This window comes from Fusarium redolens (assembly GCF_020744475.1).
Source record: "Fusarium redolens strain MPI-CAGE-AT-0023 chromosome Unknown BKA55scaffold_35, whole genome shotgun sequence".
NCBI classification, from domain to species: domain Eukaryota; kingdom Fungi; phylum Ascomycota; class Sordariomycetes; order Hypocreales; family Nectriaceae; genus Fusarium; species Fusarium redolens.
In genome coordinates this window covers 1,910-280,051 of record NW_025763698.1, presented here as the reverse complement: position 1 = coordinate 280,051, position 278,142 = coordinate 1,910, and the positions used below count along the sequence as shown (strand labels likewise).

The 278,142-nt window shown below is 37.5% G+C and overlaps 67 protein-coding genes across 67 annotated transcripts in view; 30 read left to right on the top strand and 37 right to left on the bottom strand.

Annotated features, from left to right (window-relative positions):
• The window catches only part of BKA55DRAFT_586613 (uncharacterized protein), a 2,508-nt gene extending 1,399 nt beyond the window's left edge, over positions 1-1,109 (bottom strand). Inside the window, exon 1 of the mRNA XM_046194585.1 lies at positions 1-1,109. This exon is cut by the window's left edge and continues 1,399 nt beyond it. Coding sequence (XP_046041213.1) covers positions 1-870 — 870 coding nt within the window. The 5' untranslated portion in view covers positions 871-1,109.
• Positions 1,110-1,337: 228 nt separating this feature from the next.
• Positions 1,338-2,902, top strand: BKA55DRAFT_720762 (3-oxoacyl-reductase; the record flags this gene model as incomplete). The annotated part of the gene is made up of 5 exons (XM_046201003.1): positions 1,338-1,391; positions 1,971-2,156; positions 2,188-2,330; positions 2,365-2,503; positions 2,549-2,902. 5 exons carry the CDS (start codon positions 1,338-1,340, stop codon positions 2,756-2,758), a joined length of 732 nt encoding a protein of 243 aa, XP_046041212.1. The 3' UTR covers positions 2,759-2,902.
• A 394-nt stretch (positions 2,903-3,296) lies between these two features.
• On the top strand, positions 3,297-4,858 carry BKA55DRAFT_530053 (uncharacterized protein; the record flags this gene model as incomplete). The annotated part of the gene is made up of 2 exons (XM_046189118.1): positions 3,297-4,046; positions 4,097-4,858. 2 exons carry the CDS (start codon positions 3,297-3,299, stop codon positions 4,856-4,858), a joined length of 1,512 nt encoding a protein of 503 aa, XP_046041211.1.
• Positions 4,859-5,046: 188 nt separating this feature from the next.
• BKA55DRAFT_600215 (4-coumarate-CoA ligase) lies at positions 5,047-7,574 on the top strand (the record flags this gene model as incomplete). Its single annotated transcript, XM_046196495.1, has 7 exons — positions 5,047-5,088; positions 5,541-5,657; positions 5,702-5,800; positions 5,887-6,058; positions 6,111-6,377; positions 6,443-6,482; positions 6,536-7,574. The coding sequence occupies 7 exons, from the start codon at positions 5,047-5,049 to the stop codon at positions 7,572-7,574; spliced, it is 1,776 nt and encodes a 591-aa protein (XP_046041210.1).
• A 1,031-nt stretch (positions 7,575-8,605) lies between these two features.
• Positions 8,606-9,876, bottom strand: BKA55DRAFT_529993 (uncharacterized protein; the record flags this gene model as incomplete). Its single annotated transcript, XM_046189114.1, has 2 exons — positions 8,606-9,413; positions 9,461-9,876. 2 exons carry the CDS (start codon positions 9,874-9,876, stop codon positions 8,606-8,608), a joined length of 1,224 nt encoding a protein of 407 aa, XP_046041209.1.
• A 572-nt stretch (positions 9,877-10,448) lies between these two features.
• On the bottom strand, positions 10,449-10,882 carry BKA55DRAFT_530117 (hydrophobin 1; the record flags this gene model as incomplete). The annotated part of the gene is made up of 2 exons (XM_046189123.1): positions 10,449-10,508; positions 10,559-10,882. The coding sequence occupies 2 exons, from the start codon at positions 10,880-10,882 to the stop codon at positions 10,449-10,451; spliced, it is 384 nt and encodes a 127-aa protein (XP_046041208.1).
• Positions 10,883-15,134: 4,252 nt separating this feature from the next.
• Positions 15,135-17,184, bottom strand: BKA55DRAFT_600212 (uncharacterized protein; the record flags this gene model as incomplete). The annotated part of the gene is made up of 3 exons (XM_046196494.1): positions 15,135-15,157; positions 16,438-16,804; positions 16,969-17,184. The coding sequence occupies 3 exons, from the start codon at positions 17,182-17,184 to the stop codon at positions 15,135-15,137; spliced, it is 606 nt and encodes a 201-aa protein (XP_046041207.1).
• A 15,146-nt stretch (positions 17,185-32,330) lies between these two features.
• On the bottom strand, positions 32,331-34,499 carry BKA55DRAFT_586605 (uncharacterized protein). Its single transcript, XM_046194584.1, has 2 exons — positions 33,198-34,499; positions 32,331-33,096 (listed from the first exon to the last, which is right to left on the bottom strand). Exons 1-2 carry the CDS (start codon positions 34,012-34,014, stop codon positions 32,546-32,548), a joined length of 1,368 nt encoding a protein of 455 aa, XP_046041206.1. The 5' UTR covers positions 34,015-34,499; the 3' UTR covers positions 32,331-32,545.
• A 12,222-nt stretch (positions 34,500-46,721) lies between these two features.
• On the bottom strand, positions 46,722-48,090 carry BKA55DRAFT_628761 (LITAF-like zinc ribbon domain-containing protein). The gene is made up of 4 exons (XM_046196907.1): positions 47,727-48,090; positions 47,284-47,662; positions 47,134-47,227; positions 46,722-47,081 (listed from the first exon to the last, which is right to left on the bottom strand). The coding sequence occupies exons 1-4, from the start codon at positions 47,740-47,742 to the stop codon at positions 47,019-47,021; spliced, it is 552 nt and encodes a 183-aa protein (XP_046041205.1). The 5' UTR covers positions 47,743-48,090; the 3' UTR covers positions 46,722-47,018.
• A 2,968-nt stretch (positions 48,091-51,058) lies between these two features.
• On the bottom strand, positions 51,059-51,778 carry BKA55DRAFT_586590 (uncharacterized protein). The gene is made up of 2 exons (XM_046194583.1): positions 51,401-51,778; positions 51,059-51,348 (listed from the first exon to the last, which is right to left on the bottom strand). The coding sequence occupies exons 1-2, from the start codon at positions 51,701-51,703 to the stop codon at positions 51,178-51,180; spliced, it is 474 nt and encodes a 157-aa protein (XP_046041204.1). The 5' UTR covers positions 51,704-51,778; the 3' UTR covers positions 51,059-51,177.
• Positions 51,779-58,753: 6,975 nt separating this feature from the next.
• BKA55DRAFT_530069 (uncharacterized protein) lies at positions 58,754-60,603 on the bottom strand (the record flags this gene model as incomplete). The annotated part of the gene is made up of 3 exons (XM_046189119.1): positions 58,754-59,111; positions 59,171-59,761; positions 59,813-60,603. Coding segments are annotated over 3 exons (1,740 nt in total), but the record flags the coding sequence as incomplete, so codon positions are not given.
• Positions 60,604-65,104: 4,501 nt separating this feature from the next.
• On the top strand, positions 65,105-66,003 carry BKA55DRAFT_586587 (uncharacterized protein). Its single transcript, XM_046194582.1, has 2 exons — positions 65,105-65,322; positions 65,372-66,003. Exons 1-2 carry the CDS (start codon positions 65,197-65,199, stop codon positions 65,966-65,968), a joined length of 723 nt encoding a protein of 240 aa, XP_046041202.1. The 5' UTR covers positions 65,105-65,196; the 3' UTR covers positions 65,969-66,003.
• A 62-nt stretch (positions 66,004-66,065) lies between these two features.
• On the bottom strand, positions 66,066-67,402 carry BKA55DRAFT_530032 (uncharacterized protein; the record flags this gene model as incomplete). The annotated part of the gene is made up of 4 exons (XM_046189116.1): positions 66,066-66,272; positions 66,351-66,688; positions 66,754-66,882; positions 67,102-67,402. 4 exons carry the CDS (start codon positions 67,400-67,402, stop codon positions 66,066-66,068), a joined length of 975 nt encoding a protein of 324 aa, XP_046041201.1.
• Positions 67,403-71,621: 4,219 nt separating this feature from the next.
• On the top strand, positions 71,622-73,975 carry BKA55DRAFT_265088 (fungal-specific transcription factor domain-containing protein). The gene is made up of 7 exons (XM_046185441.1): positions 71,622-71,700; positions 71,762-71,791; positions 71,840-71,934; positions 71,986-72,314; positions 72,365-73,059; positions 73,112-73,590; positions 73,647-73,975. Exons 1-7 carry the CDS (start codon positions 71,662-71,664, stop codon positions 73,963-73,965), a joined length of 1,986 nt encoding a protein of 661 aa, XP_046041200.1. The 5' UTR covers positions 71,622-71,661; the 3' UTR covers positions 73,966-73,975.
• A 158-nt stretch (positions 73,976-74,133) lies between these two features.
• BKA55DRAFT_547066 (P-loop containing nucleoside triphosphate hydrolase protein) lies at positions 74,134-74,797 on the bottom strand (the record flags this gene model as incomplete). The annotated part of the gene is made up of 2 exons (XM_046190987.1): positions 74,134-74,532; positions 74,594-74,797. 2 exons carry the CDS (start codon positions 74,795-74,797, stop codon positions 74,134-74,136), a joined length of 603 nt encoding a protein of 200 aa, XP_046041199.1.
• Positions 74,798-75,178: 381 nt separating this feature from the next.
• Positions 75,179-77,009, top strand: BKA55DRAFT_547065 (general substrate transporter; the record flags this gene model as incomplete). The annotated part of the gene is made up of 3 exons (XM_046190986.1): positions 75,179-75,283; positions 75,334-75,619; positions 75,673-77,009. The coding sequence occupies 3 exons, from the start codon at positions 75,179-75,181 to the stop codon at positions 77,007-77,009; spliced, it is 1,728 nt and encodes a 575-aa protein (XP_046041198.1).
• Positions 77,010-78,209: 1,200 nt separating this feature from the next.
• On the bottom strand, positions 78,210-80,220 carry BKA55DRAFT_720733 (uncharacterized protein; the record flags this gene model as incomplete). The annotated part of the gene is made up of 2 exons (XM_046201002.1): positions 80,134-80,220; positions 78,210-80,083 (listed from the first exon to the last, which is right to left on the bottom strand). Exons 1-2 carry the CDS (start codon positions 80,171-80,173, stop codon positions 78,210-78,212), a joined length of 1,914 nt encoding a protein of 637 aa, XP_046041197.1. The 5' UTR covers positions 80,174-80,220.
• A 986-nt stretch (positions 80,221-81,206) lies between these two features.
• On the bottom strand, positions 81,207-84,910 carry BKA55DRAFT_657506 (uncharacterized protein). Its single transcript, XM_046197486.1, has 6 exons — positions 84,615-84,910; positions 84,099-84,564; positions 83,907-84,037; positions 83,536-83,852; positions 82,587-82,772; positions 81,207-82,536 (listed from the first exon to the last, which is right to left on the bottom strand). Exons 1-6 carry the CDS (start codon positions 84,793-84,795, stop codon positions 81,319-81,321), a joined length of 2,499 nt encoding a protein of 832 aa, XP_046041196.1. The 5' UTR covers positions 84,796-84,910; the 3' UTR covers positions 81,207-81,318.
• A 1,184-nt stretch (positions 84,911-86,094) lies between these two features.
• Positions 86,095-87,458, bottom strand: BKA55DRAFT_720731 (uncharacterized protein; the record flags this gene model as incomplete). The annotated part of the gene is made up of 3 exons (XM_046201001.1): positions 86,095-86,741; positions 86,847-87,324; positions 87,381-87,458. The coding sequence occupies 3 exons, from the start codon at positions 87,456-87,458 to the stop codon at positions 86,257-86,259; spliced, it is 1,041 nt and encodes a 346-aa protein (XP_046041195.1). The 3' UTR covers positions 86,095-86,256.
• A 774-nt stretch (positions 87,459-88,232) lies between these two features.
• On the top strand, positions 88,233-88,908 carry BKA55DRAFT_681739 (Isochorismatase-like protein; the record flags this gene model as incomplete). Its single annotated transcript, XM_046198268.1, has 1 exon — positions 88,233-88,908. The coding sequence occupies one exon, from the start codon at positions 88,233-88,235 to the stop codon at positions 88,851-88,853; it is 621 nt and encodes a 206-aa protein (XP_046041194.1). The 3' UTR covers positions 88,854-88,908.
• A 408-nt stretch (positions 88,909-89,316) lies between these two features.
• Positions 89,317-90,988, top strand: BKA55DRAFT_530142 (fungal-specific transcription factor domain-containing protein; the record flags this gene model as incomplete). Its single annotated transcript, XM_046189126.1, has 3 exons — positions 89,317-89,710; positions 89,765-90,233; positions 90,286-90,988. 3 exons carry the CDS (start codon positions 89,317-89,319, stop codon positions 90,986-90,988), a joined length of 1,566 nt encoding a protein of 521 aa, XP_046041193.1.
• A 96-nt stretch (positions 90,989-91,084) lies between these two features.
• BKA55DRAFT_586574 (uncharacterized protein) lies at positions 91,085-92,842 on the bottom strand. Its single transcript, XM_046194581.1, has one exon. The coding sequence runs from the start codon at positions 92,745-92,747 to the stop codon at positions 91,173-91,175; it is 1,575 nt and encodes a 524-aa protein (XP_046041192.1). The 5' UTR covers positions 92,748-92,842; the 3' UTR covers positions 91,085-91,172.
• Positions 92,843-93,073: 231 nt separating this feature from the next.
• On the top strand, positions 93,074-95,705 carry BKA55DRAFT_586572 (fungal-specific transcription factor domain-containing protein). The gene is made up of 3 exons (XM_046194580.1): positions 93,074-93,425; positions 93,470-95,193; positions 95,248-95,705. The coding sequence occupies exons 1-3, from the start codon at positions 93,232-93,234 to the stop codon at positions 95,478-95,480; spliced, it is 2,151 nt and encodes a 716-aa protein (XP_046041191.1). The 5' UTR covers positions 93,074-93,231; the 3' UTR covers positions 95,481-95,705.
• Positions 95,706-97,347: 1,642 nt separating this feature from the next.
• Positions 97,348-98,100, bottom strand: BKA55DRAFT_720721 (uncharacterized protein; the record flags this gene model as incomplete). Its single annotated transcript, XM_046201000.1, has 3 exons — positions 97,348-97,753; positions 97,805-97,951; positions 98,029-98,100. The coding sequence occupies 3 exons, from the start codon at positions 98,098-98,100 to the stop codon at positions 97,580-97,582; spliced, it is 393 nt and encodes a 130-aa protein (XP_046041190.1). The 3' UTR covers positions 97,348-97,579.
• A 533-nt stretch (positions 98,101-98,633) lies between these two features.
• BKA55DRAFT_586571 (NADP-dependent oxidoreductase domain-containing protein) lies at positions 98,634-100,224 on the top strand. Its single transcript, XM_046194579.1, has one exon. The coding sequence runs from the start codon at positions 98,843-98,845 to the stop codon at positions 99,983-99,985; it is 1,143 nt and encodes a 380-aa protein (XP_046041189.1). The 5' UTR covers positions 98,634-98,842; the 3' UTR covers positions 99,986-100,224.
• Positions 100,225-100,324: 100 nt separating this feature from the next.
• BKA55DRAFT_744549 (uncharacterized protein) lies at positions 100,325-101,772 on the bottom strand (the record flags this gene model as incomplete). Its single annotated transcript, XM_046201600.1, has 6 exons — positions 101,595-101,772; positions 101,458-101,528; positions 101,190-101,401; positions 101,042-101,138; positions 100,679-100,970; positions 100,325-100,593 (listed from the first exon to the last, which is right to left on the bottom strand). The coding sequence occupies exons 1-6, from the start codon at positions 101,626-101,628 to the stop codon at positions 100,325-100,327; spliced, it is 975 nt and encodes a 324-aa protein (XP_046041188.1). The 5' UTR covers positions 101,629-101,772.
• A 298-nt stretch (positions 101,773-102,070) lies between these two features.
• On the top strand, positions 102,071-103,018 carry BKA55DRAFT_657484 (uncharacterized protein; the record flags this gene model as incomplete). Its single annotated transcript, XM_046197485.1, has 1 exon — positions 102,071-103,018. Exon 1 carries the CDS (start codon positions 102,212-102,214, stop codon positions 103,016-103,018), a length of 807 nt encoding a protein of 268 aa, XP_046041187.1. The 5' UTR covers positions 102,071-102,211.
• Positions 103,019-103,767: 749 nt separating this feature from the next.
• BKA55DRAFT_681733 (uncharacterized protein) lies at positions 103,768-105,116 on the bottom strand (the record flags this gene model as incomplete). Its single annotated transcript, XM_046198267.1, has 3 exons — positions 104,204-105,116; positions 103,975-104,087; positions 103,768-103,885 (listed from the first exon to the last, which is right to left on the bottom strand). Exons 1-3 carry the CDS (start codon positions 104,771-104,773, stop codon positions 103,768-103,770), a joined length of 801 nt encoding a protein of 266 aa, XP_046041186.1. The 5' UTR covers positions 104,774-105,116.
• A 1,248-nt stretch (positions 105,117-106,364) lies between these two features.
• Positions 106,365-108,229, bottom strand: BKA55DRAFT_628720 (beta-lactamase/transpeptidase-like protein). Its single transcript, XM_046196906.1, has 4 exons — positions 107,680-108,229; positions 107,581-107,625; positions 107,270-107,534; positions 106,365-107,216 (listed from the first exon to the last, which is right to left on the bottom strand). The coding sequence occupies exons 1-4, from the start codon at positions 108,206-108,208 to the stop codon at positions 106,397-106,399; spliced, it is 1,659 nt and encodes a 552-aa protein (XP_046041185.1). The 5' UTR covers positions 108,209-108,229; the 3' UTR covers positions 106,365-106,396.
• A 1,773-nt stretch (positions 108,230-110,002) lies between these two features.
• Positions 110,003-111,155, top strand: BKA55DRAFT_530084 (uncharacterized protein; the record flags this gene model as incomplete). The annotated part of the gene is made up of 3 exons (XM_046189122.1): positions 110,003-110,039; positions 110,088-110,755; positions 110,811-111,155. The coding sequence occupies 3 exons, from the start codon at positions 110,003-110,005 to the stop codon at positions 111,153-111,155; spliced, it is 1,050 nt and encodes a 349-aa protein (XP_046041184.1).
• A 963-nt stretch (positions 111,156-112,118) lies between these two features.
• On the top strand, positions 112,119-113,802 carry BKA55DRAFT_530034 (major facilitator superfamily domain-containing protein; the record flags this gene model as incomplete). Its single annotated transcript, XM_046189117.1, has 5 exons — positions 112,119-112,218; positions 112,277-112,344; positions 112,389-112,639; positions 112,695-112,894; positions 112,946-113,802. The coding sequence occupies 5 exons, from the start codon at positions 112,119-112,121 to the stop codon at positions 113,800-113,802; spliced, it is 1,476 nt and encodes a 491-aa protein (XP_046041183.1).
• A 931-nt stretch (positions 113,803-114,733) lies between these two features.
• Positions 114,734-116,232, bottom strand: BKA55DRAFT_628710 (uncharacterized protein). Its single transcript, XM_046196905.1, has 3 exons — positions 115,918-116,232; positions 115,158-115,861; positions 114,734-115,104 (listed from the first exon to the last, which is right to left on the bottom strand). Exons 1-3 carry the CDS (start codon positions 115,924-115,926, stop codon positions 115,053-115,055), a joined length of 765 nt encoding a protein of 254 aa, XP_046041182.1. The 5' UTR covers positions 115,927-116,232; the 3' UTR covers positions 114,734-115,052.
• Position 116,233: 1 nt separating this feature from the next.
• BKA55DRAFT_586559 (uncharacterized protein) lies at positions 116,234-117,991 on the top strand. Its single transcript, XM_046194578.1, has 7 exons — positions 116,234-116,472; positions 116,521-116,600; positions 116,652-116,800; positions 116,850-117,256; positions 117,307-117,359; positions 117,417-117,544; positions 117,604-117,991. The coding sequence occupies exons 1-7, from the start codon at positions 116,447-116,449 to the stop codon at positions 117,700-117,702; spliced, it is 942 nt and encodes a 313-aa protein (XP_046041181.1). The 5' UTR covers positions 116,234-116,446; the 3' UTR covers positions 117,703-117,991.
• A 242-nt stretch (positions 117,992-118,233) lies between these two features.
• Positions 118,234-118,737, top strand: BKA55DRAFT_530004 (uncharacterized protein; the record flags this gene model as incomplete). The annotated part of the gene is made up of 1 exon (XM_046189115.1): positions 118,234-118,737. A coding segment is annotated over one exon (504 nt), but the record flags the coding sequence as incomplete, so codon positions are not given.
• A 43-nt stretch (positions 118,738-118,780) lies between these two features.
• On the bottom strand, positions 118,781-121,095 carry BKA55DRAFT_586554 (amidase signature domain-containing protein). The gene is made up of 7 exons (XM_046194577.1): positions 120,679-121,095; positions 120,599-120,620; positions 120,526-120,533; positions 120,212-120,476; positions 119,959-120,153; positions 119,546-119,905; positions 118,781-119,494 (listed from the first exon to the last, which is right to left on the bottom strand). Exons 1-7 carry the CDS (start codon positions 121,086-121,088, stop codon positions 118,922-118,924), a joined length of 1,833 nt encoding a protein of 610 aa, XP_046041179.1. The 5' UTR covers positions 121,089-121,095; the 3' UTR covers positions 118,781-118,921.
• Positions 121,096-121,213: 118 nt separating this feature from the next.
• BKA55DRAFT_628702 (FAD binding domain-containing protein) lies at positions 121,214-123,551 on the top strand. The gene is made up of 3 exons (XM_046196904.1): positions 121,214-121,522; positions 121,575-123,052; positions 123,114-123,551. The coding sequence occupies exons 1-3, from the start codon at positions 121,419-121,421 to the stop codon at positions 123,404-123,406; spliced, it is 1,875 nt and encodes a 624-aa protein (XP_046041178.1). The 5' UTR covers positions 121,214-121,418; the 3' UTR covers positions 123,407-123,551.
• A 431-nt stretch (positions 123,552-123,982) lies between these two features.
• On the top strand, positions 123,983-125,167 carry BKA55DRAFT_586552 (uncharacterized protein). Its single transcript, XM_046194576.1, has 2 exons — positions 123,983-124,439; positions 124,498-125,167. The coding sequence occupies exons 1-2, from the start codon at positions 124,231-124,233 to the stop codon at positions 124,766-124,768; spliced, it is 480 nt and encodes a 159-aa protein (XP_046041177.1). The 5' UTR covers positions 123,983-124,230; the 3' UTR covers positions 124,769-125,167.
• Positions 125,168-128,256: 3,089 nt separating this feature from the next.
• BKA55DRAFT_586548 (uncharacterized protein) lies at positions 128,257-131,506 on the bottom strand. Its single transcript, XM_046194575.1, has 8 exons — positions 131,143-131,506; positions 130,998-131,090; positions 130,871-130,915; positions 130,734-130,819; positions 130,412-130,680; positions 129,373-130,324; positions 129,156-129,314; positions 128,257-129,109 (listed from the first exon to the last, which is right to left on the bottom strand). Exons 1-8 carry the CDS (start codon positions 131,218-131,220, stop codon positions 128,320-128,322), a joined length of 2,472 nt encoding a protein of 823 aa, XP_046041176.1. The 5' UTR covers positions 131,221-131,506; the 3' UTR covers positions 128,257-128,319.
• A 1,442-nt stretch (positions 131,507-132,948) lies between these two features.
• Positions 132,949-134,868, bottom strand: BKA55DRAFT_698347 (general substrate transporter; the record flags this gene model as incomplete). Its single annotated transcript, XM_046200510.1, has 5 exons — positions 132,949-133,199; positions 133,246-134,026; positions 134,081-134,213; positions 134,291-134,666; positions 134,763-134,868. 5 exons carry the CDS (start codon positions 134,866-134,868, stop codon positions 132,949-132,951), a joined length of 1,647 nt encoding a protein of 548 aa, XP_046041175.1.
• A 424-nt stretch (positions 134,869-135,292) lies between these two features.
• On the top strand, positions 135,293-137,378 carry BKA55DRAFT_586539 (uncharacterized protein). The gene is made up of 7 exons (XM_046194574.1): positions 135,293-135,374; positions 135,449-135,585; positions 135,651-135,691; positions 135,738-136,078; positions 136,132-136,828; positions 136,875-136,981; positions 137,032-137,378. Exons 1-7 carry the CDS (start codon positions 135,351-135,353, stop codon positions 137,266-137,268), a joined length of 1,584 nt encoding a protein of 527 aa, XP_046041174.1. The 5' UTR covers positions 135,293-135,350; the 3' UTR covers positions 137,269-137,378.
• Positions 137,379-137,796: 418 nt separating this feature from the next.
• On the top strand, positions 137,797-138,910 carry BKA55DRAFT_547039 (uncharacterized protein; the record flags this gene model as incomplete). The annotated part of the gene is made up of 2 exons (XM_046190985.1): positions 137,797-138,123; positions 138,170-138,910. 2 exons carry the CDS (start codon positions 137,797-137,799, stop codon positions 138,908-138,910), a joined length of 1,068 nt encoding a protein of 355 aa, XP_046041173.1.
• Positions 138,911-138,920: 10 nt separating this feature from the next.
• BKA55DRAFT_600184 (uncharacterized protein) lies at positions 138,921-140,600 on the bottom strand (the record flags this gene model as incomplete). Its single annotated transcript, XM_046196493.1, has 2 exons — positions 138,921-138,939; positions 139,009-140,600. 2 exons carry the CDS (start codon positions 140,598-140,600, stop codon positions 138,921-138,923), a joined length of 1,611 nt encoding a protein of 536 aa, XP_046041172.1.
• Positions 140,601-141,373: 773 nt separating this feature from the next.
• BKA55DRAFT_657455 (uncharacterized protein) lies at positions 141,374-142,965 on the top strand (the record flags this gene model as incomplete). The annotated part of the gene is made up of 4 exons (XM_046197484.1): positions 141,374-141,737; positions 141,819-141,898; positions 141,939-141,983; positions 142,024-142,965. The coding sequence occupies 4 exons, from the start codon at positions 141,374-141,376 to the stop codon at positions 142,963-142,965; spliced, it is 1,431 nt and encodes a 476-aa protein (XP_046041171.1).
• A 97-nt stretch (positions 142,966-143,062) lies between these two features.
• BKA55DRAFT_530131 (amino acid/polyamine transporter I) lies at positions 143,063-144,683 on the bottom strand (the record flags this gene model as incomplete). Its single annotated transcript, XM_046189124.1, has 2 exons — positions 143,063-144,315; positions 144,371-144,683. The coding sequence occupies 2 exons, from the start codon at positions 144,681-144,683 to the stop codon at positions 143,063-143,065; spliced, it is 1,566 nt and encodes a 521-aa protein (XP_046041170.1).
• Positions 144,684-145,499: 816 nt separating this feature from the next.
• Positions 145,500-148,831, bottom strand: BKA55DRAFT_586536 (fungal-specific transcription factor domain-containing protein). Its single transcript, XM_046194573.1, has 3 exons — positions 148,389-148,831; positions 146,814-148,329; positions 145,500-146,758 (listed from the first exon to the last, which is right to left on the bottom strand). The coding sequence occupies exons 1-3, from the start codon at positions 148,672-148,674 to the stop codon at positions 145,591-145,593; spliced, it is 2,970 nt and encodes a 989-aa protein (XP_046041169.1). The 5' UTR covers positions 148,675-148,831; the 3' UTR covers positions 145,500-145,590.
• A 339-nt stretch (positions 148,832-149,170) lies between these two features.
• On the top strand, positions 149,171-150,632 carry BKA55DRAFT_698340 (uncharacterized protein; the record flags this gene model as incomplete). Its single annotated transcript, XM_046200509.1, has 2 exons — positions 149,171-149,227; positions 149,280-150,632. 2 exons carry the CDS (start codon positions 149,171-149,173, stop codon positions 150,630-150,632), a joined length of 1,410 nt encoding a protein of 469 aa, XP_046041168.1.
• Positions 150,633-151,778: 1,146 nt separating this feature from the next.
• BKA55DRAFT_600180 (uncharacterized protein) lies at positions 151,779-153,193 on the bottom strand (the record flags this gene model as incomplete). The annotated part of the gene is made up of 4 exons (XM_046196492.1): positions 151,779-152,175; positions 152,228-152,501; positions 152,556-153,027; positions 153,086-153,193. The coding sequence occupies 4 exons, from the start codon at positions 153,191-153,193 to the stop codon at positions 151,779-151,781; spliced, it is 1,251 nt and encodes a 416-aa protein (XP_046041167.1).
• A 991-nt stretch (positions 153,194-154,184) lies between these two features.
• Positions 154,185-155,954, bottom strand: BKA55DRAFT_720680 (major facilitator superfamily domain-containing protein; the record flags this gene model as incomplete). Its single annotated transcript, XM_046200999.1, has 4 exons — positions 154,185-154,417; positions 154,472-155,169; positions 155,230-155,687; positions 155,937-155,954. 4 exons carry the CDS (start codon positions 155,952-155,954, stop codon positions 154,185-154,187), a joined length of 1,407 nt encoding a protein of 468 aa, XP_046041166.1.
• Positions 155,955-158,786: 2,832 nt separating this feature from the next.
• On the top strand, positions 158,787-159,335 carry BKA55DRAFT_698336 (uncharacterized protein; the record flags this gene model as incomplete). Its single annotated transcript, XM_046200508.1, has 1 exon — positions 158,787-159,335. One exon carries the CDS (start codon positions 158,787-158,789, stop codon positions 159,333-159,335), a length of 549 nt encoding a protein of 182 aa, XP_046041165.1.
• Positions 159,336-159,990: 655 nt separating this feature from the next.
• BKA55DRAFT_600178 (uncharacterized protein) lies at positions 159,991-163,343 on the bottom strand (the record flags this gene model as incomplete). The annotated part of the gene is made up of 4 exons (XM_046196491.1): positions 159,991-161,119; positions 161,182-161,464; positions 161,521-162,413; positions 162,499-163,343. 4 exons carry the CDS (start codon positions 163,341-163,343, stop codon positions 159,991-159,993), a joined length of 3,150 nt encoding a protein of 1,049 aa, XP_046041164.1.
• Positions 163,344-165,363: 2,020 nt separating this feature from the next.
• Positions 165,364-166,653, bottom strand: BKA55DRAFT_586524 (uncharacterized protein). Its single transcript, XM_046194572.1, has 4 exons — positions 166,208-166,653; positions 165,963-166,148; positions 165,832-165,911; positions 165,364-165,765 (listed from the first exon to the last, which is right to left on the bottom strand). Exons 1-4 carry the CDS (start codon positions 166,493-166,495, stop codon positions 165,669-165,671), a joined length of 651 nt encoding a protein of 216 aa, XP_046041163.1. The 5' UTR covers positions 166,496-166,653; the 3' UTR covers positions 165,364-165,668.
• A 1,215-nt stretch (positions 166,654-167,868) lies between these two features.
• On the top strand, positions 167,869-169,022 carry BKA55DRAFT_547027 (uncharacterized protein; the record flags this gene model as incomplete). The annotated part of the gene is made up of 5 exons (XM_046190984.1): positions 167,869-167,978; positions 168,070-168,228; positions 168,296-168,415; positions 168,471-168,875; positions 168,923-169,022. The coding sequence occupies 5 exons, from the start codon at positions 167,869-167,871 to the stop codon at positions 169,020-169,022; spliced, it is 894 nt and encodes a 297-aa protein (XP_046041162.1).
• A 3,487-nt stretch (positions 169,023-172,509) lies between these two features.
• Positions 172,510-173,589, top strand: BKA55DRAFT_586511 (uncharacterized protein). The gene has a single exon (XM_046194571.1). The coding sequence runs from the start codon at positions 172,629-172,631 to the stop codon at positions 173,286-173,288; it is 660 nt and encodes a 219-aa protein (XP_046041161.1). The 5' UTR covers positions 172,510-172,628; the 3' UTR covers positions 173,289-173,589.
• An 843-nt stretch (positions 173,590-174,432) lies between these two features.
• BKA55DRAFT_547025 (uncharacterized protein) lies at positions 174,433-175,011 on the bottom strand (the record flags this gene model as incomplete). Its single annotated transcript, XM_046190983.1, has 1 exon — positions 174,433-175,011. The coding sequence occupies one exon, from the start codon at positions 175,009-175,011 to the stop codon at positions 174,433-174,435; it is 579 nt and encodes a 192-aa protein (XP_046041160.1).
• A 10,521-nt stretch (positions 175,012-185,532) lies between these two features.
• BKA55DRAFT_586498 (pyridoxal phosphate-dependent transferase) lies at positions 185,533-187,925 on the bottom strand. The gene is made up of 5 exons (XM_046194570.1): positions 187,501-187,925; positions 187,422-187,449; positions 186,603-187,208; positions 185,927-186,544; positions 185,533-185,857 (listed from the first exon to the last, which is right to left on the bottom strand). The coding sequence occupies exons 1-5, from the start codon at positions 187,722-187,724 to the stop codon at positions 185,804-185,806; spliced, it is 1,530 nt and encodes a 509-aa protein (XP_046041159.1). The 5' UTR covers positions 187,725-187,925; the 3' UTR covers positions 185,533-185,803.
• Positions 187,926-187,945: 20 nt separating this feature from the next.
• Positions 187,946-188,236, bottom strand: BKA55DRAFT_586497 (uncharacterized protein). Its single transcript, XM_046194569.1, has one exon. It carries the CDS (start codon positions 188,144-188,146, stop codon positions 187,961-187,963), a length of 186 nt encoding a protein of 61 aa, XP_046041158.1. The 5' UTR covers positions 188,147-188,236; the 3' UTR covers positions 187,946-187,960.
• Positions 188,237-196,687: 8,451 nt separating this feature from the next.
• On the bottom strand, positions 196,688-198,362 carry BKA55DRAFT_547023 (uncharacterized protein; the record flags this gene model as incomplete). Its single annotated transcript, XM_046190982.1, has 2 exons — positions 196,688-197,008; positions 197,064-198,362. 2 exons carry the CDS (start codon positions 198,360-198,362, stop codon positions 196,688-196,690), a joined length of 1,620 nt encoding a protein of 539 aa, XP_046041157.1.
• An 8,437-nt stretch (positions 198,363-206,799) lies between these two features.
• BKA55DRAFT_547022 (uncharacterized protein) lies at positions 206,800-207,941 on the bottom strand (the record flags this gene model as incomplete). The annotated part of the gene is made up of 3 exons (XM_046190981.1): positions 206,800-207,282; positions 207,350-207,358; positions 207,414-207,941. The coding sequence occupies 3 exons, from the start codon at positions 207,939-207,941 to the stop codon at positions 206,800-206,802; spliced, it is 1,020 nt and encodes a 339-aa protein (XP_046041156.1).
• A 438-nt stretch (positions 207,942-208,379) lies between these two features.
• BKA55DRAFT_529989 (uncharacterized protein) lies at positions 208,380-211,199 on the top strand (the record flags this gene model as incomplete). The annotated part of the gene is made up of 3 exons (XM_046189113.1): positions 208,380-209,221; positions 209,283-210,937; positions 211,015-211,199. 3 exons carry the CDS (start codon positions 208,380-208,382, stop codon positions 211,197-211,199), a joined length of 2,682 nt encoding a protein of 893 aa, XP_046041155.1.
• A 1,128-nt stretch (positions 211,200-212,327) lies between these two features.
• Positions 212,328-215,517, top strand: BKA55DRAFT_698326 (uncharacterized protein; the record flags this gene model as incomplete). The annotated part of the gene is made up of 3 exons (XM_046200507.1): positions 212,328-212,614; positions 212,698-213,001; positions 213,052-215,517. 3 exons carry the CDS (start codon positions 212,328-212,330, stop codon positions 215,515-215,517), a joined length of 3,057 nt encoding a protein of 1,018 aa, XP_046041154.1.
• Positions 215,518-218,708: 3,191 nt separating this feature from the next.
• BKA55DRAFT_547019 (uncharacterized protein) lies at positions 218,709-220,531 on the top strand (the record flags this gene model as incomplete). The annotated part of the gene is made up of 5 exons (XM_046190980.1): positions 218,709-218,808; positions 218,856-219,213; positions 219,374-219,567; positions 219,731-220,336; positions 220,524-220,531. The coding sequence occupies 5 exons, from the start codon at positions 218,709-218,711 to the stop codon at positions 220,529-220,531; spliced, it is 1,266 nt and encodes a 421-aa protein (XP_046041153.1).
• A 554-nt stretch (positions 220,532-221,085) lies between these two features.
• On the bottom strand, positions 221,086-222,178 carry BKA55DRAFT_530072 (chaperonin 10-like protein; the record flags this gene model as incomplete). The annotated part of the gene is made up of 3 exons (XM_046189120.1): positions 221,086-221,931; positions 221,995-222,061; positions 222,114-222,178. The coding sequence occupies 3 exons, from the start codon at positions 222,176-222,178 to the stop codon at positions 221,086-221,088; spliced, it is 978 nt and encodes a 325-aa protein (XP_046041152.1).
• A 1,860-nt stretch (positions 222,179-224,038) lies between these two features.
• Positions 224,039-225,281, top strand: BKA55DRAFT_668721 (nucleotide-diphospho-sugar transferase; the record flags this gene model as incomplete). The annotated part of the gene is made up of 2 exons (XM_046197912.1): positions 224,039-224,407; positions 224,460-225,281. The coding sequence occupies 2 exons, from the start codon at positions 224,039-224,041 to the stop codon at positions 225,153-225,155; spliced, it is 1,065 nt and encodes a 354-aa protein (XP_046041151.1). The 3' UTR covers positions 225,156-225,281.
• Positions 225,282-225,858: 577 nt separating this feature from the next.
• BKA55DRAFT_530135 (necrosis inducing protein-domain-containing protein) lies at positions 225,859-226,692 on the bottom strand (the record flags this gene model as incomplete). The annotated part of the gene is made up of 2 exons (XM_046189125.1): positions 225,859-226,279; positions 226,358-226,692. 2 exons carry the CDS (start codon positions 226,690-226,692, stop codon positions 225,859-225,861), a joined length of 756 nt encoding a protein of 251 aa, XP_046041150.1.
• A 2,456-nt stretch (positions 226,693-229,148) lies between these two features.
• BKA55DRAFT_720620 (uncharacterized protein) lies at positions 229,149-229,682 on the bottom strand (the record flags this gene model as incomplete). Its single annotated transcript, XM_046200998.1, has 1 exon — positions 229,149-229,682. The coding sequence occupies one exon, from the start codon at positions 229,680-229,682 to the stop codon at positions 229,200-229,202; it is 483 nt and encodes a 160-aa protein (XP_046041149.1). The 3' UTR covers positions 229,149-229,199.
• Positions 229,683-235,088: 5,406 nt separating this feature from the next.
• BKA55DRAFT_530074 (uncharacterized protein) lies at positions 235,089-235,307 on the top strand (the record flags this gene model as incomplete). Its single annotated transcript, XM_046189121.1, has 1 exon — positions 235,089-235,307. A coding segment is annotated over one exon (219 nt), but the record flags the coding sequence as incomplete, so codon positions are not given.
• A 9,529-nt stretch (positions 235,308-244,836) lies between these two features.
• On the top strand, positions 244,837-246,006 carry BKA55DRAFT_586490 (uncharacterized protein). Its single transcript, XM_046194568.1, has 3 exons — positions 244,837-244,969; positions 245,059-245,571; positions 245,662-246,006. The coding sequence occupies exon 2, from the start codon at positions 245,129-245,131 to the stop codon at positions 245,546-245,548; it is 420 nt and encodes a 139-aa protein (XP_046041147.1). The 5' UTR covers positions 244,837-244,969; positions 245,059-245,128; the 3' UTR covers positions 245,549-245,571; positions 245,662-246,006.
• The last annotated feature ends 32,136 nt before the right edge of the window (positions 246,007-278,142 follow it).

The window sequence follows — 278,142 nt, the reverse complement described above, 5'->3', positions numbered from 1 at the left end:
GGTCTCATTCGCAGCTCGTTTATCATCGTCCCAGCTTTTCTTAGCGTCATTGCTAAAGTTGAGTGTTCTGACAGATGTGCAGTTTGACTGTTCGCCTCTCGTGTCAGTTACCACGTTGAGTGTTGCCGAAGTAAAGATGACCACGATAGGTGATAGCCAAATGTATATGGCAAGGATCATAGCAAAGGACGACTTCTTCCACGCCTCTCTATTAAAGAGCTCAAATGCATTGTGAGCCGCGCCGAAAAGAGAGTCAATAGCATGGACTGTATAGCTTTTTCTGCTAACAGCTCTCCAGGCGACTTGCTGGTGAGCTGCTAATACAGCAACCACTAAGCTAGCTTTTGCAGTAAAGGCTAGGAATTGACCCAGTCGGAGCCACCATTGCTGGTTTGTAGCTATGCGATTGTGGAGGTGAGTATAGAGAATATGATGACCGATGGCCGCTGCAGCCCCAAAAACGAGGCATACCACCATGCACCACTTATTTCTCACAAGCCTCAACCACGATGGGTCTTTTGGAGGTTGCGTTCGTATACTGGGCTGGTAGACACCCAATCCAGCGGACAAGTTATGTGCTCGATCAGCGGCTAGCAAGTCCACCTGGCTGTGTTCTCCGCCGCCCGAGGCAAACGAGTCGTGCAAATTAGGGCTGAGTGGATCATACGGATGAGTACTAAATTGTAAGCCAATTCGAGGAGAATCAACTTCAGACCGGGGCGACAGGTATGAGCGCTCTCTGCCGAAGGTGGTACTGGCAGGTGATGGGGCAATGTTGGGCTGGTCTTCGAGGTGAGTAAGACCGATGCTCTGGTATTCCTGGGATGATCCAGAGGGAGATATAGGTGCAGCTCGCCTCATCTTGTCCATAGGAACTAACAGCCAGGACTGAGGGATCTGCCGCAAAATGAAAGCGTAAGATCAATGGATGAAACGCAGAAGGGGTATTGAATGGCTGTGAATGCTCAATGACTTTTAATCTGAACATGTGTTAAACACCTAACTAGCACCAGCCCTGCCTTGAGACATTGGAGTGCTAGCTATGATCTTTTTCTTCTGATTTCCAATGAACAGAGAGAAATCAGGCTCTGGTTCTGAGGCTGAAAAAAGGGCTGAGCGTTGACAGATTTCCGGCCCCCAATGCAACTTTACGTAATGCACATATTAAGTGTAGCAAAAAATCCCGCAATACATATATCGATAGAGTCTGATTAAATAATTTTTAACCACTTAGTATGTTAAACTTAGAATTCAGGTTAAGATTTGTCTTATACTTTACAACTTTTAAATAACTTCGGGCATCGCTCCCCCAACCTTCTCTGGCTTGAAGATCGAGAATGTTTAACTGCCTCCAAGATTCAGAGAACAAAGCGCAGGATGGGCCGCGCGTTGTAAGACTGGGGCAGTGCTGACTGAATTGGGCCTTGGCGTAAGCTGTGAGGATGCAGTAATCTCCAATTTTGTCTAACCGATATAGACCCTGGCGACCAGTGAGTAGATTTGGTCAGGAATGGCATAGCTGCTTTCTCCACGGGAAAAGAGGTAAGAGATAACTTGGAGTTGCATGAGCCACCCACCTTTCATCATCATACCCAGTCTGCAAGCAACCCTTAAAGCAAGGGCCAAAGAACCTTGCACCCACCATAATTCTGCTGGATCGTCGATATAAGTTCCTTACCGTTAAAAGCTTGCTTCACGAAACAATTGTAACCTTGAACTTGGTCCAGAGTTAAGTCACAAATGCAAGTTTGTCTTTGTGGTCTTGTTATGGCCCGTTTTTTGACCAGGGATTTGTCGTAATCCTGCCGCGGCGGCTTGACTGATTCATTGAGAAGTCGAAGCGCACATCATATACCGTCCAGTCATCCACTACCGACCTTGCCCCCTCTCCATCTCATATCGAGCGATATCAGTACAGAAGCACGAAAAATCTTTGACCGACTTCTTTCAATATTGCTTTGGAAGGAAAGGTCATAGCAATCACTGGAGGTGCCCAGGGCATTGGGTTAGCAACTGCACGACTTGTTGCAAGCAGAGGTGCCAGTGTTAGTATTTTCGATAGCAATCCAGTGACACTCGAAGCAGTAGAGGAGGAATTCAGCACAAACAAATGGCCCATTCACACATTTACGGCAGATATTCGACAAGCTGACAAGGTCGATGCTTGGATCGAGAGTGTTTTTGAAGAGGTTTGGCCGCCTCGATAGCGCCGTTAATGCCGCGGGAACCGTTGGAAAGTTTCATGGCCAGAAGCCAATAGCGCTTTTCGATGATGATGATTGGAACCTCGTTATGGGTATCAACGTCAACGTTGCGAGACCTTCCACCCGGTGCCTTTCGACCACTTATGGATTGTCCTGACAGATGGCTAAATGGAATGATGCACTCTCTCCGTGCCGAGCTCCGGCATATGCAGCCTGGAGGAAGCATCGTCAACATCGCTTCCAACCTAGGCTCAAAGGGTGCTCCAGGTTACGCCCCATACGCAACCTCTAAGCACGCTGTTATGGGACTGACCATGAGTGCCGCCCATGATTATTGATCTCAGGGTATAAGGATTAACGTCGTGTCTCCCGGTGGCACTCAAGGGCCATTGATGAGAAGTGTGGTTGGTGATAACCCTCCTCCGCCTCTCTCGGTCTTGGGAAAGTATGGACAGCCTGAAGAGGTCGCTTTCCAGATAGCCTGGCTTCTTGGACCTGAGAGCACTCATAGTTCTGGAAGTGTTTTCCGCGTTGACGGTGGAGAGTTTTGTTGATCATATTGGATGTATGTCTGCTTAATAAGAACGTTTAAATGTACTGAAACGTAGCTATTGTTTCAAGTGGATCTGAGGTGTTTCCAAGTTGCAGGGCAGGGAAATGTCCCTACGGAATCGGTAGATTGGCCACTAAATAACATCTCATGGGACTCTCTATCTCGACAGGCGGATTTCATTTCCAGATTTCTGGTAATCTTCAGTTCTTGGTCTAGCCCGTTTTTCCAATTGTTTAAGTTACAGTCACCAATAGGGAGTTGAACCTCAACCGAGGCTGACTAGGCCCGTAAACCCTCGAATCAGCGGCTTCCATTGACTGCATATCCATGTCTCTGGGCCCTCTCTATAACGATCAACACCTCCCTTCTCTAGTAAACAAACCGATGCAGCTACTGTACCTAAAATAATGGGTCGATGCAGGTCCGCAAATTAATCCGGCAACCAGCTCGTGGCGAGTTTGCTCAAAATTCGAGTCGTAGCGGTCAAACACAACAAGCCTCCGACCTCGTTAATTATCAATCATCCTCTCCTGCCCGTCATGCTGAGCAGCACGGTCCTCAGCTTGCTATCTCTAGCAGCCTTATGGTTCGACCCTGCCACCACGGAAAAGAAGACCGAGTCCGGCTGCGATGCACTCAAGCATGCCTTTCCTGACAAGACCTTTTACCCAAAGGACGCAGTCTACGAGTATGAGTCGCAAGATTTCTGGTCCAACAATGAGATCCTAGACCCAGCTTGCGTCTTCCGCCCTACCAGCGCAAAGCACGTTGCTGAGGCAGCCAAGTTGATGGGTGCCGGTCATACATCCTTTGGTCTACGTGGAGGCGGACATATGGCCATCGCAGGCGCCAACAATATCGATGGAGGTCCGCTTTTCGTCATGTCCAATATGACAACCCTTGAGTTGGCCAAAGACAAAGAGTCGGTTTGGGTTGGACCTGGCTTGGATTGGGGTCAAGTTTATCGCTATCTAGCGCAGCACAAGCTCGCAGTTGCTGGTGGTCGTCTTTCTGCAGTCGGTGTACCAGGTCTGCTTCTGGCGGGAGGTATCAACTTCCATGGGAACCAACGAGGATGGGCAGCGGATAATGTGCTCGAATATGAGCTTGTGCTCTCCAGCGGCAAGATCATATCAGTCACTTCAAAGTCACATCCGGATCTCTTTTGGGCTCTCAAGGGCGGATCTAACAACTTTGGCATTGTCACCAAGTTCAAGCTCGCCACGTTCCCATCGGATCAGATTTACGCTGGTATCTACAGTGTCGCTGATATACCTGGGTTCTTGAAGGTGCGAGGCAATATGAATGAATCACTTGATCAGGACTGACAGAAACGCAGGCTGTGGCAAATTTCTCTGCCTTCAATACTGACCCCCTCGCACACATTGTTCCTCAGGTGATTGCAGTTGATGAGGAGACGACTATTGGCGGTGCAATTCTCTTCTACGACAGCGATTCAGATCCGGAACCTGAGTGCTTCAGGCCATTCTTCGACCTTCCCGCTATTTCTAACACGTTTGAGACGAAGACTCTTGCCGAGTTTTCGGATGAGACTGGCCAGCTCGTGACTCCGAAGATCAACGACCAGTTCATCGCCGGTACCACTACGGGTAAAACATATGAGGAGCTACTCGAGGGAATACAGCTTGTGAACGATGGCTTCCTCAACGCTCTTCCCGACTTGTACAAGGTCCTCCCCGCCAAGGACCGTGTGCTCATTTCTGTTGACTGGCAGCCTGTGGGATCTCTCTGGACAAAGGCTTCTAAGAAGTACAACCCTGGGGGTAATGCCCTGGGCTTGGATATCGTGAAAAAGGGCACATACATCGCTTGGGCAGAGGTTGTTGAGTGGAGTGGCGATGAGCATAATAATGCCGTATTCAAGTGGATTGAGGACACGACGTGGGCAATTGCTAATGCCACGCAGAAGGCTGGCCTATATGATCCTTTCACCTACATGGGAGACGCAGCCGGGTTCCAGAACATTTATGATGGCTATGGGAAGGAGAATAAGCAGAAGCTGCTTCAGATCTCTCGCAAGTATGATCCTTCTCGGATCTTTCAAAAGTATTGGCCAGGTGGCTTTAAGATTGGACAGTAGACTCGATATCCATTAGCGTACCCATAGGGGATTAATGTCGAGAGCTGTATTTACATATGATGGGCAACATCTAAAAGAAGGATGTCATTCCTGAAGTAACTAAAGCAAAGACTAAGAAAAAGTATCTACTGATATAACTAATTGATTGGGACAGGATGATCTGAGTTCTTCCATTGATCTTAGCATCAATGAAAGCCTTGCCGGCTCCATTTGCAGTGATAGATTCTCCAGTGCTGACAGAGTACTGCTGGCCGGGAACCAACCGCTCGAAGCCAAGTTTAAAGACGCCTGCCTCTTTTCCGTTGTAGATAACAAGGTCAAGCTTCTTTCCATCCTCGCTGTCAGCTTTGGCGACGAGTACTTCTGGGAAAGGCGCATCCTCAAGGATCGGGCCACTCAGTGCTTCCTTAGAAGGTCCGTGGGGGGTAGCGTTGGCCAAGTCGCGCTGCTTGACAAGACGAGCCATCAGGGCAATCACCTGAGTAGTTGTTGAAAGGCCCTTGTTGCGAAGGGAGCCTGTCTTGGTGGCTTCGACGGGGAAGTAGACGTTGTCAGGCTGCTCGAGTGCCTCCTTGCGAACCTTCTCGTCACCGAACTCAGCAGCTATAGCGGCGATGAAAGCTCGGAGAGGACCCTCGCCGGCGCGGTAGTTACCGGGGTCCACCTTATTGGCGCCCTTCAGGTCTCTGACTACCAGCTTGCCTTTTCCGCCATACTTGATAAACTCCTTTCGGATCATGGCCCAGTTGCGGTGAGCAAGGTGAGGGAGGTATGCGGTGAGGAGCATGGCGTTGATGCAGTCGGTACGGGTTCCGCAGAGACCAGGAGGCTAGATACCTTTAGTCAGCTGGCTGGACTGACAACGATATTATGATGAGGGATCTACTTACAGTGAGACCTGTGAATTCACTACGGATGGGGAGGATGCGTCCGTCACACTCAGTAAATTCCTCTTCAAGAGAGCGTTCAAATCGGTTCCTGAGCTTCTCTCCGCAGTCGCGGCCGAGGATGCGACAAGAAATGACTAGTCCAGCCATACCGGTGAGACTAAACGATTCATCAGCATATACGTCTTGGGATTTGTTAACGGGTATGAGTACGTCGAGTTGTTTCTAGCATCTGCCAGAATTGGGTGTCCTTTCGTGGTGCTTAACACGACAAACTCACCTCATGAGCTTTGCTCCACTGTGGCCCGTAGCGGTCAGTCAACGAAGGTCGTGGATCTTGCGTCATTCTAATTAATGTTTCACAGACTGTAAGGCGTTGTTTATTGTGTCGTCTATCGGATCTATAAAAGCAGATGCCCATGTTTACCAGGTTGCTACAACGGTAGAAGTCGGAGCATGTCTGGAGCAGCTTATTATGTTGGATCGATCTCCGTCCCGGGAACTGTTTAACTGTCATAGATATGAGGACTTCCTAACTGACGGCACTAACGCATCTATAAGTGACTCAGAACTGAAGAAAGCAGAGAGTCATGTTCAGCCTTCGGACGTGTTGAATATGCAGTTTACTTCTGGTGAGACATTTACCATCAATCAGTGCGTCGTATTGTTTACCTTGAAGGTTCTGACAGTTCTTGAGGTACCACCGGCCTGCCGAAAGTCTCCATGCTTATACATAAGTAAGATTCCATCTCTCTAAAACCGTCTTCATTCTACTGACAATCTATTCTAGCAACTTGCTTAACGATGGAAAATACGTGGGGCGCGCCATAAGACTCACCCAAGATGATATCGTATGCTGTCCACCGCCACTATTCCATTGCTTTGGCCTAGTGATGGGCTTCCTTGCTTCCTTCACACACGGGAGCACTATTGTGTTTCCTTCTGATAGGTTCAAAGCAAGGCAAACTCTCGATGCAGTCGAGGCACAAAAGGCTACGGCACTGCTAGGTGTCCCCACAATGTTCATATCAGAGCTGGAGCAGATGGAATCACAGCCTCAGAGGATCACAACAGTGCGCACTGGCCTTGTTGCTGGCTCGCCTGTGTCACCCTGTTTGATGGATGAATTGAGGGCCAAGATGAATATCCAGGGTATGCTTATTGCATATGGGATGACTGAAACAAGCCCCGTGGCCTTCATCACGTCATTGGGTGATAGGATGCTTACCAGTCTCGGTCGTGTTCTTCCCCATACCGCAGCAAAGATTGTCGACACGGGAGGAAACATTTTTGCCATCGGCGAGCGCGGAGAGATCTGCACTACCGAGTTTGCCTTACAAAAGGGATACTATAGAGACGATATCAAGACACAGGAAGCCATGAGACTGGATGAGAATGGCGTATCGTGGATGCATACTGGGGAGGAGGGTTACCTGGACGAAGAAGGTTACGGTTTCATCACTGGCCGCATCAAAGATCTGATCATTCGAGGTGGTGAGAATCTATCTCCAAGCGAGAGTGAAAACCAGCTGCTACGTCACCCAGCTATAAGAGACGCTTGCGTGGTGGCAGTGAAGGATAAGATTCACGGCGAAGTAGTCGCAGCCTTTTTACAGGCGTGTTCACATGAGAAGAAACCATCAGATAAAAATATCAGGGATTGGGTTTTACAGGACCTGAGCCCCGTCAAGGTGCCGGTATTTATCTTCTGGCTTGGTCACGATGGCGTGGATGTTGAGTTGCCCAAGACAGGAAGTGGAAAGTATCAGAAGCATATCATTCACGATATTGTGAATCATTTAGCAGAGACAAGAGGCAGGACAAAATAGGTGTTTAGTAGTAATTTAATTTATACTAGTTCTTTATATTATTAGCTTAAATAATAGCTTTAGCATTATACTTTTATATATTAATATTAATATTAATTAGTTTATAAGTTTATTTATTTTTATTTTTACTTATCTTAAACTTATTATATTTATTATAATACTTAATATAGTAATTATTAATAAATACTTAGTATTATTTATAAGGGTATTGGATTAGCCACTCGGAGGCGAGAGGTCTCTGACCTCTCGCACTATTGTTCTTCCGATCCGACCTCCTGAGCTTACCTCGGATTGCAGAGCCCAGCAAGGAAGCTCTGCAAGTTGAAGTCTAGCAATATAATCGAACCTACCTATTATCTTGAGGTCACCCTGACTGAACCATCCTTTTACATATTTTAATTATTATTATAGTTATATCTTACTTATATTATAAAATTTCTTATATAAATTTAATTATTAAGGTATTAATTAAAAAGGATTCTACTAACTACTAGAGCTAAATATAGAAACGCTAGGGCCCCACAAGTTTTCACTACACCATTCTTTGCCAAATCTCACACAGCGGGGTAAGTGACAAAATTTCCCTCATACCACTCCATCTAGTTTCATTGAAGCTGATTGTCATATCAAACTCTACAATACCACAAAATGTCAGCTCCTACGGACCCAAATACGCAAATGCCGCCTAGAGACGAGACCGAATCATGCAGTCGCCCAACGCATCATTTGCAAGAGATTAAAGTCGGAGATAACAGCGTCCAGCTCTTGGTATCAACAAAAGACCACCTCTATGACGCTAAAGACGTTGTAGCTGGAGTCGACTCTTATCAAGTTATTGGTTCTTGGGAAGACAGCTCAGTCCAGGAACTTACCAAGGTCTTGAACCAACGCCAAGTCATTACAAATCGGCAGTCACCCGCATGCGTTGAAGCATCTCGCTTTGAGAAACATGGAGCAGGAAAGTCTCTGGCAGAGGCTGGTCGGGAACAACACAATAGGACTGTGAACGGGCCGCAGAGGAGCGAATAGAACTATCTTGTTGATTGCGTATACCCTCCACTTACACATTCCTCGTCTACCGTGCCTTCATTGCGCACATATTGCCGCTGGTTCTGGGATCTCAGCACTTCGTTGAGACTACCCTCTGAAACAGACCCAAAGAATTGAATAGATCCATGACCGGCCCTAGCTCCCTTGATGTTGAATAGGTCCCCTAGTGTAGACACGCATATTTGCTTTCCATTGTTTCCGACGCTGATATCTTCAACCACGTGCACCCTTCCTGACGATGCCCATTCCGATGCCCGATCACAGACACTTAAGCACTGTTTCGTGCTTTCCAACTCATTTTGAAGTGTCTCGCGATTCGCACCAGGATCGATTTTCTGATTCAAATCTTGAACCAAGGACCTAAGCCGGAGATTCTCTTCGGTATTATCACGGTGCGATTCGAGGCGGTCGATGGTGTCCGAGAGATTGTAGCTGCACGTCTTGAGGGTGGAAATAGTGAGGGAATCAGCAAGTGTCATGTTACCAGCTGAGATAGACATGACAGCAGTATTCGAGGCAGACTTAGTAAGAACAGGTTGAAAACTCATCCCATTGATTTCTTCAAAGAGATGTTTCAAATACTCAAGGCATCGTTCTGTACTTTCTTTTTCGTTTTCGAATTTCCGGAGATTGGCTTGGCCTTCGGTAGCTTCGGTCGTGGCGGCCTGAGATACTATGTCTTGTAATTTGGAGTCGATGTCTTTCAGATGCTTCTCCAGATCAAGCTTAGTGTCGCAAATCAAGTTTTTGTAATCATTCAGAACTTCAAGGGTAACCTTGGAGGAGCGCCTGGAAGCAAGTTAGCGAAAACTTTTCTCTTGGGGCGAGCAACTAACAGGTTGGCGTCAGCTAGCGCTATAGTTATCGTCCCTTTGTAACCGGCTAAGAGTTCTTTAAAAGAAACAATATCGCCATTCATGTACATCAACTTGGCCCAATCTCTCAAGCTTGTTCTTGCCTCGGCTCGAGTGCGCCTGCTGTTATTCTCGATCAGGATTTGGAAATCTTCACACGCCTGTCGGCACTGAATGAGGGGAACTTTGAGCGGTAAAAACGCGGTCTCGTTGGTGCGCACATGATCTTGCAGCGGTCTGAGAACTAATTCAAGATCTTTGAGTTCGCGAACAAGATCTAGCACTGCAGCTCGGTGGTTTCGGAAGCTTTGGATAGTCTCATAGAGTATTTTGCTTGATTGCAGGGTTGCGGTGACAACGGCGATTAGTCCTGACGCTACACTTAGCGGATCGCCCATGATAAGTCACCGCTTCGCGCGTGAGGCCTAATTCCCTAAAACGTTAAGTATAGATGCTATATAAAGTACTCTTTCCTTAATGTTTTGATTTTGACCTTGAAACAAACCGAGCTAGGCTGAGGCATAAAGAAGTATCGGCTATCCTATGCGGGGTAAATAAAAGCCGTAAATTCTACAAGCTCCACACTTTTTGGCGAGTATTTAGGTAGTAAGACTTTAATTAGGTCTATTATATAAGAGAGTGGCCTATATAGTAAGTATAATTAAAACTAAAAATAACTTAGTAGAGAAATAAGTAAAAGAGAAAAAAGTTATATCTTAATATTAATAGGATATAGCTGTTTAGAATAGTAATAATATATCTCTTCTTTTTATACCGTACCTAGCATAAATACACCACGTCAAGTCCATTATATCCCGCACTGCTTACATCTGCTCCTCCAAAATGTACATTGACCTATAAAAGCTAGTTGCACCACAATATAAATTGTATTTGCGATATATATTACCGCTTCTTCTACCACTTCAGAATGTTCATCCAGTCAGTCTTGGGTGTTTTAACACAAAAGAGCTTAGATCAGAGAGCTCAGTGCAATGCAAGGTAGAGCCACATTAATAAGGCCGCCGCTAGCCTGCGTTGTGTTAGTTTCTTGGTCGGGTCTGTGAGAGGGAATTACTTTACAGTAGAAGGACTGTTCTGGCAGCAAGCCACATTGGCACCGCACTTCTTTCCCAGAAGGCCATCAAGAATGCCGACAACATTAAGACTGAGATCAGAGCATCCATCAAAGAGAGTCAAATCGTCAAGGAGTCCCAGGCCATCTTCTGCAGCATTTTTAGCAGGCTTGTTGGACACCTTGTTGTAGCATTGGACAGTCATGTCATTACCACAGGTATTTTGGGCTCGTGAGACAGTAAGCTCCTTGACAGAAGAGTGTCGGTTGCCCTTGAACTTTGAGGCAGCAGCGGCTGAGATAAAGAGAGTGATGGCAATTGAGGGTTGCATCTTGAAGTATTACTATGTAGAAGTAAGATTGGCAGTCGGGAAATTTTTGAATAAGATAAGTAGGTTAATTGTAAAGATGTAAACAATATTGCAACTCGATGAATGATGTTATAGAATCGCCCGATGTCCAGAGCATCTATCCATACTTTTATACCTTAGAAAATACCGAGATTGTTTAGATTCCCCTTAATTACAAAATTCAATACTCGGCTTAAGATAGCTAAATGTCTTAAAATTGTGTACTAAATACACATGTCCTTGCATAGAGAGACGACTCCTATGGGGCAAAAAATACATAATATATTATCTAATAATACATCCCTTATAGTAAATACTCCTAGAGCAGTTGCCAAGACACGGGACGCTTAATTAGGTTTAGGATAGTTAAGATATACCTATTTAACAGTGCTGCCCGTGAGACGTAAAGGCACGGGAACACGGAGTAAATATCTCTTTAAAACCTAATTTAGCAGGTTTGATTCCGGATCTCTTATATATTAGTAAATATAGGATTTCCCTAGGCTTTTATACTTATAGTAAAGGCAACTTAAGCTAGGATTCCCTTATAGTAGACGAAATTATAAGTATGCCTATTTAACCTTAGGCTTCTTAGATGCTTTAAATACTATCCTGGCCAGGGCTTGTTTAAACAAGAGTATATGCGCTGTGAAAGCCGGAATAGATAAGAGTACGCAATTAGACTAACTCACCGCCACCCCACACACCCCCCGTCCCCGCATACCCGTAATAGCATTACAACCGAATCTATAGATAACTTCAATTAATTCTATAATAATGAGTATTTATTTAATTTAATTAAGAGTTTAAAAACTAATTTATAAATATTATATCTATAGTTTATATTTTTAGTAAATTCTTTTTATATTATTTTCTCTTATTTCCCTTAATCTTATATAATATATTCTTTTTAGCCTAATTATAAGCTAAGATAATCTATTTAATTTTAAGGAAAGCCTTATTAAGGTTAAATTAAATAGTAACTTAGCTAGTAGGCTCTCTTACTGCTATTAATGCCTTTAGTATTACTTTTTCCTTTTCTAGGTATTAAATTTAATTATTTTTCTAGTTAATATATTTTATTACCTTCTTTATAATATAATTAAAGTTATAAATAAAAGTATTTCCTTAACTTTATATAGCTTTTAGTTATTTTTAAATATTAGCACTTCCTTAAGGTATACTTTAGATTATATTAGTAATTACTTAGACCTTCCTTAATATTATAGGCCTATTAAAGTACTTATATTTCTTCTCCCTTAGCTTTAATACTGCTAATGCCTTTTATAAATTAATTAGGAAAAGCCTAGAGGCTAAGAAATTACTTATTATATTCCTATAACTTAAGGCTTTTAATAAAGCCCTCTTATAAGCTTTTAGGAAGAGTTATTATTAGTATGGCAAGGTTGCTTTATATAAGGCCTAAGAGCAGGTAAACTAGTAATAATATATTTTTAATAGCCTAAATATAGTAATATTAAGTAGTTAAGTAATATATAATAAATATAAAGGTAATTAAAAGAGCTAAATCTTATATAGCTATGCCTTTTTTATTAATTTTACTATAATATATAATTTATACTAGTTTAGGATTAATAGTTTTTATTAATTAAGATCCTTTAGCTTAGTTTATAATATAAATATACTTATAAACTAATAGATAAAGATATTATTATTAAACTAACTAGTTAAATTATAAGTATACTTCTAATTAAGAAAAATAACTAAAAATTACTATCCTTAAAGGTTCTTACTAATAAAAATAATATAAGGTATAAGATACTAATTATTTACTAATATAGATTTAATTATTAACCTTTAATGTAACGGTTGTACAAGCCGTTAAGCCACAGGGCAAAAGATCAGGCCATAATCGCTATGCAAGCAATTATAGGTATGCCACAGCTACCTTATAGAGCCTTATAACGCTATTACGGGCACGAATCGTAACATTTAAGTTATATTATTAAATTTTATCCTCTTTAAAAAAGAAGGTATTATTATTCTAGCTATTATATTACTATTAGTCTTACTAATTTAAATACTAGTCTTATTAATATTATATATATAAGGCCTAGTTATCTTTTTTATATTAACTACCTAATTATAACTATTATAATACTTAAAAAGTAATTCCTTTATTATATAATACTTTCTTATAGATTTTATAACTTATAATAGCTTTAATTTTATACTTAAATAATAAGTAAAGAATCTATTAACTTAGTTCTTAATATAATAGACTTACTTATTAATTAATAATAATACTTATATAAAGTTATAAATATCCTTTTTTATAAGAGGCTAAAAAGTATATTCTTATTTAATAATATAATTAACTAAGTTATCTTCTTATTTTATAGTAAGTAACTAATCTTTTTAATATATTATATAAATATCCTAGCCTCTAGCATATTAATTATATAATATTAAAAGCTTAATTAAGTATTTTACTACTAAGGGCTATAAACTAATTATTTCTATATCCTTAATAGCTAATAATATCCTCTTTTTATAATCTAATAGCTGCAATTCTATTACTATTAAAATAAAGAAAAATAGATTTTATTTAATAAATATAAAATAAAATAAAGAATCCTGTATTAATGATGCATTAATGGTGTTAAAGTGTGCGGGGATAGGGGGTGTATGGGGTGGCGGTAAGTTAGTCTAGAATATTATTTACTATAGCGCCTAATAAGTTAATAATATCCTCTTTCTGCAATTATAGAGATAATATTACTATCTTTGGGTTAGGATAGCTTCCTGTATAAGTATCTTACTTAACCTCTTACTTTGCCTGGGTTTTATAAAACTAGGTCTTAAGGAAAGGCTAGTAGGGCTTTAGTAGGATTTAGTAAACTTTTCTCTTTTAGTTTAAATTATTGTTTAGTAATAGATAAATTAATATTTAAAAAGTTAGATTAGGTATTTATAAATATTAATAAGATCTTTTATATTTAATTCTTTAGTAATTATAAATATATATTATTATTTAGGCAGTAAGTAATTAAGTTATAAAACCTATAGTAAGTAAGTAATAATAATATAATATATTTTTATTAATAATTTTTAAGTAAGATAATATTCTTAGCTATTCCTATTTAAATCTATATAACTTATAAGGTAAAGACTCTTATTAATTAGTTTTAGCAGATATATAAAGGATTACTATATTTAAAATTTATTCTATCTTAAAGAGTATAATATAAGTAAAGTCTAATCTTCTTATTAAAGCTATTTAGTTTCTAATAATAATCTTCCCTATATTCTAGGGGTTTATGCTTATATATATATTAGTATTAAGTACTTTACTCCTTAAAAACTAAATCTAATATCCTCTTTGCTTTCTTAAGTGCCTTTAAAATAAAAGATTAAAATAAATTTACTAACTTAAGGTTTTTTATTTCTAATAACTTAGCTTAATTACTAGGTTACTTAAGATAGGTAATAAAAAGTATTAAAAATATATTATTTATAATATTATAAATTAACTAATAGAAAAAAAAGGCAAGATAAATAGTTAAGAATAGCTATTTATTATTAATTTACTTATTAGAAGTCTTTTATTATATTACTTTTTAATTTATATACCTTTATCTTTATAAGAACTACTTTATATATATTTATATTTAAGGTATATTATATTAAGGAAGATAAAAACCCTTTTTACCTAATCTTAAACTTAATGCTATTATAATAATCTATTATATTAATATTCCTATAACTAGGGTATTTAAAGCTATTTAAATTTTACTATTTCTTTAAGTATATTTCTATTTTATATTATCTAGATAAGGAGCTATAATGCCTAAATTTATTACCCCTAATAAAATAAGGCTATATTAGGTTAATATTCTTATATTACTAGCAGGGCATTTTAAAACCTATAAGATGCCTATTATAACTAACTTAATCCTTGCTATAGCTTACTAATACCTGTTTTCTTTACTTTTATAATCTTATCTAAGGTATTATTTACTACTTTATACTTTATTTATTATAATACTTAATAACTATACTAATATCTAATAATGCATTATGTAATAAGCTAATTATTATATAAGAAGTATTAGGATAATATATAAAATAGGCATTATAATAAGAATTAATTAGGCTTTTATAAATAGAATTACTAAAAGGGGTTTATAAGAAACTTATATCTCTAATATGCCTACTTCTTTTTACTTAATAATATTTATCCTTTAGAATACAGGTAATAGTTATACTATAGCTAGGTACCCCTTAAGATTAGGGCTTAATAAGGTAAGATATAAGTATAAAGTTATCTTAAAGGCCCCTAATTAGAAACTTGGAAATTAAGGAAATTTAATAGCTAGTAATAAGTATAATAATATATAGCATTAGTTATTAAAATAGAAAATCCAAAGCCTATAAGATAATAAAAGGCAGATACCTATATAAGGGTTAGCTCTTAGCCATAGCTATTATAGTACTAGATATATATTATATATCTTAAGTATACTATAAGATAGATTTAATAGATTATAAAGCGAAACCTGGTGATCTTATTAAGTAAAGTCTTAATAATGCCTTATCTTGCTTTATTATTTTCCATAGGGGGGTATTAATCTGTTTCCCATACCTATGCCGCTATATGCTATGAATATAGTTGTACTATATATGGCTGCATCTTAAACTGCACGCAGGTGTCAGTCTAACACAAGGTTATCCCCAGTCGTCTTTCTTCGCGTGTAGCAGATAATTAATTTAGTATAGCGTTGCTCTTCGTTAGCAGCAGGCTAACGATACTGGCCTTCAACGTTACGGTCTCCACCCGCACCGCATTTAACTCTATCCAAATCTAACAGATACAACTACTGGCGCCATGAAAGTCAGTCGTAACCTGGTTTTATAGGAGTGCGGCAAAATAATCAACTCCACTAAAGTTGATTTTGGTATATATGACTAGGCGCAGTCGAGGCTTCTATAGACTTGGGTCTTTCTACTTGGCAGCTTACGACTACAAGAAAATGAAACGAACAAACACATCACGCATGGCGATGTTAAATCGAAATAAGTGGCGCATCATTCGACGTCATAGCTGACTTTTTAAACTCTCCTAAACAACCAGTTATAGCACTCGGCCTATTATCTTATAGACAGACGTTGCTGTCAGCAGCCTTGCCATATTATTACGCCATAAGGAAGGATTATCTTACAGAGGTTCTAAAAAAATATAAAACCACTATAGGGGGTAAATAATATTAAAGTTAATTAATATTATTAACGGTAATATATAATTTAGGATTACTTATATATATTTATAAAGCCAAGCTTAGTATTTACTTTATTTCAGTTTAAGCCTCAGATACCAAGGACCAGGCCTAGCTATAGTAAAAATTAAATATACTAACTAAAGCTTAACTTAATTCTAGATATACTGCCTAATCTTTTATTAGCTTATTATAATTTAAGAAATACCTAATAACTCTTATAAAGTATTTTAGAAATCGCGCTGCTTTTACTATACTATTTATATTTATAATTAAAAGGAAAAACTAATATATACTTACTACTACTATAGTTATTATAATACCCTAAAAGCCAATTATTAATAAAATAATATAAAAGCTCTTTAATAAATTCAGGACTATTAGCAGTTATCTTGTTAAACTTTTCCTTAGTATCTAATAAACTTAGAAACCCGGAGAACTTCTCTTTAATAAAAGCTAGAGCATAATTACAAAGTCCTCGCGCAGAGGGTAGTATAGAGTTATAAACTTTAGATATTAAAAGAAGAAAGTTAGAAACGTTTAGGTTATTTACTAAGTATTCTAAGTATTTATTTACTAATAGGACTTTTAGCTCTTTAATATTATACTTATCTGCCAAGGTAAACATTACTGCATAAATTAATAAAACTGGAATTATATCTAATGCCTATATCTTCTTCGGATTCTTTAGTATAGTTACTAGTATAGCAGAACTTTACCATCCGTCGCACCATAGGCAAGAAATAAGAGTCTAGGCTATATAATTAGGTAGATGCCTCCTAGAACAGTGTTTTAGTTATTATAATAATGCCACAGAGAAGCACATAATACCTTTAATTTTCTAGTATATGCCGCGTAAAATACTAGGAAATAGCTGCAAATAATCACCCTATAAATAGGTATAATATGCCTTTTATAAGTAAATTTAAAGTTAGTAAACTCGCTATTCTCCTGCGCCCTATTAAGCAAGTTAGGATTTCTTTTATTTAGGAGACTAGAAGTATAGTTATACCTCGAAATATACTTTATAGCCCTTATAGAAATCATTACTATATAGCTTAAAGTTACTATCTAATTAATAAAATAAATTTAAATCTATAGCAAAGGTTATACTGCTAATAGGGTAACCAAGGCCAGCTCTTGCCTATATTAATAATCTATTACTATTTATAATTGTCCTTTTATACTTAGCTTAGCCTTATCGCTATTAATACTACTAAGAGACATAAGATAAGATAATTTATAAGGCTTAGAAGTTTGTAATTAGTAAATAATTGCCTATTAGATATTTAAAAAATAAACTCCCTCTTAATAAGAAATATAAAACTAAAAGCTTCTTATATAGATAGTATATTATTAATTTTATATAATAACCCTAGACTTAGCTTATAGAAATATTACTATAAATTAATATAACTACTTAAAATATTTAATCCAGGATGCCCTATATTAGAATTATTTTTATTATAAAGCCTAGTACTACCTGCTTACTTAAGAATATTATATAAAGTAGGATGTAGCATAAGTAGATAGATATAGAATAGGGGTTTATTAAAGGACTAGTATACTATATGAAAATGTCTTATACCTAACCCTAAAAAAGAAAAGAAAAAAGAAATAAGACTAAGACTAAGACTAATTTTATAAGGGACTGCTGGCCTATATAATTTAGCTATAAGAAAAAATAACTATAATATAATTATTAATATACTACTAGGTATAAAATAATAAGACACCTATAGACTAAAAGCCTTTTTTTTTCTAGTAATTAGTATTACTAGTATTTAGGAAAAAATAATTAATAAAGTTATAATTTAAATTAATATAATACTTAAATATTTACTAAGCATTGTTAAGAATTATATAGACTGCTTATTAATATAACTTATTACTTAAACTACTAGTATTACTAAAGGGTATTAGCTCTTATTCTGCAATATGCCATCTTATATTAATACAGGAAGCCAGATTAATAATAAATTACTACCTTAAGCTATATTTTTATATAGATTTAATATAAACTCTTTAATTAACTTATAAGTATAAGTAATAATAGTAAGATCTATAGCAGCCATAAATTCATTTAAGCTAGAGCTAATACTTATAACTTTAATATATTCCTTTAATATAGCTTAGAAGAGTAGTACTAATTAGGAATTATAGAATAAAGTACTTAATTACTAATATAATATATAGTAATACTATAAAATATAAAACGCCCCTTATAATATATAGGATATATTATACTAATACTAATTACTTATATAATATTATATACTTAGGTCTAGTTATAGGTTAGGTAATATTATATAGGCTAGCAAAGATATAGGCGCCTTAAATATAGCAGGTCTATTTTAAATATAGTTTCCCCTTTCAAGCCTCTTTACATATTCTACGTCACAGTATCAGCCACCTAATAAAGTATCCAGTTAGTAGTGCTGCTCCTTGAACGATAGGGCCGCAATATCTATGTCATATAAGAGTATAGACCAGACCAGAGAAATACCTTATACCTGGACTATGCGGCTAGAAAAGTCTTCTTAAACCGTTAATTAATTGATTAAGCTGTCTATTTAGGGCCTTTCTAATATAGCCTAGCTAATCTCTAAAAGAGTAGTAAAACATTATATAACTCTTCTATTTTAGGAAAAGTAGCTCCTTTAATTAAAATGCCTTATTAATTAATATCTAATAGTTTAATATATCTCCTTAAAATAATAAGATTTTATTACTTTAAAGCTATTATTAATTTAGTCTTTTCCGTTTATAAATTAAAATTTTATATTTTATTTTTAAGAAATATATTTTTTATAATATTTTATAACTTTAATTAATTTATATTTTATTAATATAATTATTTATAAGTTATTATTTTAATTATAAGTTTTTTTAATTAAACTTTTACTTTAAGGTTTTATATTATATTAATAATTTATTATAGTATAATTAAGTAATAATAATATTAATAAATTATAATAATATAATTATATACTAATATAATTAAGTAATAATATAACTGATTATTAAGTATATATTTTATAAAATTTAACCTCTTTTTAATTTAGAACTTTCTTTTTTTTAAAAAGTATTATAATAATTACTTAATATATAATATTTCCTTTTATATATTAATTCTTTTTATTAAATTTAATATTATAATTTAAGCTTCTTTATTAACTTTTAGGTAATATTTTCTAATTTATATTTAGCTTTTTTATATTTATATTTTTATATATTATATTTAATTCTAGCTTTTTTAAGTTATAAAATCCCTTATTTAAGTCTCTTTAAGCTAGCCTTTATCTTTATTACTTTATATAAGTTATTTTATAATTTAAATATATATTTATATTTTGTTTTTATATTTATAAGTTAGCCTTAAAAGGTATATTTAAGTATCTTTAAAGTTTAATATAATTTAAATATTTATTACCCCTATAACTAGTAAAGCTTTATTAAGTTAAATTATTATAATTAGCTGCCTTAATTATAGCCTAAACCTAGCTGCATATATGCCAGCTAAAAAGCCTTACCTACTTATTAACTAGCCCTAACCTTCTTCCTATAACCCACCTAAAAGGTCTTTCATCGACCTCTGCTGCATACCACGCTTTAATCATCTATTATGCAGTAAGTCATCCGACCCGAATACCTTCTGACCGCAACCGCTAACAGCATCACAGCTGCACCATCACGATATCTGCTATCTAAAGAAGCCTATAGCTACCTAATAAGGCCTTTTATACCAAAATGCCTAACCTAATCCCTTATTTTATAGCAGCTCTTAAAGATTATAAATATAAAAATAAGCTCTATATTATAATATTAGAGATTAAAAAGGCTTAGAATAAGGAGGATAATATTACCTTTATTAAATAAGCTGCTTTAGGCTATAAGGTTTTCTTACTTATATATTATTATTATAAAGAGCTAATAATCTCTAAAGGCTACCTTAAGGAGGAGATTAAGTTATTATAAAAGCTAAAATAATTCCTTATAATATAAAGGCTTATAAAGGTAAGTAATAAGGGATTTATTAAAAACCTTAAATTAAGGACTTTAAGTAAGAACTTATATAAATAATAGCTTAATAATATAAAGAAATAGTTAATAAAGCTAATAAAGGCTATAAAGCTAATTAATAGCTAGTAATATATAAACCAGGCTAGTTATAATCTTAAACTATAAGAGTATAAAGATAAGAGGGATAGTATACTATACTATGTAAGATAAAAGCGGGGTAATTGCAGGGTTCTAGGACTAGGAAAATAGAAGAAATGTATTAAGTTTTATATAAGTTTAGGTTACCTAAAGTTAAAGACTTAAAGTTATGAATTTGGCATTAATAGCGAAAAGAGGATTAAATAATTTATAAGATAGGCTATATAACTAAATAAGTAAATAAGCTATAATATTAATATACTATTAATATAAATAGGAAATAACTTATATATATATTTTATCTTTTACTAATTTAATTATAATTATTATTATAATAAAGCCTATATTAAAAAGGCTTTTTATATTACCTATAAGGTATAATAAAGTAAAGCTATTATTACTATTACTAAAATATATATTATTAGTTACTTTTAAGTTTACTTTACTAATAAAGGTAGTATTACTATTAAAAGAGTTTTGCCGTACCTTATTTATCTAAATACTATTACTTTTTATAAAAATAATAATAAGTATTAGAAATATTTTAATATATAGTATTATATATAATATATTACTAAGGGCTTTTATATAAAAATATAAATATTATAAATGTTTATTTTATAATTTATTTTACTAATTTAGCTTTTATTTTATAATTTTATTATTACCTTTCTTTATACCTTTTATTTTCTTAACTTTTATATAACTTACCTTAATATAATAAAAAATCTTTATAAAGTAAGTAATACTTTTTATACTTTTAAGCCTTTATTAATTATTTTATTTTTAATAAAATAATTAAAAAGAGAAAGAGAAGTAATATATTATAATAAAAGTTATATTAAAAGGTATAGCTTTTTAAACCTTTCTTAAGGCAGGTAATCCTTATATAGCTAAGTAGTAATATATTTGTTTATTTTTTAAGTTATTTTTAAGGCACTTTATATTATATTTTTTATCTTTAAGTATTTAGCTAAATAAAAATCTTTTTAAGGTAATACCTTTTATTTTTATATTTTACCTTATAAATATTATAATTTAAAATTGGCCTATCTTAAGTATTTTATTATAAAGTATTTTAAAAAGATATATTATAATAAATACTTTAATAGTATAAAAACTTATAATAATAATATAAGCCTTAAGTAGCCTTATAAAATCTAAAATAATATTATAAAATTTAAAATAGTATTATAAAATATACTATTAATTTTTAATTTTAAGTTTATAATTTTTTAAGAATTTTATTAATTATTTTCTTAATAACTTACTTATTTTAATACTTATTTATATATTCCTTAATATTAATTAATCTAAGCTACTTATAGCTCTCTTTTTATTTTTTACCTTATAATGCCTTTATAAGCCTATCTGCTATTAGCTCTGCACTTTTTATATAAGTAAGAAATACTACTTTCTTATATATATATTTATATAGCTAATAGTTATATATATTTATATATTTTAATTAAGTCTTTAGCTTTTAAAGAGGATTCTTAAGTAAATTAATTATTTATTAATTATTATATAAGAGTTATAAATCTATATTTAATAGCTTAATTTATAAGCCTTAAGAGCTCTTTTAATTAATACAATTATTTATAAATAATATATTATTATAAATTTTAAAGCCCTCTTTAGTATTAAATTATAACTTATAAAATTGAAATATATATAAGTAACTAAAAACTTAATTTACTATAGTAATATACTCCTTACTTAAATTAGTTATAAATCTTACTAATTTAGATATTATAAAAGTAATATCTAATCTTATAATTATACTTATATAAAAAAGGGATCTAATAGCTCTTTTATACTAACTTATAGTTTAAAGGTTTACTATTTCTTTATTTAATAAAAGTTCTTTTTAAGTTATTAATAATATATTTAATATTTTTATAATATTTTACTTATATATCTTCTCTAAATATATAATTTATATTACCTAAATATATTTTATAATTTAATCTTTTATAATATTTATTTTAAGGAATTATTATAACTTATTCTTATTTATTAGTTTATATTTCTTTTGTAAGGCTAATATAAGTTAAAATATAATATCTTTATTCTCTTTCTTAAAGGTAAAGATTATATTATTTATATAAATAAATATTAAAATACCTCCTTATTAATAATAATAAGTTTTATTTAAGATTAATTTTTATTATAAGGTTTTTAATATATTTCTAAGCTCTAATTATTATAAAAGTAATATAATTTAAAGGTTATATAATACCTTATATATAAGTAATACTTAACCTGCCTTATTACCTTTCCTAAATTTAAATACTAGCTTTATAAAGATATTACTTTATAGTTTTATATTTATAAATAATATATTTAATAAGCAAGCAATGCAAATAAGCAAGCAACACACCTTTCTTACCCTTAATACTTTTAATTACTTTAAAACTATAATAACCTATCTAATTAATTAAAACTATTTACTATACTCTTCCCTAAATGCCTTAATTACTACCTAATAGGTCTTTATATTATAACCGGCTATACTGCATATACTATAGTGCTAACTACCTGGTTATACTGACCTTTCTTAACTATTACTTCTTAATAATTCGGCCACTACCTGCATATTAATATCTATCTAATTAATTACTTGTAATACTTCCTTTATAATTATAAACCCTCCTTTTTATAATTTAGTCCTTTTTGCCCTTTAGTACTAGCTTAATATCTTATTTACCTCTTAAATATTTTAAAGTTTACTCCTTAATAAAATAACCTTATAGATAACTGCCTTTATTACTTTAATATTAGATTTTAAGGCTTTTATTATTAACTTTAAGGAGCTGCTTTTATGCCTTTTAATTTACTTTTTAAGGTATTTAGATTAAGATTAAGCCTTAATTGCTATCTTTAGGGTCTTTAAAACCTATAAAGTTAAAGGTTTAATAGCCTCTTTAAGAGGTATTAGAGTTTATAATTATATATTAAGCTTTAAGATTATATTTTTAAAGCTAAAAGGAGAAAGCCTAGCTCTTTTTAAACTATTTTAAATAATATTATTTATAAATATAGCTTTAAAAGTAATATAAAAAGCAAGACAAAACTTAGTTATTAAAATATAAGTTATAAAGTATTTAATTAAAAACTCTATTTCTTAATTATATATTATTTTTAATACCCTAAAATACTTAATATTAAAAGGCTAAAGTAAATAAAATATATATATTAATATATAAAGTAAAATAATTTTCTTTTCTATATAATATCTCTTAAAATTAATAAAGTAATAACTTTTATAACTATTAAGGATTAAAAGATAATAAGAACTAGTTAATTTATTAGTTATAAACTAATTAACATACTTTAGATACTTAAGACCTAGTTAGTTAGTTATTTATTTATTTTAGCTAATTAAAATAACCTAATTACTAAGAAGCTTATGTTCTTAATACTAATTTATAAGGTAGTATTAGCCTATATATATAATAAATAGTATAACTAATTAACCTTTTATATTAATTACCTAAATTATTATAATTTATTTTTAGTTTTTAGGCTATATTAATTTTATCCTTCCTTACCTTTTTAAAGCTATAATAACTATTCTAGTTATAATATAGCCTATTATAAAGCTAGTCTTATTAAAGTTCTAGATATTATTTAATTTAATATTATACTTTATACTTATATTTTATATAAGCCTTAACTAGTTATAAATATTAAATAGATTTTTATATTTAGCTTTCTAATAGTTATATTTCTAAAATAAATATATTTTTAGCTTTAGTTATAACTTAATAAAGTTATAAGCCTAGCACTTGCTAATAGGTAATATATTATAATCTATAAGTCGAGAATTAGCTATTTCTTTAATAAAATATAGTAATAAGGGAAATTCTTATAAATCTAAGTTAATAATAAATTAAACTATAACCTGCTCTTTTAGATTAAATAGTGTTTATAAGTTTAGGATAGAATTATAATGCAATTAAATAGTATTTTTATGCTAATATAGCCTAGGCTTAGAGATTTTATATATCTTTATAATATATTAGGTATTTAATTTTAGGTTATTTTAAAGGGCCTAAAGGGCAAGGAGGGTTTTTTAAAGGTTATGGCATTATTAATTATTAAGAAATATCTAATTAGATAGAATATATAATATAAAATGGAAAAGTGCATTACTTGCTTATCTGCATTGCTTGCTTATTAAATATATTATATTTATTATATTATATTATAATAATTTAAGGTTATATTTTATTATAATTATAAATAAGATCTTAAATAGTTTTCTAGTTATTATTATAATATAGGTCTTATTAATATTTAACTTTTATTATTAGTTTTTTTAAATAATAAGCCTTATTTTATACTTTTATAAGTATTTATATAGATTTTTATAAGAGCTTAAAACCTAAGGCAGATTCCTCTTATAGAACTTGTCTCTATTTAAAATAAGGTTTATTTAAGTCTTTTATACCTTATATTTATGCTTAAGCCTTATATAAAAGTATTAGCTCCTTCTTGCCTTTAAAACCAGTTTTCTTTTATATTTTACTATTAATACAATTATTATACTTATATTAAAGGCTTAATTAAAGATATATAAATCTTTATTTAATCCTTTTAGCTTTATTTATTAGCCTAATTATATTCTAATTTAAGTAAAAAAGCTTAAAAATAAGCTTTTTAATAGAGTTAAAAGTAGCTTAAATTAAGCTTAAGTATATTTTAATTTATTAGTATTTTAATTTTTATTTAACTTTACCTCTTTAATAGGTAAGTCTTTAATTAGATTTTTAAAGGTTAATTTTATAGTTTCTTACTTCTTAAGGCTTTAGATTAGGTCTATAACTTAATTAAGTTATTTAAAGTTTATAAGAGATTATATTCTTACTTATATCTCTTTTAAACTTTATTTACTAATTATGTCTTTTATTTATAGCTTATTAATATTAAAGAATTTCTTTTTATTAAATATAATATCTTAAGTAATATATATTTTATTAGTAATTAGATTTTAGATTTAAAATATGTTTTATAAATTATATTTAATAAGGTGTTTAATTTATACTTTTAGAGTTATTCTTAATTAAAGGTATTTATCTTTTAATTATATTAAGTTAATTAAGGTAAATACTTTATATTTAATTATCCTTATATAGCTAATTTAAGGTTAATTATTTTAGTTTAAGTAATAAATAATAATAAAAAAGCTCTTATAAAGTATTTTCTACTTTAACTCTTATTTTAATATATAATTAAGTAAATAAACTACTATTTAAACTATTTCTAGCTAGAGGCCTAGACGTAATTTACTATTAATTATTAGTAATTTAACTTTCTTTTTTATTACCTCTATAAAGTGCTCTTTAAAGCTATTTTACTATTAAATATAAAAAGCACTTTTATTTGCTTAAATCCCCTTTCTAATATGCTAAGACTAAAAGGCATTACTAGGTATTTAAATAGTTTAAATCTAGTTCTAAATGCTATTTTTTATTTATCTCTTTCTATAATATAAATAATATTATATACTGTTTTAAGGTTAAGGGCTATAAAGACCTTATTACCTTATAATTAATCTTTAAGTTTTATTATAAGTAAAAGTAAGTTTTAATCCTTAATAATATATATATTAACTTCTTTATAATTTATAATAAGTTTTAGCTTTTTATTTTTCTTTAATATAAAGAATATTATTAATCTTATTAATAAGGTTAATTCTTTAATATACCCCTTTTAAATTATTTTATTAATATATTATTATTATATTTTTTAATTCTCTTTAATTTAATAAATAAACTTTTAAAATAATATATTTTTATTTATAAGTTAAATTTTATAATATTATTAATTATATTTATATACTCTTATTTTTAATTCTTTTTTAAGTAATTTATTATATATTTAATATTTTTTTAGAATATTCTTAAGTTAGTCTTAGCTAGCTTATAGTATTTCTTTTTTATATAGATCTTGCCTTCTAAAAATGCCTAGGAATTTTATTTTCTATTTTTAGCCTTTTTTATACTTATATTATACTCCTTTTAGAGGTAGTAAAGTCTTTACTTTATATTAGTTTATATTAATCCTCTTAATTATAAATTAAGATCTCTTATTACTTATTATAATTATTTTATTAGTATTATTAATATTATTAAGAAATATAACTTAGCTAGTTTTCTAATTAATATATAGGTTTTATTATTTAAGGTAGTTTATCTTAAGTAAGATATTTATTTCCTTTCTTAAAAAAATAATATTAAAACTTATTTCTTAATTTCTTTATTTAATAAAGACCCTAAGGTAATTAATCTCTTAATTTATTATAATATTATTATAATTAATATATAGCCTTTTTATATTAATAAGTTAATATAATAGCTATTTTCTTTTTTATAGTATTCCTAGCTTTATAACCATTCTTAGATTAATAAAGTATTTTTTTACTTTATTATTAATTTATATATTTAGCTATCTTCTTTTAATTTAAGCTTATAGTACTAAGTAATTAGGTTTATTATTGTATATAGCTCCTAAAGCTCTTATTAATTTAAGTCTTTTTTATTTTTATTTATTACTTTTTTATAACTTTATTATTATAGAAGGTATATTACTTTTTATAAGTTTATATAATAAATTAATTTATATTTTTTATTATTATAGTTAACTCCTTTATAGTAGTTTTTAATATATTCCTCCTTATTTATAAAGTTATTTATAAAGTTATTTATAAATTTATTATTATATAGCTATTATTAAAAATATTCTTTTAGTTTTATATTTTATTTAAATTATTTCTTTATATTCTTTCTTAGCTTTTTTAATTAGCTATTAAGACTATTAAATTCCTTTATAAAGTTTTTTTATTTTATAAATTTATTAGTAATAGGATATATTAAATTATAACTTTACTACTTTAAGGTTCTTATATTAATAATATACTAGATATCCTTTTATTTCTGTTTTCTAATAAGGGTTATTATTAGGCATGCTAGGAATTATAATAAGAAAGTAATTATTATCTTCCTTATTTTATTTATATCTTATACTTTATAAGTATTATTAATAATATATATAAACCTTATTTCCTTTTTTATATTCTTTTTTAACTATTTCCTTTTTTTCTTATATAGTTATTTAAATTAGGATTATATTAATTATTTTAAATACTTTAAGTTATTTTCCTATATTAGACAGATCCCCTTTTCTTTCTTTATTAAATTAAGTATTTTAGTTTATTTTAATTTTTTTTTCTTTTTTTTTCTTTTATTTTTATAAAAAAATATTAAGTATAGTCTTTTTCCTTTTTTTATTTTTAGATTACTAGGTTTTTTTACTATCCCCTTTAATATTTATTTACCTTTATTTTATATAATATTAGAATTTAAGGTATATTTCCTACTTTTATATTTTCTTTTACTAAAAACTCTTTTTATAATTCTTAAATTAAACTATTTAGGTATAAGTATTAATTATATTTTAATATACTGCCTTTATATAGAGTTATTATATTATATAAGCTTTATATTATTTTTAGTATTTAAGTTTATATAGTAATTTAAGGATTTTATTTACTAATTACTTTTAATATTTAATTACCTTAATTAAGATCTTTAGGCTTTTATATTTAAGGATATTTATTAATAATATATCTAAACTAGTTATAATTATAATATTTAACTTTAAGTATATTTTAAGGTTTTTACTAATTATTATTACCTTATTAAGTTACTTTTAATACTATTAGTTTTATTTTTATTTTATAAAATATATTATTATTCTTTTTATATTTTTAATTAATATTTTATTATTTATTACTATTTTATTATAAATTATAAGACCTTTTATATTTCTTTACTTACCTTTTATATTATTATTTATATTACTAGTTATTAATTTTACTTATATTAATAGTAAGGTTATTTACGTTAATAGGTTTATGTTTAATATTAATTATAATATCCTTAATTTCTAACTTTAGTCCTAGGTATACTTAGGCTATATATACCCCTTTATTTTAATTAAGTTTAAATACTTAATAGTAATATTTAATAAGATATATAGCTATAAATCTTCTTTACTTAAGTTATTAAAGTTTTATTTTTACTATTGTTTTCTTATTTACTATTTTATATATATATTTTAATTCTATTCTAAATTATATATAGCTAAAGTAGGTATAATTAGTATTTGCTTTATATTTCTTATATAAGTTATTAATATAGTTATATATAATAGGTTTAAACTATTTAAGTGCCTTACTATTAAGAAGTCTTATTATATATTAAACCTTAAGTTTATTAGTAATAAATTAAAGGTAATTACTATTTAAGAGGATAGTTATTAAGTAATTCTTAAAGTTACTAGTAATTTTAAGAATTACTAGTATTTTTAATAAGATATTAATAACTAAGTTTTAGCAGTTACTTATAAAACCCTTTAGTATATAATAACTACTTATAACTAAAAGAAAAATATAAGGTATATATAAGATAACTGCTAAGATTGTAATATTATACTAGTAATACTTATATAATAATTATAAAATCTCTATATATCTTATATATATTAAGAGGGTTTAGATATTATTTAATTTATTAAACTTCTCTTACTTATATAGCGGATTTATAGCATTATTAATATAATATACCTTAATATAAATTATTTTAATTCTATTAGTATTTTTATATTTTCTAACTCCTTATATATATTATTTTTATATAAGTTATAATATCTAATATTAAACTTATTAAATAATAATTAATATCCTTATTTTTATTTTTATTTAAGGTATTTATTTTCCTTATAGAGATATTATATAGCTCATTATGCTGCATTTCCTCTATATCCTATACTTTATATATATTATTATTTATATACTTAAATTTAGTTTTTAACTTCTTATTCTTTCTGCTATAGCTCTTCCTTATCTTATAAGGTTATCCTAATTAGGATATTATCTATTTACTTAAATACTTAGGCTAATTTATCTATACTAGAGGTAATTACTTTTCCCTAATTTATAACTCCTAAGACTTATAGTTTTTTTATTTTCTTAATTTTTTAAATATCTTATTATTAAGTATTCTTTATTTCTTATATTTTAAGTTATTATAAAGTTTTTCCTTTTTTATATTATTATATTATATTAATTTAATAAGGTATTTTAAGTTATTAGTCCTTTTATAAGTATTTAGTTTCCTTTAAATTTAATTTTTAATTTCTTTATTTCTTACTAATATATTTTCTATATTAACTTTATTATATATAAGGAATAAATCTTATAGTTCCCTAATTAAACTATCTAAATAAGGGTTTTATCCTTATAATTTATTTATAAATTTTAGGCTAGTAATATTATAGCCTTCTCTATATATTCCTAATATTAAAGTATATATAGCTATTTATAAATCTTATAATTAAGTTAGCCTTAAGGTCTACTTACTTTAGTTTAGGTCTTTTAGTTTTTTAAGCTTTAGGTAATAATATATTATATATCTAAATTAGTTATAATTATAGTATTTATATTTAGATATATTATATAGTTTATTAAAGTTCTAATAGTTAGGATAAGTTACTTTAAGTATTATTTGCCTAGGTTATATTTTATATAAGGTATTATTTAACTAATTACCTTATTATTATCCTTAGTTTTAAGAGTTATTATATTTATTATTATATTATTAATTTAGGTAATATAGGTTAAAGTTGCTTCTTTATCTTAGATTTATTTTAGTAAACCTCTTTTTTTATATTTATATTATTATTTATTAATTTTAATTACTATAATACTATATTTTATAATATTTTTAAGTTAATCTGCTTTATATAATTTATCTTTAATCTTTTATTTTAATTCTTTATAATAGATTTCTATAAGGGCTTTATTATTTTATTAGGCTTTTATAACAAGTTAATAGAATTTTATAAAGTAAGTTATATATAAGTTAGTTTATTTAAGTATTATAATATCTATAACTAATTAGTATTTATTATTACTTACTTTAAAGTTATTTTTAAGTATAGTTTTAAAATTTCTTTAATTAGTAAAAATATTAATAGTTTTCTAGTTTTATATAATTTTATTATTATTTAAATAGTCTTTAAAAATAGGTTTAAACTAGTCCTTAATATTTCCTTAAATTAGTAATATAATATATAATACTTTCTTTATTATATTATTTAATTTAATTAGAAATAGGTAAAAGTAAGCCTTTATTTAGGTTAGGAATAGGATTATATTAACAGCCTATCTTTTAAAAAGTTCTAGCTTAGGTAGCTTTAATACTTCCTTAATATCTTATCCTTAAGGGAGGTAATTAATATTTTTAGCTAGGGCTATATCTTATTTATTAATACATACCTATAGGTTATAGATAGTATTATATATTTAATAGATCTTAGCTATTATTTTAGCTATATTAAGGGGTTTTTTAGTATAAGAAAGTGTTTGGCTAGTATTACTGGATATTGTAATAATATATTATTACTTAATTATTATTATAATATATTTTAAATAAGAGCTATTAATATATTATAATTAGGGTTTTAAATAAGGAGACTAGTTTATATTAACTTAATATTTATAAATTATATATAGTATTATATTAAGTAAGTTAGTTATTATATCTTTTAATAATTAAGTAATATAGGTTAAGCTTATTAATATAAAGAAGTTTTATTAATAGCTAATAAGCTAAGTTTTATATAAGTGCTACTAAATATTTATATATTAAATATATCCTTTAGTAATTAGTAAGGTTATTAAGGGATTAGTAGTAATTTAAGTAAATTAGTATTAATTATAGTAAATTAGTACTAATTATAGTAGATTAGCTTTAATTATAAAGTCTTAGTACTAATTGTCTTTAGTAAAGGTTATAATAATTAGTAGAAAATATAAGGTATTTATAATAAAACCGCTAGGGTTATAATACAGTAGCTATATAATCTGTTTACTTAATATTAAGTATAATAGTTAGGGTTTCTAAACAGGTAAACTAGTCTATACTAGGTTTTATGTTTACAGAGTTATAAGGTATTATACTAAGCGATAGCAAAGTATTATATCTCTTAATAGTTAATAGTGCAGGTTAGGCTTATTAAGGTAAAGAAGTCTTATTAATAGCTAGTAAGCTAAGTTCTATTTACTACTAAAGAGTATATATATATACTAGGTAGCTTATAGTTTAAGCATTAAGGCTTATAGTAAGTTATAAGCCAGATTATAAGTCTATTATAAGCCTGCAAGCTAGCTTATAATTAACTATTCTTAGTATAATATAAGTTATTATGTTATTAGTTGGTTTTTTATAGGGTGCACGTGACGTAAGCGCCTTTTCCTGTTGGGTTATAATATTAAGGCTATTTTGTTTTTTAGTATAGTATATAACGCCTTATATTGTCTTTATGTTAAAAAGAATACTATTATTATATTATTATATATATAGCTATAGTATTGCTTCTCTTTTAATTAAAAGCCTTAAAGCCTTATAAAAAGAAAAATAATAATAAAACTTAAAAATATATTATTTAAAGCTAAGGTTTTAAATTTTTAAAATATAAATAAGATATTAAGTTTATATTAAATAATTCTTTTATTTATTTATTAATGCTTTAATATGTACATACTTCTAAGAGGTGTTTAAAAAGTATATATAATTTAATATTTATATTTAACGTATACGATAAGCGAGCGAGACAGACAAGCAAGCGAGACACCCTACTTTTCACCTTAAAGGCAGATTTTTAAATAATTCTTAAAGTTTCAAATTAAACTTAAAATAGCTAAGATCCTAACAACATATATATAAGTCCTAAAATAAGCTATATAAAATTTCTTAGATTTTAAAAAAAATCCTATATAGCTATAAACTTTAAAATATATTTACACTGTAATTTACACTGTATTTTAAGGTTTTCTATATAAAATAAAATAATTAAAAGTCTTTAAAAAATACTTTATTATATAATAAGCTATACTATTATAAGAAATAATTTTCTTAGATTTTTAGCTATTTTATTTAAGTATTAAGAAGCTATAGGGTAAGCTACTTTTTGCTGTACAGTATACTGTCTCGCTCGCTTGTCTGTCTCGCTCGCTTATCGTATACGTTAATCCTTTTTTATATAATATAATTAATATATATTTTTTATTTAAATTACTTTTATAATAAGTTAGTAAAGTTAGAGATTTAAAGAGGCTAGGTATATAAAGGCTTTAAATTAAAGGTCTTAAAGCTTTATACCTATTATTATGCCTAGATTAGTCTGGGATAATAATAGCCTCCTGTATACTACCTCCTTCCTTGTTGTGGAATTGTTCATTAGTTTTCCCTTGGACGAGGTTCCAAAGGAAACTTTCAAGTGCATTTGCTATCCCAAGAAACACATCGCTTGCTTTAACGAGATTTAAGCGCATATTCTGGTGACGTGGAATGTAGATGCATTGGCCAAGTGATTTAATCCCGGTCGAAATGGTACTCCTTAGGTTTGCGTTCTGATACCAGCCATCAGTTTCCCGAGCATTAAGGGCTAGCCACTGTGTATGTAGTGCGATGTCAGTTAGGCTATTTTTGTTTTTATCCGCATACTGTTGTGGCCAACCGTTGGCCACTAGCTCAGACAACTGTCGCAGTATGAGGTTTGCGTCGTTGCAGTTCTCACTTAGACGACTCTCGACAAGAGTATTATAGAGCCCATCAAAGGCGCCTGATGACCTGGCGTCAAAAGCCCTAATAGCTGTACTGATGCGTTCTATTCTCTCAGAATAAAGAACACTATAGTCGGGTATGTACTTTCTGTTCCATATTAGCGCTCTCGCGTACTGTGCAGCTGTTGACATGACTACAAACCGCTTATCTATTGTAGGGTTAGATATGTGGTAACAGGGTAAGTCGCTTATTGTTTAAACTTACCAATTCTCCCGCTAAATTCCTCTTTACACAAGGTCCGAAACCCACTCATCCAGGTTTCCTCCTTCCAGTCTCCCCTATGCACTGCACACGTATGTGCAACTTCAAGCAAGAACAGCTGTCTCAAGCAGCTGTGTTCAGGATTATAGTTCATGGCAGAGCTAGGATGAAATCCATTAACTCGGTCCAATTTCACTATCCCCTGACTCTCAGCCCGAAGTGTTGCGAAGGGGTTGTGAAAAGTGTTACCGATTCCTGAGCTTTCGACTTCCCGCGCCTCGCCCTTTGGTAAACAGCCGCCGATATATCCTGCGCAAAAGACTGCAGAAGGCCTCTTGTGGACGAGAAAGTCGATAGTAGTCTGAAAAGCATCTCGTATCACTCGATTGTCCGTTTCGTCCGTTTCTTCTATTTCCTTCAGTTCTTCCTTGGGAATGTATGGAAGCAGGTCGACTACTGCGACGTCATCAATTATGTTAAGGGAATCACAAGAGGCTGCTGCAAATGACTCCTCCAAGGCCATAAAAGTGTCACAGTCATCGATTACCGCGTGAATACCATCCTTGAAAGGATGGTTACCTCGTGGTTGTTGCAGCACGATGGCAATCCCTCCAGTAGAGAATGGGCCCGCCAACTTCGCGGTTACTTGTATCTCGTCATCGTCCAGCCCAAGGTCATGCCCAAAAGCCTCGATGAGGTGAACATGGAAGCCACGACTCGACCCTTTTCCTGAGTGTGGTACTGGCCTGAACAACCTCCGAATTCGGTGGTCGATGGCGATTTCGAGGGCTATACTTTTTGGAAAGATAGAAGAAGCCATGATAAGGGTGGAGCTGGTGGGGGAGTTCAGATCAAATAAAATAGGTGAGCGTGAGGAATATTCAAGGCTGGTAGAAAAGATGCAGCGTCGATCAAGCTATTTGTAGGCCAAACGAGGCAGTGTGCATTGACCGAAAAAGTGAGTATCAAGCTCATGGAGGGTAAGCAGTTGGATGAGCGGGGTTCTGTCACCGTTCAATGAAAGCCAATCAAAGCTTTTTGAAACAGTAAGGCGTTTATGAAGTCTCTATGATAGCCTAAGTGAGTGACAGTGTACGGTTTAAAGTATCCCTACAGCACAATGTCATCCTTATGAACTCTAAGAATCGGGGTTCTGTTGTGACTGAAAGCTGAGAAGTGTAACTTATTAGTCTTGTCTGCCATGAAAAAGAAACGATAAGACCTCCAGATTGGAAATGAACCTTGACATCTTTGGTCATGTAACCCCTCTATACCACTTGGGCGCCCCTTGAAACTCAGCCTTGAATACACCATTGGCGCCTGGTTAAAGTGGAGAGGGTTGACGATTTCAAAGCCCTGGTCGGCGGATTGCATAGGTGGCTGCAGGTGCGGGGGTCAGGCAGTCACAAGACCGTTGCTATTCTTTTTCTGTTGGTTGAAGAGCATGCAGTTATTTCTGTTTCTAGCCATCACAATCCATATAGGCAACCAATAAGTGCAGTTGGATAAAGCATAATATAATTGATTTCCATAATGAAAAAAGAGAAAGGAGACAATAGGGAAAATAGAGAGAGCTAGTTAATCTATAAGGCTATTACAGCATAAAACGGCATTATCCCACTTTTTCTACTTGCCTAATGCAAAAGGATCTTAATCTTTTATAGAGCAAGACTTACTTTGCAAAATATTAAAAAGCTATTTTTACTTTAGTAATTAAATAAATAAATAAATAGATTTATTATACCTAATAGGCTACTGCCTATAAGACTTTAAAAACTAAATATATATATATATATATTTTAAAATTAATATCTTAATTTTATTAAGCCTTTATCCCTTTGAGTGCCACAGCCCTTAGGCGGAGTCACGACAGGGGTATCAGACCAATCAAAATAGATAAAACTAGCGGTACTTCTCCATACATACTAATTTGTATGATGGTAAAAGTCCTAGCAGTTTTGATTGTTACAAATCGCTACCTCACAGACTTTACAGCCATACAAGGTCTGCCTACCTGAGCCTCCTCGGTGCCGACTTTATGCATTACCTATTATCGGCTGCAAAAAGAAGCTATTTTCAACCTTCCTCTTTTTAAAGGGTCGGGGCTGCCCCTGCCTGAAGCCTTTGCAAGCAAGGCAATCCGAGAATATCCCCCTATTGACATGATTGATATCCCTTTGCAGATGATTTTGCCGTGATTGAGTATCGTTCAAGTCCTCCTCTTTCCCTGACCTAGATCTCTTCCTTGCGCCACTTTCTTGGCCAAATTTGATGAATAGGGCGTTAGAAATGCACCTCTTCCAGCTCTCGAGGGTCTTGTAAGGCGGCCACCGCGGCTGTGAGGTCTTGAGCTGCAAAATGAAGCTATTCGCAAGTGTTATATCGAGAAGGAAGGACCAAAGGAGCGCTTGCCACAGGCCACGGCGAAATCGGTGCTCGTAGCTTGTATAGGACCTTATCTAATCTCCTCGATCCACGTGATTCATTTCATCGTTATAAGAAGCAGATACAGTCGGTATAGGAATAACCTTTATTACGGCATTACCAAAGGTCTCCTGTATCGGCTTGGATTATGCCCCTTTATTAGCAGGCTTCCTTCTTCTCTTTGGCGTGCGTTAGTTATCGGCACCACTGTATACAGTTAAGAGAAATAACATGAGGCTGTTATCCTTCCAAGCGATTTGAGCGACCTAAGAAGGACGAATTAGTAAGGGAATTGCATATAAATAAGTCCCTCGGGCATACGAGGTCATCTATTATAGGGATCGACTTTACTTCATTATACTTAAAGCCTGAGGCACCTGCCTTATCCTTCCCTTTTGCAAATTTAAGCTCCTTAGTGATGCCACAGTTAGGGCGGGCTGTGCCTGTAGCTCCGTGACCGGCTTCTCGAAGGGCACGGAAGAGATTGGGCGAGGAGAAGAGGTTATCCATAAAGACGTGATATGTCTGCTTCGGCAGCATATTAACTAGGTGAATAACGACTCCTGCCGTATTGCTAAGGGCCACAGCCTCCTTAGGCTTTCCCTCTCTCTTCTTCCCCTATTGCAGCTCTACAGCCGGCTTCTTCTTCTTCTTCTTTGGCAGCTCGATGATAACAGCGGTATATGGTGATGCCTTTATATGCCACAGCCACCGAATAAAGAAGCCATTTTGGGCAATTACCCAGACTTTGAACCCTACGGGCGTAGGCTTATTCTTGACTAGGGTTGTATCCTTACTCCTGCCTGTAAAAGGGACTATATACTTATCTACAGTAACGTTATTCCCTAGTATATAGAGCTGGGCTGATACCTTCTGTATGAGGTCAGACTACGGTTCAGCAGCTTCGAATGCCTTCGGAAGGTCCTCTTCATTGCCTAGGTTAAGCAAAGTGTGGTTAAAAGTCTGTATATAGCGTGAGATTAACTGGAACCTCTATAGAGGCATGAACTTGATGATTGAATGCAAGGGGGCCTGAATACCTAGGGAAGGGGGGCTCTAATGGCTCTTGATTGTATTTTCCTTATGAATTCCTAGGTAAATTAGCAACCCGAGCTATACATATACTTGTGCAGCCGAGAGCCCGTCCTACCGGTTAATCCGTAACTGGTCAGAAATAGCCGAGTTATGGCTATTAATAACGCCATTTTGCGTCAGATAAGAGACCCAGCTATCGCTGTAGTAGACCCATGACTATATAAGGGATATAGGTGTAAAAAGCTGGAATAGCTCGAGTGGTGTTAGAGGCAGTATGTTGATGTGAAAATCACGATCTTCTATATTAAAAGGCATAAAGTTGCGGCCGGCTGCCTCTTTAGGCAGGTTAATTATTATTCTGGTAGAGCCTAGGCCTCTTTACTGTGCATGTATGTAAAAGCTGTAATTATCGAAGTCATATTCCTTCATATATATCTTATTAAGAATCGGTAGGGAACTTATCGTTTTAATAGATATTAATTAGTATGAGGTTTTAGTAGTATTTTACTAAAGTTGAATATCTTACGAACATCCGGTACCCTGCACGTACTAACCTTGTGACTAAGCTAAGTGGGGCGAGTGACCTCCCTAAGGGCTGTGGCACTTAAAGGGATATTTTCTACCTTATTCTCTTTTATCTCTTTATTATTTTTCTTTTAAATCTTTATATTAATTAGTATTAGTAAATTTACTTAAAACCTAATTCCTTTAAGTATTTAATTTCTTATTTTTAATAATTAAAGTAATATTTATTATTAGTTATATAAGGCATAGCTATTATTAATAAATATATTTTATTACTTAACAGGTAAGTAGTATTATTATTTTTACATTAAGTAACTTATAATAATTATAAATTTAAATATAGCTTAATCTGTTATTCTTTATATAGCTAGTCTTTTAATAACTATTAAAGCGATAGCCAGTGCTTATGCAATTAAGGCAAGCTTATACTTATCCTTTACCTAACTGCAGATTTCTTCTTTACTGTAAACGCTTATCCAGGATGGCAGGACGGTTATTAAGAGCATCTCTGTGTTATGACCCTAGTCGCACCGTTACGTGTACCCCACATTTTCCTCTAATTACTATAACCCTACTAGACTAGATTAGTGCCAAGTCTTTATAATTATAATTAATCTATTGCAATTAGCACTAATTTAACTAAGATTACTACTAATTTTATAATAACCTTATTAATTACTATTTATATTTATAAGTATATAAATTATATTTATTAATACTTTTATAAATCTTAGCTTATTAGCTATTAATAAGACTTCTTTATATTAATAAGCCTAATATATATTACTTAATTATTAAGAGATATAATACTTTATACTACTTAGTATTATACCTTATATTATTTATTAATATAAACCTAAAATAAATTAATTTATCCTTTAGAAACTATAATTATTATATATTAATAGCTCTTATTTAGACTATATTATATAATACTAAGTAATACTAATATAATAGTACTTATTACCTTAAGCTAGTCTTTTAACTTAAGATATACCTAGTACTTATTATAGTAAGAAACTCCTCTTAACTTAGAGGATGTTCTTATAGAAATTAATAATAAAGAAGAAGAAGAGATTACTCCTGCTTATTTAAGTACTTATAAAGGGGAAATTATAAAACTTAAATATAAGCTTAAGAGATTTAGCTAGTAATATAATAATCTTTTAGAGAATATAAAAAATAACTTTAATATAACTAAAAGTAAGATTAAAACCTTAAAAGCTAAGGTAGCCTAATTTATTAAACTTATTAAAGGACTTAAGGAAAAAGCTAAGAAAAGTAAGAAAATATATTAAGAATATATTAAATATATTATAGTACTTATAGCTATTAGAAAAGACCTTAGAGAAATCCTTAAATTATAATAGCCTAACTTATATAATAGAGATATTAATAAACTTTAAGGATTCTTTACTAGCCTATATAGCTATTATTTATATTACCTAACTTAATTTACTATAAATAAACTTAAGGTATAATATATAATAAGATTCCTTAAGGATAAAGTACTTTAATAGTTTAAACTTATTATATATAATTATATTAATAATCCTTATAAAAAATAAAAAGATATAATTAATTATATTTATAATAACTATAAAGACTTTAAAAAGGAGATATAATATATACTTAAGATATAAAATAAAAAGTAATCTATAAAACTAAAGATTAGATAACTTAAATAGAAGGGATTTATAGCCTCTTACCTTACTAAATATTACTACTAGGCATTTAGGCTTAACTAAAATAAGGAAGTATATATAGCTTAGGTATACTTAAGACTAAAGTCTAAAATTAAGGATACTATAATTAATATTAGACCTAAGCCTATTAACTTAAATAACCTTACTGCTATTATAATTAAAATTAATAATTAATAATATAAATAAAGATATAAGAAGTAAGCTAAATAAAGTAGTAAAATATATAACCTATAGTAAAATAATAATTATAAATAAAATAATGCTAATTAGGGGTATAAAAGATATAATAATACTTCTTATAAAACTAAAGCAAGACTTATAGTTCTTAAAGCTACTTAATAAGGAAATAGAAAGCCTTAAGATATATCTAAGGTTAAATACTATAATTATAACTAGTTTAGATATATAATATATATCTGCCTAGAATTAAAGAAATTAAAAAAACTAAATTAAGGTAAGTAAGCCTTAGGATTAACTTAAATATAAGACCCTTAAATAGCTATATATATTAAGATACTTAAAATAACTTAAAGTAAATATAATATAGTTTTATATTATAAATTAACCTTTATAGAACTGCTATTAAAAACCTATAAAGGATAAGAAATAAAGGAACTTATAAAAAAAGAAATAAAGTAATAGAGACTTTAAAGGAATAAAATTAATAATAACTATTATTACTAAAAGATAGAGGACTTAAAATAAAAGGAATACTTCTAATAGAAATAAAAAGAAAGATAATAAAATAAAAAGGATAATAAAAAATATAAAGAAGTAAAAGTCTTAAGAGTATTTAATAAAGGAAAAGTAATTATCCTTAAAATAAAAAAATAGCTAAGTACTTTATAATTAATTAATAATATCCTTATTAGGATAACTATATAATAAGATAAAATAACTCTTATAATAAATATAAAAAAGAATATATTATAAAATATAAAATGCTAAGATTTACTAAAAATAAGCTTTAAAAAATAAAGGAAGCCTTTATAAAGAACTAGAAAACTAAATAGCCCTTTAAAAGAAAGAAAAACAAGTATAAATTAAAAGGAAAGTAAGTAATAAAATATATAAATATTACTACTAATATATAAGAAGTATAAGATATTAAGGTAAAGTAATAAGATAAATAGCTAGATATCTCTATAAAGAAAACAGGAAACTTAAATAAGAATGGCAATAAACTTACACCCCCTTATTTAATAAAAACAAAAACAGGTATTATAATTTACTATATAAAAGGTATATTTAAAAAGTAAAAAAATATATAGATATTAATAAGCTAAAAGCTATAATTATATAAGCCTATTATATAAATAATACTATAAACCCCTATATAAAGAACTTAGGTTTAACCTAAAAGATAATATTAAGATATTTCTTACTAATAACTAATATAAGGAAATTTCTTAAGTATCTTATAGGTATTACTAGTATAAGGCCTATAAGGGAGAAAAATTAGATAATAATTATTTTCTTATAATTATCCTTAAAAACCTAAACTTAAACCTATATATATATAAAGAACTAGTAAGATATATTATATACTTTTAATATAATAACCTAAAAGTAATAAAACTATAATTTAATATAATGCTATTCTAGGAGATTGATTAAAACTAATAATAAGAATATAGCTTTTATATAAAAGATATCTCTATAAAATATTACTCCTTAACTAATAAAAATAGATAGTTTATATAAGAATTAGGAAAAAGAAAAGAAATAGCCTAACTAACCTAATAAATTAAAGAATAGGAAATATCCTTATGGATAAAATAACTACTATAGATAAAGGAGAAGTAACCCCTAGCCAGATTATAAAAGACCTAATATAAAAAGAATAACTTAAAGAAATTATAAAGCTTTATTAAGAGTAAGAAAAAGAGTATTAAGAGCAAATTATTAATAAATAGTATAACTACCTAATAAAAGAACTATTAGTTAATAATATAAGTTTAGATATTATTAAAGAAGATAAAACCTTAAAGTAATTATAGAATTTTTTTAATAATTATACTTAAGTAAAGGAAAGCCTATTAATATATAGAAAGTAATATAAAGAATATATAATAAATATAAATAAGAACTTATAAAAGAATATTAAGAGCTAAGCCTAGTAGATTATATTAAAAGATATATAACCTAGAAAAATATTATTAAAACTACTTTAATAATATTAAAACCTTATATAATAAATAAATAATAAAATTAGAAAGATATAAAATATATTTAAAGATACTAAAGAATAATATAAGGAATTAGAAGAATGCTTTTAATAATAACTATTTAATAATAAATTTACTAATAATTACATTAATAGTAAAGGATATACAGATAGTAACTGCAAATAAACCTATAAAGATGCCTTAAGAAAAGTTATATACTATCTATAATAAAGCTATAGATATATAAAGAGCTAGGACTAGGCAAACTAGGCCTATAAAGAGCTTTAGAAGTTATAAACTAAGATAACTTAAACTGCCTAATATTAAAAGTCTAGATTAAGGGAAAGGAGCTAAATATATAAATAGATTATAAAGCAAAAAGTAATTATATTAGACCTAAAGTAGTAATAGACTTAAAGCTATTATAAAAAAGGAAAAAAGAACTATACCCCTTAATAAATATAAAAGGGTAACTTTTTAATTATAATAATAGCTAAATAAATTAAGAAATTAATTACCTTAAGGTCTTTATTAATAAAAAGAATTAAGAAGTAGATTTTAATATTATACCTCTAGATAAGGTTAATATCCTTTTAGAAATACTATAGTTAAGATACTATAACCCTAATATTAACTAGCTAACTAGCTAAGTTACTATCTAAAGTAATATTAATAATAATAAAGAAACTAATTATAAGGATAATAAGAGTTCTTAAACTTTAATTAATAAGGATAGTAAAGTATAATATAAAAGAAATATTTTACTACCCTTAAAGGGGATATAATATAAGTATATAAAAGGTAAAAAGAACTAAAATAAATAAATATTAAGTCTCCTTAAATAATAACTATATAACTTAAATAAATAACTATAAGAATAGAAAAAGGTTAAAGTAAAATAATAATAAAAATAACTTAAAATATCCTTAAAAAATATTAAATTTATAAGAAATTATTTAAGGAAGAACTTAATATAAAGATACTATAATATAGCTATTAAGACTATAAAATTTAGCTTAAAATAAATAACTTATTATTCTAGAAGATTTATAACCTTAATAAAAAAGAGCTTAAGACTTTAAGAAAATACTTAAAAATAAAATTAGCTAAAAGAAATATTAAGATATTTATATTATTAATAAGATTTCTAATAATATTTATACCTAAGAAAAACAGAAAACTATAACTTATTATAAACTACTAAAGATTAAATGCCTTTATTATTAAGAATTAGATCTTACTTCTACTTATTATAAAACTTAAGGACTGCCTATAAGGAAAATAAATCTTTATTGCTTTTAACCTTAAAGGAGCCTATAATTTAATTTATATTAAGGAAGGAGATAAATAGAAGATAGTATTTAGAACTAAGTTTAAACTCTTTAAGTACTTAATAATATTATTTAGACTTATTAATATACTTATAATATTTTAATAAATAATTAATAATATACTTTAATAATACCTTAATATCTTTATAATATATTACTTAAATAATATCTTAATCTTCTTAGATAATAAAGGAGAATATAAGGAATATATTTATAAAGTCTTATAAGTACTATAAGATATTAATTTATTAATTAAACTAAAAAAGAGTTATTTTTATATAAAAGAAGTAGACTTCTTAAAATATACTATTTCCTTAAGATAAATTAAAATAAATTAAAAGAAAATTATAGTAATATATAATTAGAAATAACTTATTAATATTAAAAAAGTATAAAGCTTCTTAAGTTTTACTAACTATTACTAATAATTTATAAAAGACTTTAGTAAAATAGTAAATTTACTTACTAAATTAATAAAAAAAGGTAAGACCTTTATATTTAGCATAAAGGCAAAAGAAGTATTTATAAAACTATAAGATATAATTCTTAATAAGCTAGTCTTAATTATATTTAACCTTATTAAGAAAATAGAATTAAAAATAAATATATTAGATTTTGCACTTAGAGGATAAATTAGATAAAGAGATAAAGAAAGATAATTATACCTAATTGCCTTTTACTTATATAAATTATATAAAGTAGAGCTTAATTACCCTATCTATAATAAAGAATTCCTAGTAATTATTAACTATTTTAAGGAATTTAAATATTATTTTATAAGAAGTATATATTAAGTTAAAGTTTATACTAATTATTAAAATATTTTATATTTTACTATAACTTAAGAACTAAATAGATAATAGCTATATTATACTAAATACTTATATAAGTTTAATTTTATAATTATTTACTATAAGGGATTAAAAAATAAATAAGTAAATACTATTAGTAAAAAACTAAACTATAATACTAGTATAATAAAAACTAATAAATAAATCTTAAAAAGAATAAAAAGGGAAAATATAAGTTTACTTAATAAATTAAAGTATTAGGATAGATATAAAAGGCAATAGTAAAAACAATCCTAAAATATAAAGTATATAACTTTCTTTATAAATTCTATTTATATTTATTATATAGATATTAAAGAGTTATAAAGACCTTAAAATAATTATAATAATAAAGATACTAGATTTAAAGAAAAGAAATAGAAAAAACAATTAAATAATATAACCTTTATATAAAGATAAGGTTATAAAGATATAAACTATATAAATAACTATAACTACTAGAAGTAGTAAAATAACCTTAGAGTTTAATTATAATAGACTTTATAACTAAGTTACCCTTATTAAAAGAACCCTTAATTAGAATCTTCTATAATAGTATTATAGTTATTATAAACTGACTTATAAAGTTCTTATATTACTTGCCTTATAAAGAAATAATAAATATAGAATAAATATTATATATCTTCTATAATAGAATAATTAAAATATATAGACTACCTATAAAATCTTATTAAATAAAGGACTAACTTTTATATTAAAGTTTTAGTAAGTACTTATATTATATTTAAGACTAAATTACTAATTATTAATAGCCTTTAGATCTTAAATAGATAGATAAATTAAATAAATAAATTAGGTATTAAAGCAGTACTTATAGTATTATATTAATTATAAATAAGATAATTAAATTAAGAAACTACTATATGCCTAATTAGCTTATAATACTATATATAATAAAAGTATAAAGCTTATACTATCTAATGCCAACTTTAGATTTATGCTAAATATATATTATAATATATAAAAACCTAAATTAGTTAACCTAGTAGTTATTATTAAAAGCAAAGACCTTAAGATGCTTTATAATAAAATAAAATAAAGCTTAAATATATTAGAAAATAAATAAAATAATACTATAATCCTAAAAGGTTAAAGGGACTAACCTTCTTAAAGGGAGATATAGTTTACCTATTTATAAAAAACATTAAAACAGACTAACTAAGCTATAAACTAGACTATAAGTATATTAGGCTATTTAAAGTTATAAAGAAAAAATTAGAAAATAACTATAAACTAGATTTACCCTTAATAATATAATACTATCTAATATATTATATTATAATACTTAAATTAGTAATAGATATAATATATATTAAAACCGGTAATAAACTATAAATAATTATAAAACTAGAGGTTTATAAAGTAAAAGTAATTAAGAAAATATAACTAAAAAATAAAAAATAAGAATATTTAGTTAAATAGAAGGACTACCTAAAGAATAAAAATATATAGGAACTAACTAAATACCTTATTAATGCTTAATAACTCCTAAAGAATTTCTACTAAAACCTAAAAAATTAAGGAAGGCATTAAGACCTAATAAATCTTACTTAGACTGCTTGGTAATAGTAGACTAGTCTTAGAAAGTGCTATCTATTATAGCACCTTTTAGAGCAGCTTGCTTATCTTATTTTGCCTTTTCTAATTTATTTATAAAATTAAGACTATACTAGATTATATTAAGGCCCTTAACTTCTATTTAATAATACTAGTGCCTTAAGTAAGTAATCTTAGTAAATTAAGTATTTATTTTATTATAAATATAGGTAAACTCTGCCTAAAGATTAACTAGCTTATTCTTAGCAGCCTCTTCCTCCTGCTTAAGATAATGCTTCTTATTAATAATCTTTCGAGCTAATATTATATTAGTAAACTATAAAAAAAAAAAAAAAAAAAAAAAAAACAGATATTATATTAAACGACTTACTAGCTATAATAAATAAGCTATAACTATTATAAGAAATCCCTAACTTAATATAGAGATTATAGTAATTAGACTTTATAGGATTAAGGATATATAAATCCTCTATTTTTCGATAAATATAGTTTAAATAAGGCATAATAGGATTCCTAAATGCTATAATAAGGATATAGAGAGATTTTTAATTATTAGTAAAGGTTTTCTTAGCCTTTACTATATAGTTAGATATCTTAAGGGGATTATAGGATTAAGTTAGACTTACTAGAGGATAACTAATAGAAAATATATTAACTAGGCCTTAAGGATAAGGCCTAATAGAGGAGAGAGATTATACTATAACCCTAGTTATACTATTATATATACCTTATATTTTCCTTTAATTACTATAACCTTACTAGACTAGATTAATACTAAGTCTTTATAATTATAATTAATTTATTATAATTAGTATTAATTTAATTAGGATTACTACTAATCCTATAATAACCTTACTAATTATTATTTATATTTATAAGTATATAGATTATATTTATTAATACTTTTATAGATCTTAGCTTACTAGCTATTAATAAGACTTCTTTATATTAATAAGCCTAATATGCATTACTTAATTATTAAGAGATATAATACTTTACACTGCTTAGTATTATGCCCTATATTATCTGCCAATATAAACCTAGAACGGACTAGTTTATCCCTTAGAAACCATAACCGTCACACTCTAAATATATCACAAGCATATTACGTTAACCTTAATTAGAGGTTTTATCCTTAATAGATATATTATAATTAGTTAGTTAATAACTCCTTATTGCCTGCACTTCTACGAGAAGAAAGTAAGCATTATTGCTTATCTAAGCAGTACCACTCCTTAGAAACTAATTTCTAGGTAAATTTCATAACAGAATATAGGAATTAATTATCAGTCTGCTATATCTTTTACTCTAATTGCTAGTCCTCTATATTAATAATAATCTAGGATTGCTAAACATTATTAGCCTTCCTGCTAAGAAATATAAGTTTATCCTAGATACAATCACATAGCTATTACTTGCCCCTTATATCTATACCCTTAATCTCCAGGGCATGCAGTTTTTTCAGATACCGTGATAATACCTCATAACTTGTGGACCGTAAGTCACAATGCTTATACGCGCCCCACCCGCCCCCCCCCCCTTCCCTCCCCCCGTTTCAATTGCCAGGTATGGAATCGGGGCGGACCTATCTGCTCGCTTAAGCAACTCATTAGGGTCGGGAGGACGCAGTGAGTTAACAAGAGTATTTAGCTTCCGGCGACGTACTTTAGTAATACTATATTTCTCTCTAGGGTGACGTCCGACACGATTGTCGTCTGTCTTTAAAACCAAAACCCCAGGGCATGCAAATGATGGCTCGATACGAGATATCGTAGTAGAGCTCTAGAGTCTTGAGCGTCTGCAGTTGACTTGGTGTAATGTTCCGCTGACGGAGGATGCTTTGAGAAGACGCCTGGATAAACATGCTAAAAACGTAAGGTGGGAAGGGGAGAGAGATACTATACGCGAGCTTGTCAAGATAAAGCGAGGCGGTTTATTCGTGCAAGAGTAAGCTCATGCTATAATAGCTACGAGAAGACTTCAAAAAATAGCTCTCAAGTTCTGTGCGAATTGAAGGTATAGATTAGTGAAGATATCGCGACGTTGGGAAATATCAATATAGTTAAAGGCATCTAGTTACGTACTTCATCTCTGATTGAAATAGACATCCGATGTAGATACAAAACACTCGTGATCCCATCACCTCAAACTCCGGTCACTCTTATTATGATGCCATCCCTCCTATAGTACATCTTCCTCAGCGTATGTTACCAAGCATTTAGACAAGCTACCCTTGGTAACGAATCTCAGTGGTTCCGCTGCGGTGCCAAGTAGCGAGTATGATGCCGCACTGGGTCACGTTAGATAAAACATAGACATTAAGTTTAAGGAGAGATCAGTACCTGTCCGCATTTATGCTCGACATCCTTGGCGTCGTTCATGAGATATGGAATACAGCCTAAGCAGAACAGACAGCAAATAGCAGCAGCCCAGCCGCTAATAGCCATCAGCTACAGGCACTAAGCCGACATGTTTTTAGGGCATTTACTTACTGGGTGGTGTTGCCAATTGCAAAGCTGGTTGCGGTCAAGGCCCGCTGCCCACAGCCAGGGCAGTCCACGGGGGCGGGAGATCGACCGAGAGCCGCAATCGGAGCTACGGTCTTGTATTGTGAGTTTGCGTGGAGCGTCTGGGCCACCTGGGCGGCGTTCATGCCTGGTGTGATAACTCCTTGCTGCCTTGGATATGTCACATAGTGCCCTGGAAAGGTTTCTTGTAGCTGAGGTACGGTTCCTGCATATTGTACGGGAAACGATGGTTGCTGAGGTAAAACTCCTGATTGAGCTGGAATGGAGGTTTGATAAGCGTAGTCACCAACAGTAGGAGAGCGGGGGAAGGTGGTTGCCGGGTTGGTAGGCATAGACGTTACAGCTATTCCGATTTAATTAGTATAGCTATTCAAGGAAGTCGAGCCGCACGGGAGGATATTACGCACCAACCTCCTTCTCCATTTTGATAGTCTTTGTGAATAATTGAGTTGTTTGTTGATCTTATTGTAAAGATAAAAAGGAGCGAGGCCAGACACGAAGAGGATAGAAGGAGAATGCATTGACGGTGGATGTCTTCCGCCCTCGTTTTTGTACTACTCCGACGGACTCCGGCTGCATACTCTAGAGAAGTAAAGCCTCGATGTGGCAAGGCTGGTTTGGCTCTATATGATTGGCCCAACAAATAAGTGACTATGGTGATTAAGGACTAAGGCTGGGAAGCTACACTGTAAGAGGTGATCCTATTAGGCTGGCCGCAAAGGGGGCGTCCATCAGGGCATCCCGTCTCTGTCATTTTTTTTTGGCAAATTCTTTAGCCTCCGGTATTGCGGGGACTTCCTTCGGCATGATCAAGCTTAATACTTTCACAGGGTAGCGGAACATGTTTGGCTCTCCTAGCGTTATCACCTTTCCCATTTCAGGCCTAGTCGAGTAATTGTCCTACAGCAGTTGCCGTAGAAGCACATCTAAAAAAGCAACTTACCACGTAATGTCACATTCGCTTTCGATCAATTCAATAGAGCCCCTTGAACCACCTGTGCTCACGGCACGAACACCCTGCGTCCCCGCTTCATTTTCGCTTTTGGCCCACTATACAGTATCCCTGCACAGTCCAGAGCCGCCACGGCGTCGTTAAAACTCAAAGGGTCACACCCCCAGACCAAAAACCCCAAGTCCATCTCCGGGTTGAATGGGCTAAAAGATGCATTGCTATCCCTTTAAGCGATATAAGGCTCCACTGGGGTCATGACAAGGGTGTAGGGCCAATAAAAAATTACTGAAACTGGCGGTACTTTCCTACACATAAGAATTTATTCGGTGATAGAAGTCCCCGCAGATTTGATTATTACAAATCGCTACCTCACAGAATCGGCATATCGGGTCTGCTTCCTTTGTTGCTTGCTTTGCGCATTTCCCGTTTTCGGCTATAGATAGCTTCCTTTTCTCTTCCTCTACTTAAAAAGTCACGGCTGCCCCTGCTTGAAGCCTTTGCAAGCCTGGCAAGCCGATTTAAGGCCCCTGTAGACATAGTTGATATCTCTTTGTATGTGATTTTGCTAGTAAATGCCTTATTTGACGAACTTCTTGTACCCCGATTGTACTAGTTGTATTACTTAATAGATATAGGGCGAGTGACCTGCTGGAGACTTGTGCCGCTCAAAGGGATACGGAGTAAGTCAACTATCGATAGTCCACTGCACGGACAAGGAATATAAGGCAAGGGTATGCAAGGTGTAGCAACATGGCGGAGCATTAGTCCATCGCAGTCCAGAAGCGAAACCGCGTTCTATGTTCACTGGAAAAGATCCACCTTTACTGCAGGTTGTTAGTGGAGATTGCGTCTTCAGCCGCATGCAAAGATAACGACCGGTAAGCTTGCCTGACCGGCTGCAACAAAGCCATGAGTTAATAAATTGACACGACTGTCCAGCTGACCCCACCCACCAACGGATCATGGCGTCGATGGGTCAGACTTTGCATGGCCAGAAAGACCTTTGAATGCATTTAGCGCATTATTCGCTAATGGGCATACGGGAGAATTAGGCATTTGATAATTATTTCGCAAAACTTGTAATTAAAGTTAATTCAGTTTGGAAAGGAATCACCGCTTTGTACCTTATGTCAAGTGTCAGATAAGGCGAATAGTGGCTTGTCGGTAGTCTCCGCCGGCTAAGACCCGCCTGTTTGAGCCTATTTGGTTAGTCTTGTTATCTCTATCCTGGCGAAGAATGAAGATATGCTGTGTTGTCCAGATTACTTTACCCGTATTGCGGCATTCTTTTAACTAATAATACCGGTAAAGCTATTACTGCTTAATTTTCCAATCTACACCGATATAAACAGGCTGTGCACTTTGCTAACTGTGTTGCATGCCTTAGCTGTGTGAGGACCGACAGTCTCGAACAGAACAAACGGCCCCAATTAACTAAATAATGATGTCGGCTCGACATTATTAAGCCGCATTTCTCGCAAGCACAGAAACGTTTAGGCTTTGTGGATCACTGCTGGGGCACATTGTGTGGGGTACTAGGTAGCCTACTAGCAGTGTGTCTATACTTACTTATAAAAATATCTTACTAAAACTAATAGTTAACCTTATCCCTTTAAAACAATCTACTCCAACGCCTGTTATACCTTGACTATTTTATAAGTTACCTTATAAATTAAAATAAAATATTAAATTTAAATTTTATAAAAAATATAATATCTTTATATTTAGTATTTAAGTAACTATAATTACTAGCTTATTATAATTTGGTAATATTTTTATAATTAATATATTATATAATAAAGATATTTAACAACTTATAAATTATAATATTATTATTAACTTATTATATAAGGAAAAAAGTAAAATAAGCCTCTTTTATAAAAATAAATATTTATAGGTTTAGATATAAGGGTGTTAATAAAAATAATAGAAGGCTTATATTTCTTTCTTATATATACTTGAAAGGAAATTTAAAAAAGATTGTATTATATATAAATAAGTTTTATATTAATTTCTAATTTTAATAATTAGTTAATTATATAAGTATTACTTTAATAAATTATATAAAGTATAGAATTTTATTTATAATTATTAACACTTAATTATAATAGAAATAGTAAAATTAGTAATAATCTCTAGGAATTATTAAGTAATTTTAATAATTACTTTATAACTACTTTTAATATATAAAATATATTTATTAATATATATATATATAACTTAGCTTATTAGCTATTATTAATACGTTTTATATAAATAAGTCTTATATATGTTATTTAATTATTAAGAGATATAATAACTAATATTTAAATTTTATATAAGCTTAAATTAATTATAAATAATATTTAGATGTTTATGTTTAGACTTTTAATAATTATATTTTTTTAAAAAATATATATTAAGCTTTAATTATTATTTAAATAAATTAATAGCTTAATACTTATTAACTAATAATATAGTATAATTAATAAGTAATGAATTTATTATTTTTTAAATTATTTTAATATTAAAAAGGAACTTTTTATAAATCTAAGTTAAAAATATATTAAATTACAATTTATATCTTTAAATTACTTAATTTATATTACTTTAAAATATAATTGTTATAAGTATTATAACTAAGAAATTAATAATAAGGGGTTTGGGAGTAAATAGTATAAATATATATAATTTATAATATATTTAATTTACGATTTATCTAATAGGCTTTAAGTATAAAAATAATTCTATCCTTTTAATTAAAATCTAATATATTATATACTTAGAAAATAATTAATTAGCTAATTAAATATATATTTATAAGGTTAGTACTTTATATACTTATTTAACTTATATACTTATTATTTATATTATACTTATTATATAAAATAATACTTTAATTTAAAGCCCATTTATTATAATTAAAGTTAATAGAAACCAGCAAATATAATAATAATAATATAATAATATTTCCACCATAAGAATATATTATATCGAGGGCTTTTATTAGTATTAGAGGTTGCCTCGCTAGATGCTGTGGTGCTCAGAGTTGCCAATGAGGTATGAGTTATGACGGATTCATCCGAAAGGTCTAGTGACTGCATTACGCTATTTAGCAGTTTAAAATACGAACGACAAGTGAAAGCTCACAGTTGAGGCTGTAGTTGGAAGCTCTGTAAATGCCGATTGTGTGTAGCTTTTGTTCTCAAAGCAACTCCACCCACCCGCCATCTCTACATATGCGCAGCGAAGGGCAGGAGGGCAGCACCATGTGCCTAGCAAGCAATGACGAGTTAGGTAAGTGTTGCTTGTAGTGGGGCTTGTATTGGACTGACCACAATTAGAGTCACACTCAGGTATTTTCCGACCTTGGAGTGGATGGCCGTCCAGACCAGCCGTGGCGAGTCCTGGCTTGAGAAGGCCAAAGCATAGAAGGGGCAAGAGGCCTGCCATGGTGAATAAAAAGTAAGGTCCGGTACTACTAGGTATTGATGTGCAAATTACTGACTGTTGATAATGAGAGATAGAATTGGCTGAATGTCTTGGAGGCGGAAGGGAATCGTGCTTCTTAAGCCTATCGATCGTGACGCCTCTGGCTATCACATGATAATTACACAGACCGCCAGGGCAAACTTTACGACCAAGAGCCGCCACTACGAAAGCCATAGCCTACTTTGGCTTTCAGCTCTCATTTCGAGCTCCAATTTAGGGGATCGTTCTTTCAGCTAGGGCATTACCCAGGCCTCTCAGCAAGGTGGCTGAACCTTAACTATCCTACATAGAAGGACGGTTCCGCTTGGGGTTTAGTCGGCTGCTAAGATGAAGCACGTGGTGCGCCTCGGGCTAGACCCCCCAATATGGCTTTTGCCTCGAGCCTCAGTGACTGGACAGTCGAGCTTGGCTCTGGCATTTATTTGGCACCACCTTGGCGGGATATGGAATATCGACCCTATGCCGCTCGAAGGGTAGTCTAGACCGCTTTTTCAGTATGAAGCTAAACCCTCAAGGATACAGGGGCGTCAGGCCGCCTTATAATGTCTTTTTATATAAGACTATATAAGTTAACTACTAATATAACAAACAACTAGAATATATAAAAAAATAAATATAAAATATAAAATAAAATATAAAATAAACTAATACTACTTATTAGATATATTAATATAGTTAATATATATAATAAGTAAATATAGTAAATAAATAAATATAATAGCCTACTTTTTACCTTATATTTAGTTTTTTATAACCTTATATATAATATATTATAATTACCCTTATTAGCTTACCTAAGCGCTTACTTAAAATAAAAGTCTAAGTTATAGCTTTTTATATAATAGGCCTTATTAGCTTTAAGTAATTATAAGCTATTTTAAATAGGTATTATAATAATATAATTATAATACTATTAGTAGTTATAATAAGAAGTTAAGTTAAATAACTTATTATATAATAAATAATTACAGCATACCTATAAGGGTTAATAAAAAGGTTACCTTTAAAGTAAGTTATAAAAAAAAAGTTAAGACTAATTAATAACTAAGGCCTTTTAGCTAAAATATATATTACTAGGTTTAGGCTATATTAAAGTACTTAATTATACTAAGTAAACTAAATAAAGCTTAATTACTTATAAAGGTATTAAATATTTAAATTATATTAAACATTAGAGATATATAAATATATTTTTAAAAGTTGATGTATAAAATAAAAATAAAAATAATTTAAATTTAAATTTAAACTTAGCCTAGATTTAGTCTTATAAAAAGTAAATAAAAGGATTAAAAATATATAAAGTTATAAGTTATTATAATAAGGTTATAAGTAGGTTTTTTATAGTTTTTACATATTAAATAATTATTACAAGAGATTAAAAGTATAATAAGTTATAATTAAATAAGTACTTAAGAATAAGTTATATATTAGTACTTATATATAATAAATATTAAATATATAAGGATTATAATTCTATTAGCTAAAAATAGTTATTTAAAAATATAAAAGATAATTATAATAGGTATTTCTTTATTTAATAAAATTAATGTTATTTTTAATATTATTAAGTAACTCTTATAATATCTATATAAAAACCCCTTAATTAGCCTTCTTTTCCTCTTTAAGCGTTAATAAACATAATTTTATTAAGCCTACTTAGGTTTACTATTTTAAAACCCTTATAATAAATATTTTAAGATTATATAATAATAATTAAAATATTATTATTATTAAAGATAAAGTTATATATTTACTTAATAATTATTTATTAAGTTATATTATATACCTTAATAGTAATATAAGTATATAAAAGGTAAATACTATCTTAATTACTATTAATATAATAATTCTAAATACCCTTAATACTTAAGTAATATAGCTAAATAGTATTAAAATATTTATAAGGAATTAATAATAAGTTAATAAAGGCTAAAAGTATTAAAATAGTAAGAATATATAAAAATATACTTTTTTTTAATATTATTATATAAAACATAATACTTTAATAAAGGCCTATTAAAATATTATAAAGATTTATTATATTAAATACTATATATATAATAAGTATACCTTTTTTATATTAATAGTATATTAATATTATAACTAATTTACTTATTTAATTACATAATCTGTCTTATAACTTATTTAATCCTCTTTTCGCTACTAATGCCAAATTTAGTTATAACTTTAGGTCTTTAACTTTAGGCAACTAAACTTATATAAAACTTAATATATTTTTCCTCTAAACCCCACAATTACCTAACTTCTATTTATATCGCGTTACAGGTTCTCGGTCTTTTCTAGTACCTCCTTAGCCTGCCACTAGATATCCTTAAGCCACTTATTATATAAGCCGCCATTAAGGGCCCTAAAGAACCCCCTCTCTCTCTTACTTAGCTATACCCCTCTATATAGCTTCCTTTCTAAATTCTTAAGCTTTTACTTCTTATATTTAAGAAAGTCTTTATTAATTAAAGGGTTCTTATAAATAGACTATATAAGCAGGAGGATCTTATAACTAAAGATTACTATCTTAATATAGCTAGTATTATCCTTATTAAACTAGGCCTCTTTAATATCTATAGCTATTATATATAATATATTGCCCTTGCCCTTATTTCTCCTAAGAGCTTCTTTAATCTTAGGGATCACATCATGGCCTTTAGTTAGATAAGGCTTATCAGGCCTAGGTGCCTGCAGGCTTCTTCGGATAGCAGGCATCGTGATGGGGCAGCTGTGATGCTGTTAGCGGTTGCGGCCAGAAGTCGGGTCGGGTCGGATAACTTACTAAAGCGTGATGGATGATTGAAGCGTGGTATCCTTTTAGGTGGGTTGTAGGAAGAAGGTTAGGGCCAGCTTTTGAGCAGGGCTTTTTAGCTGGCATATATACAGCTAGGTTCAGGCTGCAATTAAGGCAGCTAACTATGATGATTTGACTTAATAAAGCTTTACCGGCTGTAGGGGCAATAAATATTTAAACTATATTAGATTCTGGAGATGCTTAGATATACCTTTTAAGGCTAACTTATAAATTTAAAAAAAAATATATATATATAATAAATATAAAGGATTTCTTTAAGGGGCTAGTTAATAAGCTAAATCTTTAAGTTATTTATAAACTTTTAAAAAATATTTATATAAAAGAAAATATAAGATATATTAGTAATAGCCTTTAATTTAAATTACTACTTTATTATTAATTTTACTTTATTTATTCTTATATATAATATTAATTAATTATATACTTTATTATATATTTAATTAGTTAAGCTAATTATAATATTAAATTAATTTAACTTTTACTAATTAACTTATATAAAATAAACTTAATATAATTTCTTTAATTTTAACTTTAATAAAATTCTTAAACCTTGGCTTTAATTTATATTTATCTTTTATATATAAACTCCCTTTACTAAGTTAAAAGTAGCTCTGTAATAATACTAGCTGCCCTTATAGTTATATTAAGGAGTTATTTTTTATATATAGCTAAGTTTAGGCTTCTAAAGGCAATAAAGAAAGCTACTTTATTTAATTTAAAAACATAACCTTCCCTTATAGCCTTTTCTAAGTCTTTAAAACCTAATAGCTTATTAATAACTTAATTTAAATTAATTTAAATTAATATAATATCTCTTTTTTATATAATTATTTAATTAAATTAGGCTATAATTAAAGATAATTATTTTAATAAGAAGTTTCTTATAATAAGAATAAATCTTATTAGTTACCTTTAAGGCAAGCCTAATAGCTAAATTAATATTATAACTAGTTATATAATAAGTATAATTATATATATATATATTATTTTATATACTAGGTATTAAGGTAATATAGCTATTATACTATTAGCTAAAAGGGCTAAAAGGAAAAGCTAAGTTAGATAATATACCTTATAAAAAATAAATTAGGTATAATATTTCTTTAGCAAGGTTAAAAAAAGGAGGTTAATTTAACTATTAAGAGATAATAAGTATTTATATTACCTAGTTAAGGCAGTATTTATATTATAAAGATAAATAAATTATATCTAATATTAATCTTTATTATAATAACTTATTATATAGGTCTTATTATTTAAGTTATTAATAAAAAAGCTAAAATGCTAAATAGCCTCTTATAAGAATAGAAGTAAAAAGATTTTTTTTATTAGTAATATATTAAAAGATAAATATTATAATAAAAAATAAAAAACTAATAAAAGAACTTATAAAAAGATAAGAAATATATTAAAAATAATTTATTAGTATTTAAGAGTTTTTAATAATTTAAAAAAATATATATTAAATAATAATATATTAGTTATATAGATAATTAATATATATTTATTTTTAGCTAATTACTTTATAATATATTATTATAATTACTATTACTTTTTAATTAAAGAATTTAATAATGTATAATAGTTATACTTCTTATAACTTAAAAAGGGGTATAAAATTAAAATAATAAAAGGTTTAATAATATATAGCTAAAACCTTAATAAGTCCTTAGGAGATAAGGGATGTATATAGAACTTTCCCTCTTAATAAAGATAAAAAAAAAAGGAGGGACAATAACAACAAGGGCTTTTCAACAAGGACAGCATCCCGCATAAGCATCTCACTTAACCCCTTACTTTGCCTGGGTTTCACCACTTGAACTATTGTAAAACCCGAGAAGCAGGCTCTGGTGGGGTTTAGTAAACTTTGCTCTTCTATTCCGAATCGTCGTTTAGCAATGGAGCAATTAATAATCGAGAACTTTGCTTTCCTCGTGAATGAGTTGCATTGGCACACGTAGCATGGTTTCTTGCTTATGGTCGAGCGATCCGCTACTCCAGCGAACCAAGCACATTGGTATGAGTCATCGAACCCATGTGAAACACTAAGTTGAAAATGTGCTGTCTCGCTAGGTAGTTGGTTGCTTCAATGCAGGACATGAGAAGTTGGTAGGAGGGGACCAGAGCGTCTCGCTCGCTAACCACGTAGGCGGATAACGCAACTGTTATGTCTCAGAACGTTTGCTGCGTTTGCCACTTGGTGGGTCTCCCACGTACGATTTACTGTTTTGGTGCTTGTGCTGGTGTGTCCCCCACCTCACTTCGCGGGGTTGCGTGAGATATTGGTCTGCCTCCTGCAGATGACCAATAAGAGTGAACTTCTTCTGGTACAAAATTACAAACCCCGCCAAATAACGACTTGATTCTTGAATTTTACAAACGTATAAAAGGAAAACTTAAATCGAGCATAACCCTATCGTCTCAGGCACTCTTGATATCCAGATCATCACCTGGTTAATGAGTTGGCATTATCAAGACATTCAAGACGTAGACGAGTCCACGACTTTCGAACAAGTTGTGGGCTCGTCTCAACCTAGCCTGAGTCTGTCACTACCCCATGCAACACAAGGCCTTCAGTAATTTAACTGATAACCAGAATTATAGTATCTCTAGGCGATGTTACTTACAGTTTATCTGGAAACGATGTCGATGAGGAGTTCTTAGCAACCTTAATTCTACCGCAAGAGGAACACACCTTTGGAGCTTTTGATATATTCCAAAACAACTCATATCCTTATGATCTGTCGCATCTTCTGAACATAGACCTGATTTAAATCGACGATTTGCTCTTAGAGGTTCCCGAGCTGGGCATTCCGGATGAAACCGGGCCTCGTCAGTTAACATCGGAAAGGCTACAACTACAGCATGGACCACTTCTTGATCCGCAGATGAACACTTCCACCATTCTGTAGAATGAGTCATCTTCGCAGATCAGTACATCTGGATTCATTCCACAGAACACCTTTACTGATCAATACTGGGGAAATTGTTTACCTTCGCACCTCAGTCTCACCGAAGCTCACGATGAGATTATGCTAGGGGAAGCAATTGGCAAAGAATATGACGAATGGCGACTTTTATATCCTGGAAAGGATGCCTTTGTTGTCAATGGCTTGTTCTATTGCAATCGTCAAGAATGTCTGTCGTCTTTCCAAACGTCTAGAGACAGGAAGTTAGTACCTCTTCATTTTACATACTATGAAGATAAACATACTGATGAATAACAGTGCACATATCAGGGAGCAAGAGAAACCCGTCATCTGTCCTTCCTGCGATAAGCGAATGGCGTATCAATCTGACATGAAAAAGCACGCCCAAACCCATCTAAAGGCTGAGCTGCGCCAGCGTTTTCCTTGTCCCATTTGCAGGCAATCATTTACGAAACACGTCAATATGATAAGGCATAAGAAGAAACAGCATTACGGTGTTATTCTTGCGGCTTGATACTATATTAATCTCTTCAATTATATGCCAGGACTTCAATATCGATCAACACCCTTTCACGCTATATTTCCATATCATTTAGTCTCGTAAACCTGTAGTTGCTTACTCGGGCCTGATTTTACTGTCGTAAATCCCTAGGTTCCATGGAATTAACCATCATTCCTAATACTATCAGGAATCTACTTATATAAAGTAGTTCTTTTGACATGCAACACGGCCTCTTGCTTTTTCTCATGGGAGTACCGCTAGAGGGGATGAAGGGCTAGGTCATAGCCCACTACCGTCAGCGCTTTCAACAATCAGGTCTTACATATTGCATCTACAGTCTACCAAGGTCCCAAGTGTAGCTACCTTTTTGCCCGCACCATACTGCCGGGAATGCTTTTAAGGAGTACCTTACATTACCTCGGGAGTGCCTGAACCAATACTTACTAAACTTCTTGGCATGGATACATACGGACTTCGAACGGTAGAGAACGTTTGTTCCTTTAGATCAATTTTGTCTTGTATTGGAAAGCGTTCACCCATATAGTATCCTTTGGTACGAACTGAAAGGTTCATGCGGTTGCGGTAATACTAGTTCCGCTTACCTGTGTAGGCTCTTGATTGCTGGTCTTGAAATAGAATCCATCATTGTGAGCCGAGCGGTTATAAACTCCAGATCCTGGCCTGATATTTCTCCAGCTAGCAAGACACTCCCAACAAAATTCATGGTGACACAGGCTGCCTGTAATTGACGTTAACAACTATAGTTGAGCGGTCTGAGGCCACAGTGTAGACTCACATGTCATGTGGAAGCAACCATTGCCTTTTTGCACTTTAATATTACATTCAGGGCACGGCTTAGTATTGTTCGTGATCCACCCTTGAGTCTGTTGAAACTCTGGATCTCCTGTTTCCTTCAGACTGTCATATTGTTCGCATGACAATCCCTCGTGCCACTTCACTTGGTGAGTAAAACACATTTCAAATTCGCAGTCAGCGCAAACGACATGGCTGTTCAAGAGTAAGTCATGTATCTGACCGCTGGAGCATTTCTCGGATAAACACCACATGAAAGATGGCATTTGGCTCAAGGCTTTGAGTTTCAAGTACTCGTCGTATCTGCTCGTCGTGTCAGCAGCTTTCCTATCCATAATTTGGGACGAAAAAAGAAAGTTTACTTGAGAAACGTCTCTTCTTGTGCATATATTTTCAATTCTTCATACGTAAGCAGGCGTTCACAGCCCGCGGATGGACAAGTGATATTGTCGCATGCGCTTCTTCCGAATTGCTCCAGTTGGACTTCGATGTGTCGTCGTAAGCAAGGCGTGCAGAAGTCGATTGCATGGTTGCACTTTGTGCCCAATTTCTGAGGGAATAATAAGACCCTCCATTTCCAGTCGCCGTCGAACTCTGCACAGACTTTCGTCCACTGCTCGATAGAACCATAGGAGACGTCACAGATAGACTCAGTGCAAATTACGCAATGAGTCGGTTCCTTTTCAGCGCGCAGAAACCGAGTGAAAACAGGAATCGATAACGTTTCTCCATCATGTTCGACATTATAGATTTGAACAAACTTGGAGTTTGCCTGTAGTGGGGAGCCAGTTTTAGTGTGGTGCAGGTCCCAATAGCCCATGTCAAACGGCCACCGCATGAAACCATTGGCCATCATCTTCCGATGCATGCGTGCTGCAACCTTTCGGGCACTAGTTGTCGGTTCTGGTTTGATATTGTTTAGAATCTTCATCAGGTGTAAAGCCGTGTCATAGCTGTGGAGTACTGGTCATCTTACTGATTCAACAAAAGTTTTTCCAACTTACATCTTCATCTTTGTAATCTTGAGCCAGTCGTCGTTCATCATTTGTAGCAACTGTATCAGCCGTTGGCGATTGTCCATGGGAATTCTGTCACAGTGACTTCCACAAGGACAAAATATGGAGATCGTTGACCCTTGAGTCGTCCACCATGTCTCCTGGAGCAGCTCTAAGGAGTATGAAATTGAGTTGAGATAGCATGCTGAGCAGACTGCTTTGTCGCATGAAATCGTTGGGCCGGTTTTAATGAATTCATTAACAGGTGCGGCCCCGTCAACGCTAGCAGTTTGTCTGAACTTGGCTTTTCTGCACACACAGCAAGTAACGAGTGTTATAGACTGCAATGCTTCTATACCGAACCACTCATCAAAGGTGGAAAATAGTATTTGAGCTTCATGGGTGCTCAGCAAAGTGTCAAGTGTGCGTCTTAAATTTGTACCCCGACGACTGTCCAAAGATATCAAAGAAACACAAAGGCCCTTCCCGCTCGAAGGCTGAGAAGCCTTGTTAAGGATCTCCAACATCTTTATGACGATAATAGCTCTGGGTGTAGTCTCAGGTAGCAGGTTAAGCTCGGAGACTTTACCTTGGAGCTCATCGATAGTGTGCGACATGATCATCTTATCGTTAAGAACGGTTTCCAATTCATGGTTCAAAGAAGCAGCTTTCAACGTCAGAGAGACGGACTCTTTCATTCTCTCGCCAAGCTTAGACATTAGCCAATTGTTTCCATCAATCAATTTCCTCACAGTATCCTGCAAGGTTTGGACCTGCTCTCCTTGTTGCAAAAGATTGTGTAGTTCATTATTCTGGTTGGCCAGTTTCTCACAACATTCCAATTTTGCCGGAGCAGTCGAAGCTGGAAAAGGCGGCTGCGCTTGGTGTTGTTTGGACTGCTTTTGGATCTAATCTTTTAGATGAGCTTCGAGAGTAGGCTGTGGCTCCAGGGAGGACTCCGATTGAATGCGTCGTAGATGCCTCAATATTTTATCTAGAAGTAATTATATCTATACTACTAGCTTAGTAATTAAATAAGTTTAGTGGCTTGACTTCTTATTAGCTTAAAGTCTTATATAAACCTATGCTTCTTAAGTCTGCCTTATAAACAGTTAGAAGACTGCCTACTTATCGTATAAGAGCTAATTAACTAGGAAATATAAAGTAGAAATGCTAGACCTTAAAGTATTCTAGTTTTATAGTAATAAGCTAGCCTAGGTCTGTAATAATAAATATAATAGGAATATAATTAGCGCCCTTATAATACTTTAAGGTTTTACTAGCCTAAATTATATATTTAGTCGTAACTTAAAGGATATAAGAGGCCTAAAAATAATATAGAATGTTATACAAGCGTTGCTAGATCATATAGGTAAGAACTTAAAGGATTTGCAGATTGCAGTATTAGGAAAGTAAGTGCTTTAGTTTATACTATCCTTTAATATTCTATAGCTATAAGAGTATCTGTAATTTCTAAGTCAAGTAATATAAAAGTGCCTAGAAAGCTATAAAAAATAAAAGGAAGATAAAAGTAAGTCTTATCTTAAAAGCTTTTTTATAAGTATAAAACTGCATATTAAACTCTTTAAATTCCTTAGCTAATTTAGAACCTTTTATCCTTAGTAGATAAATATAACTTTAAACTTAATATCTTAAACTCTAATATAAAATATAAGTATAAGTATTCCCCTCTATTAAACTATATAACTAATATAAAAATAAATTACTAACTTAGTAATTAGTAACTGCAAAATATTAATTAAGGCAATTACTAACCTAGAATAAGTAGAGATTAATATAATATTCTTATAAAGGGCTAAAGATAGAAAAATAATAAAATCTAAAGTATAATACTAACTTTAATACTTTCTTAGGGACTAGCTTTCTTACTGTAAAGTAACTCTAGGTATTATTATAGTTTCTAAAAGATAGCCTAATTTATTCCTAGATCTTAAGATTACTATAATACTATCTGGTTTATGCCTTTTAAACCTAATCTCAAGATCCGATCTTATAAGCTTAATTATTATATAGTATATAATTACAGAAGATTAAAGCCTAGACTTACAGCTTCTATAAGCAGCTAATAACCTAAAATAGATCAGAATTAACAATATTATTCAGGCTTCTTAACTTTCTAGAAACTTTAAACCTTTATTATATATAGAAGTTCTAGTATATAAATACCTCTTAAAAAGCAGATAGATATCTCTAAAATGCTACTAGGATTATTAGAATTATATTAGCAGTAATAAGCCTATATATTAACTATATTACTACTACCCTAAGGCCCTCCAGGGCAACAAGCCAGTTGTTCGCTTATCTTATAATAACTTATATTAAAATTGGCGACTTCTTAAATATTATAATAATAAGAGCCTTAGTATAGCTCTAGATAAGCTTCTAAGCAAGCTTGCATAGAGGCTAAGGATAGATATAGTAGAAATGCTAAAAAAGAAGAACATTAGGTAGAAAATAAGAGACTTAAATACCTATTTATCTTTTTAAAAGCTTTTGCAAATTAATAACCATAGCTTAGTATCTATTAACAGTCCTAATTGAGAATTAACTGCTTTAATAGACCTGTAAGATAAAAGCATAGTATAACTGGAAAGCGCAATTGGTGCTATGAATTTGGGAGATTGCGATTCTAAGCTGCCTTTCTGCCACGATAACCCCGAATACTGATCAACGGTTTTATTCCTTTATATGTATAAAATAATGTAAAATTAACTTAATACCTTAGCAATAATTAACCCTATTACGTCTAAAGCAGGCCAGTAAAGCCAAACCTATAAGAGTTACTTTAATTAGTGTCTTTTAGGTTATATAATAATTAGGGACAGAAAAGTGGGATAGTATGTAATTAGTTAGCTGCTAACTCTGCCTTAGCTAGTTCATACTTTCAGAGTCCTAATTGTCCTTTTTATATTTGGGAACCTAATTAGTATTATTATTAAGCTCTATATTACTAGCTAGTAATTCTATATATATATTATTATCCTAAATATTAATAGCAGCTTGCCTTATTTTATATACCTATTAAGACTTAGGGCTAAATTCTATATATATTATCTTCTAGTATCTTTTTTAAAAGCTTATATATACTCCTAAGACTTTATATATATAAAATAAAGCCAAAAGGCCATACTAGGTTTATTAAGTCTATACTTAAAATTATCCTATAAGGCAGGAAATAAGTTAATATACTTTATAAATAGATAAGTAATATAATTCTAAGAGCTTAATAGGTATTTATTAATAAAGTTATTTATTTTAAGTTAGTAATATTTAATAATACTTAAACTTAAAAATCTTTTATTAATATACTTTACTAGCTTATAAAGAAACTTCTTATCCTATATATAACTATTACTTATAAGCTTTTTAAGCTAGAAGTTATATATACTATTAAGAGATATATTTAGGTAATAGACTAAGACTTTAGATATGCTATAGATATTAAAAACTCTTTTAGGAATAGTATTTAACTTAAGAACAATACAGAGAGAGATATTACTATCTTTAATAGAAGCTATAGTAGTATTACCTAGACTTCTAATATTAATAATATAAAGGTAATTAGTTAGAGGTATTAAAAGCTATAAGTTATTTAACTTATCTTACTTAATAAATAATATATCTAGGTAAATTAAGGGTAGTTTAATTAGGAGCCTATTAAGATCTTAAAGTAGTATTTTAAGCTAATAGACTAATTAAATAAGTATAGCCGAAAGCCTATCCTGCTAAGTTAATTTATTAACTAACTTAGAGGAGTAATGCTAGTCTATAGTAAATAAGCGATATAATTTTAATGTAAATAACGCAGTAGCATAAAAGTAATCTATAAGTAAGAATTGCTAAATACAACCAACTTCTGTTATTAGAGCTCGACGATGTAATACTGTTCCCTTCTCCTTTTTCTTCTAAATCTTAGTTGATGCCGTGGGCCAAGCCTGATCAGCTTGGGTAGGCCTCCGGCATCTGCGACATTATGCATCAGTGCCCAACAGCCCAGATTATGTCAGCGCAACAATAGAGCAGAAGTCTAGCATATTCTCTAATTAGTCTAATATTAGAACTACAGGAGTCTGGCTGTTATAAAAATGATTCAGTATGTGACATCGGTCTGCATATTAAAGCTTTAAATAGGTTTTGCATAAAGCATCCTAACTAACGTGTCTTACCCTACTTATCTGTAAAAGATAGGCATATAGCCTGTATTGCTTTAGCTAAGTTATAAAAATTATCTAATATAATACTATATTTCGCGATTTTGTTTTATATAAGTATTAGGCATTTATAAATATTAATAAGATCTTGTATATTTAGTCCTCTAGTAGTTATAAACTAATATTATTATTTAGGCAGTAGGTAGTTAGGTTATAAAACCTACAGGGAGTAGGCATCAGTAATATAATATATTTCTACGAATAATTCTTAAGTAGGATAACAGTCTTAGCCACTACTATTTGGACCTATATATCTCGTAAGGCAGAGACTCTTATTAGTTAGTCTTAGCAGATATGTAAGGGATTGCTATATTTAGAATCCGTTCTGTCTAGGAGAGTATAGTATAGGCAAAGTCTAATCTTCTTATTAAAGCTGTCTAGTTTCCAATAATAATCTTCCCTATATCCTGGGGGTTCATGCTTATATGCATACTGGCACTGAGTACTTCGCTCCTCGGGAACCGGATCTGGCATCTTCTCCGCTTTCTCGAGTGCCTTTGAGATAGAGGTGTGGAATAAATTTGCTGGCCAAAGGCTCTTTGTTTCCAACAACTCGGCGTAGATGCTAAGTTGCCCAAGACAGGTAGTAGAAAGTATCAGAAGCATATCATTCGCGATATTACAAATCGACTGGCAGAGAAAAGAGGCAAGACAAATAGTTAAATACAGGTGTTTGTTATTAATTTAATTATTAGAAGACTTTTACTATATTGCTTCCTGGTTCATGTACCTCTACCTTTACAAGAACCGCTTTTGCACACATCTGCGTTCGAGGCGCGCCGCATTGAGCAAGACAAAAACTCTTTTTGCCCGATCTTAAACTTGGTGCCATTACGGTAAGCCGTTACACTGACATTCCCATGACTGGGGCATTTAAAGCCATCTGAATTTTGCTATTTCTCCAAGCACACTTCTATTTCATGTCGTCCAGATGAGGAGCTGTGACGCCCAAATCTGGTACCCCCGATGAAACAGGGCTGTGTCGGGTTAATAATCTTGCACTGCCGGCGGGGCGTTTCAAAACCTATAAGATGCCCCTTGCAACCAACTCAATCCTCGCTGCAGCTGATTAACACCCGTTTTCTTCGCTCTTACGATCCCATCCGAGGTATCTTTTACCACCTTACACTTCATTCATTGTGATACCCAACAAATGCGCTAATGTCCGACGATGCATCACGCGATAAGCCAATCACTACATGGTTCAGGTTCAAGCTTCCAGAAGACATTTTACTTGATCAGTCCTTATTTCATGCTCTGCATCCAACTAGGGAACAGTGGACACATGCTCGTCTCTGCACATCGCTCTTTCATGACATTTACTTACCTCTGCCAGGCCTGCTATGGAAGGATCAAGGAATCTCCACAAGACTGTGTACTTCTAGTCAATTGGGATCGCACCAGATCCTGGTCGGAGTTCTCGCAGTCAGGTTGCTATGCAGAGTTGCTCGCCAGCCTTGGCTCTCATTCAGATATGCCAGTAGTGACTGAGATCATCGACTTCTCCAGAGACTACGTCACTATTGCTTTGTCGTCTCATACGGAATTGAAGACAGTTTATTTCCCAGCTTCAGTCTTGTCAGAAACGCGCAGTGCTGTATGGGACAGCGTCCGTCATCTGGGGACTACAGTTTCCTACGGCAAAAAGTTCCAACATAGGTACCCGTACATATCAACCCCGAGCTTGGGTTGGATTGAGGGGAGTGTAAAGTGGGAGGGGCAGGATGCTGTTGCATGTGTCTGGGTTCATAAATGGAAGAATCAGGAAGCTGAGGAGAAATTCAAAACCACTGAGCGGTACCCGCACACGAAGGATGGTGAGTTCATAAGACCTCTCACTCTTGAGCTCTTTGAGCAAGGTCTGAGGGATTTGGGCGCTTTGGGTTGGGAAGAATGCCATGTAAACTTTGAGACGAAATGCTACATCCCGTAGTTAATGCGATAATGCAATACTATATTTAAGAACCCTGAGTCTTTATTGAAGTGTTGTGATAAGTATTGCTATCTCGTACTACACAGGTCGAACAAACTCAAGCCGCCATCAGCCTCTTTCGATGGCCAGGCGCTTCTGACCTTCCATTGTGTTCCTCCTTGGGGCCTTCCTTCTTTTTCAGCTCGGACCTTGTACTTGCGAAGGTAAGATGCTCATTCCTCCGCCCCAAAACGCAACAAAGAGCATATTGTGTATAGGATTCAGGATTCGACAATGCCTCCTCTGTGCTGATAATGTCTTGATTCTCGTCGCTAGTGTCCTCGCCCTCCTTCTTTCTTGGTTTCGCAATGTACTTAAGGTCATCTGATAAGAGGCATTATACAGGATTCTTTATCTGCTCATTGTCAGACTTACAGCTTTTGTCGTGTTCCTCAGTATTCGCATTTCCTAGGACGACGTGGAAGAGTTCGTGGAATAATGTCAGAGACTGGGCTCTATAATCCACGATACTTTTACCCGCCTTCTGGATCTTGCTAAGACGCAGATATTCATTTGGATATAGCACCTTCATGTTTTGAACACAGATGGTGACTGTTGCCCACGTCTGTCCCTCATGAGTAGCCGCAAAGTTCTGAGGACTGCCTTCGAACTTCTTCGAGCAATAGTCACCGGCCTCGTCTACAAAGTACTCTCTAAGGCCCGAGGACCAAAATGGTAATTCTGAACCAAAGTTAGTTCAACAGATCGTGAGAAGAAGGCGACATCGTAGGCACTTAGCTACACACCTTCTGGCTGGTCTGCTTCATCCGGACCTGGACTTGGTTCATCAACCACGGTTCGCACCTTCTTAGCATCCTCATTTGGAAACTTCTCGCCAGTTTCTTTGTCATATGCCACGTCATCCCAGTCCATTTCTAGTTACAGATCAAGTTATTAAAACACTGACGTGTCAGGGACAACAGACAAAACACTTACACTCCAACCACTTGCTCGAGCAGAATAACCAGGGTTTACCGTTTGGGAGTTTTAAATCGCCATCAATAAACCTCTTGACCAACTGTAACCTAGCTATTTGAACGGTTCAGCAAATGACCACCTTGGATGATATGTGATTGGGAGGATTGAGGACATACTGCGAGCTGTGGCTCTGTACTCGGCGTCCGCGGGAGGGGGATCAAGCGCAAAGAAGGTGTATACATATTCAACTCCATCAACACTATCATCTTGTGTGTACAAAAGGGCAGCGTCGACGAGCTTTCTGGCATTTGTCCACCATTTATTAAGTTTGCCCTTGTGAGCACTGCACCCGCCGACCCCAACGCCGCCTTGTTTAATGTTGAAGACTGAATCAATTGATCCGAGGGCGGATTGAGCCAGAAGTATAAGTAACAAAGCTCTACAGGCAAAGAACACTGGATGTTGAAGCCAGGACATGACGGGAGATGGAGAAGGGTTATATGAAAAGGCGAAAGACTGGCTGACAGGCGCTGAAATGCAAAGCAAGAGTGTTTGAGCTTAGCAGGTCAGATGATGGAAGAATATTTGAGCAGATACACGAGGTCGACGAGTCCAAGTTTATATATATACACTGGGGCTAAATGTTGATAATATGGTACTGGAACACGAGAGATTGAAGTTCTGCTAAAGTGCTGACATTCGTAGGAATCCAGCATCATACTCTTACCTGTAGGACTACATACCAAACAGCGACAATGTAAGCGAAGGCATTCCTCCATGTTGTTCTGGCGTGTTGGTCCCAGAGGTCTGAGCACCAACGTGAACAAGGATTTGAAGGTGGTGTATGCCGTGTCGAATGATCATTGTCTTCTTCGTCTAAGCGCCTGCATTAACTGGTATCACTGAGCACATAAAGTTATGACAGGGGTTGTGGGGGCCAACAACGCCGAGCCACATTGGCTAGAATTGACCCAACAGGTGATGCAATCATAGAACGCACCAGCAGTGCTACTGTATGTTGGTTATTGAGGCTGTTGGTCCTCAAAATAATCCATTTGAAACAATCCTTTCTGCAGCTCAGCCTCTGCCTGTTACCCAAATGTCGAGAGTATATTACATGACTCACTTAAAACGAGAAATAATCCCTAAGCCTCATGATGTTGCCGCTTACCTGAGGCAGCTATTGGCCAGTTCGTCACACCACATTTGCTAAAGCCAACATCATAACACAGCATTTCTGTATCAACAAATATTAATACCGCATTTGATGTTTGTCCTAACAGCGAATCGGGTCTCATTAATTCCATAATGAAGACATTGGCGCCTTACAGTCTAGTCTACATGCCCTGACGGATCTTGTTTGTGTACCGGCAATTGTCGTCTTCTGCAGCAAGACGAAAGCTGCTGTCCTGCAGGGGACGGATGGCTAGAGCATACTTGTGGCCCAAGTAAGTTTGGCTACCTTGTCCTTGATGTTTGCTTACAGTGTCCCAGATAAAACATGTTGCCGTGAGGGCTGCTGTCGAGAAGGCTGGACATGTGGCGCCAATGGGATGTGTGGACCTCCGATTCCATCTATTTCCAACCCAACCACTATCATCACTCTCAATAAGCCTGAACTGTCTTCGCCTACGATGGATCAAGATATCTCCGCCCAGTTGCCCACAAGCCCCAGACCCCTTCCCATCACAAACACTCCAGAGCGATGGCTGTCAAAAGAGACAAAGCTGTCCTCGATATCATCCTGTGTGTTCGTCACAGCAGGACCTCCAGTCCTGACATTGCCAAGTGACCGAGCCACTACTGTCTCAACCTCTGATGAGGCAAGATCTGGTACCGACTCGTTATCAGCACCCCAAACAGGCAACTGACGACTGACAATCCTGAGGAGTCAACTGATCCAAGCACCCATGTCCCCAACGGGAAGATCACTTTGTCAGACACCCGCAACGTCCCCATTCCGTCCCATCCCACCTCCATCGTCACCTTGCCTGGAGGTCTGGTGACTACCGTCTCTTCCGCCAAGTCTGTCCAACCAGGAACAGATCTCTCCGAGACAGTCCCTGGGGCATCGACTAACCTCCCCGGAGACGACGAAAAGACTGTGACTGCAACAGGCAACGCCAGTACTAACGGCGATGTTTCCACAAACCCTACTTCGGATGGAACCCTGCCAGTTACTAACACTCCTACGCCTGTACTTATTCCCAGTGGCGGGGTCTCAACTACAGCGCTCACTGGAACAGACAATCCCGCCACAATGATACTCACGTCCGAGGCTTTGGATGCACCTTCCCCACCTGGAGACACGACAGATACTGTAGCTCTTAGCCAAGAGCCCAGTTCTGTGCCGTCTGATGCGCCAACTACAGGAGTCCCCGTCTCAAATACTAAGCAGACAAGTCATAGAGAGACCACCAGGCCAGGAGGCCCCCCTGTTACTTCTCCAGCCACCAAGGAACGAGCCACGACTGCTCCTGGGTCAACTGCTAATTTCATATCCACCTTGTCTGATGGTCAGATTACGACTCTGCCTAAGCATAGCAATAGTGATGCCACAAAGGCTCCAGAGTCCACGGAAACAGACGGTGTCGTTCCAGTTATTATCCCAATCACAACACCGGTACCTGATCGAGAGAGAAGTGATGGTGGTATCAAGATTCCTTGCGACATGTGGTTCTTCAATCTATGCCTCGCCCCTATTGGAGGGTGGCGCTTCGTCCTTCCTCCTGGGACTCATCCACCGTACGTACAAAGCACCTGTACCATGAGTGATGCTGCTGTGAAACGAAACTGACATCTCTAGTGGACCCCCTCCGATTATCAAGATCGACCCCACAGCACCTATCAAGGTAGATATTACAGGCTCTATACCGTGGCCTGGATTTACGTATGTACATGCAACTAGCTCTTGTTTGCTGGAACCCAATACTGACTTCCATCTCTTAGTATTGACCCTGCCGGCAACCCAACATTCTCCAGCAAGCCTGACGACTGCAAGACTGAGACAGCTGAGATGTGCATCACCACTACTTCTTACGGAGTTTCGGTTGATGGGACTATTACATCTACAACATCTGAGAGTACTTTTTCCACTTGCGGCACAATTTACGGCTGTGATGTAGAAGCCGAAGATACTTCAAGAACCATCTCCAGAACGACTACAGTCAGCACGGAGACTCCAACTATAACAGCTATCCGGTTGACGTGGGAGAAATTGGACATCGATGAGTATACAGAAGCACAACTCGATGACATAGCAGATGCAGCACAAGCTCGGCTCGACAAGAACTTTGGCAGATCCACGTCTCCAACATCCCGAGTTACAACAACCAAAGCCACTACCGAGTCTTTCCCTACACTTACCCGAGCTCCTGACGGTTTCGCAACATCATCTGGCTTCTCTTGCGTCTCAACGACCACTCAAACGGAATGTGGAGGGTCTGGTAACCGAGAAGCCTGTGTCGAGAAGCCCAGTTGCGCTTCTTGGATTAATACAGCAGCTATTACTATGACAACGCCAGATATAACGCCGTTCTGCGACGCAGGCTACGAAACATACTCCGCGACGGCTCATGCGGCAATACCAACTCAAGGAGGTCCCTTGAAGTTCTTGATACCTGCAGCGGATGACAAGGGATCGGATTGGGACTTCATGATTAATGTGGATGATGTGAAAGAGGCCGTCAAGAGTTGGAAGGTCGGAAACGACGACGACGATAGCATTGAGAGTGGAGAAGGAGGAAAAGACCTTGAGATCAAATGGAAGGTTCCTGATGGTTCCAGTAAGATTTATGTGTTCCCATACGTCCAGGCGGTGCTAATATCTACAGATGGTAGCTATGTTGAGCTTCAACTCAAATCCTCAGGCTTTGATGAGAAGAGGGTTACCTTTACGGCGAAGGGTGGCATTGTGAGTATTCTAACTCTTTCATAAAGAAGCTTTCTGACAGATATGACAGCTTGCTTGTATGCCCAACTGCAAAGACGATGCAACGACGACAACAGATGCCGATGGCATGGTTTGCACACACTACCCCTGCCATTCACCAAACTGTGAGCAAGGTCCTGCCCCCGAGCCCCAAGCTGCTTGCGAGCTAGTCGAGGACGGACTGGCCGTTCCCCTCTTCTATATAGTTACCATTGTCGCAAATGGGTACAGTTGGATAGACGATGATGGTAAGAAACTGAAGAATGAGGAAGGGGGTTGCGGAGCAATGACTGATTGGCATTCGAGTGCGATTGAAGTCGAGACAGGAGATGGTTGGACGGCTCGGCATAGGTTCACCTTTACCTTGCCGATAACTATTAAAGCGGGCTGTGTAGAGAGGGCGATTGCAAGTGCAGGAGGCCCCTCGGGCATTCAGTGTGACAATAAGGAGGGTGATTTATGGTAAGAGCTTTAGGTATTAATTACACTATACTATACAAGCTATGACTGTAGATATGGTATCGACAATCGAGCTATATTCTTAAATTGGAAGAGTTTAAAGGAAGCAAGAGTTTAAACTGTAAGATAACCTACTACTTCCCATAGGATGAATTGCAATTACATACTGGATTATCTGTCTGAACTGTCTCTGTCTTTGGCCGAGAACAGGATATAAGAAATATAAATGAAATAAAGGAAGAAAGTTATTCCGAAAAAAAAACCACCACCATGGTGTCATCTTGTTGTCACTTTTCCACGCCCTCTGGAAACCTTAATCTTTAACATCAATATTTAACAAGAAAGCATGGCAGATAATAAGCCGCACTTTGGAAAAATCCCCGCAGTAAGAGTCTTCTTCAAGACCAAACCACAGGCCGATTTTAAAGCTAACCAGGTATCGCAAGTGTGACTATTGTCGGAGCAAAAAGCTCAGGGTAAATCACTACCCCAGACCCTCGAAGCATAAATGCTAATAGATGAAGTGCTCCAAGGAAAGACCAATATGCATGACTTGCGCGCGGTCTGCAAGACCGTGTCGTTATAGCCAGAGGACTCCAAGAACTCCTCTTACGCGAGAGTAATTGTTCGATCCAGCCCATGGAATTATCTGGCTGACCCCTCCCTTCAGCTATCTGACAAGAGTCGAGAGACGCCTTGCAAACGTAGAGCGCCTGTTTAATCAGCTCCTCCCTGAAGTTGACATCAATGAAGCCCTGGCATCGCGGGGAGTTGAAGCTCCTGCAGACGCGTCCCAGCCGAATGCATCGCTGTCGCCACCAATAAATCTTACTTCGCCCGACAATGCTATATCACCCGACAGTCCTCATCAGCTCGGAGGTGCCATTTCGGATGCCGTGCCTGCAGAAGTCGATGGCTTCGATTGGCAGGAAGACGTGGATGAGCTGACCGATGGGATGGCGTCATTATCCGTTGAGCCGAGAGGGGCAGGATACTTGGGTAAGTCACTGAGTCCAGACATAAACACGCAGAATATTAAGTCTTTCTAGGGCCGACTGCTGGTGTCTTTTTTCTCAGATCGCTACTTTTATGGACGGGCCACTCGAGAGCCTTCATCGGCGATAGCCCTGAAGTTTCAAGGCCCTACGCTGGAATGAAGTCTTCTTCCCAGTTGTCCAACTCGGTCACGTCAAGACAAGTTATCGAGCAATTGGTAAATAGCTACTTTGAGGTCTACCACCGCAGCTATCCTTTTGTGCACGAACCCACCTTTAGAGCCCAGCTTCACGAGGTTATACAGCGACCAAAACGGCGGTCGTGGCAGATGCTGCTCTATACCATTATGGCACTAGGAGCGTGGTGTCTCAACAACAATAACACGGAACTCGATGATGAGCTGTACCATCACGCGCTATCGTTCGGAGAGGCCGAATGTTTGTTCGAAAGCGCGGATTTGACCTTTGTTCAAGCTCTCATTCTGTTCAGCAATCTAAGTCAGAAGCGCAATAAGCCTAACACGGGATCAAACTTCCTTGGACTGGCCACGCGAATGGCCCTCAGCTTGGGTCTTCATAGAGAGCTACCCGATTGGAACATTAATCTCTTGCAGCGAGAGATGCGCCGCCGCGTCTGGTGGGGGCTGTACATGTTTGACAGTGGTGCCTCGACTACCTTTGGGAGGCCAATTCTTCTTCCAGGGGAGGAGGCCATGGACGTACGACCAGTCCTTAATATTGATGATGAGGTATGCCATAACTGGTTAAAAGGTCGATGGTGTCCCGCTAATATGCGTAAAGGACCTCACGAGTGGAACAGAACTTCCACCAAAAGAGGTTAATAAACCGACACTGTACTCAGGCATGAAGTACCAGAGCGATCTACACGTCAAGTCCAATTACATCTCAAACCGCCTGCTCTCATCTTCATGTGTCTCACCAGAAGACGCTTTATCCATGGATGCAACACTGGACAAATGGTCTAACTCATTGCCGGAGTACTTAAGGCTGGATCATGATGTCCCTTCAGCTGAGCCTGCGTTCTATTTCAACAGGTCACGTCTCTGGTGGCGCTTCTGGAACCTCAAAATCATCATCTTCCGCCAGTTATTCCTCAAACGGGCAATTGGGAAGGGACATTCTAGCATAACTACACCAGTCAATGAGGTTGACGAAAGATGCATGAGCATTGCCGTACGCGCTGCTAGTGCGACGATAGCTACGATCGATCAGTATACCCGGGAGAGACAAAGGACCAGGCTCGTGACTTGGTACTCCATGTAAGTTATTCTACATGAGCATGAGCATACTCTGGGGTTAAAGTTAACGCCTCTAGCTATTTCACATTCCACGCTTCCCTGGTCATCAGCCTTGCTATCCTTAGTGACTCAGCATCACCAGACATGTCCAAGTGGCAGGAGGACGTCAACACGGTCCGTCACATCTTCCGAGATGTGTTTGTGGACAATGAGCTCGCGACTCGCTGCGCCAACATTCTCGACGTTATTTTGCCAGACCCTCTGCTGACACCGGGTGACTGGGCAAACGTCCAGCTCGATCCTATGCTCATGGACTTTTCGACGTGGCCGACAGCATCTGAAGAAGAGTTTGCCAGCGTCCTTGGCTGGCCAGATTGGGCCAACTTTTCGCAGTAAAATGGACCTCTTGGAATCATCAGTTTATGATGCGCACGTTCGGTTCGATCAAATGGGATCTTATGTATTCTCCGTTCGGTATATCGTTTTCGTCGGCCCGCTTGATCGCTGCCTTTATTGTCGTCTCGATTCCGGCTCTGAGGTGTCGTGATGCCAGGCGCTCCCTAGCTATGTCGACCGGTACATCGACAAACCACCTCGGGTACAAGTTAGCTTGGAATAAAAGTTTACGAATGACCATGAGACTGACTTATCATCTACCAACGTGGAGATGCGACTCCAGGGTTCTTGGTCCAGAAGGAGATAGTTGCCTTCGATAATAACGACTTTGGCATGTGAAGAAATCTCAATGGCATCAGGGATTGGGTCTTTTCGCGCATGGTCAAAACCCGGTGCTTTAATGATGATTTGCGGCTCGTCATCCGCCGTCACAGGTGTTTTCTTGAGCAGTACGACGAAATCTAATAAGGCAGCTGCATCGAATGTGAAAGGTGCGCCTCGTCTTCGAAATGCATGGTCAGGGTCCTCGAAGGAAGACAGAGTGGTACGAGTATAATGGAATCCATCCTGACAAATTGCGCGTTAGTGATGTAGTTGGTGCTAGTTGAGAAGTTCAGGGTGTACTAACCATTGGAAGAACTGCAACGTCGGGGATACTGTTCTTCTTCAGCTTTTTGATCAAAGCATCAGAGATGGTGGTTTTGCCCGATCCTGGTACGCCAGCTAGCGCAATCAAGATTCGCTGGGTTGGAGCTGACAGCTTCTGCCGGGTCAGGAGACGCTCGACGCGTTCAGTCAGCTTTATTGTTGTCTTGACCAATTCGTCGTCCATGGCGAGATACTTAAGTGAAAGAGGGTGTTTAAGGAAATATTATGACACTTTAACCTGATCTCTTCGGAGGAGACCGGTGCTTCTTGAATATGGGACGGTTGCACCAGTTCCCCACGGGATACAGTAATCCGGACATTTAGCTCCTTGTGACGTGATTGGATCGGACTGGAGTTGCCCGGACCCAGCGACAATGGGCCCTACGTAGTATTGATCTCCAGTATTCTGTGGGGTTCAGTCCACACGGAGCAAAACTTGTCCACCTCATGTTGATCTTTTGCGAATATAAGTACCCCAGAAAACCTCCACAAATGTTTCTTTCCCCAGCTCAATCCCCAGATTCAATTACGAACTTAAACATCACTTCAATCATCGAGTTTCAATATGGCTGGTGAGCAAACCACCAATGAGCAGCAGCTCGGCACGGCATCCAAGAAGGGTGTCTGGCGCCAGCTGCGTGAGAACCCTTACATCTTTGGACTTTCTATGGTATGCTGCTTCTTATCGTATCTTTGTCGGAACTGACACTTTACAATCAGTTTGCCAGTCTTGGTGGCTTCCTTTTCGGTTACGATCAAGGTGTTGTGTCCGGCGTACTGACCATGGAGTCGTTCGCGGCCGACTTTCCACGAATCTACCTCGACAGCGGTTTCAAGGGTTGGTTCGTCTCAACTTTGCTTCTGTGCGCGTGGTTTGGGTCTCTTATCAACGGCCCCATTGCCGACTACCTTGGAAGAAAGGGCTCGATCCTCCTGGCTGTTGTTGTCTTTACCATAGGCTCAGCTTTCCAGGCTGGCGCCAACTCTATCCCTATGCTTTTCGCAGGTGAGCAGCAACATCTTGTTCCCTTCGGCAACTTCTGCTAACATTAAATATAGGTCGTGCTGTGGCTGGTCTCGCAGTTGGCATGTTGACCATGATTGTGCCCATGTATATGTCGGAGGTGTCAAGCCCCGGCATCCGCGGTACTCTTGTTGTTTTGCAGCAACTGAGCATCACCCTGGGCATCCTCGTAAGCTATTGGCTAGAGTATGGAACCCAGTACATCGGTGGCCATCGATGCGCACCCGACATTCCGTACTCAGGTGGCACTTCCGACAAACCCACTTTCGATCCTCGATACGATGTTGGCCCCAACGGATGTACGGGACAGTCCGAAGCTGCCTGGCGAGTTCCCTTTGCCCTCCAGATCTTCCCTGCGCTTGTTTTGGGCATTGGCATGATCTTTTTCCCCGAGTCCCCGCGCTTCTACCTCATGCGCCACAAGGAGGACCAAGCTCTTGCCGCCTTGGCTCAACTTCGTCAGGTTCATGTTGATACAGAGTCCATCCGAGCTGAGTATCTAGCCATCAAAGCCGAGGTCCTGTTTGACGAGTCCATTACAAAGGAGAGGTTTCCCGGGAAGAAGGGAATTTCCCTCTTTGCTGCTCAGCATGTTGCTCTCGTATCTACGTGGCCTGCCTTCAAGCGCCTCGCCATTGGGTGCTGCATCATGTTTTTCCAGCAGTTCATGGGCTGCAATGCCATCATCTACTACGCCCCAGCCATGTTTGCACAGCTGGGACTCTCTGGAAATACCTCGGGCCTTTTGGCGACTGGTGTATACGGCATCGTCAACACGCTTTCAACACTGCCCGCCCTCTTCTTAATTGACAAGCTTGGTCGTCGTCCCTTGCTCATGTGTGGTGCAGCTGGAACGTTCATCTCTCTCGTTATTGTCGGTGGCATCATTGGAGGATACGGCTCAGCTCTTGCTGATAATAAATCGGCGGGCTGGGTTGGCATTGTCTTCATCTACATCTACGACGTCAACTTCTCGTTTTCATTCGCGCCTATCGGTTGGGTTCTGCCCTCTGAAATCTTCAACCTTGGCAATCGCTCCAAGGCCATGGCTATCACCACTAGCGCTACTTGGATGTGCAACTTCATTATCGGACTTGTGACGCCCGATATGCTGGCCACTATTGGCTGGGGTACCTACATCTTCTTTGCCGCATTCTGCCTTCTCGCCTTCTTCTTTACCTACTTCTTTGTGCCTGAGACTCGTGGAAAGAGTTTGGAGGATATGGATCTAGTATTTGGCGATACTGCATCTCATGAGGAGAAGGCAAGGTTGATGGAGATTGCATCTTCCATGGGCCTGACAGAAGCCTTCCCAGAGCACAAGGTCGTTCTTGCTAAGGAAGAACATACTTCTGCAGAGCATTATGCATAAGTCTATAATTAATAGAGTTATGTAATAGTTGTGATTTCTTGAGGCATAAGTTGGTCTGCACTAGGTTGATATTAATAGACTTATAATACGTAAATTAAGCAATATTTATATATTATACGTTCTATTAAATCAAGTCTGAAATTTAATATCTATAGCCCTTTAAGAGTTATTACTATAATAAACATCTCTTTACATCTTTAAATAAGAAAATCAATTAACTTAGTAAGTAATATTATGCTCAGCGTGTATATATATTAAACCTTAAAAATATTTTAAAATTTATTAAATAAGTTTATTTACTTACTATCTTCAATAGAGACTACTAGTCCAGTCCTGAGCACCCCCGATGAGGTAGCACTATCTATCGGACCAGCCAAGTTAACTCCAGAGTTAGTAAAGATGCCAAAAGGATCACCACCATCATTCTTTGGGTTATAACTACAGCCTCCAGACAATGGAGGAAGTAGTTGCCAGTACAAGTTAGGCAAGCCAACAGAGTTCATGTTGTTCACTTCTGAGACAAATGCCGACTTTTGATCGTACTTTTGTGAATCGACACCCCATTCCTCGAGATAGACCTTCTTTCCGTTGGCCTGATTCAACCAGTTTGGCAAATTGTCGCTCCACTTGCCGGGTACGCTGGCGTAGCGGTGGACGGAGATGGCGTCGATAGCCTTGCACTGAGTTACGGCAGGGAGAAAGGTGAAGCCGTGGGAGAAATCGCCGCCCAGGCCACCAGTGGAAATCAAGATATGGCTGTCAAGTCCTTCGCTGCGCATATGCGTAGCACGGCCACATGCCCAGCCGGCGGGATCGCCGTTCTTGCAATCGCTGGGTCCAGGGGTCATAGGTTCGATCTGCAGAGGGATTGATCTTTGTTAGAGAAAGCTACCCTGATGGTGTCTGCAGTGACAAGCCTTGCAATTGGGGGTGAGTTGGCTTTACAGACAGTCACAGGCGAATGCTAACCAGCCCTGCTAGATGCCAAGGATGGTCTTGCAGCTCAAGTGTCCCGTGTCAAAAGCCCTGGAATTGTGTCAGTGGCTATTGCAAAGCTTGAAAAGGGATATGGTGATCCCTGGTCTCAGTACAGTAGTTAAAGACTTACGTAAGCTCTGCAGTTGGCTGCAAGATTGAATCCTATATGAAGGAGGTATATAAAATATAACAGTAACATACTTAAATCGAAGTAAAGGGATTTTAAAACTTAATATCTATAGCCCGCCAGGAATTACTGCCACAATGAATATCGCCTTGCATCTTGAAGTGAGAAAACCAATCATCCTGATAGGTCACATTATACCCAGCGCTTGCATATACCTCTGATACAGCTTTCGCAAAGATGTCCTGCTTGTTGATCACAGGGCCCCATGGCTTGGGTGCAAGGATCTTTCGATCTGGCAGAACCAATCCATTGACAGTGCCTGGCCAGAGAGCTAGAACTTGGGTAGTAGTATCAATCGCGCGTCGTTGCAATGAGGTCTTTGGAGTGCCTGCCTCCACAATCGATTTGGCCCTGGAACCAGGTCCCATAGCGGCTTTAAACGTGATGCTGGTCTTACTTGAGGTCTTTTGGGGCGTTTTGGAGGTATCTTCCTCCGCATTTGAGTCTGATGGCTTCTGTCCAGGACATAACCAACTGTCCAACTCGGCGTAGTAGAATGGCATGGGTACTCGGAAGATATCCTTATCAGTGATTCCAGTCTCACGCTTTAGAATGTTGATATTGGCTTCAATGCGCAGGGCCGAGCTTTTCTGGATGGCGTCAAAGTTCTTGAACTTGAGAGCCTCTTGGATAGTCTGTCTGGGGAGACACAACTGTTCCTTCTTCTCTTCTACTTGAAGCGAACGAGAAACAGCTTTGACATTTCCATGACCAGCCTTGGACGCCTTCTTCAGTAGATCAAGACCCTTGAGCGGATCTGCAACCATGACAATCCATCCACGCTCATTATAGGCAGGCAAGAACTGAAGGAATTCGTCCACATGGCCAACGTACAACCAGCTTGTATCGAGGATCAGAGGATCTTGAACCTCTTGAGCCTTGAGAAACTCAACCATGAGAGGGGCTCTTCCATCCCAAGCGCCCATGATTGTTCTGCCCAGAGGGAAGGACTTTCCATTGTGCTTATAAGGGGGGATAGTCTCCAGATTTCCGGTGGAATCGATAGTATCGCCGTCACCTGGATGTTGAACTGCGCCAACTTTGTCGTTTCGGAGCTCATGGAACGCGTCGCGGCCGGATCTACGGGAGCTCTGGGCTGATCGGATCATGATACGGATAGTAATGGGGCCGTTCGGCCCAGGCATGCTAGAATAGCCGGGCTCGAAAAAGTCTTGGGTCCAGATATCTTGGTTGTCGAAGAGGAAGATGGGGTCTTTTATACCAGCATTGACGACATTGCGCTTGATATCATCGACGAACTGCTGCTGAACAGGGTTGGAACCAGGCTCGTTCACGCCGGTTGAAAAGACACGTTGGGCCACCTGCCCATGATGATGAGTCAATACTGGAGCAACTCGGACAGCAACAGTGTCGGTTGCTTTTGTTTTACCATCAGTTACAGTGAACTGCATCTTTGCATTGCCATCCCAGCCCTTGGGACGACGGACATCGCGGGCATCAATACCCAATTCGAGGCCCGATGAAAGCTCCTTAGCCGTGAACACGTAATCTCCTGATACGTAAGTCCACTTGTTACTCTTCTTGGTGAAGACTCGGACTTTTGCTGCGGCTGTTTTGTCGGTGACTTGGATGGATCCCTTGGCAGATGGACTCAACCCGGATATGGGAAGAGTTTTGAGTGGCGCAAGATATTTTGGGTTACGTTGGATGTCATCTGTAGCATCGTTGCAGAGGTCCAGATAAGCCTCATTGCTCGGGATGATGTCGACGCTTGGTCCCCATTTCTTAGCACAACGACGGCCAGTATCGCCGATATTCGCTAAGAATAAAGCGCCTCGATTAGCGGTCCATAAAGATCTGCCATCGAGATCTTTCTTGTCGACTTTTCCATCGCGGTTGGTATCTGCGAGGATGGTCACTTTGAGAGCGTTGCATGTTGTGGATAGCGCTACAGCAACTGTTAGCAGGGATAATGCCAATTAATTACTGGTTATATACCTAGCGTCAAGACAGCCGCCTTGGTTGCCAGGAACTTCATTGTGACTGAACAAAACTCTCGAAATTGGGCTGATTGACCCAAGAGAGGATTGGTTGTTTTGTGTTTCTCAACACGTACCATATATATTTATAGCAATTGATAGAATATCCTTCCATTGAACTCTAATCTCGGTAACATGACTAAAAATCCACTTAGTGGGCTCGTATAAATCCTACTATATTTTCTAGACCAGTCGATTGTCTGTAGTGGAGTAATGCCCCTTGCATTCCCGAGGATCCAAATATGGCGACTCCTTTTTAGGCTACTATTATTGGCCATAGCGTTCATACCACCTGATGCTTTCGTCGTACTGTAAATCTGATAATGGGCTCGATTCTAGACCTCTTGAGGTTAAGTTCACGAGGTAAGGCACACGATGCAACTATCAGCTGCTATATATCCTAAGTGATGGGAATAACTAATCTTAAGGTCTCCTAAGTCTATACTAAATTTACCTAAATCTTTGTATCACTTACGATTGAGGTCCTAAGTTTTCTTGCTCCCTGAGGGAGAGATCCGTCTACAAATTACCACTACCTCTCCAACCAGCTCCAAACTTTGCATATTTTCATGGTCATTGTGGTGGCTTCGCATGAATAACATCATTTCCTGGGCAATCCCTTACGACCCGTTCTTATCAGTCGCTATGCCGGAAGACGGACCAGAGTCAAGTCCTGTATATACGCTGTATTTGGCATGAGGACGAAGCGGATGAAAAATATGGCTACAGTAGGCGTATCGCTACATAACCCAACTTTAAGATCCCGCAGTGGAGTTAGACCGATAGTGACAATGAAGGCATGTCATTTCCGATGACATGTCTGTCATGGTTCAGACTTCTCGAGGAAGCATTGCACGGCCTTATTGATGTCAACACGAGAAACTGGAGTTCCCTATTCTCCCGTAAGTCCAATACTATATTAAGCTTCAGGGCATAACCATGTCTCAAAAGAACTGCAAATCAATCTAACTCAGGGTCACTAGCAGATGGTTAGGCTAGAGTATGCAAGTTAAATGAGTTGCGAGTGCCAGTGTAAATCTGTATAAAACAATGTATTAAAGTGAATAGAACTCTAGACTGGCGGTCTAAATAAAGCATCCAAGTAGTGAATCTCACTCCTTCCCAGCCTGCCAACAAGCCACTCTCAAAGGCCGGACAGGATTTGGGGGAACAGCTTCTCAGTGAAGTCCCAAAGAATAGGAGTGTAGTCAGGCGCCCAAGTGAGTCCGGTCCAGAAAGTGTTGCGCTGTCCCTGGAGGGCGTAAATCTTGTTGTAGAAGCCACCCTCAAGCTCCTGAGCACAGACCTTGGGAACAGTCAAGCCATGGGATGCGAAGGCAACGATATCAGGAGTTGTCACATCGTAAGTGCCTGCCTTGTCGATGTTTGTGAAGACTTGCTTGATAAGAGACTTGGCCTTCTGAGCTGTCAGGTTGGCCTGACCAAGGACACGGGTTGTCCAGAGATCCTTTTCACCCGCACGAGTGTAGGCATCGACAAAGTTACCTCGTGGAAGATAGAAGTTAGTGGCGTTGTCGGGCGTGTCGCGAATGCCTGCAACATCTTTGGGTAGGCTTGTCTTGCCGACGACGCCGACATACAGCGTCTCCCAGGAGAACTTGGAGAAGAGCGACTTCTCTTTGGTATCAAGATCCCAAGTACCAACGTTATCGGGTGATGGAGTTGCCGCAAAGAGGACCTTCTTGGCCTTGATGTTCTTTTTGCCAGAGGGTGTCTGCACGACAAGCTCTGAGCCCTGAGAAGTTCGCTTGCTCCAGGCGACTGTACTTTCAAGAAGAACGTCATCCTTGATCAAGTCATAGACTCGGTCATAGAGTGTCTCCGAGGAATATGTCTCTGGCCACTTAAATGTAGGACCAGCAAGACCGAATCCGAAAGCAGCAAGCTGAGGCTCTCCAACGACAGCCATGACATTCCAAGTCGGAGTATGAGTCGCGTCAGAGAGCCAGATAAGAGTGCGCAGGATAGAAAGCGCACTTCCAAGACGGTACTTCTCAAGGAACTCGCCAAAGGGAAGAAGGAGGTCTTCAGGGACTTCTCCCTTCTTGAAGTAGCCGTTCTCGAACCAAGGTTGATACTTGGCGGCCAATGCAGCATACGCGGCCAGGGCGACAGTGGAGTTGATAGCACCGTAGTCAGGATCAACCTTCTTTCCGGTGTTGAAATCAACGTCCTTGGTAGCGAATAAAAGTTCCGCGGAGCTGATCACATCAGGAGAGATGAGTCCAACATTGAATCGCTTGAAGAAAGCCTTGGTTGTCTTTCGGTCGAGATAAGCTTGGACTCCGTAGTTGATCGGTCTCTCGTTGGGGCCCGGCTTATAAGCATGGACATGGCCACCCTAAGAACGCATCAGCAATCCCATATGTACTCTGTAGAAAGGCAACTCACGAGTCTGTTCTGCTTCTCAATCACCACGACCTTCTTGCCATAATCCTCTCGCAGCCTGACTGCAGCGTAAGCACCAGTTGCGCCACCACCAACGATGGCGACGTCGACCTCAAGGGTATCCTGCTTGGGCGTTGCGAGGGCACCATGGCCTGCCAAATAGGCAAAGAAGGGGAGAAAATTATTCAACTTCATCTTGTCAATAAATTGAAGGTGAATGATGAGTTACGAGAAAGGACGGAGGGGGAGAGACTTAAGTATGCGCGGCTGATCGGTATGTTTACCTCCTTGTGACACCAGCCTAGTCCAAAGTTTCCATTGCACGTCGCACGAGACAGCGAATCAGCAGGTCGACAGAATAACGCAATATGACTTTCTCATTTAAAAATTCCGGCACGAACGCACAGCCCACTACGTAGTGCTGTCGATCAGAAGAGATTGTCAGGGCGCCGTGGGAACTACCGACGTAGCATCCGGGACTTTCGGCCATAGAGAGTTTAATTCAAGGTCTCATGCCATAAGTCAACGCACGAACGTTACCCGTATAATTTCATTTTAATATTTCTAGAAAGTATAAAAGATGATAACATCACTAATTCGTCGTACTACGAATTTTAAGTCTGTATCCATCCGAGCGGCCGTAGGCTCCTGGACGCTATGTCGTAGAACCTCGGGACCGCAGGGTTCCACTTGGAGTGCTGAAGTGCCGTGGAACAATGGGTCACCAACTGACATCAAGGGTATTAGCTCGGTAGCACGGGCTGTTGACCCCTGGTCCCTTCACGTAGTACCAGAACAAGACAGGAGCCGCATGAAGAACAGTGATCATCAAAACGGTCTGGTGGAATATCATGTCATTTGTCCCGAAAGTGGTGTTATAAAGCCTCTTGGTTCTCTATATAAATTACTCGAGCCGATAAAAGCCTTTAGTTTCAGCTTGCTTAATCTCCACGACCGTGTCATTTCGCACGTAGATTCCCGGCGCGTCATCTTCAGGACCAGAGCCCGACTGTTCACTCAAGATCATAGTATGCACTCCTTCGGGACGTTGCACGTCACCAGAATGATAATGCAGTCCGTTCTCAAGGTCAGCCAATTGATGCGTTGAGCTTGTTTCATCCGCTTCCCTGTCTTTATTTGTCCGGATAAGTGTTGTGAGCTTGATAGCATTGCTCGGTCGGCTGATAGGCTGGCTGCTTTTTCCATACGAACTGAGGAAACTGGAAGGGAGAACATGAACAAAGATTGGACGAAGAAGAGGAAAGCATGCTGTGACAGCTAGTTAATAATCGGATAAGATGACGGACAGAGGTATCTACTAACCAGAGACAATGGCGATATTGACTTCAACAGATCCCAGAATGCAGAACATGGCATAGTCATGAGGCATCTGTGTTGTGTTATCGGGGTAGTTGACGAGTTCAACTAGGACAAACATAGATGCAAAGCAGACACTGGACCAAAGGTCAGTCAAATAGTTCGGGATGATGTAAGTGGGAGGACATGGGATCTTACATGGTACCGAGAAGGAACAGAGCGCCGATTGCTAGCTTTTGACCCGTTCGGAGTCTCAGTCTAAATACTTCAATAATAGGTAAGGCCAAGATAGCGATGTCCATAATAAAATGAGTCGTGATGGTGCCCAGGAAGAACTGGTCGCTGTTGATGTTGCAGACCTTGTCTGTAATAGTGTAGTCCCAAAGGGACTGGACGGGGACGCAACGAAATGTAAGCATAAATGTCCTGATGATAATCCAGATGACTACCATAACAAGCATGACCATGATTGGAATGCGAATGGATGAAATGCGAAACAGGCGCCAATACAGACATAAGATGGCGAGCTTGGAACAAGCGATTGATGAGGCGTAGCAGAGGGAGTTGAAGTAGGCCAGAAATCGTGCTTGTTGAAGAATTGCCTCACGTTCATCGGTAGGCATTGAGTCGGGAATGTTCACTCCGAGATATGTATGTAGGGTCCCTATATCAGTGTAAGTCTCAACCAAAAGCCAAGACGGGATTGTCACCGACATTCAACCATGATACCGCAGTACCCCGTCGCGAACAGAAACGCCAGTATGGTGAAGTAATCGTCAAACCACCAGCTCATCTTGGTCATGCGCCGGGCGCAGACACGAAGAATGAGGGACGTCAAAGCAGCGAGCCATGGGATCGCAACACCAGCCCAAATATTAGGTTGGAGTCCAGCCATGATTTGAGCACGCGCTGTTGCAGCGCCAATTCATAAAGATTGTATCAAAATGATGGGAAATAACAGTCGAGAATTTTTGCTACAGCAAGAATGGGGGAAATCTCATGCACGCAGGATGGGATCTGCATTTTGAATGGCCGCGAGGACGAGAGCTGAACCTGTCTGCAGGACAACTGACTCGTCAACCAGCCATGATAGCTTTCCCCGGATACGACCATACCTAAAAGAAGCACGCTCTATCGTTATCTCGTCTTAGCTCCAATAGATAACTCGACCGTTGCAGATTAACCGCCAATTTTGAGTTTACGCTTGTTGGCGTAGTGGACATACTACTGGCTGCAGCGCGTTGCTGGTGACAAGCCTCGTTTGAGAGTTTGACAGTTATCTGTTCGACAAATCATCTGGAAAAAAAAAAACTTCAGCACTCGACTGATAAAGGGCTGAAGCTAGCCTAGGCCAGTTAATTTCCACCTTTTCAAAAGGGGGCTTTCCGTCGGTGTTTGGTCTTGACTCGCTGTTAGAGATCATGATTTCGAAGGCGTCTACCAAGCCACAGCTGATTTCTGTCTTAATTCCGCTCCTGTGGTCTTGGCATTAATGATGGATTTTGAAGAGACTAGCCATTCCCGAAATGCAGAATTTACTCGGTACCAGCATCGCTAGCATCATTTTGACAGTTTCCTTCGCCTAATCCTCCCAAGATCTGTCCCTTGCACATTGACCTCGGATCATGACATGTTGAACGGCGCTTGTACCTTTTCAATGCGCCTTATCATCCGAACTTGAGTAGATCCCTGCTGTTGAATGTCTAGCCGATGTAACCGAGGATTTGGTTTGGGATGCTCATTGGCGTTCTCTTTCATATGCAAGACTCCACACAGGCCGAACCAATCAATCTGGGAACATGGGCGCAAGGTCAATAAAGACTGATTCATGACCAGATAAGCCTCAGCCTTTGGCAACACCAGTCCAGCCCGTCATAAACAAGTTAGTGTCCTCGTACCTTGAAATCATGCGTGGGCTGGAACAACACTGCCTAAGCTTCTGCAAGCTTTGAAACAGCCGCTGAATGCCACAGCTAACCCACTGCGGAAGTGCAGATTCCGTTATTTTCAGGTCCAAGAGCCTAATTGGCATCCGCGATAGTAAGCTTGCACAACTGGCCTTGTTATGAACTTAGGAGCATTAGGTATTGAGTTTAATTCTCGGTTCTCTCAGCATGAGAATGCCGCCATAAAGTTAAAGCCAAGGCGGAAGAACTTCAAGTACAGTCAGTATATCCTGATTGAGTGGTGAAACACAATATATTCCCACCCCTCGCATTGATAAAACATTGTCGAATACTAGTATGAGGGGAAAAGTTATTCAGCTAAGTTAGTTGATCCTATATTTCACGATTCAAAAACATGGGACTGCCAAGGTCTCAACCACCCCGTATCCGATAGTCGCGTATACACAAGGCTAAGATGCCATTTTACCAGCCCAATCTTCCACCATCTTCAGGACGCCCCCCGGACGGGGCCCATCATATCCCACGTGTCGCATCCATTCTCTCAGACTCTTGATACGATTGGGATAGATACGATCGAGAATTTCTGTATCCCGTGATGGAGTGATACCATCACCCCAGTACCGCCACCAAGCACCAAAATTGTCTCGCCAGCTCATGACTGAGTCGTCTCGTGGTGCTTCGGGACCTAGGGACCAGTTGACGTAAGCACCCGGGTAAGGCTCTGCGAGAGGTGCATATGACTCAAACGGCACACTCTGGTGCGATGCAGGTTTGCCGGTAACCTCTGTAAAGGCTTCAGCGATCTCTTTGAAGTTCACATTATCTGTCACTACAGAGAGATCAATGCCTGCCGACTCAGATGGGTTGTCAAAGATCCAGAGGTTGTAAATGCCCACGTCGCAAAGAGCAATCAAGGGGAGCTTCACGTGGCTTGCTATTGATCCATATTAGCCAGATACTTCGAGTTCCTCGGACTTCCCTCGAAGAATGCAGATACCGTTCAAAGACGAAGGGGGTGAAAACATGGAAAGAAACTTACGGGCCGGATTAATCCACGCAAAGGATCCATCAGGCTGGTTCTTAGGAATGAACATGCCATCTATGAGCATATCCATATACGGACCAGTACTGAAAAGCGTACTCTTCATAGGTTCTTGACCTTGTGCGAGAATAAACTTGCCCACCCTCCCCTTGGACTCCATGTGTCCGCAGTGGTAACTCTCGTCAAAGTTTGCGTTGCCCAAGGCATATTCGATATTCGCCCAAACATAGTGCTGCACATGTTCAGACCTCGCAATCTCGTAGGCCCTGAAGCCGTAGAAGAGCTCGTCTTTTTCGCCTAGAGTAAAACCGTCGAGATTTACCCAGGCACCATACACGCCTTTGAAGACGCGGTGTAGATCTTGTTGGTTTTCTTGAGTACCTTGAATAAGGGACACATTTGGTAGGGCGGCGAGCTTCTCAGCGCGGGAAGACTTTGGATTTCGAGTCAAGACCCTGACTAAGTAGCGTCCACTCTGTGATAAAGCTTCCACCGGGTGTCAGCACAAGATTGAAACCTTATTTATATCACAGCATTCTGACCTTGTACTACTGGCATGCCTTGTGCACCAGTGCCACCAATGACGGCGATTTCTTTCAACCCTGCCATGTCGTCTAGTTGTGATGGATAAAAAGGCTTCTTCTTGGCTCTGGAAGCAAGCTTTTACGTAGCGTCAAATTGGTGGGAAGAATGATAGTGAATCTCTGGAACTAGGTCGCTACTTATAGCTTCAAGATCAATAGACAGCAGACGGACTATACCAACATGTACGAATATCCTCCGATGCTGTCTGTGGAGATAGCACCGGATGGTTCTTTGCATTCTGATTGGGGACCCTGAGCCGAATGGAATTTAATACAGTACAAGAACAGCATAACATAGTATATTGCAGATATCATATATTTGTAAGCTGATTCTAAACCTTCCGCGGAGGCTTTTGGGTCCATTTTCTAGGTAATAAGAGACCTGTATTATATAAGTTATTGGGGTTATAAATATTAGTGCTAATATAAGCCCTAGATTACTTATATCCATATTATTTCTTTTAACCTTGCTTAAATGTATATATAATCAGCTTTATATTAAATACAGTTTTGGAATATAATGGCACTGGTCCCTGGTAGTGTGTACCCTAGAGTGAGGTCTTGGCAGGAAAACGCTTTGCCGAATCGGCACCGAGTGGGGATAACCTCATAACGCCAGACGGGGTTAACTGCACATATCGCCGAATTAACTATATCTCAGTCCATTGATAGTCCTGCAGTGTTAATGTGCTAAGTTCAGCGGAGTATATAAGACTCAGATTCTACCGCTGGTTGATAATATACTCCAAGCTCAACTCTTGTCTTAACTCAGCACTAAGCAATCAACTTTAACATCGCCATGTCCACCACTACCCTTGACACCTCTTCCCCGAGCGCCTACGGGCCCTCTGAGACAGCTCTTCTTCTTCTTGATTGGTACACCCTCTTCGTTGAGAAGGTTGCTGGTCCATCCGCTGAACCAGCCTTGAAGGTCGCGGTTGAGCTCCGAAACTGGGCCAAGGCTCAAAACATCACCGTTATTCACTGCCTTGTCGACGCAAACGGCACTCCCTTTCCGGCCTGCAAAGGCGTCGATCGCTTTCAAGGTCTCTTGGAGATTATGAAGAACGTGGAACAACCCGAACCAGCTGAACTTCGGACCGATGACAATGACGAGCTCACCTTTTACCGGGTCCCGGGACATATCTCGGCGCTCAAATCCCCAGGCTTACTTGCATATTTGAAGGAGAAGGGAATCAAGTCTCTTGTCCTCACTGGCTTGAGCACTTCTGGCTGTGTTCTAAGAACTGCAGTTACAGCAACGGATGCTGAATTTGCAACAACGGTTATCAGCGACGCTTGTGCTGATGGGGATGGGGACCTTCACCGGGTCATCTTGGATAAGATCATTCCTTCTAGGGGTCACGTGAAAATTGCTGCAGAGTTTCGGAAGGAATTTGAAGCATCTCGGAATGCTTGAGCTGTAGAAGTGAGATTGGTACGACTTATGACAAGTCCAGAATCAGAGAAATCTCAACAAAGCAGGACCAAGGGGTGGGAAACATCTCTCTAAAAGTACCGTTAGAATCTCAGAGGAGTAAAGAGTCCAATAAAATAAGCCGCATTCTATTTTTAGAATATCAGCAATTATAAAAATCCCGTAATTGAATCAGTAGTAGCAGATGCGTGACGTTGCGATGGATCTTCTGGACGGGTTTAACATATCCAGGTTGTTATATCCGTTGGTTCGATGCTACTGGTTCAAGCTTTCTCCACAAAAGAAAACCGGGGCTGTTACGGAGGACTGGATCTGCAGCAAGCTGGAGATTTCTCATCCTCTTCCTCATTAGAGCTCTCACCCTCGGATTTCTAGTAACCTCAACCAGGATAGCTACAGCAAGGTTAATTTTACCAGCTTTTGTCTATGTTCAGGACAGATCTGCATGGGTTCACAACGCACAAACCCAAACGGATGTCACAACTGTCGGCAAAAACGACTCCGCTGTGACGGGTCCGTTCCCTCTTGTCGCAAGTGCATATCGTTGGGCAAAGAATGTCTTGGATATGGTAACCTGTGGAGATGGACGGATTCTGTAGCAAGCCGTGGCAAGTTGGCTGGCAAAAAGATGCCTTTACCTAAAGACACCTTGGATCATCGTATAGAAAGCCAGTCGAAACCGGATGCAACCAGCCTTACTGTAACCACTGCCAATCAAAATATGAGCAGTGGTTCTTCCCGGGATCTGGATCTTAGTGGTAGTTTACAACTTTGTGGTAACTTAACGGATCCTTTGTTCAGCGATATGAGCTCAACTGATCATTATTATTTATCGTATTGTTTGTCGCCCCCTGTTGGACTACGTACGCTCTTTGCTAACCAATGATAACCAGTTGCGAATGGACTTTGCCCTCAGCTTGTAGCAATAGACCTACCTGGGCACAATCCGTTCCCGAGATTATTACCCATGGGATTCTGCAGCCCCGTCCTACAATACACCATGATCACTGCCGCAGCTCTGCATATGTCGAATGTTCTAAGACCAAACACGGACAAGTGGCCGGTGACACCAAATCACGTCAATAACAACTGGGATCCATCTCGAAGAGCTATGCTCGATGCGTTGGCGGCTAAACAAAAAGCCCTTTATCTTCTTCGCATGGCATTTCAGGACCTGGAGACCCAGGGACGCGATATGGTATTGACAGCTGCTATGCTTCTCGTCACCGCTGATATGATCGACTCGGGGAAACATGGATCCAAGGCACATCTCGACGGAATCGGCTGGTTGCTAAGCTATGCTCAGCCGGCTACTAGCGTGGGCGAGATGCTCAAGGACTTTGTTATATCGGATTGCTACATGTAAGCCCTGTTCTTGTTCCTAGAGACGGCGTGCCATTAACTGATGTGTCAGCTTCTATGTGTTTGCTTTGACCTTCATGGACCAGATTCCGCAGTCTTCTCTTGCACTCAACACAACAATCGCATCATCTGCTATCCATTATGCCGCCCGCAACAGTTTCATTTGCTGCCCTGCTGAAATCCTTCAGATTCTTTGGTCTACTGCAATAATCTTGCAAAGGCAGACAGCCAATAGCCATGATAGGGAGGGCGCGGCCGCGAAAGGCTTCGAACTATTCATGGAAGCCATGACATTCAACGTCGAAACGTGGTCTCGGGATATCCAGCAAGTTCCTCTTGGTCGTCAGGTCACTGATATCTCAAGCCGGATACACACAGGATATACACATCAGATGGCATGTTGTCTATACATCATATACGCCATTCCTTCTGTGAGGAGCTTTCTGCCAGAAAACACCGAACTGGATCTCGAGCACGGGCTCATCTTACATCTCCGCTATATCACTGACGAGGATCCCAACTTCAAGACATCCTTTTGGCCAACGTTCATTGCTGGAGCTCAGTCGAGTGATCCTGGTCAGCAAGCGTGGATTATGGATAGAATGAGGAGACAGTCACGTCTGTTTCCATGGGGTTTTCTGTATACCGCAATGGAAACACTTGAGCTTATCTGGAGGGAACGGGCCAAAGCTCCGGAAGGGCTGAACTGGTTGGAGATTCTGAGAAGTCCCGAGGTGAGTTTTCTGATTGTGTAGGTAGACCTTTGTTAGCAGCCAAGCTCACTTCAGTGCAAATAGCATTTTTGCATAACCTTCAATATTATTAATTCAGTGACACGAGAGACAGGCCACCCGAACTTAAGTTAAATTATAAGAGATGCTAAAAAGATGTTACAGCCCAAGATTCTTTTTAACAAAATCCATATTTCACAAGACTAGTCTATAGGCGACTTGTGATTGATTGGCCGCCCGCAACAGATTTCGCAGCCTCCTTTCCAGCCTTGGCTCCAAAAACAGCACCTGAAGTCAGGCCGCTTCCACCAGGGTAATTGGAGTAGAACAGGCCTCCCACCATCTCTCCCGCAACATAGATGTTTGGCACTGGACAACCAGTTGAACCATGGATCAACTGAGCCGTTTGAGGGTCAACCTTGACACCACCAAATGTGAACGTGACACCGCAAGTAACCTTGACTGCCACATAAGGTCCCTTGTCCAAAGGCAGAGCCCAGTTAGATTTGGCCAAAGCAAGCTTCTTCGCGGAAGACTGCGTTGACAGCCCGTCTCTGATGGCAGGATCCCACTTGACATTGGGGTTCTCGCGACGGTGAGCATAGACTGCTTCGTTGTAATCATGAACCGTGTCAATAAAGACAGCCTTGTTTCGAAGACCGCGTTCTGCGCACTTGTCGGCGAGCTCCTCCAGAGTATTGGCAGTAATGCGCTCAACACGTTCCTCACGGTACTCTTCTGATCGGAGCCAACCGCTTGTTCTGGAATCCCAGACCTGGAAAGCAAGATGCTCGGGTTGTTGAAGGATAGCTCGACCAAACTTGGCATATGTGTAGTTTCGAAGATCGACACCTTCATCAACGAATCTCTCACCATCAATATTGAGCATGAGACCAAGAGGATATCCTGACTTGGTGTACTCGTTGGAAGCTTCTCGATCACCCGTGTTGGGGTTAGCATTCGCATCCCAAGCAACAGAGTGACAACCTGACCAGTTACCCACAGCCTGCGCGCCAAGCTGTTGGATAGCCAGTCCCAAAACATCGCCAGTGTTGTAAGGTGTCCCTCGAACCATGGCCAAGTCCCAGCCAGGTCCAAGGAATTGACTTCGCATCTGAGGGTTTGACTCGAAGCCGCCGGCAGCTAAGATGACTGCACCAGCGGTCAATGTGCGCTTGACACCATTAAGAGAGACATCAACGTCATAGCCGTCATCGAAAGAGTGCTTCTTCAATCCCGTCAGGCCAGTTGACCACGAAACTTGGACATTGTGTCTCTTGATGGCAGCAAGATAGTCCTGAATGAGACCCTTGCCTCCATCTTCGGTCTTGATACACATACCACCCCAGAACTTGATCCTCCCATCAACCTCATATGCTTGCCTGTTGAAGGAAAGTTGGAATCGGATCCCATTTGCAGCAAGCCATTTGATGGTAGCATTGGAGTTCTGAATAAGGCTCTTTGAGAGCTCAGGGTCTGAACGTCCCATGCAGACTCTGTCCATATCGTTTTGAAAGTCTTTCTCGGTATAAGGAGCAAGATCAATCTTCTCAGCTTGTTCCCGGGAGACGTTGTTGACGATTGGCAGGACATCTTGAAGTCCGCCATGGGCAATTCGATAGGCGCCAGCGGTGAAATAAGAGTTTCCACCGACCCAGTTCTCGGGGCACTTGTCGATCAGCAGGACACTTTCTGCGCCGTTCTGAGCTGCTGAGAGAGCTGCTGCAAACCCGGCGTTGCCACTGCCTACAACCAGGACACCGACTTGTTTGGGAAGAGGCATGGTAACGTGAGGCGGATGATTAGAAGAAGCGAATCAGTATGGCTGAGGTATCGAGAAATTGACTTCTAGTTGTGAAGATGGAAGATTAATTGTGGTATATGGAAGAGTTTATATAATAATTTGAAAGCTTTTGAAGTATGCTGTTGTCGCGATTACGCCACTCAAGACGCGGGGACTCATCCTCCGAGACGACAACCAAGCCACTCTGCAACTGCTTCCAATTGGTCCCATTGTTGGAAGAGTGTGGCTGATAGTGGAGAAGCTGAAAGACACCACGGAGACTGATTCTCCGAGTGATGGCTCGGTTACTTCGGCAAAGACAAGAACTCCACATTCCACTCGGAGCTTTCTTCTCCGGGCCTACAAACTTCAGTTACTGCTTGAAACTCTCCTGCAGTTGTGCGTCCCTGAAGGCCCTCTCTGCAACTATCTTATCATATCAATCGTATCATTCTCACCCCACTGTTTTGCGAAACCTTGCATAATGTCTTCTCGGGACAATGACGTGATAATGGTGGCAGACGATGGACCCAGTCAACGACAACCCAGGTCGTTAGCAAAAGCGTGTACGGCCTGTCGGACCAAAAAGATCCGTTGCGACGCTGCAAGGCCTGAATGTGGAAATTGTGTCAGTCAGAAACGCGAATGTGTCTATCGGAGAGAAACTCCACGAAAACGGTACGTCCTGCCGCATGGAGTTTGATTAGTCTAACAAGTGGCAGACCTACGTTTTCTCAGATTGGCAAATTGCAACGGGACCTGGCAACTCTTAAAGTGTTCCTGTTGACTCTCAAGAGAAGTAGTTCAGAGGAACGTGAGAAACTACTCAACGCAGCCGTTGATGAAGATGGGGCTGTCAGCTTGCTAGACTCTACTGAGACTGGCCCTGCAGAAGAGGCTTCATCACGAAAGGTCACAAGTCAACCTATCGAGAGAAATGCCACTACACCAATAGTTTCATCAGATGACGAGTTAAACATTGCCAACTTCATATCTGTCGATGATGCTGGCACAACAAACAGCTTCGGTCCATCATCTGCTTTACACAATCCTGCAAGGAATGTTACAGAAACACCATCATCTCACCAAGCAACGTCATCAGAACATGTCAAGAATGAACTGATAGCCAATGCCGCTTTACAAAGACACCTCGAGCACCAACTTACCAGACATGCAACAATTGCTGGAGAGCCAACAGAACTTGCACTTCATCTCCTAAATTTGCACTGGGCTCGTCAGCATCACACTTTTCTTCTCACATATCGGCCGGCTGTCATGCGGGACTTGGAGTGTTCCGGACCGTACTGCTCCGCTTTCATGCTCAATGCGATATTCGCATGCTGTAGCAAGTTCTCTCCGCGACCTGACGTTAGGGACGACCCAGACGATCCATCCAGCGTTGGCCGTCGTTTTTTCAAGCGCTGTGATGAGCTTCTTAGCAGCGACTCTCTCCTCACTAGACCACATATCTCAACGATCGTGGGACTTGTCCTCCTGGGCTCGACGTATAATGCTCGCGGAGAGACGTCCAAAGGCTGGCTATATACAGGATACGCATTACGAATGGTTTATGATCTTGGTCTTCATCTTGATCCAAAGCAGACAACAGACAACCCCGAAGAAATTGAGATCCGGCGACGGGTTTTCTGGGGCGCTTTTGTCTGCGATAAACTCCAGAGTCTCTATATGGGTCGCCCAGTGGCTATCAATCTACGTGACTCGCAAGTCTCTCGCGAGTTTCTCGACATGTATGAAGAAATGGAGCCATTTTATCCTTCGACGTTGGTCACAGGCTGCTCCTCATCTGGTCTTGGTGGAAATATGGCTGGTGCAATCCCCAGACACTCTGTTTCAACGTTCCAGCAGCTGTGCCTTCTCTCGAAGATAATGACGACAATAATTAATCGCTTTTATGTGGTTGGGGCCACGTTCTCAAATGCTCAGATCGATCTCCACAAGATTGAGCAAGCCTTGCAGGGATGGCGAGACAAGCTACCATCAGAGCTAGATTTTCAGCCATGGTTATCAACTAGCGCTACGATTCAAACTCCAAATATCATGGTCCTTCATAACGTCTATCACTCTCTTATCATTCTTGTTCACCGGCCTTTCATCTCAGATGGTCATCTTCGATCGACTGTCACGTCAGGTCGGTCATGGGAGCAATGCACCATTGCAGCAAGATGCATCACTAGCATATCCTCGGTCTACAAGTCGACCTATGGACTAAATGGGGCTCCTTATGTATTGGCGTATACGGTATATGTGGCGTGTACGATACATGTCCGTAATGCAGCTTCTCAGATCCAGACAGTCGATCATTTAGCGATGCTCAAGTCCAGTCTGGAATGCCTGGATGAACTATGCACAGCGAACCCCGGTGTCGCAAAACCGGCAAACAGTATCAGGCGCTTAATTGGGGCTAACCGGTTGAATTTGGTGACGGGTATGTCCAAACCTCCCCCTAATATTCGCTCGCATGATATTGAGCATTTTGAAGAATCAAGTTCTGTCAGGCAAAGCGACCTGTCGTTTGACTTGGATACAATTCAGAGCACGTTTTCTGTTCTTGACTGGTCAAACGCGGGATCCGATATGTTTCCCATGGGGGATTTCGAGTATGGTCTGCCCATTGATCCCTTGTTTGGCTGGATAAACGTCGCAACTCCGTCGCTGGATGAAGAGGCACCATCTGTGAGCAATACTCAGTTACTCCATCGACCATACCGATAAGGAAGAACCACGTTTCAAGAGCAGCTATATTTCACTGAATTTTCTTTTCAGCCCTGCTGTGTTTCATATCCATTGACTCAGCGATCTATGTACAATTAAGGCGCGAGCAAGATATAGGACCCATAGGGTCTGATGAAAGAGTTGATTCCAACGACATAATTATTAAAATCTGGTTCTGAATAATAAAGGAGCTTAGCTTTCATCCAAAGCACTGACTGTTCCGAGTTAAGCCTTATATTACACCATGATCTGTCTAGAGAGCGCATGTTCCCCTGAAACTACTAAACCAATCTGAGAGATCCCCATCGGGCACCTAAGTGTCAGCTAGGATCAATCGAAAAGACAATGACTGTAGAGCTTGTTTCAACCGCCAATGATTTTATACATAAATAGTGGCAATAGTCCCTCATTGCAGGACTGTGAGAGGCATGTTATGAGTAGACAAGATGTCTTACAACACCATTGACCACGTTTATCGGGTACTATGAGCTTTAATATTAGGACTAGTTTGCGAAGACTTCGGCATCATTCGATTTAGCTTACTCTCTAAGAACTCAGTGATACTAAGCCGTAGCCCATGTTTAGACTCTGATCTCAAGTTGACAAGGGTCAAGGGTTTGAGTATTAAGCATGGACGCTAATGCAGCCGCCTTACTGCTGCCCAGCTAGATTCCCCATCGCCAAGCCCCTCATTATACTTCCAGGATCTAAAGAGCCGATCCCGACGCTGTTTACACTTGATTCGGCGTCTTAAAAATCAGTATAGCTAATCCCGCCGGTGCATCAAACTCCGCAAAATTAGACAACGGCGGAATTAGGCATTTGCATCTATAAGCATATCACCACATCAGCGACCCCTAAGAGTATATCATTAAATCCAAGCCTTCCTACTTAAGAGAACCCAATCATTCTTGATATTATCATGCATATTATTAACATGTCCTCACCTCTACCCTCCGGATCCATCGTTCTCGTCACTGGCATCAATAGCTACATCGGCTCACACGTCGCCGACCAGCTACTAGAAGCTGGTTTTATTATCTGAGGAACGGTTCGAGATATCAGAAAAGTGGGAGGCTTGCTTAACCTTTGGGAGGATAAGTTTAGGAAAGACAAGGTCGAATTAGTCATCGTCAAAGACTTTTCAGCACCTGTAGCATTCAATGTAGCAGTCCAAGGTCTTTAACATTGCCCCAGCCTTAAATAAAACATATTTTGACAAATACAATGCAGGTGTCGCAGGTATTGCTCATGTCGCGAGCAATGTGACTTTCAATCCGGACCCCAACATGGTTATCCCGGATGTCGTCACTATGCTACACAGAAGTGTAATTGTAGCCTTAGGAACGAGGAAAATGGCTCGATTAATCTACTGATAGGAATGGGTTCCCATAATATCAACCGTGCTCGGCCGCTCTGGTGCACAAGAGCCGATCATGGGTAAGTGGGGCTAAGGGCCATTCGGCATTCCACAACAGAAAGGTCCAATTGGCTTAAGGTTAGACAACGCACTGATGCAACTGGGTGACAGGTGGAGCAGTCTGTGTGGGCGCTAACTATGCGGGGAGTACGAAGGATATACAGAGTACTCCGAGAATCCTTGAAACTGCGGCTAGCCGAGTGGGAACAGGATATTCCTAACACTACAGGTGCTTCATGCCGAGCAAAAATCTGAAGGAGCTACCCAGGACTATCAATGTCAGTCATGGACACCACAGAGAGTTTGTCCTCTGGGTACCTGGCCCTCCGGCAATTCACCTGCTTTCAACCTGCATGTATGTTTGGAAAGGATGTACATCGTGGTACCTGATGGCTACAGGATGATCGGCCACTCTGTCAAGCAATTCATACTTCAGCTTCTTCTTACGGTGATTTCTAGCAACCCATTACGCACATTTGAACAAACTAAAACGCAATCTTTGTCTCGCCTCTTTTTTGACGCCAGGAGTTTGTGGCCTCTAATAGTTCTGGGCAATTTCGTGCCAACCTACCCCGTTTCTGCAAGAACGGGATGCTCACCTCATACTCTAGTACCTGATCTAGGGCCTATTTATACTTTGCTGCGAGTATGGATGTGCTACTGCTAAGGGTAAAGCCCCCTATGCCAACTTATCTATAAGAACCTGCAAGATGTTAGAAACTTCGTTGGCAGATGCAGGCTTGACGTAATAGACATAGATAGTCTCCAGCTGCTTCTGGTCCCAGATTGTGAAGTTGCTATCGGAGTCGTCGTAGTGCAGCCTGCCGGGAAGCTCGGAGGCCAAGATCTCGCACTAGTCTAGTTAGACAAAGGCTTTTTGTATTATTTAGCATTCCACACGTACAGACTGCTGGCAATTCGTCCCATCGCGATGGAGGGGCAAATCATCTTTTTGATGTCCGAGGCCGGCAGCGTTCGTCGACACAAACAAGTGGCCGAGCAAGTATAAGTGCGTAAACTTCATCTTGCTGACATTCAATGGAACAAGAAGCTGAGGAATATGTTGGAAAATGCATATAAAGTGTTCTATCAACTGTCAGTTCGTGACATCCAACTCATTTTACGTACAAAAATTCCTGCCCGAGACAGGAGATTGCTTGCGTCACTGTTGGCGTTCGGGCCTATCCCTGTAGTCGACATCGCCCTCCAGTGCGTATTTTGCCCCACCTGACCCCATGTACAAGATAATTACACAAGCTTGCCTTAGGGTAGAGTGAAAAGACGTGTCAACCTACTGTAGCGGGTCGACTTTTATTGCAAGTAACCATGCACATATATCGGTACTGATAGGGCTTGTCGATACGAGCCAATTATGTACAACATGATTAATATACTGTGATTGGCAAGAAACCCCCTGTTGTGACCGCTTTGGAGGGCTATGCCGCCTAAAGGGATAGAGCAGGGTGACGGACCGAATCGATACTGCCCAAAGTGACCATGGAGAAGAAGCAACTTCCGACGATATATTGGCGGTGATTGTTTCCACATTGTCCAGAGAATCCGGAAATAGAGTTGTGCATTAGGTGCTCATCCCGGCAATGGTGCGTAAGTAGGTTGCATTAGCGTTGACCCTGGTGCGTCGATTGGCCCCGTTATCGCTGCAGATGCTAGTGCGTCATCCAGTTGCATTGGTTAGCGTCTCCGGAAAGCTAACCGTGATAAATCATGAGCTAGTGGCCTGTTCTCTATTGTCGAAGCATATCTTCACAAACTTTCGATAATGTTCTCTGACAGTGCCGTGTCGTCTGTTTGGCATAAATACGTCGCACATGTCAATGCACACTACTCCTTCCAAGTCAATCCAAACTCCTCTGTTCCTGATCATCTTCTTCCCTGTCCTTGCCCACTCAGAGAGTTGCAATAAGCCTGTTCCGCATCAGCCATGGCTTTTCCAACTCCACCAGAGCCCAAGACTGAGCTAGGTCGCTATCGCATCCTGGCCAGCACTGCGGGTGTGAGAGTGTCACCACTCGCGTTGGGGGCCATGTCTATTGGCGTGTCATGGGCTTCTTGGATGGGTGCAATGGACGAGGAGCAGTCTTTCAAACTTTTGGACGCATACGCCGATGCTGGCGGCAACTTTATCGACACCGCCAACAACTACCAAGATGAGGATTCGGAGCTGTATCTGGGAAGATGGATGGCGGCCAGGAACAATCGGGATCTCATGTTTGTGGCGACCAAGTTTACAAACGATTTTCGTGGATGGGAGATTGGCTTGGGAAAGACTGTCAACTACGCTGGAAATCACAAGAAATCCCTCCGGTTGTCTGTTGAGGCTTCACTCCGAAAGCTACAGACGAACTACATAGACTTGCTCTACGTACACTGGTGGGACTGGTCGACGTCGATTGAGGAACTGATGGACTCGCTCCACATCCTCGTCGAACAAGGCAAAGTCCTTTACCTCGGCGTCTCCGACACCCCGGCCTGGGTTGTCTCAGCAGCCAACACGTACGCGAAAGCGCACGGCAAAACTCCCTTCTCTGTCTACCAAGGTCGCTGGAACCTCATGCATCGAGATTTCGAGCGTGACATCATTCCCATGGCACGACACTTTGGCATGGCGCTGTGCCCTTGGGATGTCCTCGGCGGTGGCCAACTTCAGACAAGGGCGCAACGGGCGGCTCGTCAAGAGTCTGATCCAACAGGTCGTGGCAGCCAGCAAAGCGAAGAGGCTCTCAGAGTGAGCGACGCGCTGGAAAAGGTGGCTGCCGAGCACGGAAAAACGAGCATTCAGCAGGTTGCACTCGCGTACGTGATGCACAAGGCGCCGCATGTATTCCCGCTTGTCGGTGGTCGGAAAGTCGAGCATCTCCACGACAACATCAAGGCACTGAGCATCAGATTGACAGATGATCAAGTCAAGTACATTGAAAGCATCAAATCATTCGATCTTGGCTTCCCGCTGGATTTCATTGGCGAAGACCCCCGGGAGACTGGGCAATCAACCCCTATGATGGAGTCCTTGCTTGGCGGAAAGATAGCTTGGAAGAAGACGTCGACAGCTATGGGCTATATCTGACATGGCGATACTCGAGATATAAGTGTTATCATTAGCTTCTGTATATCCTCAATCCACCATGATCTAAGGGTGCGACCGTTTTGTTGAGATGATGCGTGACAATTAAGATTCACGATCAGCTATCATGTTGTAGAGTACATGGTCGAGAAATCAGGGGGCGCAACCATCACTGCAGAGCGTGTACGACTAGTGGTTGTGATATGTAGTCTTTGGCAGGCTGATGCAAGAGCACGGACGGGGTTGGTCAGGAGCAAGACAATGTTTTCTCTCTGTCGTACAGTTGAATATCTTGGCTAGCTACTGTTCAATCGAGTCAAAGCTATTAGCTGGGGCTTCCCTTTATTCACGCGACCAGACTTCCTGAAGGAATGCTTCCAGACCTATGAACTTATAGTCAGGCAGTAGCTGATTCCACTCATTTGTCGCCGCCCATGCCCCTCGGGCGGTCGCGATCAATGTGCCTATCACAATGTCCCTCTTGAACGCCTCATGCTGGCCCTTTGGAAAATCAGCCATGGTTTGGTCAGGCAAAGGTGGCAACCAGCTTGTTTTCAGGACGCCTGCCTGAAGGTCGTCCGCCTCAACCCATTCGATAGTCCATGACTCCCCTGCAGAGTTCATAGCAGTTAGTGCCGTGGCGTGGAGAAATTGTTCACCCCTTTTAACCATATGACATGATTCACACACACTTACCTCGTACTTTCTCTCCCAGCTCTATGAGCTCTGCGACTGTAACTTCATTTCCTGCGATACCCCCCACTGTAGGCCATTCGCCTTCGTACTCCACCGCACGAGCAACGACCGCCACGATGTCTTGAACAGCCGTGTATGTCACTTTACTCTGTAGGTGGTTTTGATCTGCGATGGCGCGCATATCCTTGAGGTCGAAAATGACTGGAAAGAGGGTGAGGTGTTTGGTTGTCTGATGAGGATACCCAAGGTAGTTCATGAACAGTCCGGGGTGGAACAAAGTGTACTCCAGGACCTGCAATATCTGTGTCAGCAGGTGCGAGATAGATCAAGTTAATTGTGACTTGGCGGGAGCTCATGGTTTACCTTCTCTTCCCGGTTTAGTTCTTGCAGATACGTGCGGACACCGAGTTTACTGGCGTACCATGGCACGGTATCTCTGATTTCTTCGAGCTTTATGCCGCTATTTCCCGCGATTAGTTACCGTGGAGCCCCAACTTATTCGAGCCCTTACATAGACCACTCGCTGGCAGCGTATCGCTTAACGCCTGCGTCAAGGGCAGCATCGATCAAACGCTTCTGGGTGGCTCCTTCTGGGTCTTTGTGGGCTATGAAGAAACACAGGACGGTGTGAACGCCGCTGAGAAGACGAGCCAACACTGACCTATCTTCATAGTTTGTCTGCGCCCACTGAACCCCAGAAAGTGTTGGAAGTGACGTGGGATCCTGCAATGTTAGCCGTGTTTTCTTCGAGTTTCGGCACGGTCCCAATGGAGCAGTACCTTCCGGACTAGACCAACTATCTCGTGTTTACCAGTCTCAACGAGTCCATCCAAGACCTCACGGGCCAGCTCTAAATCACGGGCAAGAATGATTAGCTACCGAGATAGAAGACTGTACAGTTTACAAGGTAGCATACGTCCAGAAGCCCCTGCAATGGCAATTTTTACCATGTTGAGTGCCAAAATGTGGGCGATTATAAAAACGAGGCTTTTGCAGGCACCACGTAATGGGACTTAAACTCTATCGGAAGATATATGAGAAACCATTGAGCACATCGACGTATGTGACAGCGGATTTATGGAAAGCAAATCGGGATGATTCAGATGCTTTATAATCACAGGACGACTTGTATGTTGCAGCAAGCGGAGTTTGCTTCAGCCACGCCTCTCACCGGTGGTCTCGGCGACATAAGCGGGATGAGCAGAGCGGAGTTTGCGGGCTGTCACAGATGGAGAATGCGTGCCAGCCAGATAAGTTTTCAGAGCGTAGAGTATCTATAACGTTAGATAAAAAATCACTCGGCATTCCGGGATGTACGACTCCACTGCAAGGTTGACCGCTGAATAGGATTTCTAAGCATGGCGTTGAAGGGCGTTTATTAACTACTTATGCCTCTAAGATGTATTACGGGGAGCATTTTGTGACCGCACAAGCCCCTTAGGCTGTCAGCGAATACCGATATCATATGTTCTCTCCTGGCGCCCGAAATAAGCTTATCTGGAAAGATTTGTTTCCTCGTTCCCCTTCTCCAAAATGTCCACTCATCCTCACTATACCTCCAAGCTTGTAGGGACGCGTGTCCTCGTTATTGGCGGCACCACTGGTGTTGGCTTGGCGGTTGCTGAAGCCTGCATTGACTCTGGAGCTGCTTCTGTCATTATCTCGAGCTCAAACATCGACCGAATAAACGCTGCTGTATCGCATTTGCGAGATTACTGCCCCGACGCAAACTGTCATATAATTGGCTTTCCCTGCGATCTGAAGCAAGAGAAGTCTCTCGAGACCAACATCGAAGCGCTTTTCGGCGCGTCGACGTCGAATGGAACTAACAACCTCGACCATGTTGTTGTAACTGCCGGCGATCGACCCACGCCAAGGCCGCTGAACGAAGTCGATTTCAATTTCATCAAGGAAGCTGGAATGATACGTTTCTTTGCTCCTTTGTTGGTGGCAAAATATGCCGCAAAGCATCTAGCGTCAGGTTCCGCATCCAGCATTACGTTCACGTCTGGCATCAGTGCATACAGACCCTATCCCAGCTGGAATGCGATCGGCGCGTACATCTCCTCCTTGGAAGGCATGACAAGAAGTCTAGCTGTGGAGTTAAAGCCAACGCGTGTCAACCTCATCTGTCTAGGCCCAGTCGACACAGACCTCATGAGCCACTTTTATCCTGACCCCGAGAAACGCAAGAAAGCTCTGGAGGCTATCTCGGAGAGAGCTGTGACAGGGGCAGTTGGCAAAGTCCATGATGTTGCAGAATCATACCTGTATTGTATGAAGGACCATAATCTATCGGGTTCCATGATAAAAACAGACGCAGGAATGTTATTGGTTTAAAAGGCCATTTTGCAATGGAGACAGGTATCATAGAAACAAGAGCTACAGACACTGAATTACACGGATTCTGCCTCATGTAAACATGTGACTTCACTAGCAGCTGAGATAAAAGGCATAGAATCGTCGCTTGGAACTCTCAGTATTTGATTCTACCTGCTTGTTTGAGATTTATGGCATTGATATCTCTAGTAATCTCGCCAATTGTGACGTTTCTGATGCGCTTCCAAGGCCGGCCTGGACAACCACAGATCAATGTGGGCTATCAGAGGGCTACTAGGCAAATAGATAGATCTATGGAAAGTTGTTCTCGTCCTTTGTCAGATAAAGCTCCCTTAGTTACTCCCATGGGTAGCCTATTTGCATCCTCGTGGCCCCGTCTTTGCCCAAGTAAGCATAGTTGGCCACAATTGGCAAGCCACTGCACCGTAAGTTCATCTCACATTGGGCTTGTTTACGTGATCTCCAAGACTCATATAGTTAAAGAGGAAGACATGTGAAAAGTCTCTTCACATTCTAGCTATTGAACCCATCTAGGTAGATATTTTATATCTATGGCTATGCAACTCTTCCAGTGCTCGGTTGTCGTGGCAGATTTAGTGGTTGAACGTCTAGGCTGCTGTCGCTGAGGCCGTTGCCACTAGGTTGGATCCGTGCTACGGTCCCTTCGACGAGCTATGTGACGGTTCTCAGGGGCACATCACTCCTCGTTGACCAGGACATAATGAAATCTGTCTTTGACTACCTCAAAATCAGCCATCGCCTGGTTTGCCTCCTTCGTTAGCCGCTGTTCGACCCATGGCTAGACATTCTTCTCCACTGCCAGGTACATCATTTCGCGAATGTACGCAGGCGAGCCAAGCCCAAAGCCTGCAACAATCAGCCCTTTTTGGAGCAAGGGGAAGACTGCAAGAGCCTAAAGAGAGGTCTGGGCTACTCATCAAGCCGCGGCTGCTTACGGATTCCCGGATTTGTACTTTTCCCTTGTGAGATATGAATTTGTTGAAGGGAGGTGGAGACTCATAGCAAGCATGTGAAATTTGTGGATCGCTGTGCAACTAGTGAGAAGGGACTAAGAACTTTCGAGGTCAGTCTTTCAAAACTTCCACTAAGAGAGCGTACCTGCATTCCCCATGCTTCAAACGAAGGGCCCATGAACAGCTGGCAACGCTAATGCAGCTGGCTTACTGGCACAGCAGTCTGTGCGGGAGCTAAATATGTGGAGACATGATTTGAAGCCCCCGAAATGGTTGCTGAAGTAGGAACCATGTGCATTTTACAAGTTGCCAGCGAAGCACATCCTCCACCAATGGCAACCGATTCGATGCCGTCTCCGACAGAGAGTTCCTTCTCAAGCCTGAGCTTCTCCAGTGCCACTTCCATATCAGCCTTAGCTTGCCTGTTCTCTTCTGAGTTCTCGGGAAAAAGTGGATGAGTACATAGCCATTTCTCGAGGGCTTCCGGGCTGGTTGAATCCGCGATGGATCCCTTGACTAGCTTCTGATGCACGTACTCACGCAGTTGTTTTAGCTTATTAAGGTATTCATCATCTTCGTTTGACTCCTCCAACCCGTCCAAGTCTTTAACTAATGCCCCGGGCGTCTGCAGTCCCCGATCCCCAACAAATATATGCTGCCCCTGCTGCTCGACCATTTTTACCACCCTCTGCCGGTTCCCTAGCTGCACCGCGACATGCAGTCCTGTTCTCCCATGGCCTGGGTCACCCTTATCCAGCAATGCAAGGATAATATCTTCCATCTCCAACCGCCACTGATACAGCTCCTCCTTATCTGGCGACTTCGTACTCTACGTAGGAGAGGACATCTGCGGCCGCTAGCCAGCATCAACAGCTATACCCAGAAGCTTATTCAGCATCTTGCTCGACTCGATTTGTGCTCCCGCCTGAAGCAGTGCATGCACCCCTGGGGCGTTTCCCGCATACACCGCCATCGCGAGTGGCGTCAACCCCCTACGGCCGTATTTATGAGCGCCCTAACGCGCTCGTGTTCCAGCAAGTGGAAGAGGACATGCATTCCCCGCACCGGGGACTGCCCCATGGCCGCGCTTTGCAGGATGGTCGATGGTGGTTTCTAAGGCTCTGGGTGCTCCTTGACCGTGAATGAAGAGCGGTAGGAGGGGATCGTGCGGGTGGGCGAGATCGAAGAGGCCAAGCGGTGGGACGGTCGGGACGGTCCAGAGAGAGTCGCGATAGCTCCGTTCGGAGTCAAGGAGATAGGGGAGGATGTGGTGAAGATTCAAGGCGACAGCGAGAGGATAGGTATTTGTGGTCCAGCCGATTGCTCTGAGATAATCCTGTGGCTCTACATCAAGCTTTGTGTGAAGGAATACTTCGACGAGGGGGCCGTTCTTGGTCGCTATGGCTACTTCTAGCGGTGTACCCGATATCATGCGATCGCCCATTCGAATCCCGGGACCTGGGATACTTTCTAGCAAGCATTCCTTGCCTCCCGTCCTGAGTTACGAAGTAGAACATATGACGCAAAGGACATCGAAGAAACCCAAAAACAGGTCTTGATTGCGTCAATCGAAGCTCTTCAGATTTGCATTGATACCGTTAGTAGACGAAGAGCTTGAGGTATTTCAGTCGAGATCAGGGCACTATTTGTTTGGCCGGTGCTGCTTCCTAAGGAGTTCTTGGATCTGGCCCGAGATAATCACCCCATGGCTTTGGTATTACTGGCTCACTACAGCGTCATGATATATTGGGCAGAGCCCGAATGCTGGTTTCTTAAGTCGTGGTCCAAGCGACTAATCGGCGATATCGTCCAGAAGCTAGCTGGGACTCCGTGGGCATCCCATAATGATTGGACCGTTAGGTGCATCCATTCGAGCTAAAATAAATATTCCTCCATCTTTATGGCATCATGATGTTTCGTTTAAGCTACTTTGGCGGTGATTGCACAATCAAATTATATTCCAACTATTTAGGATCTCTGTAGATTAGTTATTTATCTCTAGTATGTTTGGGCTTGAATACTCTATGATGCTCTGTTTTGCCAAGTTCTCAGTGGTTAGTACAACATGCCAACTAGAAAGCCGTGACTTGGGATGCTTATCCCAATTTGACCTCCCAATGTTGTATGATGTGAAAGACACAGGTACGCACCCAAGCTTACCTGGAGAATTGACTTTCGACGCAGTACAGGTATAGTATGCCAATCTAGGTATTTTTCGATAAGTACTCATAGGGACCTAATATCCATGTCATCAGGTCAAAGCAATCATCAACTGGCTGTGACCTGACTTCTACGTTTCTCCATCATTAAAACTCAAACTTAAGGTGCTGTCCTTGTACTAATTCCAAAATATTAATTTGAAAAGAATACTACTCTTACAAACTCCAAGCAGTTCTATCATCCTCTAATCTGCTCGAACAAATTCCGTCCCATCATAGGGACTGACTATGCTAACCACTCTTGTATCCTCCATGTTGAAGATGAGCTCATCAGCCGTCCCGTAGGATCCAATATTCATCCAAGTCTGACTATGGTCAAACAATCCTCCTTGTCCACCCTCAACGGCAGCACGAGGTGGTGGGCTGGAAGGGCTAGAAACTAAGCGGAAAGCTGCAGAAAACTTGCCCTTGATATTGTATTGTGCGGCCAGAGAGCGAGAGTTGGAGTAGAGACCCATCGGGTACAGGCGTGACGAGGTATCGTCAACTGCGTCTTTTCCTTTGACGTACCATGACTTCACCTTCAAGCCAGGCTCTCCTTTCGTGACTTCGAGGGTGATGTTTGTAGTCTCAGAGCCCTCGACGACGAATGTACCAGTAAGGTTCTTCTCGGCACTTTCCGCCGCGGCGTACTCAGCTGCTGTGATAAAGGTCGTTCCAGTAACGTCGCGGAGTGGCCAACGAGCAGGAGTGGCAGTTTCACCAGCAATCAGAATTGAGAAGCCAATACCATGGTCTGGCGAAAGGGCGATAAAGCAGGTATAATCATCGTTACCGCCAGCCTTGAGGTATAAGTCAGAGACACGGGTGCGGTTCGAACCAGGTCCAGTGGGGAGGGTGAGACGCGTGATTTCCCAGGGTGCCCCTACAAGCTCAACAAGTGTGCCAGTGCTGCTACGAGGCTTCATCCACTCCCGAGTAGTGGTAGATGAGAGGAGGTCAGAGTTGAGGATAGAAAGTCCTGCGAGTCGTAGGTCTTTGGCAGATGAATAGATGCCACCGGATCTTCTTCTGGTCAGTTTATTTCACCAGCAGCACGGTAAAAAGCCTTGACTTACCCAGCTACAATAGGAGCATCAATGCCCCATGACTTGAGCCCAGTCCGGGCTACGGCATCTATGTCTGAGCCGTTGGGAACCACTGCAGAGGAAGAGTCCATTCCAAGTGGTTTAAAGACAAGATCTTTAATTGCGTCCTTGTACTCTTGGCCAGTGAGCCGCTCGAGGATCAAAGTCAGAACTCCAAATCCAGCATCCGAGTACAGTGCACTTCGCCAAGGGCCCATAGTTGGGACCTGTGTATCCCGCATAAATTCAAGAAAACCTGGTCTTGTAAGTAAATCTCCAATCCGCTACGGCGTCCCACTTACCCTCGCGATCGGCTCCGGTGGTGTTCGGGTTGAGTTTAAAGTATTCTATTGTTTGAGTCAGCATTCGGTGGGCCACCTAAGATACTACCGCAAACTTACCTCCGGGGCCACTGGTGCCAGCCTGATGTGCAGCGAGTGCTCCCACAGTAACTTCACTCCAGTCAATTCTCTCCAGTGGATTGCTAGATGAATTGCCCAAAAGTTCAGGGAGGAAAATGGGCACGGGATAACTCAATGCCTCAATGCCAGCCTTAGCAATGATAGCATACACAGTGAATACCTTTGACACGCTGCCAGTCCTGAAGATCGTGTCCTCAGTCAAGTTTCCCTTTGTGAGAGTATCCTTGTATGTATCGCCGACATGGAAGTAATTGTAAAGCGAATCATTGGTCGAGGCTGAAAAGACATCAACAGCAAAAATGAGGTCTGTTTTGTTCAGGATTTTTGTATCAAAGAGTTCTTCTATCAACGATGGGAACTTGTCCTTGGCTTCATTCAGGAAATCTGTCTTGGAAATGTCGAAGTTCGGGAGAAAAGAGGGACCAATAAGAGGAACGTCATTTGAAAGGACAACATTGGCTGTTGCAGAGCCAGCAAAGGCCATATAGGCCAAGGATTCAAGACGCATGCTGAGTGATATGAGTGAAATATAATGTCTTTTGGATTATCTGATATTTTTTGGCAACTCTTGAATTCTTAAATACAGATTTAATTCTTGATATTGCTGTGCATAAAGTCGTAAAGCAATTTGGCATCATACCTGTTGTAAGGCTGAGAGCGGCGCGTTGATACTGGAAAGAGTTTAGCTTTGTAGATCATGCGAGAAGTGGGCCAAGTAACAAGCCTGAAATTTGCCTAGCGATCCATCCATCCAGAAGGAGGTTTAGTTTCATTGTTTGAGTAGGCAAAACGATCTCATTTCCAACATTTCCTTGCTTGCTCGGCTTCCCGTGCCCTGGCTGTGCAGTTATCCCAGTTACCGGTCTGGACGTATCACAAGCTACGCCAGAGCACCGCCTTTTGGCCACAGGATCTGATTGGACCGATGACACAGCTGAGGTTCGGCTGCGCCTTGCTGACATGGGTTGCGTGCTTGTTAGGGGAATGGCCCCAGATGGACTATTAAACCGGGCCTCCGGAGCGCAGCGTGTGTCTTGAAGCGGTGTTTTTATTCTCGGCTGATATCTTAAGTCACATCAACTATTCAATCCAGACGACACATAAAGGCACAGGAGATCAAACTTGCTTCTTTTAAGAAGTGCAAGATACCAACTACACACTTTAGGCACAGTGGTCTCAAGCAGTTAGCGCGACAACTTGTATTTGACCTATTAATAGGGCAAGAAGAACAACAAGGTTAATGCGGGTTAGGTGACTTAACCGTTCCGTAATGTTGACTACCTCAATCAAATGATTCCAGCAGAACTAAAGATCCGATTAAATCTGTGTTACTGCTAGGATACCTGTATGTCAGCTTTAGACTATTCTTTCATCTGTAGCTGTCTTTTGTTATTGAATGACGCGACTCAGTGGGTTAGTATCGCGATAATGATAAGGAAGACGCGTTGGACAAATAACACAGCAGAATACCCTGAACTTGGGCATTTTAAATATTCTTTATGTTTTTATTTATATTAAATAAGTTAATAAATAGAAGCATTAAAATTAATTTAATTTAAAACTATAAATTAATACTAAGACAGCTCTTTTTATTTTCTATATAGTAATATATTCTTTATATATAAAACAAATATTAACTTGATACGTGCCCTTTCATTGGATTTAGGAGCATTAGACACCAAGACGGAATAACTATATTCCCGCGCCCGAGCCCAAAAAGTAACATCAAGGCCCATGACGTACATCGCTGCTGACAGGAAGATTGCTGGCTTGCTGGCTTCTTCCACTGTTTCTTGCCAATGTTAATACTGACGTTTACGGCCAGAACCTTACTGATGTGAGGACCAACATCCGACACAGCCTCCGCTATTGATGACCTGCTTCGCAATGGATTGACGGAACTTCGTAACCCCTCCAGCAGGCAATTTCCTATCAGAGCCGGCAATTCACGTCCTGGCAGTCCGGCAAACCTTATCATGACGCGCCCACTTTTGAGAGTCAAGGGTGGGTACGGCTCATAACCCCCGCATTCAAGCCTATCTCAGTTTAATGCAAGTTATGCTCACAATGCAAAGTTGGGGGTGATCCCGGAGGTCTCCGATAATTAACAGTAAGCAAGTAGCTTGGAGTTGGAGGCTTTGCTCCCAGAGTGGGTTATTTTTACCTCAACATCATTATTGCAAATGTATTTAGTCTTTTGGGAATTATATTTGGTATTGTTTGTTTAATACTTCATTAAATTACTGAACAAGCTGACTTTCAGCAATCGAAACTACAATCAACCCGGAAATTACAACACATCATGGCGAAGCTCGAGATTCCTATCATTGACTTCTCTGGTAAGCAACAGCCGTCAACTCTTCTTAGCTTCAGTCTAACCAATCTAGGATTTTACTCAGAAGACCCAGCTGAAAAGAAGAAGGTTGTGGACCAAGTTCGTGAGAGCTGTTTGTATAATGGATTTTTCCAGATCCTGGGACATTCTGTTCCTGTAGACAAGCAAGCCAAAGCCCTGCAGTGCGCCAAAAAGCTCTTCAACCTCCCCTTGGAGGAGAAAGAGAAGGTTTCAAAGAACAACAACACTTGGAACCGTGGTTATGAGATGTTGAGGTCACAGATTCTCGAGGAGGGTACTCAGCCAGAACTTAAAGAGGGTTTCTACATCGGTGACGAAATTCCAAAATCTCACCCCTATTTCGTCAACAAGAAACTCAACAGTGGCCCCAACCAGTGGCCGGAAGCCTTGGGAGACGATTTGGAGGACTTCAAGTATCAGACCATGGATTACTACCGGTCAACGCTGAGCCTAGCCTCTGATCTCATGCGAGTGCTAGCACTTTCCCTTGATCTAAAGGAGGACTATTTTAGTGACTTCCTGGATGGTGCTGTTGCTACCATGAGGCTTCTGCACTATCCTTCTCAGCCTAAAGACGCCGACGAAAAGCTTACTCGAGGCATTGGCGCTCATACAGACTTTGGTGCTATCACCATGCTTCTTCAAGACGATGTCGATGGTCTTCAAGTTTGGGATCAGAAGAATAACACCTGGATTGATGTAAGTCTCGTTACCACTAATTTCCGAAGGAGAAAAGCCTGACAATCTTTATTAGGTCCAACCAACCAAGGGAGCATTCGTTGTCAACCTGGGTAACCTGATGGCTCGATGGACAAACGAGAAGTACAAGAGCAACGTCCATCGCGTCATTAACAAGACTGGCAAAGAGAGATACTCTATCCCCGTCTTCGTGTCTGGTAACCCCGATTACGTTGTTGACTGTATCCCAACTTGCAAAGCACCTGGGGAGGAGGCCAAGTTCAAACCAGCAACTGTTGAGGAGGTTGTGTCAGCGTCTTATGCCGAGTCTTACGGAAGAGCTCAGTTGTACAAGCAGGGCCTTGAGAAGAAGGCTGAAAGTGCTGTGGGAAGCACGCCTCTCCAACAAGTTGCAGCTTGATGTATCATTACTACTCGTATGTCTCATAAGTCTTGGCGATTAAATGAACGGTTCTTTTGGTCAACTGCTCCCATTCTAAGTCCCCAGAAGTGCGTTGGAGATACCGAGACCTAGACTAAAGAGAGATTTGCTTGGTTCTCCCTGTTCTATTTGAGTCATGTCCTTAGCACTTAGTGCCTGTAGATCTTCAAGCGGTAACTCGATTTCCGTAGTAGAATATCCAACATCTGATTAGTCAAGGTTCCATGTATCGGAAAACAGCAAGACATAACAACAATGTATCCTACTACTCCGTATCCGGCTTATAGGCACCCGGGCTCATTTTTGCCAGACTTATAACAGAGAATGAGAGGTTCATAGTGGGTTTCAGGCCGCCATTCCTTAACCTGCAATCACATCCGATACAACACCATCAAGAGAAATCGCGCCGACTGAACAAGAACCTTCTTCAAAAGAGTCACCTCGGAAGACGTTGCGGCTGAGCTTCCCGGGTTGATACGCTAGGGGGGTTGGGATGGGGTTAAGGCGGGGGTAAAAGCACGATTCGGACGGCTCCTGATTATCTTCCATGTTTGCCCCCCACTAAGATAAAGCTGTCGGATGAGATGATCCTACAGCAAGTGCCCCCATTTTCGATGGCAGGTCATTGTAGTATGCCAAGTAAATGTTACCAAAAGAAGCTATATCAACCGATTGAGATGGATGTACTGGTTACAAACAACCCATATAAAGCCCACTTCTAATGTACTGACTGAGATAGTCTCGTTTCCCCTCCGCCGAGATTGAAGATCATTGGCTTGCAAATCGTGGTCTCGGCTAGAGATACCACAATGATACAGCCAGTAGCCTGGCTATAGAAAGGGTGACACTTGCACAATGAGAAGTAAGAAGTGTCACCAGTAATCAACAATTTGATTCAAGCACAAGAGCCATTTGGGTATGACTGAAAACAACATTATCACAATGTCTTCAGATGATAAGCATAGCCATCATGAGTCCCTGGCTTTTGACCAGGAAAACAGTTCCCAGATTGTTGTTGATGCAGCTGCTGAGCGATCTTACTGTCAGTGCCCTTCCAAACGGAAAAAACCCGCGAAATATCCCATGCTGACATTCAGTAGTGCGTAAGATGGACGCATGGCTTCTGTCATATCTGAGCGTTATGTACTTTTTTAATGCTGTTGATAGAGTAAGTCTTACCCCAGATACTAGTAATTCTTCTAACAAAACCAGAGTAACCTGGGAAATGCCGAGACAGATGGAATGAGTAAAGACCTCAACTTCAAGGGCGAAGAGTTCTCACTTTTAATCCTCCTTTTTTATGTGCCAAATGGTCTCTGTGATCTTCCACTTAACATTCTTCTCAAGAGGTTTTCAGGTAGAATCATGCTGCCCTCCCTCATGGTCGGCTGGGGTTCTATGGCCTTGTTGCAAGCTGCCTGTAAGAACTTTGCAGGCATGTTGGCCATTCGTCTCCTGTTGGGGTAAGTTGCGACAATCTCTGGATGTTCATCATGAACTTGCTCTAACAGCTCACAGTGCTTTCGAGGCCGGATTCTTTGCTGGTGCGGTCTTTTATCTGACACTCTTTTATCAGCGTGGCGAACTTGGCTTTCGTATTGCAATCTTCTTTGGCAGTGCGCTGCTTGCTAGTGCTTTCTCGGGTCTCATTTCGTTTGGTGTCTTCCAGATCAAGGTCTCTCATATTCAGGGTTGGATGTGGCTATTTATAATCGAAGGTAAGTTGAGAGTTCTGGAAAAGAAAACTTTCAATACAGCTTGCTGACGAGAGGGAATATCAGGTACAATGACCGTATTCTTAGGAATTCTTGCCTTCTGGTGGCTTCCTGCCGACCCGCAAAGTGCCTGGTTCTTAACAGAAGAAGAAAAGCACGTTGCAAGGCAAAGAGCTCTCCGCGACGGTAGCGGAGTTATTGGCGAGGAATTCAACCTCAAGGATTGCTTCAAGAGCTGGAACAGCTGGAGATTTGCTGTATGGTGTGTCATCAGCTTGACCTATCCCGTCGCCTTCTCCACCACTTCCAATTTCCTGCCGCTTATTATCCGTCGTTTAGGATATAACACGGTAATCACGAACCTTCTGACTGTGCCTCCTAACGTTGCAGGATTCTTGGTTCTCCTCGCAGCTACCTGGAGCTCCGATCGCAACAGAGAAAGAACACTGCATATTGTTGGCAGTCTGTCCACCAGTCTTGTTGGCCTCCTCATCCTCGCCATTATTGATGCTGAGGCTCACATTGGAGTGGCTTATTTTGCCTGTTTCATGCTGTGTGCTGGGGCATATATCCCAAGTTGTCTAGTTCACAGCTGGCACAACAACAACAATCTCAGTGAGAACTCACGAGCAGCCACGACTGGTCTTCTTGTAGGTCTTGGTAATCTTGGTGGTATTCTCTCGGCTGGAACGTTCAGAACAACTTACGCACCTCGCTATGCACCAACTTTAATGGGAACGGCTGCTTGCAATGTTACCTGCATTATTTTCACATTGGGACTGGGATTCTGGATGAGGAAGCAGAATCGTACAAAGAACGAGGCACAGGGTGTTGACCTAAAGGCCGAGGATGTTGCTACTTCCGAAATCACCCATGGGGAACAAGATCCACGTTGGAGGTACTTCGTGTGAGTTTGGGCAACTTGATGGCATAGGGAAATAGTAAAAGATAATTGGGTTGTTTCAGATTAACAAGTCTACAGCAGGACAGTCTAAAAAGATATAGCTTTTAGCCTGAGCGGTGAGTAACTCGGAGCCAAGTCCTTCGGCTCAATGTATACCGAAAACTCAAACCAATAAATCCTCCATCTTCCTTATCACCGCTGTCATGATGTACACCACTGGGAGTGTTGAGTCTATTGTGTGATTAGTTTGTGAAAAAAGAATTTGACTTGAGACTGACCAGTTTGATGCTGAGGAGCAATATCTAGCATCTCCAAACATAAGTGCAAGGAGAACCAATGCCAGTACAGCTCGTCATTCCATTAATTCCATCTCCTGCATACGTCCCAGCCTTCCCATTGCAGACTTTAGCTGGGTTAACTACACTGGTCGTAACCACGCAAACGGGGCCGATAGAGCTGTCAGAGCATGACCCTTGGATGTTCCATATGGCGCATGTCGCCAGAGGTGCAAAGAATGCGAGTATTGCGGTAGTTCGCATAATGATCAATAAATTTAGGGTATAAGAGAGAACAGACAGAATAAAATTATAAGTATCAGTGAAATAGTCGCTTAATGAGTTTTGTAGATAAATATCAACATTGGGAATTTCTTTATTTTATACAACCAAAGCAACTACTCTTACTACATACGATGGGTTACCAAGACTAGGTCTTTCTCTTGGACAAGAGTGAATCATCTTAAACTCGTATTGATCCGTTGCTCGGATCATTTAAGCTTTGTAGCTGCTTCACTACTAATAAGTGTCCCTGACTAGGTAGGTACATACGGTTGCATCGTCTAAAAGCTGGCGTGGAACTAAGCTAAGAACAGACCACTCCTTATTCTGTTTTGACGAATGCAACGAGATCACGATGAAATGAAACTCAATTCAAAAAAGAGCATTTATTATGCCTCAAACAAATAGTTGAAAGACATGTCAAGCCATGTATTTGATGATCAGCCTATGATCCGCCTTCCAGCCGGCATGCCAGCGTTGCCAATTCGTCAGCTGACATCGGGCATGGAAGGTTTACAGGGCCCTTTCTCCGGCAACATCGGAACACATACCCAGGAGACTGGTATAGAACCCTTGAAACCGTTGCTGCAGTGCGCCACGAACTGCATGCCTCAAACGTTCAAGTACTGGCTAATAATAATAAAGTTTTCCATTTCGTTGCTTTGCCCTCTGCAATTCCGAAGATGTTGGGATAATGACATTACCACTTCGTTACACCTCCATCAACAAGAATATCGGAGCCCGTGCAATACCTGGTGATTGGTAAGTATATCTGGCGGTTCAAAAGGCGGTGACAATGACTTACGCGCTGGCATCACTGGCCAGAAAGACACAGGCTCCCTTGATGTCGTCAGGTTCCGCGACACGGCGGTTCATGATCTCGTCCTTCCATCCCTCAATCAAGTCTGGGAATGGTGCTGTCATCGCTGTCTTGACATAGCCAGGGCTGATTGAGTTTACTCGGATCCCATGCTCATGAAGCTCTGCAGCAATCGGCGCAACCATTGCTCTCACCGCACCCTTAGTACCACAGTAAGCTGTCGACCTTTGAGACCGAATAGCCATGTGCGAAGCAATACTAGCCACGAGAATAATACTTCCGCATTTGGTCTTGTTTCCGATCATTGCTTGAGCCGCCAGTTTTGCTGAGAAGTAAACACCTTTAGCATTGACGGCGAATAACTTGTCAAAATCCTCCTCTTCTGTGTCGAGGAAATGCACATTCTTGTTGACCCCTGCGCATGCAACCAGGATGTCTAGTCTGTTGTTGAAGTCTGAAGCCACAGCGGCGAAACCTTCTTTTAGACTCAACAACGCGGTTACATCCACAATGTAAGATTTGATCTGGACCCCATAGCTGGAAATCAGCTGTTCGACATCAGGAGCAGAGGGTTCAATCACGTCGAAAATGGCAACATCGGCACCCGCCTCGGCCAACCCCTGGGCAAACGCGAAACCGCAGCCTCGACCTCCCCCAGTAACGACGGCTAAGCGGCCAGCCAGTGAGAACTGCGAGACAATATAAGCCTATGGTCTGGGAAGATAAATGGCACCAAGAAACTGACCTTTGACATTCTGAGCAAGGGATATGTTGTAAGTCGTTAAGGGAAGGAGTTTCGAAATGGGGAGGAAGCTATACTAGTTACGTGTGTGATGTTCAGCGCAAAAAAGTTCACATAGATGTCAAATCACCTTTGTACTGAATCACGAGACTTGAAGTCTTTCTACGATAGAGTTCCAGAGTCTAGCGGGTCATGATACGACGGACGGGTACCTGATTCGATTTCGCGGAGCCTGTAACCTCGTGCCGCAAACAGAGTTCGAGAATGGGGGTGGGGGTTGCAACAGTCACAAACTCCACTTGTGTGTGATAACGCGTGATACCGCCCACGGGAACTAATCTGATACATACCGACCAGGGAGTAAGTGGGGGTAGGTTCCATTCCCTAGTACTGTAACACGAGACCCCGCGTTTTGAGAGTATCTCTGAGATCAAGTTATATGGCAGCAAACCTGTCTGAGTTGTAAAGAGTTGCAGTGAATAGTGTATTTTCTAGGTATATCATATCACCTTTTGAGAAAGCCTTATACAAAATGGGCAAAAAGAAAGTTTTGGTCTGGTAAGCATTGCAATCAGCCAATGAACTTGTCGCTAATCAGGGTACCAGCTATGGTGTGGATATCGATGCCGTAGCCGGTTGGCTAGGATCATACGGAGGCGAAGACAGCACAAGCGACATTAGCAGAGGTCAGCAAAACAATGCACATAATACTTCAATACTGATTCTTTAGGCAACAGGCCTCTGGGCGGGCACAATTGGCACTCGGCGCTTGTTGAAGCTATTTGACAAGTACAACATCAAGGCCTCGTGGTTCATCCCTGGACACAGTCTGGAAACATTTCCAGAAGAGTGCGCTATGGTCCGAGATGCTGGACATGAAATAGGTGTAAGTAACATATTGTGCCAATAATCGGCATTCCGCTAAGCGACAGCAGCTACATGGCTACAGCCACGAAAACCCTGTGGACATGACTTTCGAGCAGCAAAAAGATGTTTTGCACAAGACATGGAAGTTACTCACCGACTTCTGCGGAAAGCCCCCCAAAGGAAGTGTGGCGCCTTGGTGGGAGACAAGCGAAGAAGGTACCGAGTTGATGCTTAGCTACGGAATTGAGTATGACCACTCAATGTCTCATCACGACTGTCAGGCATACTGGCTGCGGACAGGCGACTCATGGACCAAGATTGATTACACCAAGAAGGCCGAGGAGTGGATGAAGCCATTGAAACAAGGCAAAGAGACAGGCATGGTCGAAATACCTGGCTCTTGGTATATAGATGACCTACCGCCCATGATGTTCATTAAGAACTCTCCAAACTCACATGGATGGGTGAACCCGAGGTAAGACATTCCAGAAGCGAGATAATTACCTGCACTGACAATAGATCCAGAGATGTTGAAGATATCTGGAAAGACCACTTCGATTACTTCTACCGGGAATATGGTCAGTCAATTGCCGGGGTGATGAGTATTATTTTTCAGTTGACCAATACTGTTTTAGACGAATTCATCTTCCCTATGACTATCCACCCTGATGTCTCAGGCAGACCACACGTTCTCCTGATGCACGAACGCATCATCGAGCACATCAACAAGCATGAAGGTGTCGAGTGGGTCACTATGGCAGAGGTCAGTTGCATCTGATTCCTAGTGCGCTCAATAAAATCCATGGCGCTGACGTTTACCAGATGAGCGATTATTTCAAGAGCAAGAACCCTGCCCCAGAAGGCGCTCTCATGCCGGCTAGCCACGAGGAAGTAATGAAGAAGTTTCAAGAAACAACGTGAAAGCAGTTAAACCATGGGTCATTGGGTAGTTTATGCGCATAGAGAGAACGAAGCCGAGTAATGAAGTCTATTAGTCAGGAAATCCTCCTTACCATTATTTGCGATTCTTCATAGTTCAACAAGTCTTTTCATTGGAATCTGTCGACACGACGAAGAACCAACCCCCCAACAGACTATAACGCCAAGCAACACAATGTTTAAAGACGTCACACCACGTAATATGTCACAGAAACATACTTCAGGTAGCATAGCAATTCCCACACAATAGATACACTTTATAGAATAGAAGTTTACTTTAGATACTTAGGTTACTGGGTGCCAGAGGAGTTCAGTCCCTCACAATAGATAAGGGACGACATGGTCTCGCTTATAAATGAGCTACATGGGAGGACCTGCGACCAATTAAAGTTATATCAACAAGAGGTCGTGACTCTCCCCCCGAAATCCTCTTCTGGGGGTCCACACTTCCGAGATCAGGAGTTTTTAATCCTGTAGCCACTATTCAAGGCAGTGGCGATCATTCTTTCGGAAGACGACTTCAACGTTCGTGTAACAGATATGGGAAAGTTGCCAGTCTTCATTACTCTGACAGGGAAAGGGGGCGGGTTAAGTCAACAGCTGAACTTCAAATCCATCAGTCACCATATAAGAAAATTCATATCAGATACAGCAGTTCATGTGCCTCTGAACATAGCTATTGACTTTATCACCACTCAGAATCAACGAGAAATTGCTGCTTTTGGCCATCAGCCTGACCCGTTGAAGTCAACGCTGGGATTTCGAAACGGACTATGTCTACCTCCCGAAGACCTGGCTCTCGTTGTGGGTTCCCTTGGTGGAGGAGATGAACCAATTGAGGGGCCAAGCTCAACTTGGGTCGATACTGCGATTCATACTGGATGGCCTAGAGTCAACGCCTTCGACGCTGCGAGTGTCTATCAGCATGAAGAAACACGCGAGCGATGGGCGATGCTTCGAGAAGTCGCTGGTGTCAGTCTTGACTTTGCCAGGATTTATCGCCGAAACAGCATATGATCGGGAGATACGTGACGAAAACATGGAAAGAAGTTAGAACATGCTCAAAAAGGGAAGTCTAAGATTAAAACTTCAAATGTTCTAGATGCCACACAGAAGATATATTCCTCCAACTAACCTGTATGCCTCCTCTGTTATTAACTCGCTTCGGTGCATGATCTGCTTCTAACTAAGGCTACCAAGTCTATGTTAATGACTGAGAGTATCGGGGTTGCAGCAGCTTTTTCACAACGCGATCAATTACCTCCGCAGCCCCAAGCACTTTCTCCTCTTCAAGTTTCCGTCCGACGATTTGCAGCCCAATTGGGAGATTCATCGCAGCCATCTCGTCTTTATCCTTGTTCCAGAGCCCCTGGTTCCATTCATCCTCAGCTTCTCGAGCAGGATACGAGAACGGTATGTCAACATCCCCTGGCTTTATTGTACCGCCAGGTATCACCATCGCGGTATAGTCAAGGACATTCCATACCTTCGTATAGCCAACCCAACCGCATCCACCATGTCGAACAGCGGTGTGAGGCATGGTGGGCATGAGAAGGACGTCGGCCTTTCTGCCAGTGGCGGACCGGATCGAATTCCACTTCTCCAGGTAACCCTGCTGAAGATCCCACTTCTTCTTGTTGAGCTTCCAATATTCGTACACCGAAATTGCTTTGCCGCGGTTGACAAGTCGCTTCACGTGAGAAATGAATGGTTCTCCAGCCTTTGATACATCTTGACGGATATCCTCACCACCATCAGCGGTATAAAACATATCCTACTGCAATGTCAATCAAAAAGATCCTGCGTTCGACATCAGGAATGTTACCATAGTTCTTATACACTGCTCATGAAGTTCAGTATTCCACTCCACAATCTCGTGACCTTCCAGCTTCAAAGCTTCAACTGCATCTTGCAAGGCTCGGGTTATCGGTGGATGGGGACGAACAACCCCATCGTCCATCAGAACACCGATAGTAAGTGGGCGGCTATGCATTTCTTCGTATAAATGGCCTCGCCAAGGAAGCGGAGCACAGCGTGCATCATGATCCCATGGGTTTGACTCGATTAGGCTGTGCATGGCATATTTGATCATGCCAAAGTCTCGTGCCATTGGACCAATTGACGATGGGACATGTTCTTGTCCCTCTGTGGAAACAGGAACGCCTTGGTAAGGTAGTCTTGCGCTCTGGTGATTAATTAGTGGGATAATGGCTCATTCAAGATCAATGAACAACTTACACTCGGCTTCAATCCATATATGCCCATCATGTGACTTGGGATGCGAATGCTCCCACCAACATCCGTACCCCATCCGAGCATAGAGGCACCACAAGAAATTAGGACGGCTTCACCACCTGTAGAGCCACCTGGTGTGTAGTCCTTGCTCATGGGATTGGTAGTCAATCCCCATAGGGGATTCTCTGTCTCGCACCACTAAATTCCAGTAAGCCAAAGTGCTCAACCTGAAGTATGATTGAGATTAGTCGCCCACCATGATGCTTTGAGGCAAGTTCGACTTTGCGAGAACGATAGCCCCTAGTGATTTGAGCATCTTTACCAGTACGGCATCGTCACGAGCTGGATCAAAGGACCGTCCAACATAACCTAGAGTGCTATCGTAGCCCTTGATATTGAACTGGTCCTTGAGAGTAACTACGACGCCATGTAGAGGTCCTATCGGCTGTTTGTTGCTGATCATGTAAGTATCAAGCTCTTCAGCTTGTTGAAAAGCATTTTCGAAAGCAACTTCTGTCAGACTGGAGTAAAATTAGCCCTTGACACATCAATTTCTAGGTTGAATCTTACCAGTTGGTCTATATTATGTTAGTTGTGGTTAGAAAGAATAGCATTTATCGCATCGCCGCTCACCAAAACATACCTGTTGATGGACCAGGATCGCCCTGTACATAAATACATTAGATATTTGTAATAAGGCTTATACCAGCATCGATTGCGCACCTTTGTACCAATCCTTGCACAACCGTTTTGCATGTCAGCTGCCCTTTTGATATCAGGCTCAAAGTCTGGGTTGCATTGGCAAGATTGTCGATATCGACATCTTGTAACTTTGTGTCATTCTCAAGTTCGAGCAAAGCCTTGGATAAAATGTCGTTTTGTTGTTGTTTCTTACGCTGAACTGTCGACTGCCAAGGCAGAGGCTCGGGATCAATCGAACCAGGAGCCATTGTCCTAACTTGGCAGAGAATTGTCCAACAAGCCAATAAAATCCTCTTGTGGCTATAATAGCACGAGTCCTTTTCTGTACCAGAAAAGAGAGAGAAGTCTTGATCTGCAGAACGACCCCATCCTTGAATATACCTTGCCAACCCCGCGCCTATGCCGATAAAAGTAGATTTTAGTCGAATCATAGCCGATTTCAAACCCGAACCGCCGAGATAACGATAGCCAAAGGCGGTTGAGAATCGGGAGTGGGGGTGGACTCGGCGCTAGCTTACTGATGACAGAGACCAACTGATCGAATGATGGTGCTGCTACATTCTCCTCGACAGATGAGACGACCTTTGACGGAAGACGCCGCAAGAACGTCTTTAAGTGTCTGTTAGTAAGAACCGGCTTGATTAATATATCCAAGAGGTAAATGTGTTGACGAGATCAATTGTTACACTGCCAAACACCATCGACATCATTCATCATTCGGCACAGTACCCGTCTCTAACACTATTAACCTTTTGCCCCACATGGCCATTCCGACAAGCACAGATGGTCATAGCAACGGATATCACGATGCTGATGTCCATGATGTCTGCGTTGTTGGAGCTGGCCCTGCAGGCCTCATGTTGAGGTAAGCTGCTGAATTAATGTTCGCCTTCTTTCCGTACTGACGATTTCTCCAGTGTTGTGTTGGCAAAGCTTGGTCTCTCAGTCAAGGTTGTCGATGAGAGGCCCGATCAGACAACCGTGGGTCGTGCTGACGGTATCCAACCAAAGACCATTGAGACGTTGCAAATGCTGCGAATTGGTGATGATCTTGTACAAACAGGTGTCAAAGTTCATGACATTTGCATGTGGCGGGGTTCACCAACGGAAGGACTTCGCCGTACAGGACGTGAAGTTCACTATCCATCCTCAGTGGTAGACGTGCTACATCCTTACATCCTGTTGTGCCATCAAGGTATGATGGAAGGCACCTTTATCAACGATCTGCGAAAAAGTGGTGTTGAAGTCACTCGCAGTCACACTTTTAGAGGCGTAGCAAACTCTTCCGATCATCTCCAGATCGAATGCGACAAAGATGGTGAAACACGTACTGCTATTCCGGCCAGATACCTAGTTGGGTGTGATGGTGCTCGCTCAGCAGTACGGAACGCCATTCCGGGCGCTGCCTCCCAAGGGACTCCTCACAATTCTGTTTGGGGGGTTTTGGATGGAGAGTTAGATACCGACTTCCCTGACATTTGGAGCAAGACCGTCATCTTTTCTGAGGAACACGGATCAGTCCTTCTTATCCCACGTGAACGGAATATGACCCGACTTTACATCGAGATGAAGAGTTCGGTCACTTCGAAGGGCCTCGGTCAGGAGTTTGTCATGGAGCAGGCACGTCTTATCATGGCCCCATACACGGTCAACTGGACATCAGTGGAGTGGTTTGGCAACTATCAAGTATCTCAACGCTTCGCAACGCGGTTCTTGGACCCGACTCAGCGGATATTCATCGCTGGAGATGCCAGTCATACGCACAGTCCAAAGGCTGCACAGGGAATGAACACCAGTGTCCATGACTCTTGGAACTTGGGCTGGAAGCTCAACCTTGCCGCACGTAACTTTGCCAAGGACGGTGTTCTTCTACAATCTTACGAGCAAGAACGAAAGAAGATTGCCGAAGATCTCATCAACTTTGACCTTGAACACGCCAATGAGATCGCTGGAGGTGACTCCAAGAGACTCGCTGAGAATTTCCGAAAGAACACACGCTTCATCTCTGGAGTGGGGGTCGAGTATGGTCCCAATGAGCTGAACCATTCTCTAGATGCCGCTCCTAGTGGCGATGCTAAACCAGGCTGCAATCTCCCGCAAGCAAAGGTTACGCGCTACATAGATGCTTGCCCAGTTGATGTTCAGCTCGATGTCCCGATTCTCGGTCAGTTCCGAGTCTATGTAGTCGCTCCGAATCTTACAGGGCATCAAGAGAGTGGCTTCATCAAAGCCTTTGATGAGTCTATCTCAACCCCAACCTCGTTTGTATTCCAGCTTGGCAAGTCAGCGCAGGCTTCATACCAGGAGAAGCCTCGTGCCAGCCGAGCCGATGATGTTTACGTGCGACCAGAACGGTACACAACAGTTAATCAATTAATCACATTTGCTCTTCTCAGTAAGTGATATCTGCTCGATCGTCACATTATCATAGCCACTAACTCTGGAATCCTTTACAGCCTCTACAGATAAGAATGAGTTTGAGCTCTCAGACTTGCCTCCCACATTTTCCAGGAGTAGGTGGACGGTGTATCTGGATGACGCGGCACACTTGGATACCAAGCGAATCTCGTGCACAGAGAAGTGGCTTGGCTCTGTCGATAGTGGAGAGGTCTCAATTCTTGTGGTAAGACCAGATGGCTATGTCGGTGCCATTCGGCGTATCAAGAATGCTAGTGTCGAGGATGGCGCAGCGGCGGCGAGTTGGCTCGATTCGTACTTTGGAGGCTTTTTGCAGATTCCCTCTGTTTAAACGTGGATGTGATGGGAAGGGACTTGATGGAAAGCCTGTATGAATCATTTTGTGCTATGAGGCAACATTGGAACGAAGTTAGGCGCCTGAAACTTCACTGTCTAGGTTGAGACGATGCGCAATAATCACAGGATCAGACTGCAAGGGACGTTTAGTGAATTGTATCCCTTGATCGTAATACTTTGGTGAATGTATGTTCAACTCTCCATGTCAGACACGTTCGCATTGTAAACGGGAGATGAGTCGATTCACCACTGGCCCAAGGTAAGCATCGAGTCCAGGCCTAGACTCGCCGATGAGTATTGAATCACTCGCTACTGGTTTCTAGAGTCCTCTACAGCAGTAGTGCTCGAGTTATCCGACTCGATCAGACCAAGTTCAGACAGAGCCAGGCCTCGACCATTGATAGCGGGCACCAATTATCTGATCAGATTAACCCCATTTATCCCAAATCCTATAGATTAAACTCTCAAGCAGCAGGTATAATCCGGGGAAAGTGGGGGTTTGGATGTCAGCAGGGTGAGTTTGAACCGATAAGATAGGTAGATAGCCGTAGCGTAGCATACGCGTTGTCTTGGCGTGATCCTGTTGCTGGCCTAGCGGATGGTAAGGTTACGGCTGGGTTCAGGGTGTGCATTGACTCGTATTTGGCCGAGCAGCGATTAGTTATCTTCTCTATCTCTCTCATCACAAAAGGGGAGAACTCGACTCTGTCCAGTGGCCCATGGGTGATAAATACATGAGTCGACACCGGTTGATATCTCCAGTCTCTAAGCCTGCTCTCTCAGCTTTAACGTCTTGACTCCTTTTCACAAATCATCACCATGGCTTCAAACAATGCAGACGATATTGCCGAGAAGGCCACTGGAGCCAAGCTTCAACAGAGTCCAAGTGCAACTTCTTACCGTCTCGGCGATCACAAGCCAGTCGAGGACAGTGCTGTCCGCGATTTCTACGGGAGTGCTGTCAACGAGTCGTACCGGTTGAAGTCTGAACTTGTTGCCCGCCATCTCTCAGAGATTGGCACTGGAAAGTGAGTATTTGACAATTCACCTGGGTAATTATTTCTGTGCTAACAGTAACCCTTCTAGATTCCAGTGGATTCTCTTCGTCGTCAACGGCTGCGGTTGGATGGTCGATAACTTCTGGTCCCAAGGCATCACCGCCGTTCGCCCCCCGATCATGAACGAATTCGACGATGTAACTCGAATCAGCTTCAGTTCAGTGGCTTACTACGTTGGACTTATTGTTGGAGCTTTCTTTTGGGGTCTCCTCCTGCTCGCTCTCTTGTCATGGGTATACCTAACCCAGTCCAAGGCATTAGCGGAATGCGTTGCTGTCAACACCCAATCTATCTTCTGACCCATTAGCCATTCTGTCAATTCCGATAGAGTGACGTCATATTCATCATCAGACGCGAATTGAACAGCCATAACAAGCGGTCCCAACATGTGTTTATCCAGCACCTCTGGTATTCGGCCAGGAAGAAATTCCCAAGGCCATTGGCCGCATGCCTTGTGAATTTGACGCAGTTGTTTGCAGACTGCCCGAGAACTGCGATTATAAGGCTCAGGGATAGCAATTCTATGAGATGTAGAAGGGCCAGGGGGTGCCCTTGGGCATGGGTTGGCCATGTTGAACTTGACCGCCGATGAGGGTGACCTGCCTGACGTGAGCGGGGTGGAAAAGTGTCTTGTCTTATCTTATCTTATCACCCGGCGGATCTTAATTCCGGCCCAGTCTTTCCAGAGTATCTTCAAGATTACAATCGCTTACCACGAGTGCCAGCACCATATTGCTCTCCAATTCCACCGTATCCCCGGGCCCAAGCTCCCTCACCCCTGACTAATCAAGATCAGAATCACGAACTGTTAGGACCCCTCAGCAGGGTCCTTAAATTTCAAGCATTTATTATTAGAACACTACCCTAGACCTTCATTAAACTGTATCATGGAATGATCCTAATTAGGTACGAGTCATTTTCCATCCTAAAGATATTGCATGCGTCTCAGCGACTGCAGTCACAGTGACAGATCAGCCACTTTTGAAAGGGTTGTACTGACTGGTGGCTAAAAGGGGCTCTATTCACTTAAAATTGACAGTATAACGTGTAATGAAGAACCAAGCCAGATAGCAATAATGAAAAGGCTTTTCGACTGGTCTGGAACACTGAATATGGCAATATTATATCCTTACCAAAAAGAATTGATGGCGTGTCCACCTTCTTCACCTAGTAATACAATGACCCTGCTTGTCGCGCGGCTCTCATATGTGTACCAGGAGCTGTTCTGCGGTAGTGAAAAAAGGTGACTATGAGACTTGGAGCATGCAGTTAATTTTGCACCATTCTTGTTCACTTTTTGACGGCATTTCCCGGATCCATACCATGTTAAACAAATAAAAGAATTGATTTCATGCAATTTAGAGACTGCCCTTTAACCTGAAGTAACTGAACAACAGATCAATTCTCCAGGATAGCCACGTACATAGCTTCCATCCATCGAGCCGAAGATGTTGTATCAACACCATATACAATACTGCCGTTATCCAACCCGCCCTGATCCTGGCACTTTGCATGGAAACGGCCCCTATCGCTCACATTTATGTCGAGCCCTCGAATACCCGTCATGATGGATACGGGAGTCTTGCCTCCAAAGTCAGGCTCCCAGGAGTTTAACTTTCCTTTCGTCGCTTCCGCATCACTGAAGCTGGTTGTTTCAGTCTTGACCTTCACACCATCCCCAGACGTTGCCAGCGTGTTTACCGCCGTTACACGTCTCGATGACTAGCTTGAATCCCGTGGTAGTTAGGTCTTCGACACGTGCCCGCAACCTCGCATCGGGCTTAGCATTAGAACTGCCACTGTAGTCCAATGTCATGCACCATATAGCTGGTGTGGCTGGCATTGTCTTGTATGGCTTATCAAAAGTTACCTGGAAGGTTCCAGCTCCGTTTTCTGCGTTATCTTGTATCTCTTTCTCGAAATCGTGGCTTCCGGTATTGAAGTTGACTTCGTTGTTGGGAAGTGTTAAACAAGAGTAATTTAGCTCCAACAGTTCAGCCCAATTACTTGGAATGGCAGCCGTAATAGTAAGATCGCTTTTGGTGATCGTCGGACCGCCCGACAAGTCCCATGATGGTGGCCTTGGGCTTGTTTCTAACCCTCTGGCTTCACTGAAGGCAAAGAGGACTCAGGGAATTACCGCATATGAGATTCCAAAGCGAGCTTTGTGGGTTCTCAAGTCAGTACTCTTAGTCTGTCCTATTTGCTCGTCAAGATCCTGCGGTCGGCTTTGAGGAAATTCGTAGTCAAGAATGGAGCCTCTCACAGGATATCATCCCAGATAAGACCAAGCCGCGATATTTCATCGACCCCATTACGACCAAAGAATCCCTTCAGAGTCCCCCTTCAGAGGACAGTCGATAGTGGTGTAGGTGATATCCTTGTACTCGTACCCGTCCTTCATTGCTGAACGGTCGTCTGTTGGCTTACTCTCACTAGACTCTGCTAGCATGTTGCGGCCGCGGTTCGTATACAGCCTGATACCTAGCAGTCGGCGAGTTTTGGCCGAAACCCACACTCCAGACTCAATAATGCAAGTGGTGATTCTCTCACTGGGTTCAAAAGATCCAAGTTGGAATATCTGCCCAGCTAAAGACTATCAGTAGGTCAATAGTTAGCAAATACCTTGCTCAAACCGTTCGTGTTCTCTGCATCCAGCAGTTCAACTTACTCGACCTCGAAGGCTCGAATCACGCCCTGCGATACCTTGAACTCGATGAACTTGATATGCCAGTCGTCACGAACGAATTCCAAATTGTTGAATGGAGCCATGTTGTCTGTTCCACCCACAGCTGCCGTGGCTTCTAGATGTTCTCCAATGGATGGATAAAGCTCCATGACCTTGGAAAATTCTGCGACGTCGTTCGGTTCCATCGCCTCAGTCTCAGCGTATAGTGGTGTCGCGCCTTCTTGTGCCTTCAGGTCTTTCACCCGCTCTTTTTCGCTTTGGGCCTTTGCCATGATGCGACGACCGTTAAGAGGAATTTGCTTTAGACGCAGTCTCACAGGGATTTCCACAACTGGTAAACGGGACTCCAATATAGTCGGAGAATGGAAAGGCTCTTGGTGATCCTCATCAGTGGCAAGTTTGGGGTCTGCGTCAATAGCATCGACTTCGTTAACAAAGCGGAGCATTTGACGACGAATCACTTTGCGGGCCTCATCAAGACCCGCAACACTAGCATCAAATAGAGATTTGTTGTCAACAAGCGGGTCGAAGCCCTCCTATTTGGTGCTCTGTACGGAGTAGTAGTTAGAAGATGCCCCTGCTTATTTGGATTTTCAGCGCCATCGCGTACGGCGACCTGGTCCCACAAAATGATCATGGTTTTTTGACCAATCTGGAATATCTGGTCTGATAGCTTCTTGTAAAGCGCCTTGTAGGACATAAAACAGTCCATAAGAACATTGGTGTAGATCTGGGGATTGTCGTATTGCAGTTTAGAATAAGCTGCTGGCTGTATGATGATAAAGCTCCTCAGATTCTCATACTTAGTTAAGATAGCCTATGTCCTCTGAGGGAATTCTGCAACAAGGTCTGGGGATCGTGCAGCCGCCTGCATGAGGCTTTTGATATCCCACTGCTGCTCTAGTGGTTTGATATGTCCGCCTCCCCACCAGCTGACCTGGATCGTGGTCTCGGTATTGGACTCGATATTCTCGCGCACGATACCGACGTTGGCTTCTATTTGCAGGCGATTTAAGTTAAATTGTCTACTAAAATGGGTTAGTAGGGTTAATCGATTTGGCTTTCATGGCTTTAGCTTACGCTAAGTTGTAAATATCGCTGTGGGATTCTTCGCCTATTTACTTATCTCCTTATTCCCACTCAGTATTTAATGAAGCCTTACTATTTAGACTGACTGATTCCTTCCTTATGAGCCAACTGAGCATTAATCCACTTTGTAGCAGTAACCTTTGTAACAGCTGCCTTGTGTCTCTTGTTGGTAATTATGTCTTCCCTCCAAAGCCATCCCAATCCGGCTGCCGCCCCGGGTCCGAACATGACAACTGTGCAGGTAGCATACGTACTAATTTTGAGCCAGTTTGTCTGGAGCATCCCAGCGTGCTTCATATCCCAGAAGAGACAGCCCAGCCAGATGAACGTGGCTGTAAACAGGAATGCCTCGTCGAATTTCAAGAACTCTCGCATAAAAGCTGTTAAATCGGAGGTGGCAAGAGGCAATATGCTTGGGAAGAAAATAGCCGCTCCACCGTATGGGGCGGTAGACCACGCCCAGATCCAGACACATGCGGAGAGACCAACTAATGTGCCGATGGTGAAGCGAATTACTGGCAAGTCACGCTTTGGGGCGTTGATCCTGTCGTGCATCATTGTATCAGAAAAGGCGTTGGAAAGGATAAAAGTCGTGATGGCAATCCAGATAGGAAACATTTTCCAGACGAACAGCCACGATTGGCGACCAAGTGGTGTTGGCCAAAACATCATCGCGTAAAATGGAATGTAATAGGTGAGAATCATTACAGGCAGGATACCCAGGGTGTGGTTCATCCTGGTGAGCCTCATGTCAGTCGCTTTGAAGTTTTCAATAGGCGAGCTGACATAATGCAAAATGTAATACAGGGGGCTTAGAATACCGATTCCGCGGACTTGGCCCAGTAGGGTAAACAGAGATGGTCTGCAGAAGAGTTAGCCACGGTTCAGAATTTGTAGGAGAAGCATACATTTGAGCCGGAGTCAAAGCATTATTCCGGCGGTTCGACTCGATAGCCCATATGGCGATAATGACCCCATAGTCAGTTAGGAAAGACACGAGCTGCTTTCGAGCTACTGTATCATGTCCGGATACGATTGGCATGAAGAACATGTTGATTGGTACCCATCTAGTGAATATGCTTAATTAGCAACGTCAGTCGAATGGGAGACTTGGACAAAACCTACAAAGTGTCGAGCCAGTTGATGTTATAAAAAGCCTGTTGGATGGGAACCGGATCGGTATCTGCCGATATCCTGCCAGTCTCAAGCATCTGCAATTGCCACGGAACTGCTTTGTTGACGTCCAATACCCTTCTGGCAAGATAAAAGAGGCCAAGCATGGGTAATGCTACTAGGGCCCTCTTAATCTTGCTTTCCTTCTTATCCTCACCCTGGGTTGGATTGAAGGGCATAGTTCCACCTAGAGACGCTTTTGGCGGAGGAAGATATTCCAGCATAGGAGCACCGATGAACATGTTGCTCGCCATGTCCTGTAGGAAATCGCCCAATCTAGGTAACAAGAGCCGAAAAAAGACACGCTCGAGCGTTCCCTGAAGAACTTGCAGACGTGCAAGTTTACCAGAAATATCAACGATAGACGCGGCCCTCCTCTCTCGGCTGTTCTGATATCCATTAAGGCATTTTTTAACCTCATTCTCTGGTGGAGGTACTTCACGATGTTCGTCAACCATGGCCTTGATCGAATTAGCCAACGCCGCCGCACTTTCGATCGCAGCATTCCCCCCAGCTGCTAAATTGGGAGTCATCTTGTGAATACTATCTCCCAGGCAGGCGATTCGTCCACTAGTCCAGATTTTGAACTTTGCTTCTTCCAAGGCAACAAGCCGGAATGAGATAGTCTTCTCCCACAAGTCTGAGAACTTGAGGTCAGGTCGAATATACATATCTCCATGTTGAATGGCGAATTTTTCCGCCTCTGTCTGGCTGTAATGTGGGATGTCTCTGAATTGGTACACCGCTTTCAGTCTCTCGAAGACGAAGTAGTAGACTCTTCCGTTCTTGCCGGCAATCGTGAGAGTACTTCTGCCGTTATTGTATCCAATATCAAAGTCTCCTGCCTCGAGGAGCTGGACACCGGACGCGATGCCGAAGAGGCACTGGTACTCAGCGAACATAGCTGTGGAGCGTCAGAATCTAGTCCAAATTCGAGAAAACAGACTGGCCTCAAAGGCACAGAAAGCAGACAGCCCAAGACAAAACTTACCGTTCTCGTCATGCCTCACAAGCTCTGGCTGTATCGGTTTAGCCAGCTTCCATAACTCCTGTCGGGCCCTGCTCCTGACGCCGTCTGCGCCGGCGAGAATATCTCCCCTAAACGAAGAATTATCATCACATCTTACAATGACTCCATGTGATTGATGCTCAATATCCACGATGTACTTGTTCAGCAAGACTTTTCCCTTGTCCTGGATGTTCTCAAATAGGGTTTGGAGAAGTATTTGGCGATCTCCCCATAAGAAGTCATAACCCGTCCTGCAGCAGCACGATTAAATCTAGTAGCTCTGAGAAATCACTTAATTACTCACCTCGCCAATCCGAGCCTACACACATCAGTTCGCGGGCAGACTAAGCGCCCTTGATCGTCACGTTGTGCCATCCATATAAGCGGCTCCTATGCTATGTTAAAATAACAAAACACAAGCATCCCCTGTCGTTTGCGCACCGTGCTTTTGAATAGCTTACTATAAATTCCGAGTTGATCGAGGATCTTGATTACCCGGGTTAGGTTCAGACACATTGACATCTACATCACAGAATATTGGAGAAGGGGAGAAGTGGGCGGAGCTTACACGACAGCCGTTTGGACCTATGCCAATAGACGCACCGACTTGAGGAGCAACCGTGTCTCGGCGCTCTAGCAGCACATAATCGATCCTAGCTTGCTAGTATATTATCAGTAATTTTCCTCTCAATTTCCCAGCGTATAGATCATACCTCAAGCGCATTGGCAAGTGTAAGACCAGCGACACCGCCTCCAGCGATAATAACCCGGAAACCCGTTTGATCAGGCATAGTCAAGATATGAGCCAGATAAGCAATCTGACTCAGGTAGCTGTGATGGTGGATGATCAGGCTATTGAGGATGGATTGTATGACTTTATGTACGATGCTGCGCGCAATCCTTGACGTATTGTGGTATAGTGCCTAAGATGTGAGCTAGATGTGTTGTTTGCAGCTGACCTGTGGCCGAAAGCTTATCTCCACCCAGCATAACTTAGGCGCATTGCTACGTGAGAAAGAGAGTTTGTAGTGGCTAACTGCCTCAGACCGGCAAAACTTTATTATAAGAGATATTAACAACTCGATTCACATGCTCGTAATTCGAATTGGGTATGGCGGCGGCGCAAATCGTATGCTTAAGGTAGAATGGCTTGTTGTTACCATATTGCAGCAGCGCCCTGATTCCTTTGTCTTAGCTGTTGCATAATCGTAACGAGGTAAGACGCGCGGTCAGTGTCAGCTCTCAGCCAGATTCAACTCTAAATAACACTTCTCAAAACACACTTCAGGCAGCATACCAACTACCTACACATTAGCCCAAGATAAGCTTTTCAGCTTCTCATCTGATCAGGTCTCACGCAGACAATCACATAATCGTAAAGCAGCAGCGCCATCACTTCTTTGCCGTTCCTCTAGTTTTCAGCTGCAGCCTTTATTTACGAAACATTATTTCACATGCCTAGTAGAAGCATTGAATGCATACTCGTATGGATACATGGGAGAGCTAGGCCAGCCACATTCAAGCCCGCCTAATAACTCTCCGTGCCTACACGGCGATACCTCCTCCGCAGCTCTTCCCGAGCTGGAAATTCTATGCACTGGGTAGCTACGAACACGTCGACAAAGGCGGGGTTAACCGTGGAAAAAGAGTTAATCAACTGTGGCTTTAACAGTCGTATACGGTGAGTTACGTAACTGCCAGTCAGTTCAGGCTACTCTATAGATGGCAGTAACTTGGTGGTTATATAAGTAATAATGTAAAGGTTGGCAACTAAAACTGGCTGCAGAGGATGGTAATAAATAGCATAGGTAAATCTTACATACAATTAAGCCAGTTTTTGATTGTTATAGTTCTTTTCTAAGCCTAAATACTTTAGTAAGGAAAAGCTATTTTTAGTAACTTGTCTACTTAGACTGTGGGGTATTCTAAACCCGGATCTTGTCTGACAGGACGGGACAACAGACTGCTCAAGGAAAAGTGGGACGAGCCAGATTACAGTGCCCTTTATGGCGCCATGACCGAAGGATTTCCAGACCTCATCCTCGCCTCGGTCAACGGCAGTACCGTCTCCCAGAATGCGCACACCTTCTACAAAGCCCTCACACGGCTGATTACACACGCCGTCAAAGAAACTCTCGGGCGATCATAGAATTCAGATAGGGCAACTGTCGAAGTCGCAAAGAGCTCTGAGGATGCATGGCCACTGGAGATTGCCAAGCAATCGCGCTGATTTTCGGCTTTTCCTACTTGCACTCCGGGATATCTGACTGGCGAAAGTCTTGTTCAGCAGCAAGGCAATGCCACTGGAGGGGAGGAATATAAGATGGCCAATAGGTCCTACTAGGGAGAAGGTATTCTTAGTTTCCAGGAAGTTATCTATATATAGATAGAGGAGGGGAATCTGAACGGTTTAGTAATTAAGTAATAATTGCCCCTTATATAGATAAACTAACAGCTACTAGTATTTCAGTGATGGCAATTAAACAAGTATAAGAAAGACACTTCCTAAACATTTATCCCTAACGACTTAGTCGCTCACTGTAGACCTCTGCAAGGATACCATCCTTCTTGGCAATATCTGCCACTCCAGTCCGGTCTTTGAAAACACTATCCATTTCCTCAAGAGACTTTCCATTAGTTTCGGGCACACTGAACCAGACCCACACAAAAGACAAAAGACAAAACGCAGCAAAGAAGACATAGGCACCGAAGCCTGTTTCGCGGACAAGAGGTGGCGTGATAAGGCCAATGACGAAGTTGTTAAGCCAGTCTGACGTGGTTAGTAGTTGGCCACTTAATGAGACTGAGAAGCTTACTTGAACAAGTGGAAATTGCCACTCCCTTTGCTCTGAGAGACGACGGAAAGACTTCAGCTGGCATGGCCCAAGGAACAGGTCCCCAAGAAGCACCGAAGGCAAGCATGTAAAATAGAAGGAAGGCGACACTTGTCCAACCCTCAGCAGTATGACTAGGCCAATCATTGGAAAACCTGCCTACCAGGACAGCAATAATGAGATGCGGAACAAACATCAAGAAGCTACCCCAGAGGAGGATGCCTCGGCGACCGAAACGATCCATGGTCCATAAACTAGATAGAACACCAATTAACTGCGTCACGTTGAGGACCCCTGACATAATGAGTTGCATGTCAAAGTCGAGGCCCATAGTGCCGAACAGTGTTGGTGAATAATAGATCAGAGCGTTGATGCCAGTGAACTGTTGGAAGAACATGAGACCGGCACCAACAAGAGTTCGACGCCTGCAACCAGCCTTGAAGCAATCTCCCCAGCTGACAAGCTCAAGTCGAATCTTTCCAACAATATCCGTTCTTTGAGTGAGATTAGGGTGTCGCTCACGGAGAACACTTGCTTGGAATCGGGCCTCGGCGATAATGTCCATCCATTCGCGTTGAACTCGGGAGTCGGATTCGGGAAGAGCGCGTAGCTTGGCAAGATTGGATAAGGCTTCTTCCTCGCGATCTTTGGAAGCTAGCCATCGAGGAGAGTATGGTAAGAAAATAGCACCAAAGCCCAATAGCAGACCAGGGAGAATTTGAAGGAGGAATGGTAGTTGCCAAGACCAGTGGCTGGAGATTCCCTGGAGGAGTAGGTATTAATACATAGCATTGCGTGAGGAAAGACTCTGGTTTACCTTTGTCCCGTAGGTTATCCAGAAAGCAACAACAATGCCAATAACAATAGACAGTTCTTCAAAGACTAATAACGCACCCCGTATTTCAGGTGGGGAAATCTCTGCAATGTAGAGAGGCACCACCATGGATAGTCTAACAGATGCGAATGGTTAATGTCAAGGAACATAGTGTGTTCACATTAGATGAACAGAATTAAAGGCTGAACTCACTGTCCAATACCAATGCCACCTATAAAGCGGCCTACAACCAGCATGGCATAGTTGATAGCAGCTGTCTGAAGAGTGGATCCAATCGTAAATACCACAACAGCAACCATCAGTGAACGCTTTCTAGACAACCAGTCAGAGATCCACCCTTGGTTGATGGCACCTATAAACGCCCCGAGTGTGATCATGGCGGTCATGAGGCCCTTCTTGAAGCCTGCACCAGGAGCATTATCCGAGACTTCAGGGAATCGATCGAGAAAATGATCCATGACAAGGGTCACGGAAATGACGCCTTGATCATAGCCAAAGAGGAGGCCACCGATAGCCGAAAAGGCTGCGCAGGCTGCGACGTAGGGAGATGAGAAGAGGCCGCGGAACCCTGGTTTGTCAGCTTGTCACAAGTCATATGGTCACAACGTATGCCGAGGACAGTCCTCGCAAACATGTTAAAGCCTATAAGGGAATCACAACATACCAGAAGGACCATATGGCTCCAAAGAAGTGTTCATGCCAGCGTGCTCCTCTGTAATAGCACCACACTCGTCAAGCTTGTCCTTAACGGCATCGAGTTGCTTATTCATTTTGAAACTGTTGCAAGTAGATTCTGGATGTAGATGAGTAGGAATAACCCTCTCATGGTTCTCAAGGGCGAGAAAGGGCTCTATTATAGTTAGAATCTCGGTCTACTCAGCGACTTACCAACGACAATACGGATAACCAATCAATGTCGGCGGGTTACTTTCGATCTACGGAGTGAAATGGGTTAAACATGGGGTAGTTTGCGGGGAAGCGCGAGTCAGTTCTGTGAGAGTTTTGGGGTAACAGTGGGACAAGTTTCCCCGAAGGAACATCGGAGGATAGCCCCGTTCAGGCTTCATCACGTAGGTTGGTTAACCCTATTCGGGTTAGAGGATCGGAGGTCTTTACCTTCGAAATCAAAAATGGAGCATAGCCCCGACTCTTCGGCTTTTTTTTCCCTTGGAGCAATATCATATAACCGGGGCAACCTGCCCCTCAAGATAATTTACACCTGACATCAACCCAAAATTTGTTCTGAGAGAAAATGAGCACATCTACTGCATGTCTTGTAAGTGAAATGAGGTATATCTATATCGGTAACCATGCCGAGATGCCACTTGCCACTCTGACCATCAATCTTAGGCTTGCAAGAAACAGCATCTCAAATGCGTCTGGGGTCCACAAACTGCTGGAGAAAGTACACAGACATGCCTTCGATGCGCTTCGATGGGCAAGGTTTGCGCCACAGCGCCCGTTTTTCGTTTCAAGCACTCAGCTAGGTATGCCCGCTCCCAGACTTTTCAGTATCGTTGCGATGATTATAGAAGGTTGAGATTTACCGCAGGTCATCTCCAAATCAAGTTTGGGTCCCTTGTTCAAGGCGATGTAAGTAATCAATTTCCATGCAGGCTTCAACTTACGAGCTGCCAAGTACAATTCGTCGATGAGACACCTGATGTTGAAGGTTATTATCTGTTGGACTCGGAGAGTCAAAGCCAATGGCAACAAATCCATGATGACACACTTCAATCTCATAATGAACAACTTACGGATTTTGGGCCTGTTGCCTCTCCAATATCTCACACGCATGCATTTGAGATCTGTAGAGGAGATGGAGCCATTGCAGTAAGCAAGGACAATCCTCGCAATCATGGCCCAATTCCGCACAGTTCGACACTGGGATTGGCCAACGTAGAATCAGTACCCTACCCCTTGACGGAGAACCATGAAGTAAGATTGATGCAATACTATTTGACTTACATGTGCACATGGGTACGGCATTCGATTATCTATTCGGGTTGACGGGCGGTACTGATCTATTGCAGTTCGATCTATGCGACTCCAGACGCCACTTTGCCAACATTGTGCCCCCTCGAGCAGCGTCTTGTCCGACTCTCCTCAATGCTATCTTTGCTCTGTCCTCCAGACATCTCAGCCTCAACGCGCAATATGACCCCTACGCCTCTGATCGGTACCATCAAGCATGTCTCAAGCACTTGACAACAATTTCAAACGACTCTTCAGCCCTCAATGACGATAACCTACTCGCAGCAACTATCCTTCTTCGAACCCTCGAAGAACTAGATGTTCCTCTTATCGGCACCGATCACGAAGGCCACCTGCTAGGAATACAGCTATTTATGAACACTTGTGACTCTACAACGACTCCCAGTAGCCTCCGTTTAGCCTCGTTCTGGATTGGTATGAGACAAGAGGTGACGATGAGTTTTGCCAGTCAAAGGCCAGTCAAGATCAGGCTCGACCATGGATTCATGGATCGGTCTCTCTCTGCAGCTGACGATGATACATGGGCAAACCGCATTATTGTTCATAGTGCAGATGTCATAAACTACTGTTTTGGAAACAACGGTCCAAATCGACATCACTACCAAGAACTGATTGACTATGATCAAGCTTGGCTAAGAGCTCGGCCAGTATCGTGGCTGCCTATTGCCTATAGTGCTTCGAACGAGAGCTTGGGCGAAGCCTTTCCACATATTGTTTATTTAAATCACGCTGTCGGTATGTTCTAGGTATTACTTTAAGGAAATCTACTGATAGGCGTCAGTTATCGGCCAAGTTCATAGCATATTTGCTCGTATTCTCCTCATGTGCCATGATGATCGGGTACCACGAATTGGACCATCTGCTCAGCTAGCTCGGAAGCAAATCGATGTAGGTTGAGATGCATATCTAATCATGACAGTGTATTCTGACAGATACAGGATGATATCCGAACCCAGGTCCGAGATCTTTGCGGAATTGCTCTCTCAAACCCCTCCACGAGACCAGCCACGTTTACGGCCTGCATGGGGGTGACAGCATGTGGAGATCGATTTACCGACAGACGGGACCAGAAAGCGTTATTGGACGTGTTAATGTTGACCCAGAATACTCATTCCTGGCCCACTGCTTCAGCACAGGACCATTTGAAGAAAGCATGGGGGTGGGTGGATTCTTGATATTCAACCTTGGAAAAAGAACTTATCATAGCTTCAATTAGTTTTATCTTATAGTATAACCTTTGTCACAATGGCTGAAGACTTGGCAAGTTGGGCGATTTCGATATCTGTTAATTTTAATACTCTGTTAGTATCCCACTATTTACAACAGTGGGCAAGCGACTGATCCTCGAGATCTCTATGTAGTATGACGGCAGGTCTGAAGTATTGGTGGAGCTTTGCTCGGAACTTTTAGTAGCAATGCGCATGTCGGGGCAAGTTACCCCGAAAAAGCGTGGAACCTAAGGCCAAAGCCTCCGATTGCTCAACTCCACCTTGTTCTTTGGCGTCAAAGCCATTGCCTTTACGTAGCATAAAAATCTAGCATGAGAAAATACAGCATTTGCCATCAAACTGGATACATTTAATCGAATGTCAGGCTTTGTATATATAAACAAGTAAGCCAGGGCCGCAGTATCTCATTCCTTGCCCTTTCCTCACCTCCTTCACTTTCTTCACTTCCTCCCAGACCTCACCACTCTTAATACAATGGCACCCCACAAGCTTCAAGTTGGCGTCGCTGGTCTCGGACGAATGGGCAAGCGACATGCCCTTAACTTCCATCAGAATGTCCCTCGAGCTGTTCTGGTCGCTGTTACTAGCCCTGATGCTGCTGAGAGAGAATGGGCTGCAGAGAACCTCGCTCCTGATGGGGTAGCTATCTACGAGAACTACTCTGATATGATAGCACACGCCGGTTTAGATGCTGTTTGCGTCGCCTCTGCCACTGCGGTACATGCTGAACAGACCAATTCCGCTATTGCGGCGGGAAAGCATGTCTTGTGCGAGAAGCCCCTTGGCACGACTGTTGAGATTGTGAGTGCTTCTCTATGACATCCTCTGAATTATGCTAATGGTTCAGTCTCAATCTGTTATTGACGCCGCTGCTACCCGCCCCGATCTCAAAGTTATGTGTGGTTTTTCCCGCCGTTTCGATGCTTCGTACCGCGACGCGTACGAGAAAACAAAGTCAGGCTTGATTGGCCGTCCATCTGTTCTTAGAAGCCAGACTTGCGATGTCTTAGATCCCTCTGGCTTTTTTGTCGCATATGCGCAGTTTTCTGGTGGCATATTTGTCGATTGCAGTATTCATGATATTGACTTGGCCCTATGGTTCTTCGGGCAAGAGTCGAAAGTTCGATCAGTCCATGCTGTAGGCATTACTGCTGTGGAACCAGACCTACGACAGTATAATGATAGAGATAATGCCGTTGGGATTGTTGAATTCTACGATGGTCGAATTGCGTATCTGTATGCCTCACGTATGATGGCTGCTGGTCAAGAGGATACAACAGAGATTATCGGAACAAAGGGCAAGTTATCTGTGAACTTGATCCCGGTCGAGAACCATGTTCGGATTTATGGACAAGAAGGTATCAGGCATGAGCTTCCTCAAAACTATTGGGGACGATTCCAAGCAGCATTCACAAGAGAGGCTATCGAGTTTACCGACTGTGTGCTGGATGACAAGCCTGTACCTGTTGAATTAGAATCAGCAGTAACAGCAGTGCGTATTGGTGCGGCTTTGCAGCGTTCTATGATTATGGGGAATAAGATTCTTTTTGACGAGAGAGGTAACGAGGTTCATAGAGCTCAGTTATAACACAGTGGTTTTAGAGCAACTTTACCAAGCTAGTATTGTAAATAAAATATCCTAGTTGTACTGTAAACAAAGCTGTCGGATTACTGTTGTTGTTCTACTACAGCTTTGAGAAATATTCCCCCCAAGTAGCTTTAAAACTAGGATCACCCATGACAAACTGGCAAGAAGCCATCTGACTCATAAGCCGGTCGCTTCTCAGCCGTTCCATAACGACAGCTTCTCCAGCAAACATAACCTCCACATTACCATTATTCCATCTAGGTAAGAGTGTCATCTCCCCATGAGGCGGAACCCTACCAAGATACGGCTCTCTAAAGGCCTCACAAGTGCCAAGCTCAGGACCCCAACTCGAAAGCATAGCTGCACTTGCTCGTGTATGATCCGTGACAAGTGCATCAATGGGTCCTTTGGGTATCAGACCTGGATTGACAGGATGTGAATGGGCTATCTCGAGCATGTCACGAAACGTTTCCTCGCCCCAAGTATTATTGCTGTTGCGAATTGCCATTGCTGCATAGGCCAGAGTCTTGGGGTCAGGCGAGATAAGATCGCTGGTGTTCACAGCCACGGGGAATAAATCCACGCAGGCAGGCATGTAGTTGTTGGGTAACGGGGGCGTTAACCGACGACGAATGTTTCCAGCAAAGACTATCTTGCTAGTCGCAGGTAGAGGATCACGACCTGATAAACCTGGAGCATATTTGGCGGCGAAGAATCGGTTCCAGGCGAAAGCAGTCAAACAGTCGGTAGACGACACTTTTGAGTCGCTAGGCAAGACCTCTTGGATCATGCGCTGAAGCTGCTTCATTGAGGACTGCGAAAAGGTCCAGACTGAACACGATAGAGTGCGAAGTTCATCTTCAGTAAACTTCACCAGATCATCGTTGGTCAAACGTGCCTTTGTGAAGAGGTTTGACAATTTCTCGGCGACTTCTTCTGGAAGTCGAGGGTCGAGCATGTCTAGATGTGGGAGCTTCGATGCACGAGCGGCCAACTTGTCAAGATCTTCCTCAATCTGCACGTCAGGTATCAGGAGCGATCGGTCCATCAAGTCCGTTGCTATCTGCTGAGGGAGTGGAGGTACAGGTTGACCATTGAGTCTGGCAGTCACTACGGCACTGGTATTATGTGACCAAGATCTGAGAAAGTCCATAAACTGCACGAGGTCACCAATGACATGCGTGATAGACATCGTCAAGACGATTCCACCTTGGACAACGTTGAATTGAGGTGCAATGATAGGATCACCGTCCTGAACATACGGGAAGTCTCTCGGTCGGAGCTTGCTAAGGCCATCTTGTTCGCCATCCCCAAACGGCCATCCGTTAACCTTGAGCTCGTGGTAAGAAGGAACATCTGCATCGTGGCGATGGTCTCGATACCAGAAGTTCGTGCCGGCATGCGGTGCTTCTTGAATCTCAATGGTGCAACGTCCAGTTTCGTCCTTTCTGATAACGCCTGAGAGGTGCGGATGCTCGTATATACATCGGGAGAGGCCTCGCTTGCAGTCTTCGTAGAGCTGTCGGGGGTCGATTCCGGGTTTTAAAGGGAAAAAATGTGTAGGCGAAGGATACACTGAAGCAGTGAGATTATCGAGAGCTGAGCACTTCACGGCGGATGGCTGTATGGGACCCGCAGGTTCGACCCATGGGTCGGACATAGCTGATTCGTTGTTTCTTTTTGCAGACATTAATTAAGTAGAGTTGCTTCTTCTCTCGCAAGGAGATAATAGACGGCCATTAGAGAATACTGGTCATCATTTTGTACGATGTCGGGCTACCCACGTGAAAGCAATTGTACTTCTCTCTTCAATGCTGCTATGTGATATCAACTTCACTTTGACCTCTGTTTCAACTTTATTATAATTACACCCTTTCTATTTTCGCAATCTAAACTCAACATAGTAAAGACTGCGAATATGCTGAACGTACGATAAGAGGTAGATCATCTACTCTTTAGTGTTTTTGCGTTACAATTGCAAGCTTCGGATTGAAGTTTAAACCCTGCACAGCTGGGGCTCGGACCGCTCTTTTGTCACATCTCAATATCGAATCATGTCTAAGCGATATCGCCTATCAGGTTAAACAGATGTAACATACGCTTGGGCCAAAAGCCCCGATTATAACTCTCCCTTCGTATAAGGATCTGCAGTCGAGGATACTGCGCATAAGCTTTATCGAAATGTGTCAGATAAACAAGACTCAAGTACCTCTGTAGCATATCGTCCCAATCATGTGTTGGTCAAAGCGTAAATACGAAATCACTCGGATTCTCGCGAGTCTGGGAGTCTAGACCGAAGGAATGTATATCCTTACAATCTCGTCATCTGAGGGATTTGATGCATCTGGTTCCTTGATTGCTTTACCTCTTATCCGACTGCGATCCCTTTCAGGTATTGAAAACAATTGATCTTACATACTCGCAATTTCTAAGCTTTGACATCACCAAAGCAGCATCTTCAATATGTCCAGTGCCATCCCGTTTGTTCCATCAGCGAGCTTCACTACCACTATCATCCAACCACATCCAAACACACATGGAACGATAGTCAAGCTTTCTGCAATCGACCAAATCGCTCCAAGAGATTATATCTCATCATACCTGTTCTTTCCCGTGTCACAAAATGCGGATACCAGACAGATCTTTCATCTCTTTGGGCGGGCTCTAGTCAACACGATCAGTGACATCCCAGAACTTGCATGTTCTGTACGACGGCGCATCGGAAACGATCGGGAAGAAGTTGAGCTTCTCTTCGATAGCAGCCAGGGCGCTAGGCTTAACTACAGGGATTACACGGCACCGGAGCTTCAGACTTTATGGAAGTTCGGTACGTTCCACCAACTTGAGAGGGATTGTTTCCCTCTCAATATTCCGAGACATATTGTCTTCGGGACATCTGCAAAGCTAGTTCAGGGTGCCAGTATTCCGGCGTTAGTACTTCAGTGTAACTTCATATCTGGGGGTCTTATACTCGGAACCTGCCTCCATGTAAGTCCACATTATTTGCGCTGTATACTCTTGCTCCTAGTTGCACAACCGCCAGAGATGCCAGTTGTACAACAGAAGCATTACGGTACGATTATTTGCCAAGACAGATACTGATTGATATGTAGCATGTGGCGGGCGATGGCGTCTGCAACTTTATCTTGCACAAGACAATAGGCATGCACTTGGCTGCCATTACCAAAGGACTCGGCCTCCGATCTTTTCCAATCACGCCTCTGGATCGAAGCTCAGTTGTTGAGGGCGAACAAGGCGTGGTTTTAGAGGGCTTTCCCGATTGGAAGCTCACAGAAGACTCTTCAACCTTCTTGAATCCGACAGCCTACGAAGCTGCTGAGGTTCAGTCAGTGGAGCATGGGGTATTCTCCATCTCTGCAGAGAAGCTTTCCCTGCTCAAGAATCATGTCCTGAAAGGCGCCACAAATACCAGATTGAGCACGACTGAAGCTGTATGCGCTTTTCTTTGGCGCCACGTTGTTCTAGCCAGGCAGATAGACCATCATAAGTACCCTGAGGCTAAGCTATCGATCACTGTTGACGCGAGAGAGCGAATGGAAAATCCACCACTACCGTCTAATTATTGGGGAAATTTTGCGGAGCCGAATGCGGTCGCCAGGGCATCTGTTGCTTGTCTTCAGAATGAAGAAGATGGAGGCAAGACCTATGTGGAGTTGGCGAGTAGCGTCAAGCGAGCCATTGCTGCAGTCAATGACAAAGCAGTTAGGCGTCTTGTTGGGCTGCTCAATCAGATGCCAAAGAGTACCTCCTTGACTTGGAATGTTGACCGATACCCAGGGCCGGACATGCTCATAGTCTGTCTCCAAGCGCATAGATATAACGACCTTTATTTCGGGCGTGATCTTGGATATCCTTCTGCATTTCGGGTCACCGTTGGAGACACTGAGGGAAAGCCTGACGGTCGTTGCATTATCCTACCACCACGTCGTGCGGAAGGTAGTGGTCTAGAGCTGATTCTGCAATATGATAGTTGCACTTTGGAGAGGCTTGAGAAAAACGCTGAATTTAGCAGGTTCTTTGTACGTCGTAACTAGTTCAATAAGAGATATCCTGTATTGCCGAATAACCAGGACTGTTAGTTGCATGTTGCGCCTAGTTCCAATCTCCCTTCTCGATCTTTCCCGTGGCTCACTAAGCAGACCCCTGGTTCTGAATGGCGCTATTGAATACGTTCAATCGTACCGGAGTCTGATATTGCTTCCTAGCAAAGGCAAACCAGTTCACTCCAAACAAAGCCAGACCAACTATGGCGCAGACAGAAGCCCAGTTCATATTTGCCGTGGTCACAGGCTGGTACAGAGGAAAGTTCAAGAATACAATAGATAGTAATTGCCAGCAAACAGTGAGGGCATTAATAACCACCCCAATCCGACCCAAGTTGAAGTACCTTTGCTTCGGCAGGGCTTTCCGACCTTGCCAGATAAGAAGCCAAATTGGCAAACCATACGAAATGAAGAAGCAGACAGAGCCTGCACCGAATACTCCGTTGAGTACTGTGCTGGGTCCGAATACCAACAGACAAATGACCGAAGACATAGCCGCAGTCAGATAGACCGCGTTGACGGGGACTTGCATGCTCGGATCGACGTGGCCGATCCATTTGGAGAAGGGAAGACCTCCATGCTTGGCAAACGACCAGACCAAGCGACTACAGGTTGCTATGGTGGCTGGGCAGGAAGAGAGATAGACGATACAGTAAATAATGAGCTCAATGACCACAAGTGCATCCGATCTGAACCCGTCTATTAAGACTTGGAAGACAGGCTGCCCTCCAATAGGTGCAAGCAGGTTTTCGGGTTTGACAATGCAGAAGAGAAATGCCACTATCATGGGAATAGCTGTCAGGGCACATAGAACTGTAGCTCCAACCATGACCTGGGGGACTTGTCTATGGGGGTCTTCCATCTCCTCGGCCATGTGAGCAGCAGTGTCGAAGCAGGCGAGGGCAACACATCCGGGGAGAAAGTTCAAGAGAAACACAAGGCCATTTGATGACCAGCCTGACTCATTGACAACTTTAACAAAGACGTCGTGGGCAGATATCTTGGGAACAGCACGAACAAGAAGGGTGACGAGGATGTAGATAGTGCTGACGTTGATGAACAATACCATGAACTTGGTGAAATGGGGATACCATCGAAATAGCCAGACATTGAGGATAACTCCAAATGAAGCCATGGCTAAGCAAACTAGAAACACATGATACGTTTGGGCTTGGTATTCGGAGAATCGAATCTGCATCGCGGCGATCCAGATTTGGGAAGAGAAAACGTATGTACCGGCGTTGGCGAAGATCCATCCGAGTGTCGTCGCCGCGCCATTGCAGTAGCTAAGTACCCTGGAGAATCGTGGAGGCGCAAGAGCAGCTGTCCAGAATACCTGACCTAGAAACTAGACATCAGTTATAAGGACACTTTATGTCTGCTATCTAATGCTTACCTGAGGCATGGGGGTATACAGCTGCAATCTCAGCCAAGCTCACACAGAGTAGTATCTGCCCGACCGCAGCAACGATGAAGCCAAAGAAAAAATAAGGGCTCCCTCCCAGACCGAGGATGAAAGTGAGATATGCACCGACTGCAAGAGGCGTGGCGCTGATGCTGTACTGAATGCCGACTGCTGCGATGACAGAAAAGCGAGGCTTCAGTTCCGCAAACTCGCAAATCTCTACATCAATTTTGTCTCCGGCGTGACTGTCCCTCTGATGACTCAGGCTGTTGGTCTTTTCTACTTTGGAATCGACGCTTGTCATGTTGACTGGGATGAAGCTATAAAGATCCTAAAAGGTAAGTAACTAAAGAAAAGAAGGGACAGATCCGAATATGAGAATAAGGTATATATGTGTAGAAGTCAAGGGCCTTCCAGGTGTGAAATAGCTCAGGATTATTTGCTTCCATGAGGAGTTCACAAGATTTTTAAAGCAAGACATTGACCAAGCGTTAACTATCTAATTCTGATATCACTAAGTTGCCAAGGAGGCATCTTACAATGATAGCAATCTCCACTCTAGCCATCGACCTTGCAGTAGCTCATTTACCCCGCGTTTACCACTTATCTGGCCGAGGAACTAGAGATAGATCACAAGATCTATCATTTTTACACGGTCTCGAACAATGAACAAACATTGCTGATAAGTGGTCTTTGAGACGGGTCCTCATACGACATCGGACAGGCGGAATACGCTAATGCTAAATTGGTTAGCTATGATTTCTACAGCTGATTGGTGTTCTGCCATGCCTCGCTTAGCCTAGTCTGGGTGATAAGCCAACCTCAGATAAGGAAGTTCACAGCGAGCTCGTGTTTGATTGGTGGGAGGAACAGGGTAACCTGACTAACATCGCTGTAAACTTCTCAAACCTCTAATTACGGTACTACAACATCTTGATAACTGTATAAATTGGAGAATTTTGCTACCAAGATGCCGAGGTTATTTCTTATCATAAGATTAAAAGATGCATATAGCGGTAGAGATTATAGACACAGTCTGCCGACTTGGCTTGAGGTGAGTTTTGGGTGGGGGGTTCCTTGTTGCACAAAAATATAAAGACATAATCACATATAACAAGGGTAATGAATAACTCAATTTAAGACTTAACCGTCAATCAGTGACTGCAGTAGCATAATTATACTACAGTTCTATTAAAATGAGTCTATCTGATTTAAAAGGCCTCATCATGTGGCTCATCATACTGGTTAATAAGTCTTTGCGGTATTAACCCCCGTAACACGACAACTCCAGCATGCAAGATACCCCACCGAACCTTACTCAATGTCTCAGCCATAGTCCACACAAGCCCGACGATCTGTCGGTGTTGACCTGTCTTCACATCCATATCTTGAGGTCCATTTTGAGCCATTCTTGACACAAGGTTATGCATTTCTCCGCGAGGATTCCAGATGATCTCATCGCTCTCATCATCGCTATCATCAGCATCCTCTTCCATGTCAGGTATACCACCTCTGTGCGGCTGACCATGGCAGAACGCCCAGCATGCCAGAGTGGCTAGGTACAAACACCAGGGGACGTGAAAGAGCTGCATGGCGTCTGAACGCGTAAGCACTTTGGTGTTTTCATGAAGCAGGCGGGCCGCATGCCATGCAGCTATAGAGGCTGGCTTCTTGCGGCTTCTCGTATTCTGTTCGGTGCTGGAGGTTTGATCTTTGTTTGGTCGTTCTGTCACTGAAGAAGCCCACTGTTTGACCGCCTTTGCGGATCGGCGATAGTCCTTCTGCTGAACTGGTCGGCCTAATATATGGCGAGCACCAGCGTAGATTTGTATATCGAGAAACTCCATATGAAGAAGTGCTTGCGCCGAGTGAAATAAAGCATTGTACGCTGTAGCAAACGCTACGTACTCGCTCCTTCTGGTCTGGTCCTCGGATGTATTCTGGAGTCGAGAAATAATTGAGGTTATGTAAGCATCGAAGTCTTCTTTCCAGGCATCATACGCGTTCCCTATGAGCTTTCGCCAGTTCGAACCGGGTGCATCACCGTCCACTACTCCGAGCGCTGTCTGGTCACGACGTTGCATATCCCATGCTATTGACATCAAACCATGCAGCATAAGTACGTGAGACAATCCCGTCAATGCTTGTGGGCGCGGCACTGATGGTCCGAGATAGGATTTGAGACTGGGAAGGTAAAAAGTCGGCTGGGAACCGCAGGCTGATAAACGCCATGCCATAGCCCAGGATATTGGATCTGAAGCTTCCCATACTCTTTGGCAGCATGGCAGTTCAAGACGAAGCTCAAATGCAGACATGCAAAGACTCTGACAGAAGAGGACTGCATGTTGTGTATCCCACATGAAGCATAGCAAAGCGAGACTTTAATAAGATGTCAGCCGAATGGTTCCAGGGTGGACTTTCTATAGTGACATACCGTTTCTTCTGTTCTGCAATGGCCCATCGTCTCCAAGCCTCTCGCACTACACCCTCTTTTGTATCGGCGGAGTCAGCTGGTGGCCCTTGAGGGCGGACTGACTGGCAGTCGGATCTTCGAATGAGATTTATGAGAAGTCCATGGAAGAGATGACTCATGTCGTGCTGCTTCTGACCAGCCCGAGACTTTCCAAAGCATTCCACCAAGAGGATGGTCTGCAGAGTCCAAAGTTCCGCACGAGCCGAAAAGCTAGCATGGGAGAAGATACTAGGCCGTATAACGTCGTGGATGCACACAGCCAGCTGATGGGCATCTTTGGACGAGTAGGTTGCGCCAAGCAGGAGGACGGAGATCAGGAGCAGAGGCTCCATTCTGTTGACATCAAAGGTTGCAAGATGCATAAGTGGGTAGGCAGTATTGAACCTGACGAAGAATAATTCCAGATAGGATTGTAGAGAGTCTCGTGATAATAGCGGCTCATCCCACAGGGAGTGACGAGAATCAGGTAAGGATGGGTTGGCAGCTTCGACGACCTGTAGAATTCGTTTGCGCACGCTTTCGTCAATCTTGGGTATCGATGGACCTTTCTCAAGCATCGAGAATGGTCTGTTGAACTGCGGTTCCTCGACATATTGATGATCGTGGGCGACGTTGGACCTTATGCTTTTAGCGCTTTTTTGTTGCGTTGACGTTCTAGACTCTGCCCTAGAGCTGGCTAGGTTCTCTGAAGCTGTCTTGGTCTGATTCAATATTGGGGCCCGGGGATCGGAAGAATCTTGTCTCGTATCACTGGAGTGAGAATGAACCGACTCAGACCAACGGCGCGTGCTGTTGATAGAGTCTGGTGATAATATCTGGACGGGTTCCGACATCTGGGCAGATGGTATATACTGCTCGTTGGCTTTTGCGAGAGGTGTTGATGTTGGGTTCAGATTCATGTTAAACAACCAGTTGTAGTCCAAAGCAGTTGTATAGGGCATGTTAAACGAGCTGGCAGTGTCTGGTTGAAAGTTTTGCGTGTAGTCGAGTGCTGCGGTGTCCACGAACGAGTCGTTGAGGAGTAGGGGATCGAGCTGGTCGAAAGAAAATTCGCCTATGCCTTCACTGTGATCGAACGGGTCGGTTGAGGTGGTAAAGTTTGCTAAGTGGTCCTCTGTGACCAGTTCAGTGGCCGAGTGAACAAAGATGGAGTCTTCGATATGTAAGTCGGACGAGGTATGAAGATCAACTCCATTTACCGACTGGCCTTCATTATGGCCCCAAGTGATCAGCCCCGGGGATTGATTCCTTGTGGTGTCTGCTTGATCGGATTCTGGAGATGGGACTTGTTGTGTTTCTTGAGGGTTCTGTCCTGAACCCTTGGCACCCTTGGCCTTCGTGTTGCTGTTCCGACACGGCCGCTTTTCAACGACCGTACCGTCGGGCGCTTCCCAAGATCTCTTTCGTGTATCGAGAACGCCAAAGCCGGTTCCTCCGGCCTCAATATCCTTCTGGCGATGTCTTTCCATATGTCGCCCTTTGGAGATGTAAGAACAAACTTTGATTGACTCGACTATACCAAACATGGTCACTCACTCAACAAATCAGGCCGTTTGAAGTGTGCACGGCATATGTCACATGAAGAACCGCCCGGCAAGTGATTGAGAGCATGTCGCTGCAAGTGTTCTGAACGCGTGAATCTCTTGCTACAGCCCGGATGGGTACACTCAAACGACTTGTCACTCTGAGGACCTGGCTGTGAGGCTGCAGAACCTCTTCGAGAGGACCCTGATTGACCCTGCGATTGTGTCTGCTTACGACCCATGGCTTCTGTAAGAAACGCATCGACCGCTAGGGACAGCTCGTCGTCGGCCCCGTACATGGCTGTAGAGTGGGATGAGGTGGGAAATGTTAAAGATGAACGAGAGATAGAGTGAGGAAGCGTTGAGTTCTAGAGTGGGAGGAATTGCCGAATGCCGTTGAACTCTGACTGATTAGTAGTGTAACTCTGATAAGTGATAGGCTTGGCTGGACTCCGCCACAGCGTTACTAAATCCCCACCCTTATCACTTCCCCGCACATTATCTTGATAAGTGGGAGATGCTAACGGACATGGGTGAGTGGGTAATGTAGCTCGGGTCCATGAGCCGTGCTTGCGCTAGCCATGGTTATCTATACCCAAAATGTAAACGCACGAGCATATCGGCAATGGACCGCGTGAATCGGACAAACCAGTAATCGCACCACCAGTTGTGTGAGTCTTGCCACAGGATCTGGACTTCGTCACGGTGAGACCTTTAATACGGATGCAAACACCTTTGACTCGATATTATCTCTTCTGCTTATCATCAATTTACATACAACAACCTGGAGTCAAGATGCCCAATTACAGGATACAGGAAGTGATAGAGAGAAGCGACTCGAGCAAGCTTCATGTGAGTACAAAGTTCTGCATCTCTAAAACTCTCCAAGTTAATGTGTGATTAGGTCGTAATTGTTGGAGCCGGACTTGGTGGTCTCGGTGCTGCAATTGCTGTCCGTCTCGCCGGCCACGATGTCACGGTTTTGGAGTCTGCACCAGCAATCGGCGAGGTCGGCGCTGGTATTCAGGTCCTTCCCAACGCTGCTCGAGTTCTTTTCTCCTGGGGTCTTGAGAAGGAATTGGTCAAAAATGCTACGAAGCCAAGAAAGTGCAACTTCATCGGATGGAAAGGAAACCATCTCTCGGAAATGGATTACCACGGCTATGCGGCTGCCTCGGGAGGATACCCTTTCCTCGATTTTCATCGCGCTACTTTGCACAAAGCACTCCTTGACAGAGCTCAAGAGCTGGGTGCTAAGATTCTCTGTGGATCTAAAGTCTTGTCTTACGAGATAGCGGCCGACAACAGCCACGCAACAGTGTTTCTAGAAGGAGGTCAAACCATGAAATCTGACTTAGTGGTCGGTGCTGATGGCATCGCTTCTTCACTCAGAGAACAGTTCCTCGGCCGATCTGATCCTCCACAGTTGACAGGAGACTTAGCATACCGGCTCCTGCTTTCGACAGACGAGATGAGAAAGGACCCAGACCTGAGACCATTCGTGGAGGACCCCCAAGTCAACTACTGGGTCGGCCCCGATAAACATGCAGTCAACTACGTGCTGAAAGGAGGGGAACTCTTCAACATGGTCCTTTTAGTGCCAGATGATATTCCACTCGACAGCGGCAACACGTTAAAGGGAAATATCGAAGAGATGAGGGCCCATTTCGCCGATTGGGATCCACGTATCGGAAAGATGCTAAACCTTTGCGACTCTGTTCTCAAGTGGAGATTATGCATTCGTCCTGGCCTCGACCCAACTTGGTCACACCCTTCAGGAGCCTTGACTATGCTTGGTGACTCTGTTCACGCAACACTACCATATCTCGCCAGTGGTGCGGGTATGGCTCTGGAAGACGGCGGTGTCCTTGGGCTGTGTCTTGCCAAGCTTACCGATAAATCACCCGCCTCGAAGCTGAAGGCTTTAGCTGTCTACGAAGCATGTCGAAGAGCGCGTACAGAGATGGTTGTGAAAAGAGGAACATATAACCAATGGATATATCATCTTCCCGATGGCGAAGAGCAGAGACAGCGAGATGAACGGTTCAGGCAATATGGAAAGTGGGATAAGGAGTGGCTCAGTGGAGAGAACCCGATCATACCGCGGTCCTCAGAGACAGGAGAGGATCCATTCCCTTGGAGATATCATGGAGTTGGGCGATGGCTGTTGACGTATGATATGTGGAAGGATGTTGATGAGAAGTTCTCGCAGCTTGATTCTGAGGCCAGTAGTGGTTCACTGAGAGCAAGTCTCTGAGTATAAGTAGTGTACTCTATCTGGTCGAGTTATATTAGACAGTCCCTTGTCAATATCACATTTCAAGAAATATTGCATAGTATTATCCAGGCACAATTCGAAGATCAGCATAATATTGACATTTATACGCGACCGACCTTGGTCGACGCCTATTGCGAGTTTCATCGTGTCCAATTCCATCACACAGATCGTCGCATCCATCGCCGCCGCCGCCGCCATCAAGACCATGGGCCCTTCATCGTCTCGCGTCGCTTTCCTTGTTCATTTCGCAGCTTCTACTGCCTTCAGGTGTCCAGATCCAACCCCCCTTACGTTTCCCTGTGGTCAATCGTTTGCGCTGGCCCGAGTCATATTTCCCAATCGAATCCACCATTATCCTCAACCCGCAAACGTCTCATCTACCTTGCTGTGACAATGCTTGTCTATTTTAATTATCGGGTCGCCAAATGACTGATCTAGGGAAGGTTAGACAAATAAAGACTTTAACCCTAAGTACTAAAATACTTGGATAGATTTAGAATGTCTTAAGATAACTTAGGGTAAACTTAGTAGAATCTTTGACTAGTTTATGTCTGATGCCGAGATGATTGCCGAAGGACATCAAAGACTCGCACAGATCCAGCAATCAATTCGAGCTCACAGAGAGCCGAACCCACGCCAAAGCAAAGTGCCCCTGTCCTGCTCCCGTATATTAAGCAATCTTGAGTCCTCCAGAAGGAGTACGTGGCAATATCAGTAGTGAGCTTGGGAAGCATAGAAACCCCACGAATGGCTACCACCTTGTACAAGTCAACAACAACAGGCCAGACACCTATTTTGAGTTACTGATTAAGTTCGCACCAAGTTTATCAGTAAGTAGATAAACCTCTTAGACTCGCAGCACCTATATGGTAGGCTCCAAGACTCCCCTGACTTTTATTTTCCACCACCATATTGTTATTTGTTGCTCCGTGTCAGACTTTGGGCTCATAAGCAAAGCTATCAGAACATGTGATATAGTAACTCCAGAAAAGTCTCAACTAGATAAGCTTTACTTCGTCACTTCTGTTATACTGAAGTCATTCATTGGAGTGTTTATTCGGTCACAGCTAAGCAACCCATGCCAATATGTAGTCTATAGTACGGACCTCCAACGAGATTCACCCTTCACGCTTCACTCTTCACCTCTTGTGAAGGGTTGTAGAAAGGGTAGTCATTGTAACCCTTCTCCGGAGGATCAGCACCATAGAATGTGTTGCGGTCATAAGCGTTAAGGGGCCAGCCATTCTGCAATCTCTCAGCCAAGTCAGGGTTGGCAATAAAGTGTCGACCCATTGCAACCAAGTCAGCCTCTTGGCTCTTGATCTTGGTAGGAGCATTGTCTCGATTGAAGTTTCCGCAAGCCAGAAATTGAATTCCAGAAGGCTTGAGAATGTTGCGGAATATGTTAAGCGAGTTTGCCTGCTTGCCAACTTCAACAGCAGTACCATCTTTACTGCTGCCGTTTGCAAGTGCAGCGAGTTTTTGTTGCTCGTCGAGAACCTCGTCAAAACGGGGCTCAACCCTGATAGTTGTTATTCATATTGATGGCGGTTTAACGGTGGAATTTGACTTACATGTGAATGTAAACAGGCTTGTGTTTATCTGGCAGACTGGCGATCTGGCCACAGAGGTAAGACCAGTGAGCGTTGGGGTCACTATCCTTGGTGCCCTGGAAGTAGTTGTAGGGTGAAAGTCGAAGACCGACCTTGTCAGCACCGATAGCATCACAACATGCAGTAAGAACCTCGAGGAGGAATCTGCATCGGTTCTCGACAGAGCCGCCATACTCGTCAGTTCGGTTGTTGATATTATCGTGAAGGAATTGCTCAAGCAGATAGCCATTGGCACCTAATCCTAACAGTTAGCAAGAGGTAGAAGTACAGAGACTGGATGTGTATATACCATGAATCTCAATGCCATCGAACCCAGCAACTTCAACAGCTCGCTTGGAGGCAGCGGCCCATTCGGCAGTAATGCTGTGGATCTCTTCCACTGTCAAAGCTCGAGGCGGGTCATCCTTGGTATCAGTGCCATCCAGATATGTACCCGGCATGGGCTGATCACCCGAAGAGACAGCCCTCTCACCACCTCGCTGCGCACTACAAGATGCCCTTCCAGTGTGCCACAGCTGAGTAAAGATATAACCGCCCTTGGCATGGACAGCATCAGTTACCTTCTTCCATCCCTGTAATTGGGAGTCGGTAAAGACGCCAGGAACCCCGGGGTAAGCACTAGCGTTCAGGGCAATGTCGGTCGCCTCAGTGATCTGAAGTCCGCCGTCACTGGAGCGATCACTGTAGTACTTTACCATACGGGGGCCTGGGACATAAACACCACGAGACTCGAATTCACTTCGCATGCGAGTGTTGGGCGCCTGTAAGGATTATGTTAGGTTCTTCTCTGCGCATCAATAACTAACTTTCATTGCGTACCTGCACAATTCGGTGCTTTAAGCTCAGTTTGCCAAGCTTCAAGGGCGAGAACAGGACAGTGTCCTTCAGCGCGGTATGCGCTGCTGGCGGTGTAACAGCGATAGGCATCTTTGTCTCAGGGTAGCGGATATAAATCGGGGAGGAGAAAATGACGAGCTATTAAAAAAGTTGAAGCTGGTACTAGAGGTGGGAAAGCTGTCTGATTGCACTTGGAATTGATGAAACAAGCAGCTATGGATGTTGAAGCTTTAGTAGCCGATGTATTTTGTCCTCATACATTTTGTTTTCATTCTGTTATTTCGATCGCAACTACCCATGAGCTCCTGGTACCCCATCCCCCACCTTTGAACGATGAGAGTGGGTACGGAGATGCGAGGATTCAGCCATCTTTCTTGTTGGCCACTGATAAGGTGCAGTACGACAGGGAAGACAAGAATGGGGGTGGATCTGGCCGGGGCAAACCAGGGTCGGACAATTTAAAACAGCTAAGACAAAGAAGCCTTAGCTTCAATGCGTAACAAGGGAGACATCCAATAGGTCGCTTACCATCTTTTGTGGACCAGGCATCTTTCTCGCTCCCGGGTAAGAGTTGTGAATTTTACTAATCTGAAAGTGATGAGCAAGATGTGTAATGACACTGCCAGTCTTGGGACTAAGGTTTGCTTACAGAATAAGCAAGTTATCTCCGTCGATGAGAACAGTGTATCGATTTGTGATTGTTTAAAGTCCTCGGATCATTTCAAGAGGCATTTAACTCGTCTCAAAAAGGTCAAGGGCGAAACATGTCAGATTTTCATGGGACAAGATGTAATGATTAACCGAGAGCCTTAAATGTGCTCAATTGAGATGTTAGTTACATATTCAACATCATCAGGCATAAATTACGTCTCTTGATTGTATAATGACCGAGACAGAGACAAAATGAACATCAACGTTGAAGTCTCACGATCATAAAATGTCGAAAAAGGAAGCGACAAGAATCCACAAGATAGCACATGCTTTTTGTGCGTCAAAGTCTAGTTCAAACATACATAATTAACAATAGTTGCTACTTGAGTTTTAATGCCTGTTCCTGCAAACATGTGTCCCAATCCTGACTCTAGAGAGAGGCATGTCCATGTGTTTCATAAGGAAGACCAATACAGAAGAAGCCGACCACGATCCAAAGCGCTGCACTCGCATAAATGGGCACAACTGAGAAACCCGAATAAGTTGAGATAAAAGACGCCACAAGACCACCAAGTCTGAGAAGTGTAGCTGCAATACCAGTACCAGTACCCCGTACAGGTCCAGGGAAAGACTCTGGAGTAAAGGCAAACATGACGGCGTACTCTGCGATACCTATTAGTGGTTGAAAGGGTCAGAGGGGCTATAAGAGATACTCACCAAAGTTTCCAAGAATAGCTGTAGCACATTGGAATCCAATGTCGGCGGCTTCAGTGCCAACAGCTGTGTATGCAAAGAGAAAGGCGCCAGTGAGAACGGCAGAGATGGCCATCATCCACCTACGGCCGAATCGAGTCTCTACCAGGAAACCTGCTGATATCGGACCGAGGACACCAACAGCGGAAACAATGCAGTAGACCATATATGTATGGTTGAACGATGAGCTAGCAGTGTACTCTTTCTTAGACTCCAGGTAAGAAGTAATGAAGGCAAAGTACAGCGGATAAGCAATTCCGATGGTAAGCCAGATCAAGAATGTGACTGCACTATGCTGAGCCATCTTGCGACCGGCGAATAGCGAGCGGTAACTGCTCATGTTGAAGTCCTTAAAGTTCTCCTTGAGAATATCCTTCATGGAAAGCTTCTTCTCGGTCTGATCCGGAATGGCGTGTACAGGTTCACCGGTAGATGAGACTACCGCAGACGAGTAGATTTGGCGGTCGATATCTTGCATCATCTCGAGCGTCAGGGTCTCGGGCTTTCCGTTATAACGAGCGATGTAGTTGACCGATTCGACAGCTTCTGCATCGCGTCCCTTGGAGAGAAGGTACTTGGGCGACTCGGGGATCTTGAAGACGAAGAGTCTAATCAAGGCAAGGACAAGAGCGATGCCACCGAGAGTGATCATGACGTAGCGCCTGCAGAGGGCATCTTGTTAGCCCAGTGAATCAGAAGTGTTTTGCAAGTGAACTACTTACCATCCCATGTTATCCTGTCTGCGGCAGCCCTCAGGGCTGCTACAAGCAAAGTTGGCAAGGAAGACCCATGAAAGAAGGGAAACGATAAGCTGTCCAAGGTTCCACCATGCAGACAATGTGACGAGCAACCACTGATGACTCTGTGGGACAAACTCAAGGAACACAATGCTGTCAACTGGGACGTTACCTCCAGCAGCAGTACCAATAACAGCCCAGAGAGAGCAAAAGGTGATGAAGTCCTGAGCTCCAGCAACTGCACATGCAAAGATGGCTCCGATGAAGATGGTAGAGTTGAAGGCAGGCTTGCGACCAATGACATCGGCTGCAGTATCCTCCACTAATGATGAGAATGAGAGCGGGAGAACGTCCTCTCGAACCAGGAAGAGACAACACTCGAATGACGAGGTGATACTTCCACGACTCCCACGCCCAGACCCGCAGTCGCGGGAGAAGAAGCGCTGGGCCGGAACCAGATCGTCGACTGGTAACAATGTGGCTGAGGCTGAGGCCCAATCTGAGTCCGAGCCCGAGCCTGAGCATGAGCCTGAGCTGGACCATGGCATGGAGATGGATGTGGATGACAGCAACCCCGATGGCACCAATGGCAATGCTGGTGAGAATACCAACACTAAAACGAACCTCAGCGGAACTGATAACGAAACACTTTACGTGAGTTATCCAATTCCATTCCCCCAAGAACAACTAACCATAATCCAGGAAGCCATCACAGCCTCGGCTCGTCGTCTTGAATTGGCTCGCCATAACCTCAAAGAATACGAGGACGATCTAGAAACCGAAAGAGAAGCCTTGAAAGCGATAGTCGCCTCACTAGCAGAGGCATCAGAGGCTCACGAAGCTGCTATCCAGAAATGGAGAGATGCCGTTGTAAAAGCAGACACAAAACAGAACGAACTCAGACAGTTTCAAGACCTCGCCCAGTCTTTCTCACACGACACGCAAGCTGCTTTGGAGCAGCACAGCCAAAGCTTGCGACGTCTGCGCGACCAAGCAATCGAAGCAGAGAAACATGCCGAAAACGAGCTCCGAACACGGCGTCGTGAATTCTGCCTCCTCGAAGAGAAGAAAGATGCAAAAGAGGGCACCATCAAGAAGATATCAGCACGGATTAGGCGATATCAAGACGACATTGACGCGGAGGAGGTGAAACATCAAAGGTTGCTTGCGGAGCATTATCTGGAGCTTTTGAGCAATGATATTATACAAGACATTTCCATTGCCGATATATCATATGCGAGGATTCTTGAAATCAAGTTAGAGCGTGACCAAAGGATTTGGTATAAACAAAGATAGACAAGTTAATAGGATAGCGATTTCTTTTTTTTTCTTTTGCTTTTAAAAATTATTATGTATAGGTAAATAGACTACTGAGTTTGAAATAAGGCTACATTTCGCTAAAGGAAGTAGACTGCACAGGTTGGCAATGCACTATTAGAGGACTAGTTTAGACAGTAACGCCTGTGAAGGCCGAGGACAAAAGCTGTGCTCAGATCTCGTGCCGATAAATGGAATGGTCCTTATGTATATCAATTATGCATTAAATACATCTACCACGCCATCTTGCAAAAGCTCAGTCGTTGCAGCGGTCATTCGATAGGTTTGATATGCATAGATGTGCCGAAAAGAGATGTTTTCCTTGCCGGTCTTACGGTTGTTCTATCGATAAACTATTTGTTAACCTCATAGGAAGAGGTAAATTGATGCAAATTAATTAAGAAGAGACCTCATCTCCGTAATATTCACGACCGCCATATCATCAAGTGTTTTGATGCGACTGGGTCTCGCCTCTCTCTGACGCATGGTGCTGGCATAATGGCGGTTTGGAGCCCAGAGGCTATAGTGAAGACATCGCGATGTCAACCCCCAGTGGTAAGGTCAACAAGCTTGGTGTTCTACCTGTAGCAGGCACTTTTCGGGTGAGATAACTTCAAAATGACCAAAAATCAAAAGGAAAATATCAAGTATCTTCTCCGAGTCGAGAGGATCATTTTGGTATAGGTCAGACCTTGTTCTAAGCTCTGCTTGCGGTGCTATACCGGTTTGAAGAGATTCCAACGGATGGATCTGAGGCTATCGTGATCCACAAAACTGACTGCACGCACCAGACAGGCAGACATGGCAGGACACGTAAAACTGTTCAGCCCAAAAATCGGCCTGTACCATGTCTCCTTCCAGTTCAACTCCTGGTCACCAACCACCACCACCATCCTCTGGCTGGAATGGGACGTTAAGTGGCTCTTGCATCAAGACAAGTTAATACAAAAGGAGTATTCTTGTTGTTTCTTTTTCGAAGGATGCAAGATGTATGCGGATGGTAGCCGGATTGATTTTTTCCTAGGGGAGCATCCGCTTGACTACGCTCAGTTGGTTTGGTGACATCTAACTGGAATACTGAGTCAAGCCTTGGGTTCACTAGCACAAGATAAATATAGCTTGTAGTCCTGGAATTTTTCTTTCCAATGATAGTAAATGCAGAGGTCACTGGGCAGCTAATATCATGGTCCCACTTAATGAAGCTGGCATACTGCTGATTGAGAGCAAGCCTAACAGTCAGCAGAATATTAAACAAATTCAGTCTTTAAGAATCCGTATTTATATTTTCTTTATGGCTTGTTGAGTTCTTCCTGGTAAGTTGATCGATGTCGGACCAATTCTTAGAGTCCTGCTATTTCCCAACGACTCTGACATGAAATCGTTTACCTGCGAATATCTTATTGCTATTGTTGAGGTGTGAAAATTATTAGTCGCTTTGAGGAGAAAAGTTTCCTTGCTTAATTAGCTGCAAGTGCATGCCCGGAGAAAGATTTTGAGGAATTCGAAACACGGCTCTCCTTTGGTCAGAAGTGAGTAATAAAAAGCTTGCTTATCTAAATGAGGCCTCCCAAGCGCGGGTGAACACGACTATTGTCTTAATCTTAAAGAGCATTTCCCCTTGGACAGAGTCAGGAAGAAGAGCCGCAGAGGAGGGGCGAATATAGGTCCTACCCTACGCCGATTGTCACCACATCAAGATGAATTCGAAAGCACATGGCAGCGGGAATGACGGAAGGGTTCCGTGGAATGGGTCTTCAACGACGAAAGGTACAAGAATTGGCGATCTGCCCCCGTTACATTATCCTTGATGATATATCGGTCTCTTGGCAGTGGAAAAACTGTTGCAATGGCCAATATTATAGACAGACTTTAGTCTAGTTTAACTATAAAATCGGAGATTGTTCAATCGAGTCAATGTGCTGTGGCCTTTTTCTTTGCCAATCTTTAAACAAGAAGACTCTCTCACCTAGGGTACTCTTTGGAAGCATTGCTCATCAGTTTCTCAAATCGTTAAAACTGCCCGCTAGCCATTTAGCAATCCGTCAATATAATAACGAATTCACGGCAAATGGCGCAGATTCTATCATCGATTATATAAAGATGCACTTCCCAAAAGATTCTCATTACTTTGTTATAATTGATGGATTGGACGAATTGAGCGGGGAGGATGCTCACGAAGTTTTACGGCCATTAGCCGACTTCCAAAAGCACCGCCGCGTACACATATGCTGCTCAGTCAGATTCGACTCGTCAGTCAGATGTATGATCTCCGACATGCTACAGGATACTGTGCTCATCTCGATGTCATCTCCGCACAAGACAAGGAGATTAAATCCTTCGTCGAAGGAGAGCTCAATCGCCGGACTGCAACAATGAACCTGGACGAAGCAATTAGGAAGCACATCCAGGATGTCATAGTTCACGGTGCTCAGGGAATGCATCTGTGGGTTGTGCTGCAACTTAATGCCTTGTTTCCCCTGTACGGCGACACTTTAATTGTCATAGGTGACTTTGTTAACTTCCTTGATCGATTGCCTAGTAGGTTGTCTGAATCATTTGAGGAAGCCCTCGGAAATATCCAAGACGATCGCTATGGAAGTCGAATATTCGAATTAGTCGCCGCGGTTATACGCCCGCTGACGAAGAATGAGTTGCGAAGTGCACTAAATTTCGAACCTGGAGTACCATTATGGAATGATTCCACCCTCCTGTTACATGTTAATGCCATGGTGTACCAGTTGTGGCGGTGGACTCCTATACTTATAGCTCCCTAAAAATAAACTTATAGCCCTTAATAAAATTATTATAATATACCTTAATATTTTTTCCTTATTACTTTTAAATAAAATTAACTTTTAAAAAGAGTAATATTAAGTATTTTCTTATTAATACTTAATATTATTTATAAAAAAAATTAATAAATATTAACTAATATATTTTTTAATTTAAAGTAATAAATATAATAAGTATATAAAATAAATAAGTATATAAGATACTTTACTTTTTACCTTAACCCTAGGTTTTTAAAAGCTTATAAAAAGTTTAATCTAAGCTTAATATAGCTAAGTTTAAGATATAACTTATATAAGTATATAATCTATATAATATATATTTTTTAGACTTTTTACTATTTTAATTTATATAGTTTTAGCTAAAAATAAAACTTATAATATATAACTAAGGTTTTATATATAAAATAAAATACTTAAAAAGTTATAAAAATATATTTAAGTATAAATAGGTATATTATATTTAAGTTTAATTTTAAATAATTTTTAACTATTTTATTTAGAATTTTAAATAATACATAATAGGCTTCTTTTAGCTATATAATATACTATCTTATATACTTATTTATTTTACTTACTTATTATATATATTAATATACTTTACCTTATAAATTCAATATGAGCTGAAAGGCTTCTCGCCTTAAACCGCCTTCTTACTCATCGCGGCAACAACCCGAGTCGTCCTCCGCTGGGCCAGCGGCTTTTCAACCATCTCGCTGGCTCTGCCATCCTTACCGCTCACGTCCACGCCGAAACTGAAATCCACGACACCTACAAGCCCGCTCATCGCCCGCACCAACCTCTCAAGGTCGTCGCATACCAGCGTGTTACACACTTGCATCGCGACGAATTCGGCGTAGCCACGCAGCTCCAAGACTGCATCCAAAGATTTTGTATCCCCAGGGAAGGCCACGTCGGCTTGCTTGTTCTGGGGATGTTGGTCGCGTCTGGTGCGTTTCTCCACGGCGTGATCTGGGGCTTCCTGGCGCAAATCGATGGTAGTCAGTCCCGGGTTTCCGCGTCCACGTGCGAAGTCCCGATGGGGAAGCGATGGATTGTCATCTGGATCTGATTCGGTGGCCCTGTCGTTTTTAGGCAGCTGAATCAGCCTCGGCATCATCTCGTAAGGTTGAGGAAGAAGTAGGAAGGGTGGCAAGCTCTGGCCTGCAAGAATCGAGTTTGACAATAAGGCCAATGTCGACAGGAAAGTATTGTTAGTCGGTTCTACTCCCGAGAAGGCCTCTGTGAGCGCCGGCCACCAGCTATTATCGTGCGCATCTGCTGCAGCATTAGATGAACAAGCTTGCCCTTCGTCGGGGTCCTCCGTCTTATGTATTCGCGGCGGATGTGTTAGGGTGTAGCTCATAAGCGTTAGATAGCTCATAATACGCCCGCTACGCTTGATGATCTCTTGGTATGTCTCAACGGGAAAACGGCCGCCTAGGTTGGGCTCCCACCGCTGCCACATAATGTGAGACTCAATCGAGGACATGAGACGCATAACCTTGCCGAAAATCTTACGCCGAGCTTTTAAAAGGTGGTAAGCAGGCGATGTTTCTGACTCGATATCGCCTGCTGTCCCTTCCCGCTGCGATTGCACAGTCGAAAGTATGACGCTGAAATATTGAGCGAGAAGGTATATGGTCGCGGACAAATCCTGTCGAAGCGAAGTCCGATCGGTTAGGGGAGAAGGGAATATTGTCCAGAAGAACGCAATCAGACTGCCTGATGCGACAACAGCGAGCCGATACGGAGCCAGAAGGTAGGTTCTTTACCTCTTGTATTAGCCTGTGACAACGTAGATAAAAGGACAAAGACAGGCAGGGCTCACGGGTAATATGGCTGTCCTGACTGGGTTGCTACCGCTTCGCCAAGCTGTCTTACCTGCAACTCATAACCGATAATAATGATCTGAGTAGTAATGGTAATCATAACGGCTGTAAGAAACCGGGGAAATTTGAAAAAGTAATACTCAATAAAGATAAAAAACCATAGGAGAATAATAACGCCAGGGGTCTTCTGGTCAACGGTATACCAGATAATGAGTGAGAAGATCATAGCTAGACATGTGCCCCCGACTCGACAGAAAAAGCCAAAAATCGACTGGCCAGAAGCTATTAAGAGTGAGTAAAACATCCAAGTCAAACTGCAAAGGGCCGCAGGGACTTACTAATCGTCATTCCCAGAGCGATGGTAATCATTGCCCAATCTAGCCTCTGATCTTGAAAGAATTGTTGGGTTTGCTTTAAGAACGCCAGGATACCGACTGTCATCGTAGCAGCGGCGACTCGAAAGCCGAAGTGGGACTCCTTAGATCCTAACATTGACAGGATCCTACGAAGCCAGTTCCCAACATGCTGCCAGATATTAGTGGCAGGAAGATGCTCTAGGTCCTTCTTAGGGTTAAAGCTATCTCCGTAATCAATATTATTCGTCTCTAGGATATCCTGGTTCTTCTTTACGCTCGAGTCCTGTTCTTTGAAGACACTCATCAACCATCTCCATAGCCGTCGTTCAGTAGGGAAGATTAAGCGTTTATGTTTCATTGTGCCATCCTCAACTTTCTTGTCCGCGAAGGCGACTAGGTCTTGGAGGGCGTCCCCGGCCACATGCATCAGCTGTTGTGTGTAGAAGATCACGTAAAGTTGCGTCTGGTTCCTGGATATGGCGTCGCTGGCGTCATCCTTAACCCAGGCCCGAGTGGTATCTCCATTCTGCGATTTGAATTCCTGGACTTTCCTATCCACAAGGCTACCAAAATACTGGTCACCTGGGTTTACCACATCTCCATGCGCCTCGACATCGTCCGATCCGATTCTCGTTGACTTCTTGGTTACCTTTGGTTTCGGGAGAATTTCCAAGCAGATGCCAGTATGTTCTAGCCCTTGGTCGATTGCTTCCACAAAAGTCTGGAATGTCGTGTGCAGTTGTTTCATATCATTCCACATTTGTTTCTCCCAATTTCCTTCTGCCGTGCTCTCATCTAGTGTGTCCTTAACGACATTCCGCCTTTGACGTTCGGCGACTCGGTGGAAGATATCTGCAAGTGAACTTATCGCCACTCTCCTGGAAGTCAGCCACGTTTCTGGCAAGAATGAAGGGATGGCAGACTTGCATTGAAATCGCGACGTTTCGAATTAGTGTGAACATCTCGCCGAGATCTTTCGCGTCAAGCTTTCCCCAAGCCACATCTCTCTTGGCAAATGCCATATTGTCATGGATCTTGCCCGTAAAGACTCTTGTTGTATGGGTTGTCTCTGCTAGACGCTTCGCTGCTTTTGCCTCCTTGGCCATACCCTCATCCTTCACCTTCTCCATCTTCCTGGACTTCCGCTTCTTCTTCTCCTGCCAAGATTCTCGCTCTTCGGCATTCGTCGTTTCGGTGTCAAAAATGTCGTCTCTTGCTAAAGTTGCCAGATATTCCTTTTGTAGGCTGACTACCTTTCTCAGCTGGCAAACGAGGCCTCTGAACTGCCCGATTACTATCATCCGACTACTAATAGGAAGGATGAAGAGCGACACCCCTGTTGCTAGTGCCATTCCAAATAGCATCGCTAGAAGCTGCTCTTTGACGAAGGCCTCCACTGCTTGAGTCGTGGCAAGCCTGGGCCCGGAAGTCGTGCTATTGTTGATCAAGATGCTATAGATTATCACAGGCAGGCTGAAGCTAGGCAGCTTCGCCCGCATAAAGTTCGCAAACCAGATATTGGTGAAGAGCCATACTGCGCAGACGGCTGACTGAGACGAATTATACGGCGGTATGCCTACCGTGGTAGTCTGGGATGTGGAAGGAGAGGTATGAATACGTGCCTGGACAGAGGACCAGAGGACGAGGAGAGACATAGCCGAACCAACGCAGATGGCAAGGAGCTCCAAGCTGAGATTCTGAATAAACCTGTCGCGCGGCAGGATCGCGACGGCAAGGACCGAGATTATTGGGATTAAATAGCCCGTCGTCGTGAAGTAAGAGGATATTCGTGTCGATTGGTACATCGATATGCCAATGATAGGAGGGATGGAACCTCTGCGCAGAGCAAGAATACATTAGTACAGAAAGTCCTAGAAGAAAGAAAAGAATGAGGATTGACTTCTGACTTGAACATCAAGCCCAATGTGGCGGCATTTAGCCCGACCTTGTCCATGAGGCATTTCAATATGGTGGGCTTTGGCTTCGGATGTACCTCCGTATTGTCATCGACAGCGGCGAATTCCTGTTCCTCCGGAGCCTTGCCCATGGACCCATTTCGCTGCTTTTCTGGGTTCGCCATGGGTTGAGATATTCAGGTGCTGGTAGTGGCAGATGTGAGGCGGGCATAGGCGCGCAAGCGAGTTGATAAATGTCCAAGTTCGTCATTCATGAACTGTAGGTCGAGCCCACAAGATTCCTTTTAAGACGATGCGATGTAGACGTCGACGGTAGAATAGTGTTGGCCCATGATGTCATTCCACATTTCCCAATGGTGAAAGGGACTTCTTGTTTAGCCAATCCTCCATGGGTGGGTGACTAGCCTAGGAGGGCACTGTCAATCTGTTCACCAGGGGCGCGGACCTTTCCACCCCCAATAAGCCGAGATCTGAGGATAGAGTTTCTTTGTTGATGCATGTGTAAGGTGGCGTGGTATCGCAACTTACGTTTGCTACTGGTGGAAAAGCTAACACACCTTCCCTTTTACTGAAGATATCTTAAGGTAGGCTAGGCCATCGCCGCAAGATCGAATATGTTTGTGCGCTGAGGTTGCCAAGTTTCTGGTTCTTCCCACGGAGTTCAGTGATTTAGATCTTTTGAAGCGTCGACAGCAGAGCCGAGTACAAGGAACCGGCCAATAAGTACCAAGTAATCCAGAGAGTATTTGTGTAGGAGGCTTAAACTCGGGATGTTTGGCGCACACTTGAAAACAAATTCGATGAAGCTGACTGTAGGGCAGAATCGGCGAGATGTGCTGGAGCCCAATATTGGTGCGGGAGACGGCTGCATCATCGTGACGTCAAAGGGTCACCCCATTGATGATTGGGGTAACTATGTGCTGGTCGATAAGCCCCTCCTAGTCACACAAAGTGTAAGGTGCCACAACCTTCCAAGAAATCTTCTTCAATTGTTAATGTGTCGGAAGTCACGGTTTTTATTATAAATAGTTTGCACCGCGCGTTTTTCATAAGAACTCCTGTCATTCATAGTGTAGGATTGGGTTATGGGTTGCCGGTCCGCGTAAGTGGCTTCGCCTGGCAAATCATCAAGACTGCTTGCTTGCACGCCAATGGAAAATGATAACTTAAGCTAGCGTGAACGTCGCAACCTGGTAGTCACCGAAATTATGCATCTGGTGCCTTAACGTTTAATTAAGGATAAATCTATACCTTTATTGTTAGATGCTACTTTCACATACCTCATTTACCAATGAAGTATAGCCTCTGACAGTCAGGTCCACTTGTCGGATGATTAAGATTTCTGCATCAATGTCGGGGTTTAACTTAAAAGTAGACACTGACGGCCTTCTTGCGTAATGGGGAGGCTTATTGCAGATATTAACCAATCGTCAGAAGCATATATACACCAACTTCAGCCTCAAGTTATCTCAATCTGACTAGCAAAGCCAATGGGTTACGCCCACCTCACAGCTGTCTCGAACCCTTGAAATAATCCATCAACCTCTTGTCTCAAATTAAACAAGCCGGCCTCATTCCGAAATGGTGCATATATACCGGTGCTGCAGATGGAGTTCTATATCCTCAGCGGAGTGCGATTAGTTTTGTCCAACCTTGGAAATATCTGGTTAACTAAGGGATAAGCACCCTCCTTTGACAATACTATTATATCAGGCATAAATAGGCTCTCATCCAGGCGGATTTTAACATGAATTTAGACACAGTTACAGAGTGAATTCTGTATAAAGGCGGTAGAGGGTTAAGGTAATATATATAATAAGCAAGCAGATTACTATAAAATCTCTTAGTATTTACACCTTAAATAATAAAATTCTTTAAAAGAAATTTAAAAGTCTAAATTAATATATACCTTGAACTTAATATAACTTATGCTATTTAGTAATAAATACTTATTTCTGCTATTATATAATAAGCTAAGACTTTCTAAGCTTATAAATAAGTGCTAGCTTTTAATACTATTAAAAAGATTTTTTTTTTATTATCTTTTATTAAAATTAAGCTTAAGCAAATAGTAGGAAAATATCCCGCAGTAAATACCATAAACCCAAAGAGACTAACACATATTATGTTTCAGATCTGGCCGACCTGGACCTAAAATAGCGGTTTGAGCCACTAGATGTTAATAAGCAGGTTGACAAAACGATTATCCTTTAATTACACCTCTGACCGAGGCTGTGTAGGACTGACTTGCTCCTCGGCGGCTCCCGTTGCAGTAGATTCCCTGTTCTGGCCATTGGCAGGATAATTGCTGCTAAACATTGATAAGATGCGAATTTTAGCAAGTTCTATTATGGTTCTAGCCCTCGATTCTACTCACTGCGACAATTTTCTCATCTGCTGTTTGGCCGAGGTCACTCTCTCGTCGACCTGGATATATTCGGAACAGACGTATATGCCCTGTTTTCTCATTAGCGTCTGGCCACCAGTTCAAGGGAGGTGGTGCCTTACTAGAAAACCACTGATGAAATGAAGCACCCAGGCGATGATCGAAAAGGCGATAACAGTCCGCCACTCCGAACATCCGGCTCCATTAATGTTGACCCTGCCCACCGGCCCAACCCTCCAGAAGCGTCCCCAATAATAGCCCCAATAGTTATAGTACCACCCTGCACTGCAGATATGGCTCCTCGTTCTCTATCAAAACAGAAAAATATCAAGTTACCGTTTACAAGAGGGCAGCAGGGAGTTCTTACCGTTTCAAGTAAGCAAAACGCGATCAACCACATGATAAAGAGGATAAAGTCGAATGGAAAAGCCATGAAAAGAATATCGATTGGTGCAAAGACCACTATCGAATAGACGATAGTAATTCCTGCGACGACCATAGCGTAGATAATTCGTCCATCGACACTGACATTACTAGTCTCATTGATAAGGTAGCAGAACCGGCCAAGGAGACCCAGTACAATCGCACCGCAGGCGAGCTCCAGAAATCGCAGGATTACGGAGGCGACCTTGTGTCCACTGCCACTATTCGCCATCTTCAGATGAAGTAAAATCTCCTTAGTAATGGGTAATAAGTAGCCAAGTAATTGGTTGATGATTGATACCAAAGATTTGTTCGACTCGAGACGAAATAGCGGACTGCTATCTCAACCACCACTGCCTGGTATAAGTACATGATGAAGGCCAATACCCGGTATGATCCGGTGCTTCTGTTTAGCCCTTTCAAAGGTCGATGCGTAACTTTCAGCAACGTCACCATGACTCAGAGGCCAGTTAAAGGTTGACGCCTGACATTGGGGTCGCACCCTACTCAAGCATGCAGGCTGACCACCCACTGCCGTTTCACTGCCATTGACTGGGCAAAACCCAACTAAATTTTAGGGTCCAGAGTACGAAACCGGGCCAAATTGAACCCCATTATTAGAGAGGACATTCAAGCAAGCAAAATTAGCACATCGGTCGTCTTGTACCGGAGAACCCGGTATCTTCATAAGGATTCTGACCTTGCCTTTTCCGGCGATGCCTCTGACTGCCTTTGGCCACTTGTAGAATAAGCCTTTGTGAAGTTATTCGCATTCTAATAACGAGGAGGTGAAAAACGACACTTTGAGGAGGGACTTTACGGAAACAAAGATAGATTCTGCAACTCAATGACATACTGCTTTTCCTATATAAAAAGCCGCCAAATTGTCGAAATGCCCGTCTTAAGGTCTCAATCGCTGTCAACCCAGCTTGCGGATTTATCATTAACCACCGTGGAGATATCTCAGCGGCCTGTGCCTGACTCTCAGCCATCTGCCTCAGTGTCAGGCCCATTCCAAGGGCACCGATCCAAGGAGATGGTCATTGTCTAGCAAGAAGACTTCGTATCCTCTCACTCGGCACGCAATAGCCGGGATAGCCTATTGCATTGTATTTGAACCATACCCTTGTTGTCGAGGTTAGCTGCCGCGTGCCAGCATGGCCGTCGCTGTTGAAATATATTTTGGGCTAGATGATCTCGACCAGTCGAATGCATAGAAGAAAGACGAAATAAGTTTGAAGGGGGATGGCCCAATCGAAACCGGCCAGTGGCAAAGTGTTGTGGTTTGCGCCTGGCTTGGCCGACGGTGCTGCCAGAATCCATAAGGCAGGAAGCGATTAGGTTCTCTCCGCTGAAGCTAAGAACGTCATCTTTTGCACGTATCTCGGGACAAGTTCATCGCTAGTGAGAGACCTCTTAATTCTCAGCAATACCTATGCTGGCGACTTTTCGATAAAGTGAGGAGAGGTATTTCGTCATTAAACTTCGAATGATCATTTGTATTCTGTCATCCTGCCTCCTCGTCAACACACGGATTGAGAGAGTTAACATGTGTGTTCCTTTTTGAGCTTCAGTGATGGCCGCCAAGAGGATAAGATGCCCATTATGGATCATGCAGATTTGGGTAAAAACATCGACCAGGAATCCCCGGTCGTCGAGACCTGTTCCTCTCTTGAGAAGATATTTAAAAATGACGATGCCCATCTAGAACCTATGTAAGCCATAAGCGTCATGAACACAAGTTCCCAGGACAATGCTTCAGCCGTTAAGCTAAGGCTAACCCGATTCCCTTTCTTTGTATCGCAGCCGTTGGTGGTTCCTCTCATCGACGTTCCCTATGATTGCAGGGACTCTCGGCCCTGTGGCTTCAGCATTTAGTATCTGTGCCCTAGCTCAGCCATGGCGACAGCATCTCATCCCTGGGGGAGACGTCCAGGAAGCACCTTTCGTCGCCAATCCGTCGTGGTATGCCATCCCAAGACTACTCCGATCAATACTTAGAGCATGTCGTCTCTGACTTGTGCTATTATAGGTTGACGATTGCTAATGCCATTCAGCTTATTATCGCCATCACCTCAAACATGTTTCTACTCCTTAACATGGCAGGAAGAGTTCGCTTTAGTCTGGCACAACCCATTACTATAGGCGGATGGTACTACACAAAAACCACATAGAATCGGGGTATGCTCCTAACATAAGATCAACAGGTACATCTCAGCGATATGTCGCATCTCTCTAAGCGCCACTGCCGCTGGGCCGCTCCTCAAAGCCATCAAATTTCCTGAAAAAGAGCTCATCTGGTCCCAAGCATTTTACTATGGCGTGTGGGCAGCCATCCTCTACTTCTTCGATGCTTCCCTCATGGCTCTGACCTTCTGGGGCGCTTCATCTGGTCACTACGGGAAGGACTTTATGCTAACCTTCAGTAAACGCACTCTGATGTTGCAGACCATTATGTTCCAGTTATACCTCCTTATTGGCGCCTATGTTTTCTCTAAAGTAGAAGACTGGAATTACCTCGATGCCATCTATTGGGCAGACGTTACTTTCTTCACAGTCGGCTTCGGTGACTATGCCCCTACAACTACGCTTGGAAGAGCTCTCCTGATGCCGTACGCCCTCTTTGGTATCATCAGTCTTGGTTTGGTCATCAACTCAGTCAGAAGTCTACTCCTCGAGCGTGGAGGACGCCGCTTCCAAGCCCGAAGGGAGGAGAAGATGCGACGCAAGATGGTCCAGACCATAACACACAGGGGTGAGGATAATATCCTCAAACCCATTCGCGAAGAGTCTAAAATCTCTCGCACACAACCAGACAAAATCCCAACAACCGAGTTTGAACGCCGCAGGGCCGAGTTTGCTTTAATGCGAAAAATACAAGCACAAGCCTCTTTTCGCAGGAGATGGATGGCTATGACTATCTCCACTAGCTTATGGCTCGTTTTATGGTTAGGAGGTGCGGTTGTCTTTGAGAAGTCCGAGAAGCCCTACCAGGACTGGTCGTACTTCGACTCCCTTTATTTCTGCTTTGAGGCCTGGACTACTATCGGATATGGTGACCTTACCCCTATATCTAATGCAGGCAAATCGTTCTTTGTCTTTTGGTCTCTTTTAGCCTTGCCCACTATGACAGCGCTTATCGATGGTGCCCGCAATTACGTCGTAATTCGCTTAGACCACGTGACAACTTATCCACCGCAAAAGGCGGCCCGTGAAATCGTGTGCGCGACGCCTGATAAGTGCGTTTGATAAGTCCCCGCAACTTATCTAGCTCCGGACGGAAAAACGACACCACATAGAAAGGCCTCGATCGACCGAGATGGCCGCAGACGACTCGTACACGGCCGCAGACGAGCGCGCCCGCGCCGCCCGGAGGGCGGGCCTCCAGGCGAAGAAGGACGAACAGCCGGCGAACACGGCGCGGAGTTACGCTGCGAAGCAGCGGGAGTGGAAGGCGCGTCCTCCCCGGCCGCCCCCCTCTCTTCCCCCTTTCCCTTCCCTCTTTTTACGCAGGAGCCCCATGGACGGCTAACAGACGAAAACCTATAGGCCTGGTGCCGTACGCCCCGGCCTGCGGCAGACGGCTCACTCTATAGCTGGCCCGACGGCGAGCTCGTAACGCCGGACAAGCTAGCGGCGTGGCTCAAAGAGGATATCCTCTTACGACGCGTAGCGCCGCCGCAGAAGAAGCCACGGGCACGGGCACGGGCACGGGGTAAGGGTAAGGGTAAGGGCAAAGGCAAGGCGGTACAGTTACGGCAGCAGCTTGAACAGGAGCAGCTCGAGGCCGCGGCCCTGGCAGAGGCCGAAAGCCTAGCCGAAGCCCTTGAGGTCCCCCTGGTCGAGGCCGCCGAGCTGCTCGCGGACGACCGCGAGGGCTACGTGCCACCCACGGCCCTTGCGCCGGCTGCAGCAGACCTTTCCGAAGGATCTCTGCTTACGAAGGGCACTATCGACGCCTATATCGCGGCCGTTATCGAGCTCTGGCGGCTCCAGGTAGCCCACGGTAACGCGAACACGGAGAACCCCAGGGGCGCCGCCGTACGGGGCTTCCTTGAGCAACGGGGCCGACAGCGGGGGAAGCACGACCGCGCCTCCTTTAAAGACCGCGGAACCGACGGGATCCAGGCCGGCTATTCGCACGATGAATGGCTCCGGATCCAGGATCTCCTTCTCAGCGGGGCCGCATACATGCCGCAAAACCTCCGTACGCGAGTCGACCTCCTATTCGGCCACTACTACCTCCTACGAGGGGAGAACCGCCGTAAGATGGAGCTTGCGGACCTATCCCTACTCGACTATCCGTCTTCAGAAGGCCCGACCCCCTGTGGCTGCCTCGTGACCCTTCTGCGAGACGGTAAGCTGAACAAGACGGCAAAGAAAGAGTTCATGGGCGCCCTCCGGCATAAGGACCCCTTGCTCTGTACGCAAGGGGCTCTGGCACAGCTCTTCTTCTGGCGCTGGCACGTCGCCGGCGAGTCGCCCCCGTCCTTCCGGCGCCGCCAGGACTGGTATCGGATCAAGGCCCTTGTTGGACGGGACCGCGAGCAGGAGCTCTCGTACCCGACGCAGCTACAAGAGACCTGGCGTATCTTCGGCGCCGCTGGCCTTGTCGCGTCAAAGAAGACTCACCTCCCGCGCAGGGTAGGCGCCCAGGACGCTGAGACCTACGGCACGTCGCTCGCACAGATCTCGCAGGCCGGCCGCTGGAACCAGAGCGTGCTTTGCCAGGCCTATCTTACGCACCTACCGCGCCAGTTCATGCGCATCGTCGCCGGCTTCTCGGCGTCGCCGGGGGACTACTTCCTCGCGCGTGCGGCTAATGAACCCCCGTACGTCTTACAAAAGCAGCTCTGGCCGTGGATCGAGGAGTGGGAGCCTCGCTTTGAAGCGCGCGCGCGCCGGCAATGCTGGGCAGAAGGCGGCCTCGACGACGACGACCTAGCCGCTGACGGCTTCCTTAAGCTTATGCGGCGCCTGCGCATAGTACTCTTACAGGACCTGGCTGTCTTGCAGCCTCGCTACCCGTCGCTGCCCTTCTTCGCCTATGCCCCTTTCAACGGGTCTGAATGGGACGAGTTCGCCGTCGCCGTTCGCTCCGACGCGGCAGGGGCTACGGAGCCGTTAAGCCTGCTCGTACAACGCGCCCTGCCAGAGCTAAGCGGCGTGTTAGAGAGCACGCGCGAGGCCCTCTTACAGAATAACCAGCGACTCGCCATCCGATTAGAGGCCCGGCTAGAGGGAATCCAGGGCGGTCTCGATTCCCTGCTCCAGGGCAAGGTCCCAATCACCTTTACCGGCCACTTTGGAGCCGGGCCAGCAGTGTCGCTGGCGCCGGCGCCGTCGGCAGCCCCTACCTTGAACTTCAATACGGCTCCGGCTCCGGCTCCAGAGCCTCCAGTACCAGGTATGCCCGTCGTTGCAGCCCTGGCCAAGGTCTTTACAGTGCGGGATGTCTGGAAGGAGTGGGAGGAAGGGATTGCAGGTCAGCCGGCCGTACGGGTGCTAGAAGAGACGTGGGGAAGCCGCTGGCGCCCGGGGAACGGGATCAGGGTGCAGTTCTGTCGCCGGAAGGTGATCTGGGACGAGCTCTTGGCCCGCACGGCGTCCGGCAAGAGCGAGGAGGAGGCAGTTGCAGAGCTAGAGCTCTTACGCGCCGGCCGGAGCTTGAACCGGCTCGTCGACGAGCTCAAACAGCGCCGCCGGCGGGGCCAGGGCCAGGGCCGGATACGGGTACAGGTAGGGACCCCCGTGCCCGATGACCCAGACCCGGGACCAAGGCCGACTCGGGACCAGGGCCATCGGGGGCGCTGGGCTCGGCTAGGGAGGAGGCGGACCGCCCCTCGTCGACGGTAAGCTGGCCGTCAGGTAGGATCTTTATATATTTATAGCGGTAACTAGTCCGTATCTATCTATCTATCTAGAAGGCATATTTTTATTTTTTATATTTTTTATTTTTTTTGAAGATTAAGGAGCAGCAGGATCAGCGCATTGCTATGTCGTAGTCCTTGCAGCGAAGCCTGGCCCCCCAGCCGCTGCACACGCAAATATCTCAGCGCCCGCTCGCCTATACAGCGTCGCTCTTGAACCAAACGGACCGCCAGAGCGTAGCAGTCCTCCAGCCCTGGAATTGCATCGATTTGGCTCCTAACCGTCGAGATATTCGCGTGCGCGGCGCCGGGCACTTATCAGATGGTAGTTGTGTAATCACATACGATTTCCCGAAATTACTCCGCAAAACGACCCCACGATAAGTTCTGCTTATCTCACATGCCAGTGACACCGTGGTAAAGTTGATCCGAAATGGTACCCTTCGACTAGGAAATATCACGATCCTGCCGGGCAATGAAAGTTTTATCCATAATATGAAGTACATCATTAGCAAGTTTACATTCGGCAAAGCCTTCCGAGGCTATATGGACTCTGCATCTCCGGAGCTGGCGGGGTCCTTAGAGAGCATCAATCATGGCTTGGCTGGGATCACGACCGGTACCTACGAAGAAACTCTCCAGGGTGATGACAGAGGCTGCCCCAGCACCCCTGTTATCGATCGAAGGGTTTCACAGAACCGCCACCCACAATGTACTTGCCCTCCATCCCGGCGCTCGCTCTCTCGCCTCCGTAACCCTCACGATGAGCTTCCCACGGGCACCGATTTCCACTTCATCCTTATCTCCGAGATCCAGGTCATTGCAACCAACCTCAAAGAATCCAAGCCGCATCGCTACACTTTCGACCAATGGGCCTGGTACCTGAAACTTATCGGCGAAGATGAACACAATGCACAGGCGCATCGCAAGGCTAAGCCAAGGGAAAAGCGCCTGGATCTGAATGATGATGACGTAGATAAGGAGCCGACGTGGTCGTGGGTCGGGAATTGCAATCCTTTGATAGGTAGTCAAGAGGAGAGTGAGTGGATTCTTGATAAGTTGATATATAGACTACGAGAGTCGCTATCGCCAGAGAGGAGGCGGCACCAGTGGAATGGTGCCGAGAAGGCATATGGGGAGGCGCAGGAGGTGTAGAATTTGGATGGAGATGGTAGCGATATGAAGCAACAAGGATGACACTTGTCTCTTGAATCGGTCATTTACACATTGCGATGAAGACCATGGGTTGTTCTTGTTCCCGGCTACTTAATATATGTATGGGATGAAGTTAGACTAGTTTAAATAGGATTGGGCAATGTGTTCGAAGATGCCAGTAATTTCGACCACTTACTTGACAGATCTCCTCGGTGTCCACAAGCCTCAATCCCATACTTACACCACATGACGACAGTACAAGCGGGGTATGGAAAGATAGTTCAATGAAGCAATTTCGGCCAAAACACCATACAAATTATTGTGACGTTATTAATAAATTCTGTGCCAATTCTAGAAAAGAAACATACTATTGATACCTATGATGGCATTAGCTTTGTTAAAGAAGATCATAGTCGCTGTATACACCTAAATGACCTGACCTGGGTAGCTGCTTTTCCGGCCGAAACAGATAGTGGCACCAAATTTGAGCCTTGCCCATAAAAACACGCAGCTTTTGCATCAACACACTGCCCCCAATGCCGCTGCAGCTAGTCCAGCTTTTTCTTCCTATTTATCTTGATGAAAAATGGGTTTAATACACCAAGGTCTAGGTCACGTAACTTAAAGCAAACGGCGTTGTTAATAGCTGGAAGCACCCAATAAGAGAACGGCAAGTCTGAGAAAATGGGAAATAACCTCAGTTACAGAAGTATATATATGGCTTGGAATACTAACTTATATGGACTTACATGAGGAAAGAACGATAAAGAGCCAATGGAGTACCCCCAAGTCAGGTGTTCAACGCCCCCAGCACTCAATCATCAAGTTCATACCGTATTGGAAGTTTCAGCTCGTCGACTGGCGACGCAGAGCATCCATGTTGAAATTAATGGTCAGAAGTCTCCAGGCTCCTGCTGGGCACTCTCCCACCCGGTATTCTAGGGTGCGCGACGTTGACCGGCTCGGTTTGCTCCAGGATCCTAGGTGTTGAGACCGTGTGACCAAGGTGGTCCGATGTGCTGGTGACTGGGATGTGGATACGATGTAAGGAGCTGTGCTCCTCTCGGATATATGTAACTTAGAACTAACAATAACACAAGCAACCCTTTTTATTTCAACACTAGGGTACCTCGTACAAATAGAATCAGTCTTCGTCTGGGCCGTTGAAGCCATAATCTGCTAGGCAGGAAAGGTAATCTGCAAAGCCGTCGACACTAGGGGTGCTGACGACGTCGTCATAATGCGGTGGGGGTGTCCTGGCGCCGATTTTGGGCGTTTCGTCGACGGGTTCGGGGGCTGGTGGTGGTGTGATATTGTTGTCGAAGGCAGGAGGGTTGAAGATGGGTACTCGCAATAGGTGGGGAGTTCGACTCGGGCAGTGGACGCCTGCTGCCTTAGCGGAGGATCGTAGGCCTTGTTGGCCATAGGCAAAGTGTGTAGCCCGCCACGAGGAGGAGAGCTTCCCGCTAGCCAGGCTAACATCAGCCATTGTTCCAAGGAAAGATTGTGGCCAGGTTTCGTTTAGGATGGTCATGGCGTCGGGGCATCCACAGGTCGACTGGTAGGTAGCGGACTGGAACATCTCGTCGGAGTAGGCGGGAATGCTGATGCTGGCCGAGGTGGCTTGAAAGTTGAGTAGGGTAAACGGCCAGTTGGTGGCGATCTCAAAATTCCGGCACTTTGTTCCCATTGGACCATTAGTATCAAGGAGGTTAATTCGCATTATGACCTATTTCGTCGGTATTAGGACTGGAGTTAAGAAGGAGTATGGCATAAGCTTACTTGAATCTAGTGGTTAATATTGACATTCTTCTAGATATATTTGGGATGCAGCCTTAATTCCTTCTTCTTAGCCATTGTATTACAAGTTGGGATATATAAATCGACTTTAATATCCACAGGGCAGCAGAGACTTTCCAATCCTAAGTTTAAGTTACATAAGAAGTTAGTACTTAGCTTTAGCAAAGGCTGAATTGCAGTATGTTATCTAGATGCCTTTAAAGTTTGTTATTTAGCAGCTATTTTGCAAGCCTAAAGTTACTTTTTAAGAATGAGTTTATTATATAATATAATCTTAAGACTTAAAGACGCCTATAATAGGTTTAATATTTTCCTAGCTATTATATTAAGAAGTAGAAATTTAATATAAAAGGCCTTTTTAATATACTACTTAATATTAATTTAGTATTTTATTAATTTAATTATAAATACCTTATACTTATATACTTAGACTTAAGCTAGAAGTATTAACTTAAAAGTAATAATAGTTTTAGTACTAATAAGAAAGCGTTTCTTAAAGATATTAACATTATAATATAATTAATTATAATATTATTAATAAATTATAATATACTTTATTATTTTTAAAGATAATATATTAAAGACTTATATTATTAAAACCTTTTATTTTAATTTTTTAATATTATAAATAAAACTATAAGTAAATACGTATTATATATTAGTAAATTATAATTTATATAATAAGTATATATTATAATCTTTAGTAATTAAATATTATTTTAAGGTATTAAATAAGATAAATCCCTTTATAATTATATTATAGGCTAAATAAAGGTATTAAAAGACTTTATTAATTAGTTATAATAGGGTTAATATATATTAAGGCAATAATAGGTCTTTACTAATAGTATTATATTTTAACCTACTTAAAAAATCCTTAGTCAACCTTTATAACATACCACACCTAATTTATCTATTATACCTCTACTTAAAGGTTAGCCAGAGCCTACTTATAATTATATTATATCTTTATAATCTTAAGTTAATAATAATTAATTAAAGGCTTAAAGAAGTAATTATATTTACTAAAATAAAAAACCTTATATATTATAACCCTAGTAGTTATATTATATAAACTATATATTTTCTTACTAATTATATATAATTATAATAAATTAAGAAATTATATTTATAATTATTAAAATATAATTATAATAAAAGTATTAGAATTACTAATAATGTTAATAATTACTTAATAACCCTTATAATTACTTTATAACTATATTTTATATATAGATTATACTTATTAATACTTATATAAAATCTAACTTACTAGCTAATAATTAAGATTTCCTTATATTAATAAGTCTTATATATATTACTTAATTATTAAGTAATATAATAATTAATATTTACTTATTATTTGCCTTATAAATTTATTTATAAGAACCTAATATAAACTAGTTTATTACTTAAAAAACTGTAATTATTATATTAAAAATACTAAAAATAGTTCTTAAGGCTAAATATTAATTTAAATACCTTATTAAAAAAATTAAAAGATATTAAAGTCGCTCTTTAAAGGTATTTATAAAAGAAATAAAATATAATAGTTATATGTTTTAAATAAGAAAACTAATCCATACTAGGTTTATATTTATAAAGTATATAAGGCATTAAATAAAGTAAGTTAATTATTATATCTCTTAATAATTAAATAATACTTATTAGGCTTATTAATATAAAGAAGTCTTATTAATAGCTAGTAAGCTAGAATCTATAAACGTGCTAATAAATATAATTTATATACTAAAGGTAGCCCTATAGCTTAGTAAAAAGTAAGAGTAATTTAAGGGTTAGATCTTTAAGGATCGCTAGTAATCTATAATAATCTAATTATTAAAGCATTATAATCTAAGTAATCTAATAGAAGAGGATCGTTACTAGGAGAAGTAATCCTGCGGTAATTAGTGGAAATTATAGGGGCCACATAATATAGCTATATAGGTCGTAATATAAAGGTAATAATATATAAAAATATCTTATTAAAGGCTAAGCTTAAAGAGGTTTAAGAGGTAAATAAGATATTAAGCTAGCACTATATAGTAAAAAGAATCTAATTATAAAAAAAAGGATTAATAATTATAAAGGAAGTAAAAAACTTAATTAATTAAATATATATTAATATATAGCTAGTAGTTAAATTATTAAGGAGTAGTAATTAAGAAAGGTAAATAAAATAGGGGTTTAGTGCTGTAATATATATAGCAAGATAGGATATAATATAAGAACTTATTAAGAGGATATAAAAGTATTTAGAAAAAAGGATAGTAAAGTAATGTTAATTAATTCGCTAGGTTATAGTATTTTTATAAAAATATTTAATTTAAATGTTAAGGAAAGTAGCTTATATACTTATAATTTATACTAATATTACTAAATTATATATTTTCTAATTAATATATATATTAGTTTTTATATTTATTCTTCTATTTATTACTAATAATATTAAAAAAAGGTCAATACCTATATTTATAACATCTCCTCTTTATAATAACTTAGTTTTATTCCCTCCAGCTAGTTTATGCTAGCATACCTTAAAGACTTAAGCTATACTGCCTTAATCATAACATTCTTACTGACATTCAGCTGAAGTTTACCTTACAGCAATGCAGTACTACTCTAACCTACGCGATAACCATTGCCATTATAGTCAAACCCCAACAGAAAAATATTGTATTCGGTGAGGAGGATGGAGCAGGTATCGACCCTCCCAAAAGCGACGGGCTTGGGGACCGGGGGGGGGGGGGGGGGGCAACAGCGAACTCGGCGGATTGAACGGACATGAGACTATTGCGATTGGGCGCATTGTGCGCTCTTGCCGTCCAAGAGACGGAGACTCGGGCAGGTATGGCGCAGCGTTGGCTCGGTTTTGGCTTTCTTAGAAACCCCACCTCTCCTTTCTTCAGACTCCTTTTCTTTCTCTTAGTCGTTGTTCGGCATCTTCCAATCGTGAAGCATATCCGGCTCTTGACTCATTCGAGTACCTTGTTATGCTCCTAGAGGTACCCATATATTTCAGGAGTCGTGCATTCGCTGCAGAACAGGGGCTCACAAGGTTTGGTCTGGACCTTCTCCTGTCTCAATCCTTCGATCTCCAATTCGTGTCAATCTAGTGGGATTCCTGCTCCAAACTATCCCCGAAAGCCCCCTGGCCTGTAAGCCTTGGAAAGCATAAAGTGCCGTAAGGTTTAATGACGAGGTAAGCAAGTAAAGGGTTATTTCTGGGCCTAGGGGCACAATTGGCATATCCCCACGACAAACAAAGATAGAGACGGTCGGCCTTTGGGGAGATAATTCTGATGGCGGATCGAGTGGCGGTCCATTTGGGCGGTTTATCAAGGGATTTTATCCACCAATATCAGGTGGATTAATTGCAAACACCATCGAAAACTAGCTTCTGCATCTATCCAAAGAGTAATGTATTGAGCATTCGACAGTAAGAACTTGAACAAGTCAGTCATACATGCCCTGAACACGCCTTTGAGACTGTGAGTTCCCAGTGTACACCTAGCGAGCAACTCCAGACCTACCGTCCGGCATTTCCCCTTCATAAGAAACCGGAAGATCTGTAAGTTCAAGTGGTAGCTTTCGCAAGAGCATAACAAGGAATAGGCCACATGCATGGAGCGACATTGTCCGCAGTCTTTGTGCAAGAACATCGCTTGGTATCCTTCTGACCCCAATGACCGATGGTAATGGGTTTCTTTAGCATGGTCAGCCGAAAAACCTGAGTCTGTAGAACGAGCGCGTAAAGCTAGAGATGTTGGGTAGAGTTACTGCGTCGATCCTCTACAGTACTGGGCACAAAAGATATAGTGATACAAGCGATTAAAATGAATTCCCTATCTTTTGTTGTATGAACTTTTGCTCTTACACACTGCGAGGCAACCGAGAAATATGCTAAGAGCGTATGCGATGTAGCCCTTGTCTATGCCTGACACCATAGCACAACATGAGTCCAACCCTGTTCCAGTTAGTGCGCTAATTAGCGTCAACCACGCATGCCATGCACTTCGTGATGGTGCGGCTGTGTTGCGGCTGGCCCATTTGGTGTCGGCAGTACCATCCTCTCTCGCTAGGTACGAAACTCTCCGAACTCAGCCAGTCTACCTTTTTATCCACAAAGTCAGTTCTCACACCCCAGTCTAGTTCGTCAATCCGACGAGACTTGAATCTTGTTTTATAAATGGACAACTCAAATTGCATTCCTCGGCTTATTGAAGCCTAAACCCCAGCATCGGTAGTATGCCAGACCCGTCTCTGCTGCTTTTTCAGCTTCACCAAGGCGTGCTCAAGTAACCTAAAGTTTAATGAAACTGCAGCAAGGCAAAAAGTTCGTATTGACATCGTAATACGTTGGTGGAGAAAAAATGTGACATCCTGGCTATCTCTTTGAGCGGCACAAGGCAACACTCATGTCACTAGCCCCACTTTGCTTACTAACTCCGCTAGTACCTGCGGGGTACGTGAAGTTCTCGTCAGACAGCTGTATGATTTTTCACCACCAAATTCATCAAAATCCTCACACAAACAATCCCTAGCCTGTCGTAATTGAAACGATGAGCTCTTCTAAGATACAAGATAGCATAGATGATCACAGCTTTAATACCCCGCCTTTGAGGGCAGCTAATGACCCCACCGGCGTGCCTAATTTTCCGCCTGAAGAGGGCCGCGGTGATGATTTTCAACCTTTCAACCTAGAATATCGTGATTTCAAGATCAACCCTCTGCCCAAGGAACCGCTTGAATTATTCCAGCTTTTTATACCTATTTCCCTTATACAGTCATGGGTCAAATATACTAACAGCTGGGTCGCTTACCTGCTTGAAAATGCCGTTATTGACAACTGGAATACCCCCCTTTCTGAACACTCACGTATCCTCAAATGGGAAGGCATCTCCACTTCAACGGCTTATGTATGGCTTGGAGTTGTTATTTACCTAGGGATTCATAGGGAAATAACGATAAAGGACCATTGGAAAGCACCTAGCCTAGGAGATCAGCGCCCTCTTCACTCAATCATCAAGTTCATGCCGCTACGGAAGTTCGAGCTGATCAACAGGTATTTCCGTACTTTTGACTATACCAAAGTCGATATAAGGGATGAGGGTGATCTTCCAAAGACCTTCCAAGTGGCTGAAGAGTGGTCTGATCTCATACAGAAGGTGTCAAACGAGCTCTATCTTCCAGGGACTAATCTGACTGTAGATGAGTGTATGGTGCCTTTTACAGGCAGATCAAAAGAGACAACGCTTGTCAAGGGAAAGCCCACGCCGGTGGGCTTCAAAGTCTGGGTTATCGCCCAGCAGGGCTTCTTTCTGCGGTGGCTTTGGCACGTGAAGTCATCACCATATACCGCTGTTATCATCAACTTACCTACGCCGAAGCCGGTTGGCAAGAAGGGAAAGCTACGGACCGAGATCCCTCTCAGCAATACACAGAGCGTCGTGGTTCACCTAGTAAAAAAGCTGCTTCCTCAGACATATCACGTCTTCACAGATAACCTCTTCTCGTCACCGCAGCTCTTCCGCCTCCTTCGGCAGCTTGGCTTTGGTGCCACAGGCACGGCACGCCCTAACTGCGGCATTAGCACCGAGATGAAGAGGATAAAAGAGACCGGCAAAGCTCCTGACGGCACGCCTTTGAGGTATAACGAGGTCATACTGATCCCGATGCCGGATAAAAAGGTATAGACGACTTTTAGCTGTATTTCCCTTACTAATTTGTCTCTTTTTATTCACCCTAGGTCATCCAAATCGCTTGGAAGGATAGCGGCGTGGTGCTCTTCATTTCAACTGTGCACAGCGGCGCCCCTCACGAGCGCACACCAAAAAAGAGGAAGCTGCCGGCTAAGAGAGGCACGAAGGCAGAGGCACAACAGCTGCAGCGAATTTTCAACGGGGATAGCTTCAAGATAATCCCTATTCCTACTGTTGCCGCTCAGTATAACGATGAAATGAATCACGTTGACCGCGGTGATCAGATAAGGTCCTATACAACGTACGAGCACCGATTCCGGCGCGGTCCTTGGCAAGCGCTGCTTTGGAATTTCCTCCTTGAAGTCGCACTTGCGAATAGCTTCATTTTACAGAAGAAGACCCGGCACCCTCGTTGGAAGCCCTATAGCACGCTACGAGCTTGGAAGGAATGCATTTGCAACGCCCTTTTCAACACCTATGCTGCTGAAGGCGGCACAAGGAAGAGAAGCCGGTCAGGGAAGGAGGAAGACATCGAAGATATAGAGGCACGGCAAAATCACCTACAAAGAGATATCAATCATGTCTACAGAGGGTCAATTTCAGCCTGCCTAGCCTGTAAGGGCTGCCGGCAAGGGCAGCCTCGACCCTTTAAAAAAAGGAAGGCAAAAGGAGGATATCTCGAGCCGATATCAGGAAATCAGGGGTGCCGGAAGACTAGGTATGGTTGCAAAGTATGTGATGTAGCAATTTGTAACAATGCTGACTGTTGGTACCTCTATCACACGCCAATTTAGGTGTAGGTGGAATGTACCGATCGTCGCGATCATTTTGATTGGCCCCCGACCCCAGTCGTGACCCCTCTGTTGCCTTGTGCCGCTCAAAGAGATAACATTGCTATGGTTCCTTCATTCCCCACTTCAATACATCCGATTGTATATTTAACACTGGCAGCGGCATGCACTTGATTATCTGTTAAAGGGGCGGAATTATCCTTCAAGTAACTGGCTATTACTTAGGATGCAAACAATTCGCACGCCGCTGACGTGTCGAACAATAGTGGCGGCCGAAATAGTCCCAATCACAACCCGAGTAGAAATTAGACATGTTCTCGACCAGTGAGTGGCACAACAACGAAAACAAGGTCCTTACGCCCCCAGAGGGGACCTCAGACGAATTGAGTACGGCCAGTGACACAGTGTTATGGACATGCCGTCCCGTAAAGGTGAAACCCTATTGCGTAGACGTCGGCTTTTACTATCGCAGGGGCAGGCAAGAGCAGACAACATGGACAAGCTACTGTAATTAACAACAAGCTGGCTGAATCCTACGAGAGGGCCGTAGCGAAGTCTCTTCAGCTACCAATGAAGGAATATTCGAGGGGGGAGCGGGTCTCTGCTCGTGGCGACCATCTGAAGGCTGGTGATCCAATGTTCGAGTAAAGAAAGCCAAAGGGGTGAAGTGTTGAGGCAGAGAAGAGTGTGGGGTATAGAAGATGCCCGTCGGTGTGGCTACTACGCACCATAACCCGATCTTTTGTGGGTCCTATTATTAAGTAATCCTAAAATTAGTGTCTAAAAGTCTCTGGACGCTGCCCCGCTAACATATAACCTATCAGATTAAATCAAACTAACTGCTAACTATAAATATAATTAAAACTTTAATAGTTCTTATTAAAAATAAATAGAATTTTATTTATATTATATATAAAGTATAAAAGAAATTATAAATTTATAAATATAATTAAGGCTTTTATTATATAAGCTATAAAGAGTAGGAAGTTATATTAAGCTATTATTTATAAGGTATAATATTTATCTTAAATAATTATAAACATTATTTAATATTAGAAAACTTTATAAACTTAATATAATAACTTAAGATTTAGATATTTTTAAAAACTTATAATTTAGTAAATTTAATATATATTAATTTTATTAAAATATAATTATTATATTATATATAAAAAGCTTATTAACTTTTTAAGTATTTATATCTTATAAATAGTAATATATTAAGTTATATAACTTTATTATAATTATAAATAAAAGGCTATATAAAGGATATTACTATTTAAAGAAATTACTTATTAAAACCCTTTGTAATTTTAAGCTTAAAAAGAAGATTTAAATAAATTATTAAAGGTTTATTAATTTAAAGTTTATAAATAGATATTACTTAAGAATCTTTATTTAATTAATAATACCTTTAAATTATTTTTAATAATAAATTATTAATTTAATTATAACTTAATTATAAATAAGGTTAGGTATTTTATAAGCCTTATAAGAAGTTTATAAAGGAATTAGTTAATATAATAATTTATAAAAAGTTATAATTAATTATTATAATTTAAGAAGTAATTTAAAAAGGCAGTTAGTCTAATATTATTATTATAATCTATAATTAAATTATATAAAGTAAAGAATATACTTCTTTAAGTTATTAATAAGCTTTAGAAGAAGATTTACTTTTTATTTAAACTAGGTTTTACTATTTTTAAGAAAATAATACTTATATATATATATTAAAGTTTAAAATAAACTAGCTATTAGAATATTATATATTCTAAATTAACTAGCCTGCTTATAATTTTAATTTAAACCTAATTAAATATATTTAAAAGTAATTAAAGTTAAATATTAAATAATATTCCCTTAATTAAATCTCTTAAAAAAAATAAGTCTAATTAAGTAAAGTTAATAAAATATATTAAGTTAGTATAGGTAGTAATTATACTAAAGTGAATTAACTATCTAATTAACTTACTCCCTTACTAACTTAATACCTATATTTATATAAGGGGATAGTATATAAAATATTAAATAGAAAAAGCAGGGCTTTAATATAATATAACTTTTATTATTATTAGATTTTATTTAATTTAATTCTATATAAGTAAAGTTATTTCTGTTAAATGGATTGAGTTGCTATAGGGTAGCGTATTTAGAGACTTTTGGAGCATAATTTTAAACGGAAGCATAGGAGCCCGACCTCTCTAGGCCAATAAAACTGTTGCCTAACTTATGGTAGGAAATGCAAATGTCCTGTCTGAACTTTAAAGTCGGCTTAAGAATAAAACCCTTTAGGCTTTAATCTAGTCCTTACTGAATATAAATTGAGAGGACACAGGCAAGACATTGTCGCCCCTGCTCTTATCTATAAAGCCCCTCCTCTGTATATATTATAAACTAAAACAGCAGCTTAAATTTAAAGATAATATATAAGTTTAATTCTGAGTTAGGAACTTGGCTTATGCTTTGTCTGATTGCTATAACTATAGTGGTGGTAGTAGTCCTTTTTGTCTTTAGTTTATTAGTATTTTCCTTTCTAGTAATCTAAGTCTCTATACTAATAATTAAGATATATTCTTAACTAAAGATTGCAATACCATAGGCTATAGGTAAAGATTAAAAGCTATATAAATACTACAAGTACTATAACTAGTCTTTAAACTCTTTACTTTACTAATTTAGCCTAAACCTATATAGTTTCTTAGGTATTTAAATTATAAATAGCTATAGCGTGGTATAGTTTTAACTTATTAAAATTAAAATATATTTTAATTTCTTTTTTTAAATATTAAGTATTAATATAATATAATATAAGCTATATTAAAGTCTTTAGTAATTTAAATACTATTTAATAATTTAATTGCAAATATGACTTTTATAGGTAGTATATTAACCTATGGCTTTAAAAGCAGTATATTAATTACTTACTATATAAGTTAGTATATATTATATAATTAAAAGGAAACCTAGAAGTTTAATAGACTATAGTTAATAAGAGGCATAATTCTAAGAGTAAGGGTTCCTAGCATTACTTAGTATTATATATAGGTTACTAAGGCTTATTTGCTTATTAATACTAGCTTAATATTAAAACTGCCTTATAAAGCATATATAATTAAAACTTTTACTATATGGTGTTTAAGGTATATATAATTTAAATAAGTTCTATATGCAACTAATATATTTGTAAATTTATTTCCTTACTAAGTATAAGCCCTATTAGAATGCAGATTACTTCTACATAGAGATTTGGTAAGCTAGTTATCTGGGCGCGGAAATATCAGCTTTTGCAATAGTCTTTTGCAAGAGGATTTTAGTTTTTCATTGGCTACATGCTCTTCTATTTGACTTAAACTATCACCTGGTGGTTCTTGCATATTATGCCGTCCCTTGAAGAGGTTGGTTATAATGTAACTAAATGGATGCAAGTCCTGAGTCCTAAAGAACAAGGAAGACTTCCAAAACAGCTTCAGGACTATAAATAGAAGAGATCAAAGTCTATTCAAAGGAGGGTAAATTCCTGCCCAAAGAGCAATAAGGAAGAAGTTGCCATTTTTATTATTATTCACCACTGAGTTACCCGCAACAGCGAGTGTATTCCTTCTTATCTTAGGGCCGCAGATTACTAATTTGGTATCACTTGGACCACAATTCGCAGCTGGAACAAGCAATATCTTGACTCGTCCTTTGAGGACACATATTGTATACAAATTCATAATCGACCTAAATCAGAAAATCAGTTATATTTCCTCTTTCTAGGTCTCCAGGCGCGTAATCACATTGTGACAACCTCGTGGTGCCGTCAGAAGGCAAGGGCAACTGTCAAGCAGCTATACCCGAGCTTGCTCGATCGGTTCATTCCAACGGGTTGTGACGGGGCTTGCGTCGGGGGCTTGCGTCGGCGTCACAATATCACGAAGTACTTAGTAATAAAACAAGCAAGAAAACGGCCAGAGGACTATATAGCGATTTTGAATAGCTTGCTCTAATTTGTCAGTAATGTCTCTACAATTTGATCCCAGTCTGGAGCTACCACAATAATCCTGAATTCTCAGAAATGCCAATCCTATTCAAATCCTCCGTCGCAGCCCAGTCGTACATTTTATTTGCCTTCAAATTCCTTTCCACGAAATCCTTCGACATACTCTCGACAACATCTCCTCTGTTGAACCAAGACACCGTATTACGCCGGGACGATTAGTGAGTGGGCGTCCCTTTTCCTCTAGCAGACTGAGTGGGTCTTGCCCGTCTTGCCCTGGAGAGAATGTGTCTCGTTCTATTCGGTGTTAGCGGTACCTCACACTGACACTGGCCGAAAGAGCAGAGTTGAGACAGGGAGACTAACTGCGTAGACAGGGTGGGCGTTCTCGCCCTTACCCATCGACGTGAGGTGCTTATTGATGTAGTCCTCCAACCTCTTGGAGGCCTCCCGATCCATATCTTTGAGGAGACCGTGGCAGATCTTAAGGTCCTCGATAAGTGAGTCGCAACGCGACCGGGTGAAATCTTCCCTCACGACGATGCGTAGCATTTTGACATTAGACTTAGGCGCCATAGTATACGCGGGGACCACCCAGCCTCGACAATGAAGGTGGTGCGCGAGCGCGAACTCGTCGTAGTGGCGATCCTCGCCACCCTCTTCCGGGGTACGGAATCTGAAGGCTACAAGTGGCAAGCCTCTTCCATTGCGCTCTGACATAATTAAAAAGCCTTGCTTCTCGATTGCCTCAGCTAGATAGTCCGCGTTGCGAGTCAGGTTAGTCATGATGCTACGGTAACCATTTTTACCAAGGCGGATCAGTTGATAATACTGGCCAATAACCTGGGAAGCGCTTTTTGAAAAATTAAGAGTGAAAGACGATTGGTTAGCCCCGAGGTAATTAATGTTAAAAACGAGCTCCTGGGGAAGGTATTCTGGGGCTCGCCAGATGACCCAGCCGACACCAGGGTAGACAAGACCGTACTAGTCATGTAATCAACATTTATGGAAAATCTCAAAGGCAAGGACGGGGGTGCGGCACCTTGTGGCCAGAGACGTTGATAGAAACGACCTTTTCGCATCGAAAATCCCACTCAAGGTCGGGGACAATAAACGGGGCGACAAAGCCACCGCTGGCAGCATCCACATGGATAGGTATATCAATATTCCGCTCAATAAGAAGGTCATTAAGACCTTTGACGTCTTCATACTCGCCAGTATAGGTCGTGCCCAGTATCATGCAGATGCCGATAGTATTCTCATCGCATAGGTTAATAGCCTCGGCAGGATCAAGAACATAGCGGTCAGGCATGCAATAAATAAACCTCTCCTCAATCTCAAAATAGCGCATGGCCTTCTCCCAGACGACCTGAACTGCCGAGGACATAACAAGATTAGGACTATCAGTGGCCTTACCCTCGGCGAGTCTCTGTGCTTTCCATCTCTTCTTCATAGCAAGAACGGCGAGCATAATGGCCTCTGACGAGCCGATAGTAGAAGTTCCGACAGAGAGGCCGGCAGGCGCGTGAAATAGGTTGCCCATTATACTAACGCAGCGGTTTTGAATGTCGGCTGATTGGGGGTATTCCTCGTAGTCAATAAAATTTTTAGGAAATGCCTCTGCCATCAGCTGCTGGGCTTCGTCTTCCTGTATTTTTGGACGGAATCATCCGCATGTTAGTCAATGTGTTTGCTAGCGAGAGATTTGACTGATGGTCACTATAGGCTGATGGACATGCGATCAGGGTATAGGGTATTGCGACTTCCCAAAGCTAAGACTTCAAATTCAGAGGTTGATGCAGTGACTTGATCGCTAAAGGCAGATAGCGGTCACTGGGGATAAGTAGTTGGGACAAGTTACCATGTAGGTGGTGACAAAGGAGGCCAAGCTTTGAATAATTAGTGTCCCTATAATCAAGATTATGACTCCCGAAACATACTTGAGGGTGGGGTTATTATCGAGGCTAAGGTGATCCTTGATCAAGCGATAGGCAATGTCACGTGGCATCTCACTCTCCGGCATCTGATGGCGTGGCAACTCCATGAGGGCGAATCGCGAGCCGTAGCTGGCGGTTGTGAAGGCATCCTCGTTGTTAGAGAGTTGCACCTGAGATGACATGGAGCCATGGGAGCGGTCGCTGTGGACGACGGAAAGATGACCCATGTTGTCGACGTATGAGGGTGCTGCGCTGCTGTTTCTGTTGATAGAGTGGAAGTGGTCGTGATGAGTTCCTGGTGATATCCTTGGCGTTGGTCTCAAGAGTAGGAATGAGGGCCGGAAGCCCACCAGCTTCGTGGACTGTACTTAAAGAGAAAAGCATATGTCACTATTAAGCTGGAATCAGAGCAGCTACAGCCGTGATAGGGGTTGCGTCACCGTTGCGTCGTGGATCTCACTAATCAGTGGTATGGGCTCACAAGAGGAGACTTGGGGCCGCTAAAAACTGTAGTTTTGGTGTGCATAGATGCCGTACTAATTGAGAACAGAATCATGAGAAAGACCAAATGAACTCGATAGGCTATGATCACCCAATGGAAAATGGCGATGGTGGCCGATATACACGTCATCGTAACGACATTGGACATAAAGAGGGCATAGCACGCACATGTTGAGCTACGTGACGGTGCAGCTACAGGGCCAGAATGATGAAGCAATATTACGGGGGTGGAAGATGATGTATTGTTTAAAGGCGTAAGGTACATGTGTCTGAAGGGAGCACAGCACCTTACATAGTATCCACATCCCAGCCACCAGCAGATTGGACCACCTCCGTCATACAGTCTCAACAAAGAAAGGCTAAGAAGCGCTGAGCTAACCACATCCAGCTTTGAGTTCGCAGGGGTCCGTGAGTGTTGAGGGTGCATCTATATTTGCATCATGAAGCCAATGAACTCGGGTTGCTCGGCTTAAGTGAATACTGTCGGCCGCCCTGTTCTGCAACCTGATGCTGTGGTTGGTCGCATCTGGAATAGAACCAAGACTATTGCTATCATAACAATGACATTCAAACGAAGGCCTCATCCAAATTTGTCTTTCGTGTTAAGCATTATTGTCATCGAGAAGTTTTATTATAGCTGGAGTCTATGGAAGTGCTAAGAAATGTAGTCTATATACTTAATGGTGGCCACGGTGTCTTGAGGGTGATTACATAGTGCTCTGAGCAAGGTCACGGTCGCTTCCTGGATGGCTGATCGTGCCTTACTGGGATTGATTGAAAATTGTAGGGTGCATATAATGTAACTGCGAGTGTTGTTGGTGTTGTTAACTAATTATTATTAATAAGTAATAAGTTGAAAAATGTGGAATTTCCTGCTGCTATATGTGGCATAGCTATAAGGGTAATAAGACCTTTAGATCCCCTCTTTAAAGAAAATACCTTATTTAAGGTTATTAACTAATAAGATATAATTTAATTATTAGCTTAATATGCCCTTTAAAATTATTATTAAGTAAGCTTTATATATTAATAAAGTATATAGTCTTAAATCTTAGCTAATTAATTATAAAAAGCTTTATATTTCTAGTAATATATTAAATACGTCTTAATAATAACTACCCTTATATAAAGAAACTAATACTATTATTATTTAATATAAATAAAATATATATCTTAGACCCTAAGTATTATTTAACTATATTTATATTTAATTTATATTTATTTTATTATATTATCTTATATTTTAATTTAATTTATAATAAACTTATTAAGTTAGCCTTAATCTATAAATATTTAAAACCTTTCCTTAAATACTAAAACCCTTTCTTTTTTCTTTAATTTTTCTTTTTCTCCTTTAATTCCTTTTTTTTATCTTTTAATAGCCTTTAAGTCTTATATTAAAGTATTTATACTTTTAATCTAATTATATAAATTATATATTTTAACTTTATATACTACTCTTAATATATATTAGCATTACTAGTAAATATAATATTATTAATAAAGGCGTATTATTACTTTAATATATATTAACCTTACTTTAACTAATTATAAAGGGATTTATCTTATTTAATATTTTAAAGTAATACTAAATAATTAAATATTATAAGCTTTACTTATTATATTACTTATAATATATTAATATATATTAAGTATTTACTTATAATTTTATTATAATAAAAAAAAGGATATAAATTTAAAATATCTTTAATATTAATTGTATTAATATTTATTAAAAGTTTAATTATATAGTTATTAATTATTATAACTAGATAATTATAACTAAGCTAACTATTACTAATAATAATTATATAATAATATATCTTATAATAGAAGTTAAAATTTATAATTTATTTTATTATAGTTTCTTAATATTAATACCTTAATAGTAATTACCTTAAAAGAATAATAATAAAGAGGGTATTTAACATATTTAAAATAAAAGAAATATCTTCTTTATACTTATAAATTAAGAGTACTTATTTAATTAAATCTTAAGGTTTAAAGCAGTTATTATATAATCTGCTAAAACTTAATATTAAGGTTGTTATATTTTATTACTATAATAAGTATATAAAACCTAAAACAAAGTAATAAGATTAAAGCTAAAAAGGGTTATAATTAAAATAAAGGTAAGGTAAGATTAGTAAATTAGTTAAGGTTTTTAAGAAAATATTATAATATATATAATAAGTATATAATACAGATATATATATAAGATAAGAATCTTAACCTTCTTAAAATAAATAATAATAAAAATATAATAAATTATCTAATTAAATATAATTAATTATTTTACTTATCTATAAAGACCTTAATACCTTTCTAATAGGTTCTTATATTATACTTAGTTTTATTATAAGACTTATAATATTAAGCCTGTAGTTATATTAAACTTCCTTAATTATTACTTTTTAATAATTTAGCTATTACTTATATATCTATATTTATTTAATTAATTAAATCCTAACCTTTTTATTTAATTATATTCCTTTTACTTTATAAGTATATCCTTTTTTACCTTATATTACTAAAATACTAAAATAATATAGTAAAAGTCTAACAACACCAACCCCACATCTAACCTCCCTAATTACAACACCAATTAAATACTTAGTAATATCATTACAAATAGTTAATTAAATTTAATAAAAAGTATATTAATTAATTCCCCTAAATTAGCACTTTAATATTTTATATACTATTTTTATATATAAATAATAGCATAAAGGCGGCTTTTTATAGAAGTTATTAGCTTTAAAATTAAATAGCTTAGTAAGGCTGCCTATACCTCTTATAACTATCTAATTAACTAAGCTTTATTAGACTTATTATTCTTTAATTTAATAAATTTAAGATATATCTATTAAAGCTTAGCTTTTAGAGCTTTTTATATATATTCTATAAGGTTTAAATTAGAGGAATATAATAGCTAATTAATAGGTTTTATCTTATAAAGAAGCAGCTAATCTATCGATAGTTAAGCTATATAAATCCAGGCGTTATCTTATTAAAATAGGTTAAATTTATTAAGGAAAGGGAGGAGACCTTCTGTAAGGGCTTTGCGATAAGACTAGCTAGAATAACTTCCTTTTTTGCCTATCTTATCCCTTATTATCGGTATAAGATATAACTGTTTATATTAAGTAATTCCTCCCTAAAATATAAGAGAGATAGTTGGTTTAATATACTGCTAGATATTAACTAGGTCTATATAATACTTCTTATTAGGTTAGTAAAAAACCTAGCTATTAGGGTTATTTAGGGCATTTAAAACTATAACCTTATTAATAAAGTAAATTTATAAGAAAGTTAGCATTAAAAAGCATATTATTTTAAGTCTAATTATAAGGATATATTTATTAATATAATAAATCTAAAAATAGGTATATTATAGCCTTACTTTTATATTATCTTTTAATAGTTTAATTCTCTTTTTTAACCTTTATTTATATTACTAATACCTTTATAATTATTAATATACTATTTAGGTTAATACTTTAATACTAAGCTTTAATAATGCCTTATTTTATATAATTAAGCAATTTCTTTTAATATATAACTAAATAAATATAATCTCCTAAATACTAAGTTTTTAGGAATACCTAAAATATAGTTTTAAGATATTATTATAGTTCTCTTTCTAGTATTTAACTATCTAGGAGATAGTCTTAAGATTTATTAAGTAAGAGGTTATAACCTATTTTATTAATTTACTAGTATATACCTCTATAACTATAGCTACTCTTTACTTAAGAGTAAATTTATAGCTTCTTTAGCAATTTCTGCTTATTTTAGTACTAAAATCGCGGTATTTAAAAGCCATTAAGTATATAAGTCTTATTATTAAAGTAATTAAGGTTATTTAGTAATACTAACTAAAGCAGAGTAGACGCGTTGGTATTGTTAGACTTTTGGCATATAATTATAGCTAAGTATATTATTTACTTATTAAAACTCTTAATTCTTAGCCTTTAATAAGGTAGTTTTATACATATTTTTCTTTATTATTTTAATAAGAAATTAAAAAGCTTTAAGAATTAACTTTAAAGAGCTATTATAATATCTTTTAAATTATTTTTAAAAGTATTTAAATTATAATTTAACTTTAAGAACTATTTATAAAGTTCTTAAAGTCTAAAATTAAGCTTATTAAGCTACCTCTTTAATAAGTATTAAAATCTATAATAATATATTAAGCTTTAATATTATAACTTTTAGGTTAAAAGAATTAAAACTAGCTCCTTTAAAACCTCTCTTAATATTTAATTTAATTATAATTAGTTAAAATATAGTATAAAAAGGTAAGAAGAATTTAATTTTAAAAATATAGGTTATAGACTTTTTAATTAATTACCTTATTTCTTAATTATATATATATTTTTAATAGCTTAAAGTACTTAATATTAAGAGGCTAAAGTAAGTAAGAAAAATAAAGTAATATATAAAATATAATAATAGTATTTCTTTATAATATATTAAGAAATTAATTAAATAATAACGTTTATAACTATTAAGAATTAAAAGATACTAAATATTAATTAATAAGATAATATTAGCTTATAATTATAATAAATAAATTAATTACTTAGGTTTTTATATTAATTACTTAAGGTATTATAACTTGTTTTTAGTTTTTAAGTTAAATTAATTTTAGGATTTTATGCCCTTTTAAGCTAGTAATTATTATATTATTTAATACTATATTTATTATAAAGTTAGTTTTAGTAAAGTTCTAGATATTATTTAATTAAATACTATATTTTATAATTATATTTTATATAAGCCTAAATTAATTATAAATAGTAATTAAATCTTTATATTTAGCTTTTTAATAGTTATATTTCCTTTTAAAATATATCTTAAGCTTTAGTTATTACTTAATTTTAGGTTTACTTAATAGGCCTAAAGTATAAAAATAATATAAGCCTTAGTAATAAACTATAATATATTATTTAATTAAAAACTAATTAATAAAATAGTTAAGATATAAGGCAAGGGATTTTTATCTTATATACTTATTTGTCTTATATACTTATTATATATATTAATACCTCTTTATATAATAAAATTTATAGGGATATAATAAGTAAGCCCTTATTAAATAAGATAAGGCCTAATATAAAATATAATTAAAATACTTATATAAGTATTAATTTAAGAAAGCATTTTCTTATTTATGTTATAAGGTAATTAATTAGCTAGTTTATAATAAGATCTTTTTATAAAGCCTAGTTGAATAAAGTTATAAATATATACCAAGTATTAAATAAATTTAATAATATATTAATAATAAAATTAAAAATTACTTATTATAATTAAGATTAAGATATTAAGTAAATAAGTAATATAACTTATAGTTATATATATAGCTTAGTAATAAAATTATATTAATAGCCTTTATTTACTAATAATATACTAGCCTTATATTAGCTATATAAGTTATATAATATATATAATAACTAAATTAAAATAAAACTAAAAGGAGTTACCTTATTAATAGCTAAGAAAATTATATTAAAATAATAATAGCTATTATAATATAGAAAGAAAATATATATATATAAGGGATTTATTTTATTTATTTATTAAATCTTATATTGCTTAACTTAATCTCTTATAACTTAGTATTATTATAAGAATATAATATTTTACTTTTTTTATTTATATTAATAATATATTAATATTATAACTTATTTAATCCTCTTTTTACTACTAATGCTAAATTTATAACTTTAAGTCTTTAACTTTAGGTAACCTAAACTTATATAAAACTTAATATATTTTTTTATTTTCCTATAAAACCCCGCAACTACCCTACTTCTATCTTAGATATTATAATACACTATCCCCCTTATCTTTACTAACTATTAATTAGCTTTATAGCCTTTATTAACTTTACTAACTATTTCTTTATATTATTAAGCTACTATTTATATAAGTTCTTAATAGTCTTTAATTTATAGTCTTTAATAAATCCCTTATTACTTACCTTTATAAGCCTTCTTATTATAAAGGATTACTTTAACTTTTATAATAACTTAATCTCCTTCTTAAAGTACCCTTTAAAGGTTATTAGCTTTTTATAATAATAATATATAAGTAAGAAGACTTTATAGCTTAAAATAACTTACTTAATAAAGGTAATATTATCTTCCTTATTTTAAGCCTTTTTAATCTCTATTAATATAATATAAAGCTTATCTTTATATTTATAATCTTTAAGAGCTATTATAAAATAAGGGATTAAGTTAGGCATTTTAGTATAAAAGGCCTTATTAGGTAGCTATAGGCTTTTTTAAATAGTAAATATTATAATAATATAGCTATAATACTATTAGCAGTTATAGTTAGAAGGTATAGGGAAAGTCGGGTTAGATACCTTATTGCATAATAGATAATTAAAGTATAGTATGTAGTAGAGGTTAATAAAAGACCTTTTAGGTAGATTATAGGAAGAAAGTCAGGGCTAGCTAATAAGTAGGTAAGGCTTTTTAGATAGCATATATATAGCTAGGTTTAGGCTATAATTAAGGCACCTAACTATAATAATTTAACTTAATAAAGCTTTATTAGTTATAAGGGTAATAAATATTTAAATTATATTAAACTTTAGAAATACTTAGATATACCTTTTAAGGCTAACTTATAAACTTAAAAAATATATATAATAGTTTCCTTATAATAAGTATTTATAGCTTAATTTTAATTTTATTTATTATAGCTTTTATATATTATAAATATATACTCTTAGCTAAAATATATAATAACTATATTAATATTATTTATATTTAATAGTTAAATACTATAATATAAAGGCTTTATAATTAAGCTAATAATAATAAAGTATTAATTATAATATTAAAGGCTTTTTATAAGTATTTAGCTTATAATAATTCTAATTTACTTTAAAATAACTAAGTTATAATATAATATAAAAACCTAACTTAAAAATTAAGTTATAACTCTTATATAACCCTAACATTAATAATTATTTATAGGCAATTTAACTTAAACTAACTAATAAACTATATTATCTTACTTATGTTTTAAAGTTAAATTATTTAAAGTAAAGCTAAATAGCTAAATACCTTAAAATAACCTTAATATATACTTAGGGTTATTTAATATTAACTTAGGGTTAAAGTAATATAAAGAAAAGAAGATTTTAATAAATAAATAAAATAAAAAAATAAAAAAATAAAAAAACTACTTATTTATTTACTATTTAATATAAAGAAAAAAGAGGTAATATCTAATAGTAATAAAAGACATTATAAAGCTTAATAATAACTATTAAATACTGTTTTACTAGCTATATAAAGTAGCTATATAGCTATTTTTAGTATTAAATTGCATTTTTAATATAAATATTAGCTAAATAGCTAAGTACTTAAGGATATTAAAAACTATCTTATCTTATTAAAACTAACTAACCTAAAGCTTAAAAAAGTAACTTAAAAGAAGATATTAACTATAATTTACTATAAGTAAAAAGACTTAGCTAAGTATAGTATTTTAAGTCTTAGGACTTAATTAGTATTTATAATATTATTATATAAGTATAAGTAAGGGTACTAATAGGCAGATAGGACTAAAAGTAAGGTAATAAGAAAGTAACTAATAAATAACTATTATTAATCTAGCTTAAGCTAAGCTTTAATTATAAGGTAAAATACTATTACTAATAATTTAATAATATATTAATAAAAATACTATAATACTTATTAATACTATATTAATAAGCCTATATAATATATTATTTAATTATAAAAGTAAGGAGGTATTAATAAGTAAATATAGGTTTATTAATTATTATTATTTAAGCTTTTATTAAAAGGTATATAAGATTAGGTATAAAGAAGTGCTTTAATACTATACTATTTACTTTATAAATAAGTAATAAAACTTATTATAAAATATTATAAAAGAGCTTAAAAGATATAGGGTTTTAAGTAATAATAATAATAATAATAATAATAATAATAATAAAAACGGAAATAAATATATTACTAGCTTATAATATAATATATTAAATTAACTTATATTTAATTTTAATATAGCTTTAATTTTAATATATATTAATAGGAATATATATATAAACTTATTAATATAGTTATATATAATACTTAATATTAATTAATACTTAATAAGCTATATTAAGCTATATTTATATATTAATATATTAGTTATTATATTATAATAAGCCTAGCTATTCTTTTTAAAGGCTATATTTATAGATTAGCTACTAAATTAATGTAAGGTTAAAATTAAGGCTATATTTATATTTTTAAAGTAATATATTATATAAATATATATAGGCACTTATACTATTATAAGTATAATTATTAAATACATAATATATAAGAAAGGTTTTTAATATAAGATAAGAGGATAGCTATTAATATAATAGTCTAATAACAGAAAGGTATTATTTTATATAGGTAAGTATATTAGCATTAAGGACTTTACCTGCATACTGCGTAATGAGGTTATAGAGGCATAGAGGCTGCTAGATAAGCTGTTTGGGGGGGGTGGGGGGGGGGGGGGATGTGGCAGACAGTTAGTTAAAAGATCGATATGGGGCGGATCGCCGAGAGAAGGGCATAATAACAGAGGTATTATACGGATATTTATGCCCACAAAAAGTGCAAATAACAGGTCGCTCCTCATCCCTCCATGGGACTTCTTATTCAAACTCAATGATAATCTCAGGAACGCCCTTAAATCCAGGAGGCATAGTATGCACCATAGTCCAATAATTAAAATCGTAAATCGGACTTCCCGAACCCCCATACCGGCCAGCGAATGTGACCTCCGGCTCGGGATTTGCATTTCCAGAGACAGAGATCGAAATGCCTTGAATGTCAGCCCATGACTGGACATCCCTCTTCGCAAGTGAGGGAGATGCTGCAAAAGTGAATACAGAACTGCTACTCCCCTCAGGGTAAGTCACCTTCAGCCTCTTCGGCGAGACCTCCATCAGGACGTGGGCTTCGGTAGGACGGAGCTGGGTTTGTGTCAGTAAAGCTGCAGGAGTAAAGTCTGGAGTCGTATTAACTTACGCTAAGCCATCCGATGTTATCATCTCCATAAGACCAATGTGCAACAGCGGGATGGAACTGAGCCTTGTTATTCGACGGTCCGTTTGCGCTCTTGGTCCGATACGACTGAGCTCCGATCATCAGGGACTCGCTAAGCCACGTCGTAATATTGCGAGTATTAAGGTCGTATGGCGGATAGTAGGCCTTCCCTGTGTATGTTCTCTCTCCATCAAATTTCTTCAGTGACTCTTTAAGATCATCAGAAAGCAATGAGTTGTGGAATTTCGAGTGGACGGCAATGAGTGGTGCCCAAGCCCAGTCACGGGCATGGCTCATTACTTCCGGGTACTGCCATACACCTGCCTCCTTTCTACCGATAATGGGTGCGAGAAAGTGAGATAGGATGCCGAGAGACTTGGTCATGTCGAACATGTAGGAACGGTCCCATGGGCCAGCGAGGTTTCGCATCGCTGGATTCCAGAGTTGCGATGTGTAATTCCAAACACCGCGCAGAAGATCCGGACCTCTTTGGGAGAGAATACTATCTTCGTGACCATACTTACACCATAGTGTAAGGCCAAAGAGCGAAATGCCGGTGTAAGTCGCCGAGTTGAACTCAGAAAGCGTGTCATGCATGTCAAAGAGGTCGATGATCTTCTTCGCATAATCCTCTCCAGCCTGTGTCATATTGTCATCGCCTGTTTGGCGACCGGTCCAGCTTGTCCCAATTGCACGCATGATTGCAGGGTTGCTGTAAGATGGATAGAGGTTATCTCCGTTGACACCACCCTCGCGGTATGAGTCGCCAATGCTGCAGTTATGTAGACTTTCAAGCATAAGCCCCTTCAAATCGTCAGACAACAGGTCTCCGAACTCTTCGTATATAGTGATGAAGCTGAGACCGACGAATCCTCGCCAGTTCGGGTCCCACGATCCATACATGCGGGCAGGGTACCATGGTGTTCCAACAGTTGGCTCCCCCGGCTCTCGCGTATAGTCGCCATACCACAAGTCTTTGGGGTTGTTATGCTGGTCCTTGATAACGTATTTTATGACATCCTCAGCCCTCGAGACATCACCATCGCCGTTCCGTGCAAGAAGTCCGACCGCATACCATGTAGAGGCTAATGTCTCATGGTTCATTGCCGCCTTAGAATCGAGGTCATATAGCTGTGCAATTTTTGGGTCGTAGAATCTGTCCATCCACTCCATTGAGTCTTCCACCATCGCTTTCGCCTCTCCGGATAGCGCCCACGACAGCGCAGCATACTGGGTAAGAAAGCCAAGGAGACAAGCATGTACCCCACTAGAGAGCTTCATATTGGCTTCAAAGATTGGAAAGGACAAACTGTCTCTTTTGTCTGGTCTGATCAAGAAGATGGCGAATCTCAATAAGGATGATCCGCTACTGCGATAGAGCACAAGTGATCTAAACCATCGCAGAGGACTGAGGCGGACATTGCATATTTGTATTGAGTCCTCTTGTTGGTTGGACTGAGAACGCAACTTATGCTTCTATGTCTTCGTCCCCTGATACTAATCCTATATCAAAAGCAAAACCACCTGCTATTCATTCCACATGAGCCAATCAGGGGTTGTCACCCGACGTTGGAGCAGAAGTTCATGCAGGAAAAACTCTGGTCAGGGGATTATTACTTGCCCTCAATTGCTCCGTAACCAGTGCACTTAATTTCGATCCCTCAGGTGCTTCCACTTAAAGCGAAACCTCTTGGCTAAGCATGGCGTATAATTGGCAGGGGCTATGGCCATAAGGATACTTCTTTTGCACTCCGACTCACACTTATCTACCACCTCGTATCATGAGTTCTAATGGAAACCGGAAATAACGGGGGTGTTAATGCCCCTGGGTATGCATCTGGGTCTTGTGATCCTGGGACGGATCCTCACTGATGTCCCCCAGCACGTGGCCATTGGCCGCAGGCACTTTCCCATTAATAGGGAAGATGAGTCGCGGAAAGTGATCGCCAGCGCCTTGCCGTTTAGCATTTGTTTCATGTCGCCTGGTTTCGATGCCCAAGGGCCGCCTAATTGATCCTTTGTTTATGCGGCATGAAATTTGGAAATGACTGGCTGTGATCAGCGCATGATTTGATGATGAAGATCCTACCTCTGACTGGATGCGGGTACTTGTCGATAGAGGGTAACGTTGCATCTTAATTGATAAGAGGGGCCATAAGCCTTAAGACTATATTATAAACAGGTAATATAGATAATAAGAGTATAATATATTCTTTGAAAAGAAGATAGAAATTTCAAGTTAAGAACTTTTATAATAACTATTAAATATTATATTTACATTATCCTTTTTACCAAGTTCAGTATCTACTACACTGCACTATTTTATATCTACAGTTGCATTAGTGTTTCACATTGCTAACAATCACATGGGAAGCTTCGAAGTAGTCATACAACACCAATACTTAGATCAGCCGCTCAGCGCTCGTGCACCTTGCCGTCACGCTCTAAAGATCTCGGAGTTCTATCCACTACATCGGCTGATTAGCGCCATATTGCTGTCTCATCGCCGGCTGTTGCAGAACTGCGGTATTGTGAGCCCTTGGCCTTGCTATGCCGGTTGGTATACGCCTCCTGTCTTACTTGTCCTCATAAAAACCCACGCAGCAGCTCCAACAAGAGCTAAACTGCAGCATCACCAACTACAAAAACCTTTAATAACGTTTCTGGAAACTCTTTTATCTTCATCTTTTCTATCGTTCTTAATCTTATTTCTAATCGGTTTGGAAGACAGGCTCTATAATAATGACAAAGTCGTTGTACTTATTTTCGTAGTTATTACTAATATTGAACTTATTGCTATTAAAGAAAGCAATATAAAGTTAAAGGACTTAATGTTAGATATAGGGAAACTGGCTACCCTTAGAAACCGCCTACCCTTACTAAAATACTAAAAATAAGATATTATTAGTAACTTAATTAATTAAATATTATAATATGTTTTATATTAAATAAAATTTCTATTAATAAATATTTAAATAAAACTAAATATAAAGAGTTTTAAGTTTTATTTCTTAATATATTTTAATATCTTTTATACTTATAATATGTTTTATACCTATTATAATTATAATACTTTTTATATTTATTTATAGGCCTTTTAAATTTTTAAAACTTTTATAAACTTAGTATTTTTATTATATATAACTTTCTTTTTCTTTTTTAATAAATATTCTTCTTTTTTTAATTATATTTTTATAATTTTTCTTTTTTAATATTTAATCTTAAAGTTATAATTTTTAATTAATTATTAATCTTATAAAATAGTAGACTAATAGTATAGTCTTTAGAGATAATACTATTTATATTTATTACTTTTCTATAAAATAAGTAGTATAAGAATTTTATAGGTTAATTAATAATAACTATAATACTATTATAAAAGATTCTAATTAAGGGTTTATTTAATAAAAGTAGTTTAATTATAAAGTTTATTATAATTAAGTTTTATAATTATTTTAGTACTTTTAGTAATTATAATTCTTTATAAGGCTTATATTATTATGCTTTTATCTTTATATATAAGTTATATTATTTAATTATTTTTCTTATTTCTTTTCTTTAAATCTTATATTCTTATTATAATAGCTTTTCCCCCTATTTATATTAATAGTATATTAATATTATAGCTACTTTACTTATTTAATCTTATAATTTATTTTATAACTTATTTAATTTGTTTTTTACTATAAATACTAAATTTAATTATAACTTTAAGTCTTTAACTTTAAGTAATTAAACTTGTATAAAAGTTAATATATTTCTTTTATACAACCTTATAATTATACTATTTCTATTTATATTACAATATACTATCCCCTTTATTTTAATTATATTTTTATAATTTAAAATTATAACTAGCTTAATCTTTACTAGCTATTAATTAGCTTTATAGCCTTTATTAACTTTACTAATTATTTCTTTATATTATTAAATTCCTATTTATATAGGTTTTTAATTAAAATCTCTAATTTAAAATCTTTAATAAATTCCTTATTACTTACCTTTATAAGCCTTTTTATTATAAGGAATTATTTTACCTCTTATAATAATTTAATTTCCTCTTTAATATAGCTTTTAAAAGTTATTAGCTTTTTATATTAATAATATATAAGTAAAAAGACCTTAAAGCTTATAATAACTTATTTAATAAAGGTAATATTATTTTCTTTATTTTAAATCTTTTTAATCTTTATTATTATAATATAAAGCTTATTTTTATATTTATAATATTTAAGAGTTACTATAAAATAAAAGATTAAATTAGGCATTTTAATATAAAAGGCCTTATTAGGTAATTATAAGCTTCTTTAGATAATAGGTATTATAATAATATAGCTATAATGCTATTAGTAATTATAGTTAGAAGGTATTTAAGTTAGATAACTTATTATATAATAAATAATTAAAGTATGCCTTTTAGATAAGTTATAGGAAAAAGATTATAGCTAGCTAATAAGCAGGGCTTTTTAGCTACTATATATATAGCTAGGTTTAGGCTATAATTAAGGCAGCTAATTATAATATTTTAACTTAATAAAGCTTTACTAGCTATAAGGGTAATAAATATTTAAATTATATTAGACTTTAGAGATACTTAAATATACCTTTTAAGACTAACTTATAAACTTAAAAAAATAATAATAGTTTTTTAAAAGGCTTTATAATTTCTTAATATTTATATAATAAATATAAATAAATTTTATAAAGGAAGTTATATACTTTATTTTTTATAATTTATATTATTAAAGCCTATTATATTTATCTTAATATTTATATTAATTATATAAATTAATATTTTCCTTTTTAATTCTTTTTTAATATTACAACCCTAGCAGTTCTATTACATATACCCTATATTTTCTACTAATTACCACATCTCCTACTAAAGACAATTAGCGCCAAGACTCTATAATTAGAGCTAATTTACTATAATTAGTACTAATTTACTTAGATTACTACTAATCCCTTAATAACCTTACTAATTACTTAAGGATACTTTAGTATATAAATTATATTTATTAGTACTTTTATAGAACTTAGCTTACTAGCTATTAATAAGACTTCTTTATCTTAATAAGCCTAAACTATATTATTAATTATTAAGAGATGTAATACTTTGCTATTACTTAGTATAATGCCTTATAACTCTGTAAATATAAAACCTAATATAAATTAGTTTACCTATTTAAAACCTATTTTATTATATTTAAGTATTATATTTTTATCTTAAGTATATTAATATTAAAATTTAATTAGTTACTAATAATATTTACTTTTAAATTATTTAATTCTTTATAATAGCTAATTATAAAATTAAATTAATATTATATTTTTCTCTTACCTTTAGCCTTATATAAGGCTATTAAGCTTTTTTAGCATTTCTATTAATAATTTAAATAATAAGACCTTTATAATAAGTTATTATTATAAAAGTTAAAATTAAATAAGGTTTACCTGCCTTAATAATATAATTATTAACTTTATTAAGTAATATAAATACTAGCTCTTAATAGCTAAATTAATCTTTTTTCTTTAACTTACTTAAAGAAATACTATATCTAATTTATTTATTATAATTCTAAAGTATATTATCTAACTTAAATACCTTTTAACCCTTTATATAAATAATATAATAAATATATTTCCTTAATACTTATTATATAAAATAGCTTATAATTATAAAATTATACTTATTATTTTAACGGTAAAAAGCAATAATAATAAAAAGACTATATAAAATAATATCTTCTAATACTTCTTAATTATAAACTTAATATAAACTGCTAGTTAGGTTTAATTAAGATAAGGTCTTGATTATAAAATAGAGAACTAAATAATTAGTTTAATACTATTAAATATAAAGGAAAAAGAGTAAAATTATATATATAAAAAAGTATATAAAACTAAAGTCTTTAAGAGAATCTATCCCTTTATATCTATTACTATAGATATCCCTTTAACCCTATTAATAAAGCTTAGACCTCTTATCTTAAAATGCTTATTATAACTATTATATTATATAATTAATTATAACTTTAATTTAATTATTATACCTGCCTTAAAGGTAGCTAATAAAAAAGAACTTTATATAATATATATAATAATTATTATTATAAAAAACCTTTTATTAAGAAGTAATTTTAATATTATTAAAATAGCGATTTTAAATTATAATTTAATTTTCTTAATTAAATATATAAAAAAGAAGTATTATATTAATTTAATTACTTTAAATTTAATTAATAATAAGTTATTAAGTCTTAAAGACTTAGAAATAGTCTTAAAGAAAGGTTATCCTCTTTAGTTAAATAAGGTACCTTTCCTTACTACCTTTATAAGCCTAAACTTAGCTATATATAAAGAGTAGCTCCTTAATATATTTATAAAGGTAGTTAATATTACTAAAAAGTTACTTTTAAATTAGTAAAGACTAGCCTAGTTATAATCTTAGACTATAAGAGTATAGTTAAGATATAGAGTTTATATATAAAGTTAAATAAATATAAGATAAAGGCAGGGTTTTATAGAAATTCTATTAAAGTTAGAATTAAAGGAATTATATTAAGTTTTATATAAGTTAGTTAATAAAAGTTAAATTAACTTAAAGTTATAACTTAATTAATTAGAAGTGCAATATATACATTAGGCGTGGTATGTTATAAAGGTTAACTAAGGAGTAGTCCTTTAGGTGGGTTAAAGGAAGAAGGTTAATCTAGCTGCTAAGAGACCTGCAGCTGGTATTTATACTGCTTGGTTAAGGCAGCAATTGCGTTATTAAGGCAGATAAACCTTATCTAATATTGACTTCTATTATAATGGCTTGCTATAAAAGTCTCTTTATTTATGTTACTAATAAAAAAGCTAAAAAGCTAGATAGCCTCTTACAAGCTTAAAAGTAAGGGAAAAGATTTTTTTAACTTAATTTATTAAATATATATAATAAGGTATATATTTAATTAACTTTATATATAAAAATAATAAAATATAGTTAATAAAAAAGTAGTAATTTAAATTAGGGATTATATATTTTTAACTTTAGCCATTTAGATCCTCTTTTTCTTAGTAATTAATAATATAATATAATTATTATAAATAATAATAATATTTTAATATTTAATTTTAATTAAATACTATTATTTACTTAACCCTAATTTAAACTATTACTTTTTTATTACTTTTACTTTATTTAGTTTTATATATAAAGTTAATTAATTATATACCTTATTATATATATTTAATTAGTTAAGTTATAACTTTAGGTTAATTTAACTTTTATTAATTAACTTATATAAAGTAAACTTAATATAATTCCTTTAATATATTTTAACTTTAATAAAATTTCTAAACCTTATTTTTACTTTATACTTATCTTAAAACTTTATATATAGACTTCCTTTATTTATAAATACTAAGGAAGATATAAAGTACCTATTTTGCCTTTATAATTATATTAATAAGCTACTCTTTATATTAGGCTAAGTTACCTATAAAGGCAGTAAGGAAAGCTATTTCTTTTATTATTAAAATTTAGTTATATTTTAAGGCTTTTTCTAACTTCTTTAATTTAAATAGCTCTTAGCTAATTTAAGCTAAAACTATTATATTTTATTACGACCCTAGCGGTTACGTCACGTGAGCCCTTTTATTTTTCTCCAATCACGCGAACAGACCCGTCACCCTCACTGGACCGACCTTCCAAACAGTTCGGTCCACTGATAAGATAAGGACCGACGACCTTCCTTCAACAGTCCATCTAGACCGATGCATAAACATCATCAGTCTACAAGAGACCGATCCCGTTCCACCATCAGTCCTCACTACGACCTCAAGTATATAGAGAACATTTATTAGCACTTTTATAGATTCTAGCTCACCAGCTATCAATATAACTTCTTTACATTAATCAAGTCTAACACGCATTGAATCTACCATTAAGAGACGTGACACTTCGATAACGCTCAGCATACGCCCTACGCCATCTGCCAATAATAAACCTAGCACGGCCTAGTTTAACATAGTTAGACCTAAACCGTTATATATTTCTTAAGTAACTTAGATTTATATAATAAAATAACTTAATTAAGTTATAATTAAAAATAGCTATCTTAATTAGGCTAAACTTCCCTTTTAATAAGAAATTCTTTTTAATAATTATAGCTATTATATATAATATATAATAATCTTTACTTATAGCTTGCTTTAAGGCTAGTTTAATTATATTAATAAGATTATAATTAGTTATATAATAGCCCTAATTAAGCTGCAGGCTATTATAAGGTATTATAATAATAGCTATAATTAATATTAATAAGTATAACTAATAGAGGAAAAGTCAGGTTAGGTAATATATTTTATAATAGGTAAATTAGGCATGGTTATAGAAGATAATTAAGGAGTAGTCTTTTAGGTGGGTTAATAAAAGAAGATTAATCTACTTATTAAGAGGTAATTAATATTTATATTACTTAGTTAAGATAGTAATTACATTATTAAGGTAAATAAACCTTATTTAATATTGACTTTTATTATAATAGCCTATTATAGAGGTCTTTTTATTTATATTACTTATAAAAAAAGCTAAAAAGCTAGATAGCCTATTATAAGGTTAAAAGTAAGAAAAAAAAAAAACTATTTATTTAATATTATAAACTTATATATATTAAAAAGTTTAATTAATATTAACTTTTTTAATAATATATATAATAAATAACTTTTTCAAGCCTTTATATTAACTTTTAGTATTTTATAAAGAAAGAGGCTTTTTTAGCCTTTTAAAAATATTATAAAAGAGGCTCTTTTAGGGTTATTAATATAAAAAAACTACTATATAAGTAGCTTTAAGGTTAGGATCTAAAGGTATAATATATTTAGATAAAAATAATATTCATTTTATTAATTACTATCTTAATTTATATTCATTCTACATATAAAATTAATAAAATTCGCGATAGTCGGTTAAGCAGGGTTATCTTACCTTTTGTGCCTAAGCTTGCTTAGTTGGCCTCCCCCCGGCTCCAGCCAACTGGTATGGCAATGTTGTATTTACCAGTGGGCTGCTTTAATTTTTAGCCGAAGCTATGTCCAACGATGGGGCGGAAGTGTCTAAAGGTATACCAAGCAATTAGCAAGACGATACATCAAGGTGCTACATGATAAAAGTCGAGTATTCTGTAAAACTTGTCTAGAGAAACGCGAACTCTTACTCGGGATAGCACACACAGCGCACTAGTAGGAGAAGGGGTTGCCACTGACTGGCACTGAAACAGACCGTCCTACAGCCGAGTCTTATCTGGTTCTATCATAGAAAGACAAAGCCACAGCGCACTCGAGCGGGGTATTAACGTTAGATTAATTCTTAATTCACTGAGGTGCCGAAACATACACTTCACGACTTTGGTACTGTTACTTGATACTCTACTTGATTCTAAGACGTGTTCGTTTTTTCATCACAAAGCCAGCAGCAAGGTTGATTAACTCATTGCTAGTCGGGTTGCTAGTCAGGTTAACAACACTGCTGTCTTCGGTAGGAGCTGGCGGTCTCCACTGTGAAGTTGTTTCTCAAACTTCGACCGCCTTTACTAGTGGTCCCTCAATTTTCTTTATTTTGCGACCTTCCCACCACGACATCAAACCTGCAAGCATAGCAACACAGCAGCCTAGTGCGATGAAAGTTCCGGTGGCCCATGTCTAATGATCTTATGTCAGTTTTGCACGATATTCACTTCCGAATGCCACCTACAGGCCTGTTGATTCTATTATATGCCCACATGTAATAGCATAGGATGGCTTGCAGAATCGTGTTCAACACCATCATCCAAATGATGAATCCTAGCTTCCACAGCGGAGTTGGTGGTGCTTGCTCACCAGTAAACGTCAAAATGTGCACAACACCATCAGTTTTGCTTGTCGAGGCCATTTCTAAATCATTTTGGTCAGTGCAAGTCGGCGGTGGACGAAACCAGGACTTGTTTTGTTCAGCAAGCCTCGTCATTGAATCTTGACTTTTGAAAAAAGTCGCCCTTATGAAAAAAAAGAGATCACGGAAGCGCCATGGCGCAAGCCCAAACCCTGTTACGCAAAACAATGCATTAAGAATTTGACTGTCAATTTCTAGCCATTTCTTGCGGGGTGAGTTAACATCATTAGCGCTTGGGTGGTTCATAGCAGGGGCCGCGTTCAGCAGGAGAAAGAAAAGCATGGCCTGCATAGGAGTTAGTCGAACAATGAAAGGTAAGTTGTTTACGTTTCCATATATGCCGTATACTTACTCCCCATGCCTACGTCGGTGTCTTAGTATTCTGTCAAGCGTGTGCTAGCAATTCCTGGACTTACGACAATATTGAGGAAGTAAATAGTGAGAAGCAATCCGGACGGCGTTTTAAAGAACTTCCAAAAGGCTTTGAAACCATGAATGATTGTCCGTCCCCAATTCTCCTTCTCGCCACCCTTGTGACGCTCATAAAGACTCTGTCGCCGTTGGCGCGAATGACGATGACTTTCTTCCAAAGTTGTAGGATCTCTTCTGGGACCGATGACTTCTTCCGGCATGGCATTTTCTGTGAATGGTGCCTTGGTGAATATAGGGTTCGAGAACACAGGTCGGTTTGTAGTAGAAGTCGCCAGTGCCCACTCGCCATCATGATTCTGTACTGCAAAACGGGCCGAGTGGCCCTGCGTGTTAAATGATATATTTGAGCCTCCCATTTCAGGGTTACGGAGCTCTTCGAGGTTTGGTGCTTGAGCTATGGCTGTGCCTGCTGCCTGCCACACACCTAACTGAGGATTTGCATTCATGATTGAGACAGAAAGGGTGCGAGCGCGACCGACGGGGCCATCACCTCTGTAAAGCTGCTTAGCCATGACAGGTGTGTAGATTTACTCAATCGAAGGAAATTACTAGCCAATGCAGGCGTATGGGTTGGGACTGCCGATTTTAAGAGGCTTCTAATCGCTACTTGACGCCACGAAGAGGCCAAGGCCTGGGGAATGCTCACTTTTTTGAGCGCCATGCTGCATAAGCAGGCCGAGCAGACCCACAATGGATGACTGTAATTTTATGAGCACACATTATTGATCACTCAGCAACAAGGCGCCATCTTAGAGTGATTGGCTACCAACAACCTCAGCGATAGTAATATATATATTTAACTTATCTGACATGACGAGTATTCCGGATATCAATTCATGTACCCACCTGCCGAGAGCAGAAATCAGTTCATCAGTCTTGCTTTCACATCAATCGTTCATAAACCGACCATTTTCACTATCAAAAAAAAAAAAAAAAAAAAAAACCCGAAGATGCCGCCCGGAGGGATCAGGTCCGATTGGACTGGGCACATCGCTCTCGATGATGTCGAACATGCACCGTCTGGCAAGGTCGACGACCAAGGTCGCGTTGATGTCCGTTTTCATGACAGCCCACAAATACTCAAAGCATGGTGCAAGCAGTTCCAGTCCGAGTTTGGCGGAGACGCAGCAGATGCGCCACTTTCACAGGCCGAGACGACATGTGGAAACGCTGCCCCCGGGGTCGCTGCACTGGCCAGTCCGCGCCTCAACATTGCCATTCATGTTGTTGGCTCCCGCGGAGATGTTCAACCTTTCATCCCAATCGCCCAGATGCTGTCTAGGCCACCTTTCAACCATCGAGTGCGGATTTGCACGCATCCTGTCTTTAAGGACTTTATTGAAGGACAAGGTATTGAATTCTTCAGTATCGGTGGCGATCCGGAGGCGCTCATGGCCTATATGGTAAAGAACCCAAGTTTGCTACCGAGTCTCAAGAGTGTTAAAGATGGAGATATTAGTAAGAGACGGAAAGAAATGTGGGAGATCATGCATGGCGCATGGCGCAGCTGTATCGAGGCTGGTGATGGAATGGCAGGCGCGATGAAGGCAGCTAATATACAGTCGCCCAAGGATCTCTTCATTGCCGATGCTATTATGGCTAATCCCCCATCTATGGCCCATATACATTGCGCTGAAAAGCTAGGTATACCATTACATATTGTCTTCACTATGCCGTGGTCACCTACAGAAATATTTTCTCACCCCTTAGCTGCTATGAGTTATGGTGATGCAGATGCAGCAGTGGCTAATTACCTGTCTTTTATGATGCTCGAGCTTCTGACGTGGCAAGGGTAGGTTGTGATAAAAAATTTGCAGATATCTGTCTTATGCTGACATAATTGTCTGAGGCAGGCTTGGAGACCTAATTAATAAGCTCCGCACCCAGATATTACGCCTTGATCCGATCAGTCCCATGTGGGGGTATCAGCTTCTCTCCAGGCTCCGTGTGCCACATAGCTATCTATGGTCGAAATCTTTAATTCCTAAGCCGTTTGACTGGGCCTCTCACATCAATATCACCGGCTTTTCATTCTTACCACTGGCATCCTCTTATACTCCCCCGCCAGATCTAGTCACATTCCTAGAAAAGGGTACCGCTCCGGTATATATCGGATTTGGCTCAATAGTGGTTGAAGACCCACAAGCTCTTACGAACTTAGTCTTTAATGCTGTCAAACTTGCTAACGTTCGCGCTGTCGTCTCCCAGGGCTGGGGCACGCTAGGCGGTGGAGACGTTGGCGTACCAGAAAATGTGTATCTTATTGGCAACTGCCCTCACGACTGGCTCTTTCAGCGCGTTTCTGCTGTTGTGCATCACGGGGGTGCTGGCACCACGGCTGCAGGTATTGCTGCTGGGCGGCCCACTGTTGTTGTTCCCTTCTTTGGCGACCAGCCATTCTGGGGACAAATGATAGCACGAGCAGGCGCTGGTCCAACTCCAATACCTTTCAAGGAAATGACAGCAGAGTCTCTAGCGGCAAGTATACTGTTTACACTCAATCCAGAAGTTAAAGAAGCAGTACAAAGAGTGGCACAGACCATCACGCAGGAGGACGGAGCCAGCAATACAGCTATGGATTTTCTAAACCGATTAGGTGTCGACGACCTCCGATGCGACTTGTGCCCAGACAGGCTGGCGATATGGAAACATAAGCCAACCGGCACTCGTCTCAGCGGTTTCGCCATGACCTGCCTAGTCGACAAAAAGTTAGTCCAGCCGAACGACAGCAAGCTCCTTCAGCACAAGCACTGGTATGTTAATGAGGGTGCTGAGCACCCTATCATCGGTGCTGTGGCAGCTGCCTCCGGACTTTTCACAGCTTTAAGTACGGCGGCGAGTGACTATCATGGCCGCCTAAAAGGCCGCCATAGGCCGGTAGCGTCTTCGAGCGAGATGCTTCATCAGCCTTCATCATCCGCGATCATTGTCGATGAAGGTGCAAAATTTCCCACGTCCTCAAGGAATAATACTAAGGACCATGATGGGATCCTCAAGGGATTCTTGGATTCCAATCCACTGACTCCCATGGAGATGGAAACCATAGCTTACAAAATAGCTACCAAGTCGCTTCGTACTGCTGAACCTGATGTTGCCAAAACTCAGAGAGCGCCAACAGCGTATGATAAGCAGAAAGCGGCTTGGCGAGCACAGGAACAAGGTAGAAATGGTCATGCGTACTATATTGCACGCGCTACGGGACGATTTGCTGTCGACGTAACCAAGGCAAGCCTAAAAGCGCCTGTTGCGTTTTTTTATAATATTGCGAATGGCTTTCACAACTATCCCTCTTACAGCTTCGGCGCGACAGAAGTGCGACGGCGTGGGGAGATCACCGGTTTAGGAAGTGGTCTCCGGGTAGCAGGCGAAGAATTCGTGCTGGGATTTTGGGACGCCTTTAGTGGTGTTGTTATGAAGCCATATGAGAGCACGAAGGGTGAGGGCGCAAAAGGGCTTGGCAAAGGCGTGCTTCGTGGCGCAAGGGGGTTTGCATATAATGTTGGAGCTTGTGAGTTTCCCATTGTAATCTGACCACCTTAAGGACGACAGACTGCCTACACAACGCAATGCTAATAGAAGTGACAGCAATATTTGCTCTACCAGGCTACGCCCTCAAGGGAGTTGAAAAGGAGCTAGCAAAGCATCGGCTTACTAAATTGAAGAGCCAGGTTTTGTTAATCAGATTGAGACAGGGTATAGAAGATTTTCGATCCGCTGCTCCAGAAGAACGGGCTGCAGTGGTGACATTATGGGAATCAAGGCTTAAATAGTTTTCTGTTCCACCACCAGATATTTTGAAGTATCTCAAAACAGCTACAAATAGTTTAATTTACTTATTGTACCGCGTATGGGATTAAATCTCTAAATTTGTTTGTTTCTATCTATCAAACTGTGCAGTCATAGTTGCTCGCTGCTCTAAGGTTCGTATCACATGAAAAAAAGAGAAGTGAATATCATGCCAGGCTGTTGTTCTTCTCCAAGGTATGATGAGTGGGCAAATACAAATATAGCCTGGTCCGCAATCCGACGCTTACATCTATTTGCTGCAATCGAATCCTGTTCTGTACTCGATGCTTAGGGTAGGCCACCCATACACTTGAATCCATGCCAGGACGTGATGGAAACCATGCTGAAAGTAAAATCTCAACCCTGAATGTGAACACTCTGATGATCCACATTTCATGATTACCTTGATCGGATTGATGGGATATAAAAAACGGCCCTGCAATCTAGTAACTCGATGTTGCGGTATCGGTTATTCACCCGACAGATTGGGTTGAGATAAATCTATTTGCCCCCGCGAAGAAAAGCTGATTGGTTTCCCACGGCAACATGTGTGTCTGTGAGATGTCTGGTATTTCAAAATAAGCAAGCCGAAGCTGCCCCGCTTGGCTAAACAGGGCGTACTCCATTAAATGCAGGTCGGGTCGTAGATAATCAGCCCGAGTCGGGGTTTCTCACATAATCAACCCAGATACATCCCTGTTGCGTTTTATATGCTACCATTTCGAATTGACTCAAAAAGACAATCGCTTCAGCCCGCCTCCGAGTCTACCTTTACATGCACTCCTTTTGTGATTACTAAACAATCCGGACTCCTCTCACAAATTCACAACCTAATTTAACTTAACATGACTTATAAGCCTAGCACTTGTCAAGCCTCGTAATCAGATCAAGCAATATTTCGGAATAAGCTCCCCTAGTATATCTCTTGGTCTTCAGGTCGAGAATACGCATCGTTCAGCAACTGGGCACACTGAAGCGATCACTCTTCTTGATCTGCGCCAACAAAAGAATCTAATTAACACGCTCCGGTCGCCCATGTTTCTGCTCAATATCATTGACAAGTATTGACGGTCTATTTGTGGCCACAGTTCAACTCACCGAGTGGATTTACCATGTTTGGTCCCAGCCAAACAGCTGCCGCAGATGGCAATGACTTGAGGGACGGGGGTCGTCAGACCAGCTCTGCTGAGGAAACACCTCAATCGGTCGAGAACCCATACTTCACCAACACAGACACAACATCACCACCACGTCGAAAGCTTCCAATGTGGCTCGATCATTTCAACGCTAGAGATCTCAAGATGTTTTTCAGATGCTCAGTTGCTATGTGGATCATGACCGTTTTTATCTACATTCCCCCCATACAAGATGAAATGGGCCAGGCGTCTTTTCTTGGTTGGTAGGTTTTTCCGTCGTCTGTTGACCACAGAACTTCGGCTCTGTTTCTTTTCATGTTTATTTTTCCGTGCTGACCGCTTTCAGCATTGTCTTATGGCTTGCACCACCATCAGGCACGATATTTATAAACCTGATAGCTGCTATCACCGTAATGCTGGGAGTCACAACCGCATGGGGTTGGGGTCTAATTACCATGAAGGCTGCACTAGCCACTCGATCGGAAGCGCATACACAATCCCGGCTTGCCGAGCTTCAGAGAATGGCCGCATCTCAGAATGCCACTGACCCTCATATCTTTGCCGAGGTCAAGATTTTGAACGGTTTCATGCTGGACTTAAACGTGACGGCGACGTACTTCTGTATGATATGTGTGTACCTGTATATGATTGTAAGTGAACCAGTGATCAGCGAGCAAGATATGATTACTCAACTCTCTAGGCTCGCCTTCGCGTGGCTGCTCCGAAGCTCAGGCTTACGCAGATGATGGGCTGCATAGTCAGTGCTGTGTTTCTCACGCAGGCGCCGCTTTTACCAAGTTTCAATGGAAATATTGCGAGGCCATTGGTTCTTCCCTGCGCTATCGCTGAAGGCATTGCTATGGTTTGCAGTATCTTTATCTTTCCATCCTCTTCTGCATCTGAAGCTCTTAACCTATTTCAAGACCTGCTGGCGCCGATGCCTACGTTTCTGGATGCCTGCTACCTCGGACTTAAATATCCTAGTATTACAATGAGCACTGACAAGTTAACTGGGGTAAAGTTGAAACTCTTGGCATCATACAGTCGTCTGAAATCCATAAGTGCGTTTCTTCCCATTGACTTCTCTATGGGAAGGTGGAATGGAGATGACTTGGTCAATCTCACTACACCGCTACAAAATCTCATTGTTGAGTTCATTAGCTTGCTCGAGATACACAGACAAGCAGAAGCCCACAAGGAAAGATCTGAGAAGGCTTTGGCCTTGGTTTCGATGCAAGGTGGTCAAGGCAATCTTGAGACCGGACAACATCAGATGAATCAAGAGGCTGAGTTCCACATACGTTCAAAAACCTGGCAACATGTTGAAGAAGCGGAGCGAAATCTCCGGGCGCTGTCTGAACCGACCAAGTATTTGATTGATACATGCAAAGAGGCTCTGACAGCTATCAACGAAGCTTTGATCAATGCAAGTACTTTCAAACAAAACGCTGGCTACAAAAGCTCGTTGCAAAGACACGTTGCAGTCCTTGAGAATTTGAGAGAACAAATCAAAGTATTCAATTCCTCCACTTCTGGGCATCTTTCTCTATCGTCTTTTCATATTTTTAACGACGATGGTATTGTCCAAGCCGAATCTGGCACTATTCCAGGACTCACGGGCCTCATGATGGGGCTGCTCATCCAAGAGAGACTATGTCAACTAGCGGGTGCCCTATCACAGCTACAATCGAGAGTTATCGAACTGGAAAAAAATCGCAGTTCCTTCAGGCTTTGGCTGCCCACTCGAATGGCTTCTGTTTTAGGTTGGATGTGCACGACAGAAAACTCAGAAGGAATACCCGCTGCAGATATTGACGACAGCACAATTGTCCGCAGCCCTACGACTGCATCAGCGCATTACGGCCTGCGGGTAGGGCTTCAGACAAGCCCAGATGCCAAGTCAAGCCGGGTAGAGCTCACTTCAATGAGAACACCTCACAATCGCAGAAGGGGCAGAGCTAGTCAGCCCCTGTTGGTAGTCGCGCGCTGGCTAGGAAATGCTGAAGGGATGTTCGCCCTTCGTATGGTGATAATGACTATCTCTCTGTCCATACCGGCCGTCGTTAGTTCCAGCGCAGGCTTCTATTATCGAGAAAATGGCCTGTGGGCTGTTATTATGGCGCAGCTCACTCTACTTCCATACACGGCGGATGTTGTGTACGGGATTGTTGTGAGAGTCACCGGGACAATCGTCGGTGGAGTCGTTGGAATGACTGCATGGTATATCGGTTCCGGCAGCGGCCCAGGGAATCCTTATGGAGAGGCTGCCGCCATGGCTTTGGTGATTCTCCCCTTCATGTGGTGGCGCGTCTTTTCCTCTCTCGCGTTGATGCCTGCAGGAGTCATGATGGGAATAACCGCGCACCTTGTTGTTATCTACAGCTGGATTGATACGCACAATGAACCGTATGGAAACCCTAGCAAGGGTTATGAAGTTTTCTGGAGGCGCCTTACACTGGTTCTCATTGGTTTAAGTGGCACTTTTATCACCAATTTCTTCCCGAAGCCTCCTTCCGCCAGCCGCCATTATCGACACCAACTTGGCAAGAGCCTTATTAGTATACGAGACCAATACGCACTTTTTGTGTCTAATTGGGAAGCGCCTGCGCAAGACTTACATACTGTGGCCGAGGAAGAGTCTCTGAAAGCGATAGGGGATCTCATGTCGATATTAGGGCCAATCAAGCTAACCGTGTTCGAATTCTCATCCTCCAACTTCGACACCCGTGCACTCGACCGCGTATGCCAGCTCTGTATGCTCATACAACAGTCTGTCACACAGCTCTTAGTATATACGACAAGGTTATCAGACGCACAGCGGAAATCAGTAATTCAATCCACTGATAAAACCAAGGAAAACATGGTTGTTGAGGTCATGGCAGTCCTCACAATAGTTCAACAAAGTCTAAAAACAGACGATCCGCTTCCTGCTTTGTTACCAACTCCGCTGTTTACTAGAGAGGTTGTATTCACTAGGCGTCGCATTCAAAAGGTGCTTGGCAACAGTGAATTCAACAAGGATTATACCATGGACAACGAGGGCTTGCGAAAATATGTCGTGCTACTGAACGCTCTCCTTCAAATGTTTGCGGCGCTGGACGAATTGGTCTTAGTTGTAAAGAGAGCTGTCGGCGAGACAAGTAATATTTCTATCCTTGAGGTATAAGGACCTGAATTTGGACTCTTTTTTCATCTTTTTTTCTCTTTTTCTTTTTCGTGTCCGCTGGTGTCGATCATGAGCTCATTAGCTGTCAAAATCTGAGATATAAAAAGGGTAGCAAGTAGAGCGACAGGTGTTATACCAGCTAGACCACAAAATCGATCTTGCAACCCGTTAAAGGTGGACCTACATGGAAATAAAATAACTGGTGAGATTTACATAGTGATTGGCCTATGCATAGTATTTTCTCCGTCTCTATTCTCATTCAATAACACTCAAACGAAGCAATTGCTATTCAGCCTATTCCAATTTTTTTAAACTTTATACATTAGTATTGAGTATATAAAATGGGCCAGCTCAACAAGCCATTACGGCCAATAAATGATTGCGGGATTCAATCAATATGATCAGACCAATCCTGTGACATTAAATCTTCATTCGTCCACTCACTGTACTCCATCTGCATTTCCCCTGAGAGCCTCAATAGGAGGTCATGGTGTCGATCTGCTATTGTTAGGTTAGAACCACTGTGGGGTGAGTCTCTCGTCATTTTTGGTAGCTAAAAGTTGGATCAATTACGTGTTACACATAGATGCGGATAAATACCCTCGTCATAGTTTAGTCGGTAGGTAGGTAAACTGTTGATTTTGTACCAGGCGGTCTTTTGTGGAGAACGAGAACGGGAACGGGAACGGGAACGGGAACGGAACTGCTCGCCCCCTTTGCAGAATCCCGTACTTGAGAACAACTCTTGCATAACACCGATCATCAGTGCTCAATTTGTGGCTGATACACGACCCGACGGGAGGTATGCCAATGGCTAATATATGCAGAAACTGTTAGGTGATACGTGGCTAGGAGAGCTGAGTTGATCCATGCTGGACTCCAAGGCGCCTTTCACACGAAGGTGATGCACAGTCATCTGCTCCGTAGAAATGGAGTCCTATTCTAAGCAAGCTTTACAATGAATGGCACATGTGGCACATGAGTAGTAGCACTTCCATTCATGTCGTCGAGTGGTAAGGTAATCCACTGTCAGTCCGTACACCCCTAGACCCCGCCCACCACAACACCGTCCATATATCGTCACAACAGATAACTAATCAATTTATAACATTATAAATTCTAGCCTAAATCAATTCGTTCCTACTGCAATGGAATCGCTAGTCTCAGATAAGAAATCGATAAAGCTTTAGCCGTAGAAGACGTGGAAACCATTGGATTACGCGCATTGGCGCGTCGCCACACGATCAAGCATTCGACATTACGCGATCGAGTTAATAGAGCAGCGAATATACGCTCTGCACACGAAAAGACCAACCTGCAACTGTAATATAAGAATATAACTTAATTAAGTATATAATTAAACGAGAGAAAGCTTACTTTCCGCTTATGAAGTAAGAAATATACGATTTTGCCTAAGCCCTGTTGTCTCTCAACGGAGAAGTCAACTACCTCGGCAAGAACTGGGTCGATAGATCCTTCCCCGTTATCCTAGTGTCGAAATAAAGCTATCACGAGTTATTGATGCTGCGAGGAAATGTTATGTAACGGAAGTTTTATTATAAGACTACTACGCAGCTTGGATTAGGTCGTATGGCCTAAGTTAGTTAGTTCATCGAGAATATATAATGTGGACGAGACTGGAGTCCAATAGAGGGAAATCCACCTCGTCGTAGTTGCTAGGATGGTCTTTACGTCAGTTGCCGAGAAGATAAAGTCGGATTCTACGACCTAGAGCTCTATAATCGAATCTATTAGCGCAGACGGTTGTCGTCTGACCCCCTGTGTTATATTTACCGGTAATAAGCTTTAGAGATATTGGTTTCCTAAGGCTTTTCCCTATTAGAAGTATAATGTAAGTCTAACGGGTTAGTTTAATAGCGCTATCTTCCTTAAGTAGTTCTAGCTTGTATTTCTACTGGAAACTGAGCTAGAAGACCCAACTGTCTGGAGGGTATTAGTCCTCAACTTATATAAGTCTTATATTGCAGTAGAATTAATGGAAAATGCTTGGTTAAATTGAGTCTGGTTTAACTGGATTCCCTTATACTTACTATATATTACTTAACCGCTTAATGTAATAGTATTTAGCCCGTTAAAACAGTATTATTAGCAGTTAAAGAGAAACTGGGGGATATATAACGCGATGTCCCCCTAGCCGTAGTAACTCTTCCTATAGGCTCATGAGACAGCTTCCCGGAAAGCCATATCTCGCAGGAATATCCTATAAGAGTATAAGACGACTGGAATTTACCCTACTCGACCCGAGAACGCATTAGAGCCATTAAAACCCACAGAGGAGCAACAACGGGTTTTTTTTTTCCAACCTATAACACCAAGGAAACTTCCTGTGACTACAAATCCGACGTGGGGGACGCCTCAAGGAAGTCAGGATATCCAAAAAGAAATTAATTAAGTCAGGAGGGGGGGAAATAACTCGATAAGGGAGTTCATAAGTCTATTAAAGAGAGCAGGGAAATCCCTTAACGAAAAGAACAGTCAGATGTAACGCTTGGAAGAGGAAAAGGTTATATTAATCGCTCAGAAAGGTATAAGAGAACCTATCGGCCGAGTCCCTGTTCGATTTAATCCTAATAAAGCTTTCCCTAACGCCGACCAGATTATTACAGCGAGAGATCAGGCTGAAAAAATGTGTTGCATTGAACTAGCGAAAACCGGCGCAAACCTTCCCGGAAAAAAAGGAAAAAAACACTAAGTGCGGAAAGTCAGTTCTTCAGCCAGTACCTAACGTTTTAGTCAAATTAAATAAATACTCGTAGCGGTATAATTGATTGAAGTCATCTATCGGTTATTGATGTGAGGCTATCACGGGTGTCCGGGGTCCAGGGGTGTACGGACTGGTGGTGGATTACGTTAGAACCCGTGATTGCCTGAGCTTACGCTGGTCCAATGAAACATTGCCAGCCCGAGAAAGCGTCAGATGGGGCCATGACCATGACCATGCATGACCACAGATTCAGCGCCCGCTGTGCGTCGTTGTTGACCGCTCTTCCGATTTTCTCGGCGCACCTCAGATGACCGGCCGCACGGAATTAAACACCGGTGTCTTGGTGGGGAAACGGCAAATCAGTACTTAACTTCCGAAGCATAGAATGTCTTGAATGGCACAGCACCAGACTATAGCTGGCCCACAGGTGGCGCTAATCACGGACAGGTTAGGACTCCATTTTAGCATGCTGGTCCACATCAAAGACAAGAAGTCAAGAACAATGAAAGAGAGGGGTTACATCATGCCCCGGGATATATGTTCCTTACACCGCACGCAACCCTCAGGTAGGAGTCCCAGCTAACATGGTTTTCCACTCATGTCTTTCATATAGAAGCCACTCTCATCTTTGTGTTGGATGGGCCCGACTTCTTGACGCATCCTCACTTGCGAAGTCAGACATTACCAAATCTGACAAAGCGGTCAGTACCGGCATTAGTATCATGCGATTCCGCTATTGAGACTGTCTGGGCTATAATTTGCTTATATCACTGGAAGGATGTTAATGACACTAGAGGTTACTCTTTGATTGGCTTTGCGTTACGACTAGCTGCCTCTGCTCAATGGAACAAGCCTCAGAATCACATCTCTGACGAAGAGGAATCGCATCACGTTACCAAGACCGAAGTTGAGGTCAGGCAGCGAAGAGACGAAGCCAGAATCTGGTTGGCTCTAGAGAACTTAGATCGAACGTATGTTTCACCCTCCGAGTGATATTATTAACACGTCGTAACCTCGTTTTTGAAATAGCGCAAGCTACCTTGCAGATCGGCCTCTCATATCAATTTTAAATAATAGAGACGCCGAACTCCGATCATGGCTTGGCTATAACAAGTGGACCTATTTTTTTAGGGATGCCAAAGCTTTAGGAGGATACGAGCTGTCCAAGATTGCTCATCCTGCATATACTATGATGAGGTTAACACGAAAAAGTCGAAAACTGTCCCATTCTATAGAGGAGCTTCAAGCTTTCCAAGAAGAACTACATATACTCAATATGGAAATGGTTGCATGGGCAGAATCCTGGAAGCAGTCTTTTACAGAGAGTAAGCTAACTCTGGCATGCAAGCGTGTTTCCAGACTTAAAGCTGATAGGTAAACTAGCTCTAAACCCTTAACCGTTTCACACCGCTGTCATCCTTATACATAGAGATTACATACGCCTTTACTTCAATTCTGTTCTCTTGCACCGAATACTCACTATCGAAGACAGAGCCACTCGAAATATTGACGTATACACAACCTTCGAAGTTTGTTACAGCAGTGCACTCGTCATTCTGCGGCAAATCACCCAGATTGGCAAAACCGGGGCCCTATATTACTTCTGGGACGCAGCACATCTCATGGTAGCCTATGTGGCAATGGTCTTCCCAAAGTTGTTGAAGCTAGCATTCCAATTACGAATGGTCTCAATGCATGAAGCGTTGGAAGCACTGCATAATGCCACTGCTGCCTATTCTAATGCAGCTGGATTGCTTGGTGTGGCAAAATCACCCAACACAAGCCCGAGTGATAGTCTTCTCGAGGCCATTCTTGCCAAACTCCGATCAGAGACGGGCTTCAATATGGACAAGGAAAGCAGAACAAACAGACAGTTATCAACAACTGGCAGCACTAGCATCGAAGAACAACCTGCAGATAATGTTACAACCTCAGTATATGACAACGACATACGTCTTGTTCCTGGAGAGTTACACATGCAGGATGGTATAGAGTTGACCACCGAAATCCGCAATGAACCTGACTTCATCTTCGATTATGATTTCATGAATTCTAGATTCATAGATGCTGGATTGCTTTCGTGGGGTGAGCCAGGTATTTTTCTACAGCCACATTGATGTGGCGGACGTCCTTCCTATCCAAGAGCTACATTTTACATGTGCTCCTGTCAGTTACAATCTAAAGAGAAGTAAGGGGCGGTCAGGAAACGGGATGCAGTTGAGTGCAACACAGGGAGGGCTTCGGCTAGTAGGACGTGAGGCATAAGAAATATGTATTCTAGGGCGATGATGAGTAAAAGACACTTGCCCTAGGAGTACTTGAACTGTAGCATTTGTAGAACATGGTAAGCTCTTCAATTCCAAATCTTCGAGGACGTTGAAGGGTTTTGGCATGCATTTTGAGACAGAAAACCATCTGGTAATGAGCGTTATATGCTGGTCTATCGGCGATTATGTTAATCGACTATACTATAGACTGGCTGCTTCAACTGATGTGTGTAAATGCACGGAGATTATCTGAACCATGCCAGTGTTCAACGGATATCAGCTACGCCTGAATGTTGAAGGGTGAGGGCATATGATTTCTGGCTATCGTATGGGCGTAGTATCTAATGAAAACAATACATATAAAATGTATCAACATCTTTGGATTCCTCTATATGTGAAGCAAGACATCCCATTCAGATCTTAGCCGTGATTTCAGAAATAGATATATGCAAGACCACGTCTAGTCACTCGGCGGCAACACTGGCACATGTTAACAAGCATGTCATAGTTCATAACAAAGACTTACTTACCGAACAATAAGCTTTTTGGCACTCACACGCCCTTCATACAACGCGTTTACTCCATCAACAATGCTATGAAGCCCATTGGGAGAACTTGAATAGGGTGTGGCTTGAATGTCCCTTTGGCAAGAAGGAAGCTCAGGTACCGATAGAAGAGGTAAGAGAATTCTTCGTCTGCCTTAGCCTGCTCTTCGGTGATGCCGCTGTGCTTGATTCCGTATGCTGAACTGACGAATGTTCTCGTAACTCGGACATCGTCTGGAAAGCTCCAGCTGGGGTCCGTGGGGAGACCAACCATGTTGATATGCCCCCCGCCCGCTGCTTGAAGCACTTCAGTGACTGCCTTGTAGCTGTCATTCCCAGAGATCGCATCAAATGCTAGGGTGATTTTTGCCCCATTAGCCGCATCTAGAATCTGTTGCTTAACGTTGCCCTCTCGATAGTCAATGATATGAGTTGCAGCATTGAGGGATTTGACGTGGTCAATTCCAGAGCCAGCAACTGTAATGATAGGGTAAAGGTTGCTTAACTTTGCCAGTTGTAGCGCGTATGAACCCACAGCACTAGAACCGCCGTAGATAAGGATACCAATGTTCTTCTGACCGGGAGTTGTAGGAGGGGGGACCTGCAGATACTGGAATAAAGCTAATGCAGCCGTGATGAAGGACAGCGGCGTTCCCGCTCCATCCTCAAATGAGACATTTGGGGGAAGGTGAAATGCAGTAGATGCTGGAGCAACCGAGTACTCGGCATAAGTGCCGCCTGGATGCCCCATACGATGGAAAGCAGCGACTCGATCTCCTGTCTTGTATTCAAAAACATTGGAGCCAACCTCTTTAACAATGCCTGCAACGTCATCTCCAGCATTCAGGGCTTCCGACTCGGCGCGACCCTTGGTGAACTATTGGTACATTGAGTTAGTAGATTGAACTTGATGCCCGTATTCCTGAGTTCGACTGCCCACCTTCCAATCCTTAGGGTTCAGCCCAGCGGCCACTACTTTGATGAGTACATCGTTGGGCCCAGGTTTGCTGATTCAAATCAATATCTTCGCTCTAAATGCATGCTAATGACAACACTTACGGAATTTCAGCATCCCTCAGGATTCCCTTGAACTCGGGCTTTCCGGAGATGAGGTATTCCTTCATGTTATGATAAAACTAGGGTAAGCCTTTATCTTGTGTAGAACAGGAATTGGAATTGCGATGGGGTTGCTGATTGTGAACTAATATCTGCTCTCGGCAAAGTCTAATGACAGGCGAGTCTTGCCTTAATACAATCTGCACTTTCAGTCACTCGGAATAACTAATTTTCGCTTACTCACACGCTTATGCAGTGGGTCGGCCTTATTACATAGTTTTCTCCGATGGCTTCTGCGGCCTAGAGCAGGGCCATGGCACATAACCCACCGTGACATCGGAAAACTTATTGAGGTCACCCGTCCAGGAGAAGAGCACGCTTGTTACAAGTCTAGGCAGAAAATGATCACGATGACGCCACCGGCTCACATGCTCTGGCAAGATTTGATAATAACCCTTCTTCCACCTTCCAGAAGGTCAGCTGTTCGCCGGTCCTCGTGAGCTGAATCAGCGGCGCCGAGAAATCTGGATTCAATGTGGGGTTGTAATCGAATCGACATCTGTACAAAACGGACAATATCAATTAGCTGGACAACGAAGTAATGTAGTATTAAATCTTCGAGTTTTCAGTTGTGGGGCCCAAATCATAAAACTTGGGTTGTGATGGAGGAACTTGCTTGCTGGACCTGGAAGAGTCGGCAAAATGAAAATCGCCAGTTACAAGCTTGGCGCTGTCAATATTGACTACGCCGGGGTTAATATAAATGCCCCTAAAGTCGCAATTGCTAAAGTGCTCCCTTTAATTAACTATCTTGACACAGAACTCGGATGAAAGTCGCCAGCAGGTCTGCTATAAGCCAGGCCCAGAATGCGTTGAAGAGTTTTAGCATGCATAGAACTAGGAAAGGCAAAATCGGAACTTGTACTTAGTAAATTCCGCATAAAAGTTACTCTTAATGATTCCTGTCTGCCACACTGGTGTCGCATTTACTCTACTGGCAACCCGACTGTGCTTGGCCATGAAGGTATAGGTATTACTAATGCGTTGTTTTTAGTGAGGATGATTTATAGAATAGCACTCGACGATTAGATTATTTTAAAAAAGAAGGGTTCTTGTATAGAATCCTCGAAACTTGCTAGGCGAACACGCTCCCCTGGTAACTAATGACTAAATCAACTCTACTCCTTGTTAGGGCCTTTGAGGTTAGTTACCTAGTAGACTTGATAATTAGTCAGCTCTGCTACTAGGATTTGACTGTGCTTTGATAGTTATTATACTCTCCAGTTAATATAAATGTCAGAGACGACATCTACTAGGTACTTGTCCTTATTGGTAGTTCCGTCATATCGGCCGAGATCACGAGATACCATCCATAACCCCGTCATAGACATTTCTTCCATTAATCAGTATCAATGGCTTGACTCGAGCCCACACTAAAACCCTCATCACATGACTTAGTCCTTACTAGTTGGGTTACTGAAGAGAAGATGATATGGTGTAACAATCTTGCATGGATCTCCCGTCCGGAGATATCGGCGAGCCCGTATAGATCCCTTCATATCCAGTGCTTTTCAGAGTAGCATTCTAATCAACTCGACCACGATATCTGCGTCCGATTTCTCTCAAGTGCTTTGTGGCCCATATTTTAACCTATGAGCAGACTGTTCAGTCTGGTGTGAGGCCATTGCTGCCGGAAGATCTTATTACTGTAAATCTGAGTAATCAGTTCCGACTCCAGGGAGCGGGTCGACGCTCTTCTTTCAAAAGCGCGCACGCTGTCTGCTCAAGTCTTGGCCTCGATAATACAACACGCTTGTCGGTTTCGGCTTGACTTTCAATCTTGATTTACAAGTTATCCTTTTTCTTTCTTATTCATCTTTTCTAATAACCCCACATCCACACAAATGTCTTCACCAACTCATGGCCGCATGCCCGCCTACTCCAAACAACCTTACGATGAAGAACGTCTCGAGTGGGCGACTTCGGTGCTCAATAAGTACCTTCGATTGCCGAGATTTAGCAGAGCTGCTATGATACTCCTCTTCATCGATATCCTCATCGTTGCCGCCCTTGTTAATGCCTTCGAGCCCCTCATCACCCTCCTCCGCCGTAACGAAGAATTGTTCGGCGCCCGACTTACTCTCCCTCTCAATGATAACTCGTTCGCCCCCACTCTTCCAGAGCAGCAGATAATACCGAGAATCTTCCACCAGACAAGCGCAAACGAGACGGTTCCCGAGGTTTGGACCGATTTGGTACAGAGCTGCAGAAATACCTACTCTGATTTTGAGTATAAGGTTTATCTACCTTGATATGGGATTATAGACCCAGGCATGCTAACTATCGCAGCACTGGACCGACGATAGAGCTCGTGTCTTTATCTCGGAAAAGTACCCTTGGTTCCTTAACACTTGGGACACATTCCCCTTTAACATTCAACGCGCCGATGCTATTCGATACTTTGTACTCCACCACTATGGCGGCATTTACCTTGATATGGATACCCTCTGTAACAAGACTATTCCCCTCCACCAGGTCGAGGCTAGCGGAGCCATGCACCATGCTGTGTTCAAGTCTACTACGCCTACCGGTATCTCTAACGACATGATAATCGCCTCTCCCCATCACCCAGCCTTCACAAAGGCCCTCTCCCGAATCCAAATCTATACTAATCTTACCCGCCATTGGGCCCGTCTCCTCCCCCATGTCGCTGTCATGGTCTCTGCTGGCCCTCTCTTCCTTACTATGGCCCTTAAGAACTACCTCCTCGAGCAGCCATTTCTTCCCGAGCAGACGGTGCAGATTATTAATGCTACTGAGCTGGAGCCTTACCTGACCGATTTTGAGGGTGCATCATGGCACCACGGCGATACAAAGACTTTGATGTGGATTGGCGATCGACCCTGGGTTTGGTTCATGTTGGGCGCTATTGGTCTAGGTGCTGGTCTGTATGTTGTCAATCAGCTGATGCTTAAGTGTTTGTCGCGATTCTCTGAGAAATTGTATGCCTCGAATGATGCGAAGGAAGCCACTAAACTAATGTAAGAGGAGGAATGATTTCATCGTTTATACATGATTGTAATACTCGATAATGTCGGGGTCTGCTTTGTCTAGGGAAATCGCTTGTTGATGCTACTGCAGCTGCTGTTTGTCACGGTCGGGTGTCGAAACAGTGACCATCATCTATGACTACGATTTGTACACCGCTCCCAAGGTTAAGCTTGACGCCAGCCTCGTCATGTGAGGTAGCTTATCCTCAATACGTCAGTGCGGAAGGCTCCAGGCCGTTGGATACTAGACTTATTGGGGTTAGTCATTTGACAAGACGGATCCAATCTGATGAACAATATCTCGTGACTGAGTACAAACAGTGAGATCTGCCCGATGTAATATGGCGTGAGAGTCATTATAATGGTCGAGCATATGATAATCGCTGCGTCAGGTTTCCCTCCAATCAATCTCAAACTTTTCGGGGCTTTCTCGGTAATACAAGAGTATCTGCGGCATAAGCTGACCGCTCAAATCATCCAAAAAGAGTCCTTGTAGCCGATTTATCATCAGGATTGTTATATAGGAGCATTATGGCTGAGCTACTCATTATGTCTTTGCCTTTGCCCGCAAGTATGGGGCGTAAGAAGATTTTTATTTATCATAGCACTTCGCCTCCCATTGGACTTGGAATCACTATCTGCTCCGTGTCCCACTGACAGGTGTAATATTCAAAGATATCTGGTGCAGTAGCAAGGCTTTAACCCTGGTATGGGTCGAACCCAGGAATGGAATCACCTGCAGCTTTCTTTAAATTATCACCGAACCGGCTGTCGACCAGCTTAATCGTTGCCTTTCCAAAGTCGTGATGTGTCAGTTGCTCTTGAACAAAGCCGCTGGGATAACCATCCCAGGCAACCAGATCAGCAATCTGCCACCATCCGAAATCATTCTCAACATCGTACCGCTCTTCCTCCTTAGCGATACGAAAGGCATGCGTGCTTAGACCATTCTTATGGTAGACGATAAGCGGATGATCACCATCAAGCACAGGATTATTAGTAGCCCCCTTGTACTCTCCATGCGCCGACGGTGCAACACGGGCAATCCTCTTGTTATTTTGCACAAAGACAACAACATTTTCCCAATCATGGACATGACCACCTGTGCCTCGGCCTGTTCTATCTACCTCAAAGTAGTATTCATACCTTGTCATCTATTAGCAGGAACAAACGCCTTGGGGATTCGAGCCGACTCACATGTAAGCGCACCAGCCATTATTGCAACGACTTCTGGAATATACGTTCGCATTGTCAAGCCGTGAGATATCACGACAGCCAGCGGAAGGGCTACCCTTGTTTGGTAGACCTGGATTGAGGTTTCCCTGCACATCAACAGCGGCAGTATTGTAGCAGCTATCCTTATCGAAATCGAGAGCCGGTTGGAATCTGAGACTATTTTCATCGGCATTTCTGGGTAGCTTTGTCAGAACATCGCGCCGGAAGACGTCATTGTCCCTTAAGATCGGGCTAGAGTAAGCCAAAACGACTTCAGCAATAGCCAGGAGGGCAGAGCCTAGGTATGAAGTGCGCATGATGACCCGGAGTGATAGTCTCGAACTAGGGATTCCAGAAATATGTACGCCTGAAGAGAGTATGTCAACCGTGTGTGAAGTTTCTAGACTAGGCATACAACGAATGACCTTATATACCTGTGAATAAGAGGGGCCTGCCCATGAACGAAAAAGGAGTAAGGGAAAACAATAAAAAAAAACAAAGTAGAATGATCCCGCTGGCAAGCGAATGTCGCACAACGCAACACTTGCTTACGATGGGGGTCCGTGTAATGCTACCATGGCCCATAGGATTCGAGGCCGGAAGTGCAGCCCGTTTGAAAGAACTGGCTAAAGAGCGGGCACTGCTGAGAGCTTATTAATGAGTCCGGTTTGTTCCACCCGTCAGGAATCACATTGTAGTGAATACGAAAGCCGTCAGCTGAACCCCTTCCACCTTGCATAGAGGCACTATTCTACAATGAGAAGCAATTATGAGGCATAAGAGATCAAGTGCAAAAGCATTAGTGAGAAAGTCCGATTCACAAGTTCCAGGCCAAGCGTAACGTGACCCCCTCTGACCCCTGCTGTTGTATGGGGCGAGCTAACATACTTTTGCCCTCAAACCATAGTAGATAAAGCGAGGTGTTCCACTATTTAATATTAGTAATCAGATATAGTACTACGTTAAAAGGGAAGGAAAAGAGGAAACTTATTGCATGACGTGTATTCGGTCTATTGGTTCTGTTGAATTCTGCCCCTCAGATGTTTTGCTATTTCGGTTGTAATCTTTAAGTATCCCTGCTTGCACATGACACTGCAGCACCTATTTAACAAAAACCAGGTTAAGGAGGAGACTAAATTCCTATTAGCTACGCACGAATACAATAGGATAAGGATATCAAAGTGTAAATAAGAATGTAGTGACATTGTCATGTTATGTATTTTACATAATAGGACGTGCGATTATTATAGTAATAATAGTCTAGTCAGACTCTAGTACAAAGATATACGTGGAACTTAGAGCAAGGAAGTAATTAAACCAAGAATATATACACATATAATGAGATATATCAGAGAATCAGGGCTCGTGACAGATGTTATTAATTGTCGACTTTAATTCTTTTATTGGGGAGGGGTTGGTTTAATTCCCTATCCTGTTCTGGATATAAGAATAATATTGTGGTAAAGGAAAGTGGAGCCCACTCCCAGCCGCTAATCTAATAATTCCTCCACTGCTCTAGTCTTAATTACTAAGCCCGAGCGGTTTTATTACTATTTTCTCTTTATGTATCGATGTTTATAGCATTGCGACAAAAAGCAAAGTTATTAAGGGGATTTACAGAGCTCAACCCAATCAGCTTGCACGGACGAAAAGTATGTATTTGAGTAAATTACATGCTACCCTTTATAAATTAGGTTAAGAAATTCATCAGGCTGATAATAATAACCAAATAGAAATGAAAACAAACACATAAGCGGCACTTTAGTGCTAATGTATATTATTTCTGGGCCTAACCCTAAACAAAACGGAACCTCCCCCTTGGCGAATTTTACTCAACTACCTCGCCTGATAACGGCGGGTCGATACGGAAATTACGGGTAATAGATATGTTAAATTTAGACCGAATGTGGGCCAATTGAGTCTATTTAGAATAATTATACACTGTAAGCACATGCAGCGTCCCTCAACTAGCTCCTTCCACGACAAATAGACACCCAAACAATCAATACGGACCTGTGTTCCAATGATCGAAAATTATACGAGATGACAGGGTGGAATGCCGTTGATAGTTAGCTACCAAGGCTCCGCACATGCTAATCACAAAATGCTATTGACAGTCTACAGAGATTTTTAAATAATACTGCATAAAAGAAATCTTGCCCTCTTTTCTGTGGGTGAGTCCGCACTATCGCCGGATATCTATCCATACGGTCGTTCCAATAACATGCGAAGCTGGGTTGCCGCCACACTCCAGGTGCCTATTGTCGCTTGCAAGCTGTTTCCAAAATTGTCAGTGTATTGCCCAATACTTTTAGATCCGACTGGTTGGCTGATCATCACACGTGACGACATAGTAATATTTATCAATCCATTTTTAATATTAACTGCTTTCTTTAAATATATTATTCATAGCATGTTTAGTGAGTCCGATTCTGTCCACAAGCTTTCATGTACAGACTATGTACTTCGCTGATTTTCTACCTTGACAGCCCGAATATAGGCATCTCGAGCGGGCCGCGCTTTAGAAGCTGCTTCTACCATTTTTAAGCAGATTGAAGAGATCTTGCCCGGCCGGGTAGCGGAAATTGTACCACCCGGTAGCTTGTTTTTCTCGAACATCAACATACAGAAATGAAAAGCCACCATCCCGTTCCCTCTTCGCCACCCTCAAACGTAAATCCTCCTCGTTAGGTGCTCTCCACCCCTCCCGTCACCCTCTGCGTGCCACCAAGCCTGGCACTAGGTCATTCCGAGTGAGATGAGCCCCTTAGCTAGTAGCTTGGCCCCTCCACGCGTCCTGCTAGATACTGCACCCTTCCTAAGCTTACTGACAGTAGCCATGCTGCTTGATGTCATGTTGATTGGAGCAATTGATCTTCTTTCCGCTTTTACCATTGGCGCCACAGGAAAGCTTTTCACCCCCGACTGGCCCGCCTGGGCTATAGGGAAAGCCGATCTGTGTCGGGTTGCTATTGCCAGAGCACCCAAAAAAATTAACCGATATTCCTTTTAGGTTGAAAGGTTGGTAGCAAATGTTAGACTTGGCTGTATTCCCGAAGACCGCCTGGCCGGGACAAGCGTGATCTCCCTCAACCCACGCAACCCATTTGTTCTCCTCGACGCCATTTTGAATCTGTTCACCCCAAGCTACTTTAAACGGTGCGCGTTTACCGAGGAGGGTATCATTAATTTGAGAGGTGCCAGGGCTCTGCTCTGGGATACCAAGATCGAAACCAAGTGGATTTGGGGCAGCCGATGAAACAGCTGTAAGAAGGGCAGCTGCATAGATGCTCTGAAGAAGATGCATTTGGTTTAAGAGAGAGCAATATACTTAATAAATAGGTTGACAGAAGGTTGCGGTTCTTGGGCTGAGAATCTAGAAAATGTTAGTCGATGAGATTAATACCATATGCTTTTTAATCTCCTATCTATATATATTACTCACATAACATAAGGAAACATAACTTTATCTCTGTCGGACTCTGCTTACTGTAGTCCTTGGTGTTATTAATAAGCCATGAAGAAAACTGACGTTCAAACGGACGACCATCAGTTGCAGTTCATCGCAAAGACACATAGGGAACCGGAAGGTTCTCCCGAATTTCTCGGAATCAAGATGTAATCCTCTCGAATAATTTTCAAACTTTACATAACTGTCCCGCTCCTGGTGTACATAGTAGAGCTGTAGGGAGTACCCATGCAGTGCTTATTACAGGTTTTGAGATTCGGATAAACTTAGTAATCGTTATTTGACTCTTTTTCGAAAAAGAGAATTAAGTGACTTAATCAAATTCACATACACAACCATATTAAAGAAATGCCGCCGTTTTGTTATATAAAACAAGTACCTTGATCCAAAGCTTCTCACAACGCATCATCGTCAATCAGCCATCGTTCCTATATCTGTTATACATTGCAAAGAACTGTCTCGTTCAAGCACCATGTTTTTTAAATGTGGCCTTCTTTGCCTTTTCCTGGCTTCGAACTCATTTGCAGCCCCAAATACCATTGTCCCACTCCCCAAGTTAGATGCTCGAGGGTTAGGTGTTAATGCTACAAATGCAGCACGCGCGTGCGGTGGTTGCATCAAAATTGGCTATGGCCAGCAGCTCCAGGACTCCGATGGGCTCAACCATTGGGTAGTCTGGGTTCACGGGGAGGACGCCTGTCCAGGGCAGAGGGTTATTGGCCCTTTGAAGCAATCGATTTGCTCCAATTACTTTAGCTGGCAAGGAAAAACCACCCAATTCTTTGACTGTGGCTCTGGTGAACCTACATCAGCCCATTGGGGGCTCAGGATTTGAACTGCAAGAAGAAGAACTACAAAATCACTTGCCACGGTTCGTTGCATGACATTGTGCAGCACGGGTACTGCGACTAATGTAAGCTGTTAAATTCTTTCGTATAATAACCATGGACTAACAAACGAGGTTATATAGGCTAATAAACAAGCATATTTATAGCTACAGGATTTTAAATTCAGGGGAAGCAGAGCACTGAGGTATCTGCTATATTGAGTTATATATATTAGAAAGGGAAGACTTCTCTTAGTACTATAGTCTCTATGTCGCACGGTAGGCATAATCTTCACGGCCTTAGAAAATGACTATATTATTAATCTAGCTATATGCTTTAAGTAACTCTATAAGATGGAATACCCTGCATGGGAGATAAATAAGGAATAATTAATAAATACATTTTTGCTACTGCTTATTATGTTCACTTTAACCCTTTAAGCACGCTAAGTGTAATATATATATTATAGGCTTAAATAAAGAGTAATAAGTAGGTCAATGCCCTATAAGTAATTTGTATAAAAAAAATAACTAAGCTCTTACTTTTAATTATAATAATTATAATATAGTAATTAGTTAATCTTATAACAGGCTATAATCAGCTAATTTCTTTATATTTATAAGGGCTTTAAGAGTTAAAAGGCTATAATTAATATATTATAGTATCTTAAATACTTCTAATTAGCTAAGACCCTAGCATAGCTTATATTATTAAAACAAAACCTAGATTAAGGTCCCTATTTCTATCTATTTAGTAATAAACTTCTTAACAGGTTATTATAATACTAAGACAGCTCTCTAACTAGTAGCTTAGTTTTCTAGTTAGCCAGTCTTATCTTTACTAGTATTTAACATATTAAGTAACCTTGCCAATTAGAAAGGAGTATATTAATTGCTTGCCATTACAGGGATTTCTTGCCAGCCTACCTTAGTCTTAACTTAACTAGCAGGAAGTTACCTCTATTTTATAATAATTACTATAATAAAGTAACTAAAATTCTAACTATTATAAAAGAGAGAATTAAGGTAGATATATACTAGCCTATTTTATTATATTTAGGTTAAGCCTAGAGGTATTTAACTATACTTAGGGTTAGGATAAGGTTAGTATTAACTATAGTTAGGGTTAGGATAAGGTTAATATTAACTATTTAAGCTATCTTTACCTTAGTATTTTTCTTTAATTAAGATCTAGCTAATAAAATAGAAAGGTAAAGATTTTTTTAATATATAAGGAAATAAGAAATAAGTATAAGAACATATCAGTCATGCGTGGAGGGTGCGGGTTGGGGCGGCGTCGTATGTGTTCTACAACATGTTGAAAATCTCGTGGTAAATTAATCACGTCGATGCACAAAACAGAAAGTAGATTAATTGATATCTTTTGACATAACTAATCTATATAAACTATGCTAAAGAATTTTATATACTTATAGAAGCATCTATTATTAATTAAAGATAGAATTCGATATTTATCTTACTTTTAGTAGTCTTAATTCTTAATAAGTGGCTTTAAAAATAGGTAAATAAGAGGAATTATAAAATAGGAAAAACCCTATTAAGTCTTTAGGTAGCTAATATAATGTATTATAAAAGTAAAAAAACCTTATTATATCCTCCTTAATAAATAAAAAAATACTATAGCTTACTATACCCTGCCTATCCTTAGTAAATAATATTATTAAGATAAATAATAAGGTAGCTTAACTATATTATAGATAATTAAAGATAGTTATATATAAGGAACTTTTTATTTATATTAAAAGTATATATATAGTAATTAAAAAATAATCTTATTATATTATATAATAATAGAAATAAAATAAAAATAAACTTAAATTAAAGTAAATAATATTATTAATATATATTATAGTAATTCCTTATTTTAACATACTAGTTAGTTATTTTAGATATTCCTTATTATTAATTATTATAAGAGGAATGCCCTTTTAAACTTAAACCTTATTAATTTATTTTACTAAATATAATACACTCCCTTACTACTATAACTAATATAATTACTAATATCTTTACCTTAAACTAATTACCTATCTTAATTATGGCATAACCTAGTTAGCTCTATTACTGCTATTATAACCTTCTTACTTCTTAATCTAATTAGAGATTACAGATTACTAGGGATTATAAACTATAAAGGCTTACTTCTTATAAATAGTCTTTTAAACTTATTAAAAAAAGGCATATTAATATATATAATAATTAATAATAATTAAGGCTATATTAAAGGTAAAAAGGGGATATTATAACCTAAATAAATATAAATAAATATAAGAGGAAATAATAAAGTATAAATTTAAGAAGAGTATTATAATATATATTAATTTATAATAATTACTTAAAATAGGTTATTAAGTATTAACTATAGAGGAAAAGGCAAAATAGCAGTAGTAATAGTAAGAGGCATTATATATAAAATATATATTAAAACTTATTTAGGAGTATGCTCTTAATCTATATTTATATATAATTATTAATTATATACTACCTATATTATCTGCATTATAGGCCACTATAGCTATTATAAGTTTATTTAAGTTTACTTCTTTTATTAATTTATATCTACTACCTAGTAGTCTAATAATAAGGCTTATATAACTAGATTAACTATATGCAAATAAAGATAACAGTCCTGTAAATCTACTAGCATAAAAAAGGCACGCAGCTTTAGCGCCTTTTAAACCATTAAGTTTGCCAGGGCAATCGACTATATAGCAAAACAGGGACTCCTATAGTTCACTGCTAATTGCCAAGCTCTTTACTCTAGATATAGGGGTAATGCTTTAATGCTATTAGATACCTTAACTTATAGTCTAATTGACCTTAGCCTATATAAGCATTTATACTAGCACTATCGCCTATTTAACAAAATAATAAGGATAATTATAGTTATTATAATAATTAGATTCTCTATTTATAGTAGTATAATATCTCCTTATCTAAAGATTATTCTGCAGTATAACTAATAACCTAAGTATATTAATATAATTTCCTGTTTCTGAATTAGCAAGTCCCTCTTTATATATCAAATATATAAGCCTAGTTCGCATTATTATGGCTCTGTTATCTCTTAACCCCTACGACCCTGTTCTTAATGCTTCCTCTAATTAATTTACTAGCAAGAGATAACTAATAGCACAGACTTTCTATATATATAATAAAGTATTTTAGTTATTTTTACTTATAAATATAAATATAACTATAATTAGCTAACCTTACTTATAAATATACTTTTATAAGTATAAATTTACTAATATATAACTTAATTTAGGTATATATTTATATAAGGTTATTAAGCCTAGATATACTTATATACTTTAAGAAAGAATTAAATATATTTAGTATTTCTTCCTCCTTATAGTCTATCTTTAATAAACTTAGTATATAATATATAACTATTATAGCTCCTTTTTAATTAAGAGAGCTTCCTCTCTAACTAAATATTAAAGCCACTTTTATTTATAAGATATAGGCTTCCCTTACTTAAAAATTAATAACTATTTTATACTATAAGATATTAATAATATCTAGTTTAAGGCTAAAACTCTTTTAGCTATTTAGCCTTTAACTAGTTTTGCTTATTATTCTTTTATTATATAAAAGTAATATCTTATTAATTAGATTATTTAACCTTATAATCTAAATCTAATATATATATAATATACTTTTATTAGGTTATTTTCTACTAGTAATATCTGCTTTAATAATATTATATTTTTCTTTAATAAAAGTTACTTATTTATACTAGCTTTTATAAATAGTCTTTTTTAGACTAATTTAGAGATTTATATAATAATATTATTATACTAATAGCCTATAAAACATTACTAGATTATACTTAATAGGAGATTCTTAGTTTATATAACCTTATTTATATAAATTCTTATACTTACTAAGAGAAGCTAGGGGCTAGTTATTAGGCTACTAATAATAAGAGCTAAACCTTTTACCTAGCCTATAGTGTCCCTACTAAATTTCTTTTATAGTTTTAGGCATTAGTTATATAAAAAGTAAACCTCTATTAGATTTAAATATAATAAGGAGAGATAATTACTTAATACTAGACTCCTTATTTACTTTTCTAAGCCTATAACCTAAAGAACTTATTTATATAACTAAACCTTTAAGAGAGTCTAGTTTTATTTTAAGATAATATTTTAGCTAGCTTTAACCTAAAATAACTTAATTCATAATTATACTAGCTTAATATAGGAATATATAATTATATTAATAAATAGTATTATAGTTAAATACTATTATAAAATAACTAAAATAGTTATTATAAGCCTTAAATATTACTTTAAAAAAGCACTTACTATTATTACCTTTATAAATAATTTAGTATTATAATACTAAAAGCCCTTATAAATACTAAGTAATATTACTCCTCTCTTCTTTAAGATATTAGTATTTATTATATTAAGGTAAAGTTAATTAAATTATATAACCTAAGTTATTTAGTATTTAAATTACCTAATATTATTTATATAAAAGCCTATAATTATAAGAAAGACCTCTTTAGGGTTATATTTAATAACTATAAACTCTTTAATTTAGGTTCTTTATTACTTCTTGCCTTTAATAAAGAAATATTTAAGGACTTAGCTAATATATATTAGAATCGCCAGCATGCATTTACGCCTTAGCTTAGTTACTCCTATATAAAGCATGCTTAGGAGGCAAATAAGCAGCATCTAAGGGCTATATTATCTGCTTAATAGTATCCTAATTTTAGGATTTATAAAGAAGTTATATTCCAACTTAATATTATCTTACTATATTAGCTAACAGCGCATTTTAGCCTAACTAGACTACCTATATATTACAACCCATATAGCTATATTACATAGCCTTTATAATTTTTACTAATTACAAAAGAATTACTTCTTTTAGTAGTAATCCTTTTTTATTAAATTACTTAAATTATAATGCTTTAAGACTAAATTATTATAAATTACTAATAATCCTTAATAATTTAACCTCTAGATTACTTTTATTCCCTATTAAGTTATAAAGCTACTTTTAGTATATAAATTATATTTATTAATACCTTTATAAAACTTAGCTTATTAACTATTAATAAGACTTTTTTATCTTAATAAGCCTAAACTATATTATTAAGTATTAAGAAATATAATACTTTATTATTACTTAATATAATACCTTATAATTCTATAAATATAAAACTTAATATAAATTAATTTACATATTTAAAAATACTAATTATTATATATTAATAGCTTTTATTTAAAATATATTATATTAATAACTAAGTAATATTATATTATTAAAATATCTAATAATACTAGCTTAATACTTCTTTATATTAAAGTATTATTAAGTATTATTAAGATAATAGCTAAAGTTTAATAGCTCTATAATATTATCTATATTTTATAAACTTAAGTAAATATATATCTTGCTATAATTATTAATAAAGGTAATAATAAAAGGGACCTTAAAGAGGCACTTAAGCCCCTTATGCTAAAACCTTTTAAAGGCTAAGTTATAAATATAATCTTATTTCTAACTTAAATAAAGGCTTACTTCTACCTCTATTAAAATAAGCTAAATATACTTATAAAGAAACTCTTATATATTATAAGCTTAATTTAAGAAAAGTAAAGGATTAGTTTAAACCTATCTTAAAAGACTTCTTTAAAAATAAAGAAAATATATAAGATTAAAATACCTAAAATATCTTTAAAAACTAAAATAATTTTAAATAAGCCCTAAAGATAATTTTAAATTAATTAATAAAAATAATAAGCTATAATAAATTACTTATACTTAAATAATATAATTTATATTATTTACTTTATTAAATTTAATAGTTTATATCTAAAATTAAATAAAACAATAAAGCCTATAGAAATTTATTATAAAGACTAAAAGAAAAAGTTAATAATAATTATACCTAGCTAATAGGCCTAAAGACTTAATATATATATTATTATAGTAATTAAAATTAATAAATAATAATATAAATATAAGAAAGAAAAGCTAATTATAAATAAGGCAATAATTTAACTTATATTACCTTAATTAATAATATAATAATAATAACTAAATAACTCTTAAAACTAAAATATAATAAGGAAACTACTAAAATAATACCTTATATAAAATATAATAAGACTTATAATACTTAAAGAACCTAATTAGGTAATTATAATAATAATAATAAATATATTTAAAGTTAAATATTATAATTATAATAGAAATAAATATATTATATATAACTATTTAAACTATAAAGGCCTAAGATTAAATTAAGTAAGTAAATTTAAACTAACTTAGGTATAAGACTTATAAATAGCTATATATACTTAGACTTTAGGAATTATAAAGAAGACTATAATATTACGAGCTTAAAATCTATAAATAAATTATAAGATAGAACTTACCTAAATAGTTTAATTAAGGAATTATAGATTATTCCTTATATATAAAGAAGCTAATATAGAAAATTACTAATAAGAATAATAAATTAAGAATTAAATTAAAGAAAAAAATGCTATAAAAAAGCTAATAATCTAAAATATCTTATTAAGCTAGTATAATATAATAAAAATAAGAAAAAAAGCTTTATAATAACCTAATTATAAAAAGTATAAAAACTTAATAAAGGAACTTTAAAGAATTAAAAGCTAGGAAAGCTATAAACCTAAGAGTTTTAATAAGGAAAAATAATTAATTAAAAAATAAATCAACTTTATAATAAATACTAAAAAGGATATATTAAGAAGTTAAAGTACTTAACTTTATAATAAAAAATTATAAAAAAAGAAGAAGTTTAAAAAAAGAAAAAAGTAGGAAATAGGCTATATACTATTATTATTAATACTCTAAAGTATAACATATAAAGAGGGTAGTATAAGTAATTATATAATACTTTATAAGGAAGATAAATAACTTAAAAATAAGTAAAAATAACTATATAAACTACTATATAATAAAATAAGATAAGAATATATTCTTATTAAAAATAAGTATATATAAGAGTTAAGGAATATAAGAATACTAAAGAACTTAAAGAAATATATATTAAAGCCTATTATAATAAGATATTATAAATCTACTATATTAAAGTATAGTTTAATAAGATAATAATATAAAGATATTACTAATAAATCCTAATATAAAGATATTTTATAGTATTATATAAATATTATTAATATAAGTATTATTACTAAATAAAAAAATAATAACTATTTCCTATAATAATACCTATATACTAATAATAACTATATTATAAATAGGATATATATAAACACTTAATATATATAATATAAAACCTTAAAGTAGTATATTATAATTTAGCCTAATATATTATAATAAATTTATAAAATAAAAAACACTAAAGTATTAATATTTTATTAAATAATTAAAAAGTAAAAAAAGAATTTAATATAATAATTAAAGGAAATATTAACTAGTTAACTATAATATATTTATAATATCTTAATATAAAAAAATAGCTTAAAAAATTATTAAATAATATTAAAAATAAAAAAAGGAATATTAAGAATAATTAATAGTAAATAATATAATACCTAATAATAAAACTATTAATTAATAATATAAGTTTAAATATTATTAAAAATTATAAGCTTAATAAGAAGCTAATAGACTTTACTTATATAATAACCTTATAGATCTTAATAACTTAATAAAATTATAATTATAAAAGATATAAATAATAATAAATTATTATTAAAAAAAGAATATATCTTTAAACCTATTAACCTTAAAAAGGATTTAATTAGGCCTAATTAATATAAATAATCTAAATAAGGAATTATATTAAATAAATAAAATATAAAACTAGAAAAACACTTTTAGTAAATATTATATAATGAAGGATTTAGTAATAACTATATAAATAAGAAAGGATATATAATAATAATTATAAATAAATTTACTAAAATATATTAAGAAAAAGATATATTATTTATAATAAAGTAATAATAAATATAAATTAAGGATAAAATAACTTAGTTTACTAAATGCTTTAGGGTTATATAAAGACCTAATATAAAATACTTAATATTAAAAGTCTAAATTAAGGGAAAATGGCTAGATATATAAATTAATTATAAAGCTAAATAAAACTTTATTAACTTAGAAATAGTTATATAGCTAAAACTACTATAAAAAAAGAAATAAGACCCTACCTATTACTTAATATAAAAGAATAATACTTTAATTATAATAATAAAATTATAAACTAAGAGCTTAATTACCTTAAGGTCTTTATTTAAGGAAGAAATTAAGAAATAGATTTTAATATCTTACCTTTAAATAAGGGAGTAAATATATTCCTTAATATAAATTAGCTAAAAATAAAAACTTATATATTAACTAGAAGACTAGCTAAGTTACCTTTTTAAATAACCTTAATAGTAATAATAAATTAATTATAATAGATAATAAAAGATCTTAAACCTTAATTAAAGAGGATAATATAAGTAAGTATAAAGTAAAGAATTTACTACTTTTAATAAAAGCATAATATAAGTATATAAAAGGCAAGAATAATAAAACTATTATACCTTAGGTCTTCTTAAATACTAATTATATAACTTAAATAAATAACTAAAATATTAAAAATAACTTAAAGAAAAGAAATAATAAGATAGACTTAAAAATATTTTAAAAAAATACTATATTTATAAAAAACTATTTAAAAAAGAACTTAAAATAAAGGTATTATAATATAGCTATTAAGATTATAAAATATAGCTTAAAATAAATAACTTACTATTTTAAAAGATTTATAACTTTAATAAAAAAGAATTAATAACCTTAAAGGAATACTAGAAATAAAACTAATAAAAGGAAATATTAAAATATTTACCTTATTAATAGGATTCTTAATAATATTTATTTTTAAAAAGAATAAGAAATTATAACTTATTATAAATTATAAGAAGTTAAATACTTTATACTTAAGGATAAAACTTACTGTTATTTATTATAAAACTTAAGAACTACTTATAAGGTAAATAGATCTTTATTACTTTAAATCTTAAAGAAGTATATAACTTAATTTATATTAAAGAAAGAGATAAATAAAAGATAGTATTTAAAACTAAGTTTAGATTTTTTAAATATTTAGTAATGCTATTTAGACTTATTAATATACTTATAATATTTTAATAAATAATTAATAATATACTTTAGTAATACTTAGATATTTTTATAATATATTATTTAAATAATATCTTAATCTTTTTAAATAATAAAGAAGAATATAAAGAATATATTTATAAGGTCTTAAAAGCATTATAAGATATAAATTTACTAATTAAATTAGAAAAGAGTTACTTTTATATAAGAAAAGTAAATTTCTTAAGATATATTATTATATCTATTAAAATTAAGATAAAATAAAAAAGATCTTAGTAATAATAAACTAGCTAATACTTAAAATAATTAAAAAGATATAAAGCTTTTTAGGATTTACTAATTATTATTAATAATTTATTAGAGACTTTAGTAAAATTATAAACTTACTTATAAAGCTTATAAAGAAGGATAAAACCTTTATATAGGAAATAAAAGTATAAAAAGTATTTAAATAACTATAATAAGCTATTTATAATAAACCTATACTAATTATATTTAACCCTAATAGGGAAATAAAACTAAAGACTAATTTATTAGACTTTATATTAAGAGGATAATTTAGATAATATAATAATTAAGGCAAATTATACCTAGTTATATTTTACTTATATATGTTATAAAAGTAAAACTTAACTACCTTATTTATAATAAAGAATTCTTAATAATTATTAAATACTTTAATAAATTTAAATACTACCTTATAAGAAGTATATATTAAATTAAGGTTTATATTAATTATTAAAATATTTTATACTTTACTATAACTTAAAAGCTTAATTAATAATAATTATATTATATTAAATACTTATATAAATTTAATTTTATAATTATTTACTATAAGGGTTTAAATAATAAATAAGCTAATACTATTAGTTAATAACTAGATTATAATATTAATATAATAAAAGCTAAAAAATAGCTCTTAAGGAAAAATAATAAAGGAAAATATTAGTTTACCTAATAAGTAAAAACTCTAGAACTTATAAATAATAATAAACTTATAAATTAAGAAATATAGCTAGGAAAAATTTAAAATATTATTATAAGATATAATTTTAAGACCTTATTAAAATAAAGCAGAAATACTTACCTATAATAATAAATTATAATACTTAAATAATTTAAAAAAGAACTAATATAAAATATATATTAATATCCCGTATATAGCTATTAAGGTATTATAAAAACCTTAAAATATATTTAGATATATTATAATTAAGAAGGGATTAAAAAGATAATAAAAAAGTTATTAAATAATATAACTTATATATAAAAACTAAAGTATAAAAATATAAACCTTATAGGCTATTATAACTATTAAAAGTAATAAAGAGATTATAAAGTTTAATTATAATAGACTTTATAATTAAATTACCCTTATTAAAAAAACCCTTAATTAAAATCTTTTATAATAGTATTTTAGTTATAATAAATTAACTTATTAGATTCTCTTACTATATACCTTATAGAGAAGATATAAATATAAAATAACTTACCTATATCTTCTATAATAAGATAGTTAGAAAACATAAGTTACTATATAAAATCCTAATAGATAGAGAAACTATATTTATAAGCAAGTTCTGGCAAGTACTTATAGTATATATAGGACTAAACTACTAACTATTAATAATATTTAGATTATAAATAAATAAATAAATTAAATAAATAAACTAAGTATTAAAATAATACTTATAATATTATATTATATTAATTATAAATAAAATAATTAGGTAAAAAAGTTATTAAGTACCTAACTTGCTTATAATATAATATATAATAAAAGTATAAAAATAATACCTTTAGTAATAAACTTTAAATTTACTTTAGACTTATATTATATAATATAAAAACTAAAAATAATTAACCTAGCTATTATAATTAAGAGTAAAGACTTAAATACTTTATATAAGGAATTAAAAAAAAAAAGATTTTATTAGAAAATAAATAAAAAATATTATAATAAAATAATTAAGCTATAAATTAGATTATAAGTATATTAGGCTGTATAAAATAAAAAGAAAAACCTTAAAAAATAATTATAAACTAGATTAATTATTAAAGGTTAGGCTTTATTTTTTATATTATATTACTTAAATTAGTAGCTAATATAATATAAGTGAAAATTAGTAATAAATTAAAAGAAATTAAAAGACTAAAAGTTTATAAAGTAAAAGTAATTAAGAAAATATACTTTAAAAATAAAAAATATAAATACTTAATTAAATAGAAAAACTACTTAAAAAGTAAAAATATATAAAAACTAATTAAATACCTTATTAATACTTAGTAACTCTTAAAGAACTTTTATTAATAACCTTAAAGAATAAAGAATTAAAAACCAGGTTTTAGTTAATAATATTAATATTACTAAAAGACTAAATATTTAAAACTATTATATCTTCCTTTTAAGTAATAATATTACTTATAAAAGAATTTATATTATTAATAATAAATTAAATACCTTACTTATATAATAAATGCTTTTAATAATAAATATAAAATAATCTTATAATAGCCTTATTAAATTTTTATTAAGCCTTAAGAAGCTTCTTTTTAGCCTCTTTTTCTGCCTATTTTAGATAATTAGATTTATAATTTAAGTAAGGAATTAGGAAATAATTAGTAAAAAGTAATAATAATAAAGAAATAATATATAATAAATAATTATACTACTAAAAGTATTATAAAATTAACCTTATTAAGTTTACTTAAAATAATAAGAAAAATACTTAATTATTTTATAATAAAGGCCTTTAGCCTTATAAAAAGAATAAGGTATAATATTAAAATTAAATTTTATAATTAAATCTACTAAATAAATATACTTTAAAGCCTTATAAGATTTTATTTAAAGACTTTATAATATAATAATTAATAAGGTATATTAGGAAAATAATTAAAAAAGAAAGTTAGTACTTACTAAAGCCTAATATAAGAATAAGGAGATATATAAGTCTTAAGGATAAGACCTAATAAAGGGGAGAGATTATATTATAATCTATATAGCTATATTATATAGCCCTTATAATTTCTACTAATTATAAAAGAATTACTTCTTTTAGTAATAATCCTCTTTTATTAAATTACTTAAATTATAATACTTTAAAATTAGATTATTATAAATTACTAATAATCCTTAGTAATCTAACCTTTAGATTACTTTTATTCCTTATTAAGCTATAAAGCTACTTTTAGTATATAAACTATATTTATTAACACCTTTATAAAACTTAGCTTATTAATTATTAATAAGACTTCTTTACCTTAATAAGCCTAAACTATATTATTAATTATTAAGAAATATAATACTTTATTATTACTTAATATAATGCCTTATAATTCTGTAAATATAAAACCTAGTATAAACTAGTTTACCTATTTAAAAATACTAACTATTATACTATATTAATTTAATAATATAGGAAATTATACTTAACCTTATATTTAATACCTAGCACTACCCCTTTTAGATAGTACCTACTTATATAATAAATAATTTTATTTCTATATAAGCTATATAATTTATTCTCCCTCTTAATAACATATTCCAGGAGGCAATAAGGAAAACGGCTAAGTGCTATTTTTCTTCTTCTTCGCTCAATCCTATCCGATAGATACTCGCCTTTTATACTGCCCAACTCTTTTATCATCTACTTATCTATGCTCTTAGCGATAAAGATGAGGAACAGCATTTTGACAACTGGATATGGAAATCTGTTTGGTCGGTACGCCCTACTGTATAAAGGTTGAACTAAATCCCGCCGCATTGTCTAATTTTCGTCCGTGCCAACCCAGACGACCCTACTCTTCTATTCCTAATTGTCGTGTACCCCTAATTGTCGCCTACCCCCTGTTTATTTCTCACGTGTTTGTTTATCTCCCGCCTATTCCCACATGACCATACTATGGTAACTTATGTTTTCTCATTTCGATCGACAGTCTGCGGGCGCATTACGTACACGTGTAAACACGCGTAAACGCGTACTTCATTTTTCTTACATCATCTACTCTCTTTGCTTCCTCCAACGATCTTTAAAAGCTCATACTATCAAGAGACTAGTGGACTATAAACGACTTTCACTATGGAACTTGAAGATCTCCTTGTCCTACAGTCCAAAATCAACTCTAGAGTTGATTTTATTGACCCACTTTAAACCTAGTACGGTTGATTATTGCCAGGGTGTAGAGTTGATCAGACATTGTTCTATACTGGTTATTCAATACAAACCTTAATCGGATCTCTTAGTGGCGCATTCTACCAGCTTCTGTATGATGACGGTATCGTTTCTCGCTGCACATCGCATTGCTCATTTCTATCGCATAACTGCGAATTGCTACTATCTACCTGCAATTTCCTCTACATCTACTAAGCTGACAAGCGTAAAGAAAAGTATACCTTGAGAGATACTATTAATGTCTTGGAGATATAAGTTCCCTAGTTTAAATACTTAAATCAATTTACAGTAAAATCTTATAATAACTTAATATGAAGAACCAGCTAATCGCACCACGGTGCACTTGAGGTTCAGGTTTGAGAGACCTTAATTCGCTAAGTTAATGTGGTTGCATTCGATTTAATTTATGTGAGATTGGTAGCTGTAGATAAGGAAACTGGGCTACGATAAGTGATGAACGGCCAGTTCGGGTTATTGATTTCCGACACTTAACATAGTGCATAAAGTAATACATCAAGAATAAATCTGGAACAAAACATCCTTACCCTGCGGGCGGCCTATCTGAACGCAAACTGACGCAACTCAAACCAACTGGCCTGCCTACAAACACATCAGCTGGACGACCCATACTGGAGTCGAAAAAGTCGCGGAGACATTTTTCGGGCTGCGAAATGGCTGGTTTACAGCCTCCCCAGAATGCCCGTGTACAAGAACGCCTACTGGGCGAGGTTATGCACTGCCAACAGTTGAAAACGCCACCAATTTTTGGGGATAACCCCCAACAGAAAATGCCTTGCATAGCCACAGCGACCGATTGACTCATCCAAGGCGCTTTGTAGTTTCTCTTTCAACTTCCCTGGAAGGATAATATTTCTTCCCTATATCATCAGGAACTCCCAACCCCCACCATTTTGGCAAGACAACTAAGAGCTCCTGATTCTGAACGCAAGAATAATCAAGGCCAATTATAGGTGGGTGCCGCGTTTTCCCGCTAAAATCTCGCCGAGAATTGAGGGACGGACAGTAAATAAATTCTGAATTTCTAACATCTTTGGTCTAGCACGATCTTTCGAGCGCCTGATTGATCGCATATCAACCAACCCTCTCGCCCACAGCAACAGGCCTGGGCAATGGCTGAAGCACTAGGAGTAGTCGCGAGCGCCATTACAGTCATCCAAATTTCGCAGCAAGTCATCAAGCTCTGCAAATTTTATACTGAATTACTTAGCTCTGAAGCCCCTTCTAGCTTACGCGCCGTTCTAATCGAAGTGTCTACGGTGAAGTCTGTTCTTGAAGGCTTGGAATTCTTATTAATATGCGATACCTTTACCCCTAGCTTGCAGAATCGCCTGCCGGGTTCTGATGGCCCTGTTGAAGGCTGTAGGGCCGCGATGATAGCACGAGAGAAACTCTTCCCTAAAGATTCGGTTCAGAGCGGGCAGAGTACTTCGAAACGGCAAAGAGTCCAAGCAACCTTAGCATGGCCTCTGAAGCAGGGGCGGGTGCAGGAACTTCTGCAGCAGATCAGCCGCCATAAGGCTGGCATTTAGCTCGCGCTGACAACAGAGGTTACGTAAGTTTTCACCTTCTAAATATTCACTTATTAAAATCAAGTAACTTGAGAAAAGAGATATTGTTCTCCCGCTAACCAATTAAATTTTAGGAAGGATATTAAAGATATTAAAGCAACTTCAGAAGAAATTCGCTCTATTTTAACAGGTAGAAAACTCCAACTAAGCACATAACCGTTATCTAAGTCGCAGCTACTAACATTTCATAGAGGACCAATGCAATAAAGTCTACAAGTAGCTAACGTCAACCGATCCTTTACCTCTTCACAATCGGTCGAGGCGACTTTATGAATAAGGAACCGGAAGCTAGATGCTTCGCTTACTAAATTAGACTAACTAGCTGGCCTCCCGAATCCGATGCCTTTGGGTCTATGGTATTCTAGGTGCTAGAAAGACTATCCTTACATTATGGTTAATCGAACAAGTCTAGGATCACTGTAAGCAGTCCTTAAAAATAAATGCATTATATATAAATGCTTATTATTACTATTACTTTAGCTATTACTAAGATAAGATAGCACCGTTTTTAAGATAGATTATTGCTTAGCTTTTATATTAAGTAGAAAGCGTTTCTAGTTTTATATATAATCTTTTTAAACAGGGTAGAGAGCTAAGTATTTAGGAACTACTTAACTTACTAAAATAGATCCTCTAGGTCTTTAGCAGTATATATATTATAATTAACACTATTAACAAAAGTAATAATTATTAAGACTTACTTAAAGTTATTTATACTCTTATTACTAATTTATGATTTTCTAATATCTAGATCTTTATTATAAGTCATAAGTATATCGATATTAAACTAGTAATAAAAAAGATATCTATCTCTATCCTAATATTAAATAAACTAGTTAAAAAGGATATCTGCATTTATATCTAGTCAATCCTATAATTAAATCGGAAGTTCTAGTACTAGCCTAGTAATCTTCTTAAGGAAGTTAAAGACGCTATTTCCACTTAGGTAAAGGGAATATATAGGCTCTCTCATACTAGCACTATTATTCTGCTTATAAGAATCTAGGTTTTAGTAGGCTATCTGCTAGCTAGATAAATTGCAATGCTTAAAAGGCAAATGCTCTGTTATTAGAAATGCGCTAGCGAAACTTCTAAAAGACTTAGATAAGACTTATGAAAGGATCTTCTGTTAAATACTAAAGGAGGAATAGCAATTCGTTTATTATGCTTTTTAATGGCTTTGCTTTTATAAAGAACTTGGCGCTCCTATATATAGTACTCCCTCTATTCTCCTCTTAGATGCAATTAGCAGCAGTATAGTGCAGACAGGCAATTCTAATTCTAATATCCTTTATAATTTAGAAAGGTTATAGGAGCTTTATAGATACCTTATTAGCAGTATAGGGAATACTATATTAGTTATATACTATATAGTTAAAGAGTATCTAGATTCAGCCTATATATAATAAAGCCCGCTTTCCTTCTTTTCTACTAAAATAGCTAAAGTTCTATCTATATGCTTAGATATTATATTACTTTAGGCATAAAAATTCGCTTTATATAATCTAGAAGACCTTAAAATAGCAAGCTCTTACTTATCTTGTTAGGAAGACCTATAGATAAAGCTTAGCTTCTATTATGCATTTTATGCAATAACCTTAATAAGGAGATAGGGATAAGAGATAGCTGCGAATAATGCCTTTTTTAGCCAGGTAAAGGCACTCCTAGATCCTTCTACTTAATACTTTAGGCACCTTAATAAAGTTAACCGCAATAAGGATAGTAGGATGTGGCATAAGCTATTCGACGGCTCTAGATCCGCTATAGATAAACTGGCTTAGACTATTATTTAGAACGAATCTGCTATAGATAATAATGCATCTGTGTTGCTGAGCTTATTGCTTGTAACTGATAATCTGGATTTACCTATATTATCTAGACTGTTTTAGGAGGCAGATCTTAAGGCACTTTTCAGCAACAGGCTAGCGCTGAAAAAAAATACATTAATTGAGACTTATACCTATAAAGGAACCTTAAGCAGTAAATAGAAAATATATAAGTTTAATAGACTACTAATAGAAGTAATAAGTTAATTTTTAGACTATTACTTAAAGAGTTTTCGCAGCTTGCTAATTAATTATACTAGGTTTTATAACCCATCTATAACTCTTATCTATTTTATAGGACACTATATGTCGGCATTCGAGACGCAATCTGCATATAAGGAGGATACTTCTAACTGTCCAGTCCAACTCCTATTAGAAGCTAAAGCATAACCTAATCTCCTAGGATATCGCTTTACTCTACTGCAAATGGCTATCGCAGCTCGGGACTTAGTAGGAGTTCGATTGCTACTTTACTTTAGAGCCGATCTAAATTATATTAGGGATCCAAATGGCGTCATCTGGCTAACAAACAGCCTGCTCGCGAAGTTTAATAGGTTTTACAGAATGTCGCCTCTTTGCATTTGCAGGAGCGGTGATTGCGTGTTGCCGGAAGATGATTATAGCAGAGATGCAAGAGAACCGTTTCTGAAAACTATCGAGCAGTTACTTCTTGCATTCGGTGGAATGGGTTTTGCATGGGGACCTAGTAATCAGACAGACAGACAGATCTGTTACGCCCGGTAGGCCACCGCCCATAGGGCTCTGAAAACTAAAAATACATATATTTTGCTAATTGATGTCTTAATCTTGCAGAGCCCTTATGTTTCCTGCCTTATTCTTCTCTATCTCTTTATTATTCTCCTTCTAGATCCCTATATCAGTTAGTAATAGTAAATTAACTTAAAGCCTAATTCCTTTAAGTATTTAGTTTCCTATCTTTAGTGGCTAAAGTAGTATCTGCTATTGGCTATATAAGGGGTAGCTATTATTAGTAAATATATTTTAGTAATTAGTAGGTAAGTAGTGTTATTATCTCTGCCCTAGGCGACTTATAGTAATTGTAAATCTAATTATAGCTTGTATTACTTTTATATTTAGTGCTTATTTTTATTTATTTAATACTGCCTTACCTTTTAGGTAAAAGGATAGGTTGCTATGCTTTTCTTCTTTATATTAGGATATTATCTTATTATATTATATTATTTATTTTATATATTAAAAGAGAAAGTGCTTTATTATTTCCTTTACCTATTTATATAAATATCTATTTATTAGTACTGCTTTAATTTAATAGAGATAACTGCTTAGTTGTGCTATTCTGGTTTTAAGCTGTGCTAATATGCTAGCTTCTTTTTATAATAGCTAATTATAAAGCAGATAAGTGTATTTTCTAGGTAGAGCTAGGTTGACCTTCTTTAAATGCCTGCTGACTTTATCTAGTAACTTTCTCTTATTCTGCAGGCCTGCCTTTATTTTACTAAGAATTATTATCTTTGCTTTAATTGCCCCTTTTCGCGGCGTGGCATATAGCTTAGTTGCATAACGGGCTGATATCTTGGCTATTTTCTGGATTTTGAGTTTACTGCCAGATAGTAGCTAGATAAGTTTAACTCTGTTTCTGTCTTCTTAGAGCTTCTCTATAGCATTATATATCCTCTAAATATAGCTTTAACCTAATTATTAGTAAGGATTTCTTATAGCTTATACTGCCAATCTATTACTTATTAAGACTATAATAACTTAATACTTTATATCTAGTAAATAGTTAAGCCTATAAGTAATAGCTGCTAATTAGGCTATATAGGGGTTATATTATCCTCTTATGCCTAATATAATTAAAAAGTTCTTAATAATCTTGCCGGCCCTTGCCACAGATATAAGAATCTAAACGGTTCTTCCTATACCAACGAGATCATTCCTCGCAGAGCTGCTTATCGCTATTCTAACCGCCTATCCTGCTTTAGCTAGTTCTTTAATCTGGTCTGCGTCTTCCCCTTCCTATCTGCTTAGTATAGCTTGCATACGTGACTCCTACAGAGCGAGGGCGAATAGCTAAATGACTTCTATAGTATTTCTTAATAGCTCTCTGTATATATCTGCAATGTATTTAAGAGGAGGTATAAAGTGCCGAAAAGCTTTAATCCCTTATAAGAGGTTTCAGACTAGGTTAGTCTGTAGTAGTATATAAATGTCTACCTAAAGCTTGCTTGCTCTTCTCTAAAACCGTTTATAAATGGTTGCTATATAAGCTTCTGCTTTAGCTAACCTTATAGCTATACTTATAAATAATCCTATAACTGCCTGTAATCCTACTCTTTATACTTAATAAATGGCATATACTGATATTATTTTATATGTATATATCTAGATATTAGAGGTATAGTCTACTACAGGAGCTACTATGGCTGTAAAGAGCTATCTTGTTATTAAGGGAGCTATCCCCTTTAGGCATTTTAGTTCTATTATAGCTTCTAGCCCCCTAGTCGCTGCCCTAGCTATATGCTATTTATAGTGCAGGCGCGAGTCCATAATAACCCTAAGGACCTTAACTTAGTCTTTAGGAGAGACTTTCTTGCCCTTAATAGTAAACGGTTTTAAGTCTACCCTGCCTATATATCTAGTAAAGTATATAATTACTATCTTTTTTACTTTAAAAGTTATACTACTGCGCTTCTCCTAGTCTAGAGCCTTATTAATTATTGCTTATATTCTTCTCTAGTTACTTTAGGCTATAGGCCTAGATACCTATATAGTATAGTCATTAATAAATACAATAGCTCTGCCATTCCTATTAATTTAGGTCTATACTAAATCTGTATTAAAGAATAAGAATAGTATTAGTAATAAGGGTAATCCTTATAGAAGTCTGGCTTATAGTAAAGGCCTGCTTTTAGAACTTTATTTATTAATTATAATAGTTATAGTTTACTTAAAGCAAAATGTATTTACCTAGTATAAAATCCCTTTAAGGATCTCTCTTACTTTTATTTACTATAATAATCTCTTTTTATATATACTATTATATATGCCCTTTATATTAAAGTTAATAAGACTTATAATATAATATAAGTGCTATATTAAGAAGATATGTTTTTATAAAAGTATAAGTACCTGCTTTGCTAATTATTACTTATATATATTAAAATAATTAATTAAAAAAAGCTTATAAGTCTTAACTATATAAGAAATCCTCTTAGTAATAATTAACTTAAGCACCTTGCTTAGTATAGTAAAAAGTAAGGTTAATTTTTAGGCTTTTGTAATTATATAATTATTTTTACCTAGCTTTTTAAGTAAGATAATTTAAATATATCTTTACTATCTTAATATAATATCTTCTTTTAGGAATATTTAAAAGATATTAAGGATATTATATTTAAATAATAGCTAAATTTACTTTTAGATAATTACTAATAGTCTATTTTCTCTTAATACCTTTTATAACTTTATTACTTATAGCTAATACTTTACTTCCTTTAAAGCTAAGTTTAGTATTATTATAAGGGCTCTTTAATACTATAGCCCTTTATCTTTAATATTATCTAATAGTAGTAAAAAGAACTTTATAAAATGCTTTTTAACTTACTCTTAATAATTTATTATTTTTATTTTATCTGCCTTATTAAGTTAAGGTACTTTCTTAAAAGCTATATTATCCCTAGACTTTATATACTTAGCTGTTTTCTAGATATTATTATTATCTACTAGAAACTCCCTCTAGTAGCTATTCTTGCGTTACTAGATGGCATTATAATACTGCTTTACTAAAGCGTTTGCCATGTCTTTAAGGATAGCAGAGCTCTGCCTGGCATGCCTTGCGGCTCAAGTATGGTTCCTCTAATATATATAAACATTCTGCAGTTATATAAGGTTATTGGTCTACTATCGTTTTGCATATAGTAATAGTTTAGCTCTAGGTGTTAGAGCCTTTACTACTTCCAGAACGCCTGTCATTAACCTATCCGTTTTCTGCTATACTATGTTTCCCCTCGGCTTATCTATTAATATATCTATAATTTTCCCCTTAATCTCCTTTTAGGGGGCGTTCTTAAATAATAGTCTCTCTTCCTGTTTTAGTGCCAGGACCAAACTATTAAATTTTGCCTCTATTATGTAATAATTTAACCTGTGCTTTATATTATATATTATATATCTAATAGTTATATCTATAAGCTCTTTAAAGGCTAAAACTAAATTAATAGTTATTTTATAATTTCTGCCCTGCTATATCTTTATGCCTCGGCAGAGTAGGCTCCTAAATATAAAGTTATTTATTAAGTTAATAATTAGATCGGCCTTACCCTATCTTGCTACTAAAATATTATCCCCTCCTTATATCTAGTTATGCCGGCTAAAGTCGCCAGTAATCACCACATCTACCATTCTCCCTAACCTTCGTCTCACCTCCGTAATAGCCCTAGCAAGCTTGCTGCAGGTGTCCTGTAGAGCTTGGGCATCTCCACCTGGTACGAGACCAGACGATCTGGCAGTCGGATGACCGCTGCCGTCACGTCTGGTGACTCTATTAATACCTGCTCTGCTTCTACCTCTCTGCTTACCTAAAGCAGACTCCGCATCACCTATCTACCTTCCCTCTCGGCTATCGGTATTATCTTAACCTATCTATAATGCCCTATCGGCGTTATTAATAACTTCCCCTAAAATATCTATATATAAGGTTCTTAAATAGCTAGTATAGTTATATCTTAAATATTTTTATTATTTATTAAGCTCTTATATACTAGCCCTTACTTCCTGATATTTAACTATAATAGTTAAAACACTTTATTTATAATATAAAGGATAGAACTTCTAACAGTTTCTGCTAAACGACTTATAGGGGCCCTTATATAAGACGCATCTCAGGATTGTTTCTGCGTATCTGCTGTGGTGATGACCTTCTCGCGATCCTATTGGCTGATAATCCCTTTATTATCCCCGCATTCTACCTTTACTTAAAAGAGAGCTCTTAATAAAGGACCCCGAGCAAAGTTCAAGTTATAGTGAAGTTCTAACTCTTTTATTGGTTAGTTTCTTTGCTTCTTTTATTGCTGGATTTCGAGTTAAACCTAACCTAGACCCTACTTATGTATATAGACCGGAAACGCATTGTGTTTCCCCTTCCCGTCTAACCACAGTCCTATACATCTCTACCCCATATCTACCCCTCCAGAAAACGCACTTACTGCTATTTAGAGGGTAAGGGAACAAAAAATGGCAAGTAGGGTTAGTAAAATAAAGCTTATGTAAATACAGCGTTATATACAAAAGCTAGTTTTAGGCTTTTTTTCCTTATTATAAATAGCTATTTTTAGCCGCTCCCTGGCTCGGAATATTGTTAAAACCAAGCAGGGACCTTGTCTAGCGCAACACGCTTCGAGCAACTTTGTCCTAACGACATCTACCAACCCGCAATAATGCCAAAAAGAGGGACAAGCGATGTCTTGCAACATAGATCTACTTAAGTATGTTAATATAAAACTAAATATGCTACTTATTATAGACCAATAGTAATTCATACTCTTCTACATCTTATTAAGCTCTCTAATAAACCTGTTTTAAAGCAGATAGTTTGTAACTTATTTAAGGTTTTATAGCTTATACTTATCCTTAAATATATATCAGCTAATATAAATAAATAGTCCTATATTTATTTTAGTTAGGTAACATAATAATAGCATTATAGCTAAATATACCTTAGGTTACCGGCGTTTATAGGTTAAGTAAAACTTCCTACTCTAGGCCATTACCTGCTAGTAATATCCGAGTTATAGGGCAGTATACCTATAATTAAATAGTCTAGATCTAGGCCTAACCCTTAAAAAGCTAATTAGCAGCTTAAGCTTATAATTTAAAGGTAATACAATCAAACCTACAGACTTTAAGACTATTATTATAAATCCTAATTATAATAATTAAGTTTTTTAAATAGGTAAACTAATTTATATTAGGTTTATATTTATAGATTATATAAGGCATAATACTAAGCATAATAAAGTATTATATTTCTTAATAATTAAGTAATATATATTAGGCTTATTAATATAAAAATACTTTATTAATAGCTAGTAAGCTAAGTTCTATAAAAGTGCTAATAAATATAATTTATATATTAAAGATAGCCTTATAGCTTAATAAAGAATAATAATAATCTAAAGGTTAAATCTCCTAGGATTTTTAGTAATTTATAATAATTTAATCTTAAAGTATTATAATTTAAGTTATTTAATAAAAGGGGATTATTACTAGAAGAAGTAATCCTTTTATAATTAGTAAAACTTATAGGGGCTACGTAATGTAATTATATAAGTTATAATATAATCTCTCCTCTTTATTAGGTCTTATCCTTAAGACTTATATATCTCCTTATTTTTATATTAGGTTTTAGTAAGCGCTAACTCTTTTTCTTTATTAATTTCCTAATATACCTTATTAATTATTATATTATAAAATCTTTAGTTAAAATCTTATAAGACTTTAAAGTATATCTATTTAGTAAATTTAATTATAAAATTTAATTTTAATATTATGCCTTATTCTTTCTATAAGGCTAAAGGCCTTTATTATAAAATAATTAAGTATTCTTCTTATTACTTTAAATATACTTAAGAGGGTTAATTTTATAATACTTTTAGTATTATAATTACCTATTATATATTATTTCCCTTATTATTATTGCTTTCTGCTAATTGTTTTTTTTTAATTCCTTATTTAAATTATAAGTCTAATTATCTAAAATAGGCAAAAGAAGAGGCTAAGGAAAAGCTTCTTAAGGCCTAATAAGAGGTTACTAAGGCTATTATAAGATTATCTTATATTTATTATTAGAAGCGTTTATTATATAAGCAGGGTAGTTAGTTTATTATTAATAATATAAATTCTTTTATAAGTAATATTATTACTTAAGAGGAGGATATAGCAGTCTTAGATGTTTAGTCTTTTAGTAGTGCTAATATTATTAACTAGAACCTGGTTTTTAATCCTTTACTTTTTAAGGTTATTAATAAAAGTTCTTTAGGAGTTATTAGGCATTAATAAGGTATCTTATTAATTCTTATATATTTTTGCTTTTTAAGTAGTCTTTCTATTTAATTAAGTATATCTTTTATTTATTAACCTTTTTTATATTCCTAATTGCCTTTACTTTATAAACTTTTAGTCTTATAATTTATTATAGTTTATTACTAGTTTTAATATATATTATATTTATAGCTAATTTAAGTATTAAGATATAATAAATTAGGTAATATCTAATATTTAAAGGTAAGTCTAGTTTATATTAATTTTCCTATATTTTCTATTTAATCTTAATTAATCCTAAGTATTTATAATTTACTTTATAACTTAGTTAATTTATCTTAACATTTTTAGTAAATAAGTAAATTATATTTCCTTTTTTAAAGGTTAGTCCCTTTAACCTTTTAAGGTTATAATATCTCTATATCCTTTTCTTAATAAATTCTAGCTTAGTTTTAAGTTTATTATATATTTCTCTTAGCTTATTACTTATAATAATTACTACTAAGTTTATATTCTTAAGTTCCTAAGCATTATAGTATATATTAGGTATAAATCTAATATTTATATTAAATAATATAAGTCTTATATTTTTATTATAAGCAGTATTATAGGCTAGCTAGGCACTTAGTAGCTTTTTAACCTAATTATCTTATTTATAATTAATATAATATTAAAGGTACTGCTTTAATACCTAATTTATCTATTCTATCTAGCTATTTACCTGCAGTCTAAAGGCTATTATAAGTCAGTACTTAACTCCTATAAGTGCTATAAGTAATTACTAGAATTTAAAGGCAAATATTAGTCCTCTATCTAATAGGATTTCCCTTAGTAATCCTTATTTTCTTATTACCTTATTATAAAAGATATAGGCTATAACTTTTATATCTATTACCTTTTTATAAGGTAAGTAAATTAAGAACTTTATTAATTTATTTATAATAATTATAATACTATTATAAAAGATTTTAGTTAAGGGATTTTCTAATAGTAATAATTTAATTATAAAGTCTATTATAATTAAGCTTTATAATTACTTTATAACTTTTATTAAGTATAATATTTTATAAGGTTTATATTATTATACTTTAATTTTAATATAAATATTATATTATTTAATAACTCTTTTTATTACTTTTTATATTATTTAATAACCTTATTATAATAGTAATTTTAAGGTTTTAATAACTCCTTAGTATCTATATAATAGATATATATAAAATTCTTAAATAAACTCCTATAGTTCTCTTAAAATTTCTTTAATTACCTCTAATTATATTTATCCTAATATTATTATTTTTTAAGTAAATTAATATTCTCCTTTATTATTCTTCTCTAGCACTTGTTCTTTTACCTTAATAGTACTAGTATTATAATCTAGTTATTAACTAATTATATCTATTTTTATATTTTTAAATCCTTTATAATAAATAATTATAAAATTAAATTTATATAACAATTCTATATAATATAGTTATTATTTATTAAGTTTATAAATTATAATAAAATATAAAATATTCTAGTAATTAATATAAACCTTAATCTTATACTTACTTCTTATTAAATAATATCTAAACTCTTTAAAGTAGTTAACTATTACTAGAAATTCTTTATTATAAATTAGGTAATTAAGCTTTACTTTTTATAGTTTATATAAATAAAAAGTAATAAGATATAGCTTTCCTTCCTTATCTCTCTAATTAATTTATCCCCTTAATATAAAGTCTAATATATCTATTTCTAGCTTAATTTCTTTTTTAAAATTAAATATTACTAAGACTAGTTTATTAAGGATTGCTCCTTTAAGTTACTTAAACACTTTTTAAGCCTTATTATTTTAATTAAAAGGTTTTCCTTTTTTAGTTAATTTTATTAATAGAATTACTATCTTATTAAATCCCTTAATAAATCTTTAGTAGTAATTAATAAAGGCTAAAAAGGCTTATATTTCTTTAATATTATTAAGTACTTTCTATTTTACTATTATTAAGATTTTCTTTTTTTTTATTTAAATTTCTCTAAGTATAATTATAACAGTTAGGTCTAACTATGTTAAATTAAGCTATGCTGGGTTTATTATTAGCAGATTGCATAAGGCATAAACTAAGTGTTATTAAAGTATTATATCTCTTAATAGTAGATTTAATATATATTAGGCTTAATTAATATAAAGAAGTTATATTAATAGCTAGTAAGCTAGAATCTATAAAAGTGCTAATAAATATATTTTATATACTTATAGTAACTTACCATAGTAAGTCAGTACTTATATATAAGTTATAAGTCTAATTATAAGTCTTATTAAGCGGCTTATAATAGAAATAAGGAAAAAGTATAAGTTGTTAATTAATTAGGGGAAATTTATAAGTTTTACATAATATAACTGCAAGGATTATAATATAATATCTCCTTTCTGTTAGGTCTTATCCCTAAGACCTATATAACTTTTATTTTAATTATTTTTTTTTTAATAAGTCTAACTTAAACCTATAATTATCCTTTTAATATTATACTAATAAGATATTAAAGTTAAAAGCTACTTATAACTAAAAAGTATAAGTAATTTTAATTAAAAATATTAGTTTTCTTATTATACCTTGCAGTTATTATAAACCTTAAAACTTAAAGTATTAGGCTAAGGAGGGTTATAAGTATTATATATAATATATATATTATAATTATAAATATAATAATAAGGGTATTATTATTCTTAAAGGTTTATAAATTTTTCTTAATATATAATTTTTATTATTAACTTATTATAGCTAATTGTTTTGCTATTAAGAAGCATTAGTTAGAGTATAAAGAGGAGTTAGCTAAGACTAAATTAATAAACTTATAATAATAAGTAAACAAATAATTAAGTTATTTAATATATCTTTATTATTAAAAGAGGCAGCTATAAGAGCATAATAAAGAAATACTTTATTATAATATTAAAACTATAAATAATTTAAAAGTAGTAGATAATACTAAGTTATTTACTATTATTAAGGCTTAATTAGCAGGCGCTTTTAATATTATTAACTAAGGTAAGATTTTTTCTATTAGCATTACTAGTAAAAATTCTTTAAGAGTTATTAGGTATTAATAAGATATTTTAAAGGTTCTTATATATTTTTATTTTCTAAGTAATGTTTCTATTTAATTAGGTATATTCTTTATTTATTAATTATATCTATTTTCCTAATTACTTTTACTTTATAGGCTTTTAGTCTTATAACTTATTATAGTTTATTGCCTATTTTAACTTATATTATATTTACTACTAATTTAAGTAATAAGACATAAAAGATTAAATAAAGCCTAACCTTTAATAGTAAGTCTAGTTTGTAGTTATTTTCTAAAATTTTCTATAATACCTTATAAGGTCTAATAAATTTATAGTCTAATTTATAAGTTAGTTAATCTGTTTTAATGTTTTTTATAGCTAGGTAGACTATATCTCCCTTTAAAAAGGTTAGTCCCTTTAACCATTTTAGGTTATAGTAGTTTTTTATATATTTTCTAATAAATTTAAGTTTTGTTTTTATTTATTTATATAGATTTTTAAGGTTATTACTTTTAAGTATAGCGGCTAGGTTAACTGATTTTTCTTATTATATATTATAGTATATATTTAATATAAATCTAAAGTTAGTATAAGCTGGCATAAGCTTTATGCTTTTATTATATATAGTATTATAGGCAAGTTAGGCTATTAGTAGTTTCTTAACCTAATTATTTTATTTATAATTAATATAATACTATAAGTACTATTTAAGTACTTAATTTATTTATTTAGTTTATCTATTAACCTATAGTTAAAATGCAGTTATAAGTTAGTAATTTAGTCTAAGTTATACTATAAGTAATTGCTAAAAGGTTACTATAAATATAGGTCCTCTATTAGAGAGAATTTCTTTAGGTAGTCTATATATACTAATAATATATTAATAAAAGATATAAAAAAGTTCTTTTATATCTATTACTTCTCTATAAGGTAGGTAATAAGAAAATTTTATAAGTTAATTTATAATAACTATAATACTATTATAAAAGATTCCTATTAAGGGTTTTTCTAATAAGGGTAACTTGGTTATAAAATCTATTATAATTAAGTCCTAAGGTTATTATATTACTAGAAGTAGTTATAATTATCTATAAGGTTTATATCTCTAAGCTTTTATTCTTAGGCAGAGATTATATTATTAAATAATCTTCTTTACTATTTTCTTTATTTCCCTTATATTATATTTTTCTTATATCCTTTTTAGTATTTTTATAATGCCTTAATAGCTATATAGGGGATGTTTATGTATATCCTATATTAATTCTTCCCTAAGCTTATTTAGGATAAATAGTATATATAGTACTCTTTTCCTATTACTAAAGGTTATTTCTTATAGGTTATAAAGTTCTCTAGCCTTAGCTTTTTTTATCTATTTTTTAAGTTTTTTACTTTTTTATATTTAAGTAATAGTCTTAATTAGTTTGCATTTCTTACAGTTAGCTACTAGATTTTAAATATAGTTTTTTAGATTTATACTATTATAGATTTTATTTATAGTATTTTATATTTTAATATAATCTTTATTATATAGTATTTAGTTATAATAATAGTTAAAGATTTCTACTATATACTTATTAAGAATCTTAATTTTTCTATTAAAGTAAGTTATACTGCTTTATTAATTATAATATAATCCTCTAAGCTAATTAATAAAGTCTTATTCTTTATTTTAATATAGTAATACTTAGTATTTTAATAGGGGTTTTAGTTTCTTAGCTACTCTTATAATTATCTTAACTAGTTAGGTAAACTAGTATTCTCCTTTTAAATTAAACTCTAAAAGTTATTCCTTAGTTTTAATAGTTCTTATATTAAGATTAGGTTATCTGCTAATAGTATCTATATATTTATTATCTATGCCTTTATAATATATAATTATAAAATCAAATTTATATAGGTATTTAGTATATTATAATTATTATTAGTTTAGCTCTTATATTATTACAAAATAGGCTATATTTTTATAATTAGTAAATACCTTTATTAGGTATTTACTTCCTCTAAGATAGTATTTAAATTCCTTAAAGCAGTTAATAATAGCTAGGAATTCTTTATTATAGATAAGATAGTTAAGTTTTGCTTTATATATCTTATAAAAGTAAAAAGCAATAAGGTATAATATACTATTATTATCTTATTATCTTATTTATCCTCCTAAGGCAAAGTCAGAAGTATTGGTTTTAAGTTTAACTTGCTAGTCTAGGTTAAATATTACTAGAATAGGTTTACTAATAATAGCTTTCTTAAGCTATTTAAAAGCCTTTTATACTTAGTTATTTTATTAGAATTATTTATCTTTTTTAATAATTTTAATAAAAAGGATAGTAACTTTACTAAAGCCTTTAATAAATTATTAATAGTAATTTATAAATCTTAAGAAGGATTATATTTCTTTTACTAATATAAGGATCTTTTATTTAGTAATAAGGGGTAAAGGTATTTAGTCTTTTTCTGTAATCTTATTAAGTTATCTGTAATCTACTATAAGTTATAGTTTATTTATATTTGGTTTTAGTATAAATATAACCGGGTATCTAGCTAAGGATCTTAATAGTTAAATATATCCTTTTTATAGTATGTTGTTTATCTATTCTTTAAGTATATTAAGCTTATCTCTAGATAGGTTATAAATAGGGAAGAATTTTAAATTCTTTCTATCTTTTAATATAATTTTAATATTATAATTTATATATTAAGATAACTTAATATCTAGTTCCTCTTAAAATAATATTTTATAAATACAATACTTTAATAGTATATTCTTAAGTTAATTATTAAATTCCCTTAAGGCAATCTGTTTTATTTATTTAATATTTTAGTTTAATTATCTAAATTAACCTTTAAGGATTATTACTATTTTTCTAATATATTTTCTTCTGCCTTTTTTATATATATATTGTGTTCCTTTTAGAATAGGTAAATATTCTTTATACCAGACTTTGCTATCCTTTTTAGTTAAAGTTTAAGATCTCTTATTATTATTTTCTAAATTATCTAACTTATTATCTAAAGGATAATCTTTACAGTTTATCTAGCCAGTTCTCTAGTTAATATAAGGATTATAGTATTATAGCTATAGGTATTTAAGTATTAGGTTAAAACTATTTATTAAGATAATATTAAAGTTAATTCCTTAATTTTTTCTATTTATAAAGACCTTAAGGTAATTAATCTCTTTAGTAATTTTTCTATTTTTATATCTATAATTAGTTCTTTTTTTATTAGTAATAGTATAGATTTTTCTTTTCTCCTTATGCCTTTATAATATTTAAAGTTTATTTACTATATTAAGGAAAATAATATTTATATTTACTTTATTATTTATAAGTATACTAAGCTATTTGCCCTTAATTTATACTTTTAGTTATAAGTAGGTTTTTTAGCTTTATTTTATTATTATTTATAGAGCTTTTCTTAGGAGTTCTGGCTCCTCTAGCTCTCTGCTTATCCGTTGCTTTTTTATAGATAGTATAGACCTTTTCCCTACTTGCTTAGGTAGTCTATATTGCATTTGCTGCAAATGCAGTTTAAGTTATCTAGGCATTTATAGGTATTAATAGTTACTAGGTATTCCCTATAGGCCTTTTTCCCTATCTTATAGTCTAGGGTAAGGTCTTCTTCTTCTAGGTTAACTTTATATTATACCTGTTATCTTTATTACATAATGTATTTAAAGTTCTAAATATATATTAAGGCTCTTTTATATATTTCTATATAAGCTTCTAGCCTAGCTATATAAAATCCTTTATATCTCTATATAACTTAATATCTTATTATATTAATAATTAAGTATAGTTTCTATTCTTAATATTCCTTAATTTAGACTAGAAAGCAATTATTTACTACCTTATCTTGCTAGTATTATAGATAGTAGTATTATATATATAATACCTATAATATCTACTTATAATTTAGGTAATATAAATACCTTTATAGTTCCTTTTCTAATTAAATATATTTTTTTAGGGTTATAGGATTTTCTAATACCTTCTTTATATAGGCTTAAATATAAATATTATTATTTTATTTTATAATTACTCTTTTTCTAGTAAGTTCTATATATTTCTAGTATTTATTATTTTAGAAATAGTTTTTAAGTTTATTATATTAAGGTATAATTTTAGTGCCTTAAACTATTTATTCCTCCTTATATTTAATTTTCTTAATATTAAGTTCTCTTTATACTTTAGTTACTTTAATATAGCCTAGGTCTTTATAATGTTTATTAGGTTGCCTTAAGGTAGTTCTAATAAGAATATTATTTACTATTAGGTAGGGGTTATATATAATTATTCTGTCTTAGATTTTAAGAGGTGCTTTTAATTTCTTAAAGGTTTATATTAATACTTAGTTAATACCTTAGTTAAATTCTTTAGCACTTAGTTTATTATCTAGATTAGGATTAACTTCTTTTCCTTTTCTAACTATTATTATAACCTTATTATATTTACTATTTTATTTGTTTTATATAGGTATTAGTTCTTATTATTTAATACTTAGTTTTAAGTTTTCTTTTTATTAAATGTTTTACTTACTTTTATAACCCTTTTATTACTTGTTTTGTTTTCTTTAGTATTTAAGGTCTTTTATATCTTTAGTATATTTAAGTCTTTTTTATTTAAGGGTTTCTTCTTTAGTTTTTCTTTTTCTTATTAATATTAATAATTTATATCTTAGGCTAGGTTGTTCTTTTAGTGCTAGGTTAGGGTAATATTTTTTAAGAGTCTTATCCTTATTAAGAAATAGGTTATATACTCCTAATAGTCTTAGAATTATAATAAAATTAATACTAAATATATTATATTTATCTTTTTTAGTTATATTAATTATTTTAATTACTATTTAAGGTTTATTATTCTTTCTTATAGTATTAATATATTTCTTTCCTTTAGGTATTAATTTATATTTTTAATTAGTTTTAATAAGGTTTTTATATTCTAAGTCTTTATATCCTTTCTTACTATAGTTTTAGTAAGTAAGTTTAGATTTATTTTATTTAATTATTCTAATCTCTATTAGTCCTGCTTTAATACTATAAGATGTATTATTATTATATTTCTATTCCTAGTTAGTATTATAATAAGGTTTATTATCTTATTATTTATTATATTAAGAGTTTTAGGTTTTTTAGGCAAATTACTAGTTATTAATTCTAACTGCTTAGTTAATATAATCTATTAAGGTTTTAAGTCTGTCTTTTTTATATAGCTTGGCTTATACTAGTTCCTTAAGTATATTAAAGAAGAATAATATAAGTATATCTTAATCCTAAGGTAGTTTAGATGCCAACTAGAGGAATTTTACTTTAAGTTTAGATATAGATTAAGTTTATTTAAGTGTTTTGATTTTTCTTTTAGCTTATCCTTTTTTATTAATAGTTTTAAATGCCTATTATAGAGCTTTTTTAAAAGCTAGGTAGTTTTATTATAAGTAGAAATAGGGTCTAATCCTTAATAATATATATATTAACTAGTTAATAGTTTATAACTAGTTAATCCTTTCTGTTTTTCTTTAATATAAAGAATATTACTAATATTACTAATAAACTTAATTCTCTAATATAACCCTTCTTTAATATCTTATTAATATATTTTTATTAAACTTATAGTTTTCTTTAATTAAGTAAGTATAGCTTTTAAAATAGTAGTTTTTTATTTATAAGGTTAATTTTATAATCTTATTTATTATATTTAAGGACTTTTATTTTTAGTTCTTTTTTAAATAGTTTATTATATATTTAATATTCTTTTAAAATATTCTTAAGTTAATCCTGGCTTATTATTATAGTTTTATCCTTTTATAAATCTTATTATTTAAGGATGCCTAGGATTTCTAATTTTTATCTTTAGCCTATCTTATACTTATATTATACTCCTTTTAGAGGTAGTAAAGTCTTTACTTTATACCAGTCTATACTTATCCTCTTAGTTATAAATTAAAATCTCTTATTACTTCTTATAATTATTTTACTATTACTATTAAGGTTATTAGGAAATATAACTTAGCTAGTCCTCTAGTTAATATATAGGTTTTATTATCTTAGCTAGTTTATTTTAAGGATAATGTTTATCTCCTTTCCTAAAGAAATAATATTAAAACTTATTTCTTATTTTTTTCCTTTAATAAGGACCTTAAGGTAATTAATTTTTTAATTTATTATATTATTATTATAATTAAAGAGTTACCCTTTTATATTAATAAGTTAGTATAATAGTTATTTCTTTTTTTATAATAATCCTAGCTTTATAACTATTCTTAAATTAATAAAGTTCTTTTTTACTTTATTATTAATTTATATATTTAACCATTTTCCCTTAATTTAAGCTTATAATATTAGGCAATTAGGTTTACTATTTTATATAGCTCCTAAAGTACTTATTAGTTTAAGTCTTTCTTATTTTTGCTTATTATTGCTCTTTTATAGCTCTATCTTTATAAAAGATATATTACTTTTCCTAAACTTATTTAATAAAGTAACTTACATTCTTTATTATTATAATTAACTCCTATATAGCAATCTTTAATATATTCTTTATTATGCAGCTTCTATTAAAGATATTCTTTTAATTCTGTGTTTTAATTATCTAGTGCTATTTTTTGCCTAAACTGTTTGTTTTCTTTATCTTAAATAGTAATATTATTTCCTTCCTTATTTTAAAGGTACCTTTTTAGTTATTTATATATATTTTATATAAATTTATCTCTTTTTTTATAATAATACTTTTTAAAGTTAATAAGTTTAATTCTTATTTTTATATCCTTAAGTCCTTTTAAGGCTAGGTCTTTAAATTCTACTTCTATTTTTATAATTCCTTATATTATTTATTTAATTCCTTAATAAAGGTTTATATATCTCTAAGTCTTGCAGTAATATAATATATAAAATTATAATTCTATTACTTTAAGATTCTTATATTAGTAATATATTAGGTATCCTTTTATTTCTGTTTTCTAGTAAGGGTTATTATTAAGTATACTAGGAATTATATTAAGGAAATAGTTATTATCTTCTTTATCTTATTTATATACTTTATACTAATAATGTTTATATAATAGCTATAATATCTTATTATATTTTAAATATATTAAAAATGTTTTTATAATATCTTTAATATTAAATTTCAGCTCCTTATAGTAAGGGTTTATAGTATCTGCTATATAGTAAGCCTAAATATATAAGCTCTTAAGCTTATTAATATTATTATATTCCCTAGCTCTTTATAGGCATCTATCTTCTATTAAGGTATATATCTTATTATTATGCTTATTAAATAGTAGTTTATAGGGTTATTTTTACTTATTTTTAATATATTTATCTTTTTTATAAAGGTATTATATAGTATTTTAAGCTACTCCTCCTTTATATTTTATACTTTAGGAGTTTTATTAATAATATATATAGACCTTATCTCCTACTTTATACTTTTTTTTTACTATTTCTTCTTTTTCTTATAGAGTTATTTAAATTAGGATAGTATTAATTACTTTAAATACTTTAGGTTATTTCCCTATATTAAAGGGACCTTCCCTTTCTTCCCTTATTATACTAAGTATCTTGGTGTATTTTAGCTTCTCTTATTTTTTCTTTTCCTTTCTCTTAAAATAGTAAGTATAGTCTTTTTCTTTTTCTTATTATTAATTTACTAGGTTTTTCTGCTATTCCCTTTAATATTTATTTACCTTTATTTTATATAATATTAGGATTTAGGGTATATTTCCTGCCTTAATGTCTTCTTTTAGTAAAAACTCTTCTTATAGTTTTTAAACTAAACTATTTAGGTAGGGATATTAGCTATGTTTTGGCATAGTGTCTTTATATAGGGCTATTATATTATATAGGCTTTATGTTATTTTTAGTATTTAGGTTTATATAGCAGTTTAAGGTTTTTATTTATTAGTTACTTCTAATGCCTACTTACTTTAATTTAAATCCTTAAGTCTTTATAATTTAAGGCAGTTATATATAATATATCTATTTTTATTATAATTATAATATTTAACTTTAGATATATCTTACTATTAGTTATTATAGTTACCTAGTTAGGTTTCTTTAAGTATTATAAGTCCTACCTATATTTTATATAAGGTATTATTCTATTAATTCCCTTATTACTATCCTTAGTTTTAAGAGTTACCTTAGTTATTATTATATCTCTAGCTAGGGTAATATAAGTTAAAGTTACTTCCTTTTTATTAATAGGCAGCTTTCTCTCTCTTGTATTTATACTATCTTTTATTAATTTTAATTACTATAATAATATATATAATTAGGTTATTAGGCCTATTAGCTAGAAATAGTTTATCCTTAATATCTTCCTTTAGGCTTTAATAATAGATTTTTATAAGAAATTTATTATCTTATTATATGTTAGTAATAAGCTATTTAAACTTATTTAAGTATATTATTATAATAATTAGGGTTTCTAAATAAGTAAACTAGTCTATATTAGGTTTTATATTTATAGAGTTATAAGGCATTATACTAAGCAATAGTAAAGTATTATATTTCTTAATAGTTAATAGTATAGGTTAGGCTTATTAAGATAAAGAAGTCTTATTAATAGCTAGTAAGCTAAGTTTTATAAAAGTGCTAATAAATATAGTCTATATACTAGAGGTGATTTAAGAGGATTATTAGAAGGATTAGATTATAGTAATCCTAGATTATAATAGTTCTTAAAGTATTATAATCTTATTTATAAGGTAATCTAGCTTTAATTAGTCTGTAACTATTAAGGGGCTAATATCTTATATAAGTTTTTATAAGGTATATATAATATAACTGCTAGGGTTATAATATAATCTTTCCCCTTTATTAAGTCTTATCCTTAAGACCTTAAAGTAGGCCTAGTTTATTTTTTATTTAGTTAGTTTTAACTTATATCTCTAAATATTTTCTTATTAGTATATATTATTAATAAGATATTTAGTTATATTTCTAAATTTATTAATTAAAAAACTAAAAAGTATAAACTTTTAGCTAAGAGTATTAAGCTATTATGTAAACTTGCTAATATATTATATTTTTATTATTTTAAGTATTAGAAGGAGTGTTTAATAATGGCAGATTCTTTTTATTATAGTAAGTATGTTTATTATAGGCGATCTTATAATAGTACTTAGGTAGTGTTTTCTTATATATTATTTCTTTTTTTTATTTATTTAATTATTAATAGTCTTTAATTAAGAAACTAATTTCTTAAGAAAAGAAATTAGATAAGGATAAAGAGGAGGCTAGTAAGGATCTTTTAAAACTTTATAAGGAGTTAGTGGCATTATAGGCGCATATAGCTGTAGCTGCTAGTTATTTATCTTATATTTATAAGACTAAGAATAAGGTAAAGAAGCATTATATATTTAAATTTTGCTATAGTATTTAGGGTCTTAAAGGAGAAGATAAGTTAGCTAAAGAGTTAAGTTATTATAAATATAAGACTTTTAAGGAGCTTTAGTTTTTAAATCCTGAGAGTATTAATTAGAATTCCCTTAGTCTTAAAGACTTTAACTTTAATCCTTTATTTTCTAATATTATTAGTAAAAGTTCTTTAAGAGTTATTAGGCATTAGTAAGGTATTTGGCTAGTTCTTATGTATTTTTGTTTTTTAAGTAGTTTTTTTATTTAATTAGGTATATCTTTTATCTGTTAATCTTCTGTATTTTCCTAATTACTTTTACTTTATATATTTCTAGTCTTTTAATTTCTTTTGGTTTATTGCTAGTCTTGACTTATATTATATTAGCTACTTGTTTAAGTAATAAAATATAAAAGATTAGATAGAGCCTGACTTTTAGTAATAGGTCTAGTTTGTAGTTATTTTTTAAGATTTTTCTTTTTATTTTATATAGCCTAATGTACTTATAGTCTAATTTATAACTTAGTTATTTTATTATAATGTTTTTTATAGCTAAGTAGATTATATCTCCCTTTAAGAAGGTTAGTTTCTTAATTCTTTTTATATTATAGTATTTTTTTATTTGTTTTTTAATAAGTTTTAATTTTTTTTTAATTTTTTATATAAGGCTTTAAAGTCCTTGCTTTTAATTATAATAGCTAGGTTAACTATTTTTGGTTTTTATGCTATATAGTATAGGTCTAGGGTGAATCTAAAATTGGCTGCTAAAGGTGTAGTCTTAATGCTTTTGTTATATGCTGTATTATAGGCAAGTTAGGCACTTAATAGCTTTTCTACCTAATTATTTTATTTATAATTAATATAATATTATAGGTATTATTCTAATATTTAGTTTATCTGTTTAGTTTGTCTATCTATTTGTAATTTAAATATTATTAAGAGTTAGTAATTTAATCCTATATATAATATTAGTGCCTGCTAAAATTTACTTATAAATATTATTCCTCTATTTATGAGGATTTTATATAGTAGTCTATATTCTCTAACTATCCTATTATAGAAAATATAAAAAAGTTATTTTATATCTATATCTTCCTTATAAGGTATATAATAAGAGAATTTAATAAGTTAGTTAATTATAACTAAGATACTGTTATAAAAGATTCTAGTTAAGGGTTTTTCTAACAAGGGTAGCTTGGTTATGCAGTCTATTATAATTAAGCTTTATAGTCTTTTTACTACTTTTAGTAGTTATAGTAGGCTATAAGGTTTATATTATTATACTTTAGTTTTTATATATAAGTTATATTATTTAATAACCTTTTTTACTGTTTTTCTAATTCTTTTTTAATTATAATATATCTAGATGCATTTTAAGGTTTTTATAATACCTTAGTAGCTATATAGGGGGTATCTATATATATCTTATATTAGTTCTTCTTTAAATTATTTAGGTACTTATAGTTTATTATTATAAGTAGGTATTTTAGCTTTACTTTTAATAAGATCTTAAATATTATATCTTATAATATTATTTTAGATTTTCTTTATTTATTTTTCTTAATTTATAGGTTTATTATTACTTATAAGTTTTAGAGTTTTTACTTATTAGGTAAATTAGTATTCTCCTTTATTATTCTTTTTTAAAAGTTATTTTTTTGCTTTTATTATGCTGGTATTATAATCTGGTTATTAGCTAATAAAGTTGGCTTATTTATTATTTAATCCTTTATAATAAATAATTATAAAGTTAAATTTTTATAGGTATTTAATATAATATAGCTATTATTAGTTAAGTTCTTATATTATAGCAAAGTATAAGATGTTTTAATAGTTAGTATAGACTTTAATTTAATATATACTTCTTATAAGGTAATATTTAAACTCTTTAAAGTAGTTAATAATTACTAGGAATTCTTTATTATAAATAAGGTAATTTAGTTTTACTTTATATAATTTATAAAATAAAATGCAATTAGGTAAAGCTTTTTTTATTTTATTTTATTATTTAATTTATCTTCTTAAAGTAAAATTTAATAAGTTAGTCTTTAGTTTTATTTCCTTATTAAGGTTAAATATAACTAATATAAGTTTGCTAAGAATGGCTTATTATAATGCTTTAAATACTGCTTATATATCTAGCTTTTATATAAATTTCCTGTCTTTCTTTATAAGTTCTATAAGGGGGTTTGCGATTTTACTAAAGTCTCTAATAAATCTTTAGTAATAATTAGTAAATCTTAAGAAGCTTTAAACTTCTTTAACTATTATTAGTAAGGGCTAATTTACTATTACTAAGATTTTCTTTTATTTTATCCTAATTTTACTAGGTATAATAGTATATCTTAAGAAGTCTACTTCTTTTATATAAAAGTAAGTTTAAATAATATTACTAAGTACTTAAAGAGTTTAAACTTAGTTTTAAATGCTATTTTCTATATATCTCCTTCTTTAATATAGATTAAGTTATAAGCTCCCTTAAGGTTTAAAGTAATAAAGATTTATTTGCCTTATAAATAGTCCTTAAGTTTTATAATAAGTAAAAGTAAGGTCCTATCCTTAATTATAAGGGCATTTAACCTCTTATAATCTATAATAAGTTATAATTTCTTATTTTTCTTTAAGATAAATATTATTAGAAATCCTATTATTAAGTTAGATATTTTAATATTTCCTTTTATTAATTCTATATTTAGGTAATTTCTTAAGGTAGTAAGTTCCTTTTTATTAAGGTTATAAATCTTCTAGAATAGTAAGTTGTCTATTTTAAGTTATATTTTATAGTCCTAGTAGCTATTTTATAGTACCTTTATCTTAAGTTCTTCTTTAAATAGTTTTTTATAAATATAATACTCCTTTAGGATGTTCTTAAGTTAATCTTATTATTTTTATTTTTTAAGTTATTTTTAATATTTTAGTTATTTATCTAGGTTATATAGTTAATATTTAATAAGACCTAGGGCTTATTGATTTTATTATTTCTTGCCTTTTATATACTTATATTATGCTCTTTTTAGAGTTAGTGAATTTTTTACTTTGCATATACCTATACTATTATCTTTAGTTAGGGTTTAAGATCTCTTATTATTTATTATAATTGTTTTATTATTGCTGTCTGAGTTACTGCAAAGAGTGATTTAGCTAGTTGGCTAGTTAATATATAGGTTTGTTTATCTAAGCTATAGCATATTAAGGATAATATCTACATCTAATAATAGGGGAATAATATTTAGGTCTATTTTTTAATTTTTTCCCTAAATAAGGACCTTAAGGTAATTAATTTCTTAATTTATTATGCTATTATTATAATTAAAAGGTTATCTTTCTATATTAATAACTAAGTATAAGACTTGCTTTTTTCTTTATAATAATCCAAGCTCTATAATTAGGTCTAGGTTAATAAAGTTATATTTAGCTTTATAATTAATCTAAGCATTTAGCTATCTCTCCTTAATTTAAACTTTTAGTATTAGGCTATTTGGCTTGCTATCTTATATAGCTTTTAAAGTACTTATTAGTTTAAGTTATTTTTATCTTTATGCTTTATATATCTATAGCTTTATTACAGATAGTATTTCTCTTTTTTTAATATATCTTAGTAAATTTGTTTGCAGTTACTGTTATAGTATCCTTCTTTATTAATATAATTATTTTTAAATTCTCTATTATATAATAGCTGCTAGAGGTGTTTTTTTAGTTTTATATCTTGCTTATCTAGTATAATTCCTTATCTGGATTATTTATTATTAACTGTATTTTCTGTAATTATAATTTTATTAAGTTATTAGAGATTTATAGGGTTACTATATAGGTAGAGCTTATTAGCTTTTTACTGGCATATTAGCTCTTTTATAGTTTTCGAACTGGTATTGTTAACTAATGGTTTTTTTATTAGGTAGTTATACTTTTTATTATTAATTTGTTTTTAGTATTCTTTTTCTTATTTTTAATGTTTTTTCTTTATTTTATTAACTTTTACTTAGTTAAATACTTTCTTAAGATTGACTGGGGTAAAAATTCTTTCTTAAGTTATATTATTGTTATCTAACTTAGCTTTTTCTATTAGTTTTCTTAGATAATTAAACTTTCCTTTAGTAATTACCTGGAATTCTTTTTTAGTATCTTTAATAAGTTTTTATAATTATTAAATCCCCTTATAAAGTTAGTTTATTTTATAAGTCTATTAATAATAAGCTATATTAAATTATAGTTTTATTACTTTTAGGTTTTTATATTATATATATACTAGGTACCCTTTTATTTTCTTTATTAGGTAGGGTTTATTATTAGGTATATTAGGGATAGTTATTAAAAGGTAATTAGTATTAAGCTTTTCTTATTTATATATTTTATATTAATAGTATTTATAAAATAACTATAAGATTTCCTTATATTATTTAATTATTAGAAATATTTAAATATTATTTTATTTATTAAATTATTCTTCCTTATATAATAGGTTTATAGTATTATTAGTATAATATACTTTAATATTTAAGAGTTTAATTATATTAGTGTTTTTATATTTTCTAGCTCTTTATATATACCTATTTTCTAGTAATATTTATATCCTATCTCCTGCTTTATTAAATAGTAGCTTATAGGGTTATTTTTATTTTTACTTAAGGCGTTTATCTTCTATATAGAGGTATTATATAGTTACTTATACTACTCCTCCTCTATATCCTATATTTTAGGAGTATTAATAATAATAGTTATAGATTCTGGCTCTTGCCTCTTATTCCTTATTAAAGGCTATTTCCTTTTTTTAAAGCTTATTTATTATTATAGTTTTAGTAAGAATATTATCTATCTTATTAGTTAACTTAGTTTATTTATTTATATTAAAGATAATTACTATTCTCTATTATATTATTTTTAAGACTTCTAGCTATTACTTTTTAATTTTTCCTTTTTTCTTTTTCTATTATCTTTTTCTTTATTTTTATTAAAAGTATTCTTTCTATTTTAGGTTTTCTATTTTCTGGTAATAATAGTTATTATTAATTTTATTTTTATAAAGTCTTTACTATTCTTTCTCTATATTTATAAGTAATTTATTTCTTTTTCTTCTTATTATCTTAAGTAGCAGTTTTATAAAAGTTAACTTATAATATAGAATTATATTATATTTACTTTAGGTTATTCTTAATACTTTAGTTAATTTAAGAGGTTACTTACCTTATTTTTGCTATTAAGGTTTCTGTAGTTTAGGGCATTATTGCACTATATGCCTAAATTGGTTATAATTATAGTATTTATATTATAATATATCTTATTATCCTTTATTACCTTACTGCGTGGCTTTAAGTGCTATAGGTCTTACTTAGGTTTTATATAAGGTATTATTTTAGTAATTACCTTATTATTAGCCTTAGTTTTAAAAGTTACTTTAATTATTATTATTATATTACTAATTAAGGTAATATAAGTTAAAGTTATTATTTTATTTATAATTAACTTTTTTTTTTTTATATTTATATTATTATTTATTAATCTTAATTATTATAGTAATATATACTATTAGACCTTCTTTAGGTTTATTAGCTAGGTATAGTTTATCCTTAACTTCTTCCTTTAATTTTCTATAGTAGATTTCTATTAAGGCTTTATTATCCTATTTAGTCTTAAATATAAGCTATTAGAACTTAATAAAGTAAGCAATATATAACTTAGTTTATTTAAGTATAAGTAACTCTGCTATAGCTTATTATTCTTTATTAATTACTTTAAAGTTATTTTTAAAGGCTTATTTAAAGTTTCCTTAGTTTTTAAAAATATTCTAGGTATTTTAATCTTACTATTTTTCTTTATTTTTAAAGAAGTCTCTTAAGATAGGTTTAAACTAATCCTTTATATTTCCTTAAATTAGGCTTATAGTATATAGGAGTTTCTTTATAAGGGTATTTAGCTTATTCTTATAAAGGCAGAAGTAAGCCTTTATTTAAGTTAGGAATAGAATTATATTAGTAGCTTGGCCTCTAAAGGGCTCTAGCTTAGGGGGCTTAAATGCTTTACCTAAGTCTTATTTATTATTACCTTTATTAATAGTTATAATAAGATATATATTTACCTAAGCCTGCAAAATGCAGATAGTATTATAAAGTTATTAGACTTTTATTATTATCTTAATAGTACTAGGTAGTGCTTTAGTATAAGAAGGTGCTAGGCTAGTATTACTAGATATCTTAATAATATAATATTACTTAGTTATTAATATAATATATTTTAAATAAAAGCTATTAATATATAATAGTTAGGGTTTTTAAATAAGTAAACTAGTTTATATTAGGTTTTATATTTATAAAGTTATAAGGCATTATATTAAGTAATAATAAAGTATTATATCTCTTAATAGTTAATAATATAAGTTAGGCTTATTAAGGTAAAGAAGTCTTATTAATAGCTAGTAAGCTAAGTTTTATAAAAGTACTAATAAATATAGTTTATATACTAGAGGTGATTTAAGAGGATTATTAAAAGGATTAGATTATAGTAATCCTAAATTATAGTAGTTCCTGGAGTATTGTAATCTTGTTTATAAGGTAATCTAGCTCTAATTAATTTATAATTATTAAGGGGCTAATATCTTATATAAGATTTTATAAGGTATATATAACATAACTACTAGGGTTATAATAATTATATATAATTTATATTACTTAAGTATAAGTAGTTTTATAATAACTTATTATTTTTTATTAATTACTTTAAAGTTATCCTTAAGTACTTATTTAAAGTTCTCTTAGTCTTTAAAGATATTTTAGGTATTTTAATCTTATAAGTTTTCTTTATTTTTAAAATAGTCCCTTATAATAAGTTTAAACTAGTCTTTAATATCTCTTTAAATTAGTAATATAATAAATAGCAGTTTCTTAATAGTAGTATCTAGCTTATTAAGGAATAGGTAGAAATATCCTTTTATTTAGGTAAGAAATAGGATTATATTAGCTACCTGTCTCTTAAAGGGTTTTAATTTAAGTAGCTTAAGTGCCTCCTTAAAGTTATATCCTTATAATTTATTAATACTATTATTAGCTAGTATAGCATTCTGTTATTTATTAACTTATATTTATAAGTTATAAATAGTAATATATAACTATTAGACTTTAGCTATAAGTTTAGCTATATTAAGGGGTATATTAGTATAAGGAGGTATTAATCTAGTATTAGCATTATTAAATATCTTAATAATATAATATTACTTAGTTATTTTTATATAATATATTTTAAATAAGAGCTATTAATATATAATAATTAGGTTTTTTAAATAACTAAACTAGTTTATATTAAGTTTATATTTATAAATTATATAAGATATAATGCTAAGTATTATAAAGTATTATATTTCTTAATAATTAAGTAATATATATTAGGCTTATTAATATAAAAATACTTTATTAATAGCTAGTAAGTTAAGTTTTATAAAAGTACTAATAAATATAATTTATATACTAAAGGTAGCTTTATAGCTTAATAAAGAATAATAGTAATTTAAAGGTTAGATCTTTTAAGATCTTTAGTAATCTGTAGTAATCTAGTCTTAGAGCATTATGATCTAAGTGATTTAATAGAAGGGGATTGCTACTAGAAGAAGTGATCCTTCTGTAATTGGTAGAACTTGTGGGGGCCACGTGACGTAACCGCGTGGGTCGTAACACTAATCATCAAAGCTTAATCTGCAACAGAGCGATAATAATAAAGTTATAAGTAAAACCCTTGAGGCGGTTTGATCTAGGCTTTTCGGAAATGTTCCTAAAGATGCAGGTTTCTCTATTATATTGCTATAGGGGAGCTAACCTTAGCATATAAGTAAAGGTGCATTATGCACAGGTTAATGAGCACAGAGTGACCAGCCAAAGGAGAGGAATGGCTCGAGGATAATAACTAGATGCGTAGTATGCTTAATAGTCTATATTAATATAATAATAAATAAGTAGCTGCCTATGCGCAGGATATATAAAAAGATAATAAATAAGTTTTGCGCAGAAATAATAAATTTTCTGCCAGAGCATAAGCCAGCGCTATAGATATTAAAAAGAAAACAAATAATAATAAATAAATTATTATTTAATCTGCTAGTAGATTAATACTTATGCTATTAATTACTTAATAGGCTTAAGATTAGTTTATTAGTTATAGGCATGCCGCTCTAGGATAATTACTTAATAAAACTACTTAAATAATAGGTATAGCTACTTATTAGGTTAATTAGGAGACTAATAATATATCTCTTACTTATAGTTTTTACTTAGAGCCTTAGTATTATAAAAAGGATATTAGATAATTTTACTAAATGCCTTTATAAAGCAGGTACTTTAAGTAAGGTTTAATATAGTAGGTATTATATTAAAATAGAAATGCCTAAAGTTAAAACTATATTATAAGGTAAATATATTATAAGTTAATTATATTATATATTAAGAGAGGGTTATCTTAATAGTAAATTAGAACTAATAGGATAATATTTTATTTATAGTTTAAACCCTTTTTCTTATTCTTTTAAAGCCTATTATTATAGAAGTTAAATTAAAAACTATCTCTATACCTAGTTACTTTATAATTAATAATACTTTATAATAAGCTATATTTTTAGTAAATCCTTATAAAGAAACTAACCCTTATCTTATAGGTAAGAAATAAAGCTATTATACTTTATTAAGGCTATTATGCGGTTTTTAGTTATAAAAGATACCTTAATAAGGTAGTTAATTTTATTACTCCTGTATTTGCTAATAGGCTAAACCTTAATATAGAGCTATATCCCTTTTTACTTATTAATAAAGCGCTTAGCGCAGACTGGCCTAAATATATATAACTCTTCTAATATACTAGTGCCCTAGTTATTGCCCTGCCAGGTATTGAACTTATTAAGTGCTTTATTAATTAATATTATATACGAGTTAGCCTTCCTTAGTAGATCTATCTTGCTGTTTATAGACTCTGCTATGTTCTTCTTGCGGCTAATAGAGAGTATCTGCTTCTAATAGCCTTATTTAACTTATGCTTTATAGTGCACGTTATTGGCGTTAAACCTATTATTATAAGCTATAGTGAGCGCAGCGTTGATATTACTGCCTATCTCTTTGACCGGCACAAGGCTATAACAAGTAACTTACCCCGCTTTTTTGCAGGTACCTGCAGGGTATATAAAGTTCCCATCAGACAGCTTCTTCTTTCAATACCACCAAAATCATTAAAATCCTTATATAAATTAACCCTAATAAGTCTTAATTAAAATAATAAGCTCTTAAGAGATATATATACTAGATAATTATAGCTTTAATAGCCTGCCTTTTATAGCAGCTGCTAATGACCTTACTGGTGTACCTGATATTCCGCCTAAAGACGGCTGCGGTAATGATTTTTAACCTTTTAACCTAAAATATCGTGATTTTCAGATCAACCCTCTGCCCTAGCAACTACTTGAATTATTCCAGCTTTTTATGCCTATTTCCCTTATACAGTCATGGGTCAGATATACCGACAACTAGGCTTTTTTTTGCGCTAATAATGGCATTATTAATAGCTAAAATACCCCCCTTTCTAACCACTCCTGATTACACGCTTAGGAAGGCATCTCCACTGCAACGGCTTATATATAGCTTAGTATCCTTATTTACCTAGGAATTTATAAGGAAATATCCCTTAAGGACTATTAAAAGGCCCCTAGCCTAGGAGATCAGTGCCCCCTTTATCTATTTACAAAGTTCATGCTATTACAGAGGTTCGAGCTAATTATATAGTATTTCTGCACTTTTAATTACACCAAGCTCGATATAAGTGATAAGAGGGATCTTCCAAAGACCTTCCAAGCAGCTAAAGAGTAGTCTAATTATATATAAAGGGTATCTATCAAGCTCTATCTTCTAGGGACTAATCTAACTGTAGATAAGTATATAGTGCCGTTTACAGGCAAATTAAAAAAGACAATGCTTGTTAAGGGAAAGCCTATACTAGTAGGGTTTAAAATCTAGGTTATTGCGCAACAGGGCTATTTTCTGCAGTGGCTTTGGCATATAAAGGCATTACCAGTTACGGCTATAATAGTGTCGCATACCCACATTCCGCGCACCCCCACCTTCTGCGCACTCCCTGCGACCGTAATTTCCCAACCCCCTAATTGTAATTCTCCCCAAAACACCATTAAATAATATCAGAAAAATTCCAAATTTTCACCATGGTGACTCCTGAAGAAGCTCGACAGATTGATCTTAAAGAAATCCAAGAAAGGCTAAAGAATGGCGAGTCTTTACGTCATTGCGCAACCTTATACGGGAAAAACGAGTCCACGCTCCGTAGTCAATTGAAAGGCGCCCAGACAGCTCAAAAAGGTCAGGAAAGCCATCAATTGTTATCGCCTATACAAGAGAAGGAAATTGCCGACTTTTTAAGGCACGAAGAGCGTTGTAGGCGCGCCCTTTCGAGAAGTGAGCTACGTGATCTCGCTAACGGGATCGCGAACCCTAACGCGATTGGAATCACGATCGGGCGCAACTGGCCAGACAGATTCTTACGACGCCATACGGATATCAAAATGAAGTCATCTACACATTTAGAAGCCGCTCGTTCTAACGATACTACTCCCGTCCTCCTCCGACGCTTCTACGATATGTTATCATCGACTGTTAAAGAATTGGGGATCATACCGTCGAGGATGTATAATATGGATGAGCACGGACTTCAGGAAGGGCTCACGAAGTCAGGAAAGGTGCTTGGTGATAACCTCACGAAGCAGGCTATCGTTACAGAGAGCGATTGGCGCAATTGGGTGTCGATTTTGGAGTCAGGAAACGCAAAAGGAAGAAGACTACAACCGACTGTAGTTTTCCAAGGAGATTATCTCCAAGAACAGTGGTTTCCAGAGCATTTTCCCGACTGGGGATATGATATCAGTGAGACGGGCTGGGCAACTCAAGACATCTGTCTGAAGTGGCTCCAGGAGACCTTCCTACCGCATACAAAGCCCAAAAACCCGCTCGATTAGAGACTTCTTATAGTCGATGGATTCACCGGTCACGTCTCTGTTCAATTCCGATTTATAGCATTATTTCATAAAGTACAGATCCTGTATTTGCCGCCGCATTCTTCACATGCCACTCAGCCGTTTGATGTTGGTGTTTTCGGCCCGGCGAAGGCAATTTTCAAGCGCCTTGCGAAGCCATATGCCGGCTTCAACGCCACGGCGCCAATTCACAAACAGCGCTTTATTCAGATATATAAAAAAGCTACAGATGAAGCTATTACAGAGAGGAATATACGAGCAGGCTTCAGAGGCGCTGGAATCTGGCCAATCTCGTTGAA

Coding starts and splice junctions, on each gene's coding strand:
- BKA55DRAFT_586574 (XM_046194581.1), bottom strand. CDS start 92,747: ATGCCTCTTCCCAAACAAGTCGGTGTCCTGGTTGTAGGCAGTGGCAAC.
- BKA55DRAFT_586524 (XM_046194572.1), bottom strand. CDS start 166,495: ATGGCGAATAGTGGCAGTGGACACAAGGTCGCCTCCGTAATCCTGCGA. Junction 165,912..165,962: donor ATTTCATCAGTGGTTTTCTA/GTAAGGCACCAC, acceptor ATGAGAAAACAG/GGCATATACGTCTGTTCCGA. Junction 165,766..165,831: donor CAGATGAGAAAATTGTCGCA/GTGAGTAGAATC, acceptor ATCAATGTTTAG/CAGCAATTATCCTGCCAATG.
- BKA55DRAFT_586511 (XM_046194571.1), top strand. CDS start 172,629: ATGAAGTACATCATTAGCAAGTTTACATTCGGCAAAGCCTTCCGAGGC.
- BKA55DRAFT_586590 (XM_046194583.1), bottom strand. CDS start 51,703: ATGGCAGGCCTCTTGCCCCTTCTATGCTTTGGCCTTCTCAAGCCAGGA. Junction 51,349..51,400: donor TTCCAACTACAGCCTCAACT/GTGAGCTTTCAC, acceptor AGCGTAATGCAG/TCACTAGACCTTTCGGATGA.
- BKA55DRAFT_586536 (XM_046194573.1), bottom strand. CDS start 148,674: ATGTACGGGGCCGACGACGAGCTGTCCCTAGCGGTCGATGCGTTTCTT. Junction 148,330..148,388: donor CAAACGGCCTGATTTGTTGA/GTGAGTGACCAT, acceptor ACATCTCCAAAG/GGCGACATATGGAAAGACAT. Junction 146,759..146,813: donor ATTGCAGAACAGAAGAAACG/GTATGTCACTAT, acceptor ATCTTATTAAAG/TCTCGCTTTGCTATGCTTCA.
- BKA55DRAFT_628710 (XM_046196905.1), bottom strand. Junction 115,105..115,157: donor CTGGCCAGTGATGCCAGCGC/GTAAGTCATTGT, acceptor ACCAATCACCAG/GTATTGCACGGGCTCCGATA.
- BKA55DRAFT_628702 (XM_046196904.1), top strand. CDS start 121,419: ATGGCCATTCCGACAAGCACAGATGGTCATAGCAACGGATATCACGAT. Junction 121,523..121,574: donor CCTGCAGGCCTCATGTTGAG/GTAAGCTGCTGA, acceptor CGATTTCTCCAG/TGTTGTGTTGGCAAAGCTTG. Junction 123,053..123,113: donor AATCACATTTGCTCTTCTCA/GTAAGTGATATC, acceptor AATCCTTTACAG/CCTCTACAGATAAGAATGAG.
- BKA55DRAFT_586490 (XM_046194568.1), top strand. CDS start 245,129: ATGGCTGAAGCACTAGGAGTAGTCGCGAGCGCCATTACAGTCATCCAA.
- BKA55DRAFT_586552 (XM_046194576.1), top strand. CDS start 124,231: ATGGCTTCAAACAATGCAGACGATATTGCCGAGAAGGCCACTGGAGCC. Junction 124,440..124,497: donor TCAGAGATTGGCACTGGAAA/GTGAGTATTTGA, acceptor TAACCCTTCTAG/ATTCCAGTGGATTCTCTTCG.
- BKA55DRAFT_586587 (XM_046194582.1), top strand. CDS start 65,197: ATGTCCGACGATGCATCACGCGATAAGCCAATCACTACATGGTTCAGG. Junction 65,323..65,371: donor CTAGGGAACAGTGGACACAT/GCTCGTCTCTGC, acceptor TACCTCTGCCAG/GCCTGCTATGGAAGGATCAA.
- BKA55DRAFT_657506 (XM_046197486.1), bottom strand. CDS start 84,795: ATGGCTGGACTCCAACCTAATATTTGGGCTGGTGTTGCGATCCCATGG. Junction 84,038..84,098: donor CTGTTCCTTCTCGGTACCAT/GTAAGATCCCAT, acceptor CCTTTGGTCCAG/TGTCTGCTTTGCATCTATGT. Junction 82,773..83,535: donor ACGTGCGAAATGACACGGTC/GTGGAGATTAAG, acceptor GACAAGATGAAG/TTGAATAATTTTCTCCCCTT.
- BKA55DRAFT_586498 (XM_046194570.1), bottom strand. CDS start 187,724: ATGGGTCATCTTTCCGTCGTCCACAGCGACCGCTCCCATGGCTCCATG. Junction 187,450..187,500: donor GATAATAACCCCACCCTCAA/GTATGTTTCGGG, acceptor AATTATTCAAAG/CTTGGCCTCCTTTGTCACCA. Junction 186,545..186,602: donor TCAACGTCTCTGGCCACAAG/GTGCCGCACCCC, acceptor TTACATGACTAG/TACGGTCTTGTCTACCCTGG.
- BKA55DRAFT_586572 (XM_046194580.1), top strand. CDS start 93,232: ATGTCTTCTCGGGACAATGACGTGATAATGGTGGCAGACGATGGACCC. Junction 93,426..93,469: donor AGAGAAACTCCACGAAAACG/GTACGTCCTGCC, acceptor AACAAGTGGCAG/ACCTACGTTTTCTCAGATTG. Junction 95,194..95,247: donor CCGGTTGAATTTGGTGACGG/GTATGTCCAAAC, acceptor AGCATTTTGAAG/AATCAAGTTCTGTCAGGCAA.
- BKA55DRAFT_628761 (XM_046196907.1), bottom strand. Junction 47,228..47,283: donor GCAATTGGCAACACCACCCA/GTAAGTAAATGC, acceptor GATGGCTATTAG/CGGCTGGGCTGCTGCTATTT. Junction 47,082..47,133: donor TCGAGCATAAATGCGGACAG/GTACTGATCTCT, acceptor AACGTGACCCAG/TGCGGCATCATACTCGCTAC.
- BKA55DRAFT_628720 (XM_046196906.1), bottom strand. CDS start 108,208: ATGCGTCTTGAATCCTTGGCCTATATGGCCTTTGCTGGCTCTGCAACA. Junction 107,626..107,679: donor TGGCACCAGTGGCCCCGGAG/GTAAGTTTGCGG, acceptor CTCAAACAATAG/AATACTTTAAACTCAACCCG. Junction 107,217..107,269: donor GATGCTCCTATTGTAGCTGG/GTAAGTCAAGGC, acceptor GACCAGAAGAAG/ATCCGGTGGCATCTATTCAT.
- BKA55DRAFT_586605 (XM_046194584.1), bottom strand. CDS start 34,014: ATGGCTTCTTCTATCTTTCCAAAAAGTATAGCCCTCGAAATCGCCATC. Junction 33,097..33,197: donor GGAATTTAGCGGGAGAATTG/GTAAGTTTAAAC, acceptor AGTACGCGAGAG/CGCTAATATGGAACAGAAAG.
- BKA55DRAFT_586548 (XM_046194575.1), bottom strand. CDS start 131,220: ATGCCTGATCAAACGGGTTTCCGGGTTATTATCGCTGGAGGCGGTGTC. Junction 130,916..130,997: donor TAGGTCCAAACGGCTGTCGT/GTAAGCTCCGCC, acceptor CGGGTAATCAAG/ATCCTCGATCAACTCGGAAT. Junction 130,681..130,733: donor TGTAGGCTCGGATTGGCGAG/GTGAGTAATTAA, acceptor GTGCTGCTGCAG/GACGGGTTATGACTTCTTAT.
- BKA55DRAFT_586571 (XM_046194579.1), top strand. CDS start 98,843: ATGGCTTTTCCAACTCCACCAGAGCCCAAGACTGAGCTAGGTCGCTAT.
- BKA55DRAFT_265088 (XM_046185441.1), top strand. CDS start 71,662: ATGGCAGATAATAAGCCGCACTTTGGAAAAATCCCCGCA. Junction 71,701..71,761: donor ACTTTGGAAAAATCCCCGCA/GTAAGAGTCTTC, acceptor AGGTATCGCAAG/TGTGACTATTGTCGGAGCAA. Junction 72,315..72,364: donor GAGAGGGGCAGGATACTTGG/GTAAGTCACTGA, acceptor AAGTCTTTCTAG/GGCCGACTGCTGGTGTCTTT.
- BKA55DRAFT_586539 (XM_046194574.1), top strand. CDS start 135,351: ATGAGCACATCTACTGCATGTCTT. Junction 135,692..135,737: donor GGTCCCTTGTTCAAGGCGAT/GTAAGTAATCAA, acceptor CGAGCTGCCAAG/TACAATTCGTCGATGAGACA. Junction 136,982..137,031: donor TAGCTCGGAAGCAAATCGAT/GTAGGTTGAGAT, acceptor TGACAGATACAG/GATGATATCCGAACCCAGGT.
- BKA55DRAFT_586497 (XM_046194569.1), bottom strand. CDS start 188,146: ATGTCCAATGTCGTTACGATGACGTGTATATCGGCCACCATCGCCATT.
- BKA55DRAFT_586554 (XM_046194577.1), bottom strand. CDS start 121,088: ATGATTCGACTAAAATCTACTTTTATCGGCATAGGCGCGGGGTTGGCA. Junction 119,906..119,958: donor TATATGGATTGAAGCCGAGT/GTAAGTTGTTCA, acceptor ATTAATCACCAG/AGCGCAAGACTACCTTACCA. Junction 119,495..119,545: donor AGCAGTGTATAAGAACTATG/GTAACATTCCTG, acceptor ACATTGCAGTAG/GATATGTTTTATACCGCTGA.
- BKA55DRAFT_586559 (XM_046194578.1), top strand. CDS start 116,447: ATGGGCAAAAAGAAAGTTTTGGTCTG. Junction 117,360..117,416: donor TTACTTCTACCGGGAATATG/GTCAGTCAATTG, acceptor ATACTGTTTTAG/ACGAATTCATCTTCCCTATG. Junction 117,545..117,603: donor AGTGGGTCACTATGGCAGAG/GTCAGTTGCATC, acceptor GACGTTTACCAG/ATGAGCGATTATTTCAAGAG.